Source organism: Anabrus simplex, chromosome 4, assembly GCF_040414725.1.
Source record: "Anabrus simplex isolate iqAnaSimp1 chromosome 4, ASM4041472v1, whole genome shotgun sequence".
Lineage (NCBI taxonomy): Eukaryota > Metazoa > Arthropoda > Insecta > Orthoptera > Tettigoniidae > Anabrus > Anabrus simplex.
In genome coordinates this window covers 429,444,331-429,732,688 of record NC_090268.1, presented here as the reverse complement: position 1 = coordinate 429,732,688, position 288,358 = coordinate 429,444,331, and the positions used below count along the sequence as shown (strand labels likewise).

General features: G+C 40.1%; 3 protein-coding genes across 3 annotated transcripts; 2 read left to right on the top strand and 1 right to left on the bottom strand.

Moving 5' to 3' along the window:
* Nucleotides 1-51,235: 51,235 nt before the first annotated feature.
* B9d1 (B9 domain-containing protein 1) lies at nucleotides 51,236-103,951 on the bottom strand. Its single transcript, XM_067146643.2, has 6 exons — nucleotides 103,709-103,951; nucleotides 96,668-96,779; nucleotides 96,483-96,591; nucleotides 88,717-88,835; nucleotides 76,392-76,535; nucleotides 51,236-51,946 (listed from the first exon to the last, which is right to left on the bottom strand). Exons 1-5 carry the CDS (start codon nucleotides 103,832-103,834, stop codon nucleotides 76,411-76,413), a joined length of 591 nt encoding a protein of 196 aa, XP_067002744.1. The 5' UTR covers nucleotides 103,835-103,951; the 3' UTR covers nucleotides 51,236-51,946; nucleotides 76,392-76,410.
* A 337-nt stretch (nucleotides 103,952-104,288) lies between these two features.
* fs(2)ltoPP43 (female sterile (2) ltoPP43) lies at nucleotides 104,289-167,864 on the top strand. The gene is made up of 6 exons (XM_067146642.2): nucleotides 104,289-104,470; nucleotides 123,544-123,678; nucleotides 131,365-131,529; nucleotides 149,191-149,432; nucleotides 152,861-152,913; nucleotides 167,441-167,864. The coding sequence occupies exons 1-6, from the start codon at nucleotides 104,312-104,314 to the stop codon at nucleotides 167,707-167,709; spliced, it is 1,023 nt and encodes a 340-aa protein (XP_067002743.2). The 5' UTR covers nucleotides 104,289-104,311; the 3' UTR covers nucleotides 167,710-167,864.
* Nucleotides 167,865-243,744: 75,880 nt separating this feature from the next.
* LOC136872803 (facilitated trehalose transporter Tret1-2 homolog) lies at nucleotides 243,745-252,312 on the top strand. The gene is made up of 3 exons (XM_068227434.1): nucleotides 243,745-244,123; nucleotides 247,096-248,279; nucleotides 251,888-252,312. The coding sequence occupies exons 1-3, from the start codon at nucleotides 243,745-243,747 to the stop codon at nucleotides 252,062-252,064; spliced, it is 1,740 nt and encodes a 579-aa protein (XP_068083535.1). The 3' UTR covers nucleotides 252,065-252,312.
* The last annotated feature ends 36,046 nt before the right edge of the window (nucleotides 252,313-288,358 follow it).

Here is a 288,358-nt window from a genome sequence, read left to right as displayed (position 1 = left end):
CTACATCGCTGTTACAAAACAGGTAAGCTTTGGATGAAAAGAATTACACTTGGTTGAAATGGACCTAGATTACAATTATAATATATTTTAACGATATTTCTGTACTTTTGGATGTGAGGCTGCTGATGTAGGAAGGAGAAAACGTTACTTTGTCACAGCACTTGCGGATATACCTAACGCAGATATTTGAATTTGCTGACTGGGGCACTTTCTCCTAGCCAATATTTCTAGTGATCGACATTCGGATAATCGATACTTTACTGCAGGCAGGAATGAGTTTGCCAATGATATAACGAAGGACATTGTAGTATTATGACTTATAAAAAAGTAGTACAAGTCATAATACTACAATATCCTTCGTTATCTCATAATATCACTTGTGCTATCTTTTTACATGTTGATCTAGTTTTAAATTTTAGATTTTCAATTCATGTAATGCCAATAAAATAATGGGAATGAGATCGTAGTAGGTTCTGTTTTGTATGTCGATTTGATAGTGATGACGAGACAAATGTAAAATATGTTTTGGGATTATGAAATATTAACATGAAAAATAGAGAAAAATTGTAGTCTACTTCAACACTTCCCTATTCATCAATTTAAGTGGAAGTAGTACTATAACGACTTCAGTATGCTAAACTTATGTGATGTTACGAAGAAGGGGCCCCACATTCTTAAATAGCCCATGGCCCCCAAACACCTTAATCCGGCACTGTCCACCATAGAAACATTCAGTGTCGTCTGTTCTCACTGAATATCTGGAAGCAAAACTTCATCCATCAACCTTCTCCTTCCAGGAGTCCTCGTCGACAACTAAATTCCATTGTGTTGTTTACCGCTCTAATGGTTTATACTGAAGTGTAAACATTATTGGACTCGAAGGAGGAAACTTGCTTTGGTTTTTGTCCTCACTTGTTCTTCTGATTTATACCATGCAACTTCCTGCCTTTCAGTCAAATATTAACCCGCCAGTGCACGGGTCACACAAAGTTACATGAGTAAACGGGTTGGGTCTCACAGACCCATCATCATACTTCTTTTTTATAGTATGCTAATATATTTTTATTTTCAGTATTCATTCGCTCCTATTCCGATAACATTATAAACACATTGCTGTCACAAAACCGTTGATGATTAACACTTACTTAAAATTTTACAAAGCAATTCTCTAACCACTGCAAATTTACACACAGTATTTTATTTGATCACAAAATTCAGAACTTATCAATCAAAATTTATGAAATCGTCATAACCTAATCTTCACGATCCATAAAGTTCACTGGAACATTCACATTTCAGCTTTACATGCACTGCACACAAATACGGAGTGTTCAAGACACATTAACTTTCTGCACAAACAGCACGAGTAGCGGGTCTTTTCTGACTCCACAGTATGCACGACGTCGTCTTTTATTTTCTGTATTTTCACGTCCTGCTTCTGCCGCCAACCCAGATATCCTTCTTGCGGTATCGCGAATGCTCTTAGGAAGATATCTTGAGAGAGCTCTTCCTCTTATTTGTTCTTCAGTTAGAAGAAACAAGAGTTTCTTCCAAAAAAATTCTGTTCCTTGCGTCTGGAGAGTTAGGGTTGTTGGCTCTGTATATTAAATATGCGTTAAAGCCTGCAATATTCAGCAACGCATAGAAGACCACCATTGTCCAACGTCTGGTGTTTCGAGCCGTCCTTTCGTCTACACAGCCTACACCACCCTTAGTTGAATTATAGTATGTGACTATTACAGGCTTCCTCTTTCCTCCTATACTTTCCTCAGTTTTATCATCGCTGTGCATCGACGAGAGGAAAACATAAGAAACAAACGTCATGTCATCATGGAAGCAAAATAAACTCCTGTGAAATTTTCGTTTTGCAGCTACAACAAAGTTTGTGGGCAACTCTCTCTTATTTTTTCGAACAGTAAGGACCATTATAATATTATGTTTATGCTTCATTTCCTTTGATAATAAGGTACGAGGTAAACCAGTTGTCAACTGTCAAATCACGTCCACTTCCGGACACAGGGATGCACATTCTCTCTACAACCACAGTAAATTTCATCATCTGATAATGGTTCCTCCAATAATGCGGCAACTCGTTCCATATCACGTGGATTGCTGACATCATTACACTCCTTTTTCTTAGACCTACGAAGAAACGAACTGATTAGCCCAGGCCATCCCATTTTCAGTCTCACCTCTGTACTAAAAACCCAAGGAACTAAGGTGAAAGACAGCCGGGCTAGCTAAACCACGGATTTGGACAACACGCTAAGATATAATCACCCTATAATCTTCTTTATGTACACGGTTAACATGGAAAGACAAAAATGCTTATAATTAAAAAAAAACTTACACGACTGCACGGGTTGGGTCTCACAGGCCCACAGAGCACTTTAACTTACCACTGCTCACGTACTAAAGCAATCACTTCCATGTTCGTCTGCAGGAATACTACACCGGTGATAAAAGGAAAGTAGCAGAAGCCAGAAGTATGCAGCTATCACCGTCTATCAGAAAATGTTGGAAATACCAGCGCATGGGTCTCTCAGACCCAACCCGTGCATTGGCGGGTTAATCCAGCTAATTGAAATGCGGGAAATGAGTATTATTATGAATGTTTTAAATAACACGTTGAGGTTATGTCTTGCTGTATGGTATTTTGACAATCCAACAAAATTAGTTTCCAAACGTTTGGATGGTAAATACTACAAAGCACACCGAATCACATCAGCTCTGATCATCACTATCATCATCATCATCATCATCAGTGTTCTGCCATATGACAGGTCTTCACATGGCAGCTCTCCACGCAATCCTGTCTCTTGCCACCCTCTTTGTTTCCTCATACTTGTATTCTATCCTGATACTGTCCAGCACCTCCGTCCTCTTTGTCTTTTTCCATTTACTGTTCCTTCTATAGCATCTACAAGCAAGCAATCTCTCCTCATTCAATGACCAATCCAACTGTGCTTTCTCATATTGATTACTTTTAATATATTTATCTCTTCCCCAACTCTTCTCAAGACTTCTTCATTTTTTTACTTTTTTTATCCATTGTATGCGTTCCATTCTCCTCCAATTCCATATCTCAAATGCTTACAGTCTTCTTTCGTCCTCTTTTCTCAATGTCCATGTCTCAGCTCCATACAGTGCCACGCTTCATACAAAGCACTTCACGAATCACTTCCTCAAGTCTCTATCCATGTCCCCACAAAAAAGTCTACTCTTCTTATTCAATGCTTCCTTCACAATCGCAATATGAGTTTCCACCTCTCGACTGCACCTCATGTCCTCTGTTATTATACTTCCCAAGTATCTGAAAGCATCCACCTGTTCTATTATTTGCTGCCCTAAATTTATGGCTGTCTTCACTTTTCTTGTGCTTATCACGATATATTTTGTCTTTTGATTATTAATTCTCATTCCAAATTCTTTACAGACAGCATTTAGATCTGTTAGCATCGCCAACATAGCTTGTTCACTCTCTGTCAGTAGGACTATGTCATCAGCAAATCGAAACATTCTATTCTCCTACTACCAACTTTCACTCCTCTTTTTCCATTCATACATTTCAATCAATCAAATCAATCAAACCAATCAATACTGATCTGCATTTAGGGCAGTCGCCCAGGTGGCAGATTTCCTATCTGTTGTTTTCCTAGCCTTTTCTTAAATGCTTTCAAAGAAATTGGAAATTTATTGAACAACTCCCTTGGTAAGTTAATCCAATCCCTAACTCCCCTTCCTATAAATGAATATTTGCTCCAATTTGTCCTCTTGAATTCCAACTTTATCTTCATATTGTGATCTTTCCTACTTTTAAAGACGCCCATTTCTGTATAACCTCTTCCAAATACATGTTAAAAAGTATGGGGGAGAGACAGCAGCCTTGTCTTACTCCCCTTCTTCCCATTGTGGTTTCCTCTGTCATCTCATTCCCTATCTGCACTCTTAACTTCTGCTGTAGATACTGCTTCTTAATCATCCTTCTCGCCTTCCATTCCTGCTTAGAATGCCCATTAACTTTTTCCACTGTACTCTGTCAAAACATTTTCCAGGTCAATAAACACAGCATATATGTCTCTTCCTCTTTCAATGTATCTCTCACCTAATGTTCTTAATAGTCCAATTGCATTCTTCGTTCCTTTACCTCTCATGAAGGCATACTGTTCATCAGAGATACAGTTGTCTAGCGTTCCATGAAGTCTTCTGTTCAGTACTCTCAGTAATACTTTGGCTGCAGGCCCCGATTTACAAATGGGCGGACTGGGCATTTGCCCAGGGCGCTATTTTTTGAGGGATGGCGGCTGGCGGATCGAGTAATTATGGCCTGCGTGAATTACGTCTTAAATTAATTACACTCGAATTACTTTTACTTTATTCCAATTATTTTATTAGCCTATATAAAACACTTTAAACTATTCTAACATGAATTTAATCTATATATTTAAATTTTATGAAGAAAATTAAATGACTGCAAATAAAGGTATTGTTTTACACGTGCGGGTGCTGGGTGGGCAATTGTAGTTGGTGCCTTGGCAACCCTCGTGACGGTTCGTGTGCGTATTGTTGTTTAAATCCGCTCGCCATCAACCTGATAACCTCAATTAGCCAACTCATTGTCTCGTGTAATCCTTACATGTTTTTCAGTATTTAAGCATGAGTAAAAGTTTAGTGGTGCTGAATACAAAAATTTTATCCTCCCCCCTCAATACAAGATAACGGACACAACTTGCCAGCCGAAATTTGACAAAATTATAACTTTTAGGCTGTAACCGACGGAAAATTTCCGAAATGTTCAAGTGTGCAACTTTTTCGCACCGAAGATTATCGAAATATGGAGGCAATTTTAATGACGGTGCATACCTTCCTTTCAGGGTGGCCAAACGGTAAGTCAAATGACAAAACAGATAACACAGTCACTGCTCAATTTGGAGAGATCTAGAACTTTGGTCCTATGAGTTTTTGTCGTATCGTGATCCCTTGCACATTAGATGGAGCTGCATTTCTCTGTTGTAGGTTAAGTTTGTAAGTTTTACACGTACATTTTATAGTTTGCGAGAAGGCCTGCCATTGTAATCAAAACTGCCAATCCCAATGATGGAAGTCTAAAGCACACATTATAATGTAAGCATCTGACATATTGTTCCATTTACAAACCTTGAAAGAAGTGAGGAAAACACGTCGCACGTACTTCTGAGAGCAAGGTATCGAGACTGATATTGCAGCCTAGACACTCGTCCCTCTCCCCTCGACTCACCTCGCACGGCTTGCTGCTGTATATCGCATTAGGAGCGGAGAAGGGGGATTGGTGTGCTAGGCTTCGGTTCGGCAGATCGCCACTGCTATCAACCATGCGTTACCTATTCATCGTATACACTTCTTCACCTCATACTTCTGACTTAATTATATAGATAACAGAGTGCTGGTATTACACTTCCGTTTACTTCTACATCCTTGTAGGAAGACATTGCCCAAGGCTGCTGTTATAGGAGCAATATAGTTTTCTTTTTTATTGGTAGATCTTCTTCTTATTCTTAATCTGTTTACCCTCCAGGGTTGGCTTTTTCCTCGGACTCAGCGAGGGATCCCACCTCTACCACCTCAAGGGCAGTGTCCTGGAGCGTCAGACTCTGAGTCGGGGATACAACTGGGGAGTATGACCAGTACCTCGCCCAGCCGGCCTCACCTGCTATGCTCAACAGGGGCCTTGCGGGGGATGGGAAGATTGGAAGCGATAGACAAGGAAGAGGGAAAGAAGCGGCCGTGGCCTTAAGTTAGGTACCATCCCGGCATTTTCTTGGAGGAGAAGTGGGATAGATAGATAGATAGATAGATAGATAGATAGATAGATAGATAGATAGATAGATAGATAGATAAGAAATGGGTGAGCCCTGTCTTCGCAGAGCTCCACACGTAGGTCTATGAAGACCCTTTGTGCCCCTTAAACAGGTTTGCCTAGTCCAGCCCTAGTACTCCTATAAAGGATACCAGTGTCCGGATATTGGCATTCCTGATGTCTTCCAGGCTCACAAAATGTGAGCCAAGGTATCGTTGTCTAGTCCTAGCAAGAGCCTCGCACTGACATAACACATGCGCGGAGGTCTCTTCCTCCTTACCGCATCTTCTACACATCGGATCCTGAGTGATTTTCATGATGTGTAGATGTCTCTGTAAGGTATTGTGGCCTGTTAACAGTCCAACTACCATTCTCATTATGGTCCTATTCAAATTCATTAGGACCTTTTTATAACTTTGGCTAGGCCCTTTGATAAGTTCACGTGCCTGCCTTGCTATAGTTAACCTCTTCCAAATATCTAAGTGAGACTGGTTTGTCCATTGGGATATTACTAGTCTCACGCTTCGGAGTGACACTCCCAGGAAAGGCTCTGGTCCTGTAAAAGAACCTTTTGAGCCTTGTTTCGCTAGTTTGTCAGCTTCTTCATTTCCACTGATACCTGTGTGCCCAGGGACCCATAATAGGGTAACTGAGCTAAATTCACACAGCTGGTCTAACATCCCTTGGCATTCCCATACCAGTTTTGATGTTGTTTTAACTGCACAAAGTGCTTTTAGTGCTGCCTGGCTATCACTACAAATAGTGATGTGTCTTCTGTGTCCAGGCATATTCCATATATATACAGCACAGGCTAGTATTGCGTATACTTCAGCCTGGAAAACAGTAGCATATTTACCCATAGGAAGGGAGAGCCTTGTCTTAGGCCCCCAGACCCCGGCGCCTATGCCCGTCTCCGTCCGCGAGCCATCTGTGTACCATGTACAGCCCCCAGACTTAAGACGGGCCGCAGCATCCGCGGCCCACTCCTCCCTTGTGGGTATCACCACTGTAAATTTATAATCCAAATTAAAGCTAGGCTTCATCAGATCCCCGATCATCATTGTCATAGGGCAAGTCTGGTGAAGCCTTGTAAGAATAGAGGCATGACCTCTATTCGGGTTTTTGAAGGACCATCCTCCGAGTGACCAGAGGCGATAGGCACTCATTCTCGCTATTGCCTTAACATATAAATGTAGGGGGGGAAAACCTAGGATGGCCTCCATTGCACATAATGGTGTAGTATCCAGTGCCGCTGTTATTCCTAGACACGCAAGTCTTTGGACACTGTTTAACTTGGCGGTCACAGTTTTCCTCTCCGAATCTGGCCATCAGACTAAAGATGCATAGGTGATCGTGGGCCGTACGATAGAGATATAGAACCACTGGACCACCTTAGGTCTTAGGCCCCAAGTCTTCCCGACGGCCCTGCGACAGGCCCACATAATCTTGCGAGCCTTATCCACCTTATAATCTATACGTTTCTTCCAGCTCAGTCTTGCCTCAAGGATTACCCGTAGGTACTTAACTGAGGTTGTCTTAGCTAGTTTTTTCCCAAATAGGAAAGGCTCTGACAGTCCGTCTAGCCTCCTCCTCTTGGTAAATACCACGAGCTCCGTCTTATCGGGGTTAACCGACAAGTCTGTCTCGTGGCACCACCTTTCCACCCTACGTAGAGAGCTCTGTACGAGCTCAGAAACCGTGCTGGGGAAATTTCCTACCGCCATCAGGCTTATGTCGTCTGTATAGCCTTGGGCGTATATTCCTCCAACATTTAACCTGGTAAGTAGTTCATCCACTACCAGACACCATAATGTTGGTGATAATACTCCTCCCCGTGGACACCCCCTGTCTATATTAGCTCTCAATATTACAGCGTTGAGGGTAAACAGAACTTGACGGCCCTGCAGTGAGGCCATAATCCATTTTATGAGCATACTGCTCACTCCTCTTCTCTCTAGACTACGTTCTATGGAGCCCAAAGATGTATAATTAAAGGCCCCTTCTATATCTAGGAATACAACCATAGCAAGTTGTTGCTGATCCAAGGCACTCTCCAGCCTAGAAACTAGCTGGTGTAGTGCCGTCTCAACCGACTTCCCTGGTTGATATGCATGTTGATGAGAATGCAGGGGAAAGTCTCTTAATACTTTATCCCTGATATGTCTATCCACCAGTCTTTCCAAGGTCTTAAGTAGAAAAGACGTTAGACTAATGGGTCTATAATCCTTAGGTCTAGTATATGAAGACCTTCTGGGTTTAGGTATATACACCACCTTCGCCTGACGCCACAAGGAGTACACGTACCCCATAGTGAGACAGGCTCTAATTATTCTGACCAGGTATGGTATGAGGACCCCCCCGCCGCTCCTCGAAGAAGTGCCGGGAAGATCCCATCCACCCCTGGGCTTTTGTAAGGGGCAAAGGATTCTAATGCCCACTTGACCCTTCTTGGGGTAACAATCTCTGCGGCTTCCTTCCAGCCACTTTTATCGGGTCTGAAGGATCCGCTCGATTCTACCTCACTATTCGTGACTACCGAACCTGGAAAGTGGGCATCAAGCAGTAAGTTCAGGGTCTCCCTCTCTGTGGATGTATATCCACCCGAAGGAGACTCCAGTGAGCCCAGCCTTGCCCTTCTATCCAAGGTTAAAATTTTATGAAGCCTTGCCGCTTCATGTTGACTTTCAATGGAGTCACAAAACTGTCTCCAAGATTTCCTAGAAGCCTTTTTGACTTCTGACTTGTACCTTCTTTGTGATTCTTTGTAAGAATCTAGGCTTTCTTGATCCTGAAGTTCCCTGTATTTATTCCAGAGCCTTCGTGTATTTCTCCTCAGGTGTTCAAGATAACTATTCCACTTGAAACTTCCTGTTACTCTTTTTGCCTTAACAACAGGGCAGTTTAATTCAGTGTCCGTGTGAGAAAACTCACACTGAGCTCCAGCTCCTCTTTGTTTTTAATTATATTTGAGGGTCCTCCCTCCAGTCACCTCCTCACATCCTCCCTAAAAGACGTCCAATCGGTTCGTCTAGGGTTTCTATAAGACGGGACCTCGAGGGAGCCCTCTATATACACTGACTGACAGTGACAATGCAACACCAAGGAGGAGTGGTTCGAAAGGGATGAAAGTTAGGGAAAAAACAGAGACGGCACGGACGAATAATTGATGTTTATTTCAAGCCGATATGCAGGTTACACAATGCGCACGGCATCGACTCGGTAGGATGTAGGACCACCGCGAGCGGCGATGCACGCAGAAACACGTCGAGGTACAGAGTCAATAAGAGTGCGGATGGTGTCCTGAGGGATGGTTCTCCATTCTCTGTCAACCATTTGCCACAGTTGGTCGTCCGTACGAGGCTGGGGCAGAGTTTGCAAACGGCGTCCAATGAGATCCCACACGTGTTCGATTGGTGAGAGATCCGGAGAGTACGCTGGCCACGGAAGCATCTGTACACCTCGTAGAGCCTATTGGGAGATGCGAGCAGTGTGTGGGCGGGCATTATCCTGCTGAAAAAGAGCATTGGGCAGTCCCTGAAGGTACGGGAGTGCCACCGGCCGCAGCACATGCTGCACGTAGCGGTGGGCATTTAACGTGCCTTGAATACGCACTAGAGGTGACGTGGAATCATACGCAATAGCGCCCCAAACCATGATGCCGCGTTGTCTAGCGGTAGGGTGCTCCACAGTTACTGCCGGATTTGACCTTTCTCCACGCCGACGCCACACTCGTCTGCGGTGACTATCACTGACAGAACAGAAGCGTGACTCATCGGAGAACACGACGTTCCGCCATTCCCTCATCCAAGTCGCTCTAGCCCGGCACCATGCCAGGCGTGCACGTCTATGCTGTGGAGTCAATGGTAGTCTTCTGAGCGGACGCCGGGACTGCAGGCCTCCTTCAACCAATCGACGGGAAATTGTTCTGGTCGATATTGGAACAGCCAGGGTGTCTTGCACATGCTGAAGAATGGCGGTTGACGTGGCGTGCGGGGCTGCCACCGCTTGGCGGCGGATGCGCCGATCCTCGCGTGCTGACGTCACTCGGGCTGCGCCTGGACCCCTCGCACGTGCCACATGTCCCTGCGCCAACCATCTTCGCCACAGGCGCTGCACCGTGGACACATCCCTATGGGTATCGACTGCGATTTGACGAAGCGACCAACCTGCCCTTCTCAGCCCGATCACCAAACCCCTCGTAAAGTCGTCTGTCTGCTGGAAATGCCTCTTAGCTATACACGTGTCCTGTGGCACACGACAACACGTTCTACAATGACTGTCGGCTGAGAAATCACGGTACGAAGTGGGCCATTCGCCAACGCCGTGTCCCATTTATCGTTCGCTACGTGCGCAGCACAGCGGCGCATTTCACCTCATGAGCATACCTCAGTGACGTCAGTCTACCCTGCAATTGGCATAAAGTTCTGACCACTCCTTCTTGGTGTTGCATTTGCTCTGTCAGTCAGTGTAAAACACAATGTGTCTATGATCTGACAAGGAAGGCTCCAAAGAAACCTTCCAGTCTTTAAATTCCTGTACGATTCCCATGGGACCCAGGGTAAGATATATGATCCCCTCACTCCTATTATTAATGAAGGTAGGAGTATCACCAATATTCATGATCTCAAGATCAGTTGTACATAGAAATTCTATGAAGTGCTCTCCCCTTCGGTTTGTATATTTACTTCCCCAAGTGCTATGATGAGCACTGGCGTCGCACAACCAAGTCTTTTGGCTGTCCGTCCTCTTCATATCTCACTAGGACTGCTACCAGGTCTCTAGTAATGAAGCCTGGTATAGCCCAGGCGTTGTGATCTTTAACTAATATACATGCTCTAGGCTTCTCCTCTGCTATTCCACTGAATAAAGTGAAACCTGCACATATTAGTCCCATGATATGCCCCTGTCTGAGCCAGGGTTCTTGTATCAGGGCGACCGAAAACCTGCCCTTTTGGATACTTCTAATAAGTACCCTAGAGGCCGCTATACAATGTTGTATATTTGCTTGTATGCAAATGCAAACTCGTGTCCTCATCCCGAGGTGGTGCAGCTATTTTCAGGTACACCCCCATTGGAGGTGAGCTGCATGTACCATTTCAACCACATACCAGCCCTCCTGCCATTCTTAAATTTTTGGCAGTACCGGGAATCGAACCCGGGCCCCGAGGACGGCAGCTAATAACACTAACCGTTACGCTGCGGAGGCGGACTGCTTGTATGAAAGTAATCATTCTTACCTTCATGCAATACTTTACCTTATGCGGTCTCCGGAACGTGCTGCTCCGTTTCCCGCGATGTGTCTTGAGGCTTGGCTGGCCCAGGTTCCTGTCCGGGCTCCCGCTCTTCGCCCCTGTTAGCCTCGGTATTGTCTGTGGTGGGGTTGGTCCTCTGCTTGTCACGCTTGCCCTCCACCAAGGTGAAGATAGCCACGTGCACCCCGCAGAAGATCTTCTTCCCCACCACTTTCTCCACGTCTCTGGAGTCCATGCTGACCACAAGTCGGACACATCTCTTCTCCTCCTTGCGGTCGTAGACCCTCCAGCTGGGGGATTTAAGCCATGGTTCTGGCGTGCCATTCTTCCCAAAAGGACATTATTGTCCTTTGGTTGTCCTGGTATCCAGACCATGACTCTCTTGTAGGAAAGAAGTTTATCCATGCCCACAATTGTGAGCCTGGCTCCTTCCCACGGTTGTATACCTGTAACAAGACTGGAAAGCCATGCTACAGTCTCGTCGTTTTCTGCTATAATGACGGCCGCACCTCTCGACAGATAGCAATCCAGGAACTGAGGCTTAATGGGCCCCTGCTCCGGAAGCTCATCTATCAGATTGGTGATAGCCTCTTCCACAGCTTCCACCTGTTTCTCGGTTAGCTGCTGGTCAGGATATCCTACAGGTACTATGGCCATCCTGATCCCAGCTTTAGTTATCCTAGCATATTCTACCTTAGGTTTTTTGCGGGTCTGCAAGTCTTCTTCTGGGGTTCCCCCGACAGAAGTCGTTTTCCCGCTGCCATCTTGGTGGGTGGGGTCCTCTGTGCCCTAGAAGCAGAGCCCTTTTCAGGGTCCCGCCTCTTGTGCCCATTGGATCCCCCCCCCCCAGTTGTTACTGTCGTGGTATTAGAAGGCCCTTCAGCTCCCGGAGTTAAGCCCTCTTTGGCCTGCTCCCGGGCCTTTAAGGCCTTCTTATATCTCCTCTTCTCAGCGCCAGAGCGCTGTTTCTACTTCTTCTTCTTCTGGACCTGTAGATTGCCCACCTATTGAGTGAGCCCTCTAACTGTCGAAGATGAGCTATCCGAAGGTATCTCCGAAGAGTCCCCTTCGGTTGTTGTTGTAGTGTTTCTCTCGGAGGCCCCAGAAGAGCTCTCCGGTTTATGGCTGGCTACCGTATTCATTCAAATCCCACGAGTAGCTAGGGAAATATATGTCCGCCCAGGCAGAGCCCCGCGTACCTGGGTAAGGCTACTTACTTCGAGAGGGCGCCAAGTATCTCGAAGGCTCCGTTCAAGACACATCTCCCATGTGCCATGCACCCCATCGGCACGGGTCGCCTTACACCTTAGGGTTGGGCGGTGCTTTGGCTTCCTCCTCCTTGTATACCGAACGGTTACCCAAAGGGGCTCCATTCGGCATCGCAAGAAAGGAGCTACTAGTCCCCCCCACCTCAATTGAAGAGGGTAGCCAGGGTTAGCCCCCTACAATTGTAGAAGCACACACGAGGGGAAGGAGAAGTGGGAAATCACGGAAAACCACTTCCAGGATGGCTGAGGTGGGAATCGAACCCACCTCTACTCAGTTGACCTCCCGAGGCTGAGTGGACCCATTCCAGCCCTCGTACCACTATTCAAATTTTGTGGCAGAGCCGGGAATCGAACCCGAGCCTCCGTGGGTGACAGGTAATCACGCTAGCCATTACACCACCCAGGCGGACATTGGTAGATCTGCTAAATTTAAATGCAAACTTTCAGGTTTAGTGTTCTCTTTTGTTGAGTCGGACATCACTATTGATGTCCCGAGGAAGATAATTAACCAGTGAACGATGGGTAAGACCGCTGTAAAATTCAACATTTTTATTTAATAATAATAATAATAATAATAATAATAATAATAATAATAATAATAATAATAATAATAATGGTGCATGCCATCTGTATAGGATTGGTGGTGACCAAATGAGGATAAAATGAATGGCGACCGAGCTCGATAGCTGCAGTCGCTTAAGTGCGGCCAGTATCCAGTAATCGGGAGAAAGTGGGTTCGAGCCCCATTGTCGGCAGCCCTGAAAATGGTTTTCCGTGGTTTCCCATTTTCACACCAGGCAAATGCCGGGGCTGTACCTTAATTAAGGCCACAGCCGCTTCCTTCCACTTCCTAGGCCTTTCCCATCCCATCGTCGCCATAAGACATATCTCTGTCGGTGCGACGTAAAGCAAATAGCAAAAAAAAAAAAAAAAAAACATGAATGGCGAATACGTCTTAAACACCCAGTCACCAAGCCAGGGGAATTAACAGTATAAGGGAGGTTGGGGTTGATTATGAGAATTGTAGCGGCTCCATCGGACCAAATGCAAGCATTCTATCCATTTGGCCACAAAGCCAGACTTTAATTTGCTAAACCTTAGGTTACCATATCCACTGATCAGGGATAGCATTGGCAGTAGCAGAGGCCAGGGCAGTAGCTTGTGAAGCAGCCTTGACAACACAGCAGGCACACTCTTGAATTTGTTGACGGATGAGGGCCTGCAAAATAACCATATCTCTATTAAACATGAAGAAACACTGTAGGCCGAAGATAAACAAGAAAATATCATGAATGATGGAGTATATGAAAGTTACTTTGATGACAGTAATTTCAACTGTTCAATGATAAATTATGCTCTTTTCATACTGAGAGAAATCAAGTGTCTGTAGAATCTCACGTACAAAACTTACAATTTGCTCAATAATATTTGATATATTAATTTGCATATCAGCACAATCTAACAGATTATCTAATTCAACCATGCTTTGAAACCCTTGTTAAAAGCTTATCTCCATTTAAGCCTGTCTCGTTTATGTGCTGATTCAATTTTTTTTTCACTGAAACAACAAGGGTTTCACTAACAAGGACAAAATATTTTATCACAGGAGCAGGAACTGTTTGAATGTTAGCAAGCAATTCAGATATAGAGTATGTAATGATACTCCAGAAATCAGGTAGTTTTAACATTGACAGTTTTACCTTTAACTCATACAGCGATGCAACGGATTGAGCTTTCATATACCTTTTCCCCTCCTTTAGACACTCCTGAACAGTTTCCTCTTCATGTTTCTGTCTCTTTGCCTCAGGACCAACCCTGTAGTTTCTAGATTTGCTCAAATAATGAGGGATATTTGGAAAAAAACAGATGTAACTGCTGTTGAAAGCAGATTTGGCCTGATGTGTGTACGAGGTACTGCTCCATTTCTTCTGTTATACGGAGATGTTCTTAAAATTTCATGAGGGTGAAAATGCTGTTCACACATCTACAGTACAACAAATAATCCACGTGGCAATTGTGCGGGACCGATTACAATGATCCTGATATTAGTAGGGGACTAGTCTCAAAAATTTGCGTTAGGGCCTAAAATAGATTTTTCATAGAAAATTTCATATTTGTAAATGCTAAAACTTACTATTTCTCCTAGATATGAAAAAACTAATAATAAATGTGAAATGTAGCAGTAAATTTAAGTTTAATTATGTATTATGACAGTTTGTTAGTTTGAATAAGTCTGTTACATTTTGAAAACGAACTAAACCAGTGGCATGTCATAGCGATGATTGCGATAGTCGAATGGTCTCTCCTCCTTTTTTGTGGCCATCCGTGACTACGATAGGGTCTCTAGGTTCTGTATGTTCCGAGATAGCTGGTTAGTGTCATACCGATAGCGGTGCTCCCATCGGAGTTCCTCTGTCGGTCTGTAGTGATTGTAGACTGTAGTGTGTTTAATCGTTTGAATTTTCAATTTTATCCAGTATAGGTGATTTTGTCCTGTATTTGTAGTTTGGAAAGTATGAGTACTGGCCACCCATCCAGTAGATGACCACTCCCGATGTTGCTTAACTCCGTAAGTATGTTTATTTTTGCTGTATGTGTGTGGTGTGCTCTAGCATGTGTGTGCCCAAGGAAACTATGTACATTCAGTGAACGTGACTAGCGCAGCAGTTTACATGTATCGGTAAGTCGTAGTACTGGATGGTCACCCATCCAAGTGCTGAACACGCCCAATGTTGCTGGTCAGTGAACAGTGAGATTGTTACCGATGATGTTCGCAGTGACGGCCACTTTCGTTAAACGTGAGTTTACTTTGACGTGGATGTGCGGATGTTAATTTTGAACAGCATCGTTAATATGCAGCATGTATGGTGTGTGCACCGTCGTCTCCGAGAACCAGGGCTTCATCTTTTTAGTGCTAAGAAGGCCGTTTGGTGTTAAGACCAGTAGTTAAGGAAGTGAGAACTGAACGTGGTTGGTCTTCGTTTCTTGGCGGGGATTGGGGGGGTTGAGTATGTCTGGTTAGGTTCGTCAGGGTCTCGACTACTCGATCCACCGAGAGGGCCCTGAGTTAGACTGAGGATGAGCAGTAGAAGGTTATTGTTGCGTGAGTTGGTTAGAGGGGTGGGGGTGGTGAGAAGAGGCGGGGGTGGGTTTGGTTGTGTGTGTGTTACGCTGGTTTTGGATAGGTGTTTTTGTAAAGTGTTTGTTTGATTGCCTTCTTAAAATAGGGCAACCAGGGAAAGATGCCGCGTAATTGCCGTGGCAATTTGTGCAGGTCGCCTGGTCCCGTGGCACCTTGCATTCGGGGTGGCGGTGAGGACCACCACACCTGTTGCATCGGGTCGTATTTTTGCATCTGGCGGCATGGTGATTTACTTTGAGGCAATTATAGCAAAGTATTTTTAATGAGGGGTGTGGTGGACGAGGTTGAGATGAGGTTTTCAAATGTGGTGTGGGAAGAATGGGTGTTTTGGTGTTTCTTTGTCTGTTTTGGTTGGTTTTGCTTCGAGGGAGGGGGTGATGTCTGTTCGTTGTTTCCACCGGCCATATGTAGTAAAAAATATGTTTGATATTTCACGAAATTAATAACACTGGTTGCATATGAGTGCAGTGATTGCGATGGACGGATGTTCTCTCCCCCGGGTGGTGGTCATGCGTGACTGGGAGAGAACTGCATTCATTCATTCATTCATTCATTCTGGCAGATATTTATGATCTATACATCGAGTTATTTCAGTTAAGATTATATTGTTTTTTCAGTCTGCTTTACGCCGCACCAACACAGATAGGTCTTATAGCGACGATGAGATAAGAAAGGGCTAGGAGAGGGAAGGAAGTGGCCATGGTCTTTCTTTAATACTGGACAAAGCGGAGGGGGACAGGTTTTTCTCCGGGTACTCCGGTTTAACCTGTCATCTTTCATTCCAGCAACACTCTCTACTATCATTTCATTTCATTTGTCAGTCATTAATCATTGCCCAAGAGGAGTGCGATAGGCCTCGGCAGCCGGCAAAATTCCTATCCTCGCCGCAAGATGGGGGCTTCATTCATCCCTTCCCTTACCCGGTCATTGACTGGAAAACAGGTTGTAGGTTTTCATTTTTAGTTTTTTTAAATAATTTCAAAGGCATTGAGAATATATCGAACATCTACCGTGGTAAATTATTCAAATTCTGGATTCCTCTTCCTATAAAAGAACATTTGCCCAAATTTGTCTTCTTCTTCTTATTCTTCTTCTTTATCTGTTTACCCTGCAGGGTCGGTTTTTCCCCGGACTCAGCGGGGGCTCCCACCTCTACCGCCTCAAGGGCAGTGTTCTGGAGCTTCAGACTTTGCGTCGGGATACAACCGTGGAGGATAACCAGTACATCGCCCAGGCGGCCTCACCTGCTATGTTGAACAGTGGCCTTGCGGAGAGATGGGAAGATTGAAATGGATAGACAAAGAAGAGGGAAGGAAGCGACCGTGGCCTTACGTTAGGTACCATCCCGGCATTTGCCTGGAGGAGAATCGGAAAACCACGAAAAATCACTTCCAGGATGGATGAGGTGGAAATCGAACCCAGCTCTACTCAGTTGACCTCCCGAGGCTGAGTGGAGCCCGTTCGAGCCCTCGTACCACTTTTTAAAGTTCGTGGCAGAGCCGGGAATCGAACGCGGGCCTCCGGGGGTGGCAGCTAATCACACTCACCGGTACACCACAGAGGTGGCAATTTGTCCTCTTGAATTCCAATCTTATTTTCATACTGTGATCTTTCCTACCTTTACAAACACCATCCAAGCATACATCCGTCTATTAATGTCATTCCTCGCCATCTCTCGACTGACAGATTTGAACATACCACTTACTCTAGCAGCTCGTCCCGTTACTCTCAAGTCTTTCCAGACCAAAGTTTGCAACGTTTTCGTAAAACTAGTCTTTTTTTTTTTTCAGTCACCCAGAAGAAATGATTTCCTTCGCACTTTTTCCAGTTCTCGAATCAAGTAATCAAGTATTGTATGTATTTGGAGAGTCAAAACTCCTCCTGTTGTTCCATTCATTAATATCAAGGTGGGTCAACAACCTCTCTAACTTAGTTAGCTCTCAACCCACCTGCCAAGGAACGTTAACATTCATCCTCGCTCGCTAATGACTCTGCTGTATTTAGATAAGAGATAGTGAACGCAGAGCCCAACAACACGATTACATATCAAGATTAAACTAAACTAGAACCACTTACAAACTGTATTTATTTGAAAAAAATATATATTTATCTGAAGTTCTGAGAATTAACAAACAATGAAATTGAATTTCTCTTGTTTAAAGACAGGATTAATTCTGTGGGATTATTAGCTCATTGGTTTAGCTGTTGACTTCCCCCCCTTAGAAGGCTGAAGTTCAAATCCTGGTCGATCTTGTGTTGAGAATTTAATTTCAGAAACTTCCCGCAAGGACAGCTCTCGTTCGAAACTGAGTTGATTGGTGGTTTCAATTACAACTTCTTATTAGCATTACACATTACTGTCTAACAAATGTGTGACAAAAGTTAAATATTCGGAAAATATTGTGACTAATACTAGCTATCATATTTTTGTGTCAATTTTCATTGCTGTCATTTTTTTAAATAATGTGGTGCAGCTCTTTTTGGGAGGAGCGTGCCGCAGTTTATGAGAGACGGAAACTGTGCTGTGTTAAACTCAACACAATTATAATAACAGCTGCTAGATTCAAACACACAACAATTCCTCTACGTATAAATTGTAAAATTAAACTCTTTTGAGTGATTCTACAAAGCCGTCGTAATCCAACTTTCTGGCCATTTTCGTGCGGAGTGACATTACGCCAGATAATACATATTACTTTTATTTTTGGGCGAGATGTTTACGGAGCCCCTTAAAAGTCTGGGCGAGCCACCCTGCATTGCAGGCCCTTCAGTTCCTAACTTCATGTCCATGATTCAACACTAATATTGGGCGATTTCGATTATTTTTACATGTCATCCCCTGCCCAAACCCATCCCTAAATGTGCTAGGGCTGTCTTACCCATATAGTAGTATTTACAGACTGTAAGTCATGCCTTTGGTGGCGAGATGTAGTGTTTACAGTGCACTATGTCTTCTGGTATGGGCTATATCAAATTTGTTACTTTCATTGACCTGTCTCAGTCTCATCCTCGGCTTTGACAATATGAAAGTGACTGAGGTATGAGTGATGCTAGTAATACCATTGCTTATGCAGCCAGTCCCTGTTATGGATGGTGTGAAAATATCGCTCATAGGGTCGGTTGGTGCATGCATTTCAGTGGGCTTGGCAGACTGATATGTAATAGCAGCGGCTGGCTAGGTGAGGAAAGCAACGGGAAACTACCTCACTCTTCATTTCCCTAGTACGCCTCTTCAGTGACGCCTAGGCTATTTATGACAGCTGTTGGCAGAGCTGCAGACGATCAAACCAGCTTTCGGGCTGAATACCCAACATACATACAAGTCATATGTGTACCAAGTTTGGTTCAAATTGCTCCATGCGTTCCAGAGCTATGTTGGAACATACACACATAGACCATATTTGATTTCGGAATTACTCAAATTTGACTGAATTCTGAGAATTATAAATGATTGATGACTCATTTGTAGTTAATTCCGGAGAGAATAAAAAAATAATGAAGCAAATAGGTCCATTAGTACGGCCGGACGGACTGGACAAATATGTTTTGGTTATTTTTTAATATATAGATTTGTTTACAATATTTCTTACATCGGACCGACGTAGATAGGTTTTATGGCGGCGATGGGACAGGGAAAGACTAAGAATCGACCGTGGCCTTCATTAAGATACAGCCTTAGCATTTTGCCTGGTGCGAAAATGGGAAACCATCTTCGGGGGTTCGAACCCACTATCTCCCGAATGCAAGCTAACAGCTACGCGAACCAAACCACGCCGCCACTCGCTCCTATATAGGCCTATCGATGTTGCTACGCTGCCAACCAAATGGGGCTTGATCGAGGAGGCCGTGACCAATATAATTAATACTCGAGCGGAAATATGAACCAATCAGAAAGGCTGTTTTTATGTGAACCGGACTTCAACCAATCACCGAGGCATTTTAAATAGAAGTGTACGGAAAGTAATTGCTGAAGCGTAGAGAGTCATTTTTCGCAGACTCTGAGTGTGGAAAGAAGTCAAATGCGTGATAGTATTCAGCAAAGATGTCAGTAGTATAATTGGATGGTTCGGGCGCCTTCTCCTCCTCCGGCTCCCAGGACCCCGCTCCTCCTCCTCCTCCCAGGAGGCCTTCCCAGGGGCCCGCTCCTCCTCCTCCCGCGGAAAATTTGAATTGGTAAACAAAGCCACGTGCTTTTTTTGACAGCCACGTGCTTTTTGACAGACAACAACGCATCGCTAACCTCAGTACTGCCATCTTAACGAGCCTAAACCTCAATGCTGCCAACTTAACTACATTAGCGCGAGATTTGAATCGGTAAACAAATCCACGTGCTTTTTGACAGACAACAACGTATCGCTAACCTCAGTGCCGCCATCTTGACGGGCCTAAACCTCAGTGCTGCCAACTTAACCTTACTAACGCGAGATTTGAATCAGTAAACAAAGCCACGTGCTTTTTGACAGCTGTCATCCGCCATCTTTAATCAACAGAGCACCGTGCTGCATTATTGCAGCCAATTTCGTCAGCTGTAATCCGCCATCTTTAATCAACGGAACACCGTGCTGCCCTCTTTATGGCTACTACCTTAAGCACGTAGTAGCGGGCAATTTGAAAAAAGTTCCGTTAGCGGTCATCAGCCATCTTTAATCAAGAGAGCACAGTGCTGCACTCTTTAGTTGAAATGTGGTGGTGGCAAATTCCACGTGCTCTTGTTTGGAAACAAAGCCACGTGCTTTCTTGACAGCTGTCATCCGCCATCTTTAATCAAGGGAGCACCGTGCTGCACTCTTTAGCTAGATACCTTTGAAATGTGGTGGCGGCAAATTCGAAGTGCTTTAGAAACTCACGTGCTTTTTTGACAGCTACCATCCACCATCTTTAAACAAGAGAGCACAGTGCTGCACTCTTTAGTTACATACCTTTGAAATGTGGTGGCGGCAATTTGAAAAATTCCACATTCCCTTGTTTGGAAACAAACTCACGTGCTTTTTTGACAGCTGTCATCCGCCATCTTTAATCAAGAGAGCACCGTGCTGCACACTTTAGCTGCATACCTTTGAAATTTGGTAGCGGCAATTTGAAAAATTCCACATTCTCTTGTTTGGAAACAAACTCACGTGCTTTTTCGACAGCTGTCATCCACCACCTTTAATCAAGAGTGCACCGTGCTGCACTCTTTAGGTACATACCTTTGAAAAGTGGTGGCGGATAATTTGAAAAATGCTTTTTGACAGCAGCCATCTTTAATCAACAGAGCACCGTGCTGCTATCTTGCGGTCAATTCCGTCAGCTGTCATCCGCCATCTTGCATCGCAAACCTCAGTGATGCACTTTTTAGCTACATACCTTTGAAATACGGTGGTGGATAATTTAAAAAAATCTACAGCAACCATCTCTCGACGCTAATTGCACAAGATGGTGGCTACACATGACTCCTTAAAGGTGCTTACGCAAGATGGCTGCTATACATAGGTTCTTATGAGACTCCCTTAGGATGCTTGCGCAAGATGCAGGCTATACATGGTTCCTTATGAGACTCCGTAAGGATGCTTGGTCAAGATGGTGACTGCTCTTATGAGACGGCTTAAGGGTCCTTGCACAAGATGGTTTGAGACGCCCTAAGGATGCTTGCGCAAGATAGCGGACACAAGATGGCGGCTATACACGACTCCTTATGAGACGCCGTAAGGGTGCTTGCGCAAGATGACTTGTGCTCTTATCAAGAAAGCTAGCTTAGAGGCTAACGTGCCGTGCTAGTTCGATTCATTAAATTTGGGGCTTAAATGCATAATGTTAAATATCTCGAAAACAGTGCATCGTAGAGCAAAACGGACAAAATTTTTCCGCCCAATACTTCGGTTCGCAGTACGAGGAACATGATAGCATAAGAAAAACATAGTCTAATGATGAGATCAACGGTTCGGTTCCTACTTAGGTCCTTTGGCATTTGCTCTGTTTTAGCTTGTATTGAAGCAAGTTTTTGTAACATGATCAGGTCTAGCTATGGTAGAGAGTATAACGTGCCGTGCTGGTTCGATTAATTAAATTTTGGGCTTAAATGCAAAATATTAAATATCTCGAAAACGGTGCATCGTAGAGCAAAACGGACAAAATTTTTCTGCCTATACTTGGGTCCGCAGTATGAGGAACATGATAGCATAAGAAAAACATAGTCTAATGATGAGATCAACGGTTCGGTTCCTACTTAGGCCCTTTGGCATTTGCTCTGTTTTAGCTTGTATTGAAGCAAGTTTTTGTAACATGATCAGGTCTAGCTATGGTAGAGAGTATAACGTGCTATGCTGGTTCGATTCATTAAATTTGGGGCTTAAATGCAAAATGTTAAATATCTTGAAAATGGTACGTCGTAGAGCAAAACGGACCAAATTTTTCTGCCTAATACGTAGGTTCGCAGTATCAGGAATGTGATAGCATAAGAAAAACATAGTTTAATGATGAGATCAACGGTTCGGTTCCTACTTAGGCCCTTTGGCATTAACGGCTATCTAATTCTACAAGATGGCGGCTGCTCTTATGAGACAGCTTAAGGGTGCTCGCACAAGATAACTTGAGACTCCCTAGGGATGCTTGCGCAAGATGACGGACACAAGATGGCGGCTATACATAGCTCCTTAGGAGACGGCTTAAGAGCGCTTGTACAAGATGGCTGCTGCTCTTATGAGACTCCCTAGGGGTGCTTGCGCAAGATAGCAGCGACAAGATGGTGACTATACATAGCTCCTTATGAGACAGCCTAGGGGTGCTCGCACAAGATGGTGGCTACTCTTATGAAGAAAGCTAGCTTAGAGGATACTGCGCAAGATGGCGGCTGCTGTTATGCATGCGGTGGAGGGCAATTTGAAATTCCATATGCTTGCGACCATCTTTAATCAACAGAGCACCGTGCTGCTATCTTTAGCTACTACCTTTGAAATGTGCCTGCGGCAATGGCTACGTAACAGCTGCTATCTTTAATTAACAGAGCACCGTGTTGCAATCTTTAGGTACTACCTTAGGTACGTGGTAGCGGGTAATTTGAAAAATTCTACGTGCTTTTTTGACAGCGGCCATCTTTAATCAATACAGTATCATGCTGCTATCTTTAGCTACTACCTTTGAAATGTGCTAGCAGGCAATTTATGACAGCTCTCACCTTTAATCAACAGAGCATCGAGCTGCTATCTTTACAGCACTGAATCTCATACTTCTGAAATGTGGTGGAGGATAATTAAAAAATTCTTCGTGCTTTTTTGACAGCTATCAGCGGTCATCTTTAAACAATAGCGGTTATAAATAAGGTGTTGAGGCCTTTTCCTATGTCAAGGCATTGCTCTATCGAACAAGTTTAAACCTGCATCGTGAAGGCAAGAGTGTGCAGCGATAACATTATTGTGCATGTTTAGACTTGCGAAACATAACAAGACTAAAATCAAACGCTGTACTCGATACAACATGTGTTTAGAACATTTCTTGATGTGTTCAGAACACTAAATAAGTGATCAAGACTGGAATAGAACACTGTACTCGATACAACATGTGTTTACAACATGCCAGGGGATACCCGAAGATCAGATTACAAAAGAAGTGATTGAAACATAACAAGACTAGAATCGAACACTGTACTCGATGTTGTTAACTTTAACATGTGATCAGAACATTGACTGATGTGTTCAGAACACAAAATAAGTGATAAAGACTAGAATCGAACACTGTACTCGATACAACATGTGTTTAGAACATGTTAGGGGGTACCTTTGTTCTAAGAAGATCAAATTGAAACATAACATGACTAGAATCGAACACTGTAATCGATGTTGTTAACTTCAATATATGATCAGAACATTGTTTGATGTGTTCAGAGCAAAAGTACAATTTCAATGATTTGCTTAGTGTAAAATCAAAAACTATGGAAACACACTGTGCACATATCGCGTAGCTAACCCGCTCAGTAAACGACATTGCAAAACTACAACGATTTGCCTAGTGTAAAAATCAAAAACACACTGTGCACATACTGCGTAGCCAACTCGCTCGGTAAACGATAGAGCAAAAGTACAACTTCAAATGATTTACCTTCATCATTCGTCTTGTGCGAAAATCAGTCGAACAAGTTATCGCATAAACATAAAATATCAGTCAATCTGTTAGCATGGGTTACAAGCATGCAGCACATGCGGAAAGTAAAATTAAACAGAACGCTTAGTGCTATAAGAAATACACCGCTTACATTTAAGTCCCTAGCAGTTGAACAAGTAATCGCATAAACATGTAACAAAATATCGGTTCGGAAACATATTATTGTTTCAATCTGTTGGCATGGGTTACAAGCATGTAGCTTGTGTAGGAGAGGACTACTATGCAAAATGCTGAACCGAAAAACAATCGTGACCCAGGCGTTACGTCTTATCATAAGAGCAAAAGGACTCTTCCTCTACCTCCTCCTCCTCCTCCTCCTAGGGATAATGGGCTAAAGGGCAAAAGGGCTCCTCTACTACCTTACCACGCCCTCCTCTTAGAAGGAGTTAGCTGAAGTAGGTACATTTTTAACAGCAGCAACACCCTCATCGATCGCTATCAGCAAGAACGCCTCTACTTTGTTAAGTGTAGCAAATTAATCTTTATTGGTAAATGGTTTTGTGTTCAGAACAAGGAATGGAACCTAGGGGTCACGTCTTATCAGAATTACCTAATAAAATCCCCGAGGTGCAATGAGTTGCGTTTTTCTAACAGAAATCAGTATCTGCTCGATAGTTTTTAGTGTTTGGAACACTGAACTTTTCAAGGCAGCAGTGAGGTTAGCGATGTTCTGTTGTTGGATTTTAAATTCTACGCTACGACATGCATAAGGTGGCAGCCTTGAGGTTTAGCGCTGTAAAGGTGACAGCAGTGAGGTTAGCGATGTTCTGTTGTTGGATTTTAAATTCCTCGGTACAACATGCATAAGGTGGCAGCCTTGAGGTTTTAGCGCCGTAAAGATGGCAACAGTGAGGTTAGCGATGCTCTATTGTCCTTCAAAGTGAGGTTGGGTCCGTCAAGATGACAGCTGTCAAAAAAGCACGTGGTTTTGTTTACCACTGTATTTGATAAGGCGCTACAGTCTAGGCCAGGATGACGAACCTACGACACGCGAACACGACTTCTGTGGCACGATAGACAATATACTAACATATTTTAATGTTTTTATCATGTAATAAATCTAGCATTGTAGAAGATTTTAACATTACGCTTTAATAAAGAAGTATGCCGCAATTAATTCATTGGCCATATTTTTTACAAATGTTATGCCTTATTCTCAAAATTTACGTGTTTTTGAAATTTAATTTTCGGTGATGTTTGCAAAAGAAAACCATGGAACACTCAGTCGAATGCAGTAATGCAATCTAGTACCTAAATGAAGCCAAATGAGGGGTGTTTCATGATTACAGTATTTTAAACGAAAATAACCGATGGCACGCTACACAGTAAAAACTAATAAACAAGACCTTAACTGAAACGCTAATCGGAAAAGGTTTGTCATCCCTGGTCTAGGCTATCAATAATTTTATTCACACTGGATGAAATGGTAGTTTAGGGGAGGGCCTAAAATGATACCTGTTGCTCACGGTAAAATTTTCTGTCAAATTTATTGTACAATAATTTTATAAAATTTTTGTTGCTTACGGTCAAATTCAAGATTTATAAAACCTTTAATAAAACTTTTCTTAAAATAGGACATGTTCTATTCCGTAAAATTAATTTTACGAAACGAACCAATCAGCGAAGCTGACATCACGATGATGCTGGCGCTACGTCATGAGAAGATTGTGAAGCTCGATTGTAAACTAACACTTATTTCTAAAATGGCAGGATTCGGGTGGATTAAGGAAGCTGTTAGTGTTTTACTGGACGAATACCAGAAATAACCTTGTTTGTATGAAGATAAAACGCCTCTTTACCGCAACAGAAATGCAAGAAGAGAGGCAGGAAACACAATCGCAGAATTCCTATACGAATGCTGGTCTTCTAACCTCAACTAATTTTCGACCAAAGAGAGCAATCCTCTACCTTCTTCTCTTCTTTTGATCCAATCCCGAGTCCAGCATTTCCTGGAATTTCTCTTCTTCCTTTTTACCACTGCACAACATATAAGTGCAGCTAAAGCAGCAACTTTTGCTTTGTTTGTTGAAGCCATATTCTCAAACACACTGTAAGTTGAACTGCTGATTTTTGGTTTAAAAGTTTATCGGTAGATGACGGCACATACACATCTTAGTTCAGAAGTGAGTTCATAGATGGTCTTAATGCTTCCACGGATTTTACAAAACAATTTTACCGTGAGCAACACAACTTGTTTTCACCAAATTTTTATAAAATTATTTTTACAACAAAGTTTATGAAACATTTTACCGTGAGCAACAGGCATAATTCTCAAATATCTATGTGATTAGTAGTCCTGTCTATAAATACTACATAACAAAAGTACAGAGAATACTATTTCCGAACATTTATGTCTTACACAGATTTACCACACCGACTATGATAAAGACACTCAGAATTTAGAATGTTGTTGCTTAGTCCTTATCAGCGCCGAGGTAAATATCATTTAAGGAAAATCGGTGTGTAAAGTCGGAGAATAAGGCGCTGCAGTCTAGGCTATAAATAAATAAATAAATAAGTAAATAAATAAATAAATAAATAAATAAATAAATAAATAAATAAATAAATAAATGCGTTCGCATTGGATAAAATGGCAGTTTAGGGGAAGACCTAAAATGTAATTCTACCGAATGAGTTGGCCGAGTGGTTAGGGGCGCACAGTTGTGACGTTGCATTCGGTAGACAGTGGGTTCAAACACCACTGTTGGCAGTCCTAAAAATTGTTTTGCGTGGTTTCCCATTTTCACACTAGGCAAATTCTCGAGTTGTATCTTAATTAGGGCCACTTCCTTCCAACTCCAAGCCCTTTCCTCTCCCATCATCGCCATAAGACCTATCTGTGTCGGTGAGACGTAAAGCCACTTGTAAAAAAATGAGAATATCTTATCCATATAATAATAACGAAAGTATATAGAATAGAGTTGCCGGTCATTTATGCCTTACACACTTTCACTGTACCGATTATTGTAATAGAATTCATGAATTTAGATTTTTGTTACTTAGTCCATATCAATGCCGAGCATCGCTAACATGGAGATATTGTTCAGACATGTTAACTGGTAGTGATGGTGGGTTTTGTGATGGCCGCCTTTAGGTTTAAAAACCGCATGGTCATCAGCCCATACTGACAAGGAAAATTGTGAAGATGATTATCAAAATGAGAAAAAAAGTCGTAAAGGAAAGATCGCTTTAGGAATAATACAAGAGGGAGTCATGAAAGGAGGAACAAGGACTCACTTTACATTAGACAGTGGCGGTGGGCTCTCAGGAGCACATGAGCACGTGAACACCCAGTTGTAACGCATATTCACGCATTCATGGATACCGGCAATTCAAAATTGTTTCCTTTTTTGGACCTGATTTCGTCAATCGATCGAAAGCATTCGACTTATATCGAAGCTCCGTGACACTGACAGGTGTTCGTTTCGACTGACAATATCAGGGAGCACACTGAAGATTTTGCTACGAGCCTTACGACTATACGCATGCGCACGGAGATGATGTCATGGTTGATGCACAGATATATCCATAAGCGAAAAGCTCAGTAAGGAATGTGCCTTTCCGTCTACAACCACCCTCAAACCAGAGATAGTGTTACAGCTGACCACAAGGGCCCACCACCTCCCCTGTAACAGTTGGCCAGAGCTCCCAGAAGTTACTATTGCATTACATCGCCGGGAGATTTCGCTAGTAACTAATTCTGAACAGGTGTTCGTAATCACGGGATCGGAAAGCCAGAGCCTCGGCCAAAGCCTGAGCGACTCAGCCCGGCAGTCGTAATTTTCCTTTTCTTGTACACTCACAGATTAGTCTCGGGAAAATGCATCCTCGGTTATAAGGGCCCTACCATATTATGAGTAGAGAAGCAACCGTACAAGGAACTTTTAGTGAAATGATTTAAGTAAGTGATTTTGTACTTACCTGCATTCTACTTTGGTATATTTCAGACGTGAACATGAATTTTGTTGTGAACCCCCTGCAAATTTGGTCACGAGTCGCCGCTGATCACAGAGTCGAAAGAAAACTAAATATGAAGGCCTACAACAGTGTTCAACAACTGGTTGACGTATGACGTCGGAGAGCCCGTGTGACGTAAGAGAGCAGAGTGGTCAGGCGCTTCAGTCGTAAAGTGGGGCGAAGGGACCGCCTCGCTTTGTAGTAGCACTTGCTGTGCCGTACTGTCCTGAGAATGGTTTTCCATTCTCCTGCACTAAGGCGAATGCCGAGACAGTTCCTAGTACAGGCCACGGCTGCCAACCCTCTCACCTTCTCCGCACATCTCCTTCATCGTAACAAATCGGCTGGGCTGAGAGACGGCGTCACCGTCTAGGAGACGCGCCTCCCTCTTCAGGGAAAGAATTACAACATTTAGTAGTAGTAGTAGTAGTTTGCCGTTCATACTGGTGTTAGTAGTGGTACAAAACGGTACATAAGCATGGTTGAAACGAGTACATCACAGTGCGACAAGCTGTCTATGTCTCCGATCTTGTTATCCTTATGGGAAGATCTACAGGGTGTTTCCGTAAGAACGTGCAACATTTTCAAGAGGACATAAAGGATGCTCCACTGAACAATTTGAGATAGGGAACCTGGTGTCGAAGAAGCAAGCTTGAGGATATATTATGTAAGTAAACTTGTCTACCGCTTTGTCTCGCATTACTGTTTTCCAGCCACTTGATCTGAATCCCCTACAATCAATACAATCAATCACAATCAATACTGATCTGCATTTAGGGCAGTCGCCCAGGTGGCAGATTCCCTATCTGTTGCTTTCCTAGCCTTTTCCGAAATGATTTCAAAGAAATTGGAAATTTATTGAACATCTCCCTTGGTAAGTTATTCCAATCCCTAACTCCCCTTCCTATAAATGAATATTTGCCCCAGTTTGTCCTCTTGAATTCCAACTTTATCTTCATATTGTGATCTTTCCTACTTTTATAGACGCCATTCAAACCTATTCGTCTACTAATGTCATTCCACGCCATCTCTCCGCTGACAGCTCGGAACATACCACTTAGTCGAGCAGCTCTTCTTCTTGATTATTCCCCTTGATTATTTCCTATGAGGATATCTAAAGTCACTTGTATATGAGACCCCAATGGATACGGAGATGAAATTAGTTGCCAGGGTGCGTCAGAATCTTGTTCACCGATGTCATGCTTCCATTGAGGTTGATGGCCGTCAGTTTCACCATATTTTGTAAGATACAGTGCAAATGATACGTTCATTGTGTCAGAGATGGTATTTGCAGTTAACTGTAACTAATGTAAATAAAAAAGTACACAGTAATGTGAGTGCATTCCTATTATGTCCTTAAGCTGGCTTCTCAATCCAATCAATCAATCACTACTGATCTGCATTTAGGGCAGTCGCCCAGGTGGCAGATTCCCTACTGTTGTTTTCCTAGCATTTTCTTAAATAACTGCAAAGAAATTGGAAATTTATTGAACATCTCCCTTGGTAAGTTATTCCAATCCCTAACTCACCTTCCTATAAAAGAATATTTGCCCAAATTTGACCTCTTGAATTCCAACTTTATCTTCATATTGTGATCTTTCCTACTTTTTAAAGACACCATCCAACTTTATTCGTCTACTGATGTCCTCCCATGCCATCTCTCCATTGACAGCTCGGAACATACCACTTAGTCGAGCAGCTCGTCTCCTTACTCCCAAGTCTTCCCAGCCCAAAAATTGCAACATTTTTGTAACGCTACTCTTTTGTCGGAAATCGCCCAGAACAAATCGAGCTGCTTTTCTTTGGATTTTTTCCAGTTCCTGAATCAAGTAATCCTGGTAAGGGTCCCATACACTGGAACCATACTCTAGTTGGGGTCTCACCAGAGACAAATAAGCTCTCTCCGATCCCAGGTTCTCTACCTCAAATTGTTCAGTGGAGCATCCTTTTATGTCCTGTTAAATTTTTGCCGTAAAAACTCTTCGTGTTGTAAAAACGATATTCCACACAGGAAAGAGAACGAAGTTCTTCTCGACGTTCTGACAACGTATAAACTTTACGTGTTTGAAAGACGATGATTCACGGCGAAGTATTTGTGAATTATTAACCATTTATTCCGGAAAATAATTTCCCGCTTTAGAATGACGTAACATTTTTACATTCAGTAAGAAAATCTTATAATCTATACATAGCGCTGAAACGTCATGGGTGTACTCTAGCGGACTAATATAACCTTACGGTTTTATGTTCATAAGATACGGTCGCTTTTACACTCCTGTGCGGTTTTCTGGTTCTCTAAAGTTGGCTACACTGCTATTCGATTCGGAGAGCGGGAAGTGAACACAACAACCTTCTTCCACTCGTTATGTTTGCGTGAATCCAAGTTTTATTTTATGTTTTACTCAATGTGTTGCTGTGAAGCAGATATTATGATAGCTCTCTGTAGTTAATGAACATCAGTAGCCCTTTAGTACTTTCCAAGTTTTCCAGCGGCTGTGAAAGTGAGTTGTGAGTGTGACCATGAGTTCACTGAAGTGGCTGGGCTCAAAAAAACGTGCTGGGGATGAAGATGAAGAATCAAATAATACTAAAAAGGTGCGTGATGACTCCAGTAAAAACGAAACTGAATGGAGTTCTGAGAACATTAGTTTCATTAAAGACGTGAGTATAAAGACAGAGCCTGGGTTAAATGTTGCTGAAACGTGCGATGCAGGTTCAAGGGAGAATCTTAGATTATGGTTCTACACCTTCTACCATCGACTGTGAAATTCAAGAACGCAGCTACCTAAAACAAGATTTTCCATACTTTAGAACGAGTCTCAGTACCGTTATTTTTTGTCAGAGAACACGTGGTTATTTGCAGAAAATAAAAATTTAGGCTGCAATATATGTAAAGAGGAAAGTAAATTAGGATTAGGAGTTTCTAAAGGGGCAGGACTTCAGCTAATGAAAGTATGGGTAGAATGCCAGTTTCATCCCAACGGAAATAATATTAATCAACAAAAAACAAGCCTTCGGAAAAATATTTGAGCACAAAAATTCGGAATCTCACAAGAAATCTATGTTACAAGAATCAGAATCTAATAAAAAGATATTTGAAAGTTGCTTAGACACTATGAATGTCAAACACATAGAAACCACCGTTCGTGTATTTTGAACAGCACACTCAATTGCGAAAAGAAATATACCTTTTGTAGACCTACAGGCTTATGCTGAACTTCAACAATTAAATGGTTTTGATATGGGGACGAGTTCTTCATACAAATTTTAGTTGTGCTAATAGAGGGAAATCGGGTAATATGGAATAGTCGGCCAATATGGAATACCACAATATCTTGCCTGTAAGGTACTCCTCTCAGGTGGAAACTCGTCGAATTACGGCAAATGTTCTCATGATGCTTTGTATTCAGTTTCGACATGCTCCTGAGTGAGGTTAGTGCGTGGAGCAAGAATATTTGTTTTTCATATTTGAAAAGCTTTTGCAGGAATTCTTTTAAAGCTTTTATTAATTGCCAAAACTGAGTTTAGTCCTGCGAAATCCAATGTTACATATTGTACAAGAGTTGCTTATATTGCTACACCAGTGTAAATTCCTTGTTGTGCAAAGTTTATGGCATGACCACTGCCTGCTCGATCTGCATCCGATGGCTGCTTAAACTACCTGCTCATTCCATACTCAAACGTGTAACACGCCTTACAAACAATCTGCCGCTAGATGGCAGCACCAAACGTACCCATTTACCGCGTGAATACAACTAGATAAGCATACTAGCAAAATTTAAAATCTAAAAGTAAGAGAAATATTAAAGAATTTTACGTATAAAGTGGTGCTCTAGAGAGTTATAGCTTCAGCACTTTTCGAGAAAGAGGTTTCGACGAACAAGAAAACCTGGAAACTTTGTCTGTATAGTACTTCCCTACATTACTAAGTAGAGGTTTCACGACTTTGGCCACCACAGTTTCTGACACAAGTTCCTGGTGCTTATTGTTACTAAAACACTTTAAAAACTTACATTGGCACAAAGAAGGTAGAACATAGTTTTTTATAATCTGGAGCAGACTTGCAGATTTCTTGCAGTACGGTAGAGCCGCCTCAACAAATTTCTGAAGCCTCATAATTAGGCCAATAAATCGTTGTTAGGGCTAGCGCAGCTATCAATGGGGATGAATTAAATGAGGTAGAAACGTTATTCAAGCACGTGCTGCATTCTGTTTTTTCTTCGATTACACGCACTAAATAACCACACACTAATCCCTGGTAAGCAGTTTCCGAAGTGACACACACTGACTCAGGGGGCTCACGAAAATCTTCCAGTAAATCAAGTACATACTCAGGGAATAATAATAATAATAATAATAATAATAATAATAATAATAATCATAATAATAATAATAATAATAATAATAATAATAATAATAATAATAATAATAATAATAATAATAATAATAATAAGTAGTATAATGGGACAGTTCGGGCGCCTCCTCCTCCGCCCGCGGCGCGGGAAATTTGAATTCTGGCGGGAAATTTGAATTTTGGCGGGAGATTTGAATTTTGGCGGGAGATTTGAATTTGTAAACAAAGCCACGTGCTTTTTGACAGCTGTCATCGACAACAACGCATCGCTAACCTCACTGCTGCCATCTTGACGGGCCTAAACCTCACTAGTTCCAACTTAACCTAACTAGCATGAGGTAAACAAAGCCACGTGTTTTTGACAGCCACGTGCTTTTTGACAGACAACAACGCATCGCTAACCTCAGTACTGCCATCTTGACGGGCCTAAACCTCAGTACTGCCATCTTGACGGGCCTAAACCTCAGTAGTGCCAACTTAACCTCATTAGCATGAGGTAAACAAAGCCACGTGTTTTTTGACAGCCACGTGCTTTTTGACAGATTTGTAAACAAAGCCACGTGCTTTTTGACAGACAACAACGCATCGCTAACCTCAGTACTGCCATCTTGACAGGAATAAACCTCGGTGGTACCAACTTAACCTAACTAGCTCGAGATAAACAAAGCCACGTGCTTTTTGACAGCCACGTGCTTTTTGACAGCTGTCATCCGCTATCTTTAAACTACAGAGCGCTGTGCTGCCCTCTTTCGTCACCTGTCATCGGCAGTGCTGCCATCTTGGCGGGCCTAAACCTTAGTGCTACCAACTTAACCTCACTAGCTCGAGATAAACAAATCCACGTGCTTTTTGACAGCTGTCATCCGCCATCTTTGAGCACAGTGCTGCCCTCTTTAGCTACTTACCTTTGAAATGTGGTGGCGGATAATTTGAAAAATGCTTTTTGACAGCAGCCATCTTGCATCGCAAACCTCAGTGCTGCCCTCTTTAGCTAGATACCTGTGGTGGCAGGCAATTCCACGTGACAGCAGCCATCTTTAATGAAGAGAGCACCGTGCTGCCCTCTATGTGGTGGCGGCAAATTCCACGTGCTCTTGTTTGGAAACAAACTCACGTGCTTTTTTTCTGACAGCTACCATCCGCCATCTTTAATCTATAGAGCATAGTGCTGCCCTCTATGTGGTGGTGGCAAATTCCACGTGCTCTTGTTTGGAAACAAAGCTACGTGCAGCTGTCATCCGCCATCTTTAATCAACAGAGCACCGTGCTGCGGGCAATTTCATCACCTGTCATCCGCCATCTTTAATCCACAGAACACCGTGCTACCCTCTTTATGGCTACTACCTTAAGCACGTAGTAGCGGGCAATTTGAAAAGTTCTGCTAGTTATCATCCACCATCTTTAATCAAGAGAGCACCGTGCTGCCATCTTTAGTTGAAATGTGGTGGCGGCAAATTGAAAAATTCCACGTGCTCTTGTTTGGAAACAAACTCACGTGCTTTTTTGACAGCTACCATCCGCCATCTTTAATCAACAGAGCATAGTGCTGCCCTCTATGTGGTGGTGGCAAATTCTACGTGCTCTTGTTTGGTAAACATAGCCACGTGCTTTTTTGACAGTTGTCATCCACCATCTTTAATCCAGAGAGCACCGTGCTGCCCTCTTTATCGTAGTAGATGTAAATTCGTCACCTGTCATCCGCAGTGCTGCCATCTTTAGCTAGATACTTTTGAAATGTGGTACGTCATCCGCCATCTTGCATCCGAAACCTCAGTGCTGCCTGGTGACGGCAAATTCCACGTGCTCTTGTTTGGAAACAAAGCTTTTAATCCAGAGAGAACAGTGCTGCCCCGGTGGCGGCAAATTCCACGTGCTTGACAAACTTATATGCTTTTCTGACAGCTGTCATCAGCCATCTTTAATCTATAGAGCACAGTGCTGCCCTCTTTAGTTGGAAATGTGGTGGCGGCAAATTCCACGTGCTCTTGTTTGGAAACAAAGCTACGTGCAGCTGTCATCCGCCATCTTGCATCACAAACCTCAGTGCTACACTCTATATGGCGGTAAATTCCACATGCTTTACAAACCCATGTGCAGCTGTCATCCGTCATCTTTAATCACCGTGCTACCCGGGGTGGCGGCAAATTCCACGTGCTCTTGTTTGGAAACAAAGCTTTTAATCCAGAGAGAACAGTGCTGCCCCGGTGGCGGTAAATTCCACGTGCTTTACAAACTTATATGCTTTTCTGACAGCTGTCATCAGCCTAGCAATTCTCTTTCTATATAATAATTTCGTGTGGCTATTTCTAGCCAAGTGCAGTCCTAGTCTTGTTACATCAGGAAGGGTAACTAGCTAATTCCTGGTCTTTCAGCGTCAGGAAGGGCAACCGGTCGAAAACCATAGTGTAAGAGGCTAGATACTCCCAGTTTTGCATCAGGAAGGACAACTCAACAAATTCTTGCGATTTAAAAATCTTAGTCAGGAAGGGCATCCGGCTGTGAAACAATAGTTCGTGATTTACAATCTAATCTAGCTGTAAATCCCCCGATTCTCGACAGATTCTTAATCCGAGTTGTCAGGAAGGGCAACCGGTCGAAAACCATAGTGTAAGAGGCTAGATACTGCCAGTTTTGCGTCAGGAAGGGCAACTCAACAAATTCTTGCGATTTAAAATCTTAGTCAGGAAGGGCATCCAGCTGTGAAACAATAGTTCGTGATACAGCGATTTAAAATCTAGCTGTAAATCCCCCGATTCTCGACAGATTCTTAATCCGAGTTCTTTGACGTCAGGAAGGGCAACCGGTTGAAAACCATAGTGTATGATGTGAGAGGCTAGATACTGCCAGTTTTGCGTTAGGAAGGGCGACTCAACAAATTCTTGCGATTTAAAATCATAGTTTTGCGTCAGGAAGGGCATCCGGCTGTAAAACAATAGTTCGTGATTTACAATCTAAGCTAGCTGTAAATCCCCGATTCCCGTGTTAGAAGTTGTAAAACAGATTCTTAATCTGAGTTGTCAGGAAGGGCAACCGGTTGAAAACTATAGTGTAAGAGGTTAGATACTGCTAGTTTTGCGTCAGGAAGGGCAACTCAACAAATTCTTGCGATTTAAACACATTTTTATTCCTAGGAGAATCGAACCCGAGACTGCTGGGTGAGAGGCATGCATACTGTAGGCTATGGGTTTGTTCTACAGTCCTTGAAGTATCGGCACAGAGCGAGTGTGGAATGCATGTGTTAGCTGAAATTGTACACGTATCTTCCGGCTTGTGTAACCTTGAACGAAAACACGGTGTGCTGATAAGCGACTTGTAACTCACGAACGTCTTCTTAGCTGAGTAGCATTCAGCCATGTAAGCTCTTAAAACACAGTACTAATTAAGGTTGTAAAATATTCTGAAATACTCCTCCTCTGTAGTGTAGTAGTTAGTGTGATTAGCTGCTACCCCCGGAGGTCCGAGTTCGATTCCCGGCTCTGCCACGGAATGTGTAGCATTTAGCCTATGTAAGTTCCTAACGTAAACTATCATGATTGTACGGAGAGGTTAAAACACACACAGTGCCCACTCCTATCGAAAGAGCCTGCGCGGTGCCGGCATGTAGGCTTCTCCTGATGAAGGAGCCTGCACAAGGTTTAACGTCCCCATCAACAGCCCTTACTTATTGCTGGCTTTTTTTTGCACACCCCGCCTCACACCATAGTTTTATACAACCGGTTGCCCTTCCTGACTAGGATTTTAAATCGATGTTCCGACATAGCCTACTCCTACTGAAGAAGCCAGCACAAGGCTTATTACCTCCATCCGACAAATGAATCACCATCAACGTCTTGTACTCAAAAAACATTTTCGAAGGAGCCTGCACAAGGTTTAACACCCCCTATCAACAGCCCTTACTTAATGCTGGCTTTTTTGCACACCCCGCCTCACACCATAGTTATATACGACCGGTTGCCCTTCCTGACTAGGATTTTAAATCGATATCCCGACATAGCCTACTCCTACCGAAGAAGCCTGCGCACAGCTTAACGCCTCCATCCGACAAATGAATCACACTCAAACACTCTTCAATCATTCTCGCTACTTCGGAAGATAGCGGGTTCGAACTGGAAGCCGCAAATGCTAGGCGAGGGACCTGCGCGATCGTCATAACATGATCTAGCTAGATGCCCTTCCCGACGGCATAAGTTGCCAGGATTTGAATCGCGTACCCTGACTAGAAGAAGCCTGCACATAGCTTAACGCCTCCATCCGATGAATGAATCACCCTCAACACTCTTCAATCATTCTCGCTACTTCAGAAGATAGCGGGTTCGAACTAGAAGCCGTAAATGCTAGGCGAGGGGCCCTGCGCGATCGTCATTACATGATCTAGCTTTAGCTCAATACCTACAGGTAAGGAATACCGCGGATGTACCCTCGAGAAGTCGAGGATCGCGCGCTAACTTTCCAAGGCTCGAACTCTTAAATTCCGGCACCTCGGCATCAACAGGAGGTTCGAATACGTCAGCCTGCGGGACTACAGGGGGAGAGCTCTTGCTGCATAAACACTTCGTTCCGACTGTACCGCAGTTGTCAGCGATTATCACATCCGCTTGGTAACAAGCAGCATATTTAGTCGCTGCAGTCTGCGCGAAGTGCTCACAGTTCTCTGTATGCGTTTATTACGTACACACACATCTCCCGTCTGCTGTGAATATTATTCTTCAGCCTTTATCTTAAGGTAAGGTAGAACTGTTAGTTACTTTTTTATTTGCAAAGCAACTTCTACGCTAGACATCTACATTCATATATGTTTGTTCTTTTTTAGGTACCGTTCGAAAGTGCGCAATTTTATTCATCCCAGTAACAGCCTGCAGCACGTGCATTTTTTTTAAAGGTATGTTTTCGAACTTTGAGTTGTAAAGATAACTAGGTTAGATGACGTACCCCTACACACCCCAGTAACAGCCTGCAGCACGTGCATTGTTTTTAAAGGTATGTTTTCGAACTTTGAGTTGTAAAGATAACTAGGTTAGATGATGTACCCCTACACACTACATTCATATATGTTTCTTCTTTTTTAGGTACGACCAGAATATTATCATTCGAGTATCAGGCTTGAACGCACGCATTTTATTTCATCCGAGTAACAGTTTGCAGCGCGAAGATTTTAAGGTATGTCTGACCTCTATTCATTGAAACTTGGTTTCTTCTAAAACATCGTAACTTTAGTCTATTGATAAATAGTTGTTCTCTTTAATCCTCACGCTATAGACGTGGTATAATTTCAAACACGCGCACATAGCTATGTCTGCCCTCAACAGGCTGAAACTTGGTTTCTTCTAAAACATCGTAACTTTAAGCTATTGATAAATAGTTGTTCTCTTTAATCCGCATACTATAGACGAGGTGTGCACATAGCTATGTCTGCCCTCAACAGGCTGAAACTTGGTTTCTTCCGAACATCGTAACTTTAAGCTAATCATAAATAGTTGTTCTCTTCAATCCTCATGCTGTAGACGAGGTATAATTTCAAACACGCACACATAGCTATGTCTGACCTCAACAAGCTGAAAGTTGGTTTCTTCCGAACATCGTAACTTTAGTCTATTGATAAATAGTTGTTCTCTTTAATCCTCACGCTATAGACGAGGTGTGCACATAGCTATGTCTATCCTCAACAGGCTGAAAGTTGGTTTCTTCTAAAACATCGTAACTTTAGTCTATTGATAAATAGTTGTTCTCTTTAATCCTCACGCTATAGACGAGGTATAATTTCAAACACGCGCACATAGCTATGTCTATCCTCAACAAGCTGAAACCTGGTTTCTTCTAAAACATCGTAACCTTAGAGTATTGATAAATAGTTGTTCTCTTCAACCCGCATACTATAGACGTGGTATCATTTCAAACACGCACACATAGCAATGTCTATCCTCAACAGGCTGAAAGTTGGTTTCTTCTAAAACATCGTAACTTTAGTCTATTGATAAATAGTTGTTCTCTTTAATCCTCACGCTATAGACGAGGTATAATTTCAAACACGCACACATAGTTATGTCTATCCTCAACAGGCTGAAACTTGGTTTCTTCTAAAACATCGTAACTTTGAGTATTGATAAATAGTTGTTCTCTTCAACCCGCATACTATAGACGTGGTATCATTTCAAACACGCACACATAGCAATGTCTGACCTCAACAAGCTGAAAGTTGGTTTCTTCTAAAACATCGTAACTTTAGTCTATTGATAAATAGTTGTTCTCTTTAATCCTCACGCTATAGACGAGGTATAATTTCAAACACGCACACATAGCTATGTCTATCCTCAACAGGCTGAAAGTTGGTTTCTTCTAAAACATCGTAACTTTAGTCTATTGATAAATAGTTGTTCTCTTTAATCCGCATACTATAGACGTGGCATAATTTCAAACACGCACACATAGCTATGTCTATCATCAACAGGCTGAAACTTGGTTTCTTCCGAACATCGTAACTTTAAGCTAATCATAAATAGTTGTTCTCTTCAACCCGCATACTATAGACGAGGTATAATTTCAAACACGTGCACATAGCTATGTCTATCCTCAACAGGCTGAAAGTTGGTTTCTTCTAAAACATCGTAACTTTAGTCTATTGATAAATAGTTGTTCTCTTTAATCCTCACGCTATAGACGAGGTGTGCACATAGCTATGTCTATCCTCAACAAGCTGAAACTTGGTTTCTTCTAAAACATCGTAACTTTAAGCTATTGATAAATAGTTGTTCTCTTTAATCCTCACGCTATAGACGTGGTATAATTTCAAACACGTGCACATAGCTATGTCTGCCCTCAACAAGCTGAAACTTGGTTTCTTCTAAAACATCGTAACTTTAAGCTATTGATAAATAGTTGTTCTCTTCAATCCTCATACTATAGACGTGGTATAATTTCAAACACGTGCACATAGCTATGTCTGCCCTCAACAAGCTGAAACTTGGTTTCTTCTAAAACATCGTAACTTTAAGCTATTGATAAATAGTTGTTCTCTTCAATCCGCATACTATAGACGTGGTATAATTTCAAACACGTACACATAGCTATGTCTGTCCTCAACAGGCTGAAACTTGGTTTCTTCCGAACATCGTAACTTTGGTCGTTCTCTTCAATCCTCATGCTATAGGTCTAACTCACAGCCATGTCCAACCTCTATACGTTGAAACTTGGTTTCTTCCGTAACTTTCACCTAATCTCGTTCTCTTTTCAGATGTTCCCCTGCTGTGAGGAATGTAATGTAACGTTTGCAAGGCGTGATAACTTCATGCGCCATATGAAATCAAAACACCCTAGCATAACATCTGCTTTATGTAAAGTTTGTAGTGTGTATTTCGCTAACGTAGTGCGATACGAGGCTCACTTAGCAGAGGTACATCAAATATCTACTTGCCCTCAGGTAGTAGTAGGGAAAAAGCGTGCAGCTACTGATGTAGCTGTAGAAAGTACTAGTAGTAAAAAACCTAGAAAAAATCATGAACTTCAAACTATTCACTGCGAGCACTGTAACACTGATGTACCATCTTCGCATTTTCAGGGACACTTACGGAGTAATGCACATAAAAATAATGCATGTAGAAGTGGTAGTAACGCAAACATCGAGGAAATTAATACAGCATTTAAAAGTAGGATTGCTAGTTACCGAATTCGCACCAGTCAAAAGTTTCAGAGCACTTCAAACTTTTTAAATTGCGTTCAACCGGATGTACAACAGCTTCTTGCTAAATCTTTATCCAATCATAGTTTATTTAGAGTTAATTTTGAACTTTTCGCCTTGTACATTAAAAGCACGGATGAATCCGAAATAACGGACATTAAATCATTTAATACGAAGAATTTTGTCATAAGTCAGTCGACTAATTTTGGTGATGTACTTAGGGATGTCTCTAACATTATTTCAACTAAGAGCGAGGAATTTCAGGAAAAGGAATCAGGGTGGGCTTTAGTTGAAATAATGTATCTAGAAGTTAACATCAATAAGTACAATCCCATGCGAGGTTCATCGTACATCGAGCTGCCGACATGGATTCAGCGAAAAGAAGCTGTTGTAAACATCCAAAACAATGACGAAGCATATTTTGCATGGGCGGTGATGTCAGCTTTAAATCCTGCGAAATCAGACGTAGCTAAGAGAACATCATCGTATCCACACTATTCAACGCAGCTAAATTTCGATAGTATAGAATTTCCTGTGCAGATAAAGGATATTAAGCGCTTTGAGGAACTAAATAACATTAGTATTAATGTGTATGGTGTAGAGAAAAAGTCTGTAGTAGGTCCTCTGTATTATACATGTCATAAGAAGAGTACTCATGTTAATTTACTCTATATTGAAAACAGTGTGAATAGCCACTTTTGCTGGATTAAAAATCTGAGTAGACTTGTTGGTAGTCAGTTATCCAAAGAAAGGTGTAAAAAGTGGCTATGTGATGGATGCTTGCAGTATTTTAGAACTGAAGATCAGTTAACGAAGCATTCCAAGAATGACTGCAATCATGTACGTACAGAGATACCTACTACAGGCAATAATGTTTTAAAATTTACAAATTTTCACAAGCAGATGTGGCTACCGTTCGTGATTTATGCAGACTTTGAAGCCATCCTCACGCCATGCAACACATGCTCACCTAATCCTAACAACTCTTTCACTAATACTACGCACATGCATGTCCCGTATAGCTTCGCGTATTACATCAAGTGTAGTTACGATAGTACGCTTAACAAGTTAGAGCTGTATCGAGGACATGATGCTGCTAAAGTATTTTTAGAAAGACTTGAAAGTGATGCAGTTCGTCTCGGTCGTATTCTGAATAGTAATATTCCTATGAAGCCACTCACCGAAATTCAGTTAAATGATCATGAACGTGCTACAAAGTGTAGCATTTGTGATGGGGAATTTTCCGAAAATGACCCTAAAGTTTTTGATCATGATCATTTAACTGGTTTCTACAGATGTGCCGCTCATTATAGCTGTAATCTTAAGTATAGAGTTCCTAAATTTATCCCTGTAATTTTTCATAACTTATCTGGTTACGACTCTCATTTCATCATTTCACAATTTGGAGCTTCAGATGAAAAAGTAGATATAATCCCTCAGAATAAAGAGCGGTACATTGCGTTTGCAAAGTCTGTAAAAGTAGATGCTGAGCATTCTATAAAACTGAGATTCCTTGACTCGTTTCGCTTTATGGCGAGTAGCCTCGATAAACTTTCTAGTCATTTACAGCCTGAACAATTTACAGAAATTCGACGCGTTTTCCCCGAAGAAGCGCAGTTTAATTTACTTCGGCGTAAGGGTGTTTTTTGTTATGAATATCTCGACTGCTTAGACCGCCTCGAAGAACGTGCCTTACCATCGAAACAATCCTTTTACAGGTCGCTGAATTCAGCAGATATTAGTGATGATGACTATTTACATGCACAACATATCTGGGAGCAGTTCCACATTCAAACGCTGGGTGAATACTCCGATTTATATTTAAAGACAGATGTACTTTTGTTAGCTGATGTTTTTGAAAATTTTCGCTGTGTTTGCATGAACACCTACAGCCTTGACCCATGTCAGTATTTTACTGCACCTGGGTTAAGTTGGGATGCGATGTTGAAACACACGCATGTGAATTTGGAACTGCTGACCGATATCGATATGGTGCACTTCATAAAATCATCAATTCGAGGCGGTCTGAGTCAGTGCAGCGGGCGGTATTCGAGGGCTAATAATAAGTACATGCCCAGTTTCGATTCCAGTCAGGAATCTCGGTATATCGTTTACCTCGATGCTAATAATCAGTATGGGTGGGCGATGAGTCAGCATCTACCGGTGAGTGGTTTCCGCTGGCTGACGCAGTGCGAAATTGATGCTTTACAGCTACACGCCCTAGGTGATGAAGCTGATAAAGGCTATTTCCTCGAAGTTGACTTACAGTATCCTAAAGAGTTACACACATCTCATAATGACCTACCGTTCTGCCCTGAAAATATGAAGCCCCCGTACATCGCATCAACGACGAAAATGCTCATCGCTAATTTGTGCGATAAATCTAAGTATATCATTCATTACTGAAATTTAAAACAGTGTTTGCAGCATGGTTTGAAGTTATCCAAAATTCATCGCGTACTAGAATTTAATCAGTCACCGTGGCTAAAGCCATATATCGATCTGAACAATAATTTAAGAACGAATGCGGTTAACGAGTTTGAAAAAGATTTCTACAAGCTCATGAATAACAGTGTGTTTGGTAAGACTATGGAAAATGTTGACAAACGCGTTGATGTAAAATTGATTACAAACTGGGATAATATTAAGAAAAGGTATGGTGCTAACTATTTAATAAGTAAACCAAATTTCCATAGCTGCACCATCATACATGAGAATTTAGTTATTATACAGATGAATCGTGTTAAGGTTAAGTATGACAAACCTACCTACGTCGGCTTTGCAGTACTTGAATTGGCTAAAACACTCATGTATGAATTCCATTACGATTATATGATGAAGAAGTACGCGCATAATGCGCAATTGCTCTACACAGATACCGATTCGTTTATTTATCAAATCAAAACTGATGACTATTACAATGATATAAAGCCGGACTTGGGTAGGTTTGATACAAGTAACTATCCTGCAGATAATCAATATCATCTACCGCTAGTGAACAAAAAGGTTCTAGGTAAAATGAAAGATGAATGTGCTGGGAATATTATCGATTCATTTGTAGGTACTAAATCCAAGTCATATTGCATAAAACTCTTAAATGAATTACAAATAAAGAGATTGAAGGGGGTTAAAAAGAATGTCGTTCAGAATCAGCTAAGTTTTGAAAAATATAACAATTGCATTAAAAGTAATCCACCTGTTTTGCATAAGCAAATGTGTCATTAGAAGCAAGAAGCACCAGTTGTACACTCATTTAATTAGTAAGGTAGCCCTTAATAGCGATGATTGTAAATGGTTTGTCATTCCAAATTCTACCAACACGCTAGCCTGGGGGCATAGTAGTATTGATAAGTACTACTTTACATAAACATTATGCTAGAGGTGTGTGTACTTACGTTACGCTGTCTTACATCACAAAGAGGTACGCTGAGAGTGTAGTACGGCAAGTTTAAACTTGTACATTCAAGAATTGCAACGAGAAGTACGCAAACATCACTAGGGTAAAATGATTCGAGATAAAACTTGTACATACAAGATGTAAATAAATAATGTAGAATTGGCATATTCTTTTATTTTAGGTTAGGTATTACCTTCCTCCCGCTCCTTATTTGCAAGATAGAGTTTTTGTTTATTACTCATAGAAGAAAGAAGGTGATGAGCAGATTCGTAAGTATAGTATCGTCTAGTTCGGTAAGTATCTCGAGAGCAGAATTTTTTGTCAGAAAAGCATATAAGTTTGTAAAGCACGTGGAATTTACCGCCACCGGGGCAGCACTGTTCTCTCTGGATTAAAAGCTTTGTTTCCAAACAAGAGCGCGTGGAATTTGCCGCCACCCGGCAGCACGGTGATTAAAGATGGCGGATGACAGCTGCACATGGGTTTGTAAAGCATTTAGAATTTGCCGCCACCACATAGAGTGTAGCACTGAGGTTTGTGATGCAAGATGGCGGATGACAGCTGCACGTAGCTTTGTAGAGCACGTGGAATTTGCCGCCACCGGGCAGCACTGAGGTTTGCGATGCAAGATGGTGGATGACGTACCACATTTCAAAGGTAAGTAGCTAAAGAGGGCAGCACGGTGCTCAAAGATGGCGGATGACAGCTGCACGTGGCTTTGTAGAGCACGTGGAATTTGCCGCCACCACATAGAGGGCAGCACTATGCTCTGTTGATTAAAGATGGCGAGTGGTCGCTGTTAAAAAAGCACGTGAGTTTGTTTCCAAACAAGAGCACGCGGGATTTACCGTCACCACATAGAGGGCAGCACGGTGCTCTCTTGATTAAAGATGGCGGATGACAGCTAACAGAAATTTGCCGCCACCACATAGAGGGCAGCACTGTTCTCTCTGGATTAAAGATGGCTGGATGACAGCTGTCAAAAAAGCACATGGCTTTGTAAAGCACGTGGAATTTGCCGCCACCGGGTAGCACTGTTCTCTCTGGATTAAAGATGGCGGATGACAGCTGTCAGAAAAGCATATAGGTTTGTAAAGCATGTGGAATTTACCGCCACCACATTTCAAAGGTAAGTAGCTAAAGAGGGCAGCACGGTGATTAAAGATGGCTGCTGTCAAAAAAAAGCATGTTGATTTGTAAAGCACGTGGAATTTGCCACCACCACATAGATTGCAGCACTGTTCTCTCTGGATTAAAGATGACGGATGACAGCTGTGACGTACCACATTTCAAAGGTAAGTAGCTAAAGAGGGCAGCACGGTGCTCAAAGATGGTGGATGACAGCTGCACGTGGCTTTGTTTCCAAACAAGAGCACGTGGAATTTGCCGTCACCAGGCAGCACTGAGGTTTCGGATGCAAGATGGCGGATGACAGCTGTCAAAGGTAAGTAGCTAAAGAGGGCAGCACGGTGCTCAAAGATGGCGGATGACAGCTGTCAAAAAAGCACGTGGATTTGTTTATCTCGAGCTAGTGAGGTTAAGTTGGTACCACTAAGGTTTAGGCCCGTCAAGATGGCAGTACTGAGGTTAACGATGCGTTGTTGTCTGTCAAAACGCACGTGGCTTTGTTTACAAATCTGTCAAAAAGCACGTGGCTGTCAAAAAACACGTGGCTTTGTTTACCTCACATTAGTTAGGTTAAGTTGGCACTACTGAGGTTTAGGCCCGTCAAGATGGCAGTACTGAGGTTAGCGATGCGTTGTTGTCTGTCAAAAAGCACGTGGCTGTCAAAAAACACGTGGGTTTGTTTACCTCATGCTAGTTAGGTTAAGTTGACACTAGTGAGGTTTAGGCCCGTCAAGATGGCAGCAGTGAGGTTAGCGATGCGTTGTTGTCGATGACAGCTGTCAAAAAGCACGTGGCTTTGGTTACAAATTCAAATCTCCCGCCAAAATTCAAATTTCCCGCCAGAATTCAAATTTCCCGCGCCGCGGGCGGCGGAGGAGGCCGCCGAATCCCTGCATTATACTACTATAATAATAATAATACTGGACGGCCTATTAGGCGACTTGCATATCTGTGAAGATGAAAGCCCTACCTAGGATGATTTCTAATGCTGAAGATGCCACACACACCCCAACCCTCGAGCCACTGGAATTAACCAATTAACTAAATAGGCCCTACTTGCGTAAATAATAATAGTAATAAAAAGAGCAGTATATTGACACGATTTTATACTGCTAGCAAAAGACTCGTAATGGAATCTTAATCTGCTTACCCTCCAGGGTTGGCTTTTCCCTCGGACTCAGCGAAGGATCCCACCTCTACCGCCTCAAGGGCAGTGTCCTGGAGCTTCAGACTCTGGGTCGGGCGGATGAAACTGGGGAGGATGACCAGTACCTCGCCCAGGCCTCACCTGCTATGCTGAACAGGGGCCTTGGAAGGGATAGACAAGGAAGGGTGTAAGAAGCTCCCGGCATTTGCCTGGAGGAGAAGTGGAAAACCACGGAAAACCACTTCCAGGATGGCTGAGGTGGGAATCGAACCTACCTCTACTCAGTTGACCTCCCGAGGCTGAGTGGACCCCGTTCCAGCCCACGTACCACTTTTCAATTTTCGTAACAGAGTCGGGAATCGAACCCGGGCCTCCGGCGTTAGCAGCTAATCACACTAACCACTACACCACAGAGGTGGGCAATGGCATCTATGACAGCATATTATTCTGTTTTGTACCTTCACATTAACAGTACAGTGTCCCCAGATATTATATTACTTAGTATGTAATACTTCAAACTTTACGCTTACCATTTTCTGCAATGGTGTTTGAAGAGCTCTTGTTAGACGTCTCTGTGCTTGAATCCCTTCTCTTATTCATCGCTGAAATTTGCGGTTGTTTATAAGCTGGATAATCAGGGAAAGGGCTGGGTACAGATCCTGTTTTTAATTTTCGCGTTTTGCTGGTCACTTTGAAATCGTCATTTACGAAATGTAGACTGCAAACCACGGAATAATCAGAAGGAATCCATTTACTTCCCTTGCTGTTTCCTTCCCTGGATATAATACTTAACCACTTTCGACGCAATTGTGTACTTGAAGGTATATCATGGAATCAAATATCACGGCATTCTGGTTTCTCTTTCTTTGATTTGCAGAAAGGCACGCAGCAATACACCATTTTCACTGAAAACAAGTACAGTCTATCCTATTTCCCGCTATTTCATTCCGACAGGTCTGGAGCCGGTTGGTGCTGCCACCTGCTGAGGGTATTTGTAAACGGAGTGTTTCATTTAGTGCCATGTTAAAATGTTGTAATGAGCAGGCAGTATAAGCAGCCATCGGATGCAGATCGAGCAGGCAGTGGGCATGACGAATCCTTTAATTCAAATATGGTGTGTCGGGATATATGGAATACTGTCTTAGTTTCAAAGTAAAATGTCGTTTAAAATTAATTAAAGTTAATTGCATTAATCCTGGTATATTATAACATTTAATTACCTATAGATCTCAGTTTCTGCATCTGTGACTTTTGTCACTGAATGAACAAGTGACTGTAAAAAGAAAACTCTGACTAAGTGTATACAGATTATTATTTAAGTTAATTACCAATTTTATTCTTTCGATTTTTTAACATTTCTGTACGTCCACCTGTAAGAGCGTTCCTTAAATATAACTGAAAGAATTTATTGAAGCTGTATTTTAATTTACATACAGTATTATTTACCCTACTATTCCATATTAGCCGACTATTCCGTATTACCCACCAAGTGCAACTTTTTGAAAGAAATAATTTTGACGTGAAGACATTAACAATTTACAAATATAGAGAATCTTGGCTAATTATTTGAATTTTCAAACCATTATTATTTATATTTCATAACTGATTTCGGTAAGAAGTTATACTGCCAAAAGTAAATGGTATTCCATATTATACGACTCTCCTCTATTATTGAACACATTTAACAGGAAATGAGAAATAAAGTAGCAAAATCTATAACAGAAAAGCAGAGGAGAATCAGTTTTATGATTGACGAATCAACCACAGTTAGTATAAAATCTGCTTTAGTATTATGTTTGAGATGTGCTCCTTCAGATAATTCTGAAGTTGTTTCTTTTTTCTGGGACTAGATAGAACTTGAATCAACTACAACAGATGTTATTAATCGAGAGATTTTGAAGAATCTTTCTTCATATGGCAGAACATTTAGTTGGTCTAGTATGTGATGGGGCCTCTGTAATGTTAGGAAGAAAAAATGGAGTTGGAGCACAATTTTTAAAGTTATTTCCAGATATATCAATCTGGCACTGTTTAAACCATCGCTTGGAATTGGCCGTTTCTGATACAAGAAATGAAGTTACAGGTGTTAACCATTTCCATTCTTTCTGTGACAAATTGGATTCTTTATACAGCATGTCTCCCAAAAATCAAAGGGAGCTCAACATTTGTGCTGCTTCACTGGAACAAAGAGTTAAGAATGTTGGGAATATATTTACAATAAGATGGGTAGCATCAAGCCAGAGAACTGTAAAAGCTGTCTTGGAAAACTATGGTGCACTAGTAAAACATTTTAGTGAGGCCAAAAATGACCACCAGAGAGACTCCAAAGAAAGGGAAAAATTCCAAAGTCTAGAAAATATGTTAATATGTGTAGAATTTCTAGAAAATATTGCAATTATTGTATGATGCCTCTGACAGAGGCTCAAAATGCAATCAAGCGCACTATAAAATTGTTTGAATCTATGTGTAACTCAGCTTCACAGAACAGTTCTTAAAGCAGCAGGAAACAAAAAGTTTAGAAACATAGGATTACATGATTCTAAAAATGTTGTAAAAATTTACAGAAAGCAGTTTTTCAGAAGTCTTGTGAACAATTTAAATAACAGGCTTATGGAAAATGTGTCCACATCATCTCATCTTGGTTCCAGCTCTAGTCAGCAGAGACATGAGAGAATGACAAAAGTTATCAGTGATTCAAAGGTACTATACAAAAATAATTGGCCATCTACTTCTACTTTGGATATCTGCTATGGTGATGAGAGTGTTGGCAACCTTTGTAACTTTTTGCACATGTCAGACAAGAGGAAGTACATTAATGCTTTTAGAAATTATGTCGAGACCAAGGAAATTCCAGTGGAGCTGATGCCTTTAATCAAGACTGTACAGATCATTCCCATCTCTTCAGCAGAAGCTGAAAGAGCTTTCAGTACCATGAATGAGATTCACACCGAAAAGAGAAATAGGCTGCTGGTTGCAAGATCAAGCGGACTTATTTTCATAAGCAGCGTTGGACCTCCTGTGCATATATTTAACCCACAACCATATGTCAAGTCATGGCTACGAAAGGGAAGACCTTCAGTTGATGAAGGAACTTGTTGGAAGCATGAGGCCGCTGATTTTGACACCCAATACGAGTCCATTTGGAAATTGGTGAATTTATAAGGCGAGTTCCTGTAAATATTTTGTTCCAACTAAATCACTGGTTATATCATGGAAACGGACTTCCCGAAAGACTGCGGCTATCTCGCGCTTGATGCGCGGAAATCGAGACAATAGCGAGCCGGTAGTCTTTGGTTACATTAGCCTCTGACACGGCTACTATTGACAGTAGTGATGAGCGGTAGCTACCATGATTTATGAGTCACAGCATGATTTGATACCGCGATTTTCTGATATAAGTTTATTTATATAGTGACGTGATCACAATCACTGGACCGCCCGTGCTGCTTGTCATTTGTAGCTTGTGATCATGAGGGAACCTTGTTATTGTGACTATCTTTCTGTGTAAATACATATAAAAAAATCAGCCATCTAAGGTCTTATATATAAACAGCCGGCATTTTTGTTGCAGTACACAACACGATTGTAGCCGATTTACTTCTAGGCGCACAAACATTACTTGGCAACGATCATGTTCTGTACCGTAATTAATTACTTGGTTCGTGCTGGAAAATGAAATTCAATACATTTGCCTGGCACAAGTGAAAAATATAATGATGGATAAATCTGTTCTGTTCCATCTAGTCACCTCAGTAGTTTAGGATTAGCCTCTGCATCGTCGGGCCAAAAGTCCTAGTAGGGTTTTAACCTTTTGATTTCCAGGAGCGCAAGTGTACGCCTCCATACATTTTTGAGTTTGAGCCAGTATTTTAACCTGTACTTTTTCACGAAGGCCCGGTAGAATGGGTATTCGATACCCCTGTATTATTCCTTAAAATACAACTGCAACTCTCTTGTTAAATGTAGGGCCTTGAGTAGGCTCTAAAGGTTTGGGAGCATAGTCTCCTTGGTAGAATTGTAGAGCACTGAAGCTCCTTTTTCAAATGTATTTGTGTAAATACTGAGTGGTGCCTTTGGAAGGCCATAACCTGTAACCATTCTTGATAACTGTGTTTTAAATATCATGTAAAATAAATTGGGAGATTCATCTCCTTGACTATCTGTCTGAATGCTACATTAGTGATGTAGGGACCTTGTAAATAGGGAGCTGGAAGCTCGAGTTTGTAACTAACCTTTCCTAGGTTTTTCTGTACAAAATTACCTCTGTACCGGAAATCTTGTTATTTATTAAAATTTAATATCTGAAAAGAAATATAAAATTTATTTTAAAGTTTTAAATTAATCTTTGACTATCGTAGAGACCCATTCAAACCAGCACCTTCTTTCACCTGTCTGTGATCCACAAGAAACTTGGTAACAAACAATTGTATCAGTCAGGTAAACATTAATTGCAAAACTGAAACACACACACATAATACTAATCAACCAACGAACAAGAGTATTTTGAACTTTTATAAACATGTAACACCGGGGCTTACCACTCGGTTCCTTTGGAAAGCCATGTGGGTTTGTGACATCATGCGGAATTGAGTGATTGCATGCAATTCCACGCTAATCTAGACTCCACTTGCGCAAGACACTACATGATAGTCAAGCTAAACATTTACACTCTAATGTAATTCATGCAATTATGCTGAAAATAATGAAGATTTATAATATTTTTTTTTGCTAGTTGCTTTACGTCGCACCGACACAGATAGGTCTTATGGCGACGATGGGACAGGGAAGGGCTAGGAGCGGGAGGGAAGCGGCCGTGGCCTTAATTAAGGTACAGCCCCAGCATTTGCCTGGTGTGAAAATGGGAAACCACGGAAAACCATTTTCAGGGCTGCCGACAGTGTGATTCGAACCTACTATCTCCCGAATACTGGATACTGGTCGCACTTAAGCGACTGCAGCTATCAAGCTCGGTGATTTATAATTAACAGTATTTACATTTTAATTTGGGGCACCCAATGACTCAAATATGTATTAATACTATGTAACTTGCACATATCCAGGTACTGTTAGCCAAATGGTCTGTAAAAATGGCAGGGCGGTGCCCCCATAAAAAAAGCCTTGGGGGAACACTGATATGCAGCCATGCCAACTTTCAAGAGTAAAATTCAGGAGATATTTTTTGTAGCATATCCCCACATGTTATGTCACATCATTCATGATGTAACATTGAAGAATATTTAGCACATTATACTATACAATTATGCCATTTCTCTTATTTATTAATACATTAATTTCATTTATTTATTTATAAATACTGAAATATTGCACGTATTTTTTAAATACTGCAATACTGCATGTATCTGAGCTTTAGAACACATGACTCTTCATTGTAACTACTTTAGGCATCTTCATAAATTTCTGAATTTAATTTGTGCTCAAAGCACTGGCCTTGCTGATTGGGTATTAAGGTTTAATTTTTTCCAGAATTCTTTTTTGGGAAGCTTTGATCTGAACTGAGTTTTTGTCCTTGTAAATATGCTAAAAAATAATTCCACAGTCGACATTATGTCGAAATGATAAAATAAAAAGCATTACATTACAGATTCTGTCATAATTTAAGAACACCACCAGCTGATTGCATCTGTCTTGCCAGTGCCAAGTGAACATCAATTGTCTCCAGCTAATTAAAGAATGGGATTTTCAAAAAATACAGGAATACTAAATCTATCGGGAGATAAGTCTCTGCGATCAGGAGAGAGGGGGAAGGACCAAAAATAGGGGGTCTCCTGGTTAAATAGGGGGAGTTGGCACGTCTGGATATGTCTTTGTCGTGTTTTCAGTCCACCTGCTCTGAAACGTTAAGAAATAATAGTGGAGAAGAAGGCTCATATTTCAGCAAAGTCAAAGGTCAGTAAAATGATGGAAACAATACATTTTACTTTCATAAGTTTATATTCAAACATTTTACAGAATATATAACAATATTTTAATACAGTTACACACAATATTTTTCCCTACCTAGTGTAAAATGAGATTTGTCAAGCCGATAGTACTGATCATGGATTGTTATAACTCACATCCCTGTACAAGTTCTTTCAAAATGATTCATCCTATTTTGAATAGTTTGAGTTTGCAATGCTAGAATGGAATGACAAGTGATGAATTAACATTAAAAAAAAGCAGTCATCTCCGTACAGGCCATGAAGGCCCTTGGAGGGGTGGAAGGTAAAGGCTTCCACTATCCGTAACCTCGGCACTTGATGGGGTAGAGTGGTTAGCTCTACGCCCGAATTAACATAAAAGGATATCCATATTTCATAAAAACTCCTGTAAATTCACTAGATGCTCTCCTAGAAGGGTTACTATGCAGCAAAAGGTTATCAGCACCATCAAGTTATCAAATGAGAATGTGCAGCATGAGATTTGATGATACGAGATTGATTCACCAACTATTCAGAGTACCTGTCCATTAGACCTATTGGACTGAACACCACACATTTCCTATTCACTAATGATCTTGGTGTTGGAACTCAGGCCAGATCATTTTGGGAAGTAGAGTTCAGACTGCAGAATGCCTCAATCAATTGTTCAAATATTACAGAGACATCTACCTCAAACCAAATCTTACAGATACACTTTCCTCTCTGCATAATTGTGCTGCAAAACAAAACCCAGGTTACACTTTTCCATCAGCATAATTATGCTGCAAATTACAACCTTAACATCAATTGGGAAGAATTGGGAAGGAAGTTCACCCCTGCTGTGGAATACCTTGGAGTTCAGCTGGATCAAATTCTTACTTTTAAAGCAAATTGTCACTCTGTCAGTATGAAGTTCAGAGCCAGGAATAGTTTGCACACCAAGTGTTCTTAGGAATGAAATATTATTGAGCAAATCCAGCATGAAATATTCAGTGAAAGTAAGGATTTTAACATGACCAGCTACATACAAAAGCATCATTGTAAGGTAATCCGCAAATTTGTTGGGCGACATTTAACTTCTTTTAACTTTTGAGTCTGCAAAGCATCATTTTAACATGTGAATATGGTAGGTCCTTAACCCTTCCAACTGGCAAAGGCCTGATATCAGGCATTTTGACATGATCTTTATTTGATAATCAAATTATTATTTATCAGAATGTGTTAATTACAATTTAATTGAAAGAGATATGTTTGGTCATTATCTTTTTCTTTTTTTTTACAATTTGTTTTACGTACCACCAACACAGATACATCTTATGGTGGCGATAGGATAGGAAGAGCCTAGGAGTGGGAAGGAAACAGCCATGGCCTTAATTAAGGTACAGTCCCAGCACTTGCTGGTGTGAAAATGGGAAGCCACGGAATACCATCTTCAGGGCTGCCAACAGTGAGGCTCGAACCCACTATATACTGGTTGCAAGTTCACAGCCATGCCCCTAACCGCATGGCCAACTCACCCGGTGGTCATTATCAAGAAATAGTTTGTATAATAGCATGTTGTACTAAATGGAATGTAAAACGTTGGAAAAGTAGTATCACAATCTCGCTGTCTTGTGCTAGTTGCAAGATACTCAGCGGGCAGCCATGCGTATGTCCCAGCTGAGCCAGCTACAATTAGTGGCCAGTTTTCCTTCTGATGTCAGCAATATTGAAACATTTCCTTGTTCTTCTGGCAGAATGAGTTGCTAGCTAGTGAGATAAATTTTGTGGCAGAGGTTAAAGAGAAAACTTGTTGACGTTGTCAGGAGTAATGTTCTGTGTTGTGTTTGTGCCTCTAAATATTACTGTAGTAAGACTTTGTAGAGTGGATAATGGCAGATAATTTTCAGAAACGTTCCAGTGATATTCGAGAAATTCTCGAGGCTGACTTCAGGGATGGTGAGGGATGAGATTTTGAAATTGATGAGGACAGTCAAGTGCAGTCAGGAAGCGGTGAAGAATATGTGCCTTCAAACTGCAACTCATCTGATAATGAAGATGATGCCAACAGCAGGCACAGGCAAATAAATGCAGTATGAACCAAATGTAGCGTGGTATGGCAATTCAATGCCAGGTGGCTTGGTTGATATGTACGGCATCGTAAGTTGTTCCGTCATAGCATTGATCTGCCATGTGTGTCTCCAGCAGTCACTAGTATTAAGCTGTTGCCAACTAACATCCTTCCAGTTTCGAGGGGTGGATGATGAGAGCGAAGCCTTCCTAAACTGAAGGTTGGGATGTCTGCGTCAACAGGGAGGTGAGGATTTTTCTGTTTTTGTCTTTTACTCCCGTACAAGTGCACTGATGGCTGTTGCTCACATCCGCAGGTTTAACCATGTAATTACCCTGCATGTATCCCCCGGGTGATAGTAAGTGAGCAACAAAATACTGGCAACCAGACATATCACATCACACATTAGAACACAAGTGAGGTGGCAGCCGGAAAATTGGGATGGATTTCACTGTCTGTAATGATGCATACAATTTAATTAGGTCAATGACTATCAGTGTTTTGGGGCAACAATTTGGCTAAAGGGGGGCACAATACTCTACCATAGAGTAGACAAGGCCAAGGGCTGATCTTATGGTGGAAACTTTACAACCCCATGTGCTAAAACATAATTTCTGAAGATGTTATATCTTGTCTTCAGTTTAGCTGCTGTCCTTGTTAAGAGTACTTAACTAAAAATCATAGAAGAAAGAAGAAGAGGTTCGATCTTTTGAAGAATGAAGGTATTAGATAAAGAAAGGCCATGAAAATGGAAGACTCCCCAGACCTCGCAAACCTAATACTGCTGGGGTTAGAAAGTATCAAGATCAGGCTAAGGAATGTTATAAGGGAAAGATGGAAGGAAGAAGTCTACCACAAGAAAATGTAACCAATGCCAGACTCAGGTACAGGCCTGTTCTAAAGTTGAAATTCCCTGAAGGTTAATCCATTTCCACTACGACTGGAGGCAGTAGAATACGCCCATGGTATACCCTGTCTGTCGTGAGAGGTAATAAAAAGGGGTCATGGTAAAAATATTTCTGGAGATATTTGGAAGTTAGTGAAAAATGTAATACAGTCAAAACTGTTTAATGCAACATCGCTTTAGACGTACTGGATATAATGACGAAATCTTAACAGTCCTGTCTAAGGGCCTGTACTACGACAGCCAGATAAAAGTGCGGTATAAATTTATTTGGCAGTTTGGACATTTATCTGGAAGTTTGGTTGAAAACGCGTACTACGACTTTCGTTTATGTGCAATCTGGGAAAATATTCTCGAGTATAGCTATGCCGAAGTTAGAGAGGCTGTTAACGCTCTTATCTGAGACTTCGCTCCTATCAGGGACGCTACTGTAAAGAATCAAGAAGGCTACTCATCAAGATGAATCTACATCTGCATGATGCTGTGCGAAATTAAGTTGTTACAATGTAATCTATGTATATATTTATAAAGTATGTCATGCTTCCTGTCCAGCTATCGCAGAATTCTTAAAGATTTCCCAAGCTAGCAAGTTGTTGCTACTGAGTATATCAGTAGCACACAAGCAGTCAACCATAAGCTTCATGGGTAGCCGTTGGCGCTAGGGCAACATAGTTTGCTGCTAAGCAGTTTTTCGTGGGTTCGAGTCCCAATAGTCTAACATTTTTTTACCTTGTAAATGGTAGTCGGTAGGGTACTAGAGGTGATAGTACACATTTCCTAATCATTAAAATGCGTGTCAAAAGCATGGGTTCTATTCCAAATCTATCCGCAACGCACGTATGGAGTAAAGGTATACGACGTTGTTCATGGCGATTCATCCGTCGAATGAGGATGTTAAGGAGGTTATATTTCTTTTACTTCATAACAACTTGCTACGAAAGTATTTACGCTAAAGTAAGATAAATGCTTGCCAGTTACTACTCTCATATTGTATTGAAAAGAAAGAAACTAACTACTTATTCAATGAGCAAACAATAAATTGAATTAATAATAAAATTAATGATCCCACGCTGCATCAGTGGCATTAATTACGAATATAAACTTTACTTTCGTCGTAACGCGCAACCTCATAAATAGTACCAGACCAAAAAGATACATAACCTGAATCTTAACTTTTGCGTCCAGGTTACATTTTCAGTCTTTTTATTTTCTATAACAGTTTCAGTTTCGTTATACAGTTAATTAATTTTAACATTTCTTCGTATGTGTATATTTCAGTCCTAATTCTGTTTTTGATCTGGACTTCCACATTATAGCTTAATAAGATTCTGATATTGGATTCTAGAAATACAATTTCAAAAGGAATAGAGCTAAGCGAACGAAAACACCAGGGAACACGTACACCACCGCGCTAAATTTCACTATATTTTCAGTAACCTTATTACCAACCCAATAAAAATGTTACTACATCTTCCGCATTACAATACCGTCATTAAAATCCGTTGGTAGTACGGAAGAAAATATTTAACTTCTAGTTTGCAAAACTGCAGCCTACGTATCTGGCTCTTTATCTGACAGTCATAGTACAGGCCCTGAATCTTATATAAATATTATATTTAAAAAATTGCTTTGTACAACATTGCTTATTGACATATCATATAAAATGGCATATTTTTTTCGCGTTTCCAGAGAAATGTATGCTATAATGTCGAATGTTGATTTTTGTTTGTTAAGTGTTTGGGAATTGCTGACAACAATGTAAAACTTAATTTCAAACTTTTTTTTTTAAATTTTTTTTTTAGTATAGCAGATTTAAAATGTCTATCTGTTAAATAGTCAAAGCAAGTATCACTGTGAAGATGACACAAAAAAAGGGGGGTGGGGGGTGGGAAAGTGTTTAATACTGAAGAAAAGTCACAGGTAATATGGCGATTACAAAATGGGGGAAACAAACGTCAGCATCGCAAAAGAATTGGGTGTACCACACTCAACAATTTCTACAATTTGAAAGGAGAAAGGGAATATTTTATTTATTAGCCACGACTGTGTGCGACATTATTGATCTATTTACATTGTTGCTACTTCTTTCCCCACTTATTACTTTATAATTTGCTGACATATTATTGCTGTACATATTGTTTAAACATTAGAAGACAAATTCCTCTGAATCCCACTCCACAAATACTGTATTGCAAATACAGTAATTATTTCACTTATGTTTTAGAAGTTTCAACTTTATTCTGTTATAAAAGTATTAAGGCTTTCATGGCCGGAGTCAATATAATCAAAGTCGCCTGGGCTATTCCGCCGTGGTCTACTCCTCTCATTCCTGCCAGACGTTTCGACTGCTGTTGCAGTAGTCATCTTCTGATCGTCTCTAAGGACTCTCTCCTGTGTCTCACCGATAACATCACAGAAGAGGACTACCGCAGCAGTAGTTGAAACGTCTGGCAGGAATGAGAGAAGTAGACCACGCCAGAATAGAATGGAAAACTTTGATCATATTTATTCTGTTAATTAACCAATGTAAGTGTGCAGTCTAAAACATAAAGATATGACATTTTTAGCAACAAAACAAACAAAAAAATTGCTTTGGCCACCTTTTCACAGTTATAACCAATTTTGACTGTAATTCCATCATTATTATACACAGTACTGCCGTTTTGTCAGTAGTTTCATACATATAACTACTAACTAAAACTAGGCAAACCCATTAACATACACATATTCTGAAAAAAACATAAAAAATGCTACAGAATGAACATACACTAAATAGAAATGATAAATCACCATGGGCAGAAACATGGTGGCAAAGACACTGAGGCCACTCATCAATAGCTACACGAATTGTGTCCAGTGGAAATGTTTTGACAGCTGACATGATTGGTTTTTTTAACAGTTCAATGTTGTGGTGCAGTTTTTGACATGCTACCGCCTCGAGCTTCAGCCACAGAGAATAATCCAATGGACTGAGGTCCGGACTTCCACTAGGCCAGTCAGCAGCCGCGATGAACCGTTTGCATTGGTTGCCAACCACTGCTGTGGCATTTTTGCTTTGTGTGCAGGACTGCTCTCATGCTGAAAAATAAATGATCACCCTTCAGACAGTTTCGAATTGATATGTGGTATTACCTTTTCCAACATTATCTGGTAGACAGCTGCAGAAGTCTTTACTCCACCTTCGCAAAAATGCACTGCTGATGCTCCCCACCATGAAACCGCCCACCATACCATGACGGAAACAGAGTGATATCCGTGCTGCACACATGAAAGTTTCTCTCTTGCTTCGTTGGAGGACCGTGTGTACACATGATGGATTTGCCTTTTAAACAACTCTTCCACAGAGATAATTTTTTCATCTGTGAATAGGATGTTGCGACACTGGCTCTCCTCATACGTTGTTAACAAAGCATGGGATTGAACCCGGCAGATCTCCTTTAATTTTTCAGTTAGTAAATGCCGTGTGTATCTTTTATATGCACCAACATGTAAATCATCCTTCAAAATACACGACATACTTCGTGGACAACTTCTTTTCTGTGTACGCACCTAGGATGGCTTTATCTGACGCGATCAACAGTTGCACCCAATTGTTTAAACAGTGTTATTGTCCAAAACACAAATCGTTCATTGATACTGAAAGGTTTCAGCGTAGAAAAAAATTCCTTAGCTCACTTTCCGCAAGGAAATAATGCCAATACAGCAGTATGATTCTCATACAGTCCCCACTCCATCTTTCACTCCCACCTGCAATTGGCACACTGCAAGTCGGTTACTGGCAGAGTTGTGAAGGTGAACTTGTAGACGACGATTGACTGTGTTGCCATGCTTTTTTATTCACAATTACCATACTACAGCGTATTTAGATTTTACTGACAGAACATATGGCAGCACTGTGTACATGAAGGAAACAAGGACAAAACATAAAAGATCAGAAATTACGTCTTACACAAATTTTATAACAGTAAGTCTTTTCATACAGCTAATATTTACGGAGAAATCTGATTCTTGTTTTGGTCCCCTCGATATTGCTACATAACTGAACACCAATAAAATGATAATAGCCTGGTGCGCTCTCTGGATATCCTTGAACTTAAATAGCATGTTTCACAAAATTATGTCACACTGCTTTTTTGGTGATGTCCACACAATCAACCCAACACACAGACCGACAAAAACTGAACTGAACCACTTTCGACTTTCGTATAACCTAATTCAAGACAATAATGAAGTATGAGGAAAAAAATATAGTGTACAGACATAAGTGCAATTTTTAAAAAAATCAGTACCGTCACCTGTAACATGGACAATGTGTGTGGCCATTCAAGAATCAGGTGAATCATTCTGTGATGCCTAATTACATTTACAATTTCTTTTCTTTCAAAATACGTATTTGAGATCATATGTTTTATAGCTGTATACCAGAGAATTACATACTTCTTCAGGACTGTACACCAGTGAATACAACATCAAGACTAATCTGTACTTCACACTCAATAAATTTATAAGGCAGTGAGATCTTCTCTTTACTCAGAAACCTGTGTCATGCTGCCTGATGCAGGCAATGTCACTCAGCACATTCATACTAACTGTGGCATAAGCTGTGTCTAATTGCTCTCAGATTTTGTGAACACATGTTAGAAGCTTGAATATATAATCTGCTATATGTAGAGCAATTTTTTCTATATATAGTAAGAGTGATATTAAAAATAACGTATCATAAAAAGGGATCCAGATGCTCACACTCTACCACTGCCTGCCTGGTGGTATTGATTGTTAAGGCACCATGTCTTAAAAGTTTTGATACTGTGGTTAGCTAGTTTGAATCCCACTGGTGACAAAAATTTTCTACGATCAGCATGCTGGCTGTCAGTATAGGAGAGGTGTGGTAAGCAATCTCTAATCACTAGATTGCACACAAAAACATGAGTTTATTCCAAACCTCTCTGTAGTGTTCGTATGGATCGAGAGCATATGATGCTGTTGATGGTGATTCATCCACTGGATGGGGACATTAAGCCACAGATTGTCTAAGGCCCGGTTTCATCAACACATGTTAGTACTTAACAAGGTGTTAAATCATTTTAACATACCATTTAAGAAAATTTGCGTTTCATCAACAAATGTTAACATTAACAAATGTTAAACAGCGTATTAAAGTTAACATCAGCCATTTCCAATGTTAAATGGCTAACATTAGCATTTAGCAACCTGTTCCAAAATGGCTGCTGTGAATCGCGCTTTCGAGGCGGAATTGCTCTATTTAGATCTTTTACAAAACAATCCTGATCGAAGAAGAGTTCAGCGACGTAATGACTTTGAAAATTTGACGGATCCGAAATTTCTTCATAGATACAGGTTATCGAAAACAGTCGTTGCTAAGGTTGTTGACGAAATTCAAGTGAGGTTAGAATATCCTACGAAGAGAAACATACCTCTTTCTCCAATGTTGCAGGTACTGATAATATTACGAGTTTTTGCTACTGGTTATTTTCACATAATGGTTGGAGACTATGCTGGAATTTCTAAAGCCACTGCTAGTAGAGTTGTTTGTCGAGTGTCTGCAGCAATAGCAACCATGAGAAGGAGGTATATAACATTCCCTTCAGTAGAAGAGCGTCAGCAAATTATCCGCGACTTCTATGAAATAAGCCGTTTTCCTGGTGTTTGTTCTACGTGCAATAGATTGCACACATGTAAGAATCCAATCACCTGGAGGCAACTGGGCCGAAATATATCGTAATCAAAAAGGATATTTCTCTGTTAATGTTAATGTTCAGGTGATTCGTGAGCCTAACCTCCAAATCAGGGATATACTTGCTAGGTGGTCTGGTTCTGCACACGACAATACAATATTTATAACTCCCATATCGGAGCACAGTTTGAAGTGGGACAATTAACGAAGTGATTTTGTTAGGTGACAGCGGATACCCGCTAAAAAAAGTATCTGTTAACCCCATTGAAACCCTAGCGGACTTTACACGCGCCTCGTCCTTTTCTTTTATCGTCAAGCCATCTGTGCGCTTGCACTCAATAACTTATATTTAATAACTAATTCAATTAACAACTCTTTTTCGAAGGAGGAAAAATTAGAACTACGATTCCGTTTCACTTCACGCGCCATATTTTACAGCTGTGCTCAAACAAAAGCGCATCGGAGCGCGCTGTAAAACAGCATGTTCGTACCACTGCCTCCTTGATTCGCACCAGTTCGCAATATTGGGAGAGTTAACAGTCGATTAGTTAACACTTCACAAGAAAAGTTTGATGAAACGCAAGAAACCTAACAAGATGTTAAATTTCTAACTCCGTATTAACTAACTACTTGTTAGTATATATTTAACATGTGTTGATGAAACCGGGCCTAAGAGAGATTTGTGTTAATCTGCCATCTAGTACAGAAAAACGGAATGTAAAAATCGACTAGCAATCAGCCTAGATGGTGTCAAATAAAATGCCTGTACACAGTAACTGATGCCATAGACGATTATTATTATTATTATTATTATTATTATTATTATTATTATATTAGGCCTATTCGAGAAGGATAAATGAAATTAAAATGTTAGACCTAAATCAAAGGACATACTTAACCTTTTTTGCCCCACTCAGTTCGACTATTAGGCCTAGAGAAATGAATTTCATTTTATGGGTCCGTATTGAACTTTGATTAAACCAAACAAAATAATAAGTGACTTATTCTATCTTTTCAATACTAATTAAATAGTGTTTTTTAATTAAATATTTAATGGGACTAGTTTCGACCTATTGAAAGGTCATCTTCAGCCATATCACGTGTAGAACAAAGTACAGTAGAAGTCCACTATAGCGAGTACGGCATATAACGAGAACCCCATTATAACGATAACTTTTGTCCGTCCCTTCGAAATTCCTACATTAAACTGTGTATTATCCTTCGGTTACAGCGAGAACCCTATCGCTTACGCATCCGTTATTACGAGTGATTATGCGCGCTCAATTTTTTCCATTGCCGATATTTATGCACCCTGTCATTATACTGCATGCGATCGATCATCTTCGGTACCGTATTGTTTTCTCACTATGCCCACCAGTGAGCTATCTCGTCGACATTCAAAGTCAATGTCAGAGTCGATTAGTAATACCTGTCGACTACTCTGCTGCGAGGAAAATGAAAGAGGAGAACATGTTTTCGTAATAAATGTGTAAATAACGTGTCTGATAACCGTTGTTAACTCGTTAACGATAAACGCTGAATAAATCGCTTACTTTTAATGCTAAATACCTCAATTAAGTAAGAATGAGATAGGCCTACACCTCAAGATATGGCAGAGTACATCACTGATTACGAGGTTAGTTTATATTTCATCACGTCCGTTAAATTACGTAAAGGCTATTATCATGTAAGTTTATAGCGAGAAGGTTATAATTTCTCTACTTCCTCTTGAAGTATGTTTTCATCATACATATAGTACAGATAAGTTAGGATATGCGATGCTATTTGAATAACAAAACTGAAACGTTTCCCACAAAATGCGATCGATGATCTTCGATATGGTATAGTTTTCGCGCTATGTTCACATATACAAAACTTGTTGACAATAAACGACTACCTCTTTATCATAGGCCTACAATGCTAGCCGTGGCGACCGGTCGTACAGTGCCTATGTGTAACGTCACTGGATATTGGGAAATAGTGAAGAGAGAATGACATTCTAGTATCCTCTACAAAAACGTTTCTCAAATCTGCAGAATGGCATCAAAACATGCAAGCCTTCGAATTCTTAGAAAGGACACGGCTACTCAGTAGCAGATTATAACACGTCTGCTGTACCTGACGCATAGTAAAATTAAGTTTTATAGACAGCAGGAATATTTTCGTGATGGATCGTCGTATTGTAACGATACGTGGAACAGGTATTTCTGGCAAATTTTCAACGGATTCTCGTCGATGTTATGATGCCAATTTTATGTTAATGGCTATTCAACACTTGGAAATGTATAATAATTGTGCAGCCGCAAGAAAATACGGCATAAGTCTAACTAAAGCCAATATTCGGCGTTACAGTGAGGACAAAGATAGCTTAAAAATGCGTACTGCACAAAAAATGCATTCTGTGGCCCCCAACAAGGACACTTTAAAGAAGTCAAAGATGAAATTGCGAGGTATGTGCACAAAAATGCATGGGCGGAATTGTCACGTTGTGGGGCAATAAACTTGTTCGTTGACTTTCAAAGTCCGCGATTAAGACCTATACATCGCTAGCCACTGAAGTTGGCCAAATCTGGCAAGTAAGACGTGCGTGTAGCGGCAGCTAGTTACATCTGACCTTGAGTGAAAGTAGCAGTTTTATAGTAAGCAAGAATATTTTCGTGATGGATCGTCATATTGTAGAGACGCATGGAATGTGTATTGCCGGCAAATTTTCAACGAGTTCCCTTCGATATTATGATGCCAATTTTAAGTTAATGTTTATTAAACCCGCTGAAATAAAGCATAATTGTACAGCCGCAAAAAATTACGGCATATCTAAAGCCAATGTTCGGCGTCTACAGTCTCAAAATGTGTACTGTATAAGAAAGACATTCATATGATTTTACAAAGCAATTTTTAAGCCTGATCATTTTTTGAAGGAAAAAGTGGGGGTCATCTTGGATTCGGAGAAATACGGTAATATATATTTTTTCAGAAGGAAATTAGACACACACTTTCACTTAGTATCGGATTTCGGAAAACAACAAGCAAGTAAGCCGCAGTGTGGATATTATCCGCGAAAACTCAAATTAAAAAAAAAAACTGATTGCCATTTCATACCGTACTAAATTTAATGTGTATGGAGGTTTTCCCGACTTTTACAAAAAATCGGATATAACAACAATCCGCTATAGCGAGTAAATTTTTCGCTGTTGTGAATTCTCGCTATAACGGACTTCTACTGTACATGAAACACAGTTGTTTTAAAGATGGTCTTAAAACCTATAAGTTTGACACTATGAAAAAATGTTTATAGAATTTCCTGAAAACACATATGTTGTAAGAAATTAGTTCACTTAGCAGTAGGAATATACGAGAAGAAAGTCTTAAAATATTCTTCGTAGTATTCAAGAACGTAGATTTCCACATCTCATCAAGACTGAATTGTATCTACATGCGATATGGTTGAAGATGACCTTTAAATAGGTCAAAACTAGCCCCATTAAATGTTTAATTAATAAACACTATTTAATTTGTATTGAAAAGGTGGAATAACTCACTTATTATTTTATTAGGGCTACATGCGTCACACACCAAAATGTCATTATCACGCACATAAAATGTACGTTCTTCAAATGCAAATTTATACATTGAGGATGGCACATTCTGCTTTCCAGTATAACATCAAATCAATGTTCGTGTTTAAATTTAATGACAACTGGCAATTATTGTTATTTATAACTCAACAATAATCACCACCACCACACTCCCAGCACGATAGAGAGTATCAGAATTATACTCTCTGGTTCATGTGTGCTGTAGCAGGTGGAACTGTGCATGCACAGTTTACAATACATCAGCTGACTTTATGATAAACTTTCCAGCCAGGCCATATGTAAAGAATGAAACCAAGTCCGAAAACTTTTTTCTTCCTAATTTAAATCTTCAAAATCAGTCATAGTGAGATGTAAAGAAAAGTGAAAGGCAAAAAAAGCAGACTTTTATCACGTGTGTCGCAGCTGCAATGTTTTCATGCCTCTAGTTGTACCTTGTTAAATATATCGTCGTTGCCGGGACAAAACCTCCTATGTGATAATGTGTTTTGGAGATATACTGACCCGCAGCACATACATTGCGAAGAGCGAGAATGGCTTGACAATATTCACACAATATTGAACCTTAGATGACAGAACCTTACCAGCCAAAGTTCTAAGCTAAAATTATATTTCACATAGGAGGTTTTGTCCCGGCAGCAACGGTATAAAAAATGTGCATCCAGACACACAAATTTTACAACTGTGGTAGCAAAAACCAGAAGCTGTGCCTCTCATCCAAATATTTCTTCATCTCTTAGCATAAAGATTTCCAGTCTTCCTGAAAAAAGACAGAATAAGAAAATTTTGTATCTTATTATTATCCGTTAATTCATAAAATTGGCATCTGCAAACATACAGTTAAGTATTTTATGGCTGATGGATGGCTAAATGCTCATAAAAGTATTCAGTATTCATGGCTTTGTTTTAAGTCCTCCCACTAGACATTAATGTTCAAGCAAGCAGTGAAGGGAATGTTTAACTAAAGAGAAAGTCAATAAATCATGCAAAGAAATTGTTCCACCTAATCGATAGGTGAACCTTTATCTGATCTTGTAATCATTAAGAGGTGAATTTCTCAAGGCAGTATTATTGGACCTTTATGTTTTCTTACAAATGATATGAGTAAAGATCCGCCTGTTGCCATTTCTTGATGGATGCAGTACTTTTGTATCCGTCTCTTGGCACAGGCTAGAGCAAAGTGTAGCTTTCACCGAAGTCCCAGTCTCATCCTTGGCTGTGACAATATGGAAGCTGTTGGGGTATGGGTGGTGCTGAGTAATGACATCTGGAACCTGACCAGTGTGTCTTCAGTGTTATGAAAGGTGTTGCTCATAGGATCAGTCATGCTGCAATAGCATTTTATGGCCGAGTGAGGAAAGCAATGGCAAACGACCTCACTTCTCATCTTGCCTAGTATGCCTCATTTTGGTTTTTGTGGTTTCCTCAAAACTGCATAGCCTTTGGTGGTGCTATATGAGGGTCCAACGAGCCTCTGGGTTGATGACCTAACAGACAGACAGACAGACAGACAGACAGACAGATGAGCAAAGAACTGGAATCTGAGATACGGCTTCTCGCGAATGACGTTATTCTGTATGGAGTAATAAACAAGTTACAAGATTGTGATCGACTGCAAAAAGACCTCAACAATGTTGTGAGATGGACAGCAGGCAGATGATAAACGGGGTTAAAAGTCAGGTTGTGAGTTTCACTAGTACCTAGGTGTTAATATAAAGAAAGATCTTTCTAGGGGTAATCACATAAATAGGATTGTAAATAAATGGTACAGATCTCTGCACATGGTCATGACAGTATTTAGGGGTTGTAGTAAGGATGTAAAGGAGAGGGTCTCTGGTAAGACCCCAAATGGAGTATGTTTCCAGTGTATTGGACACTCACCACGATTAATTGATTCGAGAACCGGAAAAAATCCAAAGAAAAGTAGATTGATTTGTTCAGGGTGATTTCCAACAAAAGAGTAACATTACGATAATATTGCAAAGTTTGAGCTGGGAAGACTTGGGAGAACAGAAACGAGCTGCTCGACTAAGTGGTATGTATTAAACATTTCAAAAAATTAATTTATTGAAAACCACCTGTTCAATACTTTACAGTCTTTGTGACTATGATATAATCATTATATTTTGTTATGGTACATGTTTCACCTGTTTGTAATAAGTGGTATATTCCGAGCTGTCAGTGGAGACATGGTGTGGAATGACATTAGTAGACGAATAATTTTGAGTGGTGTTTTTAAAAGTAGTAAAGAACAAATTGGGGCAAATATTTGTTTATAGGTAAGGAAGTTAGGGATTGAAATAATTTACCAAGGAAGATGTTCAATAAATTTCCACATTCTTTGTGATCATTTAACTCATTGGGCCCGAGCCACGGAACCGTTCCGTGCTTCGTCTCGGTGGACCAAATAGCGGACCACGGAACTGTTCCGTTGTCTCATTTTACTACGTAATTCAACTTTCCCTCAAGAGATGGCAGAGTGGGTTGCATTTGTGATTTATGTAGGGATTCTTTCTTTGCAATGTTATATGCACTTTGCTAATATATATCGATAGTGTGCTTGGTAATATTAGTTTGAAGTGGGCTATCTCTCGACTTTGAGATTCGCTTGTAAACAAGATGGCTGCCAGTATAGAACTGATATTTACCGAAGTAATGATGATTAGGAATGTAATTTTTTCAGTGAAATTAGTAGTAATATTAGTACTAGTGTGAGCAATGCTCCTGAAGAACAAATAGATGTGGAAATCGAAGAGGAAATGCAAAAAGAAGGCCGTGTTACAGCTCAGCAGGCGGACTGAGTACGGACCCGTGATGCTAATAAAATAAAATGTTTTACTGTATTCCTTGTTCCGCAGTTTGTGGTATGAAAGCCTTTTGTTTTCATGTATATTTAAATCTTTAATGGTCTTGTAAGTAAGAAATTTCTCACGATATGAATCGACACTATATTTCCTCCAAAATAATCCCAGCGCCAATGCAGTTTCAATCCAACAAATATGCAGGGCTCAATGGGTTAAGAAAAGGCTCAGAAAACAAACGACAGGAAATCTGCCACCTGGATGACTGCTCTAAATGCAGATCAATGTTGATTGATTGATTTATTTTGCCTTTGGAACATTTGATTTACAAGTAGTACATGTTTCGTTTAGATTGACTAAACATCATCAGCTACACTTTGGTTTAGGTAGAAATTCAAGTACAGAGGGATATTATTCCATGTGAATCTTAAAACAATCTCTAACATATTAAAATAAATTAAAGGTTGAACCTTTGAAAGCATGAGAGGGGTTGAGGGAGGGGAGGAGGAGTGGGGGGAGGTTAAGAACTTGGCTATGTCTATTTTGGTTAACTTATGGCCAATAAACAATTTAAAAAAAAAAGAAATTTAAAATTTGTAATATTGATTTAAGATTCACATGGAATAATATGCCTCTGTACTTTTATGCATTTCTACATAAACAAAAAAAAGTTAGCTGACGATGTTTAGTCATTCTAAACAAAACATGTACTGCTTGTAAACCAAATCTGCCAAAGGCAAAAAAAAAAAAAAAAAAAAAAAAAAAAGTACTGATTACGTGGAACAATTTCTCTGCTTGATTTATTGATTAATTTATCGATACGGACCATGAAGTGGATTGCTTGCAATAAAGAGAAAGTGTCATTTCTTTCCTCTAAATAATAATGATAATGACAATAGCAACGCGCTGAAACTTCTCATTGTCGAGAGCAATAGTACCCATATGCTAACAACAGTGACCATATGGCCAATAATTATGGTATTTTTAGATGAATGTGGAAGAGGACTATAGAACTATTTTTCCACCCACTGAACATCCCTATTTTGATGCCTTCATCATTCACCCGTTCTGTGGAGGCAAGATGTGAACACAGACCTACGAACCACTCATTCATCAAGGCAGACCAAGTACAAGCACTGTTCATCTCTTTCAATTATTTGAATGATGTGTTTGTGTCTCATGAAGTGTCATATTAATGATAAAGGAAAAATTACTTGTTTTTTTTTTTTGGCTCTCTTGTACTCCCTTCGCCTTTGCAAATGGAAGTGATTCGGCGTGATCTGTATGTGCGTCTTTGAGACGAATGATTTGTTTCCTGTCACTAACCCAGGCTGACCTTGGAATATATATTGCCATATTACGTACTAAACTCACTCCATATCTGTAAGAGAAGTTTTCAAGTTATTTCAGCTGATTTCTTGTAGCCATGTAAATAAATTGTGGATTGTCACAGCATTTATAATCTCTTCTAACCACTTTTACGTAAATCAGTTACTATCCTCAGATTCCCCTTCCTTAAGGAACAGCCCATTCTTTATTAAAATTTGTTAATCTAAAATCTCTAGTTTTTTAAGGGAATTGCAGCAAAAGGGTGCAGATTATAATGTCATTAGGCCTAGGCTAAATTTGACAAGAAGAAGAGATAGAATGATTGGACACATCTTAAGACACCCAGGACTTGTTCAGTTGGTTTTTGAAGGAAGTGTAGGTGGTAAGAACGGTAGGGGTAGACCAAGGTATGAATATGACAAGCAGATTAGAGCAGATGTAGGATGCAATAGTTACGTAGAAATGAAAAGGTTAGAACAGGATAGGGTGGCATGGAATGTTGCATCAAACAAGTCTATGGACTGATGACTCAAACAACAACAGGCCTAGGGATGAAAATTCTGACCGAATGAGCACACAAAGCATGCTGATAATCGTGCATTACTAAGGTTAACCAAAAAATCACACTTGCACATTTTGCAAAAAAAGTTTGTTAAGGTCCTAGATATGAAAAGTTTTCTGCACACTGCTTTCGATAATAATGATTTGCTGTAAATAGCTTTTGTTCACACTCACCCGACCCTTCATTGTTTCTATACTTACAGGACGAAATCCTGCTGTTCTTAACTTCACCAAAACAGACAACTGCATTACACTACACATCATCACTCTGCAACAAAAGCAGGCAACGGAAGTAAAAAAACAGTGCAGGCACTATATTATTAAATCAGTGGTGACAGAACAGAAACACAGCATATACGCTGGGAATTTGCATTCAGCAAAAAGTGATACGCTCATGGTCACTCCCTCATAATATTTTTACAAACTATTTTCTAATACCAATATAAATGGTCCGTTATTGGACATTATAAATCTTCCAGCTAACTCATTCCTGGTTCCCAGCGTTTCGTCCCCATGTGCTAGGCTGGGCTCATCAGTTGGTACCTAGCACACCTACCAAGACGCTGGCTAGTGCATACCGTGGAGGCCACTGCGTAGGCTAATTGTAGCCACCGGCAGTGCCAATGCACTATGAGAGACTTTGTCTCAATTATCAAAAGTTGATGCCTGCCTGGCCATCGGATGATATAGATGTTGATTCCCATAGGGAATCTGAAATATTTGTTCCGAATGAGTAAATTTATAATACCAATATAAATGGTCCGTTATTGGACATTATAAATTTTCCAGCTAACTCATTCCTGGTTCCCAGCGTTTCGCCCCTGTGTGCTAGGCTGGGCTCATCAGTTGGTACCTAGCACACCTACCAAGATGCTGGCTAGTGCATACCGTGGAGGCCACTGCGTAGGCTAATTGTAGCCACCGGCAGTGCCAATGCACTATGAGAGACTTTGTCTCATTATCAAAAATTGATGCCTGCTTGGCCATCGGATGATATAGATGTTGATTCCCATAGGGAATCTGAAATATTTGTTCCAAATGTATGCACTAGCCAGCGTCTTGGTAGGTGTGCTAGGTACCAACTGATGAGACCAGCCTAGCACACAGGGGTGAAACGCTGGGAACCAGGAAAGAGTTAGCTGGAAAATTTATAATGTCCAATAACGGACCATTTATATTGGTATTATAAATTTACTCATTCGGAACAAATATTTCAGATTCACTATGGGAATCAACATCTATATCATCCGATGGCCAAGCAGGCATCAATTTTTGATAATGAGACAAAGTCTCTCATAGTGCATTGGCACTGCCGGTGGCTACAATTAGCCTATGCAGTGGCCTCCACGGTATGCACTAGCCAGCGTCTTGGTAGGTGTGCTAGGTACCAACTGATGAGCCCAGCCTAGCACACGGGGTCGAAACACTGGGAACCAGGAATGACTTAGCTGGAAAATTTAAAATGTCCAATAACGGACCATTTATATTGGTATTATAAATTTACTCATTCGAAACAAATATTTCAGATTCCCTATGGGAATCAACATCTATATCATCCGATGGCCAAGCAGGCATTAATTTTTGATAATGAGACAAAGTCTCTCATAGTGCATTGGCACTGCCGGTGGCTACAATTAGCTTACGCAGTGGCCTCCACAGTATGCACTAGCCAGCATCTTGGTAGGTGTGCTAGGTACCAACTGATGAGACCAGCCTAGCACACGGGGGCGAAACGCTGGGAACCAGGAATGAGTTAGCTGGAAAATTTATAATGCCCAATAACGGACCATTTATATTGGTATTATAAATTTACTCATTCGGAACAAATATTTCACATTCTCTATGGGAATCAACATCTATATCAACTATTTTCTAACCGTCCAATGTACGAAACCTGTTCTTTTCATATTTGTGGAAAAAACGGAGAAGTTATGAAGAGCATATCATCATCATCATCATCATCATCATCATCATCATCATGTAACCCTTCCAGCTTGCTAGGTAGGGTGGTGTTGAACAAGTTCTCGCCAGCATTGTCTGTCCATGTAGGTCTGTCCCTTCATGATTGTTCTCCAGTCCCCTCCTCTACTCTCGACGTCTATCTTCAGTTAGTCCAGCCACTGTTTGCTTGGTCATCCAACAGGCCTCCTTCCCACTGTCTGTTCCAAATATGCATGTGGTGTTAGAGTGCCAGGCATTCTCTTTACAAGCACAATCCATTTAAGCCTTGCAGACCTAAGTCTTTCTTCCAGGGAGTGCTCTACACCCAAAGATGACCTGATATCCACATTTCTCACATAATCGTGCCACGTTTCTGCATGGCATTCCTAAGAAATTTCATTTCACAGGCCTGCAGTTTATTAAGGTCTTTAGTTTGCAATATACAGGTTTCTATGCCATATGTGAGTATGGGAATAACATACGTTTTATACAAGGACATCTTGGTTTGTAAAAATACCTTCTTGTGCCAAATCAAGGGATATTACATATTCATACAAATCCGTAATAATCAGCACTGCTTTCATATTGCTCCGGTATATGTATGAAAATCAGAGAAATTAGGGAAAATCCACTGTAGTCTTTGAACTGAGAGGCCATTCTGACAAATCTTGATGTGGGAAGTATAGGATAACAAGAACATAAGATAAATACAGGAAAAGGAGATAGTAGAAAGGTAAAGGTCATAAAAGAAACAGAGTAGGAACAGAGGACAAACATGGAAGAAGAATGAATTCCCAGTGAGTCAATAAATATATATAACAGAAAGAAACATTCAGTGTCAAATCAACCCATATTCTTATCTCTCTAAAAATTCAAGGTGTTTGGGAGATAAGTCCAAATATTTTTTTTCTGCTGGCTATTGGTAGAGCCCTGAAAACATGAAAATGAAAATCCACAGCCTGTTTCCAGTCATTTCACCGGGTCATGAATGGAATAAATGAAGGAAGCCCCCTTCTAGCAGTAAGGATAGGATTGTGCTGGCTGCCCCAAAGGCTGTTGCACACCTCTTGGGCAATGATTAATGAATGACAGATGAAATGAAATGATATCGGAGTGTGTCGCTGGAATGAATGTTGACAGGAAAAACTGGAGTACCTGGAGAAAAACCTGTCCTGCCTCCATTTGCCCAGCACAAATCTTAAATGGAATGACCACGATTTGAACCACAGAACCCAACATGCGAGGCCAGCACGCTGCCGCCTGAGCCACGGAGGCCTTCAGTATTACAAAAATAAAAAATTATGAAAATTTGATGTTTGTAGTTCAGGTAGTATTTGATGACAAATGACATCGGGCTTTGCTGACATACATTACAACATTTTCCTGTGTGAAAATATTTGCTTCTTATTAGAATGTATTTCATACAACTTGTACGTTCACACTACCTGAAACTGCAATGCAGTGATGTATTCAGAATGATTCTTGCATATTACGCAAGCAGAATACGGCCTGAAGCTACAGTGAAGTGATGTGTACAGCTCTAGCGCAGTGATGTACTTAAAATTGCTTCTCACCAAGCAGGTGAATGTGCGGTTTGGGTCTATCAGTTTGAATTCGGGAGACAGTGGGTTTGAACCCCACTCTCGGCAGCCCTGAAGATGGTTTTCCACGGTTTACCATTTTCACATCAGGCAAATGCTGGGGCTATACCTTAATTAAGGCCACGGTCACTTCCTTCCCAATCATTGCCGTAAGACCTGTCTGTGTCAGCACAAAATTTAAATTTAAAAAACAAAAGCTTCTTACATGTTACACATGCAGAATATATCCTTACGTCACAGTGAAGTCATCTGTACAACTGCAGTGCAGTGATGTACTTAGAATTGTCTCCTGCACATTACACATGCATATGCCCTGAAGCAGCAGTGCAGTGATGTACTTAGAACTGTCTCCTGCACATTACACATGCATATGCCCTGAAGCAGCAGTGCAGTGATATACTTAGAACTGTCTCCTACACATTACACATTTATACTCCCTGAAGCAGCAGTGCAGTGATGTGTACAGCTCCAGTGCCGTGATGTACTTAGAATTGCTTACTTACACATTATGCATGCATACCGCCAAAAGCGTGGTAGGGGCGGGTAGTATAAGCCAAAGTGCAAACGAAGCTAATACCGTATTTCTCCGAATTCAAGACGACCTCTACTTTTTCCTTCAAAAAAATTAAATCAGGCTTAAAAAGTGCTTATCAAATCATATGAATGCCTTTTTTGTACAGTACGCACACTTAGACTACATTAGTCTTCACGCCAAACCGAACATTGGCTTTAGTTATGCTGTATTTTTTTGCACCTGCACAGTTATTCTTTATTTCCACAGGTTTAATAACCATTAACTTAAAATTGGTGCTGTACTGGGAGGTGCACCTCTACGCCGCACGTTTAAATCTTGCGCCAATTGGAACTCCTCTACTGGAGAAACACTGAACTTAAAACTGGACCTACTTAAACCTTTCCTCTGAAGATGTCGCTGTGTGAATTTCGACTTGTTTTGTTTATTATAAGTTAAGAACTTCATTTTCCCGTATTGAACTGAGATTCACAATTAGAATTAAAGAAGGTTTAACCTATTCAATACAAAGTGTGTTGTGCAAGGTGTTCACAACATGTTATTTATTATTACTAGTACCGGTTTCGATGCTTAATGGCGTCATCATCAGCTAGAAATCACAAAGTGGGCAGGGTACATATCATAAAATTGTATAAATGATACATGCATTGCAATGATTAATGATGATTAATGATTAATCATTTGTACTTTGTACAATTTTATGATAAGTACCCTGCCCACTTTGTGATTTCTAGCTGATGATGACGCTATTAAGCATCGAAACCGGTACTAGTAATAATAAATAACATGTTGTGAACACCTTGTACAACACACTTTGTATTGAATAGGTTGAACCTTCTTTAATTCTAATTGTTTTGTTTACTATTTATCAAGAAGTTTGGACATTCTCTCATAGATGTCACTGCCAAAAAAAAAAAATTATGATCATGCACCCTGGTGCGAAGTGAAGGAACTTTATTTGAAGAAATTTTGTATTCATAAGTTTGTTCTTTACTAAATTTCGTTCATTCATTTGTGGGTTGGCGAAATTTATCTTTCTTTCCGCCAGTTTCGAATTTAGCCAATCCAGAATTTCTGTAATTAATTTTTTAAGCCAATCACAGGTTTCTTCTTCGATTTGGTGTGTAACTTTAAGCGACCCAATAAAATTAAGCGGGTGTGGCTGTTTTATTCATGAAAGGTCTCGAACTTTCCCCGAGGGTATAAAAACTGCTGATTTTCACATCTCCTGGCCACTCGATCAACATCTAACCTAGTCTGTGGACGTGTAGCAGGAGGCGGGAGGTGCCTCTTTCATCGGGCAGCTGATCTTCAGTAAGGTAATGGCCATTTAACATCCTTATTTCTTGTTAGCTCAGCAGTTTAACCCGCGGGAAAGGTCCGAAACCTTTACCATGTAACCTATCTTTATTAACATGTAATTTTCTGCCGGCTTATGTAAAAACTTAAGTAAATCTGTAACTGTAATTCGGGGATAGAGAGTGATTTACCCTCTCGAGCTCCCCTTCATTTTGGTTTTGAGGTGACTATGTTTTGGTAACTGATTCTCTTCCATAATGTTTTAAATTTCTTTCTTATACGGGTCACCTCCATAGTTTAGGAATAGCCCCTGTTTCATCGGCCTAGTGCCTTTTAGGTTTTAAGAAGTTACATGTAGGAGTGCAAATTCACGCCTCCATTCCTTTTGTATTTCGGGCCATTTACTTAATCTGTTCTTTTCTGCTAAGGCCCAGTAGGTTGGGTACAAGATACCCCCGTTTCATTTTGTAAGTTGTGCCTTGATGGCAATTAAGGGTAAAGTCTGGTATTGCCTTTAATAGGCTTGAAAAATTGAGAGCGGGTCAACTCTTTTATGCGTTATAAAGGTGCCTCTAGGAGGCTTGACATTTGTTAATTACGGAGCTGGTGCTCCTGGTGCTAGGGGATTTCTGCCCCTTTGTACATTTATGCTCTTGTGTAAATTTTGTTCTGGAAACTCAAAAGTTGTAAAATTCGCGTCTCTACAATACGACGATCCATCATCACTGTAGTCGATTTTCCTCTCCAACAAGCTAGGTGTGGTTGTTATGAGCCTTTTCCAGTTCGTCCTGTCCATCCACAACTGATGTTCTACCTTTTGCTGCCAATTTACATCACGTTTGGCTACATCTTTGAAAATTTGTTTTTCCCAACTATCATGAGGCCTCCCTCTGGGCCTCTTGCCAACAACATTCCTTTCATAGTATATTCTTGGGGTCCTAATTGAAGCCATCCTTCTCATATGTCTATACCATCGTAATCTGCTTCATTCTAAGGTTTCCAACGGATTCCTGTCCAATCCAAGTTGATGCCGAATACTTTCATTCCTTATTTTGTCTCTCCTTGTTTTTTGGAGGCATGACTGAAGGAACTTCATTTCAGTGGCCTGTAGGCGACTTTGTGCAGACCTAGTCAACGTTGTTGCGTTCAGTCCATATGAACAATTGGTATAAGATATGTTTTGTACAGCGTGAGCTTGCAAGCTTGGAGAAATGAGTCATCCCAAAGTAATGGACGAACGGATTGGCAGAATTTTGATGCAGCTTGTATTCTATTGCCTATTTCTTGGTTTATGGTATTGTCAGAAGAAACGAAGCTCCCTAAGCATTTGAAGTTATTGATAATGTCTACTTCTTCATTTTACACTCGCAGGTGAACTGCTTCAGGATTTAGACTCATCACTAAACCAACGGTTTTAGTTCGGCTGATGATCATTCCCATTCTTTCAAATTCTTCTTTCCAAAGATCTAGTTTAGCTTGAACTTCTGCTTCTGTTTCACCCCATAGCATAACATCATCAGTAAATACAAATACGAAGATCCATCAGGAAAATATTCCAGCTGTCTATAAAACCGTTACTTTTACTCATTGTCAGGTACAACTGGCTGCTGTTACACACAAATCTCGCTTGCCAGGTTCAGCCGATTTCAACGGCTAGCGATGTATAGGCCTAATATAGGCGCAGACGTTGAAGGTCAATGTACGAGTTTATTGTGCCGTGGTATAGCCATTCCACCCTTGCATTTTTCGTGCACTTTTCTTGTACGGTACATAGTTTATAAGCTAGCTTTGTCTTCACGTTAACGCCGAATATTGGCTTTAGTTACGCCTATGTCATATTTTCTTGTGGCTGCACAATTATTCTTCATTACAGTGTGTTTAATAACCATTAACTTAAAATTACCATCACAATATCGACGAGAACCCGTTGAAAATTTGCCGGCAATACCTGTTCCACAAACCTTTACAATATAACGATCCAACAGGAAAGTATTCCTGCTGTCTACAAAACTTAATTTTACTAAGCCATATTACAGCAGATGCGTTATAACTGTGCCACTGAGTAGCCGAGGCCTTTCTAAGAATTTGAAGGCTCGCATGTTTTGATGCCATTCTGCAGATTTGAGAAACATTTTTGTAGAGGCTAATAGAATGTCATTCTTTCTTCACTATTTCCTCAGATCCAGTGATATTACGTAGAGGCACTGTACGACCGGTTGCTGCGGCTAGCGATGTATAATAAAGAGGCGGATCTTGATTATCAATGAGTTTTGTATGGAGGGGGGGGTGAAAAGAAGCACCTTGGTAACTGCCAGTGGTGTTCATTACTGTTATGTTGTGAATGCAAGACGACTCTTGATGTTTCACAGGAGATTCTTAGAAAAAAAGAAAAAAAATGCTGTCTTGGATTTGGAGAAACACGGTACTTATAATTGTCTCTTGCACATTATGCATGCATACGTCCTGAAGCCCCAGTGAAGTGATGTACTTAGAATTGCTTCTTCCACATTATGCATGCATACTTCAAAAAGCATGGTAGGGGCAGGTAGTATAAGCCAAAGGGCAAACGAAGCTACTACCTACCTCAAAAGCATCGCACACTCTACTTCAGGCCCCTCTCTCAGACAACCATTCACTAAATTTTAAAAATATTATATTTTATGATGCAGACATTTATCCTACCTTCTGTAAGGTACCAAACACCCTGCATTATTTGATTTAACACTTGTTTGTTCCTTTCTATAACTTCTTGAAAATCAGTCTTATTACCATGCAATACTCTGATTTGGAACAAGCTTCTCCCAGAAAAGACAGAATTTCCCAGTAGAGAGACCACCAAAATTTCACTTCAGAAAGATACATGAAAATCACTTACCTTTGATTGGAAAACACATTCAATCACTTTCCAACTCACGGACAACTCTGGCACCTGTATGATTTAAGTAGCCATGGTGGGCGATGTCTCGAGTCAGTACATTGAGACTGATGCGAACCCATCCTTGTGATCGGACACGAGTGACTGGAACAAAACATAACATGTCCTTGATCACAATCTGAGAGGGTGAGTCTCTTCTCTAGGAAAAAAAAAAAAAAAAAAAAAAAACCAACCCATATAGGCTAACAAAGCCAAGATGTATAGTCAAATTCACTAGCATTTTTGGCAACAACTCTATGTTGTTAAGACAGAAAATGCACATGTAGGCCAACATCTGATGATGCTAGAGCAACTGTCAGTCCTCAGTATCTCTCACAATATACACAATTTAAGTGCAAGGGTACAAGACCTTTTGTACTGCATCCTGCGGGCAGACTCTTGAAGAGTGCACTTCATTTAACAGGGTCTACACTAGGCTGGACGAGAAACATTACAGCCTCATATGATATAAATTTCTTGGTGATCTGTATTGACAGTTCTTATACTTAACAGGGTGAAATGGGTCCACCTATTCAATACAAAGGCAAATGATAAACATCACAATATTTTCATAATAGTCGGTTATATTCGTCGGCTTTAACTCGTTTCCGAGTAATTAACTTCTTCCAATAAATTCACTTCTGTCTCTAGATGTACTTTCTATGGTTGAACAGACCAATTCTAGCATGGAACAAGTGTCCACACAGATTGCACAATATTGTTGGAAGAGGGCGTGGTTGTGCTGTACGGAGTTTTCATGCTTCCCTCCTGGCCTCTTCACATCTGCGTCATTCCCCTTCAAACAGATTGACAGCAGCAGGGATGGTCCGGCGCCAAAGTGTACCGTCTTGAGAAAACGTGTCCCAGGTTTGTGGACTGAGACCTCTCATCTTCAAAGTGTGCTTAAGTTGGTCTTTGGAGTGCCTCATGGGGGCTCCATGAGGTATGGTGCCAGGACAAAATTCACCATACAGAATTTGGCGTGGAAATCTGGTATCACTCAACCAACAGACATGGCCAATCCATCTAACTGATGACCAATGATGGACGATTCTATGCTCTTGGCATGCGCTTTCTCAAGAAGAGCAATGTTGGTGATGTTGGTGATGTGGTCTTCCCTAAGAAGGGATCAAAGTTTTTGTTGGTGGAAATGCTCAAGCAAGTCACAACTCAGTCAGTTAGTTATATTATCATTACAACATTAACATTACAGTACTAGATTCAACCAACTTGGGCCATAATCAGCTACACATACTTTGAAAATTGGCACAATTAAACATTGAACTACAAAAAAACATCTAAAACGAAGGAGAACACATTAAAATAAGTCTGAAGTAAAAACTTGAAAATGACACCAATGTTCATCCGTCGCATAGTATTGTGCGGCAGAAATATGTTGGATAACAAGTTACTGCCTCCGTGGTTCAGGCGGCAGCGTGCCGGCCTCTCACCACTGGGTTCCATGGTTCAAATCCCGGTCACACAATGTGAGATTTGTGCTGGACAAAGTGGAGATGGAACAGGTTTTTCTCTGGGTACTCCAGTTTTCCCTGCCATCTGTCATTCCACCAACACTCTTCAATATACTTTTATTTCATCTGTCAGTCATTAATCATTGCCCCAGAGGAGTGTGAGAGGCTTCGGCAGCTGGCACAATTCCTATCCTTGCCGCTAGATGGGGGCTTCATTTTTTTTTTTTTTTTTTTTTTTTTTGCTACGGGCTTTACGTCGCACCGACACAGATAGGTCTTATGGCGAATGGGGGCTTCATTCATTCCATTTCTGACCCAGTCGAATGACTGGAAACAAGCTGTGGATTTTCATTTCCATTTCAACAAGATACCATATTGTAAAGTACAGTCTTAATCTTGCTTAGCCTTGTGGTGAAAGATACATTTGGCAAACTCTTGAAACTTAATTGAGGGGGACATGTATACATTGTTACTGTAAGAAGATGTTACATCTGTTGATATGGATCGGATGTGTCCAAAATAAACTCCCCCCTTCAACGCTGGCAAAAGACTCAATTGAAAAAACATTGCTTATGAGCATTTACTAGGAATCACAAGCAGAGCGGCTAGTTTCAATTTCGTCTCGTGGATACCAGTCAGGAATTTGATGTTCTTTGGTAATGTTTTCATTTAAATATAACGTACGGAGGTAGTTTATGGCCATCAGCAGTAATGGCCAGCATCACGGTAGAGCTAACTTTTCGTTGCTGTAATTTTTTTAATTAGAATACTTGCTACTCCCTTCTTAGTGAATTTTTTTGGCACAAAGACATTTTCTGCTGCATAAACTAAGTATCCCACTCGCGACTTGCCTTGAATTAGTTTCCCAGAATATCATGGGATCGCACAATTTCCCACCGGGCAAGTTGACTGTGCGGTTATAGGTGCGCGACTGTGAGCTTGCATCCGGGAGATAGTGGGTTTGAATCCCACCATCGGCAGCCCCGAAGATGGTTTTCCGTGGTTTCCCATTTTCACACTAGGCTAATGCTGGGGCTATACCTTAATTAAGGCCACGGCTGCTCAACTCCTAACCCTTTCCTACCCCATCGTCGCCATAAGATCTATCTGTGTCGGTACGACGTAAAGCTACTAGCACAATTTCCCGTGCTTTTAGTTGTATAACATTTTGTGAGAAACATTGCAGTTGCTGTTCCACATCTCCCTCACCCATTGCAGTAATGCTTCCTTAACACCAAGAACTTGCCCTGTTTTGGGCCAGGAAAAGCAACTTGCTGCTTTCTTCAATTTCTCCCTTGTTTGTCGTGAACAAAACACTCATGATCTGCTGCTCTGTTATAATTTTCTTCCGCGATTTCTACCAGGTTTCGCTTAAATGAAGTCGTGTAACTGTAAACTTTCCCAGTCTACACTAACCCCATGGCACTACAGCCTGAAGGGCCTTGGCCTGCCATGCGACTGCTGTTCAGCCCAAAGGCCTACAGATTGCCGATGATAATGCTTGTTGTTTAAAGGGACCTAACATGTAGGTCATCGGCTCCTAATGGTACGAAATGTAATGACAAATTAAAAGTGTAAAATCCTCCCCTGACCAGAATTCAAAATGTGAGGATGAAGAATGAATGGATGGATATGAATTTAAAACAATCGTGGATCCAACCTGCAATGCCTCACAGTCACAGAATCTGACGTAAAACAATAGTATTACTGACCAAGGGACTGCTTCTATAGCGCAATACTGAATCGATGATGCTTGTAGTCTAAAGGGGTCCAAAATCCAAGTCATCAGCCCCTCATAATGGTACTTATCGCTAGAAAAGTAGAACCATGGTACTAATCAAAAGAAGCGTAGACTCACGGTATAAAGGAGAAGAATAAAACTTTGATTTCCACCTAGTCAATACCTTAAAAGCAATTATAAAATTAGGGTCTCATCCTTATTTTATTGCTAAATTATTAAAAAAATAGGACATGTTTCGTTCAATTTTTGAACATCTTCAGCTATACACATTTTTAACAAGGTTAAAACCAGTAACATTATTCTAATAACTTCCACTTATTGTTTACTGCTAACAGACTTAATCATAATAACTATTAAAATTCTTTTGAATATAAAATATTATATATTACATCGTCTTATTAAAACAATATTACTGTTTGTAGTGTTCGAAACTTTAAAATCTTGTTCTAATATTTGGAATACAATGTCACAAGTTAGTCATATATAAATACATTTACAATCTGTTAAAGTTGTTGAATATCTTAAAAATATTTGTTGGAATACACATTAAAATCTTTTTGTTACCGGTACTATTGACGTGAGCTTTACCACACGTTGTACCTTATGGATATAAAATCTTAGTGCACTCTCACAACAGCTGAGTTTAGGCGTGACTAACATTGTTTTCGTCTGTAAATTAACAAAATGAAGCACACTGTTGATGATTGGTTATAAATTTGTCGTACTTTAAATATTTAACGTCCAATTGTTCAAATTCACGCTTGCTTGTAGACTTTACCAGTGTAGAGCAATTCTACAAATGTTAGCAAGAACTCATTCAAAAATGGTGACAGTCAAGTTTTGATGATAAGCAAGTGGTAACTTCATCGAATTTTACGAAAGTTTGTTGACATTTCTGTAACAGGAAAATATTTTTGTTAAAATATGTTAGATGGTATTAAAAGTTGAAGAAGCTAATGTTGAAGGATCAGCACTTACCCTTTCTACTTCTGCCTGCATTTACATTAGTGCACTCAGCTGTTTGACGACTACTTGTGCTCCTCGTGTTGTATGTGTGTCTCCGTATCTGCGGGGCGTTGGGAGGGGAGGTAAAGAGGGCGGCGTTCTAGCGAATGATGTGATTCTTGGAGGGGAATGTTCAGAATTTGTGTGGAGGGGTGTTTGTATATTCGTAGATTGACTATTATTGTTATTCAGGATAACATTGTTTGTCAGTTTTGTGCTATTGAGTTTGAATGTTTGTATTAACTTCAGAATTTGTTCTATTAATGGGTTTTGATTTCTATTTCGTCGTTCACGTTTTTATCTTTATTGAAGTATTTGTCTAGGTAAATATGTATGTTCTCTAGCTCATTCATTAATTTTCCTTTATCGACCTTCTTGATTATTTTAAAATCTTTTTCTATTGTGGCAAAATGGTGTCCTTTTTCTTGCATATGATTACTCATCGCAGAAAATTTGTTATGTTTAGCTGCGTTTACGTGTTCCAAATATCTAGTTATAAAACTTCTGCCAGTTTGGCCAACGTAAGAAACACCACAATCTGAGCAAATTAGCTTATAGATTCCTGAACTTTGGTATCTGTTGTTGCGTGAATTTACACTATTGTGGTTGAAAGATATATTTCTATTTGTATTTTGTGTTCTAAATGCAATATTGATTTGCCGTTGTTTGATCGGATTCATGATTTGGTATACTGCTGGGTTGGTGAATGTAAATGTTGCGAATTTTGGTTTTTCAGTTTTGATCGGAATAAGGTTAGTGGCTAGTTTCGATTTCACTCTATTAATGATTTTGTTGACCACATCTATTTTATAACCGTTGACTGAAGCTAAGTCTTTTGTAAATTGAATTTCTTTCTTTAAACTATTATCAGAAAGTGGCATTTTGAAGGCTCTGTATATCAGACTAAAAAAAACGGCTTGTTTCTGTGATTTTGGGTGTAGGGAATTTTTTTAATAGCTATTGGGACGTAAGATGGCTTTCTACAAATCTGAAAGTTAAATTTATTTTCTGTTTGTGTTACTGTAATATCTAAAAAGTTTTACGAATGATTATTTTCTTTCTCCTTAGTGAATTTTACTCTTTGGTCTAGATTATTTAAAAAGTTTAATATATTATCACTGTCATTAAGTTTGCTATCTATTGTAACAAAGGTATCGTCTACGTATCTCAATCACAAACATAGTCCTTTTATGTTTGTTTTTATTTTGCTGTGCTCTAGATGATCCATGTAAATATTTGCTAAAATTCCTGACGTGGGGTCACCCATCCCCAAACACATCTGTTTGTAAATTTTATTGTTGTATGTGAAATAGTTGTTGTTTAAAAACAAAATGTAATAGATTTATAAACTCTTCTATTTCGTACATACTTAACTTGTCCTGTTTAGTTAGATTAGATTTGATGATTTCAACGGTTTCTTTAATAGGTATGCTTGGATACATATTGGTTATATCATAGGAACATATCTTATGATGTGGTTGTAAGCTAAAACTATTTAATTTTTTGCAAAATTTAATTGAATTGTTTATCACTGAATCGCTGTTAAATATGTAATGCTTCTTTAAAAATAGGTGTAAAAATTTTGAGATTTTATAAGTAGGACTCCCTCTACTATTGATTATAGGTCTAACAGGCATATTTGCTTTGTGGATTTTAGGTAGAGCTTTAGCTGTTGGTAATCTGGGATTCATATTAATCATTTTTTGATACTCTTGTTTGTTTATTAGAAAAGTAGAATTTTTAAGTATGTTCTTTAGATTCTTCTGAATTTGATTTATAGGGTCTTTGTTAGTTATTACATAATTATTATCCGAAAAAAATGCTTCTGTTTTGCTAATGTAATCGTGTTTGTTTAAAAGAACTGTAGTTTCACCTTTGTCTGCTTTAGTTACTATAACATTGTAATTTTTAATTTTGGTTCTTAAACTATTTATTTGTTTAGATTGAGTAGAATCTGAGTTGTTAATTAATTCTTCAACTAAGGTACACCAAGATCTAACATTGCTCTGTTTTACATTAAACATTGCCATCTGACCTTTTTTTTTTTTTTTTTTTTTTTTTTTTTGCTAGTGGATTTATTGTTCTCCTTTAATTGACTTTCAATACGGAAAAATGAGGATAGTATCCTGCGACTCACGGTATTCCACACATTATGGTACTACTTCCAGGTAATGAAATTCGCACATTTAACTGTACCGGTTGGTACACCTATACGCCGCACATTTGACTTTTCCGCCTTAAAGTACGCCTCTACAGCTGAAACTCTGAACTTTAAAACTGAATTAATTCAACCGTTTATCTGAAGATGTCACTGTGTTAATTTCAAATTGTTTTTGTTTACTAATTATCAAGAAGTGTGGACATTCTCTCACAGATGTCTCTACCAAAAACTATGATCATGCACCCTGGTGCGAAGTGATGGAACTTTTCTTGAAGATATTTTATACTCATAAGTTTTCCTATAACTAAATTTTGTTCTTTCATTTGTAGGTTGGCAATATAAATCTTTCTTTCCGCCAGTTTTGAACTAAGCCAATCCCGAATTTCTTTAATTAATTTTGGACCAATTGTGTCCTTCTTCCTCAATTTTTGATCTGTAACTTTTAGACGACCAATAAACGTCTGTGGGTGTGTCTTAATTATTCATGAAAGGTCTCGAATCTTCCCCGAGAGTATAAAAACTGCTGATTTTCCGGGGTTCTCGGCCACTCGTACAACATCTAGCTTAGTGTATGGAAGTATAGCAGGGTATGAACATTAAAACAAGAATAATAGTTAACACCACCTTTCCAATACTTACCTTTCCTATATTTAGGAAATAAACATTACAACAGGCGTTGTAAGATGGGACATGTTTCGCTTAACAGTCATAAGCATCATCAGCCAAAAATAAATCTTAGCCTAAAGTTAGGTCAGGGCCCTGAACCTAGTGTCCTTAACATATATGGCACCTTAAGAATCAACATTTATATTTATAAAATGAAAATAGGCTTAAAACTAGTGTGAAAAAAACATGGAATGTTACAACATGGCTAAGAGAAAAAAACACAATCGAGTTGAGACAGAGGATAAGAACAGAAAGTAGGCTACAATACAGAGCTGGTAGTGAAATAATTAAAATCATTGAACATTCTGATTGACTGACTGGTAATAAAGATATCCTAATGATTTTAATTATTTCACTACCAGCTCTGTATTGTAGCCTACTTTCTGTTCTTATCCTCTGTCTCAACTCGATTGTGTTTTTTCTCTTAGCCATGTTGTACCATTCCATGTTTTTTCACACTAGTTTTAAGCCTATTTTCATTTTATAAATATAAATGTTGATTCTTAGGGTGCCATATATGTTAAGGACACTAGGTTCAGGGCCCTGACCTAACTTTAGGCTAAGATTTACTTTTGGCTGATGATGCTTACAACTGTTAAGCGAAACATGTCCCATCTTACAACGCCTGTTGTAATGTTTATTTCCTAAATATAGGAAAGATAAGTATTGGAAAGGTGGTGTTAACTATTATTCTTGTTTTAATGTTCATATCTGATGTCCAATACGGTCCACAATGAGATTTATTACTTGTAGTATAGCAGGAGGTGGAAAGCGCCTCCTTCATCCACCAGCAGCTCTTCTACAAGGTAATGGCCTTTTAACATATTTAATTCTTGCTAGCTCAGCAGTTTAGCCCTCGGGGAAGGTTGAAAACTTTTTCAAAGTATCCTACCTGTTCAAAAATGTAACTTAGTGCCGGCTTATGTAAACATTTTCTTATTACTTTAACTGTAAATCGGGGATAGAGAGTGTTTTACCCTCTCGAGCTCCCCTTCAATTTGGATTTGAGGTGACTACGTTTTCATAACCGATTTTCCTCATTAATGTGTTAAATTACTTTTCCTATACGAGTCACCTCTCTAGTGTGGGAATAGCCCCTGCGTAATCGGCCCAGTGCCCCTTAGGTTTTTACAACTTGCATGTAGGAGTGCAAGCAACGCCTCCAATCATATTGGTATTTTGGGCCATTTCATTAACCTATTATTTTTCTTTTAAGGCCCAGTAGATTGGGTACAAGATACCCCTGTCTCATTATAAGTTGTGCCTTGATGGCAGCTAAGTTATTGCCTTTAATGGGCTTGGACGATTGAGAGCGGGTCAGCTATTTCTGGTATTTTGAAAGGTGCCTCTAGGAGGCTTGACATTACGAGGTGGGAGCAAGTGCTCCATGTAATTAGGGGTTTTCTGCCCTTTGGTAATTTGTGGTTGTGAGCTGAGAGCTCAAGGATTGTCAAATTGGGGTTCGAAGCCCAGGATTTGTAAAGACACCTTAACTTGTGTTTTAGCTTGTAAAATTATTATTGTACCTGAATATTCATTGTTATTTCACCTAGTGAAAAATTGTTAAATCTTGTTATCTGTTGAAAATATAACCTTTATTTAAATTTTAAATTAATCTTTCAGCCTTGCAGTTAGACCTATTCCAGCCCGCACCTTCTTTCACCTCTGCTGATCCACCAAAACACGGTAACATTGTTATTTTTAATTTTGGTTCTTAAACTATTTATTTGTTTAGATTGAGTAGAATCTGAGTTGTTAATTAATTCTTCAACTAAGGTACACCAAGATCTAACATCCCTCTGTTTTACATTAAACATTGCCATCTGTCCTTTATTTTTTTTTTTTTTTTTGCTAGTGGATTTATTGTTCTCCTTTAATTGACTTTCAATACGGAAAAATGAGGATAGTATCCTGCAACTCACGGTATTCCACACATTATGGTACTACTTCCAGGTAATGAAATTCGCACATTTAACAAAGACCTGTGGTGTATAATGTTCAACGGGTGATTGTTTAGCCTGGCCTGTCAATATATTATCAGTATTTTATTTTTTACAATATTTTACATGTACATGTTTTGGGAGCCTTAACTCCCTTCATCAGCGCTTTCTACATCAATATCAATTTTCCCCAAATCCCACCAAGATCTAACATCACTCTGTTTTACATTAAACATTGCCATCTGTATTTTTTTTTTTGCTAGTGGCTTTATGTCACACCGACACAGGTAGGTCTTATGGCGATGATGGGATGGAAAAGGCCTAGGAGTTGGAAGGAAGCGGCCATAGCCTTAATTAAGGTACAACCGCAGCATTTGCCTGGTGTGAAAATGGGAAACCATGGAAAACCATTTTCAGGGCTGCCGACAGTGGGATTCGAACCCACTATCTCCTGGATGCAAGCTCACAGTCGCACGCCGCTAACCACGTGGCCAACTCGCCTGGCGCCATCTATAATATTAACTCTAACCCATATATATATATATATATATATACACTGTTCATTTCTTGTTAATGTCTGTTGTCATGTAACACATTCACACTTACTAGAACACTTTAAAACACTTGTGGAAATTTCAAATATTCCTTCTATATTGTACAACTCTTACAAATATGTATCATGGATTTACTACCCGAGTTGACCACAGATAAACTGTTTCTTGTCACTATTTGAATTGTTGTTGCCATTTAAGCGTAGGCCCATTAAAAAAACAACTATCTTATCACCAAATTTAAATCCTGTTGAAGTTAAAATCCTTTCTAGGAAGCACTGATTTATTGGCTGATTCCAGAGAATAGTCCACCCAAGTAGGAAAATGTAAAGTTTAAAATAAAACTCAAAAATTTGTTTTTATGACAGATAAAACATGAAATTTTATTAATGTTATTGTATGTATTCATTTATTGATGTCTTTCAGTTTTTAATTGTGTGGTTAATTGAACCTTTATTTACAGTCTAAATTAGTTTGATATTTCTCAATAGTTTTAGGAATTACTGTTTATTATGATGGAAAGGTATGAAAATAATAATGGTAAATGTTAATTCTAATGCTCTTTCTCTTCACAATAAAGAATCTATTTAGGTTATTAACAGTTTATATAAGGTGTAATAAGGTGACGACTTTATTGCTGCAGCCCGTGTACACCCACAACGGAAAAGGCATAAAATTTTCTGTAGACGAAAAGTGTGTGGCTCAATTTTAATAAAATTTGGTATGCAAAGCCAATACTGTACACCTTTTCAAGCTGCTATATCATTCATTTAGAATTTCAAATGGTTTCATACGAAGCTGATGGTAAAATATGTCGCATGTTTACGACGCTCTCGCGAGCAGGCGACCGGGTAGTTTCCTGTCGCTTGGAGCTGCGTGTATACAAGAATGCATTATGACACAACACGCTGCCCACAGGATTCAGTTTCTGCATTACCCTCACTTGTAAGGGAAATACATCTGTGTTCACACTAAGGTGATTTTTAATAATGTTATTCACAGGGAACATTGTAAACGGTACCATGAGAAGAAAAAAAGGATGATGAGGATTTTAGAAGAAAGGAAAGGCATGCAAGGAGAAGGGAAATGGCACGTGTCGAGTTACGCGTATGCCGCCAACAGGTACGAGAACCAGTGAAGAAACACAGAGCTCAGAAGAAACTTCAGGGCTTATCAACAATAAATTACTTCCTGTTCTACAAGTCTCGGAAGCAGAATGACCAATTTTTTTTTTTCCCATTTTATTATACCGCCAGCCAGACACCAACTAGTGTGTATACTCACTCTGTATTATACAAATCATGAAAGATTTAGAGTACCAATTCTCATATGCATTCTTTATTGATCACATGGTGAGCTACTCCAGAGTTACCACCCATCTCCTAACACCACAAGGTAAATAATCTTGATGTCATATGGCTTTGATATGATACAGTAAAACCTCATTGAGACGTTTTTTCAGCGGACAACAAAACAGAACATGTTAAGCGAGAAAACGTACTACAGATATACAAATAAATCTATCCACCAGGGATATGGAAACACTAAACAAATTTTTTTTCCGATATGAGGCATTTTACGTTGGGTACCCGCAGGTATTGTGTAAACTATATCTACCATTTCTAAAGATGGGAGGAAAGTATTAAAAGCTGTGAAAAACATGAGAGAACAAATATGAAAACCCTTTCCGCTGGGGCTTATAAAATAACAAGTGTACTGAAAGTTGTGAAAAACACCAACCAAAAAAAGAAAATATGAGCACTGGAGCTAATAAAAATATCAAAGTATTATTGCAAATCACACTCTTTCTAAAACAAATGTTAGTAGAAGCCTTTTATTTCAGAGCAGTGGGTTATTAAGCATATTTTCTGGTTACACTCGACCATATGTGACTGGCAGGAATAACTTTGGCCACCATTCCGAACAAGCTTCGACCAGCTCGAGTGATCGAGTCAAAACTCGAAGGTACGAGTTCAACATGTGCGACCTCTGCGCGCTTCAGGATGCGGACGCCAGTCCACTTTCTGACAGATTTTAATTTTGTCTTCATTAGTAAGGAATTTCATGACTTTTTCCATATCCATAACTAGGCTATCACAAAACAAATATGCACCACGCTAGTAAATTTCACACGATTATGTTCCTAATCCAGGTATAGGCTACTGTGTCATGCGATAAATGTTCACTGCATTTCGCTATACCACTCAACACAAAATAAATTTCTAACTTCTGAATGGAATGCAAAATACAAGCATAAATAGACTCACTGTATTATTCAGCAATCTCGCTGCTAACCGGTAAGCAAGACTGAACATCCCTGGGACTAACAGCTTGCTCCCCGAAGGTACAAGTTACCCTGTGAAGTTCAGGAATTCAAGACGTTTTCCTGTAATCATGCAACTGTGGCAACGACTCTTACCGGAGTTGGAAATCACGTTTCCTTGATAAGGGATGTCAAATAATATTTTCAGGGCTAGGATTGTACTAAGCGGTAATAGTGAAAATTCGTGATGCAATAAGATAGTATTATATAGATTTAATATGATGAGAATTGAGACTTTGAATTTACGACCTAGTAAGCAGAAAAACATGTTAATGAGGAACACACTAACAAGGTCACACAATATATAAATGGACTAAAATTTTCAGAACTATCACAATGTAATATGACTGGGCTGGAAAGGATTACTGTAGCTGATCATCAACTTTAAGTCTCAGGAGTTAATATATGAAATAAAGTACATTCATACCTTCCCTTCCCTCACCCTGAGCGAGAATTTTGGGATCCACATACTCTGGACGGCGACCTGTCAACCAGCAAGTCAGTTTTTGCAACAGAGATGTTGATTCGGGAACAAACATAGGTAACCTGAAAAATTAAAATTCTCATGAGGTAAATCTCCAAAAAACAGCGGACAGAGCAAACCTCTCAACTACGGATTCAGTTAACAAAATTTCACACAGGTTATTCCAGTCTGTCATCTTTAACAGGGAACTGTTGCTGAGGAGTGTGGAAGTAGGAGGAAAGAAAAAGGTAGTAAGGGGAAATGTACAGCAGAGGATAGGAAAATAAAGGTGAAACAGGGTCATGGGAGAGAGAAAAAGGAGGACAAAATAACTTCTACAGCCATCAGGAATAATACGGGAGACAGGGAGAGGAGGGGATCATATGAAGTGGGTAAGGTTGTGGCTCTGGTTATGGGGGATTCCATTGTTAGAAATGTGGAGAAAGTGTGTAGAGGAAAGGGAAAGGTTATTCCACGGAAGCTAACTTGTAAGATTCCAGTACGATATAGCAGATATAATGGATTTGGGAGGTCAAATGGATGGTATCATGATTGACCTATCAAATGTATTTGATAGGGTAGATCATGTAAGATTACTGATAAAAATAAGTACAACTGAACTAGACAAAAGAGTGACTGAATGGGTGGCTGTATTTCTAGAAAAGAGAACTCAGAGAATTAGAGTAGGTGAAACTTTATATGATCTTGTAATCATTAAGAGAGGAATTCCTAAAGGCAGTATTTTTGGACCTTTATGTTTCCTTATATATAAATGACATGAGTATTTTTTATTTTATTTTTTACAAGTTGTTTTACATCGCACAGTCACAGGCAAGTGTTACAGCAATGATAGGAAAAGAAAGGGCTAGGAGTGGGAAGGAAGCAGCCGTGGCCTTTATTAAGGTGCAGCCCTAACATTTGCCTGGTGTGAAAATGGGAAATCACAGAGAAAAATCTTCAGGACTACTGAAAGTGGGGTTCAAACCCACTACCTCCCGAATGCAAGCTCAGAGCTGTGCGCCCCTAACCGCACGGTCAACTCGCTCGGTCAATGATATGAGTAAAGAAATGGGATCAGCGATAGGATTTTGCAGATGATGTCTTTCGGTATAGAGTAATAAATAAGTTACAAGATTGTGAGCAACTGCAAAAAGACCTCAACAATGTTGTGAGATGGACAACAGGCAATAGTATTTTGATAAACGGGGTTAAAAGTCAGGTTGTGAGTTTCACTAACAGGGAAAGTCCTCTCAGTTTTAATTACTGCGTTGATGGGGTAAAAGTTCCTTGTGAGGATCACTGTAAGTACCTAAGTGTTAATATAAGGAAAGCTCTTCATTGGCAGAATCAGATAAATGGGATTGCAAATAAAGGGTACAGATTTTTGCATATGGTTATAAGGGTATTTATGGACTGTAGTAAGGATGTAAATGAGAGGACATATAAGTCTCTAGTAAGAACCCAACTAGAGTATGGTTCCAGTGTATGGGACCCTCACCAGAATTACTTGATTCAAGAACTGGGAAAAATCAACAGAAAAGCACCTTGATTTGTTCTGGGTGATTTCCAACAAAACAGTATCAATATGAAAATGTTGCAAAGTTTGGGCTGGGAAGACCTGGGAGAAAGGGGACGAGCTGCCCAACTAAATGGTATGTAATACCAATATAAATGGTCCATTATTGGACATTATAAATTTTCTGACTAACTCATTCCTGGTTGTCAGTGTTTTGCCCCAGGAATGAGTTAGCTAGAAAATTTATAACGTCCAGTAGCGGACCATTTATATTGGTATTATAAATTTACTCATTCAGGATGGATATTTCAGGTTTCCTATAGGAATCAACATCTATATCATAAGTGGTATGCTCCGAGATGTGAGTGGAGAGATGGCGTGGAATAACAATAGTAGGTGAATAAGTTTGAGTAGTGTTTTTAAAAGTAGGAAAGATCACAATATGAAGATAAAATTCGAATTCAGGAGAACAAATTGGGGCAAATATTCATTTATAGGAAAGGGAGTTGGGGAATAATTTTGACCAACATCCCAATGTCTACTAGCACTCATTATTATACAATGTTTTTACCCAACATATTATGATACCTTTATCCATATATTCTTCAATTTGACTACGCATTTTTAACCCTTATGATTTTTTAAAACAGATCTCACCCTCAACATGCACGTTTTATAATACTTGATGCCTTGGGTTCGATACTCTGGTTCCCAAGTGTTGCATCTTGTTCAAGCATTTTATGAAGAGGATCCATTTCAGATTCAAAGATGAATTATTCTTAAGTAATAATGTGACATGAAATTCTTTTAGACGAACATTTTAATATTTAAAAAAAGATTTGAATGTGTGTATATATGTTTTTTCAAGTATTCTTTGTACGGTACTGTAAATATAATGAACCACAGTATCAATGCTATTAAGAGTTCAATAGTAAAGTTTATATAAATTGGAAATGGTCCTCAGACCAATGTTTGTTTTAGGATTGAATAAGGCTGATGATGCCCAGTAAAAGAAGGGCGAAACATGTACCTTAAAATTTGGTAGTTTCTATGTTCATTTAACCAAGCAACCGTGGATTGTATTGAATAGGTGGTGTAATAAAATACACCTTGTGAAAACTTGGTGATAAAGGTGTTTTCAATATGGAACAATGACGAGAATAATGGTTTTTAACATACCACTTAGTCGAGCAGCTCGTCTCTTTTCTCCCAAGTCTTCCCAGCCCAAAATTTGCAACATTTTTGTAACGCTACCCTTTTGTCGTAATCATCCAGAACAAATTGACCTGCTTTTATTTGGATTTTTCCAGTTTATTGTTATATGGCATCAGATTTCATAAGGGAGGTGTACATGCTATTTAAACAAGGAAATTAATAAAAAATACATAAAATGAACATGAACATCATTGGGATGGAAGGAAGTTTTAGACATTTACGAAGCAATCAGGCATGCCAACTTTCAAAAGTAAAAAATCAGGAGAAATATGGCAGTGAATCACAGCACATTACGACACATCACTGATGGCAGAACATGTACTAATTCATTATAATTCAATACATTAACAATTCTATTTGGCCTACATACAGAGTGAAGCAAAATTCGCGCACTCGGGCATCGCAGCGCGACTCCTCACATACCAGCAATAAAAAAATATCTTTTACAAAAGTTCGTCCTGTGAGTATATCCGGGAGAAAAAGAATGCTGAAGAATGGCAATCGGGCAACACTGTAACCACATGTAAGGTAACTATCTCTGTCAGCACATATTAGTCGTGCTGTATAGTTGGTGCAGTGGATAGAGTTTTGGGTTAGCATGCAGGAGGTCGAGGGGTCAATCCTTGGTTGAGGTGTATGTTTTTTATTTCGTAAATGTAGTCAAGGAGGTATGGTATCTGGCATCTTAATCGTCAACAGCGATTGCAGCGGGTCCACTAGAAACCATTTGCACTTACATATTACGATCCTAGAAATGGACGAACATCCGTTTTCACGCCGTGATCGTGAATTTATTCGCACCAGTTCATCTACTAGATGTGTTACAACGTGTTCAGCATTACTAAAATTTGTAAATGTAGGATACATGTGACCTAAGAAACGGTGTCTTACTGTATTACAGTATGTAATGTCCGATGGAAATTAGCAAAAAAACAATGCGCCTCAACCCAGGATCGAACCCTCAACCTCCTGCAAGCTAACCCAAAACTCTATCCACTGCACCAAATGTACAGCACGACTAATGCGTGCTGACAGAGGTAGTTACCCTACATGTGGTTACAGTGTTGCCAGATTGCCACTCTTCAACGTTCTTTTTCTGCCGGATATACTTGCACGACGAACTTTTGTGAGAGACATTTTTTTATTGCTGGTATATGAGGAGTCGCGCTGCAACGCCCGAGTGCGCGAATTTCACTTCACCCTATATATATTTCATCATTTATATGTGAATACTAAATACTGGACACACCTGAACTGTAGGAACATGTGACTTATCATCCTTCAACATGGTGATCACATTACAACTAATTTTCATTTAACACACCCGTTGGTGACTTAGCCCTCTTCAAAAACTTGGAACTAAATTTTTACTCAAAGCACTTGTCTTGTTGAACTGATTTCAAGGTTAAACATTTCTACACAGTTTGTTCAGACAGCAAGGATCTAAACTGTGTTTTTGTCTTTGTGACTCTGCTAAAAATCCTTTCAAATTCGGCATTGCTATGTAGCATTGATAAAATAGCAAGCATCACCTTAGAGAGTCTGTCACCGAGCTCGATAGCTGCAGTCGCTTAAGTGCGGCCAGCATCCAGTATTCGGGAGATAGTAGGTTCGAACCCCACTGTCGGCAGCCCTGAAAATGGTTTTCCGTGGTTTCCCATTTTCACACCAGGCAAATGCTGGGGCTGTACCTTAATTAAGGCCACGGCCGCTTCCTTCCCACTCCTAGCCCTTCCTTGCCCCATCGTCGCCATAAGACCTATCTGTGTCGGTGCGACGTAAAGCAAGTAGAAAAAAAACAAAAAAACAAAAAAACAAAGAGAGTCTGTCATATTTAAGTACGCCATCAGCTGATTTCATCTGACCTACCAATGCCCATTGAACATCAGTTCTTCCTTTTGCCAGGTCTGTTTCTTGGAGCTGAAAGTTACAGAACTGGGAGTGCAGAATATCAGTTTCTTTCTCTAAATGTTCTGTTTCGCTAGTAAGAATGTCCGAAAACTTGTTAATGAAAAATCTAAGGCTAGAAAATTATACCTTACTTATAGCAGAAATATTTGCAAGTTCTGCATTAATTAAAACTTCATCTTTGAACAGAAATTTGTGTACCATGTAGTCACATGATGAAGAGAAACACTTTCTAAGAGAAAAAATATGCACTTTTCCTCAGACTTCAAAGTGTTCACTAAAACCAACGCTCGAGGCCCTCTCTTCCACTTAACCACATACTAATAAAAATCACTTTCTTTCTCTAAATGTTCCGTTTTGCTAGTTAGAATGTTCGGAAACTTGTTAATGAAAAATCTAAGGCTATTTATTTACAATATTGGGTACAATGTTCACATTACTCCATACTATAAGGCTCTCTCATGGCTGAAGCCTGATAAACGTCGGCAGCTACACATTTTAACGATGATGTTCAGAGTACTAGCGGAAAGTCAGCCACTGTATATTTCTTCTAAATTCACCTTTTTATCATCATTTCACAACTTAAATACACGTTCCAGATCCACTCTTTCTATTCCAGTGCACCGCACAAATAAAATTAATAGATCGTTTGTAGTGACCGGCGCCAGATTATGGAATTCCCTGCCAGCTCAGGTCAGAGAAACTAGCTCTTTACAAAAGTTTAAGGTCACCTGCCGAGACTACCTGCTGAGGACAGCTAACTGAATGGCTGAAGTATGAATGTGTGCGCGCCTGAGGATAAGTCATTATTAAGAGTTCTTACTTTTAATTAGTTTTATTATTAAGTAATGTATTTAAATTTGCTCTCAATTCTATTAATTTTTTGTTTGGTTTTAACTATTTTAAATATCTCATAATTTTATGTATGATTTTGATTAGTATGTGGTTAAGTGGAAGAGAGGGCCTCGAGCCCTAACTTCGCCACTGAAAAAAATGAATGAATAAAAAAAAAACACACACACACACACACACACACACACACACACACACACACACACACACACACACACACACACACACACACACACACACACACACACACACACACACACACACACACACACACACACACACACACACACACACACACACACACACACACACACACACACACACACACACACACACACACACACACACACACACACACACACACACACACACACACACACACACACACACACACACACACACACACACACACACACACACACACACACACACACACACACACACACACACACACACACACACACACACACACACACACACACACACACACACACACACACACACACACACACACACACACACACACACACACACACACACATGGCTCTTAGTGTCATCAGTAGTTTTCTTTTTTTTTCTAAAGTGAAACTGATGACTGGATTTTCCTTTTTAACGAAGGAGTGTGGTGAAATGTTATGACAATTCCTCAACTTTTCAGACAAACAAGACACATCTGCATTTAAACTGTGCTTAGGAATTTTATAAGTCTTCAAAGTTCCCATCTGAGAATACTTACTCACAATTTCGCTCCTGAATAAAGTAACCAAAGGGTCCCACTGCAGCAAAATCCTATCCAAATACCTTCTTAATGATAACTTTCGAGTAGGCACATGCTTCAGAATTTTTCTGATCTCTGTGTTGTGTAAAGTCTGAAATTCTCTGAACTTTTCTTTCCTCTTTGCACTCCTATCCAGATAATAAAATATATCAATTATACTTTCATCCACATTTATGGGCAAGCAACACACACCGCTAAGTCAACTATAGCAATAACTGTCATATCCATACATAACTGTGAAGAGAGAGCCTCCACATCAATCAAATGCCATATGGTGTATCTTAAAATAGGACAACATGGTACGATTCTTCTTTGAACACAAATAGCACGGACATCATGCACGCTTTGAGAATCTACACTATAATTTCCTCTTAAATCTCAACTGAGTCAACACAATCTCATAAATTGCTTTCCAGCACTGACATGTGTTTTAATGTTTTTCGCATGTATGTTATGACACAAAATCCATATTTAAGAATTTGCACCTAACATTTTAAACATTACATGTACCACTAAGTGTTCACACCAATGTCTATTTTATCAAGATTTCATGAACAGATCTATTTTGCCTCATAATCATAGTTAAGTTAACTTTAGGCATTATGATTTTATTACAAGTGTGTAACTAAATGGCTTATGAAATAAGGAAGTGCTAGCCACAAGTCCAGCATCTCATATGACTAACTATATGTGAACGATATATGCTCACAAGTGTAATCACGCATGTTTATCAACTCCAAGCCTAGTTTTAGAGTGAACCAAGAAATGTAACAAACTTTCAAGTTTAAGAACATTCCAAACTTTTTATGAATGTGTTTTTATATCTGTTATCTATGAGAAGATAAAGAATTTAAATATCAAATTCAAGTTTCCAATTCGACGATTGTCCCTAATCATGAGAAACAACAAATTTGATGGTGTTATTGTCAAGTGACATTCCTTGTTAGACTTAGTATTGTTTATAATTGCATGTAGCCTATGTTAATATCAGATTGTGTGACCAGCTGAGGATGGCCTAAGAAAGGTCGAAACCAGTCCTGTAGATCAAATACAAATATGATAAAATAAAGTACTGATTAGGTGGAAGCTTCCTTTTCATTGTAACTGCTCTGAAAATCGGGAGGTCGGTCCTGGCAATCGGGAGACCGGGAGGAACGATGAAAACTCGGGAGTCTCCCACTTAAATCAGGAGACTTGTCACGTCTGAGCAAATGTGTACATTTAAATAGATGGGAGAATGACAGAAACCAATTCATAAGTTACCAGATAAATGATAGGTTTTAAAATTTAAAATTAAGCACATCTAAATAAGAAAGTTTTGACATAGACACTTGATTTAATTTTAAGAACATAAAGCAAAGCAACTCTTAAGTCATTTAACAATCAAGAGAGGTGGATATGAACTAAAATAAGTCCCAGGTTCCTGGGCACCACTAGAATTATGAAAGGAAAAAGACTTACGTTTTCTTATACTGGCCAGCAGCAATTGGTAAATGGCAAAGGCCATATCCTCTAACAACATCATTCCCAAAAATATCTAGTCCATAAACGCTGATAATCAGCTGGGGCCCTGCAATTCGTAAAAGTAGAAAATATAGGGACACATGACATATTACGAATTGTTAACCTTTCTCAAAAATACTTACAGCCAAATGGATTAGTGCTTTTGAAGGTCACGTCCAAGGGAAAGTTCCATACAAACATCTGTCTTGCATCTTTACTGCACTTTGCAATCTGTGAAATACCTTCCTCGAGTCCCTTTGAAGTAAAAAATTAAAAAAATTAATGTTATAAATAGAGGATAATACATCACTCAAACATGTAGGCCTTTCTACTGTACGTTCAAATGCTATGAGATAACAATCTCCAGAGAATTAAATTCTGTAATAGATTTGTTCTAAATGTCAGGTTAAGTGATCAATCAAATGGCAAGATGAATACCTATGCGAGACATTAGCTATTTACTAATACGTGTGTCCGGCTCCATGGCTAAATGGTTATCATGCTGGCCTTTGGTCACAGGGGTCCTGGGTTCGATTCCCGGCAGGGTCAGGAATTTTAACCATCATTGATTAATTTCCCTGGCATGGGGGCTGGGTATTTGTGTTGTCTTCATCATCATTTTATCCTCATCATGACGCGCAGGTCGCCTACGGGTGTCAAATCAAAAGACCTGCACCTGGCGAGCCGAACCCGTCCTGGGATCTCCCGGCACTAAAAGCCATACGCCATTTCATTTACTAATACATGTAACTTTGAGATCCTATTTCTTCTCTTTGTATGTTTCTGCCAGTTACATAGCTTTGAAAACTGTTTTCATATTGATAAGCCATCTAGTACTTCTCAGCAGTGTGTGAAATCAGTCTGTTCTCCCATACCTAACTCTCAACATTGCCCTATTATGTGCCAAATAACCACTGTAACACGACCGATTACAGTACCTTTTCGGAGAAGGTTTAACTTCAAAAAGGCTAATTGGGAAAAATTTAGCAATATACTTGACAGCTTCATACGGGAGATTCCTCCAGAACCAGAATCTTATGACTCTTTTGTTGATGCAGTATCAAGAGCCTCACGTTTATCAATACCCAGAGATTGCAGAACACACTACTACCAAGGTTTAACTGCTGATGCAAAAGTCTACCTAGAGAACTACCTTGCCCTCTTCGAAGTGAAACCTTTCAGCAAGGAGACAATTTCAGCCGGACATGACTTACTCTCTTCAATCTCAGAAAACAAAAGGAAAACTTGGTTGAAACTGATGGAGGAAACAGATTTCTCAGTTTATAGTCAAAAGGCTTGGAGACTTCTGAAAAAACTGAACAGTGACCCAACCAAATGTTCAGTCCATGCTAATGTTACAGCCAATCATATTGCTTCACAGATGCTTAATAATGGCAAATCACGATGAACTATTAGGAAATCGGAGTCAAAAATTGCGACCGGGAAATCTGAGGCTATCAGTACTTTAGCCAGACCATTTAATCTCAATGAATTAGAAACTGGTATTACAATGTGCAAAAGTGGTAAAGCTGCAGGTTTGGACGATATCTGCACTGAACAAATAAAGCACTTCGGTTCTGGAATGAAGTTGTGGCTCATGGAATTATTCAACAAATGCCTAGCATCATCCAACATCCCAAAGATTTGGCGGAAGGCACGGGTGATTGCAATCCTAAAACCAGGCAAAAACGCCGAAGATCCAAAAAGTTATAGACCAATATCTCTTCTATGCCACTTGTATAAAATCATGGAACGAATGATTTTGAATCGCCTTACTGAAGTTATTGACCCACTTCTTATCCCACAGCAGGCAGGATTTAGACCTGGAAGAAATTGCACCTCCCAGATTTTGCATCTAACTCAGCATATTGAAGGTGGCTTTGAGTTAAAAAAAGTCACAGGCGTCGCATTTGTTGATCTCACAGCGGCATATGACACGGTAAACCACAGACTCCTGTTAAAAAAATTTCACAGTCTTACTAAAGATCTTGAGTTAACAAGACTGGTAGTTACACTTCTTCGTAACTGCCGATTCTTTGTTGAATTTCAGGGTTGGCGAAGTCGTTGGCGAACTCAAAAGAATGGCTTGCCTCAAGGAAGTGTACTGGCAGCGTTGTTATTTAATATATACACAAATGATCAGCCACAGCCTCAAGACACCAAGAGTTTTATCTATGCTGATGACCTTGCTCTCGCTGTCCAGTCAGATAGTTTTGAAGAGATAGAATGCACCCTGAAAGCTGCCCTAGAAGAACTCGGCAACTACTATGATCAAAACCAACTTGTGCCAAACCCGAGCAAAACGCAAGTTTGTGCATTCCATCTACGACATCGACAAGCCAACAGGAAACTCGCTGTGACATGGAATGGAGCTACGCTAGACCACTGCTTCCATCCCAAATACTTGGGCGTCACTCTCGATCGCAGTCTAACCTTCAAGGTGCACTGTATGAATGTAAAACAAAAGGTCTCTTCCAGGAACACACTACTTAGAAAACTTGTTGGATCTACTTGGGGCACACACCCACAAACTGTTAGAACTACTGCACTAGCCTTATGTTACTCCGCCAGTGAATATGCCTGTCCAGCGTGGTACAAATCTGCCCACGCAAAACAAATTGATGTGGCACTCAATGAAAGCTGTAGAATAATTACTGGTATCCTGAAGCCAACTCCTCTTGAGAAAACCAATTACCTTGCCGGTATTGCTCCTTGTGACGTTAGGCTTAAAACAAATTTAATGCCTTCACATCCACTCTTTGGATACCAACCTGCCGAACGAAGATTGAAGTCCAATATTTAAAAATTAAGAAGGTTCCTCCTATTCAATACAAAGATATTTATTAATGTGACAGAATCACATATCGTTCAAATGAGGTACTAGTTTCGGCACCAGATATGTGCCATCATCAGCCACAAAGTCAAATCGGGCAAACACAGTAAAACCCTAAAACAACTTTACATTAACTATAACATCTGCATGGATGAATATGAAATATGACTTTAAAACAACTTTAAAAACACACTATAACATTTGCACAGATGCATATAAAATAAAATATTGTAGATGATGTTGCATTCCATTTTAAAATCCGTTAAAATGATGATTCTGTTGTTGTATACCCATGGCGGTTTGTCCAGCTTATATATAACTTTAGTTTTTTTAAACTGTTAAATTATGCTGTGAGGTTTATTGTCATATGAAGTTGACACTATGTGTGTTCTGTAGTTGGTTCCGGAAAATAAACGTAAACATGAACTTGGTAAGATCCAAAGAATTAATTCCCACTTCAATATGGGTTGAGGAACCTTGAGCAGCCTGAGTGATCGGCGGACAGAGCTGGACTGGTCAGGTTTCTCTGGGATCCACCTACAGACATGCTGGAGATAAGTTAAATGTGGAAAGTCTTTCTTCTTTAGATACAGAGAGGGTTACTAAGAAAACCACGCTGAGTGCAACTCATAGGATTTTTGATCCTGTAGGTGTTGTATATAGCGACACATTGGTACCCAAACTTTTATTGCAAAAAACCTGGAAAATTGGTATTGCCTGGGATCAAGAAGTTGATGCTGAGATACAGGGCACAGTTCTTAAGTTGGTTGAAGGGTGTAGCTGATCTCAAACAAATTCTGATCGCTCGATGGTTACCAGGTTGTAATGAGCAAGACACGTGGACTTCGCATGTTTTCTTAGATGCATGTCAAACATCTTACGCAGCAGTAGCATTCCTACGTGTGGAATAGGAAACCAGTGTCAGGGCCCAACTAGTGACGACTAAGGCTAGAGTGTCTCCGATCAGCAAACCAAACAAGAAGATAACTATACCATGACTTGAACTGTTGGTTGCCACAATTGCAGCGAGAATGTACACCAGCATCATTGAGGACTTCAGTATGGCAAAAATGGAGACAATCTTTTGGGCGGGTGCATCTACAGTACTGGCCTGGATTAAATGTCAAGAATCCAGGGATGATTTTGTTGTCAACAGGAAACTAACAGACAAATGTGAATGGAGACATGTTCCTGGTCATGTGAACCCAGCAGATCTTCCACCATCAAGAGGATGCTCGGCAAGGAAACCACTGGAAACTCATTGGTGGGAGAGTCCAGATTGCCTCAAGGAATCTCCAAGACTCTGGCCCAAGGCAGATCCTGCTTATGATGAAGAGGAGATTGGCAGAGAAAGGAAGAAAACCATTGGGTCTTCTATGATACTGTATGTGGGTCAGGTGACAAAGATGGTATTATAGGTATTTTTCGCACTGCAAGAATATAGGCCTAGTCCGTTTAGTAGGATGGAGCCTGCATTTTGGGATGAATTGCAAGAGGGCAAGAAATGAGAGAGTTTATCAGGATCTAACTGCTGATAAGTATACATTAGCAGAGAACAAGATTGTTTTCCTGATACAAAAAGAAGCCTTTTCTGGAGTTTTTTATCCAAGACTGTCCAATCTACTCCCTTTTATTGACGAAAATGGGGTTATTCGACTCTTGACAAAGATGTTGAACAAATAGGATATCAATGAATTTCAACATCCAGCAGACCTTCCAAACCACGACCACCCTGTTGTAAGGCCTATGGTCATGAATATACAGTACCGGTACATCAGAAAAGGTGTCATGCAGGAGTGCAAATGATCATGCCAATTCTGCGAGAACAGTTTTGGATACTGGGAGGCAGGCAAACTGCAGAGTGGTACTTGACTCTTGTCTTCAGTGTAAGAGGCACATTGCCTAGAAAGCTGAAGTAATACCTAATCCACTTCCAGAGAACAGAGTGGGTAATGCAAAGGTATTTGAGATAACAGGGCCATAGAACCAAAAGGCAGGAAAGGATGAGCTTAAAAAGGCATGGATTTGTCTTTTTACACATGGTGTATATAGGGCAGTGCACCTAGAACAGTGCACCTAGAACGTGTACGGTATCTTCATTGTCTACAGATAGTTTTCTGCTGGCTTTCAGAAGATTTTTGAGCCGAAAAGGGAGACTTTTTTTTTTTTGCTAGTTGTTTAACGTCGCACCGACACAGATAGGTCTTACGGCGACGATGGGACAGGAAAGGGCTAGGAGTGGGAAGGAAGCGGCCGTGGCCTTAATTAAGGTACAGCCCCAGCATTTGCCTGGTGTGAAAATGGGAAACCACGGAAAACCATTTTCAGGGCTGCCGACAGTGGGGTTCGAACCTACTATCTCCCGAATACTGGATACTGGCCGCACTTAAGCGACTGCAGCTATCGAGCTTGGTAAAGGGAGACTTCATACCGTGTACAGTGATCATAGTACCAGCTTCATTGGGGCAGACAATGCACTCCGGAAACTCGATTGGACCATTACCGTATTCAAGAATAAGTTACAGTTTCGTAAGGTAAATTAGACGGAAGTTTAATCCACCAGCTGCTTCATGGTGGGGAGGTTGGTGGAAGCGCTTAGTTGCTGTTGTCAAGAACCTTTTGCAATGAGTACTGGGTCAAGCTTCTGTAGATTTTCTTTTTTCTTTCTTTGCTATTTGCTTTACATCGCACTGGCACAGATAGGTCTTATGGAGACAATGGGACAGGAAAGGTTTCGGAATGGGAAGGAAGCGGCCGTGGCCTTAATTAAGGTACAGCCCCAGCATTTACCTGGTGTGAAAATGGGAAACCACAGAAAACCATATTCAGGGCTGCCGACAGTGGGGTCCGAACCCACTATCTCCCAAATGCGAGCTCACAGCTGCACGCTCCTAACCGCACGGCCAACTTGCCCGGTTTTCTGTACATTATGAAGAGATGCAAACCATCTTGTGTGACAGTAAAAGCATCATCAATTCCCATCCACTGACCTATGTCTCCCAAGATCCCATGGATTTGACTGCTCTCATGCCCAGCATGTTCTTGCAAGATGTAGAAGACGTAGGAGTTCCTGATTTCGACTTGCTAGAAGCTACTGATATCAATAGTCGGTTGCAGTACCGAAACAAGTTAAGGCAAAATCTGTGTGAACGTTATCGTTCAGAGTATTTGGGTCAATTACAGTTGTTAGCCAACATGAACAAAGTAACAGAGAGCTCAGTGGATGAAATCATGTCGACTGGCAGTGACGATCAGTAAAGACTTGACCGGCCATTGGCTCGAGTTACCAAACTTATAAAGGAAAGGGATAGGCATGTGAGAGATGACCATGTCAAAACATCTACTGGAGAAATGGTACGTACTGTTAAGCGGATTTACCCTCTGGAACTGGAGTTGAAGCCAGACAGCAACAGTCAACTCATTGGGGGACAACTACGAGATGTTGCAAGAGTATTCACAGCAGACATAAGCATATCGAAGAAGGAGAAGAAGAAGAAGAAGAAGAAGAAGAAGAAGAAGAAGAAGAAGAAGAAGAAGAATGCAACTCCAATCAATGAAATGGCGAAGACTGTCAACAAAACGGTGGTTACACAAAGTGGGAGGATGGTGAAAAATCCTAAGAGAATGGATCTCTAAATCTTGACAGTTAATATGAAGAGTTGATTTATTTTTGGGTTGTTTAATATTAGTGTAAATTTTATTGTAAGTTAATTAGAAGAGTGACTCAAATTAACTTAGGTGGGAGGATGTCAGCAATCAGATGACAAGATGAACGCTTGTTCCAGACATTAGCTATTTACTAATATGTGTAACTTTAAGATGCTATTTATTCTCTTTGCATGTTTTTGCCAGTTACATAGTTTTGAAAACTGTTTTTATGTTGATAGGCTGGTTTTCCAAATAAAATAATTGGTCGTATGACTTGGAATTGAATTCTTGTCTATCGAATTTATTTAATTTATCAACACTAAATTAGTTGAAGTACAGAACAACGAGAAGTCATCACACTTCTACATAAAAGTGCTGCACAGGAGGGGAGTTCTGTTATGTTGTAACCAAGGCTGATACAGGCAGATGGGTGCTCTGTTATTTGCAAAAGTCTTGGGTGCATGGAAGTGCACAAATCAGCAATGATTAAAACCAGATATCCCTACATTAAATTTAAATTATGCATTAGGTTATGTGGTCATATAATAACCGCTGGCATGTTAATAATGTCTGATAGGCTTCCTTGCACTTTGAAAGTACACATAGCTTAAAATTGTGACACTACTTAGTTCCATTATTTGGTTACCGGTATCTCGTAATTCTGTACCAACCAATTGAATACAGAGCAGTTGTAAATACTTACGTTAGTAATTGTCCAGTCAGGTCCGTAGGTATAGCAATATTTGCAGTAAATATCATCCAAGTCTGGGAATATGGCACTTTCGATTTGACCGGCAACACTTACGAGAAAGACGCTTGACGTTGACATATTTTCAGCAACTGCTCACGCAATTAGGGGCATTTATGTAACCGTCTAAAGCACTACCTGGCACTTCATATAACAACACTACAGAATAGGCAGTCGTTGAACATTGCGCCGCAAAGACGTTGCTATAAACTAGGGGCCTGCGGTTTGTTTTGTAAACATGTAAACAACCAAAGGGAACTAGACAATAATTGCCAACATTGCAACATTCTCATCTCCAATTCATGTAACTTCTAGTGTCTGGATCAAAGAGGATAGAGGAGACTAACATAACTGAAAGAAATATGCAATAAATACATATTTACAAAATGTTCGTATACATCTTTCTATTTTCAAAATACGTTAACTGAACTGTAATACCACGATCTCTCAATCGCATTCTTAGTGCTTTCTCAGAAACTACTGTTGGCTACCTGCACGCTCTCATACATCAGCTGTACAACGAGCGAAAATTAGAAGCAGTTTGGAAGACATGTAAACATGGCAGCGGTATTGCGAGTGAAACGTAGAAATGATGAAGAACCGCTGGAGGCATTTGTTCTTGCTTGCAAACGTAGAAAAACAGATGCCGAACTTATTTCTGAGGATGAGAATTCATTGACCACTATCGTTCAGTTTGCTGGAACAGTCAAAACTCAGGTAACGTTAAAACTAAAGTAGGTATTTGAGAAGGCTTTTAGGTTACGTGTGTTCAAGTGCCTTCATGAAGTGAAATAAATTAATAAACAGATTTATTTCAGCTAATAGCCATTGTTCCAACACAATTACAATTGAAATGAAAAGCTTACTCACTACATAAGTTATTAAGAAACCCCTGTCTCGTATTACACCGCACGGCGTAATATCGTTCATATTTCTTTCCACATAGTTCACAGATGCAGTGTAAGGCTGGCGTTAATTTTACACACTCGAAAGTGGAAGCCGTGCTGTGAGAAGTGAGTTACCGTACGTCGGAGATCGCAGTCGGCCGCTTTCCAGTCGGAAGATGTCATGACTTCTGTTGCATAGATTTTGGACCAAATTTCCTTCTTCTTAGCTTGTAGTTCTGTTAGCAGCTCTTGGTAGACGGCAGTGGATGGTAGGCACATCTGTTGTCTTATATCCTCCGTAAAGAAGGATTCCCTGGCTAATTCATAAGTTAGTCTGGACGGGGTGCAGTCCTACTGCGACAAACACGAAATCTTCAGAAAAGTTGCCCTTGTTTTCTCAATCACTTTCAGGTTGCTCTTGGGACCAGATGAATTGTACTCTATATGTAGTTATGGGACTTATTTTGTTGAAGATCTTCGTAGTGGATGTGAATCCCATCATCAGTAGGGCTGATGACCTTCGATGTTAGGCCCCTTTAAACAACAAGCCATCGTCAGTAACCCTCAAGATGGTTTGGTGTGGTTTCCAATTTTCACACTAGGCAAATGCTGGAACTGTACCTTAATTAAAGCCATGGCTACTACCTTTCCAATCCTAGCCCTTTCCTATCCTTCTGTCACTAAAAACGTTTGATGTGTTAGTGCGACATTAAACAAGGAGCAAAGAAAAAATCTTAATAGCTGTGTCAGTTGATAACCTTTGTAGCAGTTTGATGTCACTCGTTGCTATTACTCTGGCTGTCACCCTCTTTATTACATGTTTTGTGAAGGTGCTTCCAGAGTTCTGCAAGGTTACATCTTCAAGATAGTTGAAATCTTTAACAATTTTTAGGGGGTAATGTTCATAGGTCAGTAGTTGGTTTGTGGTGGCAACTCTGCCACCTCTCCTGAATATCATATGAACCAGTTTGTTCATGTTTCGGTTGAATTTATTTCTTTTAGCCCAGGATACGAATAGATCCCAGCATTTCTGTTAGTCTTCTAAATTCAAAGAGTCAAGCACTATGTCTTCTGCATAGGGATATCGAGCAATTTGCCCTTCAAATCCATTCAATATTTCCACAACGTCTAAAGTAATCAAGTGAAATAAGAGTGACTAATCAGGTCATCCTGTATAACACCCCTCTTCTGAAGATTGTCTCTTACTATGACTGTATTATTCTGTAAGATGTTTGTCAGATAATTTCCTTCCCGTAACGTTTTTCCAAATTTATCAATAAGAATCTGACAGTCCAGCAGATCGAAAACCTTCTTGTAGTCTATAAAGAAGACATGGTATTTGACTCTCTTATGTCTCAGAGTTTCTCTGTTGTCTTCCTTTCCTGAACCTATATTGTTGATTGAGGATGTTATTAGTAGTTAGCATAGTGAGCCTATCTGTTAGGATTTTGCTGAAGACTTTAAAAATCACATTTTTGATGCGATGCCTGTATGTGAATCCAGAGAGTCTGGGCTTCCTTTGCCTTTATATAATATTTTCAGTTAAGAGGTTTTCCAGTTGGATTGTAATTTGCTTATCTCTAGACACCTGTTTTAGAGTGTAGTCCATATTTTCCCCAAAAATGGGAAAGCGCTTTTGAGGTGTTCATTATAAATATTGTCTAGGCGAGTGCCTTTCTGACTTTAAAGCCTTAATATTGTTCTCACCTCACTCTCCATGATGGTAGGAAAAATGCAGCTTTCTCTTGTGTTTGTTGTTTTGAGTGTAGTTCCGTCATTGAGAATATGGCAGATTGACAGAACTTAGAGGTTCTTGATTTCATTGCGTCAGAGTTCTTTTTATTGGTGGCTTCATAATTTTGCTTCCTTCCTCTGTCAGCCAGGTAGCCCTCTTTTCCTGTAGGAGTGTCTTGTATTTTCATCTTAATGCGGTATATTCTTGAAGATGATCGTGTGTTCTAGACGATCTTGCTCTGTGGAGAATAGTAAGGACCTATATCCATTTCTCGTAACAGGCGGTATCGAACCATTGTTGAGATCTTCTTGCTACCATGTCATAGCCCACGTCATTTTAAGAAGTAAGATATTCAAGTTATTTGTCCTTTCATCGCAGTAAAGATATTTGTGTGGTTTGCCTCCTTTCTTAGCTGTGGGTAACCTTTATGTAAGAATGTGTTGAAGATCATTCTTTACATCATCTTTACGAGGTAGGTCTAGTTCAGAAAAATACTTGACTAAGTGGTATGTTTTGAGCTGTCAGTGGAGAGATGGCGTGGCATGACATTAGTAGACGAATAAGCTTGCGTGGAGCTTTTAAAATTTGGAAAGATCATAAAATGAAGATAAAGTTGGAATTCAAGTGAACATATTGGGTCAAATATTCATTTATGGGATGAAGAGTAAGGGATTGGAATACATTATCAAGGGAAATGTTCAATAAATATCCAAGTTGTTTGCAAACGTTTTAAGAAAAAGCTGGGTAAAAAAATTGATAGGGAATCTGCCACCTGGGCGACTGCCCTAAATACAGATCATTGATGATGATTGGTAATGTAATGATTGTTGGTTCCACACTGAATCCTTTGTTGTTATTTATGGTCATTGGATCATATAAGAGATTTAGGACATCATATTAGGCCTAGCAGACCTGAGTACAGTACTTGTAAGGTGTCTTATAACCTATATTGCTCTCCCTATACCGTTGTATTTAAAATTCTGTCGAGATTGGGAAGATCTGACTGACTTAGGATTTCATTCCCCTGCCAAAGGGTCAACTGGTGAGGTTTTTTTTTTTTTTTTCTATTTGTTTTACGTCGCACCGGCACAGATAGGTCTTTTTGTGATGATTTATTTATTTATGTATTCAGGATCAGCAACAGCATAACGCCAAATTACAACGATCTGAGCTATGTACAAAAGATATGAATCTAAAATGAAAGATATATAAATACTTACAAAGGACACGAATATACACAATAATAACTGTACAATCATATAAAATACATATTTACATAAACAACGTTATTAACAAAGAAAAATACATTTACAGTAAATACAGGAGCAGAACGGGAAAGAACAAGAAGGAAAATTAAGTTATATGATAAATATCATGACAGAAGGAAGGAAACGTTACGAAGAGATCTAGGTTGTTGTTGTTGATAGATAATGTATTAAACATTGCTGGAATACGTACCGAAAGGGACCTTTGGGTGAGAGAAAGCCGGGAGTAAGGAGTATGGAATAGGGTCTTCATTCTGGTATTACGGGATGGGACGTGGAGGGGAAATAAGGAAGCTAAATCTGGAGACCTAAACAGACCATTAACTGCTTTGTATAGCAGCTTTAGGTCGGCTACTTTCCTCCGAGCAGAAAGAGTCTTGAGGTTCAGTTTCCCAAGCACTTGGATAGTGCTTAGATTGCGACATGCAGGGACCCTGGCTCTGACGATAGCACAGAAAAAAGATTGTACACGGTCAAGGTGGCTGAGGTTTGAAGAAGCAGAAATGGACCAGACTGGAGAGGCGTATTCAACAATAGGTAAGATACAGGAGACGTAGAATGCTCTGAGGGCATTTACATCTGTGATGTCAGAAAACCTGTACAGTAAACCAAGGAGTGACATAGCACGTGAGGTAACCCTGTTTATGTGCGAGACAAACAACAATTTACTGTCAAAATGCACTCCTAAGTCTTTTTGATTGTCGACAAGAGCAATCGGTTGGTTCAGTAGGTGATATTCTTGTAGAACGGGGGATTTACGAAGTGTGAACAAAATGGTGGAACACTTGGAGGGATGAGGTTTAAGACGCCATGTAGTACACCAACCTGATAGTGAATCAAGTGCATTTTGCAATTGGATTGTATCTGTAGGAGAATCGATCTGCTTGAAGATTTTACAATCATCAGCAAAGAGCAGTATTTCACATGAATGGTGGGAAACAGTATCGATAAGGTCATCAATAAACAGGGCAAAAAGAAGTGGACCAAAGACACTATCCTGCGGGACACCAGAGAGGGTGGTGGTGAGAGAAGAACTGCATCCATCAAGAACAACACGCTGTAGTCTTTCGCTCAGAAAGCTATTAATTAGAGCTAGGAGTCTCCCATGCACGTTAAACCGTTCAGAAAGTTTGTGCATAAGAAGGGTGTGATCCACGGTATCAAAGGCCTTCGCGATGTTGATATAGCATACATCAAGTTGAGAGCCCGCGTGGATGGCAGACGTGGCATGATGGAGGAGGATAGCCAAGTTAGTTACGCAGGAGCTTCCAGGAAGGAAACCATGCTGCTGAGGGGATATATAGGGATTTGTAAACGCAAGCAAATGCTGATGGATGATCCTGTCACAAATGATTGATAAAGCAGGTAATATTGAGACCGGGCGATAATTTGCAATATCCGACCTCTGTCCACCTTTAAGAACTGGAAAGGCCTAGGAATGGGAAGGTAGCAGCCGTGGCCTTATTAAGGTACAGCCCCAGCCATTTGCCTAGTGTGAAAATGGGAAACCACGGAAAACCATCTTCAGGGTTGCCGACTGTGGGGTTCGAACCCACTATCTCCTGAATGCAAGCTCACAGCTGCGTGCTCCTAACCACACTGCCAGCTCGCCCGGTACTGGTGTGTTTGGCCCACTCTCTGACCGAGAGTGTTGAAGGTGATCGTGAAGTGATAACGGATGGTGATGAAAAAAGGATTCATGAATTTTCTGAGAGAAGGGGAGTTGAGCTCTTGGTTGTGGACTTATTAATGGATTGTTTTCACACGTATAGAAACATAGAGTGGGAAACATAGACACATGAATATATTGTAGACACATACATATTGACATAACGAGTTGAAAGAGAGATTATGGTGAAAAATCTTGTACATAGTCATGTTCAGGTTAATATACCATCAATTTAAAAATCTATGAACACACCGAGTTGGTAACTTCACATAAACACATGATAAATTTATGACAGATGGATTATCTCCTTTATCATTCTCTTGCCTTCAATGATGGTATTCAAACTGTTGTGGGTACTTTCGCACAATACATCGCCAATCACACACTATATCCTTCCTATTGCCAATGTCATTTTGGTGCTAGGCCTATAGATTTTAGTGTGTTCTCGCATTGTTTATTCTGACCCCGCTGATTGTGTTGTCCATCGTTCAGTTGAGAATAAGTTACATTATTTACGTTGGAAGGCATGTTTTAGTAGATAGCAGGGTGGGACCACTACACGTAAATCTACGACACGCATAATACAGTGTGAATTGGTTTACAGTTGACAGAATGGCACTGTGAAAAGTAACTGTAGTAATAAGTGTGTTTATTTGTCCAACCCTTGTCCCGTTTCTCTATGAGGTCGAGTATGAGGTGAGATGAATCTGTCATGGTGGGTTTTTATGACCGGATGCCTTTCCTGTCATCAACCTCATTAGAGGAGTTAATGAGATGAAATGAATGACGTGATATGTGATAATAGGAAGGGAGAGGGTGAAACTCGGTGCCAGCACATAGCCTACTCCTGACGAATAGCACCAAGGGGTCTGCTCAAGGCTTAACGTCTCCATTTGACGGACGAATCACCATCAGCAGCGCCATATGCCCTCACTCCATATGAGCACTGTGGAGTAGTTTGGAATTTAATGCAGGCTTTTGGCACACAATCTAGTGATTAGAAATTATATACCACCACCTCTCCTACCCTGCCGGCCAACATTCTGATGGGGAATTTTTTTGCAACCAGCGGGACTCGAACCGGCGAACAACGGTGGCAGACCGTTCAGACTTCAACACCTTAATGATCAATGCCACCAGGCGGGCTAACTGTAGATCTCTGTGATAACAAATATATAAAATTGAAAACTTGGGAAGCGAGGCTGGGAAAATGTATTTATTATTGTATTACAAGTTGTTTTATGTCACACCGACACAGATAAGTCTTAGGTCTTATGGCAACAGTAGGATAGGAAAGGGCTGCAGGTGGGAAGGAAGCAGCCATGGCCTTAATTTAGATACAGCCCCAGCATTTGCCTGGTGTGAAAATGGGAAACCACGGAAAACCATCTTCACGGCTACCGACAGTGGGATTTGATCCCACTATCTCCCGATGCTGGATTATGGCTGTACTTGAGTGACTGCAGCTATCGAGCTCACTGAAAGTGTATTTTGTCACAGAAGAGGTGTTTATGGGGAATCTTATAATTTGAGCAGTAGACCTACTGTAGGATGTCAGCATCTACATATGATTATATCTTTTGTAAAGTCCAGGATGTTGCTGTGAAGCAAACAACAAACTGGAGGAAAGGAAACATATCTACCCATAGTAGAGGCTACTTCTGTTGTCATGATGCTTGTATAATGGGTATCAAAAAGTTTCCGTTCGATGGCTGTACAGTTGATTTTAAAAACTTCGGCACTAAATTGGATCTTACACATTCTTTTAGGAACTGAATGTCCTTTGAGATCTAAAATTAGCAAGATCTCAAAGGATATTCAGTTCCTAAAAGGCTGTACAGTCCTGAATTGTAATGCCAGTCATGCAGAATCGTCGTGAGCATTGAGGCTCTCATCCCACCAACGCACCAGGTTGAAGATCCCTGTGTGGTGAAACACCATGTCCTACTGCATGAAGAAGTCCATAACCGCCTGCTGCACATCCTCGTCCGACAGGAAACGTCGACCCTTCAATGGCCTTTTTGAGGGGACCGAAGGCGTGGTAATGTCGTGGGGAGAGACCAGGACTGTAGGGCCTCATCTACCGCCTGCTTGTTGTTGTCCGTAATGGATAAGGCTTGTCTCCCAGATTGACCGGCGTCTTGTGTCAAAACACGACCCGCATGAAACTTGGTGCACCATTTCACAATGGTGGTTTACGACAGACGTGCAGCCCCAAACACAGTTTTCATTCTCCGATGAGTGTCCAGTGTGTTTGTCCTTCAGCGGCTAAGAACAGAATAACAGCACAGTGGTTGTGTTTGGACGCATTTGGTAGTTTCGCCGTAGTTCTTGTGGCCGCACGTAAACACACACCTCGGCATGATACGGCTGCCACACTAATCCCTTTACCTACATGTCTGTGCTTACATACCTGCATCGGTTTTGCGCTATGTTGCAATGCCGCTGCAGCAACACCCTTATACAGAAACTTTTTCATCACGCCTTATATTTTGGTTACTGAAGCAGTGGTGTCCAGACTCTTCTGTTATCATCAGTTGTACATCCATGTTGCTGCGTCCATCTACTTCCACAAAGTAACTAGATTTCAAAGTGAACCACACCACACCTCAGATAGCTACGTGTTTGTTGTGTCTCGTAGCTCTGCATTCTTTTGGTCATTCTTTGCCACTGTCTGTGTGTTTGTACCGTTAGGCATTTAAGCAATGTGGCTGGCCTATTTATAATGATTACCAAGCATCAAGGCTTCAGTGGTTGTGATTCTGTCCTCTTCCAGGATACTGATGCTTGTTCACTGATCCTGCCATTTTAGATGATGAAAGAAGTTGTATTAATTTGTATTAACGAGTTAATCCTGAATAAAGTTAAGCAGTTCAGTCCACTAGTCAGTACTTCGTAAGTTTTATTTCAGTAGAGATCCTATAGTATGTTCAATTTTTCAATTCAACATCATGGTAGCACTTCAGAGGACTCCTGAACTAGCGCTGTAAGAGAAGGCTGCTACGGGAATGGAGGCCGATGTTCAGTTGTTCATAGGTGCATCCTGAGGTCACCAGTCATTGCTAACAACTGTTGATGTAAGTCACAGAAGAGGAGAAGGAGACAGGTTTTATCATTCATGGGTTCTGGGATCTTTGGAATCAGTTTCACTAAAACTTTTCACCAACTCCATGTTCAGTCCTACATCTTGCATCAGTTTGCTTCCCAAGTACTTGAAGCTTTCTACAGTTTCAATGTCTTGTCCTCCAATTTCTACCATATCTTTCCCTTCTCTTTCTTTTGTAGTCAACACCATTGTCTTGCTTTTCTTCATTCTTATTTTAATTTCATAATTACCAGTGTACTCACTCAGCATGTCCAGTTGACCTTATACTTCCTCTCCGTTTGCTCCCTGCACCAGTATGTCATCTGCATGCACCATCACCCTCAGCTCCCTGTCCCCATATGTTTCCTTTGTGTATTCTCCAATTTCATCCATTATCGAAATGAACAACAATGGTGACACCATTAGTTCAGTTAATTTTGAAATCATTCTGTCCTACCAGTCTTTGCTACATTTGTCATATCCTGGATGTACACAACAGGCTAGGGAGTTGGAAACATCGATAGGTTTGGGTTCTAATCAGAATGGCTTAATTAATTGACACAACTTAAGTTTCATCCTACTTATTTACTACTACTTATAATTAATAGGTTACATACAATATTAATTTGATGGCATGATGACCCTTCACAGTTATCTCTCGTTTGTTAATAATAATATTATTGCCTTTACGTCCCACTAACTACTTTTACGGTTTTTGGAGCCATCTTTTGTTAAGACTAATTGATGCACCAAAGAGGGTGACGTTAAATCAAGGTTATGTTTTCAAACATTCATTTGAATGACTTATGTATTGATATACTGTATGTTACGGAGTTTCCGTGTTGCAGAAAGAGGTGAAAGAAGGTGCTGGGTGGAATGGGTCTATCTACTATACCAGAAATTAAGTGAAAACTTTAACATAGGTTATATTTCTTTTTCAATCACAAACTTAACAAATTTTTTACTTAGTGAAATAATGACAATTTCAAGAATTGGAAAACCCAAGATTCGGAACTTTAACAGTTTCTGGGCTTCAAACCCCTAGTTTACAAATTTACAATTTTGCAAATGTGGTATTATTTAGACAGGGACAGAAATCTCCCAATTCAAGAGCACTTTGCTCCCAAGGTTACAAATCTATAGCCTTCCAGAGGCACCCCTCAATGTCTTAGAAAAGAGCTTACATGCTCTCCAGGTTTAATCAAGGAGACGGCACCCCCAGTTTCTTACAGCCTACTCAAGGCAACATTACGTCAAAAATCTTATAAATTTCTGTCCCCTCTAGGCCCCTCTTACACTTGTACAATTTTTACACAGGGGTACCAATTACCTAAACTACTGGGCCTTCGTGGAAAGAAGAACAGGTTAAATTACTGGCCCGAACACAAAATGAATGGATGCGTACGCTTGCACTCCTAGAAAATTTAAAACCCCAAATGGGCTCTTGGCCCGATGATGCAGAGGCTAATCCCAATCTACTGAGATGACTACTAGAATGAAGGTTAATCTAACACTTTTTTTTTTTTTTTTTTGCTAGTTGTTTTACGTCGCACCGACACAAATAGGTCTTACGGCGACGAAATCTAACACTTTACAGAAAAGAGAAAAGGTTACAAATTCATAGTCGCCTCAAATTAAATTTAAGGGGAACTCAAGAGGGTAACGCACTCTCTATCCCCGATTTACAGTTTTAAGAATTTAGCAAATTTTACATTAGCCGAAAGAAGGTTTACATTTTTAGAAAACAGGAGGTTACATACAGTAATTAAAAATTTGGACCTTTCCCTCGTGTAAGTCTGCGGAGGTAGCTACAGAAAAATAAGACTGGTGGTCATTACCTGTCTTAACACACACACTCTCAGAAATTTGGCGTTGAAAAGACAAGGTAGCATGAAAGGCTGCAGCTTATATACGCGAGGGGATAGTTCTAGAGGTTTCTGGACTAATCCGGACACACCCTCTCAATTTTATTGGCAGAATCAAACGTTACACCCAAAAACCAACAAGAAGCCTGTGATAGGCTGAAAAATAATGACAGACAAATTTTGATTGGCCAGACACCAAAGCTGGCGGGAAGAGAAGGAAGTGTTGCAAACATTGAAATAACAAAATAAATGAACATTAATTTAGTTGGGAAACATGAGAACAAAAAACTTCTTTAAATCACTAATTCTTCCGTCTTACACCAGAGTGCATGACCTCAGTTTTTTTTTTGTAATGACATCAATGGAGGAAAGTTTAAACCTCTTGAAGTAAACAAACACAAAGCAAATAAATCCAGTCAGTTTAGGCAACTTCACAATAACACAATTACTCAATACTTTGGTGACATCTTCAGGTCAATGTCCCAACTTCATGCCATAGGTGTTTCACGTTTTGTTAGAGAGATAGCGTTCCTTAAGGCGCTTCTTTTAAATGAGCGGAGTTGAGGTGGACCTCCCGGTACACTGTACAGGAATTTTCTGGAAAATTATTAACTCAACGTGTAGTTTATGTTGGTATTTTGGTATTCATACAGGGTAGAATTTTACTATCTGCTTGTTAAAAAAAGGATTAGGAATGACTGTTGACCTTTACGTAGGTTTTATCTCAGCATATAGGTATGAGAGACTGTTATGTAATATGTGAACTAGGTTAACAATAAGTCATAGAGCATTAAACATATATCCAAAGAGTTCTAGTGTGCTACATTCCATATAACTTCCATAGAAGTTTTATCATCACATTCACCTCCTCCTCAGAAATGAACGAAGTCCTTCAAATAAGCTGGAGGATGACGGATGCGGCTGCTGCGACGTAGTGGTGTTTCGTCTTGAGTACGAACCGGGGTTCAAAGTGGACTATCAGAAGTCACAGGGATATTGACCTGAGTTGCAGGGCTCCCTTCATTGGAAATCTCAGGATCCATAGTGGATTTACTAGGGTGTGGCGCTGGTCCATCCTTCGCTGTGGGAGTGTCTTCTCCTCTCGGTAATAATAATAATAATAATAATAATCATATGGCCTCAGTTACCGTGTGCAGACATTTCAATTTGTTGCCATCTGGCTGTCTGCTCGTCAATTTCGACGTTCCATTTTACTCTAGACCCACTAAATGGAAGACCGAGTAAACCGAAACTCTCTTGGCCGTCTATGGCTGAGATTTAATGAATTTTGTTGGGTAAACACCAAATGTGTCACCAGAGATCTTTTACATGCCGACATCGTACGACATGGAGGGTCGAATGGACTTTTTTCCGCCCTTCAAAAATCCGACCACCTCTGCCGGGTTTGAACCCGCTATCTTGGGATCCGGAGGCCGACACTCTACCACTGATCCACGGAAGCCAGGTGCCTAGTAGATACCATGGACTCTCGGCCTTCAGGATACCGGATTAGGGCATAATCATGATTACCATTTAGGAGGGTAACTTCTTCAACCAGTGGGTCAAATTTAGATTGATGATTGAAGCGACGGAATAGTACAGTTCCAGGTTTCAGTAGCCATGTAGGAGTGGAGTAGCCGTTGTTACTGCATTGTGGGAGGTCAAACGCGCACTCGTGAGGTGTGGCTGTGCAGAGGAGAGACCGAATGGCGTGAACCGCTTCTTGAAGTACGGATTCCCACTCGGTGATTGACAAACTTTTATCTTTAAGGGCAAGTTGAATTGTTCTCCAGATTATCCCATTAAATCATTCAACCTGGCCAGTACCCTGTGGGTTGTAGTTTGTAGTGCAGCTGGTGGCCACTCCAAATAAAGCTAGAAAGTTCTTGAGATCCTGAGACATAAATGGTGAGCCTCGTCCCGTATGTATGTAGGATGGGGCTCCAAATATGCTGAAAAGTTGAGTTAGGCAGGAGATGGCTGTTGAGGTACTCATTTCACAACAAGCGAAGGCAAAGGGGAAACGAGAAAATACGTCAATTACGGTGAGAATGTAGTGATTTCGAGTTTTAGTAGGCAACGGTCCCTTGAAGTCCGGATTTAAATGTTCAAAAGGGGCTGTGGCATTGATAAGAGAACCTTGCTATCTGAAAAACTGAGGCTTTACCTCAGCGCATATCCTGCATGCAGATGTGACACGCCGGATATCTTCTATTGAGAAGGGAAGATTTTTAATCCGTATCTTGGATACCATTCTTGTGATGCCTGAGTGATAAAGAGATTGATGAAGAGACAGTAGCTTTTCATAATCTGTATTGTGATTGATGGAACTGACTCTCGAGAGGGCATCAGCAACTTGGTTATGGTTGCCTGGTCGATATACAATGTCATACGAATAAGGGGATAATTCCAAACACCAATGCATAATTTCTCATTCTTTATTTTTCGGGAATGTTTTGAATCAAACATGAAGGTTACGGAGCGCTGGTCTGTGATAAGGTGGAAATGGTGGCTCACGAGGAAGTGCCTCCATTTATGAATAGTTTCCACAATAGCGTAAGCTGCTCAGAACTTGAGAGTGTTTGAGAGAAAAATGCATTAGGGTGTTTATTTTGGGAGAGGGTAGCAGCAAAAGTAGAATCTGATGCATGAGTCTCGACTGTGTAACGGGGCATTGTTGTCTATGCTACCAAGCGCGGCATTTTTTGTAGCAGACCTGATAATTTTAAAAGCTTTAACAGCAGTGGCAGATCGAAGTAGTGAGGCTTGGCAGACAGGTTGAATTTTTGCTGAGAAGTTTGACATGAAGGGTGAATAATGTGGGAACATGCCAAGCGCTCTCCTAAGAGATTGGTGGTCAAATTGAATAGGATAGTCTCTAAGCAGTTTTAGTCAATCAGGATCAGGCCTAATAGCCTTGTTACTGATTGTATATCCCAAGAGTCTGATGCATTTTTGTGAGAAGTAGCTTTTCTCAGAGTTGATTGGTAGATTATACTTGAGGGCCGCTTTAAGGAATTTATTGAGGTTCACATTGGGTTCATCTTGGTTTGTTCCACATAGAGTGACATCATCTAGGTAAGCGTAGGCATGGGCGCCAATATGACAGTTTCTAGAGGGGGCCCCAGACTTGGGGGTACGTAGTAATTTTAATATTTTGGAAGATAACTGGCGATTTGTATTCTGCGGAAGAATAACCCACGCATGTTGGTGGTGGACGGTACTGCCGCTTTTACGTAATACTGACTTTTAAATCATTTTCTTGAAAGGAAAACACGTGACTACACTAGATTTTTGCCTTTCCCTGAGAGCTAGAGGGGGGCTGCGGCCCCACCTTGCCCCCGGGTATGGGCGCCCTTGAGTGTAGGTATCCATAAGACCTTCAGCTTGAATGATCTCATCAATTACTCTCTGGAATGCTGCTACTCCATTTGTCACACCGAATGGTATTCTGGTGAACTGGAACAATTTTCCACAAGCCTCGAAAGCAGTAAAGGGGCGATTGTGCTCAGGGATGGGTACCTGATGGTAAGCACTACGTAAATCAGTTATACTGAAAACTTCATATCTTGCCACCCGTGTAATTATATCGTTGATTTGTGGCAGGGGATAGGCATTCAAAAGGTGGACTTATTAATAGTCCGAATGACAGCGACATTTGTGATTAGATGTCGATGCAACATGTACCTGAGCTCTCCAAGGGGAAATACTACTCTCAATTACACCTTCCTTCAGTAGTTTTTCAATGGTTCCAGTGTATGGGACCCTCACCAGGATTAACATGACTGGAGAACTGGAAAAATTCCAAAGAAAAGCAGCTCGATTTGTTCTGGGTGATTTCCGACAAAAGAGTAGCACAAAAATGTTGCACAGTTTGGGTTGGGAAGACTTGTGAGAAAGGAGATGAGCTGCTCGACTAAGCACTGTGTATGGTATAGATGTTGATTGCCATAGGGAACCTGAAATATTTGTCCCGAATGAGTACCACATTATCCACTAGTCATGCGTCTTGCTAGGTGTGCTATTTACCAACTGATGAGCCCAACTTAGCACACTGGGCTGAAACGCTGACAATCAAGAATTGAGTTAGCTGGAAAATTTATAATATCTTATAAACAGTATGTTCCGAGCTGTCATTGGAATGACATCAGTAGACGAATAAGTTTGAGTGGTGTCTTTAAAAGTAGGGAAGTTCAAAATATGAAGATAAACCTGGGATTTAAGAGGATAAATCGGGGCAAGTTTTTGTTTATAGGAAGGGGAGTTAGGGATGGGAATAATTTACCAAGAGAGATGTTCAATAAATTTCCTATTTCTTTGCAAGTATTTAAGAAAAGTCTAGAAAAACAACAGATAGGGAATCTGCCACATGGGCGACTGCCCTAAATACCGATCAGTGGTGATTGATTGGTTATTGATCTTCCATTTCTAAAGCCATAGTGCACTTCATCTAATTGTTATTTCACCTTTCTTTTCATTCTCCTTTCTAGTAGCATATTGTTTCAAGTATTTTGCTAATATTTGAAGGAAAGAAATAATTGGTTAACAGTAGGCCTATTAGACTCTAAGCATTATTACAATACAGTTAGCCGGGCTGAGAGGCTCAGACGGTTAAGGCGCTGGCCTTCTCACCCCAACTTGGCAGGTTCGATCCTGGCTCAGTCCAGTGGTATTTGAAGGTGCTCAAATACGTCAGCCTCGTGTCGGTAGATTTACTGGCACGTAAAAGAACTCCTGTGGGACTAAATTCCGGCACCTCGGCGTCTCCGAAAACCGTAAAAAAGTAGTTAGTGGGGCGTAAAACAAATAACATTATTATTATTGCAATACAGTTAAATCTCCACACCACGATTACTGATATAATGTTAATCCCCTCCATAAATGATAAAATATTCTGGCTCAGTCCGGTGGTATTTGAAGGTGCTCAAATACGTCAGCCTCGTGTCGGTAGATTTACTGGCACGTAAAAGAACTCCTGCGGGACTAAATTCCGGCACCTCGGCGTCTCCAAAAACCGTAAAAGAGTAGTTAGTGGGACGTAAAACAAATAACATTATTATTATTATTACAATACAGTTAAATCTCCACACTACGATTACTGATATAATGTTAATCCCCTCCATAAATGATAAAATATTCTGGTCCCTGGCATTAATTCCACTAATTCAATCTAAAATTTATCTTGATTAAATGATACTCTCGATAGCGATAAATCTAATACCAATAAAAATGGTCCGTTATTGGACATTATAAATTTTCCAGCTAGCTCATTCTTGGTTGCCATCGTTTCGCCCTCGTGTGCTAGGGTGGGCTCATCAGTTGGTACCTAGCACACCTACCAATACGCTGGCTAGTGCATACCGTGGAGGCCACTGCGTAGGCTAACTGGAGCCACCGGCAGTGCCAATACACTAAGAGACTTTGTCTCATCACTAAAAATTGATGCCTGCTTGGCCATCAGATGATATAGATGTTGATTCCCATAGGGAATCTGAAATATTTGTCCTGAATGAGCAAATTTATAATACCAATAAAAATGGTCCGTTATTGGACATTATAAATTTTCCAGCTAGCTCATTCTTGGTTGCCAGCGTTTTGCCCTCGTGTGCTAGGGTGGGCTCATCAGTTGGTACCTAGCACACCTACCAATACGCTGGCTAGTGCATACCGTGGAGGCCACTGCGTAGGCTAACTGGAGCCACCGGCAGTGCCAATGCACTAAGAGACTTTGTCTCATCACTAAAAATTGATGCCTGCTTGGCCATCAGATGATATAGATGTTGATTCCCATAGGGAATCTGAAATATTTGTCCTGAATGAGCAAATTTATAATACCAATAAAAATGGTCCGTTATTGGACATTATAAATTTTCCAGCTAGCTCATTCTTGGTTGCCAGCGTTTCGCCCTCGTGTGCTAGGGTGGGCTCATCAGTTGGTACCTAGCACACCTACCAATACGCTGGCTAGTGCATACCGTGGAGGCCACTGCGTAGGCTAACTGGAGCCACCGGCAGTGCCAATGCACTAAGAGACTTTGTCTCATCACTAAAAATTGATGCCTGCTTGTCCAATAACGGACCATTTTTATTGGTATTATAAATTTGCTCATTCAGGACAAATATTTCAGATTCCCTATGGGAATCAACATCTATATCAAGCGATAAATCTCTCTATTACGATTTCTTTTCATATCCTGTTGTTGTGATTTCCACCCAGTACTGTGATAATATAAACCATGATAATGTCCAATAATGGACCAACTATATTGGTATATTAAAATGAACCATAACGAACATTTGACGGTTGAGAGAGGGGTTTCGCCTACCATGCCATATTCCAGCAAAATCGTGTCTGTATGCCAGAATTCTGGTTCAAATCCAGCCCTTTCCTTATGTCACTAGATATGCAGCTCAACATTCCACATCTTCATCTCTTCCAAGAATTCCAGACAGTGTTAGAAGGTGTGTGGGGCCAGCAGTGAACTAGAGAACACTGCTGGCAAATCATTGAGGCTTGTGATAAGGAAGCTCCTTAGTAGAAGCTGATAAACAGTGGAGCATGTGCCCAGAATGATCTGGGCTTAATTCACTCTCTGAATGGTGCTCCACATGGCATCTTAAGCCTAATCCTGCCAAGTGTTCCTGTATTTCGATCACGCTTTGTAAATCCCCTATTCTCAGTAAATACTCCCTCCTCGGTAACCCGTTCCCAACTCTAACAGAACAAAATGACTTAGGAGTGATGTTTGACAGTAAATTGTTATTTGTCCCCCATATACAAAAGATAACCGCACGAGCAATGTCACTTCTCGGTTTGTTGTATAGATTTTCTGACATCACCGATATCCACGCCCTCCAAGCCTACTATGTATCTTGCATCCTACCGATTATTGAATTCGCGTCTCCCATTTGGTCTACCTCTTCACCCACTAATCTGAATCACATAGACCGTGTGCAGTCATTCTTCTGTGCTATTGTTAGAGCCAGAGTATCTGATTGTCGAAACTTGAGCAGTAATCAGATACTAGACAAGTTAAACCTTCACCTGTTATCTAGTCGCAGGAAAGTAGCCGACCTTAGATTCCTATATAACGCTGTTAACGGTTTATTTCGTTCTCCTGAACCTGCATCCTTCTTTTCCTTACATGTTGCAACTCGCAAAACCAGGATTAATCCGCCCCTTCATATTCCGTATTCCCGCCTCTCTCTCTTTCAAAGAAGTTTATTTATCCGCATACCAACCCTCCTTAACTCTTTATCTTCTGACAGGAACTTAGACGTTTTTTCTTCGTATGCCTCCTTTAATCGATTCTTCCTTAACCTAGTTCATTTTCTTCATATTCCTATTTTCTCTTCTCATTGCTGTCCTCTCTTTTGTACATAATATAATATTTATTTATTTATTTTTACTGTACCATACCGTTACTCAAGTGTTATATCTGTATTTATCTTACTGTGCCTAGCTATAAGTTCTCTTCGTTTTACGTTCAATCTTAAATTTTTCTCATAGTTTCTTTAGCCTTTATGTTTTGTTGTTATTTGTTGTGTCTCTACAATTATTTTGTTACTTTTTAATTTTTTCCTCTATTTTTATCGTTAGATGTTTTTTCGTCATTGTTCTTCCACTTATTTTTTATGTTTGCCTTGTGTTACTATATTGTAAATATGTTTTTCATTGCCGAACTTTGTAATTCGGCTTCTCGCTGTTTTGGTTTCCCAAATAAATAAATAAATAAATAAATAAAGTGGAAACTACAAGAATCTTCTGTGGGCCTGTGGAAAGAGCGCAGCTGCGTGGGATTGCAGAGTCAGTATTGAGTTGGCCTCATGTGAATTAAGAGGTTGTAGGAAGTGCGTCAGTAATGAATAAGATGGTCTTGATTACAAGAAGTGTGGTGAGCTGTGTATTGAATTGCTCTGTGAACGAGACATTGCTGCAGGAAGCTGTGTTAGAATTTAGGAGTTGGACATGCCAGAGAGCTTGGTGTTAAGTTATGGCCTTGGGTAAAATCTGTGTTAAGTAGAAAACTTAAACGCAAGCAAACTTTTAGATAACTATGAATGACAGTTCAGTTTTTCATGATATCTCCATGAGTAGTGATTTTATTCTCAAAGACACAGATAATCTGTCACAGTGCTTAAGGATGGAGAGTTTTTTGAATCAGCACTTCCTTTATGTTTGTATGTTTATCATTCTGACATATATATTTGTTCATTTGTTGTTATAAATATCATTACAGCCCACTTTGATTTAACTCATGCTTATGCTTTAGTAAACGGTTCGCATGTTGGAATCATATAAAAATAATCTTTTACAATACCTGAAGTAGAAGAGAGGAGAGATCCTTCCTTAATGATTGCTAGGGACCCACCAACCTGCCCCTAAAAGGTATTCATTTAGAAGAATTAAAAGAGACCAACCTGAAAGTACTAAATGTATCTGATTTCTTTGTTGCTATTGGCCAGCTGCAATCAGCTGTCATGAAAGCTATGTACTTACTGTCTCCAATAGAGCTTGCATGAAATGTAGCCACAGGTTTACCACATTTTTTTGAAATGAGAAAAGGACAGACGGAATTTGAAACAGGCATGGCGACTCCACCACTGGCTGCCAGTGCATTGAATCCTGCATGCTAATATAGGTAAATCATTGATCATTAATTCACATTTTGTCCAGTTTGCAGAGCAGTCTCTGTCACGAAACAGTGGCCCCTTTTGAGAGGCTCTTTTCTATGGCTGCGGTCATACTACTATCCAACCAGCAAGAAAGGAAAAAGTGGGTCTAACCTGTGTTTCATATTTTCACTGACCAACATTGGCAAGCCTGTTCAGTGGCTTGTAAGGTTGTTGAAGGTGCTGTCATATTGGATCAATAGCCTATATTTTGCAAACCCCAACCCAAGTTTTATCAACTTATTAATTAAAACTACTATACCGTCTGTGAAACGTGCATGATTTCAAAGTAAAATATTCTATTTGTAAACCAGCTGTTCAACATTATCACCATTTCCTCTTATCTAGTTGCATCAGGATCAGGCCGGATATACTTTCTATTTTACTTCTCATCTATTGCCATGTTCCAGTTCATGTCCCACTACTTTTAACCGTGCTCTTCTATCATACTCTGAGAGTATTCACATTTTTGCAGAGCTTTGTTACTTAGAGAAGTATTCACGATACAGGTAATACTCTCTGTTGCAATACTGACGGAGAACAGTTTGTTGGAAGTTTATTCCATATAACTGCAGTGAATTTATATCTTAAACTTGCCCTCCTCTTTGCAGAATGAGGATGTCGTGCCACACATAAACAACCTCAGAAAGGAAGATCTAAAAGAATCGTTGAAGAAGCATACAGCAAGCTTAGCCAGCAAATTACGTGCCCAGACAAAAGAAGCACAAGAAGGCAACAGATACAAGGTATTTCTTCTATTTATTTGGTTAATTATTTTTCAGGTTTTATTCTAATCTTTATTGCCCTTTGTTTTTTCTGTCAGTGTAAATAGTTTGTTAGTTGATTAATTCACTCATCCTGGGAAAAAAACAGATAAGTCACTTTTCAATTTGTTTAGTTTTTGCACTGACCTGTATCTTTTGATAGTAACAAGATAAGTCACTTAATCATAATACTGGTTTTTGCTGATGATGTAATGGTAGGGGGTGAGACGGAAGCAGAAGTACAAGCTAGGCTAGGTCTTTGGCATGAAGCTTTTACAACCATATGTCTTAAAATCAGCAAAACCAAGACAGTTGACTTGGTGATGAGTAGAAACTCTCCAACTGTTCATCTAAGAATTGGAGATGAGGAGATGGATATTGTACACAACTTCCAGTACTTAGGTAGTGTTCTGTCCTCAGACAGTAACATACATCAAGAGATTAGCAACTGAATACAGAAAGCTTCCACATTCTATCATGCTGTTCGTCAAATACTTTGGGATGAAACATATCCGTTAATTTCCAAGATCATCTTGTACAAAATTTATATGGTAGGCTACCTATATTGACGTATGGTCTGAAAGCAGCAACACTTACTGAATATACAAAGAGTCATCTTCAGGCAACAGAAATGAAGCTCCTCTGTTCTTGTCTCCAAGAAACAAAAATAAGGAATGCGGATATCTGACAACAGCTTGGATTGGGAACAAGCTTGCTGGAGAGCCTCGAAGTGAAGAGATTGCAATGATGTGGTCACATGAAAAGAATGTGTCCCCATAGGACTCCTCGAACTTACCATATTTCACTGCATTATCGTCACATCCTTAATTTTCAATACAAAAATCAGATTTTAAAATTTGTTCGCATAATCATTGCATGTTCAAATTTTGTTCCTCAAGCCCCTTAAAAGGTAAACGGAACTGCAGTGTAAATTGCATATGAAAGCTCAATTAAAATACATGTATGGCATATGGGAAGTTTAGCAACACAGTCACATTTGCGAGATGTCTGTACAACTTTTGCCGAATACATTGCCATCTACAATGCGAAGACTCCTTTAGAGGAGGACCGGGACCCTGTCACTTTGATCAGGTGATCACAGGACATTGTCAGACAAAACTGTTGCTCCAGCTGACAAACACGCGTATAAAATAGTTTGTGATTTTTAGTTTGTCTTTTAATTTCCACCAGTTACGCACCACTATTTCACTCACAGAAAATATTCATTCTTTCATCAGTTCTCTTTCCATACTGTTCAGCAAAGACAATTACATTTAGCTTGAAGACTGCAGAACAGAGTCTGTAATAACCCATGATCACAAATAAATGCTTCACACATTAATGTGTTGCTGTCTAAATTACTGTTCAGTGTCATTGTATTAAAAAACAATATTTGTACAAACATGCCAAAAAACAAAATAAAACTTAAATTCTCACACACACATCTACAGTACTGTAATCACGTCACTCACAAACAAACGCATGCATCTGTATATTCCAAATCAGTTGATACTTCTGCGAGAGTACCTAATAAACATCAAACGGGAAAACCTACATCATACCCCCAGGACATGGAAAGTCCAACTTATGGTGAACAAGCAGGGGTGTACCTACTCGTGAATTTTCCAATACCGGAATGTTCGATTATGTATTATAGCAGACCACAGGAACGTGGCCTATGGTGGCCGATTACATGGCAGTATTAATGATAAAAAGACACAGTCATTTCAATGTTACCAGTCACAAGAACAAATATTAACTATTTTTTTCATGAATTAGATTCTCAGTGACTCATTTTGTCGTCCTAGAAAGAGACCAAGAGAAAGACCTTGTGATGTTTGGGAGAAGCAAATTTCAAGGACCTTGAAATCATAGATGTAAACTGGCGCCGCATATATGAACATCATCTGTGTATAGAAAGGACAAACTGGAGGAGGTTCGTACACACTGCACCCAGCTTGCTGGAGTGAAGAAATGATGATGATGACTGAAGAAATAGCCAAATTTTACTTTCAGATTATTTAAGATTACAAAACTGTCACCAGTAAGAACCAGATAAGTTGAGTTATCTTGTTAATATTCTGAATATTGTTAATAAAAATTAGTCTTGTATGTAGTATATTTTCTGTTGGTATTATGGACATGGACATTATTGCCTTGTAAATGAATTATAGGTAGTGCATTTGCACAGCTGTCCTTGTTACTAGCTTACAGTATACAAATGTGACGTACACCACTTTGATTTTTACTGGTCCACATCAGAAAACAATGCCTGGACAATATAGGACAAGTCAGTTTTGTTCAAGATCCATATTATTATTTGCTATTTGTTTTATGTCGCACCGACACAGATAGGTCTTACGGCGACGATGGGATAAGAAAGGCCTAGGAATGGGAAGGAAGCAGCCGTGGCCTTAAGATACAGAAAATGGGAAACCACGGAAAACCATCTTCAGGGCTGCCAACAGTGTGGTTCGAACCCACTATCTCCCGGATGCAAGCTCACAGTTGTATTCAAGATCCAAAGCAGAAACTTCATTAATATTTTGAATTAAACAAAATCAAACCAAAACCATGAATTAAAAAGCTGTTTCATATAACAGAAAATGGTTTGACAACATTTGGTGAATCGGTGATTTTGTATTGTTTAAAAAAGTATGCACCCCGTGTGAACTTTGTACTTGTCTTGCTATTACCTGCAATGAGAGAAAGGGAGTAATGAAATTAGTTTACATTGCTGTTATACCTTTTAAGTTTTTCAATCTGTTACATACAACTTTTGAATATATAAAACACAAGTATATGGCTGTAAAAAAATTTTTTTTTTAAGTAACGGAATGATACAATTGGTTGTTCAAGAATATCTTCAGATTCTTTCAAATCACTCATACTTCTTCTTCTTCTTCTTGCGTTACGGCCTCTGTAGGACCACGGACAGCTCCTTCACGGATTGCATTTTCTTCTTCTCCTCCCAGAACCTCTTCATCCTTTCTCTTCTTCTCTCCCGCTCTTCTTCCGAGATATTCAGTATCCTCTTCTCTTGTCTACTCCACTGGTGACTCTCAATCCTTTTCCTGTATCCATCCCTATCATTGATCTCTGGCATATTAGTCGGTATGTACTTGCTTTTCCAATTTTCCTTTTCTTCCACCTTGATCCCCAATTCTGACCAATCTTTCCGGAGTTCAACTACCCACTTGGTTCCTGTCTTTCCTCGTGTCCTCGCTGTTGTTTCCCATACTCTTTTCGTCATTCTATCCATATTCATCCTGATTACATGTCCCGCAAACCGTGCTCTTTTCAGTCTGATTTCTTCTGAGATTGTCCTCATGTTCCAGTATAATTCTTCCCTGGGTCTCCTCATCCATCTCTCACCTCCTCTCTTAGGGCCTAGTATTTTCCTCAATATTTTTCTCTCTTCTTTCTCTAGTTGTTCCGCACCATTTCTTCCTAGTGCTATTGTCTCAGCAGCATATAATACAGCATTTCTCACCGTTGCCTTGTAATGTCTGATCTTTGCGTCTGTAGATATATTCTTTTTATTGTATATATCTCTGGTCATACAGAAGGCTGATCGCATCTTCTTTATCCTCTCTGTTATTCCCTCATTACTCCTATTCCTTCCTGTTATAAATTCTCCTAGGTACTTGAATTTGTCCACCTTTTGCACGGTGCCTTCCGGTGTTGTCCAATCCTCAGTGGTATTCAATGTCTTTGTCTTGTTGTAGGCGATCCTCAGTCCTACCCTTCCGGCTATATTGCTTAAGTTGTTGAGTTGTGTCTTTGCATCTTCTTCTGTCTCACTTACTATAGCTATGTCGTCCGCAAAGGCTAGACAATCTACTTGGGCCCTATTGTCCTTTTTGTCCCCAACATGCGTCTTTGGTATTCCCATTGTCTCATTCATTGTTCTCCACTGTCTGATGACTTCATCCAGAGCTATGTTGAACAACATTGGTGATAATCCATCTCCTTGTTTGACACCAGTGTTGATATCAAATTCTTCAGAGAGTACTCCTCTGAATCTCACCCTTGCCTTTGTGTCTGATAGAATTTCCATTATGAGTTCATGTGTAGTGCCATCTAATCCTCTGTTCTTCAGGATTCTTCCAAGAGTTTGTCTGTCGATGGAGTCATATGCCTTAGTGAAATCTACAAAGGTTACCACCGTTTTTTTGTTCTTTAAGGCCCTATGTTCTATCAGTTGTTTCAGTATAAATATCTGTTCTATGCATCCTCTTCCCTTCCTAAATCCTGCTTGGTAGTCTCCAATTGTACTTTCTAACTGTTCTTCCAGTCTATTGAGCAGGACTTTCGACAACACCTTATAGCCAATCTCTAGTAGCGAAATTCCTCTATAGTTGTTTGCATCCCTCTTGTCCCCCTTCTTATGTATTGGTATTATGATCGCATTCTTCCATCCTTCTGGTAACTTCTTTGTTCTCCAAATCTGGCCGATGATGTTGGTCATGTTGTCTACTGCCTTGTCACCTCCCCACTTAATCATCTCAGCTGATATTCCATCTTCTCCGGTTGCTTTGTTATTCTTTAGATCGCTTATGGCCTGTGCGACCTCATCTCTAGTTGGAGGACATGACTCTCTCTCTTCTGTGTTTGTCCCCAGCTCCAGCTCTTCTTCAGGTGGTTCACAGTTTAACAGGTCATGAAAGTATTCTGCAAGTATCCTACAGTTCTCCTTCGCACTAACTGCCAGATCCCCATTCTTATCTCTTATAAAGAGTTCTTTGCCTTTATATCCACTCAGGCTCTTTTTGAATTTCCCAAAAAAGTCTCTACTATTGTTTTTCCTGAAGTTGTTTTCAATTTCATCCAATTCCTGCTTCATCCTCTGTCTTTTGGTCCATCTTATGGTTCTGGCTGTTTCCTTCCTTACTCGTAGGAAAACTTCCCATTTTTCCAGGTTCTTCTTAATGCTCCAGTCTCTCCAGGCTTTCCTGCGATTCTCAACCGCTTCCTCACAGTCCGTATTCCACCACCAGTGTTTCTTTTTCTTTTCTTCCTTTCCCCATATTTCAGCCTGTTTCCTCATATTCAGCTTCATGTCATCCCATCCATTGCCAGTTTCTATTCCTTCCTCGTATTTGGATCGATTGTGCCGTAATTTGTCTCTGTCTATATTTATTTTTCCAGTTGGTCTACTTGTCTGTGGCAGTCTACCCCTGTGCGGAATCCAAAGGCACTTGATTTCTGTAAGATAGTGATCTGATTCTATTCTTGTGTTCTTTCTGACCTTTGTGTTCATAATCTCTTTAGTGTTTGTCCGATTGATTGCCACATGGTCAATCTGGAATTCCCCAATGTGGGTGCATGGGCTTGCCCATGTCTTTTTCACTCATACATATGTACTCAATACACTTGGAATGAAGTGATTCGATAGAATCTAAGAATATTCATACAGGGTGTGACATTCCATTTTATTGTTAATCATCATTTAACCATCTCCAGTTTTCCGCTTATAAGAGCACTCTCCACTTCCATCTGCACAGGTACTACCACTATCAGTCAGTCACTACTGATCTGTATTTAGGGCAGTCGCCTAGGTGGCAGATTCCCTACCTGTTGTTTTCTAGCCTTTTCTTAAATGATTGCAAAAAAATTGGAAATTTATTGAACATCTCCCTTGGTAAGCTATTCCAATCCCTAACTCCCCATCCCTATAAATGAATATTTGCCCCAATTTGTCCTCTTGAATTCCAACCTTATCTTCCTATTGTGATCATTTCTACTTTTAAAGACACCACTCAAATTTATTCGTCTACTAATGTCATTGCACGCCGTCTCTCCACTGACAGCTCGGAACATACCACTTAATTGAAATAATAACAATAAGATGGTTAAATGATCATTAACAATAAAATGGAATGTTACACCCTGTATGGAACATACCACTTAAAGTCAAAAAAATATTAAAGTTTATTTATTCCACCTATTCAATACATAAAAAGTGATTTTAATTAAGAATTAAAATCTGTGAATAAAATTAAGGGACATGTTTCGCCCTTACCAGAGACTTATATGCCCTCTCCTTTACATCCTTACTACAACCCCTAAATACCGTCATAACCATGTGCAGAGATCTGTACCCTTTATTTACAATCCCATTTATGTGATTACCCCAATGAAGATCATTCCTAATATTAACACCTAGATGCTTACAATGATCCCCAAAAGGAACTTTCACTCCATCAATGCAGTAATTAAAACTGAAAGTACTTTTCCTATTTGTGAAACTCACAACTTGACTTTTAACCCCATTTATCATCCATCATACCAATGCCTACAGTCCCTCTCACAACATTATCGAGGTCATTTTTCAGTTGCTCACAGTCTTGTAACTTATTTATTACTCTGTACAGAATAACATTGTCTGCAAAAAGCCTTATCTCTGATTCCACTTCTTTACACATATCATTGATATATATAAAAACACATAAAGGTCTGATAATACTACCTTGAGGAATTCCCCTCTTAATTATTACAGGGTCAGGTAAAGCTCTGCCTACTCTAATTCTCTGAGATCTATTTTCTAGAAACATAGCCACGCATTCAGTCACTCTTTTGTATATCCAGATACGCCGAATGGTCAAAGCACAGTGAATATAGTATGGAAGGAAGTGTCATAATCTTCATTACAAGTGAATCAGTTATTAGGTACCAGTATTAAATGTTCATAAAACTACTGAAAACGGCAGGCAAGCAATATGACTATGACAGGCATATCAAGACGAGTTGTCTGACTTATTTATAATAAATGCTGTGGATTGCACAGATCCATTAGTATGACCAAACATCCTCAAAATAATATACTGTAACTAAAGGTTGATAGTGAAAAGAATGGCTTCCATCTTAGAAAAGTACTAACTTATTTAAAATTCTGTGCAGTATTCGATGGAACATCAACTCATTGATTTTTATCAGCGAGATTGTACATAAGTAATAGGAGTTACGCTAATGTTATAATGTAATTTTGTATATTAATAATCTTGACCATAATGGCCAGTATTGGGTCCGTATTGACTTAATCACAATAAATAGAGAGGTGGATGATCCGCCTAGTCAATACTATGTGTTAATTTTTTTAATATTTACCTTTCACATTAACTTTATGTCTAGTACATGTTTCCAGAATATGCTCATTCTCTTCTTCAGCTAGTTAAATTAAATTATTGTATACAGGAATACAGGAACCCACAACCTCCCCACTGGTGTCTGGTTGGCCATTTTTGTTCTGTACTTAACATCTCTTCAACACTTACTAAATGTACGTAACATGACCTAATAGGTTGAAAGTCGGTTTCGATTACAATGCGGTTGTGAAAATTCAATATTCATTAGAAAATATTGTTTCACGTTTTTTTCCAATTCAGTATTGTTAAGCTAGATTGTGATTTCATGAGGGTGTTCCTTGTAGAAATTGTGTCATACTAAGCGCATCATGGTATTATTTCTCTGTTACTTCCTTCTAAAATTTAGAAATTCTAGTAAAATTAATGTAATTTTTGCCTTTGTTATAGATAACTTACCTTCCATCTTGCATACTGATTCTAAAGAAATGTTTTTAACGGCTAAGTTAAAGTACTGATTAGGACTGTTGAAACCATTATTTATTATCATAATAATAATAATGATGTCTTTTTCAAATTTCAGGTGGTTAATTATTTTAGGCATCTGCAAGAGACTGACAAGTTGCTTCTTGAAGAGGAACAAGCTCAGGAAGGGAAAGAAAGTGATAAAATAATCCATGTTGTCGATATTGTGAGCACTTCAAAAGATGGTGAACTTGGCAGTGAAAAACCAGATTCAGATGGGAAGGTATGTAGTCCATTTTTTCTTTCCTTTTCAGAATTTGTGTAGGACATGGATAACAAATCTTAGGCTACTAAGATACCAGCACCTCATATTGACCTTGCTCTTCTTCCTCGTAAGTAAACTATGACTTGTGTAAGAAGGTTTAATTGAAGATATACCTTGAAAAATCAGATAACCCTCAACATTTTTTGAAATAGGTGCTGCCAACTCTTGTCTGTGATGAGAACAACTATTGTTGAAATTTCAAAGCTCCCTGTATGGATCATTGGCAGATTGTTTCCCTCTGGATCACAAGATCACAGGTTCAAACCCAGCAGAAGTAGTCTTTTTTCCTTTTATTTTTTTCTGGCCTGGCTTGTCTTGCTACGGGATGGAGGAGACCGTACAGCCAACGACCCAATGCCTAATGTTCTGTGACGGAAAGTATCATGGCTCCCTACAAGGTCTAATGGCTTCAGGCAGGTGAGCTCATGTTAGAAGGGTTGTGGACCCTCAGTAGAAATGCTACTGAAATCCTATTAAATGTGGCGTTCGCTCTACATGTCAGGAGCGTATAATTTGTAAATGACATCAGGCTCAGGCTGCAAGCCAGTCATTCAATATCTGTTGCAACTGAATGGACCGATTGGTCAAGAGGAATTGCAGAAATGCTAGGGCATACCGTGGAAGCGATGTGCGTTGGCCTCACCTGACCGCCGTGACAAGTGGGCGAGGGCTACTGGTTCAAGGATGGTCAGGGTTAAAGAAGGTAGACCAAACAGTGCAACTTTGTGTTGCTTCACTGAACATCAGTACCTTGACTTGATGTAGCCGTGAATTGGCAGTTTTGCTGAAGCAACGCAAGGTTGATGTTGCTTGTATACAAGAAAGACGATGGAAGGGATGGAAGTCTTGTGACATTGGAGATGGATATAAGCTCATTTATGATGGGACATCTAGCAGCAGTGGTGTAGCTATTGTTGTAATTGCTGACCTCTGTAGCCATGTCACTGAGGTCTATTGATGCTCTGATCATCTGATGGCTTTCATCATAAACTCTACAGCCTACTGCCTGTGGATATTCTCAGCCTATGCTCTCCACACTGGCTGTGATGATGAAGAGGAAAAGAACTTTTGACTGGAGCTGCAAGATCATATACAGTAGAACCTCGATAATTCGAAATCGGTTAATTCAAAATCCCGTCTAATTCGAAGAAGCTCTCGTGCCCGGAAACATGAGATTCAGTTTTGCATGTTATTTAGATTGTTTAATTCGAAATACGGATAATTCGTAATTCGAAGTACAATGTTGGCCCCATTACCGAAATTCAGACTTTTAATTCGAAACAATAGTATGTTACAGAGTAATTTCAACTCGAAATTTATCCGCGTCATAATAGAACGCGTGTTCCGGAACGTGGAGGGGTAGCTTTACGCACTTACACTCACTTCGGTGCGTCTACATTGCGCTTCATGATTGCTAAGTTGAATGAAATCGGAATTATTTTGTATTCAACCTTTTAAGGAACGCCGTAATATCACGCAACAGGCAGTGTGCGGAAAAACAGAATCTGCGAACACTGGCGATGCCGACATTTGACGAGAAAGCATGGTTCATATAATAAATTCGTAGGCACCGAACAACATTGTCATTGCCAATGAAACTGCATTGCTTTCTTTTAATGCGAGCCCAAACGGTTTTATGGTATTAAAGCATCTAAAAGTGCAAATAGTACAGAATTCCAAAAATAATGCATTTGCACAGGGGAACCAACATCATTTATCCTCGTCTTTGAATTGTGTGATTTTTTCTTTCGTTGCGCGAGGTTATGTTTTCAGTGATTTATCCAAGTACATTATTTGAACATTGTAAATGCACCTTGTTGGACACATTTTGGAAATAACGTAGTTTTTTCTATGGCATTTGTTTAAACTGTGAATCGAGGTGATTGCATGTATTAATGGGTCTTAGAATACTTAGTGACGTGACAAGTGAAGAACGAGAGAAGTGCCATGGCGGGAAATCGTACAAGGATAGAGTCATAAGAAAGTTTGATTTTAAGGGCATTGGGTACTTCCTGTGTAAATACAAGGCATCTAAAATACATAGAGTATAGTAATCCAATAAATAGAACACTTGCACATGGGAGCCAGCATAGATTTCTGCTCGTCTTTGAATCGTGCTAATTCTTTCTTTCGTTGCGTGAGGTTATGTTTGCCAGTGAGATATCCAAGTGCATAATTTGAATACTGTAAATGCACCTTTTTGGATACATTTTGGAAACAGTTCTTTTTTCGTAGCATTGGAAAGGTATAAACTGTGAATCAAGGTTAACTGCATGCAGTAACGGGCCTTAGAATATTTTGTAACGCGGCAAGGGTTGGTACTTCTGAATTGCGAATTGGCGGTTAATTCGAAATCACGTAATTCGAAGTCCGATTTTTGAGTCCCAACGACTTCGAATTAACGAGGTTTTACTGTATCAGCATGCCCTGCAGAGGAATTCCTTATTCTCTGTGGTAAAATGAATGGGCATGTTGGAAACAAGCAAGAGGGCTACAGTGGCCAAGGGTGTAATGGTTTTCGGCACATGAAATTATGGTGGCCATGAAGTTCTTGACTTTGCTGAAGGTAATGATCTCATCAGTCATGCGTAGTCCAGCCACCCCTTCGCATATGCCAGTGATGAACATAGGAGCTAGATAGACTTCATTAATGTTTGGCGCACAACTTCACAGCTGTAAAGGACGTGGAAGTCATACCATCCGACCGTCGTCCCTCACAAAAGGCTGCTTGTGTGATATGAAGAAAACCTTTGAACGAGGGTCATCGTATGATTGTATATCCGCGTGCAACCAGTGATCTCGTGATTCGATGACTGAAGTCTTGTGCAATTATGTGATATACAAAATGAGAAAATGTTGGGCAGTTCTTCCCGATATAAAACAGATATTTATTTCTGAGGGGTCATAAGCATGACTCATACTCTTGGTGTCAGAGTTAAGTTGAATCAATCGTCGAATGTCAGCTAAGTTATAATATCGAGCTTCATTAAATTAATAAACAGGTGAAATTACAATTAACCTATCTACTTACTATCTACTTTGGAATTATAATTTGTTTTTATAACACTGCAAATGTGTCCAGCTATTATTTAAACCTCCCTGTTAGTGGAAATTCAAGGGGATATATTATTGTCATTATTGTCAAATGAGCCGAGAGTGGTAGTCCATAATAAAGCCACAAGTGTACGATTCTTTCAGTGAGCTGTCGTGCACCGACCTCCCACGGACTCGAACCGGCGGACTGCCAGGTGGAAGGCAGCCGGGGTTAGCAGCCGAGTCTTGAGCTCAAGGTGTCAGAGGAGATTAATTAGTGTTAGAATGATAATCAAAGACAGGAGACACCTTGTAGCATTAATGTAATTGAATAATAATTATAGGCAGATTTAGTTACTGTAAGAAAAGGGAAACATTTCAAGAAGTTACATGTAGTGGAGAGAGCTTGCGAAGTGCGCTTACACAAGAGTTGACTAAGAGCGGGGACTTGTTGATCACAACAAGTTATTTACTGTGTATCGACAAACAGAGGTAGTATGTCGGCGAGCCAGGCGGCCGCCGAAGCCGACAAAGAAATAAAGCCCAGTGCAAGGCCATTCAGGGTCAGTACAGATGCACTAGGGAAACAAGGAAAGATGACGATAAAGTAAGACAGTAGTGCCTAGGTAGCAGCACTTACTGTGACAACTATTGAGAATAGCCATTTGAGGGCGCTAGTGACTGGATGATCAGTTTAGCAATGCCCGTAAGACCCAAGGAGGTAGGGATAGAACTTTGAGTTCAGGAGCGGAGATATAACCCCTGGCCAAGATGGCGCGGGGCCTTCTTCCAGCCAGTAGTTCGTACTAGTCAGAACGATATTCTGTTCGGGCATAGCCCAAGTGCCGCAGGGCAAGATTCAGATAGACGCGTAGTAGAACAGTAGGCGCGTGAAACAAGCTCGCTCTCTCTATAGATCATTACATTCAGACTTGTAAATATACTGTACATAGTAATTTTAGTGTCCTCAGTAATAAAGGACAGGGAAATAATATCATCTTTTATTTCGGGAGTTGCAGGACGAGTCATACCTACAAATTACCTCCCTACATTCCGCTCGGCAGGTCAGGTAATACTTCAACATCCAACGGCCTGGTGACCAACCTACGAGATCGTCTCACAGGACAGGTAGGTCACGACAGGCACGTATAAAAATTTGGTGTCAGGTAGTGCAGGGTCCCGAGTTCGATCCTCGAACAGTGTCAACTCACCGAAATAACGTGAGAGAATCGCGACTTCGTAGAAGATTGTCCGTAAGAGAACCGCGACTTCGCAGAAGATTTCCGTGTGAGAAAGTCGCGACTTCGCAGAAGATTGTCCGAACCGCGCTACCGCGTAGTTTCGTTCGTGTGCCGCGCATCGCAGAAGAGGAGCATCACTACCGCAGCCTACTAAGCCAGCCCAGCAGAGGGGTAGCAGTCCAGTAGCAGACAACGCCATCCGGTGGAGACGCAGCACTACAGCCGACTACTCATCCAGCCCAGCAGTGAAGCACCATTGAAGATTAAGGTAAGCTGAATATTATTTCAAATGGCACGACAGAATAGTTCAGTACCAGCAGACCAAGGCACTGAGATGCTTGACGAGGTGGAATCAGTAAGTATGAGTGGGCCTTTTGTTACAGTAGTAGAAGGACATCGTCTCATTGGACGAGAGTTTGATGGCAGTCAACCAGATAGATTGCATGAGTTCATAGCTAACGTAGATGCTGCTGTTCGTATGATTAAGGATGAGGATCAAGAGTTGTTTTTCAAGTATATTTTAACTAAGGTTACGGGCAGAGCCCGAGATAAGTTGTTGTACAGACGTGATATACATAATTGGGAGAAAGCCAAGCGGGCATTGATAGAATATTATGGCCAGCAAGGCACGTTAGATTTGTACATTTGTCAAATGTTCCAAACAGCGCAGGACCCGCGAGAATCAGTAGCACTTTGGGCACACAAAATAGAAACATTGTCAGCTTCTTTTAGAGAGGCAATACTTGAGGATGAATTAGAGGAGGATCGTGACGCGCAGTTGAAAATAACGAGAAAAATATGTGTTGCTAGTTTCATACAAGGGTTAGCCAACCCTAGAATACAAGCTAGGGTACAGTCAGAAAAGGGCATTACTTTTGAGAGGGCCGTTGCACTTGCACAGCAGGAAGAAACCGTAATATTGTCAAAGAAGGCACGAGAGGGCTTACAACACAAACATAGTTCAGGATTTAGCAAGCGCAAACCAGAACAGGAGCGCAGTGCAGCACCAAAGTGGCATACTAAGCCAACACATGCTAGTGTTAGGGTGGTCTGTTACAATTGTAGCAAGGAAGGCCACATAGCAAGGAACTGTAAGAACACAGGAACGCAGGGGGCTCACACCACACAGACCGCTAGTTCCAATACAACTACAGGGGGCACATTCAGTAAATTAAAATGTCGCTATTGTGGGAAAACAGGACACATTGAACGTGACTGTAGAAAGAAACAAAGGGATAAGGAAACAGAGGTACGAGACACGGTGCGCATAGTACGTACACAACCAAACACAGTGACAAGGGAAAACAGAATTTGTTATCGTTGCGGCCAAAAAGGGCACATACAGGTGAATTGTCGACAAGGTGCACACACACAAGGTGCACGCACACAAGGTGCACACACTCCGGTGATGCGAACGGATAGCCGTAGATGCTATTCGTGTGGCCAACAGGGCCACATTCAGAGAAACTGTCGAAAAACCCAAGGCGAGTCCACAGGCAGTAGGGCCATGAAAGGCCAAACTCAGAGTGATCGCATAAGGGGCAAGGCCGTAAGATACCGAGCCCAATGCGAACATTGTGATAGGTGGTCACATCGAACCCAAGACTGTTGGTTCAAAAAGAAGGGCGGCAGTACGCAAGCCACGAAAGCCTCCGCGGCTCAGGCGGCAAACTAGAACGGGCCCGTAGCAAGGGGACAGTTACGGAGGCCCGCACACCAGAAGGTCCCAAGAATTCTGACATAGAAGGCACGGTGCTGATCCAGGTCGCAAACCAAGGAAGACCGTTGAGATTTTTGATAGATACTGGGTCCGATATCAGCCTAGTAAAGAGGCAATCGGTACCCAAGGAATGCATGATTGATGGGAGCAAATCAATTGAATTAGCGGGTGTAAGTAAGGGAATAATTTACACACAAGGTACTGTACGTTTTGCCATTGGAAACACAAGTCACACATTTCATGTGGTAGGGAGTGACTTCCAATTAACACAGGATGGTATAGTTGGGCGAGACCTCCTGACAGATAGCGTGATTGACTATAGGGAAGGTCATGTCACCATAAGAGGGCGACAATACCCTATGGGGGCACGAGAGACGAAGGTGATCCGTCTCGAACCAAGGACCCAGAAGGTCGTTGTTATAGAAGTAGATCGGAATCTACCCTTAGGAATTATTGAGAAGGAAGAGGTGATACCAGGGGTGTACCTCGCAGGGTGCCTAACCAAATCAGAGCACCATGAAGCAGTGGTTAGCATGATGAATACCACTGAAAAGGCGGTGACTTTACACAGTCCACGAGTGCACATACAGGAGGTAGATAAAACCTGCCTGGCACAAGTGCGAAAGGTAGAGCAGAACAGTAGAGTGGCAAACGGAGAACCGGCCACTCAGAAGCCCCGATCACAGCGGGTGATAGACTGTTTGCGAGTTGATCACCTCACGCAGGTAGATAAGGAAGGGATATACGCCATCTGTGCTGAGTACAATGATATCTTCCATCTTGAGGGAGACAAACTAACTCACACTGATGTACTACAGCATGAGATCCCTACCTCCCAAGATCAACCTCCAATTAATGTACGACCATATAGACTTCCCGAAGCACAGAAGGGGGAGATACAAGCTCAGATAGACAAGATGCTAAGTGATGAAATTATCACACCTAGCACATCAGCCTGGAATGCGCCATTACTTTTAATTCCCAAGAAGTTAGACGCCTCAGGGAAACAAAAATGGAGGGTCGTGATCGACTTTCGAAAATTAAACGAGATAACGATAGGAACCAGTTATCCCCTGCCATTAATTTCAGAACTGTTAGACGCCCTTGGCAAGGCGAGATATTTTTCGACCTTAGATCTCGCGAGTGGCTATCACCAGGTGTTGTTGAAGCCTGAAGACAGGCCAAAGACAGCATTCTCTGCGCTAGGACGCAAGTACGAATTCAGGAAAATGCCCATGGGTTTGAAAGACGCGCCAGCCACGTTTACGAGGCTGATGAACAACGTGCTCACAGGGTTAACGGGTATAAAATGTCTGTGTTACCTGGATGACGTCATTGTGTACGGGAGTTCAATCCAGGAGCACAATGCGAAGCTAAGAGACGTATTTCAAAGGCTGAGAGAGAACACGCTGAAACTCCAGCCAGATAAGTGTGAATTCTTAAGAACTGAAGTAGCATTCCTAGGACATGTAATTACTGACGAAGGTGTCTTACCAGACCCACGTAAGGTACAGGCCGTTAAGGACTTTCCGAGGCCTACCACTAGCCGCCAGATCAAGCAGTTCTGCGGACTGAGTGGGTACTATAGGAAGTTCATACCTAACTACAGCAAAATCGCGAAACCGCTGTATCAGTTAGTGAAGAAGGACGTTCCCTTTGTATGGGGAGACGATCAGGAACAAGCGTTCCAGATACTAAAGCAAAAGCTAATTGAGGAACCTATATTGCAGTATCCGGATTTTGAAAAACCATTCGTTGTTACCACTGATGCGAGCAACGAAACGGTTGGGGCAGTATTGTCACAAGGACCTATCGGAAAAGACCTTCCAATTGCCTATGCAAGTAGAACGCTTAATAAAGCAGAAATGAATTATAGCGTAACTGAGAAAGAATTGTTGGCAATAGTGTGGGCAGTAAAGTATTTCAGACCATATTTGTTTGGTAGAAAATTCACTGTTGTGACAGACCATAAGCCGTTGAAGTGGGTCTTCAACGTGCAAGATCCGTCTTCACGCCTGCTAAAGTTCAGGCTGAAGCTAGCGGAATACGACTTCGACGTCGTATATAAGCAGGGCAAACAGAACTGCAATGCAGATGCCCTGAGTAGGAATCCCACTGAACCCAAGTGCCAAGCGCGAGTGGTTAACTCGGCTCAGCACAGGTCTCACCCAGAGACAACAGTAGAAACTCAGGCCTCAGACGAGAATAGGGAGGAGGTACTGTCTTCAAAACCCGAGAACGCTACGGCAGAGGGAATTGAAGCGGACGGTAGCGAGGTTTCCGAGGACGCTAACGCAGAGGAGATTTCGCCCGAAGGTAGCTTATCTGAGGAAGAGAACGAATTAGGCGAAGCTGAAAAGCTAGCCATTTTGAAAGAGTGTCATGATTCTTTGGTGGGAGGCCACCAAGGAATAGCACGCACGTACGCCAGGGTACGTGAACGAATTCAGTGGAAGGGCATGAAAGGGGACATTGAGCGCTATGTACGCACATGTCCCTCCTGCCAAAAGAATAAAGGGACCAGACCAGACGTCAGGGCTCCCATGAGAATTACGGATACCCCGAACACAGTCTTTGAGAAAATATCCCTAGACGTAGTTGGACCTCTTCCATTGACAGAGGCAGGAAACAGGTACATACTGACATGCCAAGATCAGCTGTCAAAGTACATAGTAGCGAGTGCCATGCCTAATCAAGAGGCAGAAACCGTGGCACGGACGCTAATCAATAACGTAATAAGTATCTACGGGATACCAGAGCAGATTCTCACTGACCAGGGTAGTAATTTCATGAGTGATGTGTTTAAGACGCTGTGTAAAACGCTGCGCATTCGGAAAACACACACTACGGCCTTCAGGCCACAATCGAACGGTAGTATAGAAAGATCCCATAAGGTACTCACGGAGTACCTAAGGCATTATGTCTGCTCAGGGGAGCAGAATGACTGGGACAAGTATTTGCCTACAGCTAGCTTTGTGTATAATACCACAAAGAGCAATAGTACAGGGTTCACACCCTACGAATTAATTTTTGGAAGGAAGGCAAATATCCCAGGTGTGCTGCAAAAGCCACCTGAAATGAATTACAATGAACACCAGAACGTGGTGGAGGAACTGACGGCACAGCTTAGGCGAAATCACGAGGCCGCCAGAAAGACCTTAATAGAGCAAAAGGAATTAGAGAAAGAACACTACGACAAAAAGCAAAATGAGGTCACCTTTCAGGTAGGTGATAAGGTTCTCTTGCGCAATGACGCATTGCGAAGAGGAAAATCCAGAAAGCTAAGCCCACCATTCGAAGGTCCGTACGAAATAGTAGATGTTTCAGGGGTGAACTGCACCCTACAGATGAACAAGAAAGGAAAACGGGTGAAAGTACATAAGAACCGTTTGAAATTGTACTTGTAGAAACGAGAACTGGGAAGCGAATGGTAACACACATCCTGTCTTTACCTTGCAGGTAGACAGCAGATATGGCGCGAATGCTAGAATTGTTGTCCATCGTAGTAGCAGTGATAGTCGTGACGTCACACCGCTACAGAATAGCCGGAGAAGTACTGGATGTCAAGGTGACACCATATGAGAGTACTCCAGGGGCATACTTCGACAATCAGGGTGAAATACAGTTATACCATACGGAATGGACATTAGTTACCTATGTAAACCTGAATAAATTAAGTGATGTATTTTCAAATGTCAAGAGACACATACACTAGACTCAATTAATATGTACACAGTTAGAAAGAAGTACTAACCTAACATGTCAACAGGATGTTAAAATGCTAAGTGCACAATTAGATAGAATTAGGGAATCGAAGGAATTAATTACGAGGATTACTAAACCAATAGGGGAAACGGATAACACTAGGCGAAAAAGAGGCCTAATTAACGCAGTAGGTTCCATCGCAAAGGCATTAATTGGAACATTAAGTCAAGAGGATGCCGATAAATATGAGTCAAAAATTAGTGAGTTAGAGCAGGAACAGCTTTCAATTATGAAAATTGCAAAAGACCAGATGATAGTAGTAAAATCAACATTGCAATCTATGAACAGCACCATTTACGATGTCACAGCCAATGAGCAGAAATTAACTCAAAACATTGCAGAAATTAGATCTTATCTTGCCAATAGCACGCTTCAGATTACAGAAGCACTTAAACAAGTAGAATTAGAAAACTCAGTGAATAGGCATTTAATTGAGATTGAAGGCCTTCTCATACAACTGTATGAGCGTTACAGTGTTGTATTATCAGGTATAATGAATGCTCAGGTAGGAGTCATTCAGGTGCAAATAATTTCACCAGATGATATTATTAAAGGTTATAAGAAAGCTCAGGGAGATTTCCCTAAAGGATTGTCCTTGCCATTTGATTTAAAATCAGCTTACGGCTACTTGATTTACAAGGTAGCCACAGTGGAAGTGTTCGCTAACAAAAATTATCTAGTGTACGTCATCAAGACACCCCTTACAGATAGAGTAACTTATACATTGTATCACATGATTCCATTCCCCACATATATGAAGAGTAATCCACACCATTTTGTTTATATTCAAGAGACCAAGGACTATATCCTTATGGACAAGGAGAAACAAACTTATGTTCAATTAGACAAGGATCAGGTAAATCAATGTAAGGTAGTAACACCCAGTTGGAAACTATGTCGTGTTAAATTCCCTATTAATACAGTGTACACTCAAAAGAGTTGTGCAGTCCAGCTTATCTTAGGAGTTAGTCAGATTCCAGATTATTGTGATAAAAGAATACTTCCCGTTCAACAGCTCATGTGGATAATTATCAGAGCTAACAGATATATATACGTATCCCCAGAAGAAGTTAAAGTAACATGTATGTGTAAGGATACCACCAGTGATATCAGATTAACAGGCACTGGTATTCTTGTTTTAAGTGCAGGTTGCACAGTGTATGGGCCACATAGTAAAATACAAGGTGTAGGTGAAGTGAACACTACACAAAGTAAAGACTTTGTACCAGAAGTCACACTTGATTATGACTGTTGTGAACAAATAGGTAGTGAAATCAAGTTAGAACAGATACCCGAAATGAATAAGTTGTCCTTAAATAATTTGCTAAATCACATTAACGATTTACAATGGGCTACCCATAAGACACAAGAAGTGGAAGATATGGTGAGACAAAAAGAAGAAGAACTGCAAAGACAAATGGTCTATCAGCATATTAATGTATACAGATATATTGTGTGGATAGTTGTTGGTATCACAAGTTTAATTTTAATTTGTTATTGTTGTAATTGTTGCTGTCCGAAACTAGGGTTTCCAGCAAAGAGATGGTTTAATGATGCACGGGCTCATTGCCCTAATATATGTATAAAACAAACGGTAATCACGAAGGGAGATAAGGTTAAGACTTCAGATGAGGATTTAACTATATTCCAACGTCCCAGGCGGATCCGGGGACGCTCGGAAATGTCTGCGGAGATCATGGAATTACACTCCAGGCCTGCTGGGGGACGCCCTAGTACGCCTGTGAGATCTATAGAAGCAATAGAAATGATGCAAGTGATAATCAGAGTAGAGAACAACCTTCCCCTTCACCACAGGGTCGCCGATCGTTACGCACAAGTAACATCAGAGTATAAATAGTGTAGGACAGAAATGGACGCAACGTATGGTTGCATCCATTTCTTCCCTAAGGGGGGAGATGTCGTGCACCGACCTCCCACGGACTCGAACCGGCGGACTGCCAGGTGGAAGGCAGCCGGGGTTAGCAGCCGAGTCTTGAGCTCAAGGTGTCAGAGGAGATTAATTAGTGTTAGAATGATAATCAAAGACAGGAGACACCTTGTAGCATTAATGTAATTGAATAATAATTATAGGCAGATTTAGTTACTGTAAGAAAAGGGAAACATTTCAAGAAGTTACATGTAGTGGAGAGAGCTTGCGAAGTGCGCTTACACAAGAGTTGACTAAGAGCGGGGACTTGTTGATCACAACAAGTTATTTACTGTGTACCGACAAACAGAGGTAGTATGTCGGCGAGCCAGGCGGCCGCCGAAGCCGACAAAGAAATAAAGCCCAGTGCAAGGCCATTCAGGGTCAGTACAGATGCACTAGGGAAACAAGGAAAGATGACGATAAAGTAAGACAGTAGTGCCTAGGTAGCAGCACTTACTGTGACAACTATTGAGAATAGCCATTTGAGGGCGCTAGTGACTGGATGATCAGTTTAGCAATGCCCGTAAGACCCAAGGAGGTAGGGATAGAACTTTGAGTTCAGGAGCGGAGATATAACCCCTGGCCAAGATGGCGCGGGGCCTTCTTCCAGCCAGTAGTTCGTACTAGTCAGAACGATATTCTGTTCGGGCATAGCCCAAGTGCCGCAGGGCAAGATTCAGATAGACGCGTAGTAGAACAGTAGGCGCGTGAAACAAGCTCGCTCTCTCTATAGATCATTACATTCAGACTTGTAAATATACTGTACATAGTAATTTTAGTGTCCTCAGTAATAAAGGACAGGGAAATAATATCATCTTTTATTTCGGGAGTTGCGGGACGAGTCATACCTACAAATTACCTCCCTACATTCCGCTCGGCAGGTCAGGTAATACTTCAACATCCAACGGCCTGGTGACCAACCTACGAGATCGTCTCACAGGACAGGTAGGTCACGACAGAGCCATGGCTTTTTAGTATCGCTCAGAGCAAAAGTTTAGCTGCCCGCCAATGTCCATTGTCACAATTAGAATTAAAGAAGGTTCAACCTATTCAATACAAAGTGTGTTGTACAAGGTGTTCACAACATGTTATTTATTATTACTAGTACCGGTTTTGACACTACACAATTTAAAAAAGATTTGTTGTATTTAAAAAAATTATATTTCTGTTCATTACTGTATTTTAAATGGTGTGGATAAGTGTAAGAGAGGGCCTAGAACCCTAACTTTGCTACGAATTTTAACAATATGGCAGTGTTAATTTGTAATTCTCACAAATCACGTAATAAACCATGACTGTGTAGTGCCAGCGTGCCAGATTAACAGTAACTGTAAGACGTCGTATCGGCAAGTAGGGTCCCTAAACTGTACGGTTAGTGACACTGAATCAAACTCAACAGTTAGAACAGTGATTTTTAGTTAATCACTACCTCCAGTATTAACAGGGGAGAGAGAGTAAGATTGTACATGCCAGGGACTACAGATAGCGAGTGACAGGGTAGAACAAACCGTATGAAGAGAGCCGTTAGTACACTTAATTTTTGCTTATGTTGACAGCCTGGTTCTTCCCCATGAGAGAAAAATGGTATAATGCAAGGCATGTCCATAGTAGCTGCTAGATAGCAGGCAAATGCAGGTGTTGGTTATGTGAATGATGTTGATCAACGAAATATCACTGTAATGTTTGTCACAAGTGGAAGATAGTAATTGATTTTACTCAAATAAAATCTCAAATCGGAGGTTGATTAAGAAATACCATGGTTACTAGCGAGAAATATGTATACGTACTTACAGGCTGTAAAAGGGACTCCATTATGTTGCATTCCGCTGCTCGCGCCGTCTTTTGTTTCTTTTTTGAGGTCCAGGGCTGGCACCGATGAATGGGAGTGCTATGTCTGTGAATTCTCTTTCTTTTTTATTTTTTCCCCATATGTCCAGCGCGGGTATTTTGTTGAAAGAAAAATAGCATGATTCCTAGACCAATACATACATATATATATTTTAAAAGGAAAATAGCATGATCCCTGGACCAATAAATTGTTTAATGAATCAGTTAGGGCACATGAAGTGACAGCCCTTCAAATTACATTGAATGAGAAAAATCAATAAAACGTCACCAAAGAACTGAGCAAAGACATCACACACGACAGTGTTAGACAAACAAAACACTTACGGAAGCGCTATGACATAGCAGAAATAGTAGTTGTAAGGCAGTAAAGTATGTATTCTCTAAAATAAAATATTTCAGATTATTTCTTAATCAACCTCTGATTTGAGACTTTATTTGAGTAAACAATTATTTTCTTCCATTTGTAACAAATATTACAGTGATATTTCGTGGATCAACATCATTCACATAACCACAGGTGTTGCATCTAGTGGCAAGGATGAACATTCCTTGAAATATCACTCAAATTTCAGTGAACGAAACACAATTGAAATAGGGACCAAGGTATATCATTTGAAAGTTCAAACCTTACACCACAAGAAGAAATAAGTTGAAATGCAAACAGGTTAGATTGTAACCACTAGATACCAGTGCAGTACACGCCACATGTATTGCGCTAACACAGCTAGTCACTCCAATGGCTGTGATGCTCATTGCGTGGCGAAAACAGGTTGACACTCCACGCTGGCCAGTTAAAAATCATCCATGCGTTGCCCAACATAGGTTTACTCTGCCATAAAAATTGATGTGCAGCTAACCTAAATGATATCAAATTAAAATGCCTACACACTGTAGGTGAAGCCTCTAACTCTCTTGCCTTCCAGGCCTTTCTCAAGCGGTTCTCCTTCTGCTGTGTGGCCTGTTCTCTATAAGTGACCAAACCTTGATGTAGCAACAATTTCACATAGAGGCTGTTTCATTTGGATTTCCTGGTGCATCTCTTTTTATTTTGGATCTTGGGCCCTCCCTGGACATAGCTGCAGTGTCTGCAGTGAGCCTGAAACCCTAGCTCATGTTCTTGGTTTATGTCCACAGGGAAACTTGCTTAGGAATGTTAGGCACAACAGAATAAGATCTAGAATTGCAGCGGCATTCTCCCAGAAAGGTTATGAGGTACATGAAGAGCAACCAGAGAATTGACATAATCGCAGATGACCGAGAAAAGGGCTTTGCATATATTCTGGAATCCACTATTAAATGTGAGGTCCACTCAAGTCAGCCAGCAGAGGTAGACACAGAGAAGGGAGCCACCTATGAACCAACCATCAGCTACTTCAAAGAATCATACAATGTCTGCTGTATAAGGGTTGTAGGACTTTTCATCAAAGCAAGAGGAACCATAGCAAAATTCTTAATTGAGTTCTTCAAAAGTCTGGGCATTCTCAAGATTCTGTGATTTAGCCGTCTTGGCCATTAAAGGCTCCGTCCAAATTGTAGAAATCACCTCTATAGTACTGCATACAAGAAGGATTAAATCCAGAAAACTCTTTGTTTTTAAACATACATTCAATATTTAAGTGTCAGATTTAGGCAGCCTATCATTGTAGGAAGTGCAAATAAATAAATAAATAAATAAATAAAATAAACTTGTACTGTTCTGTGCGTTAACCTCAGAAACTTCTTTTTTGCAGCTTGGAGCCTACTACAGTATTATCTCTGCAGTGGCTCCATGGTTAAATAGTTAGCGTGCTGGCCTTTGGTTGCAGGGGTCCCGGGTTCGATTCCCGGCAGGGTCGGGAATTTTAAACATCATTGGTTAATTTCACTGGCATGGGGGCTGGGGGTATGTGTCGTCTTCATCATCATTTCACCCTCATCACGACGAGCAGGTCGCCTACGTACGTTAAATCAAAAGACCTGCATCTGGCAAGCCAAACATGTCCTCGGACACTCCCTTCACTAAAAGCCATTTCATTTCATCTCTGCTGTAAACGGTACAAGTTTCCAGGCTAGTGTTATTATCAGTAACAAGTAGGCCAGATAAAGGGCTCTTTTGGCTCTTGTAGGAATTTGTTGATACTGAAGAGATTCCCGATTTGATAGTAAAACTGTGCACTTTTTTGAAGCCTGTTGGTGATTTCAGTAGATGGTCTCTTGTTTCTACTCTCACTTGTTACCTGAAACATGGTCTATTTTATGGTGTATGGTAGGGGGTTACCAAAAACAAAAGGAGTTAACCCAACCTGAAATAATAAAAATGAGATTATTTGGAATTCGTTGTAATTTCATTGTCACTTGCACAAAAGAGTGAAATCAAGCAGTTTTCCTGTGCTTACAGTTCAGTCATTCTCTCTCAACAATTGTTTGGTACGGACCTCATATTTTTATGAACTTCTTTGTTCAAAATGAACAGTTATTTATTTTCCCTCCTGCAAACCGCTGGGTGAAAAACCACAATGGCCCTTGTAACATGGAGTGGAGAGATGTGCTGAAAATGGCATGTAACGTTGCACCTGTAAGAGCTGTACCGGTACCGGGGAGGTCCCTTGATGGTAACCGCTGCAGAAGATGCGGTGAGACTGAAACATTACCTCACATCTTGGGTTCCTGTGCCTTCGGTGAAGCTCTTCAGAATCACAACATCAGATCGTCCATAGCACAGACGCTCCATGAAAAAGGATTTCAAGTGTATGGGAAAGAAATTTAAAGTGTATTAATCGAGACATCAGTTGCAGAAAAAATATGCACTATCATGGTTGCAATTCCTCCATATGTCATCTTAAAAAACAAAAAGAGAATGCCAAAATGCAATATTCCTTGTGAGATACATGTAGCCTACATGACAAGAAAACGGCTGGATGGACAGTGAACTTGTGAAAGACTGGGTAAAAACGGTATGAAAAACCTCCCTGGTGCTCTATTTCACGTACCTTCCATATTATTGGTGGACAGCTTTAGGGGACATCTCATACAAGAGGTAAAGTATTCTGCTTCTGAAGGGTAGAACAGACATGGTAGTAATTCCAGGTGGATTGACATCTGTTCTACAACCTCTAGACGTGTCAATTGGAACAAACATTTAAAGGATCATTTCTGCCATTTTTGTACAGAATGAATGGGAATGGATGAACACATGTTCACTCCAGATGCCAATAAATGTGCCAGTGGGTAGTAGGAAGCTGGAATTTAATTTTGTGTGAAATAGTTATGAAGACTTTCAGAAAAAATGGGAATATCCACTTTGCTGGACGGTCTTTAAGATGATGACTTATGGAGCAACAGAGAATCCCACATCTCTGAATGCAACAACTCATCATCATCATCACCATCATCATCATCATCATCATCATCATCATCATCAGAGAGCAAGGATGAAATATAGAAAGGTAAGTTTGTTCAGCGGTCTTTTTATTACTAGCGTGTGACTTGTATTTTCTTGCAGTGTTCGTAACGTAAATGCAGGTACTACCATATTATCTACTTTTTGCTACTGATTTGTAGGCCATTCCATAGTAGCATATGGCAACTCTGCAAAGGAAATTACGCTAGGCCTATTTTTTTCTGCCTGGTCACCTAGTTGAAACAAGTGCTAAAAAGCTGTAGACCTACCAATAAACTAAAAACATATCAATTTGAGAACTAGCTGGCTGTATTTTCTGTGTATATAATATTGCAGCAATGGAAAACAGACAACCTACCATAAATATGTACGGCACGCAATGTGATAAAAATGTTGTTTTAATTATTGTTTTTCTTATCTGTAAAAATGTGCAATATTCATACAAAATGGTATTTTCACAGCTATCGTGATGATTTTATTGATTTTTATCTGCATTTTCAGTGTAACTGAAAACCTTTGAGAAAAAATCCATGTAATTTACACAGCTAATTTATATTTTAAGACAAAGAATTTGGTCAAAAGAGTGTGAAAATACAGTATTGCCCTCTCCTCTTGGTAGAACCTACACCCTGCTTGACCCTTAAGCATCAAATACATTCTTTGTTTCTCTATGAGTGTTTTTTCCTTCTTCTTCATGTTCCAGAAGGGAGAAGAGAGCCAGGAGTCGAAAGAGGATCCTTCCTATGTGTATGACTTATACTATGGTGTCGCTGGAGACTTCATGGTCTTGGATCATTTAGTAGACATTCATCCACTGCCACAACCTGTGGACTTCAGTACATTGAGAGGACCAGGTGAAGATGATTCTGAAGTAGAGTTGGAAGAGGATGAAGATTCTAACGATGAGAACAACTGGCGCAACGACTATCCTGATTCAGATCACAGGTAGAATATTTATGTTTCTTCTTTGCAGTTATGGAAGGAATTATTTTCTGGGCTTGTAGGTCATGGTGAAATAGGGTTAATAGGAGCTGTCTACATCTGTCCTGCTGTACAGGAGCAAATTAACTGATTGTGTTGGATGCTCTTTTGGACATATGGAGTAAGGACGATATGTGTACCCATGATCAGGATATGGGTGCTCCTGAGACCCACAAAAGACAAGCACCATCCTTACACCGAGGCAAGAGTCTACAGGATCCCATGCTGTGACAAAGTCTATATGGGTATGACAAAATGCAGTATTGCCACTAGACTCGAGGAACATGACCGATACAGGTGACTAGGACAGACTGAGGTGTCATCTGTAGCTGGACACACTGTACTGGAAGCCAAGAAATATGCAAAATTTAGTGGTAAAATTTTCTGACATTTTTTATTTAGATTTTTAACCTCAAAAAGTAGGAGATAAGGTGGGGGGAATTATGCAAATTTAAGTTTGAATCTATAATATGGATCAAATTCCACCAGGTTTTTTGGTATGCTCCTTCGTCAGTGGCTGGCATAATGTCCTCATTTGAAGAGAAGGGTTGTTTCTCTTCATGAATCTACACAGCCACCCTCTGCTTGTCTTAAACTGTGAGATTCATCTATTGCTTTTCTTTGCAGTCTCCAGTGCCTTTAAGTGTAGCATTTCATGCAAAACTGTTAAGTCGTAATTTCTTAGTTCTTTTTCGCTGAGCCAGTTGTCTGTATTGGGTAACATAATTGTGAGCTTGCATTCGGAAGATGGGGCTTGAATCCCACTGTCGGCAGCCCTTTCAGATTTGTTAGGATTAGAGTTTGTGATTTTTAGCATTTGCGATAAATGCGAAATATGCCAAAACTTTGTCATTGTATGTGCCTTCATCTTATATGACCCGTACGGGTGGTTTTTAGCAATTTGGAATTCGCGATAAAGTGCGAAATTGGTTCAAAATGCGAAATTATACAATTTATGCGAAATAGATGCGAAACTCTCAGTTTTATACAAAATAAACATATATTTTTAAAAACTATTAATTTTTCTTAAAAATAAGATATAAATGTTGTTATTTATTTCAGGAGAAATAATTATTACGGCGCCCATTGCAATCGTAAAGCGGTAACATGCTTTGACGGACACTTCCGTCTTGGTGCACGGAACATCTATAAGTTCATTATCGCAGTTAGCTGGTCGGAGAGATTTATTCTCTTTGTTTTGCAGCCTAATCGATTGATGTCAGATGATACCTGAAGCTATTTTCTCTGTGTAAATAGTAACTCTGAGTTGAAATACGGAAAATAAAAAGCACCTCATTTTGCCGTTCGTTGTAAACAATCATGGCGGCATCCAAGCGCGGCATGGATGAGTTTATTCGTAACTGGCTTGAAAATAGTGATGTTGAAAGTGGAAGAGATTCTCTGGAGAGTGAAAATACTTCTTCAAATGACAGTGATGGAAGTGATTCCGATTTCAGTTCCGAGATGATAGTGCCAGTTGAAACTACGTGACAAAACCAGAATGCAACAAGAGCGAGTTAGAAGTCTAGTTTTCCTTTTTTTTTTCTTTTTTGCTAGTTGCTTTACGTCGCACCGACACAGATAGGTCTTACGGCGACGATGGGACAGGAAAGGCCTAGGAATGGGAAGGAAGCGGCCGTGGCCTTAATTACGGTACAGTCCCAGCACTTGCCTGGTGTGAAAATGGGAAACCACGGAAAATCATCTTCAGGGCTGCCGACAGTGGGGTTCGAACCCACTATCTCCTTGATGCGAGCTCACAGCTGCGCGCTCCTAACCGCACAGCCAACTCGCCCGTTGAGAAGTCTAGTAAAATGATACTTGGAATTATGATCTTATTGACAATAAGCCTCTTTCTGTAACATGTAAACCAGTGTTTGAAATTCACTCTATAGTGAGGAGGGGGTTGGGTAATAATCCGAAAGAAATGGACTTAGGGAATTAATTTCTAACCCCACAGTTCTGGGATCACGTTACTAAGGAAACCAGTGCCTATGCCTCTACATTTCTTGCTAATTTATCTGCTTCCGTTGAAACCAGTAATACTTACGAACAAAAACATTGGTTTCCTGTTACTATAGATGAGCTAAAAGCTCACTTTGCTTTCTGTATTCTTATGTAGCCTATGTGATTAATCAAATTTATGTTAAAGTGACGAAAAAATAAATAGTATGTAAGGGAATATTTTCTTTCACAAGTAATGGAAAGCCAAAGGTTTAAATCATTCAATGTGTGGAATTTCTTTCACTGGCTAAAGAGCACTGCAAAGACCAGTCAATCAAACAGCAAATACACTTTCAAGCACCACGTTCATTCTCTTTGTGTGTTGACCCTTGATCTTAGTCGGTTATTCTTGACATTGGTGTTGAGTAGTAGTTCTGTTTAAAAGTATGGTAGCGATTTATTTTATTGTCTGTTAGTCATGGGTAGAAGCGAAGTGATGATCAAACAGCATGCCGAAAGGCACAAATCGGGACATTTTAATGTAAGGATACAGATGGCCTATATTGATGTGCCGACTCTGCAATCAAGAACTTGAAGAAGAAGAAAAATATTTTGCAGGCTTTCCTTTGCCTTGGCAGCACTTCTGTGCATTTGGGCCTCTACGAACAGTGTCGATGTAGAGTTTTTTTTTTTTTTTTTAGCAAGTACAACATAATTGTAACTGATAGGCGGTCTCAAATGAAGGAGGACACCTTTTAAATAATTGGTATGTTGTACTTAAATCATCATTGAAATTCCTCTTCCTTGTAGGTGTGTTGTACTGTGATAAATAAATACGTTCAGAATAGTATTTTTCACTTTGAAATTGTGTTTGTAAATTTGAAAATAAGCATATTCCTGTGTGTTCGTTAATACTTCTTGCAGTCTTATGTTGATGTTTGTCTTATTTTCCATAGTGAATTCAAAACTGCATGACGAGCAATGTGTGATTAAACAGTATGATTTTACTCCCAACTGTTGTGTGTGCAGTTTAGTAAATTATGCCTATTTTAACCAATTTGCTACAAAATGCTAAATTTGAGAAGTTTAGTTGCTACAAAACGCTAAATTTGAAAATCAAAACGCTAAATCACTGATTTTTAAATGCTATAAACCACGAACTCCAGTTAGGATGAATACAGCAATAGAGAACGGTGTGCATGTGTAGAGATCGTCACCTCAGCGTCTCTGAAAACCATAAAAGTAGGTAGTGGGATGTAAAACCAATAACATTATTATTATTATTATTATTATTATTATTATTATTATTATTATTATTATTATTATTATTATTATTATGTATAGTACATATGTGTGACTATATCTAGTGTATGTAACATACTTAATGACTGAATAAATTCTATTCTCTTTTATTCTATAATTAGGTTCTATATCTTTCTCTTTCACAGTGTGAATGAAGAAGACAAGGAACTGGCTCTGGAAATGGATGGCATTCAAATAGGTAAAGTATTTTTGAATTATCGCAATAAATATTATTAGGGCTACTAGACTGTAGTCACATTTTTGAGACATGTCAATCTTTACTTCGTATATTGTTGGCAGTGATTTTTATCAGATGTCAACTTTGAAGGGTCAGTTACGTCCCCTGCATATCTAACATACAGCTTTCAAAACAAGGAATAATAATTAATTGTATAGCCTCACCAACTGTGTGTAGGCAGTTTGATTTGATTAAAAGTTAGAAACTTCATTGTGTTCCGTATTGAACTGGGATTACAGTAAACTAAAAATGTTAAGGGCCCACCTTTTCATACAATGACAGTTTATTGATGCGAGTTAGATCACATGTTTATACAACATTGGTACTAGTTTCGACGCTCATTGTGCGTCATCATCAGCAAATTAATCAATTGGACAAGTCATAACTCATCAAAAAACAATATAAAACACATGACAGCACCTACAATGACAAAAATATTAAGTTGTAGTAAGTTAAAATATAAAACACATGACAGCACCTACAATTACAAATGTTAAACTGTAACAAGTTAAAATATAAAGCACATGACAGCACCTGCAATGAAACACATGACAGCACCTACAATGACAAATGTTAAATTGTAACAAGTTGAGAGTATGGTCCGTCTGGCATAAAGTAGAATTCTATAAAATCTGAGAAAATAACTCGGTTGTTAAGTCTTGATACACAAAGAAATAGTCCAGCTTGAGGCATATAGATCATAAGGTGTATCCTTAGTCTTGTTAAAAAGAAACTGTGAAACATGTGTTATTCATGGGAAGAATAAATCTTATTCTCTTAACCTGTTGTAATCAACAGGCTAAACTTAGGTGGTTCCGAAGCAAACGTCATGGACATGGTTATGTTTCCCAGTTCTATATGGAATCCGCTACTTTAAGATCAAGTTACACGCTCACAAGGATGATATAAGCACCTTTTCTATCCGCTAGCACACCCTGAGGCTAGTATAAGTACATAATCACTTCGGAACACGGCCGGTCAAGCAGCTGTCAATCAAGAATTATTAACGGTACCTTACCCTTCAGATTGTCAGATGACAATTCAGTGAATATTTTAGCACTCTTGAGAAGAAAGCGAAAGACCAAAAGGACAGCTGCAACAAAATTCTGTACAGCAATAAATAGCGCAACTTATGATGATCTCTCAGAATACAAATATAATCGCATCAGACTCCAAGATGTTTTCGATCGACTTGCAAGAAATCAGCTTCATTTTCTGTATCAAATCATATTTACAGAGACTTATAACAATAAAAATCTCCTACCATTTTGATACTTACATTTGCATTTTAGCAAATTAATTAATTACATACAGTACATGCTTCATTTTTTTTAGAACATCTTCAGCTGTTACATAGCTTAGGTGAATCACTAAATATTTTAAGTACATTATAATCAGGTACCTTGTTCTTCTTAAATACTATTTAAATATAAATTGAATTAAAATGAAGTTAAAAACAATGTGGCGGTTATATGGGTTAGTGAAATGAGACCGAAAGGATATACTTATAGTTAGCCTATTTTAAAAACTATTTCTATTCATTTGAATAGTTGTTGTTAAAAAGTTTCCAGTACTATTTCAATAAAATATTTTGCTTGTCTTCCAGTAAAAAGTATTTGATAAAATGTATGACACTTTGACACTGTTCTAAATATTGTTGAGTGTTCACTTCTTTCATTCCCTCCAAGGTGGCTGCTATTTGTTTTTGAATATGCTTAATATATCTTAAATTAGGTTAATTGCAGAACCTTGAAGCTGATTGCTGTTTTCTAATAATAAAGGAGCTTCCCCATATTCTGAAATTAAATAAAAATAAATAAAATGGGGGATTTGCTTTTTGATGAAAAATGTATTTGTACAAGGAAACTTAGTATATAAAAATGGTTTCATACCTTGCTGTTGTCAAAATCCATTCCTACTGTGACCTTGGAGAAGCTACATTTCAAGCAGCTTTCCGTCTTGCGATGTGTGTGTTCTAATGCTTGCTCCACCTTTGGGGGAGGCAAGGCTGTGGAGAGGGGAGGAGGCGCGTCGCTTACAGTCACAGTTTCGGCTTTAGAAGGGATAGGGGGAGTGGATGTACAAGATGACGAAAGCTTGCTCATTTTCTTCCTTTTTTTATCTGTGTTATTTATTTTGCCTAATGTTTCAAGATTTGATAATATCCCTTCGAATAAAGGGTTCCTGTCATCAATTATATCATTCAGGTTATTGTCCTGATTACTTTTTTGTTCCAAATAAATAATAAATTTTCTAATGTATTTAGAAGAGCTCCTTTGTTTATTTTGCGTAATATTGTCAAATCCTGCTCTATAGTTGTGAACTGATGTCCGGTTGTACTCATATGTTGGCCCATCGCGGAAATTTTTTTGTGCCTTCAGCATTGACATGTTCTAAGTATCTTACCGTAAAACTGTGGCCTGTTTGCCCGACATAAGTATTTTCACATTGATGACATTTCAATTTGTAAACTCCTGATTCTGAATGTTTGTTTTTTTCCTAGGGAATTGACACTATTGTAATTAAATAATTTTTGCTTTGTGTTATTACTGGTTGAATATGCGATCTTATAGTTATGTTTTCTAAACAAATTCGTTATTGTATATAAATTAGGATTGTTGAATGTAAACTTGGTGTATTTATATTTCTTCTTTATTTCGGGTGTTAGATTAGTGTGAAACTTCTGTTTGAATTTTCTGATTATTTTGTTTATCATATTTAGTCCAAAGCTGTTGTATTGGGCTTGTTTACAGATAAAGAGCAGTTCTTTTTCTTGTTCCGTGTGGGTATGTTAAATGCTCTATATATGTAACTGTAGTAAGCCGATCCGGATGCAATGAGTAATTCTTTATTGTGATAGGAGTAAAAGTGGGTTTTCTGTGTATCTTAAAAACAAACTCTTCCTTATCCCATCTTATGTCTTAAAAATTGATGGAACCTTCTTTTTCTTCTACTGTAAACTTTACTCTAGAATGTGTCTGTCTGTCTGTCTGTCTGTCTGTCTGGTCATCAGCCCAGAGGCTGGTTGGATCCTCAAATAGCACCACCAAAGGTTATGCGGTTATAAGGAAACCCCAAAAACCAATGGCAGCACCAAAATGAGGCGTACTAGGCAAGATGAGGAGTGAGGTAGTTTGCCATTGCTTTCCTCACTGGGTCAGAAAGTACTATTGCAGCACGACTGACCCTATGAACAGCACCTTTCATAACACTCAGATGCACTAGTCATGCTCTGAATGAAATTACTCAGCACTACCCATACCCCAGCAACTTCCATATTGTCACAGCCATGGATGTTGACTGGGACTTCGGTGGAAGCTACACTTTACTCTGGCGTGTGCCAAGAGATGGAGGCAAAAGTACTGTATCCATCAAGAAATGACAGCAGGCAGCTCTAGAATGTAATTAATTTAATTTATTGAAGATATTATCACTGTTGTTCACTCTATGATCTATTACTACAAAAGTGTCGTTTACGAAGCGTATCCATAAATCGAGACCCTCTATTCATCCTATTATTTTGGTATGTTCGAGATAGTCTAGATAAATATTGGCTAAAATGCCAGAAGCGGGAGCTTAGAAAACGGCAATCAGCTTCAAGGTTCCGCAGTTAACCTAATTTAAGATATATTAAGCATATTCAAAAACAAATAGCAGCCACCTTGGAGGGAATGAAAGAAGTGAACACTCAACAATATTTAGAACAGTCTCGAAGTGTCATACATTTTATCAAAAACTTTTTACTGGAAGACAAGCAAAATATTTTATTGAAATAGTGCTGGAAACTTTTTAACAACAACTATTCAAATGAATAGAAATAGTTTTTAAAATAGGCTAACTATAAGTGTATCCATTCTGCCTCATTTCACTAACCCATTTAACCACCACATTGTTTTTAATTTCAATTTTATTCAATTTATATTTAAACAGTATTTAAGAAGAACAAGGTACCTGATTATAATGTACTTAAAATATTTAGTGATTCACCTAAGCTATGTAACAGCTGAAGATGTTCTAAAAAAGAACAAAACATGTACTGTATGTAATTAATTAATTTGCTAAAATGCAAATGTAAGTATCAAAAAGGTGGAAGATTTTTATTGTTATAAGTCTCTGCGACTTACCGCTGTCGATGATGCCTTACAGGAAATGTTAACAGACGCTGAATACGAGGCCGATATTGGGAAACGTAAAGGATACGTAGACATCGCGAAAAGTGCCATTCTAGAAGCATCACAGGCCATCGAAAAAGAAAAATCTACTTGTCAGGACCTGTTATGCACATAGTATAACTGTAGGATGCTAATTAGTTTATAATATCATCTATTCAGTACATTAAATTTTTTTTAAACAATTAGGAATTTATCTTTATTTCCACATGAGACATGTTTTGCCTTTCATTGAAGGCATCAGCAGTCACAGTACTACCTCAAGGCATAAATCAGCTACCTGATTTGTAATTAAATTGTAATAACTAAGAAATAATATTGACATATCACAGTAGGGATAGTCAATGAGAAAAACAATGTTCATAGATAATATGGATACCCACATATCAGCCGTTGGCTGTAAATTAACACTTGTGAAGGATAACAGCGTCAAAATGTTTGGGGATGTCTTACAAAGGTTAACTTAACATATTTACATGGGGGCACTCTAAGCGAAAGATAAGTGACTGGTACCAATCGGTAAGACCACAGGGTATTTAACAGTGTCCAGCAGCAGTGGTCCATATGGAATATTGACAATACAGTATCAGAAATGTTAGGAAAATGTTACTAAATTTCAATGAGAAAGCAATGTTCATTAATAATACAGAGTTAAAAAGGATTATATTAACATATTTAGACTGCCCCTATGTAACCCACTCTTTGCAACGCACTCTTCTAACGGCTGGTCAGCGCGAGCGGGAGCAGAGTGAACACCCACCCACCTTCAATGCATGTTTCCGTAAGCCAAGGCCATACCATCACCATTCTACATCAACAATAGTTGACGGCAGTTACAACTGCATAAGCATAATGAAGGATGTTCCCCCAGCTCTTCAACCAATCTAAATCTACCAATAAGTTTATTCCATACTATCCTAAAACACTGCAAGATTATGTAAACTAAAACCAGCAATTTCTAAATGTTTCATTGTCAAACGCATTTCATTTCAACTATGTCATAGTTGATTGAAACAGGACCGACAATTAAGTTCTGTGTTCCACAAACACACGGCAATAATTTTAAATCAGATCCAAGAATTTTCTTAAAACACCAAGCATTTCAAGCCAATGTATAATTTCAGCTGATTCAGGCATCCAAGTAGATGAAAGGTCCAACAAGTCTATTCCGCATCTCCAAACACGTGCAGTGTTTTAGCCCAGATCCAAGAACTTTCATAAATTACCAAACGTTTCATGTGATTGTGTGGTATAATTGGTCATTAAGTTTTGTTTCAAAAGGTTCACATGTTTTCAGATGACTGAGGCAAGACTGATAGATAAGTCTATGCCAAATTATACAAAAATACGACAGTATTTTACCAAGAAATGTATAACTTTCGGTGAGTGTGTATATTCTCAACTAAGATAGTGCATTTGTTTCCAGTAGAATGTAACAAGACCAACAAGTCTATTCCATGTTCCACGAACACACAACAATTTTTAAACCAAAACCAAGAACTTTTTAAGTGCCAAGTAGTTTATGTCTTTGTACATTTCAATGTATATATATTTCATCCAATTTAATCAGATAGAAACAAGACTATCAAGTGCAAGAAGTTTTTAAAGTGCCATGTGTTTCATATCATAAGTGTTTCATGTCATATTTGTGTATATTTTCAACCAATGCATATGTTTCCAGTATTCCGTGCTCCATGAACACACAACAGTTTAAGCCAGAACTAAGAACTTTTTTAAGTCCCAAGTATTGCTTAACATGTGTACGTTACAATTCAAGGTAATGTTTTACAAACCATTGATGTGTTTTCAGGCAATCGCCATTATGTATATAATTTTTTATTATGATGTCATGTCAACCAATCGAACTGTATGTAGGCAACCTAATGATGATTGTTATCAGATTCCCCTTGATTTGATATTCAACAAGAACTAATAATGACTCCAAGGGAGTCGAAACCGGTCTTCGCCCAATAAATTAAATATATTTTACAATGTGTTGAATGGTGGAATATCCCTCAAACTCCATCCTATTAGTTATACGTCAACATGGAAATGAAGATCATAACCTACGATAGATATTACTTCCTCGCTACAGAAACACTGACTGCACATGTTTTATACATATTGACATGTACTCAGGAGAATAGGTATGGGGTTATCTGCCTTTCAATACACTAGTAGTAAAATGACAAAAAGATTTTTAGACCATTTTACAAACCCAACCTGGGGTCATCCTCAGCCTTAAAATTCTAAATTTGAGCAAGTTATACAATGTATGTACAATCATTAAAATCCCCTACAGTACGCATTATTACAACACATAAAACACACATTCAGATCTATAACAATAAAAATTACACTTAAAATACCAGATGTGGATTTTAAATAAAAGTTTTGGTAAATTGACTGCTTGTAAATGAATTCTGTTGGACTGGAAGTCTGAAGTTTTCTTGCGGATTATTATACTGTTAAATTACTTACATTAATAGAACACGACAACCAATCTCCACAAGACAATGTGTATCAATTTAGAAGGGTAAACAATGTCCATTTAATCCCTTTTGGCTTCAGGTCAGATATTACAAGATATTAGAATCATTCCGTATTGACGGTTTTTACTTCAGTTGAATAGGAGGACACATTAAATTTTCCTTTGTAAAGCACTAAATGACCTTTTAAATGCATTTAATTATGAAGAAGGTATAGAACTCCAACACAAAAGTGTAACGAACCTTATTTATAAGAGATCTGTGGACATGACAATAATTTTTTTTATTGATTTTAACCTGTCATCACTATTATTTACTCATCATCATCATCATCATTTCCCTTTATCCAGCTGTAGCCGGGTAGGGGCAAATATGGTTCCTCTCCACTTTCTTCGGTCTTTCCACCACTCCTCCTCCAACACTGTGTCCCAGTCCAGGTTTCTTTCTATAATGCTGCGTTGGATGGTATCCTTCCATCTCAATCGAGGTCGGCCACGGCCTCTCCTTCCTTGGATTTGCATTTCCATCACCTTTTTTGGCATTCTTTCGTCGCTCATTCGCTTTATGTGCCCAAACCATCTTAGTCGGCTCTTCTCTATTCTATCATTCATTTTTTCCACTCCAATTTCTTCCTGGATTTTCTCATTCCTTATTTTGTCTCGTCTACTCTTCTGTATCATACTCCTCAAGAATTTCATTTCGGCTGCCTGTATTCGACTCTCATCCTTCTTTGTCATTGTCCAAGTTTCTGCTCCGTAAGTTGTTATGGGTACATAATACATCTTGTACATAGTATCCTTTGCTTCCATTGGCACATCTTTGTCCCATAACATATTTCTTACACTATGATAGAAACAACTTCCAGCTTGAATCCTTTTACTAATCTCAGCATCCAGTCGAGCATTCTCCATTAATTCACTCCCCAGGTATTTAAACGTTTCCACTACTTCCAGGGACTTGTCTGCAAGTCTAATCTGACCTTTCCCTTCTTTCTCTCCTCTCGTCATAACAAGAGTTTTACTCTTTTCTACACTTATTTTCAATCCACATTCTTCAATCTTCCCATTCACCACATTCAACTGTTCTTGAACCTTCCTGTCGTCTTCTCCCCAAATCACAATATCATCTGCAAATAACATCATGTTCATTTCTCTTCCTCCATATGCTGCTTTTGCTGTTCTCATGATGTCATCCATTACTATTGTAAACAGGATTGGTGATAGAACACTTCCCTGTCTCAGCCCACTAATTATTTTGAACCAACTTGTCCTGCCAACTTGTGTTTGCACGCAACTACAACATTCCTTATACAATGCCATGATCATTTTTATTAATCCCTGTCCAATTCCTTTTTGCACCAGACTGTCCCAAACTTTCGTCCTAGGGACACTGTCATATGCCTTTTCAATATCAATGAATGTCATCACCATATCCTTCCCGTACTCCCAATGCTTTTCCATTAGTTGTCTCATAATGAAAATGGGCTCTATTGTTGATCTTCCACTTCTGAAACCAAACTGATTTTCCTGTATCTGCTTCTCAACCCTCAACCTTATTCTACTTTCCAGTATTCTTTCCATTATCTTAGCAACATGGGATATTAGAGTAATTCCCCTGTAGTTCTTCAAAACTTTCTTATCACCTTTCTTGAAAATTGGGATGATTATTCCTTTTTGCCAATCCTCAGGGACCTCCTTATTCTCCCAGACATTCCTGAGAACCCGATATGTCCACTGCAGGCCTATGTTACTATGTTACTTTAACTATGTTACTTTAACTACATTCTTAGATGAAGTAAAGTTCAATGATTTTTATTTTATCTTACGTTCTCAAGAAGCTGAGGATGGTCACTTGTAGATGGTCCTGCAGATGGTGTATTTTTAATGTAAATACAGTACATTGTAGCATACTTGTAATAAGTTGTATTGATTAGGTGGAATTATCTCCATTATATAATTGTGTGATCCATCAATACGGACATTAAAATAATAAACTACTACACTATGGAGGCGGACACTTCTTAACTAAGAAACACAGATGTACTGCATGACTTTGACACATTCACTGCGCGGGTCGTACGGACAAAACTATTCACAAATTTGTGTGTTGTCAGCGGAGCTGCAGTAAGGTTTGTACCCACTTCAAAGCGGAATCATCGTTCTTCTCTGGCGAATTATGTTGGGGGTCTTCTATGCAGTTTTTGTTTTTTTTTTTCATTTTCTTTGTTAGAAAAGCCAAGAGGGGTCTAATACACGAGTAAATACAAAATGTTATCTCACCCAAACCAGCATGAGTTCTTCAAGTCGTCACTGGGAAGACTTCTCTGAATACTTGTGATGAAACCTTCGTAGCATTCAAAAGTATGGCCCCAAACTGCAAAATTGCTCAAAGCTTTACTATGCATAGGACTTTCTTATGTAATAAATCATGGGATAGCCCATATTTTAAAGAAATTTTGCAAAATGACATAAATCAGTGTGCTCTGACTGATGTTGTTTGTTTTGATGAATCATTAAACAAATTTATTCAAGAACGATAAATGGATATAAGTAAGATTTTGGAATGTAAACCTTCAAAAAAGTTTTTACAAGAGATTGGGATTATTAGGCAGGGTCTGAAAATCAGTGTTGCCAACCCAGAAATATTTTCTCCAATAAGTTTTAAGTTGAAATTCTGCTAAATTCCGAATTAAATCAAAATGACATAAAAGTGTTTTTTGTATAGAGGAAATTAACCTGGCATTCACTGATTTTAGATTAGGAGGAAGCAGATGTGCTGGGCTGAGGTTCTGCCATTTCATATGAAGCCATGGTACCATTCTTTTTCAGAATATCTGATGGCATTTCATGATTACTGAAACACTTGTTCACTCGTTTCAATCCTGTTTATATGGTAAACAACAGTGGTAGATATTCAAGATGTTTTTACTTAATGTATTTGGCCGAGAGCTCATTCAACAACTGCATTGGACCAGTATCCTAACTTTAGCACTCTTTCAGAGCATCCAAAGAAACTTTTTGTAACACTGCTACGTAGTTGACTTTGTGGCACAGCAGCAAGACACACAAGGAAATTTTCAGATCTATTTTGGAAGTAATTTTCATTTTCATCGCAGATTTCATTGTTTTTATTCAGTTTTCAATAAAAGACTTCAATTTCATAGCCAAGGTATATTTTCGGAGATTTATATTTACTAATATTTACTGTCAGTTAATCCCCCTTTTATCTTAGAACAACAATTCTTCTGGTGATCTGGTCTGCAGAGTTCGGCTGGAATGGTTTATTGATTGACCAACATTGTTCTAAAGAGGGTTTCAGAAAAAGTAAGATAAAGCGTAGTAATGATAAGTTTGGCAGTGAAATGCTTTCCATTTGACGTATTACCTGAAAATGGATTATTAACTCTAGCCATTGGGAAAGGACATGGTTTATTACGACTTGAATAGACCACCTTCTTGTGTTTATTTTGCTGCACTTTTTCTTTCGGCATAAAAACACTATCTCAATCACGACACATCCAGCTCATCATGACTCGGTAACGATTGCAACAGCAAACAAATGCTCACTGAGGCTGAAACTGCGAGCCAGAGATGGCGTAGAAAATGAGAGGCATTACTGGCCTTACGTGATGAATCGTATTGCTGGTCGTCATGCTTTTGTTCTGAATCTACAATATGCAGCATAAGCTCAGTTAACAATGGGATTATTGTAAGTTTTATTTCGCAAGTATAGCATGTTTTATTGTAAGTTCTATATTCTTTTTTCTCTTTACGATAAAATATGATATTGTTTCCCCTAAATGGAAAATGTATCTGCCGTTCCAAATTTAGCACAGAATCCACTGAGTTGGCAACACTGCTGCAGATCACTTGTTAGATGGGTGTATTCAGAGGCTCTCCTTACCTTTAGGAAATATTTTGAAAGTCTCAGCGGACGGGCCGAACGTTAACCTCAGTTTTATTCAGATACTCCAAAGTGCTGAACCGAGAGCACAAATCTCTTCTTGATGATAATGGTATGCATGATATGCATAATGGTATGATATGCAGTTTGCAAACAGTAAATGTAGCCATAAAAACTGGGATCTCCAGAACTGATTGAGACATTTTTCACTTTTTCACTCCTCTCTACGGCTTGGCATGTTAATTACACAGAAATAACAACTAGCACGACTTTTCTTTACAAGTTCAATGCAAATTGATGTTGTACTGATCAAGCACTTAAATATTTTATTATTTTGAGAAATTTTTAAAATAAAATATATTGAAAAAAACAACAAAAATCTTCCATACCTTAGAGAAGTTGTAAACAGTTTACTTCTTACTGCAAAATAAAGTGCTTTCGGAAGTATTTTGTCAGTTGTTGAACCTTTCCTCAGAAGATTTCAGAGTCGGAAGCCTGTCAAGAACTTTTGAAAAACCTAATGGTGAGATTTATAAAGTCTGAAAGGTAGCTGAAGCAAGTACTTCTCAAAAATTAAGACTGCAAGATAGTTTCAACCTGATTTCAGTAGAAAATATGGATATTGGTTATGCTGCCAAAAGCTTACTGAAACAGGTTAAGGAAAGAAACCTTGTTTTTAAAAATAAGTTCAAAATCTACATATCACTGTACAAGAAAAAAATCTGAGAAAATCATTTAAAATCACATTTAGCACGAGGCCTCGTGGTCATAGATCCTAAAATGATGTTTCTCAAACCCAGTTTTGCATTAAAAAAGGATTCACGACATTCTTCAAAACCTGCTTAGCCATAACAGTATATGTGATGAGTGTTGAGGTCTTCCTTGCTAATTGAAGAACCTCAGAATACTGCAGAAATCTACAAACAAATTAATGATTTAGTTTGTGAAAAAATGGATAACACAGGATTAGATGAATTTTACTACTACCTTTTAGGAGAAGATATGAGTAGAACAATTGAAAAGAATGTGAGGAACGAGGATCCCAAAGTTGATGCATGAACTGGAGGTTAGATGAAAAAGACGTAGAGGGGGACCCAGAAAATGATGGAAAGAACAAGTTGAACAAGTCATAAGGAAGAGAGTGGCAAACTTTCAACACATCTTTGATGAAGAATGGTGGAAAGAGAGGCAGAGATGGAGGTCAAAGGTCCACAATCCAGTCCAAGTTCAAATTGGACAAGGGAAAAGAAGATGATGATGATGATTACGATGATGATGATGATGATAAACTCTAGTCTGTAATGAATCTTTTTAATTTTGTTCCATGGCTGTGCATCTATTGAAACAGGATTTTGTGTCAATAAACATTTTTTTTTTTAAACCCCTGGCACTACAGCCCTGAAGGGCCTTGGCCTACCAAGCGACCGCTGCTCATCTCGAAGGCCTGCAGATTATGAGGTGTCGTGTGGTCATCATAACAAATCCTCTCAACCGTTATTCTTGGCTTTCTAGACCTGGGCCGCTGTTTCACCATCAGATAGCTCCTCAATTCTGAACATGTAGGCTGAGTGGACCTCGAACCAGCCCTCAGATCCAGGTAAAAATCCCTGACCTGGCCAGGAATTGAATCCAGGGCCTCCGGGTAAGAGGCAGATATTTTACCCCTACACCTACCTATAAAAATTGACTAGCTCAAAATATTCTAGAAGAATCCCTCGTGTCCCAAAGAATTATTTGTGATAGCATAAAACACCGTGCTGATTTGAGGAATGTGACTACCAGTGGAATTAACGATTGGAATAATTCAGTTACAAGTTCTCTGAAATCATTTACCAGGTGTATGCATACGTTTTTGCCAGTTTTTGTGGCAAGGAAAACACGTAATTTTCAAGGGAAATTCCGTTTTTGTTTATTCAAAATATTGGCGATCGGCTTCTCCACACTTCACCAATCTTTCAGGTAAGTTGTGAATACCATGCCAGAAAAACTGCTTGTCTATTGCAGCAAACCATTTGTTGAGCCAATTTATAACTTTGCCATAATTGCTGAAGTACTGCTCTGCAAGCGCGTACCCCCCTTGATGCAAAGAGGTGATAGATGGCGCCAGGTCAGGGAAGTACGGCGGGTGCGGAAAGATGTTGCATCCAAACGATTTCAAAGTGTCTTTCAGTGGTTTTGCTGTGTGAGACAGCACATTGTCGTGTAACAAAATCACTTTGCCATGCCTTCTGACCTATTCCGGTCGTCTTTCAATCAATGCGTGATTTAAATTAATCATTTGTTGGCAATAGCGTTGTGCTTTAACAGTTTTGCTGGGCTTCAAGAGTTCATAATACACAATACTGCTCTGGTCCCCCCAGACACAAAGCATGGTCTTCCTGCCGAAGCAATTTGGCCTTGGTGTTGAAGGACCGACTTCGCCAGGTGACAGCTACAGAATAAATCCATTTTTCAACACCCGCCACAATTCGGTACAGTAATTATTTTCTTTCGTGGTGTTCAAGCAGCATTTCACAAGTGACATTGCGAATTTCTATTTGCCATTCATTCAAATCGTGTGGGACCGATTTGCCGAGTTGATTGATCTTTTTCATTGCTCGTAAATGTCTGCTGATTGTTTCTAGTGACACATTTAATGCTTGTGCCAGTTGCTGTTTAGTTTTGAGTTGAATCATCATCCATTAATGTCTGCAGTTGCTCGTCTTCGCACTTTTGTGGTCTATCAGAGGGCACACTCAAGGGCGCCCATACCTGGGGGCAAGGTGGGACCGTGCCCTCCCCCCACCCCAGCTCTCAGGAAAAGGCAAAAATCTGGTGTAATGAGGTGTTTTCCTTCCAAGAAAATGATTTAAAAGTCAGTATTGCGTAGAAGAGGTAGTACCGTCCCCCACCAACAGGCAGAGAATACCGTGGGTTATTTTACTGCAGAATACAAGTCACCATTTATCTTCCAAATATGAAAATACTACTACCCCCAGGTCTGCCCCCCCTCCCTACAAACTGTCATATGGGCGCCCATGGGCGTGAAATCACCACGTTTAGAAACCATGTCTCACATGTTCTAATCAATGGAGCATGTTCACCATATGTTCCTACCAGCAAACGATGACTTTCCACAGCCTTTTTCGTTTGATTAAATAAGAAAAGCAACACATGCCGCAAATGTTCTTTCTCAGGCACAGACGTCAATGTGATCACTGAACAATGCAACACAGACACTAGTGTTTGGCAGACTCAGCTTGTGTGTGTTGGTAGGTTAATGTCAGGCAAACAAACTGGCATGTGTGTCAAATTCATACACTGCGTACTGTTCACTGGCGCCATCTCTCAGTGAAACCGGAAAAGACTTCATGCGTACACCTGGTAAGAAAAGACTATGTAAATAGTTGATAGGAAATCTGCCATAAGCACTAAATGCAGATTTGATTGATTGATTGATTGATTGGTCGGTCGGTCGGTCGGTTGGTCGGTCAAGAAGAGAAGAGGAAAGTTGAATTGCAGTTGAAAGGGACTAAGGAAAAAGGATTAAAGTTGAAAATTGAAAGAGAATAGGGGGATGTTGAAATGGAGGGAAAAACTTCTAGAAAACGGGAATAAGTTTTTAATAAGTACATTCTTTTTCATTGCCATTTTGTCTGACTGATTTATCTTCAATTGTTAAATGCAATATTTACATAGTTTTGTATAGGAATTTCTTAGGATTGCAAGAAGGGTTTGAATTATCCAAAAAATTAATAAAATACATTTGAATTAACTAAGTTCTTGTATATTTAACTCATATTCTGAACATTGTAATTGTATGGAAAGGCCTGTTCTATTCTTGTAGATAGATAAATAAATACATAAATTAATTAATTAATTAATTGTGTAATATTTGCAGTCCATGAAGGTCTAGGGAAGAAAATAACTCTTGTTTTTATGTTTCAGCTGATGACGAGTTGTCAAGCGACGACGAGGATGAGAGGTATTTATATGACGCGGATGCTGATCCTGTGGATATTCAGTTATATGGGGAAAGTTATGCACGGTATAAATACCAAAGAACAAAAGAACTGTTTGATGAAGACATGGATCCTTCTGGTGATGAAGGGGATTATTATGGTGATGATAGTGGGGATGAAGACAATGAAGGTGATTATGGTGTTCGACGTAAGAATGACGATGATGACGAGGACCCCGAATTGAGGTTTATGTAAAATAAAGTGTGTGTAAAGGACTTGTGAATACTAGAAGTGTACAAATTAAATTTATTAATTTTTTTGTAGCTCCTCTCTTCTTCCTCAGGGATAGTTGAAATCTAGTATTCAGCTATTTTATTCTGAAATTTTGTAATTAAAGGTGTGATACTGTTTGCTCCGTGTTTTATTGATTTATTTTTCCTGTAATAGTGAGAGGGTTCAGTAAGCCTCGTGAGTACAACTGAGGAGCGGGCTGATATGATATTTTGCAGGCAGTATGGCTGAGAAGTTTGTTGTGCAGGTCACCTGGCAGGCCAGCAGTTGCTTACACCCATAAATGGGCTCTTATGTGCCTGGCCGTTAGTGGAGTAGAGAAAGATGTCCAGACCACAGCCAACTCGAAGTTCCGGCCTGCTATACATGACAGTTCCATAGTGATGACGTCAGTTTTTTAGTGCAGCGATATGTAGGCACGAGTCTTGTTTACATGGTGGTTTCGTAGCACGTTGTTGTTATTTCAACGTTATTAGAGGTGTTCCTTCATGTTTAAAAGTCATAACTGTATGAAAATGCATCAGTAAAGGTTGTATTTTCAGCAATAGTATGTGTTAAATACTGTAGAATTCTAATTCGACAAGCCTGATGTTACGAAGTACTGCTAGGTTATGTGATAGGCTAAGTGTACCCACTGAGCTATTATGAATTGTCTAAAGTACTCTAAAGTTTATCATTTAATTATGATTATTACTATAATGTGTTAGTGTAGTGTATGCTCCTCTTTGCAAAATGGGGCGAACGTGTAGTGTGCCTTGATGTAGGCCTACATCCAATTACCATTCAAATAAGGAGGTGGCTATCTTAACATTTGCGTTTCCTATCTATAAGGAGAAGCGAGCTAAATGGATTCATGCTATATACTGATCTAATTTTGAACTCAGTAAATATTCCTGTGCCTGTAATCACATATTTCGAGTTGATACTGCAAAACGACCGGATGGTTCCGTTTTAACTGTGGCCAGGTTAAAGCCAAAACTAACTGACGATGCTGTGCCAACTATATTTCCTGGGCAGCCGTCAGATATACGTCTCAACCAACACCTGCCAAACGAAAATTGCCAGAAGACGGAGACACGATATCAATTATGAGGACTTGTTTGGTAAGTTAACAACCCTAAATGTACTTGAATTTTCTACCAAAACTGATGTCAGTAAAGTTTTGTTTTACAAGCTTCAAACCAAATTCATACTTGCTAAAGCTGTGCAGAGAGGGGTTGAAACAGCTTACAGATTTTGTTTTTCAAATTGCTGTGGAGGGCTACACTTTATTTCAGACCTTGATATCTGATTTTAAAGATGCCTTTTTGAACACCAGAAGTCACAGGGATGTTTTTACAAACTTTCTGAAAATGAAAGTTGAAGAAACTGGCAATTACTGTGATAAGTGTGTGTGTGGTATAGGGTTCATTAGTATTGTGTCCAACATCTGCCACATTTTCGGAAACATTTTTAGTAACAATTACTCAAAAATAATTAACAACAGCACTGTGCGCACAAACAAGCGTAAAATAATAACAGTTTAGAGATAACAGTTCGCCTATTAAGCATCAAATGATTTGTTATGGAGGGCTACATGTTAATTCAGGTCTTGATATCTGATTCAAAGATGTATTTTTGAAAAGTGGAAATCGTAGGGATCTTTCTTTCAATGATTGATAATGGAAGTTGAAAAACCCGTAATATCTGTGCCAAGTATGGGTGTGAGTTGCAGAGTTAATGAGTGTTGTGTCGAAGATCTATCATATCATGGCAAATATTTTTCCTAACTGTAATTCATAAATAATTAATAGCATTATGAGCTCAAATAAGTGTAATATAAGGGCATTTTAGAGACAGCAACAGTTTGCTGAGTGACCATCATACTACTTTTCAAATTGTGGGAAACTACACATTAACTCAGACCTTGATATCTCATTCAGTGGTAATTGTAGGGATGTTTCTTTCAATCTTTTGATAATGAAAGTTGAAAAATCTGGTAATTTCTGTGACAAGTGTGGGTGTGTGCTGCAGAGTTAATGAGTGTTGTGTCCAAGATCTATCATATCATGGCACATAATTTTGCTGTCATTCATAAATAATTAATAATACGATATGCTCAAATAAGTGTAATGTGTAATATAAGGGCATTTTAGAGAGAGCAACAGCTTGCCAAGTGACCATCATACTACTTTTCAAATTGTGGAAAGGTACACGTTAACTCAGACCTTGATACCTCATTCAGTAGTAACTGTAGGGATGTTTCTTTCAGTGTTTTTATAATGAAAGTTGAAAAACTTGCTAATTTTTGTGACAAGTATGGGTGTGAGCTTCAGAGTTAATGAGAGTTGTGTCCAAGATCTATAATATCATGGCAAATATTTTCCTGTCATTCATAAATAATTAATTAATAACACTATGTGCTCAAATAAGTATAATATAATGGCATTTTAGAAACAGCAACAGTTTGCCTAGTGACCATCATACTACTTTTTAAATTGTGGAAAGCTACGCATTAACTCATACCTTGATATCTGATTCAAGGATGTATTTTTAGACAGTGGAAATTCTAGGGATGTTTCTTTCAATGTTTTCAATGTTTTGATAATGAAAGTTGAAAAACCCATGACAAGTGTGGGTGTGTGCTGCTTAGTTAATGAGTGTTGTGACCAAGATCTGATATATTTTGGAAAATACGTTTTTTAATTATTCACGTGCTCAGACAAGCATAAAAAAATTGCATTGCCTATTCACCGTCATGGTACAGTCCACCGTACAGTAGCCTTCAAAAATACAAAGTATGTTACAAGTGTTTATTTATATATCCACCTATTCAATACAAAGAGATCTTTTTAGAAATTAAATATTATTATAAAATGTTAAGGGACATGTTTCGCCCATATTAAGGGCATCATCAGCCTCAAATTCAAACCTGTATGGTGAAAAATCAGGATCCTGATTGCTCTTACAAGCCATAAAAAGAGGATATCATTATAGGTGTCAGTCTAAACATACAAAATATTAGAATGTCCTTGGCTAAAATTGCAGTATCAAGCTGCACGTCATAAGTTCACATGAATATACTTTCCGGAGCGTTGAAAAACTTGTTGGGGTAGGGCAGTAAACAGCTCAGTCTTTATAATGAAACAGAAATGTGCCTCCTTGAAGATGATAAGAAAAAGCAAAGCTGATACACTGTTACAGATGTCAATATCGTATGTTGTGATAAGACAACAGATCTCTTAAATGGCTGTTCAGCTGCCTATAGTCTATTTAACTGGCTGAAGGAGTGAAAGTCGAATGTGTTATGATAAGATAACAGTCTTCCTTACATAATTGTGGGAGTAAGGAAAAAGCATTCGGTTGTCTATCGATGTATTTATCTTATTTGAAGGATGAAAGTCGAAGGTTTATCGACGTTGATAGAGCTCTTTGGTGTGAAGTCTGTAACAAGAGGAGAGTGAATGCTTAGGAAGGTATTTTTGAAGAGAAAGTGGGTTTAAAGAAAGGTAAAACATGGAAAATGTATAAAAACACTTACCCTTTCGTCTGTGAAGATGAGAATTATAACAGTAGCCTTCAGTCGAACATTTTACAATATGTAATATATTACCTTGAGTGCATATATTTGTGTATTCGTATGTATACTTTTGATAGTGTTTCTTCGGTGTTTTGTGTTTATAGGCTTATTATTGCATTTTCTTTGTCAAATTATGATAAAAAGTATTGTATCAGCAATATAGGAGTTACACGCGATGACGGAGAGTGAACACTATTCGTGTGACGTCACAACTGTTGGTAGCAGGCCTCTATATATCAAGATGGCCGTGTCCAGACCAATCCATGCTCTGCCAATGAAACCTTCAGATCGTATATAGTATGAGGGTAATAGTAGATTTCCTGTTTTTAGAACTAATCCCTATGTCTCGTCTGATAACCAATATAGCAGTCGAATATAAACTGTTTTACACTTCCACCTATTTGCCTGTCAACTTCTATGGGATGAATTTTTTTCCCAATCCTTGAAAGTAATGTATATAGAACATATTTGGTGCCAATCATGACCTATCGACGTGAAATAGTTACCTTGATATCAAAAAATAGGAAACTTCAAGCCTCACAGATGTAGTTCCTGTGCTCCTGTCTGCAGACAACTTGTATAAGATTGATATTTTCTTTGAAATTGGGGGCACATCACCCCTTATTACGAGAAGCTATCCTGGCTGGAAATTGGTAAACTAAGAAACCTACATACTGCAAATCTAATATTTTGACTTCTAAACCAATCCACACCTGAATACCTATCCTCATACTTTCTCTCCTCTATCCGTGGATATAATACCAGATCTACATCTACCCTTATGGTACCCAACTGTGCAGTGAAGATGGCGCCTTTTAGCCATACATGGTTGTTTTCAATATCCTTCCAAATATAAAGTTTTTTTTAATATACCAGTTGATTTACGTTGCACCGACACAGATAGGTTTTATGGCAATGATGGGACAGGAAAGGACTGGAAGTGGGAAGGAAGCAGCCAATGTGCAATCCCCCAGCATTTGCCTGGTGTGAAAATGGGAAATCACGGAAATCCATCTTCAGGGCTGCCGACAGTGGGGTTTGAACCCACTATCTCCCTAATAATGGATACTGGCCTCACTTAAGCGACTACAGGTAATGAGCTTGGTAAGTTATTCTTATTGAGGATATCTGAAGTTGCTCCTACTATACCTTTATCGTTTCTCTAGTAATATTTCTTTTTATTTCCTCAGCTGAATTTCAGGCAATATCCAGTTTGTTTATTAAACAAGAGATGAGACAGTCGCTCCTTCCCGGGATCTGGGGCAAGTTATGGAACTCTCTCTCAATGTTAGTATACAAAATAGCACTTCAAGTAATAGTCTCAGTTAAGCAGTCTTGTCGAGACTTCATCTCAAATACATGAACAGCCTGTATGACTGTTGAAAGTGAATGAAAGCAAATATGATGTAGAACAATCTTTATCACCAGTTAATGGTTAGGTGTAAAAGAGGGCCATGAGACCTAACTTTGCCACATACAAAAGGCATAAATAAATAATAAACAACATGGAGAGAGAAAATAAGAAATGAGGAGATTCGGCAGCAGGTTGGGTTAGAAAGGAGCTTGCTAGTAGATAACAAAACTGGGCAGACTAAAGTGGTATGGGTCCTGACAGGACACCAAGAAATATCCTTGCCCATCTTAAAGACCAAGAGGAAGGCGTAGAGACATCTGGGAACAACAAATATGAAGAGAATTGTCCACGAGAGATGCAGGATAATAACAACAGAACAAATTAGATGAAACCGTAACCAGCTTGCTGGCGTGGATAAACAATGATTATGGTGATGGCGATGACAACGAGCAATTTTACAACTGTGCTGGTGAAGATGACGCCTTCCAGCCATACGGTACTTTAGAGAATCCTGGTCCTTTTTGATATCCTTCCAAATACAAAGTTATTCTTATTGAGGATATCTGAAATTGCTCCTGTTATACTTTTGTTGTTTCTCTAGTAATATTTCTTTTTACATCCTTAGTGAATTTCAGGCAGTATCCATAGTTTGTTTATCAAGCAACTATAATTGCACACACAGCACAAGAAAACAGTAATTAAGACACACAATGCACCTCATTATGTCTCCTCCCGTCTGTTGGTCTCAGTAATGTTCTTTATTATTCAGTATGCACAAAGATGCATCACTGCCACCACACAATCATGCATTTATTTGCTCACAAAGTTGTTAAAGGAAATACTAAACAAAAGAAACAATTTGCCCAATAGTTTGATTACAGTAAATGTTCATTATTTCCCCCTTCTACTTCGATCTTCATGTAACAAGAAAAGTCCATGGGGGTTAAATCGGCCGAGTGCGGAGGCCAAGTAACTGGCCCAGCATGGCTTACCCATCTCCCTGAATAATGGTCATTTAAGTGTGACATGGCGAGTGAAATGTGGTGGAGTGCCACTATGACACAGCCACATTCACTGCCGTATACCCAGAGGAACATCATCCAATAATCCAGGCAGTGATTCTACCAAGAAAGGGTAGCATTCCTCACCGTTCAGGAAGGACATGTAGCCCAAGTAAATAGTCACCAGCAGTGACACTAAACCGATGCTGAAATGTGCGCACTACTGTCACACGAGGGCTTTCTTCCATTCTCCACACAGTTGCCTATCAAAAGACACAAAGGCTGAATGATGAGATTGACGGTGATCACAGTTTCAGACACCATAAATCAGTGCCGCTTCTCTTACGTTGCCATTTTCTGCGCTATAAGCTGGTGCTTATCAGCCATTTCTTCGTTGATGTACCAAAATGCAGCCATTCTCACAAATTTATACTGCAAACTTAGTAGCCAATAAGGACAGAATAGCCTACTTGTGCTGGGATGGGACTGCGCTAAACGGACATGAAATTTGTGCGGAGCATTTGTGGACCATTCGCTATCCGCCAGCTGCGAATAAGCAGCCCTGGACCGAGGCAAACTGCTGCCTTGCACAGAGAGAGAAACCTCAAAGCCTAAGGGAAGAAACCCTGGCAGAAAATCTAGCAGGCCGAAGGCTATGAGAGAGGCAGCCCGAACAAGGCTTTGGAACTAGGGCTGATAACCCAAGTGTCCGAGATACAATTATTACAAGAAACTACACAGGGGAAACTGGACTGATTAAACTGTTGACAACCAAGCGAAGAAAAATGGATTATGAATATGGCAACATGGAATGTACGAGGACTTGCAGGTAAAGAGTTCGAACTGATGTCAGAAATGCTAAGAGCGAGGCTGAACATTCTGGCAGTGACAACAAAACACTATAGACAATACTGGACACTTCCATATTCTCCCATGCTAAACTGAAGGACCAAGGTCTGTCTAGGGAGACCTGGTCACGCTACCACAATCCTTTGCGGTGGCGGCCATATTGGGTCTTAAATATCGTCGTTATGTGGGCCCGATGTAATGATGTGAGTTATTACTTGTATTTTGAAGGAAAATGGGATATTGTGCCGCACCAAATTGTCAAAATAAGACAACTGACGGAATTAGTGTGTTTTGCTTCCCGAGAGATAAGCAAAGGAGAGCTCAGTGGGTACAAAACTGTAGGCGTGACAAATGGCAATCTACAGATAATTCCGTCTTGTGCACGGTAAGTGAAGTTATACATTCGTATTATTCCTGACCAATAGTATGTGTATATGAACGATGTTTTATATTTATAGGTTTTATTATGTATTTTCTTCTAGCATGATTTTGAAGAATTGCAATTTGAACTAAAGAAAGCAGATAAACGTGAACTACTCAAGTGGAATTCCATCCCAACAATTTTCAATGTCCCTAATCCACCCAAGGCTTTGATATATAATAGGAAACCTCCCATAGAAAGAGAATTGTTTTTTCAAAACAAGCAAGAAAAGTAACAGGAAATATGTAATAGTAGTAGGCCTATTGATGTTTATGGAAATTTCCTTTTCATGTGTCCGACTCCATGGCTAATCAATCAATCAATACTGATCTGCATTTAGGACGGTGGCTGATTCCCTATCTGTTGTTTTCCTAGCCTTTTCTTAAATGATTCCAATGACATTGGAAATTTATTGAACATCTCCCTTGGTAAGTTATTCCAAACCCTAACTCCCCTTCCCATAAATGAATATTTGCCCCAGTTTGTCCTCTTGAATTCCAACTTTATCTTCATATTGTGATCTTTCCTACTTTTATAAACGCCATTCAAACTTATTTGTCTACTAATGTCATTCCACGCCAACTCTCCGCTGACAGCTCGGAACATACCATCTAGTCGAGCAGCTCTTCTTCTTTCTCTCAATTCTTCCCAACCCAAACATTGCAACATTTTTGTAACGCTACTCTTTTGTCAGAAATCACCCAGAACAAATCGAGCTGCTTTTCATTGGATTTTTTCCAGTTCTTGAATCAGGTAAACCTGGTGAGGGTCCCATACACTGGAACCATACTCTAGTTGGGGTCTTACCAGAGACTTATATGCACTCTCCTTTACATCCTTACTAGAACACCTAAACACCCTCATAACCATGTGCAGAGATCTGTACCCTTTATTTACAATCCCACTTATGTGATTACCCCAATGAAGATCTTTCCGTATATTAACACCCAGATACTTACAATGATCCCCAAAAGGAACTTTCACCCCATCAACACAGTAATTAAAACTGAGAGGACTTTTCCTATTTGTGAAACTCACAACCTGACTTTTAACCCCGTTTATCAACATACCATTGCCTGCTGTCCATCTCACAACATTTTCGAGGTCACGTTGCAGTTGCTCACAATCTTGGAACTTATTTATCACTCTATAGAGAATAACATCATCCGCAAAAAGCCTTACCTCCGATTCCACTCCTTTACTCATGTCATTTATATATATATAAGAAAACATAAAGGTCCTATAATACTGCCTTGAGGAATTCCCCTCTTAATTATTACAGGGTCAGATAAAGCTTCACCTACTCTAATTCTCTGAGATCTATTTTCTAGAAATATAGCAACCCATTCAGTCACTCTTTTGTCTAGTCCAATTGCACTCATTTTTGCCAGTAGTCTCCCATGATCCACCCTATCAAATGCTTTAGACAGGTCAATCGCGATACAGTCCATTTGACCTCCAGAATCCAAGATATCTGCTATATCTTGCTGGAATCCTATGAGTTGAGCTTCAGTGGAATAACCTTTCCTAAAACTGAATTGCCTACTATCGAACCAGTTATTAATTTCACAAACATGTCTAATATAATCAGAAAGAATGCCTTCCCAAAGCTTACATACAATGCATGTCAAACTTACTGGCCTGTAATTTTCAGCTTTATGTCTATCACCCTTTCCTTTATACACAGGGGCTACTATAGCAACTCTCCATTCATCTGGTATAGCTCCTCCGACCAAACAATAATCAAATAAGTACTTCAGATATGGTACTATATCCCAACCCATTGTCTTTAGTATATCCCCAGAAATCTGATCAATTCCAGCCGCTTTTCTAGTTTTCAACTTTTGTATCTTATTGTAAATATCATTGTTATCATATGTAAATTTTATTACTTCTTTGGCCTTAGTCTCCTCCTCTATCTCGACATTATCCTTGTAACCAACAATCTTTACATACTGCTGACTAAATACTTCTGCCTTTTGAAGATCCTCACATACACACTCCCCTTGTTCATTAATTATTCCTGGAATGTCCTTTTTGGAACCTGTTTCTGCCTTAAAATACCTATACATACCCTTCCATTTTTCACTAAAATTCGTATGACTGCCAATTATGCTTGCCATCATGTTATCCTTAGCTGCCTTCTTTGCTAGATTCAATTTTACTAGTAAGTTCCTTCAATTTCTCCTTACTTCCACAGCCATTTCTAACTCTATTTCTTTCCAGTCTGCACCTCCTTCTTAGTCTCTTTATTTCTCTATTATAATAAGGTGGATCTTTACCATTCCTTACCACCCTTAATGGTACAAACCTGTTTTCGCATTCCTCAACAATTTCTTTAAACCCATCCCAGAGTCTGTTTACATTTTTATTTACCGTTTTCCACCGATCATAATTACTTTTTAGAAACTGCCTCATGCCTGCTTTATCAGCCATACGGTACTGCCTAACAGTCCTACTTTTAAGACCTTCCTTTGTATCACATTTATTTTTAACTACCACAAAAACAGCTTCATGATCACTAATACCATCTATTACTTCAGTTTCCCTATAGAGCTCATCTGGTTTTATCAGCACCACATCCAGGATATTTTTCCCTCTGGTTGGTTCCATCACTTTCTGAATCAGCTGTCCTTCCCATATTAACTTATTTGCCATTTGTTGGTCATGCTTCCTGTCGTTCGCATTTCCTTCCCAATTGACATCTGGCAAATTCAGATCTCCCGCTACAATCACATTTCTTTTTATGTCGTTTCCCACATAGCTGACTATCCTATCAAATAATTCCAAATCCGCGTCAGTGCTACCCTTTCCCGATCTGTACACTCCAAATATATCAAGTTGCCTATTATCTTTAGAAATGAGCCTTACACCTAGAATTTCATGTGTCTCATCTTTAACTTTTTCGTAGCTTACAAATTCTTTCACCAGAATGAACACTCCCGCTCCCACCTTTCCTATCCTATCTCTACGATACACACTCCAGTGCCATGAGAAAATTTCTGCATCCATTATATCATTTCTCAGCCGTGATTCAACTCCTATTACAATATCTGGTAATTATATATCTATTAAATTACTTAATTCTATTCCTTTCCTTACAATACTTCTACAGTTCAACACTAACAATTTTATGTCATCCCTACTTGATTTCCTGTTCTCTGTTCCCTTATCACCGCTCCCTAGGCCATCCTGTTTCCCTGAATGTACCTCCCTATTACCCTTCCAAACAAATTTCCTAACTTATACGTACCACTGCGGTTTAAATGAAGGCCATCTAAGCGCAGATGGTTAGCGTGCTGGCCTTTGGTCATAGGGGTCCCGGGTTCGACTCCCGGCAAGGTCAGGAATTTTAACCGTAATTGGTTAATTTTGCTGGCCTATCACTTCAAACCAACAATTTGTGTCCAGCTTGCCATCATTACTACAACAATTGTTAATAGCAGTCTTATACAGTACTGTAGTTGTTATTTACAGCTATATTTCATTCCTCTTAATAATGCTCTGTGGAGTACATTATATGGCTGGACAAATGCTTAAAAATCACAACACTTGCACTAACCAGCTACTGTAATTTAACGTACCATAGTCTAACATAATATCCTAATGTAATCCCTAAAATAGCCTAACCTAGGTTAACTCAACTTAATAGTGACTGAATTTCTATATCTTATTGAATCTTGCCTACCAATGGCTTTAATTTTCTTAACCACTCTTATTATTATTATTATTATTATTATTATTATTATTATTATTCTTATTATTATTATATGCATGTTAGGACTCAGTTAAGGGCCCCGTGGTCGCCAACCCACGCTCCCTAGTTAGGAGCTTCTGACGCCCCTTTCAGTCACATCTTATGACAGGCAGGGGATACCGTGGGTGTTATTCTATTGCCCCCGCCCACAGGGGGAAATCAATTTGGGTTGTGACTACGAGGCTCTCAGCCGAGTCTTTACATTGCTTTCACTTACTTGTGTTAGGTTCTCACCTATTCTAGCCCATCCGACCTCTCCTAGTCAACACTTGTTCTTTTTTTTTTTTGCTAGGGGCTTTACGTCGCACCGACACAGATAGGTCTTATGGCGACGATGGGATAGGAAAGGCCTAGGAGTTGGAAGGAAGCGGCCGTGGCCTTAATTAAGGTACAGCCCCAGCATTTGCCTGGTGTGAAAATGGGAAACCACGGAAAACCATTTTCAGGGCTGCCGATAGTGGGATTCGAACCTACTATCTCCCGGATGCAAGCTCACAGCCGCGCGCCTCTACGCGCACGGCCAACTCGCCCGGTACACTTGTTCTTTTCCGACCGCGACGGCATTAGCGCATTCGAGGCCTAGGAAGGTTTTCATTTCCACGCACTTTGCGGCCTTCATCTTTCTTTTGTCGATACCTTCATTTTTCGAAGTGTTGGACCCCTTCCATTTGTTTTCTTCAGATTAGTGTTTATAGAGGATGGTTGTTCAGTTGTACTTCCTCTTAAAACAATAATCACCACCACTTTGTACTATAAGCTGCATGGGTTATCAATAAACTAGTTAAGAGTAGCATTAGCGTAGCCAGGATTTCAGTTTGGGGGGGGGGGGCGTTCATCCAGAATTTTATTTTGATAGGTGTCCAAACTTCCATAGTTTAGGTAGTGTAGAATACCGAAAAAGGAAATGGGTGTGCTTGGATCCAAGTAAGAGTGGTGGATTCCGGAAGCGAAGAGTAGTTTTCATCTTCATCTTCTTCTTCTTCCACCGCTTTTCCCACATCTGTGGGGTCGCGGGTGCTAACTGTGTCGCATATGTCGATTTGGCCCTGTTTTACGGCCGGATGTCCTTCCCGACGCCAGCTCTATATAGAGGGATGTAATCAGTGTTGTGTGTTTCTTTGGTGGTTGGTGGTGTAGTATGTTGTCTGAATATGAATATGCTGGGACAAACACTTAGTCCCCAGCCAGAATAATTAATCAGACGTGATTGAAATCCCCGACCCAGCCGAGAATCGAACCCGGGACCGTCTTAACCGAAGGCCTCAACACTGATCATTCAGCCAATGAGGCGGACTCCGTAAGCTAATATTAATGTACATTATATATAAAATGCTCAATAAAAGTACATTCGTTCAAACTCCTGGGGTGTCTGGAGTTCTTGGGCGACAACCCCTCCCCCGTCCCACGGCTACCTCTGTTACTCCCATCCCAACATAACTGCAGCATTTCATATATTCCAAGTACAAGTGAAATGAATGCAAGAATAAACAGTTTGAGTAAGGATGCAATATTCTGGTTTAGAATAAATACGGTAATGTTCTTATTATAATGGCCATGTGATAAGCAAGAAAGAAGTGACATTTTATACAAATAATGCGGCAAAGATATACACACACGCGCGTCGAATACAGGTTTCTCGTCCTTCTTGTCCATGGCTAGATGATGAAGCCAAGAGAATGATGGCCCACCGTGACTCGTTATTTCGACATTATAAACAAACCCTAGATGACACAGACTTCGAATCTTACTGCATCTTAAGAAATCGCACAAAGCAGTTCATCAGTATTGATTGATTGATTGATTGATTGATTGATTGATTGATTGATTGATTGATTGATTGATTGATTGATTGATTGATTGATTGATTGATAAAAAATGTATATATTTTCGGAATTTAGCTAACAACTTAAATTCTAATCGCGCACGGGACCAGCTTAGAGCTCTGGGAATAGGAAAACATCAACAGAGACAGACAACTCCTGACATTCCACTTGACAAACTGAACGATTACTTTAGTAGAAAAAATATTCAACCTACCCAAATAAACTGCACCGACTCACCGCCCTCCCCTCCAGGTAATCCACCATTCACAGTGTCACAGAAAATCAGCTTAAAAGGCTTTGTACTCGATTTAATCAAAGACTGCAGGTGTAGATGATATTCCTATTACTTTTTACATAACATTATGGGTGCTATCTCGCCTATACTGACGCACATACTGAACTACTGTTTACTAAACGGAACTTTCCCTACTGTCTGGAAAACAGCCAATATTATATCGGTACCTAAGAGTTTAGACCCACAATCACCCTCTGACTATCGTCCTATGTCCGTACTCCCTGCGCTTTCTAAAGACTTTGAACGTTTAATATACGAGGAAGTTCTGGAATACCTAAATAAAAATGCTCTTTTGTACCCTTTACAATCTGGATTTGAGAAGGGTCACAGTACCGCGACAGCACTTTTGAAGGTTACTGAAGACATTAGAAACGCTAGGGACAAACGACTGCTCACTATACGTATCCTTCTTGACTTCAGTAGCGCCTTTGACACTATAGTAATTCCGACTATGATAAAGAAAATGGAACTGCTAAATGTCGACCTGACTGTGCATAAGGTTTTTAGTTCTTATTTGAGTAACCGTCAACAGCGTGTAACAGTAAACGACAAGGCCTCTAAATGGAAAATAAAACTTAGTGTTGCCCCACAGGGCAGTATTCCTCGGCCCCTAATTTTCTGTATTTTTATCAATGACATACCATCTCTGACAGGAAATAACACACATGACCTCTGTGCTGACGATCTTCAAATATATCGACACTGCAAGACAAGATATTAACAGGGACCTCCGACGACTCAGTGTACTGTATATGCACAACGAAGCTCTCTTATACTAAACTGCAAAAAAATTCAGACAATTATAGGCCTAATTGGATCACGAAAATTACTGAGCTGCTCAAACAATGTCGCAATCCCGCCAATCCTACTGAATTATTCCCTACAGTAAAACGGTTTAAAATCCCGGCGTAATGATGATTGAAGCAGCTGATTGGTCTCATCAGACGAAACAAATGCGTAAAAAGAATTTTGGAGATTTTCACCCTCTTAAACGGCAGAGGGATGTATTTCCCTTTGAGCTACAGGTCAAAAGAATACAGACACTCATTCTCCCTATTCTTGGTTATTGTGACGTTGTTTTAGTTGACATGACGAGAGAATAAACACTTAAACTTCAACGAGCACTGAATACCTGCCTGCGATTTATTTACAGTATCGCGTACGATGTTCATATCACCCCGTATTATCAGGCTGTCTCATGGCTGATGTCTGATAAACGTCGGCAGCTACACACTTTAACGATGGTGATCAGAGTGGTAGCTGAAAGTCAGCCAATGTGTATTTCTTCTAAATCCATCTTTTTATCATCATTTCACAACTTAAATACACCGTTCTAGATTCATTCTTTCTATTTCACTGCACCGCACAAATAAAATTAATAGACAATTTGTGGTGACTGTCGCCAGATTATGTAATTCCCTGCCAGTTCAGGTCAGAGAAACTAGCTTTTTTTAATCACGATTTAAGGTCACCTGCCGAGACTACCTGCTGAGGACAGCTGACTGAATGGTTTAAGTATGAATGTGTGCGTTCCTGAGGATTAGCCATTTTTAAGAGTTTTAAATATTAATTAGTTCTAATATTAATTTAGTAAGTAGTTTATTTAAATGTATTTTCAATTCTATTAATTTATGTAGTTTTAACTATTTTAAGTATCTCAGTATTTTATAAAGATTCTGATTAGTATGCGCTTAAGTGTACGAGAGGGCCTGGAGCCCTAACTTCGCCACTGTACTGAAGGCACTAATAAATAAATATATATAATGTAAAGCGTATGGGTATAGATATTTTGTTAGTTGGTAAAGAAAAACACGCGTTACAACATATGCTATGTAGGGTTTACCTTGCCCTATTAGTTTCAACGCGGTTAGGGCGACGCAGCTGTGAGCTTGCATCCGGGAGATAGTGGATTCGAACCCCACTGTCGGCAGCCCTGAAAATGCTTTCCCGTGGTATCCAGTTTTCACACCAGGCAAATGCTGGAGCTGTACCTTAATTAAGGCCACGGCCGCTTCCTTCCCACTCCTAAGCCTTTCCTATCCCACCGTCACCATAGGACCTATCTGTGTCGGTGCGACGTAAAGTAAATTGTTAATTACTTTCCTCGCAAGCCTGGGATACAGAATATAGTAGTATAAAGTTAGAGTTTTGTGACGCTAATATTCGTATGTATAATTTTTATTAACGTGTCAGAAAAGACACTGAGCTGTTGCCATTTCACCACCATTTTAAGGGTTACCGATCCAAGCCGGGATTTGAACCTGCGAACTCGGACTCAGAAGGACAGAGACACAACCAACTGAGCCACATGAAAAGAAGGCGTTTGTGATTATTGTTATAAATAGATGCAGTTAGTATTTTTACAAAGGTTTTATGAGGAGCATTTATTAAGGCGTACGTTTCCTTACTGTCCTAAATGCACGAGGCTGCACAGAAGAACTGGCTGGAAGCTAAGGAGCCTTGCAGGGGTGTCCCTTCCTTCTCTGTTCACTTTTCCAAACCAAACTCCATGACGTAACAGCCCCGAAGCGTCATCGCCTACCAAGCGACGGCTATTCAGCCCGGAGGCCTGCAGATTACGAGGTGGCGTGTGGTCAGCACGGCGAATCCTCTCCATCGTTATTCTTGGCTTTCTAGACCGGGGTGGTGGTGGTGGTGGTGGTGGTGATTATTGTTTTAAGAGGAAGTACAACTAGGCAACCATCCTCTATATAACACTAATCAGAGGGAAAATATGGAAGGGGTCCGACACTTCGAAAAATGAAGGTATCGGCCAAAGAAAGACAAGGGCCACAAAGGGCGTGAAAATGAAAGACTCCCTAGCCCTCGCAAACCTAATAGCGTCGGGGTCGGAAAAAAACAAGAGTTGACCAAAGGAGGTCGGATAGGATAGATGAAAGTGAGGAGCCTGGCACAAGTAAGTGGAGGCCATGTCAGGACTCAGCTGAGGGCCCCGTGGTCGCCAACCCACGCTCCAAAATTCAGAGCCCCTGGGCCCCTTTTAGTCGCCTTTTACGACAGGCAGGGAATACCGTGGGTGTTATTCTACCGCCCTAACCCACAGGGGGATCTAGATCGGGGCAGCCATCTCACCGTCAGATAGCTCCTCAATTATAAACACGTGGGCTGAGTGTACCTCGAACCAGCCCTCAGATCCAGGTAAAAGTCCTTGACCTGGCCGGGAATCGAACCCGGGGCCTCCGGTAAGAGGCAGGGACGCTACCCCTACACCGTGGGGCCGGCTGGTTACTTTTAGGTCTCCTTATTTACGAATTTGACTTAAGGCATTCTGCATTCGATTCCCGGCCACTGACAGAGTTAAGAAAGGCATGGGATCGGGAGGATACAACCTTGTTTTGGGGTGCAGTAGAGTTTTCCTTGAGTTTCCCGTAATCGAAATATCTACGGCCTGGACGGTAGTCACCTTCACGGAGTGTAGTACCAAAGTGGTTCCTTTTTTAAGAAGAGAAATTAAATAAAGATTTTACTTCCTCACAAATGAAGAATGATATCAATTTTACGAACAGTTTCAATAATGCAGCTGGTGTATGTTAAGAGTACAGAAGCTATGATTGTACATGGTAACAATCAAAACCAACAATATCTACTGAAGATCCGTCACCGTACTCGGTAGGACCAGCTTTCTTTTTATATCCACTGGGCGAGTTGGCCGTGCGGTTAGGGGCGCACAGCTGTGTGCTTGCATCCGGAAGATAGTGGGTTCAAACACTACTATCGGCAGCCCTAAATATGGTTTTCTGTGGTTTCCCATTTTCACACCAGGCAAATGCTGGGGCTGTACCTTAATTAAGGCCACGGCCGCTTCTTCCTACTCTCAGCCCTTTCCTTTCCCATCGTCGCCACAAGACCTACGGTGAGACGTAAAGTAAATTCTAAATAAAAAATAAAAAAATATTTTCACACCCCCTTCCAAGGAAAAGTTGTATGCACACTACTGGCCTGGACTGAAATTATTTTGTGGGTACGCCACTGCATCCACTCACCATTTAAGGTACAAGGTAAGTCCGAAGAATGGTTGGATACTCAAAATACGCCACCATAAATGATGCGGTTCTGGCTCAAAAGTGTAAGGAAACGTAAGGGACGGGATCTGTGTTTTAAGTAGAAACCGTATCAATAGAACGTGACTTCCCATTTAAAAAATGTTTCATGTATCGACTGCGATTCAAGCCTGGGCCGTCCTGATGAGAAGATAGAACCATTGGAACTGAGTTATCATGCCCGCCAATTACAAAATAGTTACCCGCACTTTTGATGGTGCCATTTGAGGTTCCAATCAGTCCCCGGGCATTTGATCAAATATATAGGCCTACCTATCGAACTTAGGCACGACTCCGCGATTGCCTTGCTATTTTAAAAGTAAAAAAACTTTTTCATAACTTACCGAGGATGCACATGGTGTTGGCTTCTCAGTGACAGAACGGCCCCTCTTCAAAAAAAGTTACTTATATGGCACAAAATGAGGAACTAACGTGCAGCTCGCAATCCTGTCACAGTCTTCTCAGCGCTGCAACTTAAACACAGCACATCTCTCAACCACGGTACAACCCGAGGATCCCTAGGACATTGTTGTTTCCTGGAACCGATATGCAAAAGCTGACACGATGTTGTTATCTCGGTGGTCACGTTCCGGCCCCCTACTGAGTAACCCCTTCCTAATTGCCCCTTTCTCCATGTCTTGACATTTGTCAGCACACGGTTACATTCTCAATACTGAGGCCTCTACAGGTAAATATCCCCGCGCATCACAATCCTAAGTGTCTTCCTTTCATTCAAGCAGTACAAATATGGAGACTTATGTATGGCCCTATTGAGCCCTGCTAGTAGATTCTTGTCGCTACGTTAACTTAACATTTCGGCGTACGTTTTTAAGTTGTTCGTACCGTACATAAAACAACGGGTGATCATCGCTCTAGTTTCAGGAAATATTTGGTGGGGGGGGGGCGGCCCCACTGGGCCCCCTCCTTGGCTACGCCAGTGAAGAGTAGCTAAGAACATCAATCTTGTCGCACATGTGCAGAGTATTTTTGCCTTAGAACCCAAAGAAATACCACAAGAATGGTTAACAACAGTTACAAGGGCGCCCATACCCGGGGGGCAAGGTGGGGCCGCGCTCTCCCCCCCCCCCCTCCACCTAGCTCTCGGGGAAAGGCAAAAATCTAGTCTAGTCAGGTGTTTTCCTTTCAAGAAAATGATGTAAAAGTCAGTATTACGTAGAAGCGGCAGTACCGTTCCCCACCAACAGGCAGGGAACACCGTGGGTTATTCTACCACAGAATACAAGTCACCATTTATCTTCCAAAATATTAAAAATACTACGTACCCCCTGGTCTGCCCCCCTCCCCCCCCCCTACAAACTGTCATATGGGCGATGATGAACAGTTACCATACATAATTTAATGCATTCATATTATGACACAGGTACTGTACAGATTTCTATGTTTCTGTCAATAAGATTATTTGACAGATGATATTAATAAGAAGCACAGTAAGACAAAGTTGTAAGGAAGTAAAAGAGTAGGACATGAGCTTTTCTGTTGATTCTTGTTTCTCAAAAAAAAAAAAAAAAAAAAAAAAACCTGTGAATGTATTCATATCATTTGAATGTTATACAGTTATAGTTATATATACATGAACAGTAGATGTCCAATTAAATTCTTTATGAAAAATAATTGGTATTTTGTTTTTATTTCAATGTACGGCACCGAAATCCTCTAAATTCGAATACACTTGCCTTTGGTTACGCTCGCTTAAAGAGCCAATATGGCGGCTCCATAAGAAGCATTCGTGACTTAACCTCCCTAGACAGACCTAATTTTCCAATTTCTTTGAAATCATTTAGGAAAAGGCTAGGAAAGGAACAGATAGGGAATCTGCCACCTGGGCGACTGCCCTAAATGCAGATCAGTATTGATTGATTGATTGATTGATTGATTGATTGATTGATTGATTGATTGATTGATTGATTGACCTTGTGAGGGACATATTGACGGTGGCGCACCTGGCGGCCCGACGATAAACATCAGGCGGCAAGATTGGAACTACAAAAGTTGCGTGTTAAAATCGATAGAACTAATGAAACTTAATATTAATTTTTGCTTTATTCTACTACAAAAGTTGAACGTTATTACTGATAGAAATAATGAAATTCAATAATGATTTCGTTTTGTCGGAGTCCTTGGATAAATGGTCAGCATTAAGGCCTTCGGTTGAGAAGGCCCCGGATTCGATTCCCGGCTGGATCGGGGATTTTAATCGCGTCTAATTAATTCTTCTGGCTTGGAGACTTGGTGCCTGTGTTTGTCCCAACACGTTTCTCTTCATATTCAGACAACACACTACACTTTCAACCATCCCAGAAAAATGCAATAGTGATTAATAGACCTGGGATTTTTAGGTGTTAAATGTTATTTTAGCTGTCTAAAATAGGTTCTAAAATATTTTTAGGGAGCTTCAATTTCACGTATTTCAATAGGCATAAATTAGAAACCATGTTTATTTTGCTAAATTTATAATAACTCGTTAGGGGGAAATATAAAACAAGTTTCTCTCACCTCTTTGCTGTAAACGTCACAGAATATAATTTTACAATCCGATGTGAAGTGGGTAAACTCCTGTAACCACTTTTTAATTAAGGACGACTCGGAACCTAACACTTTCGGCATAATTCATAGTGATGTGCACTACTACACTCAGTTTCAAGGCCGTCCCGCTAGGTGCGCTGATAATCAATGTCTTGCGATATCTCGCAAAGTGTCACGTATTCTCTATAGTGTATTTGGTGATGGAGACCAAGAAAAAAGGCAGCAAGAATCAAGAGCGCGCGAGAAACCCAGAAGAACATTGGAAAAAGACGTGAAGGCAGCTGTAGAAGCCAGGGGTGAAGGAGCTGGCCCGAGACAGAACTCGCCGGTGGGCCCTCTGGAAAACCTCGACACTGCAAGGTAGAAGAGGGCCGACTACGTAAGTATAATTCAGATACCTTTTGTATAGGGTGCCGGCATTGGGTTGGTATTGAGGTATGAGCTTAGTGTGGTTGAAGGTTAAGACGTACTTTTTGCTGAAGTAGCTCTGAAACCGAAGAGCAATCAAGCACTTGATTGTGGTATTACTCGTAAGGTTTTACACAGTCGGACGAAAAATATAATTTACTGTGTGTGTGGGGGGAGGGAGGGACTTTTAAAGAAGCTTTCAAATACGTAAGTGCGTGAGAACACAAGTTTTTCTCAAAGCCTGGAGATGATGGCTCGAGCTGGCTGTGTTAGTGTAGGCCTACATACCAGGGGCGTATTCTCCTTGAATGCAAGGCATTCATTGCATGCGTTATGATAACACAAAGAACTGTCTGATGTTTTAGGTTGTTTCAAGTCAAATATTAACGATTTCATCTCTCAGAAGTTCAAAAGGTCCGCGCAACTGTACTGGTTCCGTTGCTTGACTACGTGTGGTGCTGGTGTATTCTCGCCGTATACTCCACTCTAGGAAGAAGGAGACAGCGAATGGAGGAGTTAAGGATGTAAGGCATTCAATCTTAAAATTGCATTCAGTGGCAGACGTAGTTCTAAAACCCTCCGAACGATGTCGCTGCAATTGAAACTTGGTCAGAATTTGTCGCCCCATACCCGTGCTACCATCTGTTAGCAACTTGGAGAAAGTCGGCATCTTTACAGCGAACGGGACCCATAGATTACCCCCCAGCGAGAACCCAACGTGACGAAACTGACCAATGCCACTGGGGTGACTTACCTCCAGTGCTTGACTTGTGGCTAACTAGTGAGTTAATTCATTGTGTTTTCGGTGTTTTATTATATTTTGCGCACATGTGGTATTAACGATGGATGAGTCTAAAACGGATATAATTGTAAATCAGTTTGAAAAGCCATTTACTGGCCGTTCGTTTGATGAAAAGATTCAAATAGTTAAAGCCGGGAGACCTCTACCTTCCCTCGTAAATTTCTTCTTCTTCTTCTTCTTCTTCTGCTCCTTCTTAATCTGCTTACCCTCCAGGGTTGGCTTTTCCCTCGGACTCAGCGAGGGATCCCTCCTCTACCGCCTCAAGGGCAGTGTACTAGAGCTTCAGACTCTGGGTCGGGGGATACAACTGGGGAGGATGACCAGTACCTCGCCCAGGCTGCCTCGCCTGCTATGCTGAACAGGAGCCTTGAGGGGATGGGAAGATTGGAAGGGATAGACAAGGAAGAGGGAAGGAAGCGGCCGTGGCCTTAAGTTAGGTACCATCCCGGCATTTGCCTGGAGGAGAAGTGGGAAACCACGGAAAACCACTTCGAGGATGGCCACCTCTACTCAGTTGACCTCCAGAGGCTGAGTGGACCCCGTTCCAGCCCTCGTACCACTTTTCAAATTTCGTGGCAGAGCCGGGAATCGAACCCGGGCCTCCGGGGGTAGCAGCTAATCACACTAACCACTACACCACAGAGACGGACCCTCGTAAATTTAAAAACAGAAAACAAGAATTGTGTACGCACGTTCAATCCAGAAACTTACAGTAAAACTGTTTGGCTCGAGTTCACCTACATGTAATTAGGGTGAGTAGAATTGAAATTTACTTAATACATTGTGTTAACTGCATGGCTACTAGTTGCATGCCTCAGTGGAGATTCCAGGATACGCCACTGCTACATACCTTGTTCAATATGCTTTCTGTGGACAGGAAGAATGTTGAAATAAGAAATAAACCCCCGTTTAGATCGCACAGTTTACAAATGTGTAGCAAATATGGATGACTTTGAAAAGTGTGTTTTACTTCCAACAATATTTGACTAGTACGATAATGAAAATTTTCAACGGCTAAGAAATTGGTGTTCTTAATGAAGGAGAAAATTAATTATACGGGCTTCGTATCTTTCATGTACAAGCTACTGAAATTCCTCGATTTTAAATGCGGGAACCATATAATTAATTTGTGTTTCTTTTACCTTGTAAAGACGTTATCGTACTGGAGTACTACTCAGAATGTCATGCGGTATAGATTACATTGTAAGAGCTAATAACACAGCCTCACGCGGGTTGAGTACTGCCTTCACGAATAACTACTGTATGTCATTTTAGAGGACATATTCCTCTATAGCTGACTCATAACGTAATTAAAACGTTGTATGTTTACTTTTTATTGTTTCAAATATCCCATCAGCTAATGCTCCTATTGGGACAGTACGTTAAAAACTTGACACAGTTATATTATTGGTAAGAAATTATTTAAAATATTTAAGTTCATTAAGTCTTTAGGCTTTTTTAATCGTGAAATTACCAGCGTTTTGCCCCAGTGTAGCAGTGGGCTCGTCAGTTGGAATGCTACCTACACCTTTCTAAGACGCTGGCGGTAGTGCGCCGTTGTGACACCACTGCAAGCCTCCTATGTAGGACAATACACTGACGGTGTACTAGGGAAAGTATGTGCTTCCACTTATATAAATGCCTGCCTTTGGCCTATATAAAAAAATGTTCCTAGAAGGAAACCATAATTTAATTTCATCGATTGCGTAATGTTAAAAACATTAAAGCTCATTAAGTCTTTAGGCTTTTTCAATCAGTGAAATTACCATTAGGCTACTGACCATCTCATCGGTCTCCATCTGATCTGAGATCGGAACGGCTCGGCTGGGATCATCAATGACCGTCTAGTGGGAACGTGCGAAGGGCCAAGGGCGAAGAATAACAGGATGCCGCTCTTCAGTTTTGCGATAACCATGGACGACGGAAGATTAATTGAGTACGTCCGTATCAAGAACTGTATGATTTATCGCACAAAAATACAGCATTTTTTTTTCAGCCGGCGTGATGCATTTTCGGACCGAAGTATTCATCTGTTAATATCTGCTTCTATGTACCCCAACAACCGCAAAAAAAAAAAAAAAAAAAAAAAATAAAAATAAAAAAAAAAAAAAATCATAATGGGACATACGGAAGTACTGGTAGAATTTTGACTCGTCGTCAACTAACTCTCGAAATAAGGCGAACATTTATCCTTCTTTCTTTCGCCTTGTCAGTATTTGATGCACCCTGAACCTCCGACTGGGCCTATTCTCCTCTTCTTCGTCCAAAATCGAGACACCGAGCTCGATAGCTGCAGTCGCTTAAGTGCGGCCAGTATCCAGTATTCGGGAGATAGTAGGTTCGAACCCAACTGTCGGCAGCCCTGAAAATGGTTTTCCGTAGTTTCCCATTTTCACACCAGGCAAATACTGGGGCTGTACCTTAATTAAGGCCACGGCCGCTTCCTTCCCAATCCTAGCCCTTTCCTGTCCCATCGTTGCCGTAAGACCTATCTGTGTCGGTGCGACGTAAAAAACTAGCAAAAAAAAAAAACAAGACAATTTGAATTAATGATTCGACTGAAAAAGGCATTTAAATTGTTGGCACTACTGTTTACTAGCGGACCCACCGGAATAGACTGAACAGAAAAGGGGGTTCGAGCGTAGATCGGCTCGACCGCGTCACGGCCTGATGGATCCACGGTGACGTGCCAGATGCGACCGTGTCGCATGCGACCCGTGCCACTTCTAGTGACCGTATAAGGTGGTGGTGGTGATTATTGTTTTAAGAGGAAGTACAACTAGGCAACCATCCTCTATATAACACTAATCAGAGGGAAAAAGAGAAGGGATCCGACACTTCGAAAAATGAAGATATCGACCAAAGTAAGACAAGGGCCACGAAGGGCGTGAAAGTGAAAGACTCCCTAGCCCTCGCAAACCTAATAGCGTCGGGGTAGGAAAAGAACAAGAGTTGACCAAGAGAGGTCGGATAGGATAGACGAATGTGAGGAGCCTGGCACAAGTAAGTGGAAGCAATGCCAGGACTCAGCTAAGGGCCCCGTTGTCGCCAACCCACGCTCCAAAGTTCAGAGCCCCTGAGGCCCCTTTTAGTCGCCTCTTACGACAGGCAGGGGATACCGTGGGTGTTATTCTACCGCCCCCACCCACAGGGGGATGACCGTATAATCTGTAACCGTGCCGGATGCGACCGGCGTTGACAAGCAAATTGTCATTTGATAAGTTGTGTCATCATCCAAGATAAGGTAAGCTAAATGAAGTGCAATGCCATTTCAGTAAGTCGTATAAGCAGTTACTGCTCCTACGTTAGATAACACTTCTGGGGAAAAACTCGTTTTATAAAACGAAACATGGTGATGCGTTTACGTCTTTTCCCACCGGGCGAGTTGGCCATGCGGTTAGAGGCGCGCGGCCCTGAGCTTGCATCTGGGAGATAGTGGGTTCGAATCCCACTGTCGGCAGCCCTGAAGATGGTTTTCTGTGGTTTCCCATTTTACACCGGGCAAATGATAGGGCTGTACTTTAATTAAGACTAGGGCCGTTTGCTTCCCACTCCTAGCCCTTTCCTATCCCATCGTCACCTCAAGCCCTGTCTGTGTCGGTGCGACGTAATGCCACTAACAAAAAATAGATCCTAATTCTCTGAAATTCTTTACGACTTGGGCCTACTTATCGTGTCCTATTAGTTCCAGGAGTGTCCGAGGACGTGTTCGGCTTGCCTGGTGCAGGTCTTCCTACCTGACACCCGTGGGCGGCCTGCGCATCTGGATGTGGGATTATGATAATGGAATAGGGAGAGATGAAACCCGGTTTCGGCACGTAGCCTACTCCTCTCGAATAATACCAAGGGGTCTGCTTAATGCTTTACGTCGCCATCCGACGGCCGAATCACCATCAACTGCATCATATCCCTTCACTCCATTTGAACACTGCGAAAAGGTTTGGATTTGAATCCAGGCTTTTGGCATGCAATCTAGTGATTAGAAACTGTCTACCATCAACTTTCCTACCCTGCCGGCCAACATTCTGATGGTGAATTTTTTTTCATCCAGGCTAAGTGGCTCAGTCGGTCGAGATGCTGGTCTGCCGACTCCAACTTGGCAGGTTCGATCCTGGCTCAGTCCGGTGGTATTTGAACGTGCTCAAATACGTCAGCTTTGTGTGGGTGGATTTACTGGCACGTAAATATGTCCTGCGGGACTAAATTTTGGCACCTCGGCGTCTCCTTAAACCATAAAAGTAGTTACTGGGACGTAAAGCCAGCAACATTATTCTATTTTTCTTTCTACCAACGACACTCGAACCTGTTAACCACGGTGTCAGACCTTTATTTTGGAAAAGACCAAGTTAGCTACTTACAAGCAATCTGCTACTTGGCAACAGCCCTTAATGCGGATCAATTGTAAGTGATTGATGGGTTGCATGCGGCACGATGGTTATCCACTCGGTCGCCATTGGCATGATAATGGCCTGGTCGCGTCCGGCACGGTCGCATCTGGCACGTAACCGGATCCACGCCCGGATCGTGACGTGCTCAGAACTGCCCGGCACATCTCGTGTGAACCGGGCTTTAATGATCTTTTAACTTTACGCAATCGATGAAATTAAATTATGGTTTCCTTCTTGTAACCCTATTTTTGAAATGAGATTATTGTTCGCACAGAGCTTAGAGTACTATAAATACAATTAAAATCTAAAATCCATTTTTGAAGGATACAATTACTGTATTTGTCCAACCCTTGTCCCGTTTCTCAACGGGGTCGGGTATGAGGTGAGATAAATCTTTCGTGGCGGGTTTTTATGATCGGATGCCCTTCCTGACGTCAATCTCATTAGAGGGGTTAATGAGATGAAATCGATCAATGTCGTGATGTATGACAGTACAAAGGGAGAAGGTGAAACCCGGTGCCGGCACATAGCCTACTCCTGTCGAAAAACACAAAAGGGTCTGTTCAAGGCTTAATGTCTCCATCCGACGGACAACAGCGCCATATGCCCTCACTCCATATGAGCACTGCGGAGAGGTTTGGAATTTAATCCAGGCTTTTCGCACACAATCTGGTGATTAGAAATTGCATACCATCACCTCTCCCATCCTGCCGGCCAATATTCTGATGGTGAACATTTTTTCGACCAACGGGACTCGAACCGGCTCACCATGATGTCGGACCGTTCAGACTTCAACTCGTGAAGTTTCGCTTAAGTTGTGCTTAAGGATACTTATATATTAAAATATATACACAAGAAACTCGTTTATATTGATTACGTGGGAGCGGAACTGACCCACATTATCGAAAATCCGGATAATCCGGAAAAACTAAAAAATCAAATACAATACATGTTATATAATTTATTAACATAAGTTGACCGTAATACCTTTTTGAGTTGTACAAAAAATATATGGACACTTTTCTTTCTTACATTTACGACTCTGTTTTACACACTAAAATAATGTGTAAGTTCTGTCTGTTTTCAATTTGTATAGCGTTTGCGCGCAGCACGATCACGAAGACGTTTTTCCAACATCAGATCTAACGGTGTGGTTTTAGTCTAGGATTCTAAATAGGGCATCAGTTTGTCCAGCTGAATTGTTGCCTTCCTCGAGTCATTGTTTCTTCTGATGGAGCACTGGTTTCATTTCCGAATTCACCATCAGTGAATTGGTAGTGTGTTGCATTCAGAATAGCGTTGATTTCAATCCCACCTCGGTCGTCCACGGTTTCCCATTCTCAATTCTAGGCGAACGAAGGGACGGTACCTTTGATAGACCGTGGCCGAATTACTTCCAATTCCTCTCCTTAACTATTCTTGGCGGAAAAAACATTCAAGAAGAGTCGACCCTGTAAAAGAAATACAGTACTGTATGAGTAAAAATAAATGTTTATTATTTTTGTTCCGAGTTCACTGTGGAACAGCAGAGGTGAAAGAAGGTGCAGGGGTAAATGGGCTAACTACAAATGCCAAGAAAATAAAAAAATTAAAACTTAAGCTGAAGGTTATATTTCCTTTTTAAAAAAATTAACTTTAGCAAATTTTATAACAATGAAGTGTTAGGTAAAATGACAAGGCTTTAACCAAAACAAGAAAATCCAAAATTTAGAGACATTTTAACAATGTGGGCTTCAAGCCCCAAGTTTTACAATTTCTGAGGTCTCAGCTCACAAACACATATTTACCAAAGGGCAGAAATCCCCTAATAACACGGAGCACTTGCTCCCACCTAGCACTGTCAAGCCTCCTAGAGGAACATATCCAATACTTAAAAGAGCTGACCCGCTCTCAGTTTTCCAAGCCTATTAAAGGCAATACCAGGCCTTACACTAAATTGCCATCCAGGCACAACTTACACAAAATGAAACGGAGGTATCTTGTACCCAACCTACTGGGCCTTAGTAGAAAAAAATTAGGTTAAGTAAATGGCCCAAAATGCAACACTGAATGGAGGCGTGAATTTGCACTCCTACATGAAACTTCTTAAAACCTAAGAGGCACTAGGCCGATGAAACAGGGGCTATTCCCAAATTATGGAGGTGACTCGTATAATGAATAAATTTAACACATTAAGGAAGAGTAGAAAATCAATTACCAAAACGTAGTCACCTCAAGTCAAAATGAAGGGGAGCTCGAGAGGGTAAAGCACTCTCTATCCCCGATTTACAGTTACAGATATATGCAGTTTTTACATAAGCCGACACAAGTTTACATTTGTAGAAAGGTAGGTTACATTGTAAAAGTTTCGGACCTTTCCCGCGGGTTAAACTGCTGAGCTAGCAAGAAATAAAGATGTTAAGCGGCCATTACCTTACTGAAGAACTGCTGCCAGATGGAAGAGGCGCTTCCCGCCTCCTGCTACACGTCCATACACTAAGTTAGATGTTGATGAAGTGGCCGAGAGACAAGAAAATCAGCAGTTTTTATACCCTCGGGGAAGATTCGAGACCTTTCATGAATAATTAAGACACACCCACAGGCTTTTATTGGCTACCGTACACAGTTACACGTAAAATCGAAGAAGAAACCTGTGATTGATGGGAAATTAATTACAGAAATTCTGGATTGGCTAAGTTCAAAACTGGCGGGAAAAAAGATTAATATTGCCAACCCACAAATGAAAGAACGAAATTTAGTAATAAGAAAACTTATGAGTACAAAATATCTTCAAGAAAGTTCCCTCACTCACACCAGGGTGCATGACCATAGTTTTTTAGTAGAGACATCTATGAGAGAATGTCCAAACTTCTTGATAAATAGAAAAAAAACCAAGTCGAAATTCACACAGTGACATCTTCAGAGCAAACGTTTAAGTATGTCCAGTTTTAAGTTCAGTGTTTCTCCTGTAGAGGAGTACTTTAAGGCGGAAAATTCAAATGTGCGGCGTAGAGGTGTACCACCCGGTACAATTTTCGATCCGGATAAATCGGAGATCCGGATTAATGAGGGCCGGATAAACGAGGTTCTTATGCACCTATATAAACAGAATCGTTACAGCTAGAAATACAACCTGATAATAAGTTGAGCTAAATAGGCTAAAACCAAGAACATTAAGTTTTATCCATGCATTTTTCGTAATATTTATTTTTAAAATATTGCAATTCTGGCTAGCTTTCAAGAATTCAGGAATGGGATTAAATGCTGGTATAACCCTATACAATGCACCATTCGTTCCATACTTCATCGTGTTCATATGAATTTCGTTGTCAGCATTGATAATCGTGAGATTAAGGCTTCTATCAGGCAGGGTTGCAGTGGTAACAGAAATGGGTTTCAGATCCACTCGTGAAATGACAAATTAAAGATGAACGAGCGTTTAATGGGTTACTTAAGGGTTTTTACCAATCAAAACAGGAAAATAATTGTATAAATTTAGTTGTATTTAAATGTCTCAATAACCCACTGTATAGAAAATGCAAAACCAGAAGGGCAAGAAAGCTGTACACCATAGCTATAGCACAACATCAGAATTATGTTGCTGTGTAACCTTAAGTCAAAGGTTGATCAGTTATTTAAAATAGCTTTGTCAGTTGCAGTTGGTTTCTATATCTATATAAATAAAGTTTTAGGGGGTCCGCTGTCTGTAATTTCGTTTATTTCGCCTTTTTTTTCAGATATGTGTCCGTTTAAGGACAACTCAAGACCGTATCAGTAATTTTTAGCTCTCGTTTCTGTTTGTCCGTATGTTCCACCATCACGGCGAAACGGTTGGATAGATCTCGACTAAACTTCATATTCAGAGTATATACTCATCCATAAGCAGACATAGGCATGCATATGATTTAAAAATCCGTATAAGATACTGTATGCGAAACGTATCTTCATTTAAAGAACTTTTGTTATGTACTTAATTTCGCTTACTCTCCAAATGACGGAGAAAATTAATATTTTCTGCGGGTTTCATGCTCTACATTGAGTGACCGACAACGAACCTACCGGTTACCATGGCAACGTCACCGGCTGGTTGCCAGCAGGGTAGTAATGTAATGCAGTTCTTTCGTCGTCATTCCTGTAAACTCATGGTTGTTCGTTGGGTAGAAGGCAAGAGAGACGCCAAGCTGCCCGTCTGCGGTGTATTTCTCTCTTTATAATGAAAACTCCCCATCTCCATTGTGAATGGTATTAGGCAAGCGAGCCTGCCGTTATAGTAGAAATTCCCTAACTTGAGTGTGGATAGCAGTAGGAAACGTGGTCTGTCATTATCATCAAAGCTTCCCAACACGCACCGTACACCGGAAGCAACGTATGCGGTCGACTCCGTGTTTTTTTCTCGGATAATGCTAAGAGACACGCAATTTAATACAATCTTTTTCATCACGTGTACAGTAATTTACGTAGAAACCTGTATACAATATGGAATATCGTAGCAAAGCAGCATATTATGAACTTGTTTCCTTCTGTGTTACGCTTTAGTCTTTATCAATTTAGAATGAATGTGCAATTGTACTACACTTCAATCATTCTTATTTTACTGTTAACTCCATGCAAATGCGATTTTAAGTTTCACGTTAATATTATACCTTTTGATGAATGAACTCATATTTTCTGTCTTTCTTCAGAACACAACGAAAAGCTCATTCAAAAATGTATAAACCCTAAAAATATGCTGAATTTAAGACTTCAAAACGCAAAAATATTACCAACCCTACATATAACCTTTCTTGTACATGTGAATAGTCTACCAGAAAAATAATGGAACAAAAAAGTGAAGTTGTTAATTACTTTAATGTTCTTGTAATGGTGACTATTGTTTTAAGACGAAGTGCAATTAGGCAACCATCCTCTAAATAACTCTAATCAGAGAGAAAAAAATGGAAGAGATCCGACACGTCGAAAAACGAAGGCATCGGCCAAAGAAAGACAAGGGCCATGAAGGGTGTTAAATTGAAATACTCCATAAGCCTTGGGAACCTAATATCGCCGGGGTTGCAAGTGACCAAGAGTTGACTAATGGAGGTCGGATAGTATAGATGAAAGTGAGGAGCCTGGCACAAGTAAGTGGAAACAATACCAGGACAAAAAAGAGCCCAGTGGTCGCCAACCCACGCTCCCAAGTTAAGAGCCTTGTGGCTTTCATGTTCTTGTATAACAATAAGATTCACAGGTTCTTACCGAAAGGAATGGATTAATTTACGGCTACTGAATGATTATTGAAATTAAACGTAATAAGCGAGAACTCAAGCCTGTACATATAATAATAAAATTAGGTTAAATTGAACATGGTATTTATGATTGCTTCTGATATAGGCCTACTGTAGGGTGAGAGGGGAACATTTTATGTAACTACAGTATTTAAGGGAGTATTTAGATTTTATGGGACATGCATAGGGACTCTCGTATCGATGAGAGCCTCGATACGGCTTGTATATCACGAAGGAAGTGTGCTCTGAATAACTGGAAGTGTAATATTATGGTTCAGGTTTTGAAAGCTTGATGAATGTCCGACTTGTTTCTAAGGAAACGTACAAACGTATTATTGCCACCAAGCGTATTAGTGTATGAGAAAATGGCAGTGTGTAATACATGCGATACATAGTAATCAAAATCACTGTTCATTGAGTGTGATGCACCATCTACAGGATTGAGGTAGTAACACTACTGCAGTATCTGATATCCTTAAAGAATATGTGTCCAGAGTAGAATGCGTGAGCAGGAGTTTCACAGTCTAATTCAACAATACGCCGGTAGGAAACAACATAATATAAGGGTACGAGAGAAACTCATGTATTTTTTCTTACGACCTTATTCCTTAGTGTAACATATTTTTAAGATCTGGTAGGAAATAATGGGATTGCGAGAAGTCTTCATTCTGCTCTATAGTCACAACACATTCGGTGCATAGCCAGCACCAAGACAAGACAGAAACATAATATTGTTGAACAGGTCGCTTACTCTGCAGTCCGCACTCACTTAATATAAGAAGGGTAAGAAAGGTTTTCGCTATTCCCCGTTCATCCAGCTCGCGTCCGTAAGGATTCCGGGGGCGATCAAGCGTGCTGATACTCTGGACGGTTACCACGGGTGATGGCGGGGAGGGGCCATCGCTACGGAGAAGCCTGCTCCAATCGCAGCTGGTATTCCCCCATTGTACTTGTTAATATCGTCGGGGTGACAAACGAACCCGACACGAGGTCACTGCTCCCCAGAACAGGGGTGTTCACTGTTTGGGGATTCAGTCCCGAGTGTCGGGAACGACTGAAACTTCGAGGATATTAGCAAATGCGTGGGATGAGGTGCGCGTCCGAAAGGATTCCGGGGACGACAAAGCGCATCGACTTACTGGATTGTCGCCACGGGTGATGGCGGGGAAGGGCCATCACCTCTACGAAAGCTTCCTGCGTTAGGTCAAGGAAGCAAAACGCCCTCATCGTATTTGGTGGTGCTCTTGGGGTGAGAGCAGAAATCCAGATGAGGTCAAGGACTCTTGACCTGTTTTGAGGAACAGTCTGCGAGCGAGTCGCGGAGACGGCTGATGCCTCGGAAGCATCAGCAAATAAGTTTTGGGTACAGTGTGCGTCCGAAAGAGAAGAAATGTACCCCCTACTCCCACACTCTGAATGGTAGCCACCATTGCAGCTTGCTGCATTAGTCAGTTAGGTCAAGACTGCACGAATTCTCCTTGGTTCTTTGGCTATGTCCTCATACCTACCTCCTTTGGCTGTGAGACCGCCCGTGTCTTCCAGCGTCGTCCTAACTTCCAAACTGGCGTTCGAAAACATTATTAAGAAAAAGAAAGCAGCTCAGAATTAGTGTTGGCTACTGTATGCATGATTCGAAGCAGTGTATCGATTCATTCAAGTGTCCGAGTGAATCGATTCGCAGGAACGGCGAGCTCACGGCTCACGATTCAGTCTACTCGCAGCGGACAGTGCTGAGTGGCGCACTCACTGGACGTTGACGGGGATCCGAGCTTCCGCTGCAGCGAGACAATGAATCATGGCAGATTGAAAGAATCGTGAACGAGCACGCTCAGTGAGACACAAGATACACACGGCTCCTTATCGGCACATTGGACACTGGCGGAGAGCCGAGCTTCCGCTGCAGTGAGACATACAGTGAGCCATGGCACACGGAAAGAATCGTATGTTATAATGGACTCTCGAGCTCAGCTTATTTGAAAATAATACCCACTTGCATTCACTGTCCTCTTCTTACAGGGAGGTTTAAATAATAGATGGATTTATTTGCAGTGTTAAAAAGGTAGTCAAAACATAATTCTGAAGTAGGTAGTAAGTAGGTAGGCTATTAGTTTATACTATTTATTATTTTAATGAATCTTAGTAATATAACTTAGTTGACATTTGACAATTAAACTCGACTCTAGCCTGCCCTATGACTATGAGTCATGCTCATAACCACTCAAAAGTACCTGTTTTATATTGGGAAGAACGGCTCAGTATTCTCTCAGTTCGTATGTCACATCGTTGCAAAAGACTTCAATCATATGTGGACAGACGCAATAACTTAACGAACAGTATGTTGAATCAGAAAACCAGCGGGCTACTGTACATCTCGGGTAGCCTATACAAAATATGACGATTTAAAAAAGTCCTCAGCTGATAGGAAAATACATATTTTCAAAAATGACTGAGCGAGTTGGACGTGCGGTTAGTATCGCGTAGCTATGCGCTTGCAATCGGGGGATGGTGGGTTCGAATCCCACCGCCGGCAGCTGTTAAGATGGTTTTCCGCAGTTTCCCCATTTTCACACCAGGAAATGCTGGGACTGTACCTTAATTCAGGCCATGGCTGCTACCTTCCTAATCCTAGACCTTTCCCATCCTGCGTTGCCGGAAACCTTCGATGTATCAGAGTGACTAGCATTTTTTTCTAAGAAAGGAGTTCATAGTATGAAGACCAGATGGCAGCAGCGAGCACTGAATGCTGTTGCTGCTGCCTTACCAGCACATACTACACAGATGCACTAGGAGCGGTGACTAATGTGCCGTGAATCGGATCACTGTATCGATTCAGTAACGTGAACGGAATCAAATGAATCGATTCAGTAAAATGAATCGAATGGCCCATCACTACTCTGAATGTTTAGATAATCTCCACTGGTAAGGACGTGGACCACCTTAACAATGAAGATATATTATACCCTACAGGGCACATTAATACTGCAGGATGATACCTACCTGCATTTCTGTTCTTACCTACGGGCTCCAGCTCAGCTGCAGTCGGCAAAAATGGTCGATAGTTGGGTTCTTATGACGAGAGGATCATGGGGAACTCATACAATTACATTAAACTACGAAATGAGGAACACTTTCGCTGTGATCAGAATTTTGAGCATAAGTTTGTATTCAATAACTCAAATTATTTACAATGATCGCACCTGGAGTGCCCAAATAAGTGCCCCAAAGTCTCACATCTACAATTTAAAAGGAAAACAAAGAAAATACAATCTGGATGATGACGTTGTGCTGAAGTTTGTCGATCTGTGAACCAAGAAAAGACCGGATGTGTTCCCCACATGGAAACCGCATCCCTATGCCTGCGACATAAAATGATATGATGGTAGAATTAAGGATACCCGCAGAGATTACCGCTATAATGAAAGTTTCCTCCCATACCGGGATATTTATATACACAAAAATTAGCAGCACAATAAGTAATAAAAATAATCACAGATAACCTACTCTAGCGCCCTCAATTTCATATTTACACGGACGTGAATCCACGTCCACCAGGCAGAACTTTGTGTCAACAGGGCAATCATAACAGTAGCATAGTGCCAAGATCACATTAGTAAAATACGCAACCCTAAGAATGCGAATCAAACAAGAAAGGAACAGGAGGTAAAAAGGTTAAAATAAATGACGCACTGTGTTTGCAAAATGCTTCTCTGCCAAAGGAGAATGACCTACCTCCAGAGCGATTTAAAAATGGCCGAGCTCACCCCAATACAGAGCAGGCGAACATTGACCTGCAGTCAGGTCTGGAGCCTCCCCCTACATCAAAAAAAACTTGTAAACAAACTACCACTAGACGTCTTACCCTACATTCTTTCACAAAGGGACATTTAAGCTTCTACACATAGCAGCAAATGGCCACAAAATAAGTGAGGAAAGACACATCTCACATACGCACCTGACTTCATTTAACTACCCACACGGGTCGCAGTTAAGTCACATAAAGTGTTCTACCATACTATCACATCAAACCATCACCGTCAATATGCGGCGTGTCAACAGTAACCTTGGGGTCAGAGGTTCAAACCCAGCGTTTGGCAGAGTAGCACAGAGTCGAATAGCGTTAAAACCTGCGCCTCCGCTATAGTTTACGCCCGTCTAAGGCACGTAAATAGAGCCCCTTAACAAAATAAATACCATCAGCATGCATACCTTACATTACGCAGATATGTCTGCCCTTCCCTTGGAATATAAGGGGAATTACACCTAGTGATCCTAATCCTACAAGTAAAATGTATTTAACGACCGACCCAAAGGAAAATATCCGGTCTATCGTACTCAAACAAATACGTATCATTAGGCACACTACCTCTTGCCGCGATAACAAAAAATTACCTCATTGTCTGCTTTACATAAAGGAAAGAAAATCTATCTACACTTACCCTTTAGATATATCCAAAGTATCTTAATATGCAGCCTGATGGGCCACAATCAAATCCTATATTAATATTTACACGTTTAATTCTACTATCTCTGCGTGACACCTTAACTCTACCATATGTCTAGTATCTCATGGTCCACTTATCTCATTGTTGATCTCCTCCTCTCTCCCTCCGGGTAGGCTATCATGATTTAGCCCATCATGGTAGAGGTCTCAGCCAGGGTCGATTCTTGGAGTCCGGTCTTCCTGCCTCGCTGGCCCATGGTGCTGTCTTCTTCTTGAGGGATGCCTCGTTCAAGGTAGCGTCTTCGAAGCCACGTTCTGAAGTTCTTGCCCCTCACTTCCCTCGGAATATCTCGACTTCTTACTACAATGAAATATTCACTTTAAACACAACGCAACATTCTGGACATTTATTTAGGTTGAGCTAGCACACAGCGCTAACACTTTGCAATACACACTCCTCGTCCTCCATTCTCGTATAACTGCATACTCGCTAACTTGTGCACTGTGCCACAAACTATTTTCTGCTCTAGAGACTATCCACTCGGTTATTGTGTTTTTATGCCCGCTTAATTTGGATCCAACAGTCTATCAGAGGATAGATATAGACCTCCTTAGCCTATTGTCCACACTTCCTCGGCACCTCGGGAGCTTCGCCCCTACCGCTATTATCAGAGTCTATAAGTACGGCGTTCTTTTGTTGCTGATACAATTAACCACACGCGATCTCATTGATAGGTATCTGAACATCGCGCCACCTATAAATCCACCACCTGTAACTCTGTAAGTCACCGATCCACTGGATCAAAGTTATCGCACTGTAATAATTACACACTGTCTTTGTTCTGAACAAAAGGTTTCTGGCGCAATCTAGGCAGACGTGCGACGCGTGCTGGCAGCAATATGATCGTCAACTGGATGATCTCCCCCCATATCACTCAGCTTTTATATGAGGCAGCACACTAAAGGACGCCAGGGAAAGTCCCGAGAAACAACTTGAGTCTGGAATGTGGCCACTACAGAGCTTCCCACGGTGGTTCTACTTGGTACATATTTATTGATCTAATTATATGTTAATAAACCTGGAGGGATCTATAGCTTCGTAAAATTCTAGCAGTCATTTCCATCTTTTTATTTTCCCGAGAAGCCTTCAATTACGGGAATTACGACTCAATTTCGGTAATGTGGTGGGCCTGTCTGCTCCCGCTAAAAATCTCTGTTAAGATGGCAGGTCTCTCCCCCAGACAGAATCCCATCTCTCTTTCTCTCTTCCTCACATATTCTTTCTTCGTCACATATGACCACGCCTTGCCTCGGGAAATCACCTTCTCGATTCCCGCGCTCTATATAGCATCACGCCCTCACAAGCGGCGTCCTACTGCAAAATTTTTACTGCGTTAAATATCCATTCTCGCGGTTAAGTATATTGGTACAATATATCAAAGTATCTTTCTTTGACAGCTTCCAGGTAGATCTGCTGAAAGGTGTTGTGTAAAATGTTTCTTCAACACTTTTCTCTGCTCTAGTTGTTGTTGCTGCTGCTCTTCGTGGATTTATCATATACTACAGCATACGACAGATAGACCTAGGAGAAGTTCTGCCCACTATCTGACAAGACAGAAGAAACGTGCGGCGAATCGACAAAATGATGCATGTTCAGTTGCTGTGAAGAGCTTCAATTGTAAAAGTTGGTACCTGTATCAATGGATGGTCATAAAATCTATGTATGGATAATTTTGTCTATCCCTATGATATTCGCTAAATAAAATTCAACATTACCGTTCTTAACGTTAGTTGCTTTACGTCTCATCAACTACTTTTACGGTTTTGGGAGACACCAAGGTGCCAGAATTTGGTCCCGCAGAAGTTCTTTTACGTGCCAGTAAATCTGTCGACACGAGGCTGATGTATTTGAGCACCTTCAAATACCACCGGACTGAGCCAGAATCGAACCTGCCAAGTTGGGGTCAGAAGGCCAGCGCTTCAACCGTCCGAGCCACTCAGCCCGGCTACATCACTGTTCTTAACTTCAGACGTGGATAAAGAAAAACAGGATATATATGCACCAACAATAGCCTACTTCCAGAGAGCCTACAGCGTCAGGAATATGCGAGTAAGAGGACTCCTTCTGGGTGCTAGAGGGGCTATCACCAGAAATTTTGTCGAATGGCGGCAATCGTGCAGACTGGACAGAAATATTCAAGACAAAATTGTTACCACGATTTTAAAATTCTCAGTGGCAATAATGCGGAACTATTTGTATGGAAAACACAATACTTAATTTCCTACCGGCAGCATAACAAAAGTTCATATTCTTGAGTGCATTGATATTTCTTTTACGAAACAAACAATTCAATTATTTTTTCAAAGAACTTGTGAGCTCTTCTGTGTCCTTTGGAAAGATGTATTGGCGTCAGAATAAATAAAAAAAATAGTATATAGAAGGCTAAATATATTTACGCTACCTGTACTACCCGTAGCTTACGGGTTATAGAAAAACTCGCAACCATAGGGTTGGCAGGAGATTCAAGATAATGCCCATCTCCCATAATCGGAAACCATAGATCCGGAGCAGGGTATTGATTACCTTTCTTCCTTTCTTAATCTGTTTACCCTCCACGGTTGGTTTTCCTCTCGGACTCAGCGAGGGATCCCACCTCTACCACCTCAAGGGCAGTGTCCTGCAGCGTGAGACATTGGGTCTGGGGATACAACGGGGGAGAATGACCAGCACCTCGCCCAGGCGGCCTCACCTGCTATGCTGAACAGGGGCCTTGCGGAGGGATGGGAAGATTGGAAAGGATAGGCAAGGAAGAGGGAAGGAAGCGGCCGTGGCCTTAAGTTAGGTACCATCCCGGCATTTGCCTGGAGAAGAAGTGGGAAACCACGGAAAACCACTTCAAGGATGGCTGAGGTGGGAATCAAACCCATCTCTACTCATTTGACCTCCCGAGCCTGAGTGGACCCCGTTCCAGCCCTCGTACCACTTTTCAAATTTCGTGGCAGAACCGGGAATCGAACCCGGGCCTCCGGGAGTGACAGCTAATCACAGTAACCACTAAGCCACAGAGGCGGACGTATTGATTATTTTAAAATTTTCGATACATGCAGTTTACAAAACTGAATATAGCATAACTGAAAAACATGTAGTAAAAGCAGAAATAAAGAATAAGGTGTTCGCAAAATATCATGAATATCATTAATCAAAATTTAACATTTGTAAGTGATTTCGAAATTGAACAGAGAAAAAGAATGGCCTGAAAAGTGTGTTAGAAATACTATTGTAAGGAATGAAATTTCTCGGACATGCTATCGAGGTTCATTAGATACCCCGGAAACATCACCCTCCCCAAATATGTCACCACAGTATTCATCCTCAGTCCCTCCGTATCATGTCCGACTCCTGAAATGAATATTAATATTGTCTATCGAAGGAAAAACAAACCACATGCAGACTAATAGAACTACGTCGATAAATTATATTCTCTATAACTATAATCATCGTATCTAACTGCTCTAGACTTCGTCGGAGTTATAATTTCTAGGTTGCTTTAGGCACAATTCCGTTACTAACTACGAAGGCAAGTCAGTAAGTATCTGCAGTTTCGCTCTAATTGTCTTTAGGTTGTGTGCTCGCCAGCCGTTAGAAGGCACCATTGTCCACGTCTGTGGTAGGTTTCAGCGTTATCACATCAGTGCAGCTTGCGCTGTTACGACGCGCCGCTCTCTGTTTGGACCAAGTGTTCCGTAATGAGTTTTTTGTGGTCTGACGGTGTACCAGGAGCAGAAATTCATGAAGACTTTCAGCACAATACGGGGACAATGTTTTGCCACAGCGCATGCTTCCATTCCATGCTCTGACGTTTGCTCTCTGGTTCGAAGTGGTGAACCCATGTTTCGTCTCCAGTGATGATCCGTTTCAGAAACGTTTCACCTTCGTTAGCATGACGGTCCAGTAGGTGCTGACAGATTCTCACACGATTGCGCTTCTGCTCTTCATTGAGTTATTTAGGAACCCATCTCGAACAGACTTTGTGAAAGTTAAGCCTGTTGGATTTCATATGTAGAACCATGGCTAATGTGCATGTGGTTTGCCACGTCATCAAGTCACTCGTCTGTTATTCAGGATCATACCGTATCACGCACTTGTTCAATACTGGCATCAGTTACGGCTGCAGATGGACGCCCGGATCTTTCCTCATCCTTTACACTCGTGCGACTCCTTTTGAACTGTTCAATCCACTGGTAAACCTTTCGCTGTGGCATAACATTGTCTCTGTATTGTTCTGAATGTCTTCTATAAATTTCCGTTCCTGGTACACCCTCAAATCATAAAAAATGGATTACGGAACGCTGTACTTCCTTGGTGCAAACAGAGAGGAGGTGGTGGTGGTGCTTATTGTTTAAGAAGAAGTACAACTAGGCAACCATCCTCTATATAACAGTAATCAGAGAGAAAGAATGGAAGGGATCCGACACTTCGAAAAATGAAGGTATCGGCCAAAGAAAGGTAAAGGCCACTAAGGACATGGAAATGAATGACTTCCCATTCCTCGAGTGCTCTAATACTGTCGGCCGTCGGAAAAGAACAAGAGTTGACCAAGCAAAGTCGGATCGGATAGTTGGGTTATGTGAACGAATCCGATCCACGAAATATCACTGTAATATTTGTCCCAAATTGAAGATAATAATTGCTTTTACTCAAGTAAAGTGTCAAATCTGCGCTAAATTAAGAAATACAGTCGTTACTAGAAAAATATCTAGAGAAATATGTACGGTATATGTACTTACGAGCTTTAAACAGGACTCCCTTGTGTTGCATTCCGCTGCTCGTGCCGTCTTTTATTTCTTTCTTGAGGTCCAGAGCTAACATCAACGAATGGGAGTGCTATGTCTGTGTATTCTCATTATCATTGTCCATATGACTTGCACGGGCAGTTCAAACAGCAAAATAGCATGATCCCTGGACCAATAAATATATTACTGTTTTGTTGAAAGGAAAATAGCATGATCCCTGGATGAATAATAATGAATGAGTTAGGGTACAAAACGAATGAGCAACATGAAGAAAACAACACCTAATTAATTCAAACAACTTCAGTGAGCAAAGACATCACACATGAAAGTGTTAGACAAACAAAACGTACAGAAGCGCTGTGACGTAGCAGAAAAAATAGTTGTAAGGTAGTAAAGTATGTATCCATATTATTCTCTACACGTAAAATATTTCACACTTTTTCTTAATTTACCGCAGGTTTTACACTTTATTTGGGTAAAAGCAATTATTATACTCCATTTGGGACAAATAATACCGTGATATTTCGTGGATCGGATTCGTTCACGTAATCGGATAGACGAAAGTGAGGAGCGTGGCACAAGTGGAAAAATGCCAGGACTCAGCGAAGGGACCCGTGGCCGCAATCCACGCTCCCAAGTTAAGAGCCCCTGGGGCTCCTTGTAGTCGCCTCTTACGACAGGCAGGGGATACCATGGGTGTTATTCTACCGCGGCCATTTCTTGGAGACTTAACAGAGCGGGAAAGAAGTGTCGCGTTTTTCTAGCAAGACTCTGGGACGGCACATGCAGCCCACTTCTTACAGGAAATTCGTGTTTGAAGATAGAGTTATCACTAACCACATGTGGCCCCTTGGTTCCCTGGAGGGGCATTAACACAGAAAGTTTACAAAACAAATCTACACACTTTATTATATGAACTTCGAAATAACATTCGTCAAGAAATTGCTGCAATTCCTCAGAGGGAACTGCAGAGGGTAATGAATAATTTCCTAAGCATGTGCCAGAAAGGTTTCAACAACGAAGGAAGGTAGTTTTAACATCTCCTGGCGTGATATATGCGAACATTTTTATTTTTGTGTTGTTTGTTTGTTTGTTTGTTTGTTTGTTTGTTTGTTTGTTTGTTTGTTTGTTTGTTTGTAAGAAATAGCTTACGCGACGATGTATTTACTGCGGACTTCCTGGCACGCACGCATCTCCCGTGTGCAGGCTGTGCTGCCAGGCTGCGGGACCTAACCTAACCCCAAGGCATTACAGCCCTTTAAGGGAAGCGACCGCTGCTCAGCCCGAAGGCCTGTAGATTACGAGGTGTCGTGTGGTCAGCACGACGAACCCTCTCGGCCGTTATTCTTGGCTTTCTAGACCGGGGCCGCTATCTCACCGTCAGATAGCTCCTCAATTGTAATCTCGTAGGCTGAGTGGACCTCGAACCAGCCCTCAGGTTCAGGTAAAAACCCCTGACCCGGCCGGGATTTTAACCCGGGGCCTCCGGGTAAGAGGCAGGCACACTACCTCTACACCACGGTGCCGGCAGGCTGCGGGACCGGTTCCGCTTTATGTTGCTCAGTCTGTAGTTGGGGAATGGAAACCTTTCCTATGTCCTTGATAGTAATCGCCGCACTGTGCTGTGAGGAAGGAAACTAGGGGTATATTTATGCCGAGATCATGGACGATGAGAGTTGTTTCACCCGCTCGCCGCGCGCATTCGTCAGTCTGGCATTCTCCGTGAGTTAATGTGTCTGTGTAGTTCTGTCCTCTGTCTGTAACTTTCTTAGTGTGTAGACAAATAGTAAAAGGCTTTCTATTGTCTCTAATCACGCCGTACTTCTATTTAATAGTAATTCTCGTCTAATATTGAATCAACATTCTAAAAAGGTATTGATAATAACAACGTTGTTTTTATTTTTACATCGGACTAACTACTTTTAGGGTTTTCGGATACGCCGAGGTGCCGGAATTTAGTCCCGCAGGCGTTCTTTTACGAGCCAGTAAATCTACGTACACAATAATGACGTATTTCGGCACCTTCAAATACCCACCGCGTTCAGCCAGGATCGAACCTACCAAGATGGGGTGAGAAGGCCAGTGCCTCATCCGTCTGAGTCACTCAGACCGGCGAAAAAACTATTATTACCATAGTTAAGTTGGTAAACTGTCAACCTGTCTGTCGAAATTCGCTCGAGAGCATAAAAGACTTACCATATAGTAGGTATTTTTTCAGTGTTGTTGTCTACCCCTAACTAAATCCCCCAGAACCTAGGCAAATTTTGTTGTCTTTATATGCCCCCAGCCTTTGCTGGTGAGGCCTTGTGTTTACAGTGCACTATGTCTTCTGGTATGAGCTAGAGCAAGTTTGTTACTTTCATTGATCTGTCTCAGCTTTATCGTTGGCTTTGACAAAATGAAAGTGACTGAGGTATGAGTGATGCTAGTAGTGCCATTCCTTCTGCAACCAGTCCCCGCTATGAATGGTGTGAAAATATTGCTCACAGGGTCAGTTGGTGCATGCATTTCAGTGGGCTTGGCAGACAATATGCAATAGCAACTTCTGGCTCAGTGAGGAAAGCAACGGGGAAACTACCTCACACCTCATTTCCCTAGTACGACTCTTCAGCGATGTCTAGGCCATCTATGACAGCTGGTGGCGGAGCTGTTGAGGATCCAACCAGCCTTCGGGCTAAGGACTAAACATACATACATTATATCCCCCAAAATACTCTCTCTCTCTCTCTCTCTCACACACATACACACACACACACACTCTCTCTCTCTCTCTCTCTCTCTCTCTCTCTCTGTGTCTCTTCTAATTTCCAATCACCGCTACTGGAACTATAAGAAAGATACAAAAAAGATAAATAAAGATAAAAACAAATACTTTGATTTCGAGCAGCTCACTTATCGCCAATGTTTTATGATATCTATAGCTCTTGACCATTATTGTCTACTGCGATATGACTAACGAGATGATTAATTAACCCACTGTATCGCAGACGACATTGTGATAAGATAGAACGTCCTTCCAGATGTTTAGTAGGGCAGTGTTTATCAGGTAGGTAAGTACCAATTAACTCCTAATATTTAGAGAACTTTATACCACTGTGAAACTTCAAATCGCAGGGCTGAGTGGCTCATACGGTTAAGGAGCTGGCCTTCTGACCCAACTTGGTAGGTTCGAACCTGGCGCAGTCCAGTGGTGTTTGAAGGTGCTCAAATACGTCAGCCTCGTGTTGGTAGATTCAATGGCACGATAAAGAACTCCGCGGGACCAAATTCCGGCACCTCGGTCTTTCCGAAAACCGTAAAAGTAGTTAGTGGGACGTAAAGCCAATAACATTATCTATTATTATTATTATTATTATTATTATTATTATTATTATTATTATTATTATTATTATTATTATTATTATTATTATTATTATTGAAACTTCAAATCAAAGTAAACTCAATCAGCACTGATCTGCATTTACGACAGTCGTTCAGGTGGCAGATTCCCTATCTGTTGTTTACTTAGTCTTTTCTTAAATAATTGCAAAGAATTTGGAAATTTATCGAACACCACCCTTGGTAAATTATTCCAATCCCTAACTGCACTTCCCAGAAAACAATAGTTTGTCCTCTTGAATTCCAACTTATCTCCATATTGTGATCTCAGATCTTCCCACCCAAACTTATTCATTTGCTAATGTCATTCCACACCATCTCTCCACTGACAGCTCGTAACATACTACTTAGTCGAGCAGCTCTTCTCCTTTCTCCCAAGTCTTCCCACCCTAAGATTTGCAAGATTTTCGTAAAATGCACTCTTTTGTCGGAAATGACACAAAACATATTGATCTGCTTTTCTTTGGATTTTTTCCAGTTCTTGAATCAAGTAATCCCAGTGAGGGTCCGATAAACTCGAACCATGCTCTAGTTTGTGTCTCACCTGAGACTTATATGCCCTCTCCTTTACGTCCTTCCGTAATGCCTAAATACCCTCATAACCACGTGCAGAGATCTGTACCCTCTGCTTACAATCCTGTTCATGTCATTACCCAATGAAGATCTTTCCTTATATCATCACCTAGGTACTTACAATGATCCCCATAAGGAACTTACCGGCGCAGTAATTAAAACTGAGAGGACTTTTCCTATTTGTGAAACTCACAAGCTGACTTTTAACCGCTTTTATCATCATACCATTGCCTGCTGTACATCTCACAACATTGTCGAGGTCCCTTTGAAGTCGCTCACAGTGTTGTAACTTATTTATTACTCTATACAGAATAACATCATCCGCAAAAAGCCTCATCTCTGATTCCATTTCCTTACTCATATACAGTGGCGGTGCATTCTGTTCACGATGTTTACATCAACACTCGGTTACTCTCCGGAACCGGCGAAGAGGTTCAATTTCAGGACCGAGGACGCAGGGCCGTGGGACGTAAGGAGGGTGCGGAAAGCGAGGGGCTATTCACCAATAGACACGAGCAACCCCGAAATTAGCCGAAGCACTGTCAGAGCGGGCGGTAAATATTTGCCGTAAGTTTTTAAGGGATTTTAATTGCAATGTTTTGCGGTTGTGACTTCATTAACCGCAATGGACCCGAATATTATGGTAATTACGATTTGTGTAGCGTCAATAGGCGTACGTAGTCTACGTTTATGTAATTAATTAAACTTTTAATTAGTAATACTTGTTTTATGAAAAGTAAACAGCAAAATACGACAAGGCTAGTGGTGTATACTGAGGGCTACTAAGGCTATCGGTGAAGCCCAAATCTCGAATGAGAACGATGGAAATATAAAGCACATTATAATATAAGCATCTGACACATTGATCCATTTAAAAAATTGAAAGCAATGAGATAAAACGTCGCACGTATTTCTGAGAGCAAGGCAACGGAGACAGATCTTGCAGCCCAAGCTCTTCGTCCCTCTCCACTCGCCCTGCCTAGCGCGGCTTGCTGATGTTTGTCCGTTAGGTGTGCTAGGCTTCGCTCCGTCAGGTCGCCACTGCTAACGAACAACCATGCGTTAGGCCTACTCATCGTACATACTTCCTCACCTCATACTCATAGATAACAGAGTGCAGGTATTTCACTCCAGTTTACTTCTGCATCATTGTAGGAAGACACAGCAGGGCTGCTGTTATAATATTATTGTTATAGGTAGATCTGCTAACATGAAATGCAATCTTTCAGGTTTAGTGTTCTCTTCTGTCGGTTGGAATAAAACCCGTGATCATGGGTCGGTCACCACCACTGATCTTTCGAGGAAGCTAATAAACCAGTCAATGATGGGTACGACCACTGATAATCTTGTAAAATTCAAAATTTTAATTTAATAATAATAATAATAATATTAATAATAATACTGGCGCATGGCATTTGTATAGGCTTGGTGATGACCTAATGAGGATGATATGAATGGCGAAGACGACATAAAAACCAGATCTCCCCCCAGTACGAGGGTGTTGATTCTGAGAATTGAACCGGGCCATCAGACCAAATGCAAGCGTTCCATCCATTTAGCCATAAAGCCGAACTTTAATTTGCTGAACCTTAGGCTACCATCTCCACTGATCAGATGTTGATTATTGACAGTTGTAGAGTCCAGAGCAGTAGCCTGTGAAACAGCCTTGACAACACAGCAGGCTTCTCCGCTGGCTATTAGCTGCAGCTCAAAACGCTTAAGGCTTGACGTTCACTAAACCAACTATGGAAGAGGGATGACCTAAGTCTAGTGGTAGCCCACGCCTTGATCCCAGCATACGTCACTGCTTGAAGCAGTTCTTCCTACGCAAGAAACGTCTTCAAAATGAGAGGAAACTGGATCAACTTTAACTAATTGCTCCTAATTTCCTCTCTCCTTCATTCTTTATTGATTTAGTAAGTTCTTCGAACTGCAGCTGTGTGTCTTAAAAGGAAAGTTGCGTTGCTAATCAAGCAATGCCATTACTTTACATCCATATCAACATTAAGTAACAATACATCTGAACACGTTGTTTTCCAAAGCAGCAAACCCCCAGACGTTTTATCCACGCGCCGCCAATGCTCCTATCTATATAATTATATAAAATTGCCGTGGCCTCTGGGCAACGGGTACATTCTTCAAAGTACACGGTTAAGTCATGCAAGGGCAGAAAGCGAGTTTCCGACGCCTAAATGGGGAACAATCGGCTAAGGGAGACAACCCTAACAGAAAACATCGGTCCTCCAGGATTGCTGGGGGTTGGAGCAAGGCTAACAACCTCGCTCCGGAAAACTGTTGCCAAGCCCCAGAATATGCCTCGGAATTAATAGACGACGAGCTAAGCTAAAGGCAATGGACTACTTGTCCCTGAAGGATCTAAAGTGAAGGTGGTGGATGAGTTTAAATATCTTGGTGTACATCTAACCAATGGGAAGATGGTGTACATCAGGACGCAGCACACGTCCTCAAGAACCGGAATTGGAGAGTTGCTGCGCGAGATCGACAAGTTTGGCGGAGAGCAACTGAGGCGGCCGTCGCGCCATAGTTCGTTCATATATATAAAATGAGAGTTTTGTCTGTACATTGTTCAGAATGTAAAAAGAATTGTATTTTTGCATCGGTCGTGTCCACAGTAACAAGGAAATGCACTTTTTTACTTTTCCGTAATTTCTGCCTGCTTATATGTATGTACGTATGTACGCGCATCACGAGAAAACGGCTAAAGAGAATTTAATGGAAATCGGTATGTAAAGTCAGGAAATAAGTCGCTACAATCCAGGCCATAAATAATTTTATTGAAGTTGAGTGAAATGGCAGTTTAGAGGAAGGCCTAAAATTTAATTCTCAAATATTTAGTTATTAGTGGTCCTATCCATAAATACTACATAACTAAATTTCCAATAATTTATGTCTTATACATTTTTTACCGTACCGGCTATGATAACAGAGATATTAATGAATTTGGATTTTTTGCTGAGTCCATATCAGCGCCGAGTTACGAGAAAATGGGTAAGCAGAATCTAATGAAAATCGGAATGTTATGTCATTTACTTCTCTGTGAAAAGGTATCACGCTTTACGCTGTACGGAAGCTTATCGCAGAGTAGCTGACACCATGACATCACTGGGCGAGTTTAATGTGTCAGGTGGATATTGCATCATCCACTCGTCCATACACGGCGCAGTAAAGGGGAAATTCTACGTTCAGGCTATGACGGCCGTTGGAGTATTTGAAGATAAAGGCTTCGACCTGCTGAGTAGCCCTCTCTAGGGACACCAGGACATTGACGTTGGTGTGGGGGCTTGTGTGTTCGTTGATCCCGAAGGCTGTACCAGCTCAGGTTTACCCATGCTGAATTGGCCTCGGAGGAGGGCCAGACTAACAAGTTGCCCCCGCGTTGCTATGAGAGGTGTCTGTGCTCATTTTCTTCATTCCTGTTTCTTTCCTTCATACGTTAATCTTGATTTTCATCTCTGTGACTGCCCAGCCAGCCTCCCTGCCTCGGGTGAACCTTCGTTTCCTGAATGAATGCGTGTGTGTTTGTGTGTGTGTGGAGGTTGTATCTTCCACCAATCAAAGTTTTGGGTCATGGCGATGTGATGCGTGGCTACTGGAAAAGTAGTCGCTAGTGGCCCACCTCCAGATACTGGGCGACACTTGTAGTATGCAGCCTTACCTCGGTATGCGGAGCTCTGCCGAAGTAAGGCTTTTTATTTCCCTGGCTACTCATGGGACCGAAAACGGAACACTCTCTTCATTTTTCTTCAAAGGGTGGCACTCTCAAAATGGCGCCCTTAAGTCTACAAAAGATAAGATGTTTACTCCAGTATCTATCGACTACGAAAGTGACGAACTTCTTCCTCGATTTGTGGTTGCTTCCAGGGTCGATGGAAATAGTTTTCTCGACGAGAGTCCTTTCCTTATTAGTAATGCTGTTGAGGAAATTGTTTGTGGTGAAGTCGACGAGATCAAGACGTACTGATCAAGACATCGACATTTACTTAAACCCAAAAGACGTTCGGAAAGGTTGAGGTTAACTTCGAGAAACACAAATCCCTGAACTCCTGCAAAAGAATTATCTTCCACAAGGATTTGATTAAGGCTTCCGATGTTGACATGACCAGAAAACTAGTTTGTCGAGGTATAACTGGCGTGAGAAGGTTAAAGTGGCGTGTCGGTGACAAGCTGTTTATACGGGCGTTTTCATTCTGACTTTCGAAGCCCAGGCTCTACCCACACGGATAAAGTTTCTATGTGCCGTTTGACTGTACGCCCGTACATTCCAACACCAATGAGGTGTTACAGTTGCCAGAAATTTGGCCACACCTCATTGCGATGTCAAGGTTCGGTGACATATAAAATGTGTGGAAAAGGCTTGAATGCGTCAACTGCACGGGTATGCATGCTGCAGACTCCAAATAGTGTCTCACATTTAAGGAGGAGAAGAAGATCGGGGAGATCAAAACTATGGATAATTTATCTTATCCAGACACTCGGAGAATGTTCAGGTCCATGGCTGCTCCGGAGTTCTCCGCTCCTTTGCTGAAAAGATCACAAAGAGTACGCATCACACCGCAGAGTTTTGTACCAAATCCAACTGTACAGCTAGCATCGAAAAATTCTAACCACGAGCAAGATAGCCCAAGGAAAGGAACTGGAGATCCTGGTAATGTATCCATTCCTCATGGGACGCCCCAAAGTGCATTATTGTCAACGTTGCCTGGGAGGGTCTCTATCCAGGAACGTTCGTTTGAGAAATTTTCTCCCACCAGGGCGGGGTGAAAGACTTTTACGACTAGGGCTGGTAAGTCCATCCCTCCCACAAATGCCCAGAAACAGAAGGGGAGAAGGGAAAGCCACCGAGCTCCCCTAAAAAGTTGGAGGAAAAGCCATCTTCAATACGATTGTCGCATCCCCATGGATGACTGGCAAACCATCTGCTGGCTCTCCTCCAAACAATACAGAAACGGTAAACAACAGTGACAGGTCCCGATGTCCCCTTAACCGATCCTTTTCTGGGAAACGTAATTCTCCCAGGAAGAAAGCCCACCATTCCCGATCAGACGGCTCTCCATCCATGGAGTGTCCAGTCGCCGTATCTCTTTCATTTGCATAGAAAATGCAGGCTGAATCACTCGCCATCGTGGATGGTGACGACAATGACGGCGGAGAATGACAGATTAGGTGGACGAAAGAAGGACAAGCAATTGTCCTAATTTCGTTGCAGTAATCATCCCTACAATAATACTATTGCAATGGAACTGCAATAGATATTCATGGCGCTTAGCTGAATTACGTCAATTCGGCCACCATAGCCTGCTTACAGGGATCTCGTCTGAGGCCTGGACGCGACACGAGTATGAGAGGATTTCGTCTCTATTCCAAGGATCGAGTAGCTCTGGATGGCTCGGCGACTGGCGGGCGTCTGTACCCTAGTCCGTTCCGACATGTTCAGTGAAAATGTGCCGCCACTAACTCAGTAGGATGCATTTGGGGTTCGCGCTCCGTTGCCTGTAATGACAACGCTATGTAACGTGTGCTTTCCACCGGACTACAATCTTAATTTGCATGAAATCCAAGACTTGACTTCCTCCCTTTCCCTTGCTTGGAGACGTGAACGCCCGTAACACTCTCTACGATTCTCCGTCTTCCTGTGCTAGGAGGATGCTTGTTGAGCATTTGTTCAACCACTTTGATCTTTGTGTGCTCAACAGAGGGTAACCTATTCACTTCCGTAGCGCTCATTCTCCCATCTGGATATCACTCTGTGCAGCCACGTGCTCTTTCCACTGCTACGGTGGCAAGTAAACGATGACCTCTGTGATAGTGACCATTTTCAGATATTTATCACGCTCTTAAATCAAAGACAGTCTGGAGTACCGAAGAGCTGGTTACTTCGACTGAAAACTTGACGATAATTTACAGAATGACGTTTCTTCCATTACAAATGGTAGTTTGGTTGCTGAAGGAACCGCAATGCCTTCCTCGTCTGAAATCCCTCACCGGAAACAAGTCATACGTGATCAAAGACTGTTTTTAAGTACTATAGTCGGAATCCTACGATGAACAGCCATATTGCGTTCACGCACCTCTGCGCTAAAGCTCGTTTCTTGATTCGAGAGCATAATAATGATACTTGGGTTAAATATGTGTCGTCCGTGACGGCACATACTCCGTCTTTACAAATATGGACCAAACTGAGCCGTATTGTCGGAATCCAGAACACTCCCCCAGTCCCCGGAATTTCCATTGATAGAGGTATAGTTACAACTCCTTCAGTCATTGCATATCACATCGCGTCACATTTCGCCGATACGACCAGCTCTGGGAGATACGACCCTGCATTTCTGCCCATCAAACGCTAGGGAAAGGCTCATCAGTTGTCGTTTGCCGCTAGTGCTTCGCATTCCTATAACGTGCCTTTTTCGGAGTGGGAATTGCGGAGTGCACTCACGCTATGCAGGGACACGACTCTTGGACAGGATAAAATTCACAGTCAAATGATCAAACATTTGAGTTACCGATGTCTCAAGAATATCCTTGTCCTATTATACAAATATGGATTGAGGGAGTGTTTCCATCTCAGTGGCGTGATGGAATTGTAATGTCAATTCCTAGGTCAGGTGAAGATTCAAAAGTTCTGGATATTTATAGACCAATATGCCTTACGAATAGCCTCTGTGAGCTATTTCAGAGGATGGTAAACCGGCGACTTGTATGAGACATGAAGGGAAGGGTCTCTTGACTGATTACCAGTGTGCTTTTCGCTCTCATTGGTCTGCCACCGATCACCTAGTCAAACTGGAGAGTGCCATTCAGGACGCCTTTCTTCGGAAGGAACACTTAGTAGCCGTGTTTTTTACTTGGAAAAATCTTACTACACTGCCTGTCGGTATGGGACAATCTCCACACTACACCAGTGGGGATTTCGGGGTAATTTACCTACGTTTATTGAGAACTTCACATCCCTCCGGCTCTTTCGAGTCCGAGTAGGGAATGCTTTTCCTTAATATTACGTTCAAGAAAATGGAGTGCCGCAGGGATCTGTACTGAGTGTCACGCTGTTCGCAATCGCCATCACCTGCATTGTTCCTGCTGTTGGGCTCGCAGTTGTTTCATCGCTGTATACAGACGATTTAGCTCTACATTACCGCTCCGGTAGAATGGCTTTTGCTGGGAGACAGCTACAGCCCTGCAACGTGGTTTCCAATTCTCAGTGGCGAAAACCTCAGTTGTACTTATGTCGACGTCAGATTGTGCACTCTGAACCAAAGCTCCGCTTGCGAAACACTGTCTTACCAGTGGTAGATACCTGCACGTTCCTGGGTCTCCCTTTCCCAGCGGCACATAGTGGGGGGATGAACTCGTGGTGCTGCTATGTTCTTAAACAGCTACGGTCCTTTCCCGTATTGACTTTGGTAGTGCTGCATATGGTTCAGCATCAAGGCCTACGCTGAACCTTTTAGATGATATTCACCATAGTGGAGTTAGGCTGTCTACCGGAGTTTCCGTACTAGCCCCATTAACAGCCTACTCACCGAACTGGGAGTTCCACCTTTACGAATAAGACGGCAGCAGATACTCCTCTCGTACGCTGCCAAAATTGGTGTAATGCCGCAACATCCGGGATATCAATACATCTTTAGTACCCGATACCACCAGAGTTAGCAAAACCGACCGAATGTTACATGGCCGGATGGGATTCGAATTGATAGCTTGTGCCATCGGCGTTTGTCTTGAGCGGACCCGTAGCGATGTACCTCCGTGGTAGTTGCGCGACTGGACATATGGCTAGATCTACTCCACGGATTCAAGGAGAACACGAATGCCTCCGTTCATCGGAGTTATTTCCAGGACTTCAACTACCAGTATCCGTTAGCGCGACATTTCTTTACGGATGGTTCTAAGATCGGTGAAAATGTAGGATGCTCTTTCGTCTCCCACGATATTAGAACGAAGATCTCGCTTTGTGATGTTTGCAGTGTGTATATCACGGAGCTTTTCGCCGTCTTAGAAGCTTTGCAGTTTGCACTGGGTGATGAAAGGGAATACTTTCTCGTATGTTTTGACAGGCTAACTTACCTCTAGTCTATTTTCATTTCTTTACTACAACACCCACTGTTGCGGTAGATTCTTGACCTTCTAGGCAAGTAGCTAGTCACTTTCCTGTGGCTCCCAAGTCACGTTGGGATTACGGGTATACCATCTACACCTATGAACGTGCCTGTCACGTATATTTGTCCTGAACTACGTCGAACCATCTTGGTATCCTTCGAATCGGAATTGCTAGCTATCCGAACTTCCAACTAGCTGAGAGCAATTAAGAAACAACTCTCGTGTGGAGGATAGTTACACATAATGCAAGTAATTTTTTGCTCGTCTTGTCAACTTAGAACAGTTTTGATTCTTATCAAGAAAAATTTCCTCCTTTACGATACTTAATATAAAATAAAATTAGAGGAACATGTTTCGTCCCTCTTGCGGACATCTTTAGCCCCACAACGTACGAAAGTTACAAAGTAAACATACGAGCATGTCTAAAAATATTATAATTTATGTCTTTAATACAAATTACAATCTAAAATAACCTATTTAAATGTTTTACCTTTGTGTTTCATTGGACTGCATTTGGTATCATGCAATTAAAATAGTTCACTTGTGAGCTTGTCGTTGAGCGAACTACTGTATGATAAAGACTTATGTTTTTCCTATTAATTTTAATAAAGTACGTTCTCTTCAATAATGAACCAAATTTTTTAGAGTTGAGTATCTTGTGCGTAGTACTGGACTTGTTTATGCAGGGACACTTTTCTCATATTACGTTATTAAAAGTTGAATTGCCGGGATTGGTTATGAGAAAATCTCATATAATAATGGTCATTTCCTCGCACAAGGCCACACAAAGGCAAGCCAAGGCAAGAATTGACCGGCCGAGGAAATTACCATTTTTACATGAGATCTTCTCATAACCAAGCCCGGCAATTCAACTTTTCAACGTAATATGAGAAGAATTCCAACACTACACGCAAGGTACTTAAGTCTATAAAAATGATTCGTTCATTAATAGACCGTACTCTACCGAAAACAATAGGAACAAAACCAAGACTGTACATCAGTTGGTCTTTCACTGATTTACTAGTAGCTCATCAATTCTAGAAAACATAAGATTTTATCATAGTTCACTCAGCGACAAGATCACAAGTGAAGAAACGTTTAATTACATGGTTCCAAATGTGGTTCAATGAAATACAAAGAAAAAAGTTTAAATAGATTATGACAGATTGTATTTTTTTGAGTACGTATATTTTAATATTTTTAGATATGTTTGTATCGTTACCTTCCGTGCTTTGTGGGGATGAAGATGTCCCCAAGAGGGATGAAACATGTACCACTAGTTTTGTTTTAAAGAATACACTTTTAAGTACCGTAAACAGGGGTTGCACCACCTTTGGAAATGCTCCTGTGGCCTTTGAGAGAATCGAAACGGTTCGTTCTGCGCTTACGGCATACGTATATATTACTTTAGTCCCGCAAACGCCACTAGGCCGGCCCCATGGTGTAGGGGTAGCGTGCCTGCCTCTAGCCCGGAGGCCCCGGGTTCGATTCGCGGCCAGATCAAGGATTTTTCTCTCGACCCGAGGGCTGGTTCGAGGTCCATTCAGCCTACGTGATTATAATTGAGGAGCTATCTGACGGTGAGATGGCGGCCCCGGTCTCGAAAGCCCAGAATAACCGCCGAGAGGATGCGTCGTGCTGACCACACGACCCCTCGTAATCTGCAGGCCTTCGGGCTGAGCAGCGGTCACTGGGTAGGCCAAGGCCCTTTGAAGGACGTTAAGTGCCGTGTTTTTTTTTTTTTTTTTTTTTTTTTTTTGTTGAACGCACTAGAACACCACAAGCAGTTTTCCAAATGTGGTGCAAAGTTTACCCTTAAGGTGCAAAGTAACACGGGTTTACGGTATTGAAAATTTGGGACATTTTCTTGATAAGAATCAAAATTGGCTGAGGATTCTTACCTCCTGAAGAGGGGTGACACCCCGCAGTGTGTTCTTCTGGTGTCGAATTCACCGTGGCTCACATTCTCACAGAATGTGCCGATCTCTCTGGCCTAAGACGGAACCTCGGCGTGTAAGAAATACTCATAGCCGATGATGGGAATACTGCTGACCTCGTCATTCGATTTATGTGTGGGAGAGGATTTATCAAGAGGATCTAAATGTCAAATTTCCAGTGTTGTTTGCGGCTTAATAACATAATTGTTTTGATTATTACAATTTTTAAATTCATCTTCAAATTCCTCCGTTTAATAGTTTTAAATAAATCCAAAACAAAAGTAATGGAATGCAGTCAGGTGATGATGGTCCGGCTCCATGGCTAAATTATTAGCGTGCTAGCCTTTGGTCACAGGGGTCCCGGGTTCGATTCCCGGCAGGGTCTGGAAAATTAACCATAATTGGTTAATTTCGCTGGCACGGAGGCTGGGTGTATGTGTCGTCTTCATCATCATTTCATCCTCATCACGACGCGCAGGTCGCCTACGGGAATCAATTAAAAAGACCTGCACCTGGCGAGCCGAACATGTCCTCGGACACTCCCGGCACTAAAAGCCATACACCATTGTTGTTGTTAGGTGATGGAAATATCAGATTAGGAAGTGAAGTCTTAAAGGAAGTGGATGAATATTGTTACATGGGTAGCAAAATAACTAAGGATGGCAGAAGTAAGGAGGAAATAAAATGCAGACTAGCACAAGCAAGGAACGTCTTTCTTAAGGAAAGAAATTTGCTCACTTCGAACATTGGTATAGGAGTTAGAAGGACGTGTTTGAATATTTTCGTCTGGAGCGTGGCATTTTATGGAAGTGAAACGTGGACGATAACTAGCTCAGAAAGAAAGATAATAGAAGCTTTAGAAATGTGATGTTACAGAAGAATGTTGAAGGTGATATGGATGGATCGAATCACGAATGAAGAGATACTGAGTCGAATTGGTGAGGGAAGATCTATTTGGCTAAATTTGACTGAATGATAGGACACATCTTACGACACCCAGGACTTGTACAGTTGTTTTTTTGAGGAAAGTGTAGATGGTAACAACGGGTATGGGTAGACCATGGTATGAATATGAGAGCAGATTAGGGCAGATGTAGGATGCAGCAGTTACGTAGACATGAAGAGGTTGGCTCAGGATAGGGCGGCATGGAAAGCTGCATCAAACCAGTCTATGGATTGATGACTCAAACAACAACAATAGTTTTAAGCCTGTTGTACACTATCAAAGTTTTCTTTCAATTCAGTATTTTGCAAGAAAAGTTGTCAGATCTTGTCAAAGACTGTTCAACATTGCCGAAGGTTTGACAAGATTTGAAAAAATGGCAAGGTTTGATAGCATTTTGTCTTAACACGGAGGAGAGATAAACGACAGTTGTAGCTCTTGTACTAGCAGGGAGTTACATTTTTAAATTAAAGACAAACGCGCAATAAACCATAATTTACATGGGGAAAATATTAATGTGGTTTTATTCAACATAATTTGTGCAATGTATTTACTGCCATAACATCATTATTTTGCAGAGGTTAGGTTATATTGTATTTACTCACATTAAGTGAATACAGCTGATAGCAATGAAACGGAAATTCATGTCTTATTACATGAAAACATATTAGAAATTCAGTAATAATAATAATAATAATAATAATAATAATAATAATAATAATAATAATAATAATAATAATAATAATAATAATAATAATAATAATAATAATAATAATAATCAATTAATTCATTATTTCCTTATAAGCTATAACTAAAGTCTACGTACCTAACAGCTGTAGACTTCGACGAAGCCTTAGTCGTAAGTCTGTTATTAACGAGCACGTACCAATTCTGTTTCCTCTTTACTTGTCTATATTCCATTAATAATGCCGAATAATTTTGCAATAATAATAATAATCATAATAATAATAATAATAATAATAATAATAATAATAATAATAATAATAATAATAATAATAATAATAATAATAATAATAATAATAATAATAATAATAAAGTATTTCCAATATTCGGCTACAAGGACAGCTTTATCATTGGCCTGCAAAACATCTTACTTGGTGCACGGCGATGGTAAATGCTGACAAACCAGGTGTTCTTCATCCTGTAGTAGTCCACAATTGCAGGTCATGTCTCTTTGTACATAGCCCTACTTAACTAGGTTAGACTTGCACTTTGAAACACCCGTCCGCACTTGATTGAGGGTCTTCCAGACAGAATACGGAAAGCGAAAACCTGCAGAAGGTTCTTCCTTTAAACTCAGGGATGGATTGCATACTTGCTGTTGCAACAGTTCACGTCTTCATTTTTCTGGAGTATCAACAAGTGTTATGGTTGTTCTTAAAAAACCTGAGTCTAACGGGCTGCATTTGATGGCCATAAAGGGGATGACGTGGATCGGTTGACAGCTTACGACGTTCGACCTCCGTTGCTACTTCCCTTCTTATGTGAGGTGCGGGGATTTCTGCGATAGTATAGATATCGTTGGCTTACTGAGAACATCTTGTAACTCCCAATGCTCTTCCTGGCCATTATTCCCATTAAGACCCCCCAGCCACATCAGAACAATTTTCGTTGTGTTCATTTGCCTATGCGCATGTGTAAAGGAAAATGAACCTTAAATACATCATACTGTAGCACTGCGAACATACGTCAACAAACGTACATTCCTAGAGTGCGGTACGGTAAGGCGTGACCAGTCTTAAGAGAAATAAAGGCTAGGAAGAGCATTGGGAGTTCCAAGCTTTTCTTAGTAAGCCAACGATATTTTATGTTGGAATTGGTCTCAGGCACCCTGTAATTTTGCGGCCAGTCTCATTCACAGCAATATCTACTTGCTTAGCATGGGCAGACTTTCTCCAAACGGGTGATGCATATACTGCAGTTGACAGGCAGAGGGCCAGGGCGGATGTGCGTAGGACATGAGGGTGTGCATCCCAAGATGTCTCTGTTAGTTTTCTTAATATTATTCGTAGCGCACACCTTTTGTTTGGTATTCTGACAGTGTTGTTTGAAAGATAATGTTCTGTCCAGTTTCACACCAAGGTACTTTGGTGTATAACAGTGTTCAAAGACTACTCCTCTCCATTTCACGCGCACTTCTCTACACGCTTCTTTGTTACGTAGTTGAAAGGCATAAACTTGAGTTTCTCTCGGATTGGGTATCAAATTATTGTTCTCGTAGTAAGTAGCAAGTTCTTCGAGAGATTTTGCCAGGTTTACTTCAACCATTTCAAGTATGTTCCTCTGTGTTTCGAAGATCGTCATAAAGCGATCATTGGTGGCAGTGTTTACTTACAGGTTACCGCACGGTAATAAACATACAAGTTGTCCACTTCCTTAAGATATTTCTCCTGCAATCTCCTCGTACGCTGCCTTTATTAATTTTATTTTGGTAATCTATATTGTCCACTGAATACAGGCGGGGATGTGCCTTATTCTTAGCAATTAGTCCACATACAGCATACCTCGGTTATTAAGAAGAAGCCATTGTAGTTTTGATTCCCGCCCTCAAAATCCCAGCATGCCTAGTGATATAGCGCGCACCGTTATTGCTCGAATTCCATTGGTCAATTCTGTCAAAGAGTTGGCGATTCTTTGATCGATTAGAACATGTTCTGCTTTCAAGAATTTTGAAGATTCTGTCAAATATTGCAAGCGATTTGACAAGTACACTGGTGAAGTATTGAAAATTCTTGTTAAGTCTTGTGAAGTCTTAAATTTAAAAATTTGATCGAGAGCAACAGGCTTTTAATTTCTTTTCATTTTTGTTTCCACTTAAATTGTTCAGGGAGGATGATTACCTAGCTGTGCTTCCTCTTAAAACCACAATCACCACCTGCTGATTAGTGCAATGTTTGCAATGTTTCTTCTTGAACAATATTTTATTTACAAAAGAACACGTACACGGTATAGACCTGCAGAGTAAATATAACGTGTTTGTTTAGCACTAACATTTTTCGTTTTGTGACAGGCTGGCAACAAGCAGCTGGTACCTGTCGGACTGAACTGTGGAACATGGAGAAGGGCAGCTTGCGTATGCAGTTCTTGGCGGCCAGCTCAGGTGAGTGGGGCACATTATGTTCATTGTTGCTGCTGCTTCATTGAACTAGCAGGCGCATTAGCGTGCTTCTAAAGAAACTGTGTTTACCGCCTCTATGAGTGGAGATAGTAGAATTATCCATGGTATCCCCTACCTGCCCGTCGTAATGAGCGACTAAAGGGGTCCCCGAAGGCTCCTCAACTTGGGAATATGGGTTGACGATCACCGGGATCCTATCTGAGTCTGACATTGCTTTTGCTTGTGCCAAGTTCCGTACTTTCATCTTTCCTATCGAACGTCCCCTGGTAACATCTCTTCTGACACAACGGTATTAAAATTAACCCAGCCGCAGTATCAGTTGAAGTAGAATCCTGCTTTCCTTGTTAGATGACAGCACAATAAAAATATCGAAATTAGTAGGCACGCCGCCTAGATGGCACAACCTCAGGTCCTCACCACTGTAGTTTAGACCATGGAATTATTATTATTATTATTATTATTATTATTATTATTATTATTATTATTATTATTATTATTATTGTTGTTGTTGTTGTTGTTATTCCGGGAATGCCGTGGTAGACAGAGGTGCAAGAAGGTGCGGGCATGAATGGGTCCAAAATAGGACAATCAGAAGGTTAATTTATAAACTTGACAATTATAACTATATGTTTTTCCTCAGCAACCTTTTGGTTTCTTTTCAAAAAATAAACTTTACAGTTCAGGTACAGAAGTTCATAAGATTGGGTAACAATTTTAGAGAATCGAATAACAAGTAGAGGAAGAGGTGGGAAAATGGAACCCTGCTGGTAATATGGAACCCCTAATTATCTGGAGAACAATAAGGTGCTCCCTAGCGGTGACAGCCGGAACTAGTTGTTTACGTGCCCAATGGTTAGTGGAACTGCTGGCGGCGCCAGTTGAGTAATAGATCTCTAGTGAGCATGACGTGTATTTTTCGGCTCCTCATAAAACTTTAAAAGGTATGTAAAGTTTTGTTTATTTCTTTGTCTTTGCGTTTTTCAACTATCTTGTAAATGTGAAGGCTTGTTACACAGGCTTTAATTAACCTCATTATGTAGTTCGAAACGTTATAGTTGTATTTGTTGATGTCATATATAGTGTTCATTTCAGCATAGCGATGTCGATAATATGGAACCCTTCGATGGCTTTAAGGTAACAGGAACCTGGCCCTTCAATCGAACTCTTCACCGACGTTGACTTTCTCGCCGCCGAGCAAGAAGCCGAAAGACAAGAACCTTCAGGCAGGGTTCCATATTACAGGCATACTACAGTACATTTTTATAACTCCACAATTTTTTAGATGCCACGAACATCGCTTCAGACTAAATCGTGTAAAAGAAGGAAGTTATGGGATAAGGAAAAGATGAAAGAGGCTGTTATGGCTGTACGGGAGAAGAAAATGGGACTGAAGAGAGCGGCGAAGCAGTTTCGTGTTCCAAAAACAACTGTAAGGAGACTGGCCCTCGATACTGTGCTTTCCCCTGAGAATGTGGTAGCGAAAGAACTAGGAATGGATCCTATCCTTCCAGAGTATATATAAAATGAACTTGTGGATTATCTCTTTCTAATGGAAGTCAAATATTATGGATTCACGCGCATGGATGTTCGTAAAATGGCATTCCAGCTAGCAGTCAGAAATGGTGTGAAGAATCCTTTTGGAGGCGAATGTGCAGGCAGAGCCTGGCTTGACCATTTCATGCGTCATCATTGTGACAAGTTGGCCATCAGGAAACCAACTGGGACGTCGTATGCACGAGCTAAGGGGTTTAGCCGCGAGACTGTTGCAGTATTTTATGATGTACTAGAGGCGCTGTATAATCAGTTCTGGTTTCCTCCTGAAAGAGTATGGAACGTGAATAAGACTGGGTTGAGCATATAGCAGAGTAAAATTCCCCAAGTTGTTGGGTTGAAGGGGAAACGTCAAATATGCGCTCTTACAGGGGCTGAGCGAGGCTCTTTGGTCACAGTGATATGTTCGATGAGTGCGGGGGGCTCATATATTCCACCAATGGTTATTATTCCCAGAAAAAACATGACTGAAATTCCGATGAGAGGGTCTCCCCTGGATCAACCGGGAGGGCTCATCCCTCAGGATGGGTACAGAACCAGTTTGGTTTGAAAACTTTATTGATAAGGCTGTGCCAACAGAGACGTCTCCGATCTTCGATGGATATTATTCTCATACGAGAAACATTGACATAATCGACATGGCTAGAAGACATAACGTCCATCTCATACGACCCATAAACTCCAAACTTTGGACCGTACATTCATGGGTCCCCTTAAAACTCACTACAGTGAACACATTCGGCAGTGGATGGTACACCATGGAAAACCTCTTGGACCCTATGATATTGCAGAACTCTTTGGGAAAGCCTACCTGCAGTGTACAACTGGTGCCATTGCAGTAAATGGCTTTAAGGTAACAGGAATCTGGCCCTTGAACCGAACGATCTTCACTGACGCTGACTTTCTCGCCACCGAGCAAGAAGCCGAAAGACAAGAACCTCCTCCACCAGACCAAGAACTCACCACAGCTGCTCCATCTATGAAACTCGTGCATTCGGATTTTGCTATTCCTGGATGTTCACACCACTCCTTAACCAACGAAACACCAGTATCCTCTCTTGCTCTCCCAGTTTCACCTAGTGATAACCGCCCTGTGCCCATTTCAAGAAAGAAGAAATCAAAAAGGCGTAGAAAATCATGCCCCGCAACCCTTGTAACTGGATCACCGTACAAAGCTCATTTAGAGGCCTCAGTTAAGAAAATAAGTGAAAAACAAAATCCAGTTACAACCCGAGGACGTGGACGTCGAGGTAAAGGACAGGGACCTGGAGGTAAAGGATCTGGACGAGGAGGAACAGCGGAACAGACTCGACAGGATAAATCCGCAAGTGAGGATTCAAGCGATGAATCTGTAAACTTTCCTTCAGATCCCTCTGATTCTTCTTTGGAACTGCCCATCGGCGAGTCTCAACCTGATGAAGAAGATGCATCTTGTTTGTTCTGCGATGGTAGATTTTCTGATGAGAGAAAAGGGGAATTGGGGGTCCAATGTATGATTTATGAGATATGGGCTCACAATGATTGTGCTGTAGCTGAAAGAAGTACGTATGTGTGTGACTATTGCCGTTAAAAGGACAACAGTCTTGAACTTACTGTAAATCATTTTTGGCAGTCATCAGTTTATAATTTCTACTGTGCTTGTCATCAAAACTCACAATTCTAACAATATTTTGTGAATAAATGCCATTTACAAATATTTATGTGTGTTTAATTTGAATTTTTCCGGATGACACCTTTGGGGTCCAATTTACCGACACTTTAAGTCTGAAGATGAGTTTGATGTGTGTTCACAAAAACTTAAATATAAAATTTCTTGTTTTGTATACCAAAGAATTAATTAAGGGATTGGACGTCAATGGAGTATGAATACAAAATTCCATACATTTGTATGAATCGAGTTTATCGTATAATATACATAGCTTAAAAACAAAGTGGGGTTCCGTATTCCCACCTCTTCCTCTAATTAACAACTTTGAGCTTGAAGCTCCCTAATTATACACTCTCCAAAAGCGTTGCTGCTCCTTCTAAGAACATTCAAGGAGACGAACTTCCCAATTTCTTTTACATCACCAGGAGACAGCGTATTCAAAGTACACACTCTTCCAAGAGCACCTTCTTGCTCCACAAAATTAATCTAGGAGACCACTCTCCAAAAATTACAACGTTACGGCCTTCCAAAGGCTCCATTAAATATTTACACTAACACCACTACATGAACAGAAAGAGCATCTATGCTCTATAAACTTTACGCTTAGTAATCTATTTCCAGAAATGCCCAGGCCTATCAAAGGCACGACCTACATTATACAATTCAAGCAGTATGCACTGTATTAAGTGCTCAGCAGTCTACCCCTTTACATAAAAGAAATGACACAGGGGTATCGAGTACCCATTCTACCAGGTCTTTGTGAAAAAGAACAGGTTAAGTTACTGGCCCAAAAATCAAAATGGAGAGGAGGCGGACATCTGCACTTCTTGAAATTTGCAATTAAAAGCTTAAAACCTTATTTCAGCTTCTGGCCCGAAGTTACAGAGGCTTTCCCCTCGAGCTAGCTTTCAAAGACTATCACTTAGTTAGGACTGCCATTACCTTGAGCTGATGGACTACTCGGCGATGGATGAGGCTCCCCCCGTCCTTTATAAACCCACACACTAGACTAGAGCGATGAATAAGACCATCTGGTCGAAAAATATGCCAGCTTTTACACCCGAGAGGAGAGATCCAGAAAACTATGGGCTAAGGCCCAACACACCCTCAATTTTGATTGTGTAATTAAATAGATACAAGTCAGATCTAATTGGCCGAAAAGTAAATATACAAAATTTTCTACTGGCCAGCATCAGACGTTGGCGGTAGAAGATCAGTTCAGTAACCCTTAAAATAACAAATTACTTTGCAATATTAATAGTCCCCCTTCACACCAGAGGGCATAACATAAGTTTTTATTGGTAGAGACATCTGTAGAGAAAGGTCCAAACTTCTTGCATCAGTTGTTGCAACTTTAGGATGGCAGATAGCGTTCTTCCAGGCGCTTGATTTAAATGAACAGAGCGGGTGTACCTCCTGATACTATTGTTGTTATTATTATTATTATTATTATTATTATTATTATTATTATTGTTGTCGATGTTTGCCGCTTTTTGTGTTCTAGATGAAGGGTTATGCTGCTGCTTTCTTTTTGGTACCTTGAGCTTTCCTGTTGGCCCAGTAATATTTAATCTTATTGCTGAAGTCCATTTTTCGTTCTTCGGACAATTTCCTGGTCTCACTGCCGTTTGCTTCTGGAAGGAATGTTAGGAAGGGTCTGATTTTGATAGTTGAACGGTTTTTACTTATGTTAATTAGTATGGCATGATTATATTCAGTTCTGCGAGATCCTTCTCTATCTGCTGGGTCCACAGGTATCCAGTGGCTTTACCCTTGCTGGCTACTTTGAAGATCTTTTAGGACAGCCTGCGGGAGTCCATTCTAAACAGGTGTCCATAGAATGTCAGCTGTCTGCTTCTGATGGCATGTGTGAGGGTTTCTTGGTATTTGTAGAGTTCACGGTTTAGTTTATACCATCACCTTCCTTCTAAGTGGTTCATTGGTCCTACTATTTTTCTCAGGAACTTCCCATCTTGTACTTCGAGGGCTCTTAGTGGAGTCTTCTTAGACAGAGATAGGTACTCTGTTGCTTAGAGGATTGGCGGTCTGACTACTGCATTGTAGTGTCTTAGTTTAGAGGCGTACAGTTTTCTGCAGATATGGTATGCCTTGTCTAGTTTGATTCTTAATAATGTAGAGTTTGAGGGATGTTCCGCCATTTAACACATTACAACAATTTATTCAATTATAAGAAGACCGGTTTCGACTCCATGGAATCATCATCAGTTATTGGTGGAAATTAAATTAAGGGGAAACTGATAACAATCATCATAATGAAAAATCCATGCACCTATAGGTGGGTGCTTGGAAATACATCATTGAGTTGATAGATATTACCTAGAAATGTAACATGCACTTGGCAAGGAGAACTTGGATCTTAGAAAGTTCCCAGTTCTGGCTCTAACAGTCTTGTGTTCATAGAACACGGAACACTGGAATTACATGTACTGGATTGAAAATATATACAAAACACAATGAGGACACATATAATGGTGTGGAAAACTTGGCTCTCTAAGAGCATTCTTGGATTTGACAGTGCTGTTCCTGTCCGAAAAAGATTGGATGAAATACACACAATGAAGCAAAATGTATAAAGACATAGATTTAGTCTAAGCTGTCGCGCGTTCATGTACACGGAACACTGGGAAAACTTGTATTGTTTGATAGCACACTCGTTCAAATGAAAACACTTATAACCATATGAAATATTGGCGTTACAAGGACGTTTATGGGTTTGACTGTCCTGCTTCCCCTGACTAAACTAGTGGAATAAATATGCATTGAATGTTAAAGATAAACTACTTGGTATTTATAGTTCTGGTTTTTGGTTTCAAAAATTGTCATGTGTTCCATTCAATGTATATTTATTCCACTAGTTTAGTCAGGGGAAGCAGGACAGTCAAACCCATAAACGTTCTTGTAACGCCAATCTATATGTATAAAATAACTTGTCCTGACTGACTGACTGACTGACTGACTGACTGATTCATCATCGCCGAGCCAAAACTACTGGGCATAAATAAATGAAATTTTGGGGATATATTCATATTAAGATGTAGGTGCTCGCTAAGAAAGGATTTTGGGATATTCCGTCCCTAAGGGGATGAAAAGGGGGTGAAATTTTAAAATGAGTGTATCTATATCTCAAAACTTTAAAAGTTTACAGATGTAAACATTGGTATTTCGAATCTTCTTTAAAAATAAGGAAACATGTATTTTTTGTTTTCAGAAAATCCCAATAGGAAGGGTGAAAAAGTGATTGAATGCCTTTAATCAGGATACCGGTACTTATATCTCAGAAACTGAAGATATTATAGACCTGAAAATCGGTACTTTTAATCCCTTTTAAAACAAAGAAACACGTATTTTGTTTGTTTTTGTTTTTGGAAAATCCAATTAATGGGAGGGTGAAAAGGGGGGTGAATTTTTAAAATGAGTGCATCTATAGCTCAAAACTTTCAAAGTTTACAGATGTAAAACTTGGTATTTAGAATCTTCATTCAAAATAAAGAAACACGTATTTTTTGTTTTCGGAAAATCCCAATAGGAGGGGTGAAAAGGGGTGAAAAATGGGTTGAATGCCTTTAATGAGGATACTTATATCTCAGAAACTGAATATATTACAGACCTGAAAATTGGTGTTTGGGATCTCCTTGAAAAATAAAGAAATACGTACTTTTTGGGTTTTGGAAAATACAATGAATGAGGGGTGAAAAGGGGGTGATTTTTTTAAATGAGTGTATCTATATCTCAAAACTTTTAAAGTTTATAGATGTAAAAAATTGGTATTTAGAATCTCCTTTAAAAATAAAGAAACACGTACTTTTTGTTTTCGGAAAATCCCAATAGGAAGGGTGGAAAAGGGTGAAAAAGGGGGTTCAATGCCTTTAATGGGGCTACTTATATTTCAGAACCTGAAGATATTACAGATCTGAAAATTGGTATTTGGAATCTACTTTAAAAATAAAGAAACAGGTATTTTTTCGTTCTTGGAAAATCCAAATAATGGGGGTGAAAAGGGGGGTGAATTTTTTAAAATGAGTGTGTCTACATCTTAAAACTTTAAAAGTTTACAGATGTAAAAATTGGTATTTAGAATCTCCTTTAAAATTAAAGGACCACGCATTTTTTTGTTTTCTGTAAATCCCAATAGGAGGGGTGTAATGGGTTGAATGCCTTTAATGAGGATACATATATCTCAGAAACTGAAGATATTAAAGAACTGAAAATTTGTATATGGAATCTCCTTTAAAAATAAAGAAACACGTATATTTTTGTTTTTGGAAAATCCAATTAATGGCGGTTAAACAGGAGTGACAAATTGGGGTGAATTTTTTGAAAGACTATATCTACAGAATATCTTAGAAACGTAAAATGTTACAGACGTAAAAAGTGGGTGTTTGGAATCTCCTGTAAATGTAAAGAAACATAGGTGATTTGTTTTCGGAAACTCCTCTTAAAGGGAACTAAAAAGGGGTGAAATTTTAAACTGAGAATTTCTACAGTATCTCAAAAACCGTAGCATGTTACAGAAGTGAAAAAGGAATTTTTTTATCTCTATTAAAAATAAAGAAACAGGTATTTTTAGTTTTCGGAAATACCACTTGGGTGGAGGGGTTAAAAGTGACTGAAAATGGTGTTGAATTCTTTTAATTGGGCTACTGATATCTCAAAAATGAAGATGTTACAGACGTGAAATTTGATTATTGGAATCTACTTTAAAAGTAAAAGAAACACGTATTCTCGGAAAATCCAATGAGTGGGGGGCGGGGGACATCTTGGGGAGCGGGAGTGTAAAGGAGTTGAATTCCTTTCATGAGGACACATAAATCAAAAATTGAAGAAGTCAGAGTTGTGATAATTGGTGATAATTGGTATTTAGAAGATCCTTTAATATTAAAGAAACAAGTAGTTTTTTCCTGAAAATTCATTTGGGGGGGGGAGTGTGAAAGTAAGTGAAAAAAGTGAATTATTTTTATGGGGATACTTATAAGTCAAAACTGAAGGTAATAGACGTGAATATTGGTGTTTGGAATCTTCTTTAAATATAAAGAAACACGCCTTCTTTTAATTTTTTGGGTGGAGGTGGGGGGTAAATAAACTTAACGGTGGGGTTAAAAGGAGGTGAGACCAAATGATTTTACTGTTCATAATATACTTATAAGGAGCCTCCGTTGCTCAGGCGGCAGCGCGCCGGCCTCTCACAGTTGGGTTCCGTGGTTCAAAACCCGGTCACTCCATGTGACATTCGTGCTGGACAAAACTGAGGCGGGACAGGTTTTTCTCCGGATACTCCGGTTTTCCCTGTCATCATTCATTCCAGCAACACTGTCCAATATTTCATTTCATTTGTCATTCATCGATCATTGCTCCAGAGGAGTGGTTTCATCAGCCGGCATATTTCCTATTGTCGCCGCTAGGTGGGGCTTTATTCATTCCATTCCTGACCCTGTCGAATGACTGGAAACAGGCTGTAGATGTTCGATGTACTTATTCTGATCATAAACGTTCATAATATACTTATAAGGAGCCTCCGTTGCTCAGGCAGCAGCGCGCCGGCCTCTCACAGTTGGGTTCCGTGGTTCAAAACCCGGTCACTCCATGTGACATTCGTACTGGACAAAACTGAGGCGGGACAGGTTTTTCTCCGGATACTCCGGTTTTCCCTGTCATCATTCATTCCAGCAACACTGTCCAATATTTCATTTCATTTGTCATTCATCGATCATTGCTCCAGAGGAGTGGTTTCATCAGCCGGCATATTTCCTATTGTCGCCGCTAGGTGGGGCTTTATTCATTCCATTCCTGACCCTGTCGAATGACTGGAAACAGGCTGTAGATGTTCGATGTACTTATTCTGATCATAAAACGATCATTTTTAATCTTTCCTGGGTTTGTTTTCAACAGCCATCTTTTCCTTCGGAGAACGTTCTTAGATTACAGTAGACTCTTCTGGCATAGAAATAAAAATTTAAACACATTTGAAATAAACGATAGGAATGAGATTGACCGTCAGATTGTTCACCTCTATAATAAGATCCATAATGCACGGAAGTATGTCATTCGTATCGCCAGAAATCCCACACACTTGCCTAAGCGTGGCAATGGTGCTGGTCACATTGTCAACAATGACAGTGGCAGCAGATGTAGTTTACCGCCAAGTAGCGGTCTTGCATCTTGCTGTGGTTTCCAGGACATTTAATAATAATAATAATAATAATAATAATAATAATAATAATAATAATAATAATAATAATAATAATAATAATGTTCTGGACCATCGTCAAATTGTGCGGACCGCGCTGGAAACGGGTCTTGGCCTGGTAATGACTACGAATACAGTCCGTCCGCGGGTTCAGTACCGCCAAGGCACCAAAGACGACACCACGCCGCATCTCCTTTAGGATTTGATCCATACTAAAAATGCTTATAGGAAAAGATGGCAAAGATTTAGGGACCCAACTGACCGCGTGGAATACCTGGACCTAGCCCGGGAAGTACGAAACCGATTGCTGGAAAGAAAGATTGAAAAATGTGAGGAAATTTCCGTAATCTCTCAGAAAACGAGTCAGATCGCGAATTTTGGCGGATTCTCTCAGAAAACGAGTCAGATCGCGAATTTCGGAGAATTACATATAAAACGTTAAGCATCCAATTATAAATTTCAGTATAATACCGTAGCGAAGCACGGGTATCTTGCTAGTATTTCATATGGTTATAAGTGTTTTCATTTGAACGAGTGTGCTATCAAACAATACAAGTGTTCCCAGTGTTCCGTGTACATGAACGCGCGACAGCTTAGACTAGATCTATGTATTTATACATTTTGCTTCATTGTGTATATTTCATCCAATCATTTTCAGACAGAAACAGCACTGTCAAATCCAAGAATGCTCTTAGCCAAGTTTTCCACACCATTATAAGTGTCCTCATTGTGTTTTGTATATATTTTCAATCCAGTACATGTAATTCCAGTGTTCCATCTTCTATGAACACAAGACTGTTAGAGCCAGAACTGGGAACTTTCTAAGCTCCAAGTTCTCCTTGCCAAGTGCATGTTACATTTCTAGGTAATATCTATCAACTCAATGATGTATTTCCAAGCAACCACCTATAGGTGCATGGATTTTTCATTATGATGATTGTTATCAGTTTCCCCTTAATTTAATTTCCACCAAAAACTGATGATGATTCCATGGAGTCGAAACCGGTCTTCTTATAATTGAATAAATTGTTGTAATGTGTTAAATGGCGGAACATCCCTCAAACTCTACATTATTGGTTAAACGTCAACACGGAAATGAAGATCATAACTTACGACAGTTCGATTCTCTTCCATTATATTATTATTATTATTATTATTATTATTATTATTATTATTATTATTATTATTATTATTATTATTATTATTATTATTATTATTATTATTACTATTATTATTATTATTATTATTATTATTATTATTATTATTATTATTATTATTCAATAGCAGAGTTTCGACTATCTGGAATATACGGGCTGAGGGCAATCCAGATATGAAACAATCCGGATAATTCGGAGGTGAAAACACTACATTTTTTGAGCATGAGTGATTAAAGGATCAATCAATCAATCAATCAATCAATCAATCAATCAATCAATCAATCAATCAATCAATCAATCAATCAATCAATCAATCAATCAATCAATCAATCAATCAATCAATCAAAACTGATCTTCAATTTAGAGCAGTCGCCCAGGTGGCAAATTCCCTAGCTGTTGTTTACCTGGTCTTTTCTTAAATACCGGGCGAGTTGGTCGTGCGGTTAGAGGCGCGAGGCTGTCAGCTTGCATACTGGAGATGTTGGGTTCGAACCCACTATCGGCAGCCCTGAAAATGGTTTTCCGTGGTTACCCATTGTTTCCTATCTTGATTACCCTCAGCCCGTATAATCCGGATAGTCGGGACTCTGCTGTAATGACGATAATAATAATAATAATAATAATAATAATAATAATAATAATAATAATAATAATAATAATAAACATCATCATCATACTCTGTATCCAGGCAAGTGCTGGGGGCTGTGCCTTAACTAGTTTCACGGATGCTTCCTTTCCACTTCTAGGCCTTTCCTATCCCATCGTCGCCATAAGACCTTTCTTGGTCGGTGCGACGTAAAGTAAATTGTCTTTTCTTAAATATTTGCAAAGAATTAGGATATTTATGAACATCTACCTTGGCAATCCTCAATTCCTCTTCATATAAACGAATATTTGCCCCAATTTGTCCTCTTGAAATCCAATGTATCTTGTTTAGAAGCAGTAGGTGTTTCTACATTAGCGTCTGTAGATAAAATCCCAGCCTGCTTTGTTGGTAAAGAGACGTTGAAATCTTCTTTTCCTTCTTTTTCTTTTTCTTCATCTTCTACTTCAGCTTCTTAGTTGTCTTCTTGTCAAAACACCATTCAAAACTTATATCATCCCACGCCATCTGTTCACTGACAGCTCGGAACATGCCACTTAGTTGAGCAGCTTGTCTTCCTTCTCCCAAGTCTTCCCAGTCCAAATCCTGCAACATTTTCGTAACGTTACTCTTTTGCCGTAAATCACCCAAAACAAATCAAACTGTTTTTCTTTGGATTTTTTCCCGTTTTCGAATCAAGTACTCCTGATGAGGGTCCCATGCACCCAAACCATATTCTAGTTGGTGTCTTGCCAGATAATTATATGACCTCTTCTTTACATTCTTAATAGTTTTATTGTTTTTACGTCCAACCAACTACTTCTGAAGGTTTTCTGAGACGCCGGGGTGCCGGAATTTTCCCCGCAGGAGTTCTTTTACTGCCAGTAAATCTACCGACACGAAGCTGACGTATTTGAGCACCTTCAAATACTACCGGACTATGGCAGGACCGAACCCGCCAAGTTGGGGTCAGAAGTCCAGCGCCTCGACCGTCTGAGCCACTCAGTCTAGCTTTACATCTTCATTACATTACTTTATTATTTCCTCCGGATATACAGTAAAAATACCCATTTGATCTGTTAAATGAGAAAATAACAATGACCAGCCAAGCCAGAATAATTTAAAGTGAAATGAACAACTGGCACTGATATATGGCCCATGAACAACTCCTTATCGGAGATCCAATGGCCATGGTATTACGGCAAAACGGCACATGTAGTTTAAAACCTACATCTCCCTTCCGGCTTGGTTCGCAACTTAGCACATTTCAACCCGTACATTGTCTTCCCTGCTGACCTCCTCAAGTTGCTTACCCAGCTGTCGCCTTACATCGCCTGTCGTGTTTGTGTGTCACAAGTTCCTTGATGAGCATTTTAATATGAACTGCTTCCTAATTGCTCGACACCATAACTTGACTACCTCACTACAATACTCTTCTCGTTCCACGATATAATTCCTCTTAGAATTTATCCCTCTCATATCACTAAACATTTCAATAAATATAGTCACAATCTCACATTTTCATTTAACGCCAATCACCCTCCTATAGTTACAATCCTAAACAAACTCCACATTTCGAATTCCCATCCATCTCCTCAACTAATTACTTTCCACTTTAAATTACTCGCAATCAAATTCCACCTTTAAAATCCAATCCCATATTAGATTATACCATCACAATTTACCAACAACCGCCAACCTTCATCAACATCCAACCTCATCACCTCACCATATTTACCTTAAATTCACTAGACCTTACCAATACTCATCCCTCTCATGCCACCAATTCCTCATTCACACATACTTAATAATCACAAATCGATTTCAACCTCTTATAACAACAAACAAAACTAATCACTCTTCAATTCACCTTACTCATAATCATATTCCACACTTAAATTCCACCATCACATAGTTACAAATCCAGACCAACTCCATTTTTCGATTTCTCATACGCCGTACTGCTTCCATTATTACCATACCCTATTTATAGATCAATCACTCTTATCTCCACTACACCACTAACCCTACCTCTTTCAGATAACCATACATCAACAGTCAACCAAGTGATCACCATCCTCCAACATTTTCTCACATCTCACTAAATCAACCCCTTAAGAATGCCAAATAATTTCTCTTCAATTCAAATTATTCACGTTTCAAATTCTCGTCCATCTCGTTAACTAATCACTCTTCAATTCAACTTACTCACAATCAAATTCCACACGTAAATTCTACCATCACATCACTCTTATCTCCACTACACCACCAACTCCACCTCTTTCAGATAACAATACATCAACAGCCAACCAAGTTCTCACTACCTCTCTTATCAGTAAGACATAATGCCTAATTACAATTACTCTCTTGCCATGGCCCACTCACCGTATCACAGTTTACTCCTTCAATAATTACCATACCATACTCCGACGTTTTCTCACATCTCACCAAATCAACCCCTTAAGAATACACACAAATAACAATATCATCACTTTTGCCACATACCACCATATTCACTTTTACCACCAGATTTCGTGGCATAATACTCTATCCTCTTATACTTACAAACCCATACAAACTCCATATTTCAATTTTTCATCCATCTCCTCAAATAATTTCTCTTCAATTTAAATTACTCACATTCGAATTCCACATTTAACTTCCAATCTCGTGACCATCCAAATCAAACTCTTATCCTTCCTCAAATTCTTATCTACCTTACTCCTTCCCGTATCACCATACCATTTCTATAACTCAGTCACTCTTATCTCAAATACACCACCTATTCTACCTCTTCCAGATAACAATAACAGCCAGCCAAATCATCACTACCTCTCTTATTAGTTAACATAACATCTACCTCCCTTACTAACACTACATGGCTGTACACTGACTCTCTTCACTTAGCTTTATACTTCTTGTTACTACACCCTCCTCCTTATTCTTTCTTTCCCCACAGTTCTTTTAAACTCATGCTTCTTCTTTTCCTCAAAGCCCCCCTTTGCTAGGCGCCACATTTTTCTCTTTCTGCCCTTCGTTGCACTTCGTCGCTTCTCCCATAACATGTATTGTCTCGTTCATTGTCTCATCAAGTCTCACAAGGCTCTCTGCATACACATCCTTATATTTTTCCCTGGTAGCGATCCTGATTGCTGTCAACGGCGACATGTTAATCATTGTCCTTTCTTTATCAATAATTCTGCACGGGGTTGCCACGGAGCTTGTCTTTATACTGCAATCATCTCTCCTTCCTTCCTCAGAACTTGCCACCTCTGAAGCAGTAACTAGCCAACTCTGAGGCAGTTTCTATGACCCCATTGGATCCTGGTCTTCCCCTTACCTCATGTCCATCTTCTCCGGGAAGGATTCCCGCTGCTAGCCTTTCTTCCACTCTCGTCCTCGTATCTTCATCCTGTTTCATCCTTTCCTCTAGTTCAAGTAAGTTTGTTACGGACCAAAGCCTTATCCACCTGCCATTAGTCACTCCTAATTGCTGTTCTCTGATGTGAGCTTTCAGTCCTTGTTGTCTGGTCCTCACCATATGATTTTTAAGAACTTTTAAATTCTTCATTCCTATGTCTCTCTTAATGCGAATTTTGTCACTCTGAATGTTATCCACGTTTCTGATCACTATCTCGGCCATCAGAGTATATAGCAATTTCACTTTTACAGGCCTGCTACCCTGAGCTTTAGCTATTCTTTCCACGTCGTCTATATCCACCACACTAAAACAGATTTTCAATTTTCCCTGTATAAGCTCCACCAATAACCAGCAGCATCTCCTCATTCCCTTCCATCTCCACCTTGCATTCTTTTTTAATATTCGTTCCCTTCTTCATTCTTCCCTGTCATCTCCCAATAGTGACCCTGTACTGCTCAATACCAATCATCTTCGGAGCTTCCTCCTCACACTCTACTTGACCCGACCGCTCCCCAACTCCTACACCACTCCACTCAGCCGACACACACCACACGACACGTTTGTTCTCCTTGCTGGCTTACGCTAGACTGTTTACATCCCTACTACAACCCCTAAATACCTTCATAACCCTTAATGTACAATCCCGTTTATGTGAAAGTGAAAATCCACAGCCTTTCTCCAGTCATACGACCGGGTCAGGAAGAGAATGATGATATCCCTATCTAGCTTGAGGATAGGAATCGTGCCAGCAGCCGAAGTCTGTCGCACTCCTCTGGGGCAATGATTAATGACTGACAGATGAAATGAAATGATATTGGAGACTGTTGGTAGAATGAAAGATGGCAGGGAAAACCGCAGTACCCGGAGAAAATCTACAGTTTTAGCCCTTTTGGCAAGCATCTCAATGTTGAAAACAGCCGAGAGATATGAGCTACGAATTTTAGGTAAATAAAATATAATAAAGTACTTACGGTATGAGAATGGATATTCTTTATTTGTTTCCTAAAATTATAATCCTTTTCTTAATCACCGTTATCCGGTCGATTAGATAAGCAGTTTGCCTTTTTCTAACGAGCGCTAATGTGACGCATTGTTTCACTTAAACACCACTACCTGCGTTAAGGTGAGTCAGTGCAGAGTTTCAATTAAGCACCACTACGAGCGCTAATGTGAGTCAGTGTAGAGTTTCACTTAAGCCCTTATAACTACTTCCGGTGTGGATATTTTTCGAGAAATCAAAAAATACGTGATGGTATTGAACCAAGGAACACATTACAGAAGGAATTATCCAAGACTTATTTACATAAGTTAATTTGGTCAGGATTAAAAAAAGAAAACGAGTAAAGGAACAAGCGATTTTAGGCTGTTTTTCAGGAACTGCATTTAGGCCGGAAGTGACTTTCGAAATTTGTTTTTAGTTTGATGGATATATCCAAGACTAAAAAATTCGAAACATTTTCGGGCCCTTTAGCCTTTTAACTTTTGACCCAATTTAGGAAATTGCTTAATTTTACTTTTTTCGTAGTGTGCGGTCCCCTACTTTGTCTGCTAAGAAATGTTTTCAGCATTAAAATCCTGTGCCGTCTCCGCTTTGTCCAGCACAAATCTCACATGGGGTAACCGGGATTTGAACCACGGAATCAAGCTGCCGCCTGAGTCATGGAGGAACTTGTTAATGTGATCACTATGATTCAGTTACATATGCATATAGTATACCAAGGTATTTAAAATATTACGTGCAGGGTTTCATTCTGAACATTGTCTTCGTCAGCTGATAAGCCCGCTCTAATTTCCAGAATTTGACATTGATGCTTCCTGTTCTCGCCCATTCTACTGGATTAATTCACTCAGAGCAGGGCTGAGTGGCTCAGACGGTTGAGGCGCTGGCCTTCCGACACCAACTTGGCAGGTTCGATCCTGGCTCTGTCCGGTGGTATTTCAAGGTGCTCAAATACGTCAGCCTCGTGTAGGTAGATTTACTGGCACGTAAAAGAACACCTGTGGAACTAAATTCCAGCATCTCGGCGTCTCCGGAAAACCGTAAAAGTGGTTAGTGGGACGTAAAGCTAGTAATAATATTACTCACTGAATTTCTTGACGCGTTCAATTTTCCCGTAGTTTATGAACGTCAGTTATAGCCCCTCACTGGTGTTCGCATTTACTTAGTCTCTGAAAAGTGGTGGCCGTTGTATTAGGTAGGTTCCAAAATGGTAAAACAAATGTTTATAAATAAATGCAATGTAAATTTTAACCCGACAGCAGTTGTTTAATGCTTCCTTTGTCCAGAAATAATAGTCGCATTCCGTCAACGAGCTTTTATTGTTAACAACTGCAACGTAATAGCAATTTAAGCACAGATTCCGTCAACGAGCTTTTATTGTTAACAACGGCAACGTAATAGCAATTTAAGCACAGATTCCGTCAACGAGCTTTTATTGTTAACAACTGTAACGTAATAGCAATTTAAGCACAGATTCCGTCAACGAGCTTTTATTGTTAACAACGGCAACGTAATAGCAATTTAAGTACAGATTCCGTCAACGAGCTTTTATTGTTAACAACGGCAACGTAATAGCAATTAAAGCACAGAACAGTGATGTTCGCTCTGTCGCAGAGCATATAAAATGGTTTAGCAGTCTGGAACATATGCGCATGCCTTTGGTAGGCGGTCGCACGAACCGAGGTGTTCAGATCAACGCAAGCTATCGGTCAATGCAATGGTGGTGACGTGAGTCAGACGCTTTGTGTGTACAATAGATGTCAATACGGAGTACGTACCGTTTATATATTGTACTTGCGGTGATAATGAAGAAAGGGGAAGACTGAAAAATATTGTTGATCATCAAAGGAGGGCCATTTATGAGCATTTGCTTCGTGCAAGTAATAATGGCATCTTGCAAAGAGGTGTAATAAAGGAAAGTGTTGTGAAATTTGCCGTTCATAGACGGTCCATAGAGCGCATATGGGAACTAGGTGAGAACTCCATAATGAATGACAACATTGTTGCTGATGTCTCCGCTAGAATGAAAGGGAGAGTCGGTAGAAAGAAGAAATGCATAGGTCAGGATAGACTTAAAAACATTCCATTGAGTCAAAGAAAGACTATCAGATCTGTAGCTGTCCCTTTGGGTATGGCAAAATCAACAGTGCATCGCAGAATCAAAGAAAAAGCTGTTCGACGACATTCATCAAGACTAAAACCAACACTGAACTTCACAGGGGAACAGAAGCGTTTGCAATTTTGTTTGTCAATGTTGGATCCAGCAATTTCGATACGCAGAGCAAGATTTCAGGACATATTCTATCGGATTCATGTTGATGAAAAATGGTTTTACATGACTGCAGAAAAAGGACGATTTTACCTTGCTGCTGAAGAACCCTATCCACATCGAACCTGTCAGAATAAACGCTTCATTACGAAGATGATGTTTCTAGCAGCAGTGGCGCGTCCCCGTCCTGATTCAATGCGTAACCAGCACTTTTATGGCAAGCTTGGGGGTATTTCCATTCATCGTCCAGGAACCAGCAAAACGCAGTAGCAAAAATAGGCCTAGGGGGACACTGGTTACGAAACCTATCCAATCCGTTACACAGGACGAATACAGAAAGATGCTCATCGAGAAAGTTCTTCCTCATATCCAGTTAAAATGGCCTTCATGGACAGCATCCAAACCCATCAACATGAAACAGGATAACGCAAAACCGCACATTGATCCGTCTGAACCTGAGTTTAAAGCTGCCGCTTCTAATACTGGTCTAACCATACAATTGTACTGTCAGCCTCCAAATAGCCCAGATATGACTGTCCTAGATCTCGGCTTCTTCCATGCCGTACAGTCTCTCCAATATCAAGAGGCAACATCCACAGCAGATGAACTTGTTACTGCTGTTGAAAAAGCCTTCAACGACCTCCCTGCTGAGACACTGAATGTTTTCCTGACCCTCCAACAAGTTATTGTTGAATGCATCAAGGTTCATAGAAAGAACTGTTACACCTGCCTCACATGAGGAAACAGAAACTGCAACGACAAGGGTGTATACCTCTTGTTCTACAGTGTGATTCCGATATTGTCATATCAGCTCGTGCTGCCTTAGAACGTGTTGAGTGATCAGGTGCAGTTGTGAGTACTGTCAATAGCATCGGCTTGGTGTGGTGTATTAGTGTTATAAGTGTATTCCTTTCTGTATTGTTTATTGTCAATAAATTACTTGCGAAAGAAATGCGACTATTATTTTGGGACAGAGGAAGTATTATCTGAAGTAATCCCACATACTGTATATGAGTTGACTATGTAAGTACAGAAGATATTATAAGTAGAATTCTGTAAGCAGTATAAATCTATTAAGGATGAGCTGTGTGTTTAATAGAAAAATTGTTAGTGTAAATTGTATAATAGGCCTACTGTAACATAGGAAAAGGTCTTCTTCACTTGTTAATTTAAAAGATAGTGCTTGATAATAATGTACTACGTAATTTAGTGTACCATTTGCCACCGAGTTAGACACTTCATTTGCAAATAATGTTATTTTGATTTGATTTTTGTAAACTGATTCCTGTGGTCCTACTCTCTCAGAAATTTCTTTCATCCAGTTGATTTTCTTTATTGCTGGATTATTATTATTATTATTATTATTATTATTATTATTATTATTATTATTATTATTATTATTATTATTATTATTATCTATACTAATATTATAAAGAGGAAAAATTTGTTTGTTTGTAACGAATAGGCTCGAAAACTACTTAACCGATTTTAAAAATTACTTCACCTGTAGAAAGCTACATTGCGAGTGAGTAACATGGGCTGTATTTTATTTTCAAAACAACTCTAGGTGGGGGCACGGGGGGAGATATAAAAATAATAGGCTAATATAGGCAAAATATCGAATTTGTAGTATAAGGACGAGACAAAGCTCAATTTAATCCTCTTGACGCAAAGAACAGAACTCGGTAAGCCCTACGGACCCGAAAACCATGTTTTAAGGCCCTAAAACTAACCGTTACGCAGATATTGGCACCACACTACCCCTCCTCTAAGAATCGGATAAAGTAATGAACTGCCGTAACCATGGCAACGTCAGCTTCAGGATTCTAGAGCAGCGAAATTATCTACAATAAATCACGAGAACTTAACATGTTACAGACATGAAAATTGAAATTTTGAATGCCCTTTAAAAATAAATGAACACAAATATTCGTTTTCACAAAATCCACTTAAGGGGGGGGGGTATGTGAAAAGAAGTGAGGAAGGAGTTGAATTATTTATATGAGGATACATATATCTCAAAAAATGAAGATGTTACAGACTTTAAAATTGGTACTTGGAATCTCTTTAGAAATGAACACACTCTTTTCGGAAAATGCACTTAAGGGGGTGAAAAGAATAAAAAAGCGTGTGAATTTTTAAAAATGAGTATCTCCTTCTTCTATCGCTTTACTCACACCTGTGAGGTTGCGGCTACGAACTCTGTCGCACATGAGGATTTGACCCTGTTTTACGGCTGATGCCCTTCCTGACGGCAACCGTATGTCTAGGGATGTAATCTATACTTCTATACTAATATTATAAAGAGGAAAAATTTGCATATTTGTTTGTAACGGATAGACTCAAAAACTACTGAATCGATTTTAAAAATTACTTCACCTATAAGAGCTACATTGCCAGTGAGGACCATGGGCTGTATTTTATTTTCAAAACATTTTGGGGGGGGGGGGCGACGACGGGAGATATACAAATATTAAAATAATAGGATAATATAAGCGAAATCGAATTTGTCGTACAAGGACGAGACAAAGCTCATTTTAAGCTCCTTGACGCAAAGAACAAAACTCGGTAAAACCTTCGGGCCCGAAGACCCTGTATTAAGGCCCTAACACCAACCGTTATGGAGATATTGGAACCAAACTCTCCCTGCTCTAGGAATCGGATAAAGAAACGAACGGCCGTAACCATGGCAACGTCAGCTCCAGGATTCTAGAGCAGCTAGATTATGCATGTACGTTTGGGCACAGCTGCCAACCAAAATTGATACACGTATGACTTACTATCTGGAAAAAATGAACTGTTGTGTAAGACGCTCATAGCACTCCTTTGAGCGTGGATGGAAAGGGAGTGAAGTATAAAAAGAATAGTCCCGGAGATCTCCTTAGTACAGCGACCAGCGGTTGCCGACGGACCTCCGATTTTACGTACTGGCTTAGGTTTCAGCATTTTGCGGAGTCTGTTACCTATAGTTTAAACTATTTTCTATCAAATAAAGGAGTAGTAGGATCACTGAAGTTATTAGTGCCGATATTTTGGTCCACTTTTACGATCATTGTAACCATGAAAACCTATATACTGTACACAATTGTCAAGATGGTGTGCCCATGACTTGAAAAAATTTCTCAACATTTATACTTAGATACATTATATGATATGCGACATGAGAATTATAATTCTCGATAATTATAGTAGTTTCTTTTATGCATCGCGTAGGCCTATTTCCTCGATCATTTGTAATAGTTACGAAATGTCGGATCAAACAAATACATTCAATAATATTTATATTTGTGTTACTATCTAGCGGAAGTATACTTCCACTAAACCTGCAGCTTTGTGAAGGGAGCAGGTATATCTAGGTGGGAATGAAGGAAAAACATGGTAGCAAAAGATCTTAGAGGTCGATGCTAATTAGGAACTAATATTTAGAGGCCCAATGAAGAAAAGAAGAAGAAGAAGAAACACTATAATTCCAAACATGACAAATAATTCCTACGTACTTAAGTAAATACACCAGTGATATAAATATCTAATGAAGTCAGTCATACTGATAGTATGAGTAACTAAAGCCAGTTTCTGATAACCCGTACGAAGAACGGGTACTTCTGCTAGTTATTATTATTATTACTATTATTATTATTATTATTGTTGTTGTTGTTGTTGTTTCACATATCACTGCTTTTCTCTTTACCAGGGCTGCTTGTATACTTCATCCGAGGCCAGTTTGGAGGTTGGCCCACACCGGCGTTACCACGATTCTTGGATGGAACGGAAGAACCACACATTACATCCGACGAGAGCTCTTGGGTCATCTCTCTTAAACACATTCTAACGATAGCTGGCAGTCTTCCTGCCGGCTACCTTGCAGACACGATCGGCCGGAAGAAGACCTTGCTGCTCGCCAGTGTGCCTTTTCTTCTCTCCTGGGTGCTAGTGTCAATTGCCAAGTCTGTCGAGTTGCTGTACATTGGACGAGGCTTTGCAGGTCTTGGCTTAGGCTTGTCCAACACAGTGGGTGCTATGTACATGGTAGAGATAGCAGAAGATCGCGTACGAGGAGCACTCGGGACACTCTTCATGCTCATGGTAAACTTGGGAGTCATGTTCGAACAAGGAATTGGACCTCATATATCTCTGACCTTGCTAGGTCTACTTTCAGCGATATTCCCCATTCTGTTTGCAGTTACATTTGTATGGATGCCAGAATCACCCTACTATTACTTAATACGGAACAGAAAGAAGGAAGCAGAAAAGTCTCTTCTGCGACTGAGATGCACGGATAATTTGGAGAATATCAAAGAGGAGTTCCATGGAATGGAGGTGTTTGTGGAAGAGAACTTGAAAAGTAATTCAAGTTTCAAAGATCTAATCTTCCACAGAGGGAATCGTAAAGCTCTCTTTATTACAGTTGGTTTGACGATCTTCCAGAGTTTGAGTGGAGCGATTCCCATAACAGCGTACACCAAAATAATCTTCCAGGAGAGTGAAATGTCCCTCGACCCGGACGTAGGTATAATGATCGTGGCGATTGTCCAGATCTTCATCAGCGTCGTCTGCCCATCTACCGTGGACATACTGGGACGCCGTCCTATACTGCTTTTGTCGACAGCATTGTGTGCAGTCTCGCTGACACTAAAAGGTCTCTTCTTCTATTTCAAGGCTGGTGGGTCAGACATGTCTGCCTTTGATTGGGTGCCTGTCACGACAATGGCGGTATACATCTCGACCTACACTATGGGAATAGGGACAATACCTAATGTAATCATGGGGGAGATATTCCCAACTAATGTCAAAGGAATCGCTGTAGCCTTTAACACTATGCTGGATGGAATGGGCGTAACCGTGATCACGATAGTGTACCAGGTAAGATTACATTATGTCATTTGTAACTCCTGATGAATAGCTCATTTTCAAAACCATTTGGTGCTGTCAAAATAATATTAAAAATCTCTGTCGAAGACATTCCATGATGCATGATAGTTCTTACAAGTGTGGGTCGGATCTTTCTTCCCGGTAATACACTAGAATTAAAATTGTAAACCCCGGAAATTGATACAGGCAGCTCCTCTGGAGTATAGACGCCTTTTGAAGCTGCTGAACTGTAGTACATATCTCCTAGTAGAAAATTGTTCCTTCGCTTCATGCGCCGCTGGTGCAAGGAGTTCTCCTCAACCTTCAAACTGTTCACTATCTTCTCTTGTAACCTTAGATGGGACCCACGCAAGGTACTACCAGCCTGGCCAGAGGGCCCAAGCATTTTTTACGAGGTGTTACTTCTCTCCCTCCTCCTTCTTCATCTCTTGCACGACGAGGCCCCGAGCTCGTGACCGGCATAGAGGAGGTGGTTCTGAGACAGATCGGTACCTCAGAAGTAAAATTAAAGACGGGGCCAAATGTAGATACATGATAAAGAGGTACCAAGGCTTCAAGATGAAATCAAATCCCAAAAGACGGAGAAGACCGTTACCCGAAGAGTACGATGAGACGCTCGCTGATGGGCTCATAAAATACTGGGAGGACAGGAAATCGAATCCACGTCCTTCCAGGTGAAGCCTGGGCTATGCAGCCACTGGATTGAAAACATGCAGCGTGTTTGAGAATGAATGTTGTGGAAGAAGGCAAATTGGCTATTTTTAACGTGGGACACATGTCCGAAATTCATGGTTTGGGCGCCTTGGGGTTTCAACACTTGACAACGCTTCGGATATGACGACTGGTGTGTGTTGTACATCTTGTCAAGGAACCTCCTCGAACTTAACAACAGCATCAAATCGTACATTAAATTAGAAAAAGTGTTTGAAATGTCGACCTTCTGCTGGAATACAGTCTTTATCGGTGGTGGAGAAATTGATGCATATGGTCAAAGAAGTTCGATTGTGTGCACATTGTCTCAGTCACTATGCGGATTCTTGCGATAAGGTGCTCCTTTGATGGTACACGAGTCTCGTGTACCCTTGATAGTACCACAAAGCATAAATTATTGACTAAGGGTGGATATGGCGGGTGTGTTTTTCAAATTAAGAAAAATATATTACTTTATACATGACAACAGAAACCAGCGATGAAAATAATTTTATATCAATTCTACATAATAGACAATATTGTGTAGAAATGGCTAAGAGCTTTTACCTGAATACAAGATACATTTCACACCGTTTTTGCTGTTGATATTTCCTGATTTATTCATGAATTCAAAAATCCTCCGTATTATATAATCCTCCTGAATTATATAATCGAGGCGATGCATCATTGCTCGTATTAATAGTTAGTCCTCAAATTTGTGAACGAATATCGTGACAATACGTTTTGAATTTTCTAAAAAATAGCTAAATTGAAGGTTATTTCAAACACATGAAATAATTATTAAAAATTATGTTAGTTTTCCTGTGACTGCTGTTACGGAAGAGGGAAGTTTCCCAACAACGAAACATATCTAAACCTATCTTATAGCGACTGTGACCGTAAAACGCCTTGGTAACCTAGCGGGGAGTGTTAGTTGAGGGAGAGAGTGGTGGGAAAAATTGGGGCAAATATTCATTTATAGAAAGAGGAATTAAGAACTGGAATAATTTATTGAAGGAACTGCTCGATTATTTCCAACTTCTTTGGAAGGATATAAGAAAAGTCCAGGTAAACAACTGATGGGGAATCTGCCACCTGGATGACAGCCTTAAATGCAGATCAGTGATGATTGTTTGATTAGCTTATTGATTGAGAGAAATGCAAATGCCATCATTGATGAGCTCACCTCAGAATGCAAGCCGTCTTTAAAACACCATAAAGTATGAGCATGGGAGTAACAAATGTATTTCATAATAATTATTTTGCACGTTTATAATACAAAATAATATTTTTAAAAAATATTTGCAAACAATTAGGCAATGCATTGTTTAGATCCCACTCGGGCTTGGTTTTTCATAATTAAAAATCATGACATGCTTGAAATACATCCATCTCTCTTCTGGCAATCATGATTGGCAGCGTTACAGTTCCTTACACTGCTGCCAGATCGCGCCACTATCCTTGCCGGATAGAACACGAGAGATTGTTTTGAAGAGTAACAAACGCATGTTCCGTACGCTTTGTTTCCCCCTCGATCCTAAAATGGCATCACGTGTCTTGATTCTTTGAGCGATAGCATGATATAAAAAAACAATTTAACACAGAAAAATCATAAATATATCACCAAACAAAACACAAGATTTACCTTAATTTTCACTTTTCCAAAACGCCCGTGGAACAATGCAAGGACAAATAACCACCAAGAAAGAGGGGAGGACAAGGAACTCACTTCGATGAGAAGAATGAAACCATCAATCTACCTAAATAAAGAAAAATAATTAACGTGAACAAAAATTAATTTTGTAAAGGTAAAATAAAACGAGACCCACGTAAAATTTTATTCAACTATCAAACTAGACAAACCAGTAAGGAAACTTTAAAATTTATATGATAAAATATTAGCAATTAATAATATTTCAAATCAGAGCTTACTTAATTTAACACTCTAGATTCCAATCCACAACCAGGGGGTCCCACAGTATCTAACAATGCCTAAATTAGTTACCACAATATTTTGTTTAAAAAAAAAGAAATTTGAACTGGGGAAGTCACGAAGCAACATTTTGCAAAATCCTTACAGATCCATCATCAAAAATAAACATCAAATCATCTTAAGGAAGAATTAAAACTTCACTGGAGGTAAAATTACATACCTGCCACACGAAATGTAAATGACCAAGACTTACAAGCAGATCATACAGTATTTCGATAAAAATTACTGCATTTAATAAATCACAATGGAGATATATGAGATCATTACATATCTCCGACCTGAACTGTCGCAATCCATGTTAATGTAAATAAGGGATAACACACAGTCAGCCAATCAAATTACATATAAGAACAGACAAGAACCCAAGTTACGCAGTACCGGTAATATCAATTAAGGAAAACAATTTTGGCTCCAACATTTACTTAAATAATCATCGTTACAGCCCATTCTGAGTTTCATCACCCGTATCTCACAATTCTTGACAGTAAAATAAATTAATAATAATAATAATAATAATAATAATAATGATAATAATAATAATAAATTAAATCGTAACCATAAATCCGAGCTATCAGCTCAATGAAGAAACGAACATTCGAAGTGAAGAAAATGAATCAGAGCGTCCGCTATACCGAGCGAATCAAATTAGGATCAATTTACACTTAAAAACAGAAAAGAAACATAGTGAAAACGAAACAACAGACGCAGTTGGATACAGATTCTAATTCTAGAATATACATTTTCATACGAAACTGGCTATTGGCTTTCTCTCGTTGGGTTACTTGACATTTGCCTTAATGAATCAGTTTATTTAAGGCAAACATATGTATTGTTATGCTATCAACGCTTTGAATAATGAGTTATTCTGTGATATTAAGTTCGGAAAGACTTAACACATTATAAACACTTCACGTGCACTTCTCTGTTTCAGGAATCAGTTGACGCATTTGGCTTGTACGTCGTATTCTGGGGACTCGCTGTGCTGGCTGCCTTGAGCACTGTGTTTGTAGCGAGCGTGGTGCCCGAGACAAAAGGGAAGACTCTGCGCCAAATTCATCACGAACTTTCTCCCTCTACAAAGAGAGAGGAAAACCTCTCAATATCATGAACCAGCCATGATCTTCATAGCTTAAACGACTGTGGAATGGGATGGTAGAGAACATCGACGGTATCCCCTGCCTGTCGTAAGAGGTGACTTAAAGGGGGGCTAGAGGCTGCCACCTTAAGAGCGCGGGTTGCGAGCTCGTTTCCCATAGCTTAGTGTGGCACTGCCTCCACATAATTGCATCAGGCTCCTTTCATTTCTCCTATCTGACCTCCTTTTGTCATCTCTTGCTCTTTTTGACCTCAAGATCTAGGGAGTCTTTCATTTTCACGTCCTTCGCGGCCCTTCATTTTCTTTTTCAATAGCTTTGTCCTTTGAAGTATCTGACATTTTTCCCCTCTGATTTTTGTTAATAGAGGATAGTTGCCCAGTTGTACTCCCTCTTAAAACATCAATCACCACCACCACCCTCTTGACTTACCACTTCAAAATTTTAATCCCCAGAAATGCTTTCTTAAAACAAACTCTACATTGCAATGCGTAGACTCCTTTCTGTATCAGAAATTCTGATACGCGACGAGACTTGATTTTTTTACGACTTTGTTTTACGTCGGACCGACACAGATAGGCGTTATTGCGACGATGGGATAGGAAAGGGAAGGAAGCAACTGTGGCCTTAATTGAAGTACAGCCTTAGCATTTGCCTGGTGTGAAATTGGGAAAACATGGAAAAACCATCTTCAGGGCTGGACAGTGGTGTTGGAAGCCACAATTTCCCGAACGATAGATAGCCTTTTGCACCTTAATCGGTCTATTTCCTTAAGTCTTTTTTATTCTCTGCACGCCATACACCATCGGATTCCGTGCAGTTTACTTTGAATCCTGCCGAAAATACTTCTAACACAGAAGATAATAATGCGAATTTACTGTCGCTCCTATGTTCTCTAATTCCATAGGGTTACGGGTGAAATATAATCACGCATCTGCTACGTTTTACAAGGGTTGATCTCCAGACCTGCATTTCCAGCTCTCGTGTGCACTGCTCCAACACCATGCGATGTTTCATTGAAAATTCCACTTCCTCCTGATATTCATCTACACATTCTCGTATACCTGCCATGTCACCTCTGGCTATCTTCCAAGTCCTGAATGTTCTTATTCTGTTCCATGATCAGCTGCCTCGTCATGTCTGCTTGGCTGACCTTTTTTTACCGCCTCTTTAATTTTCTCAGTACTTTCCCAACTCAACGGCCCAGGAATGCTTTCCACTCCCCGGAAGCAGGAGCGGCGATTAGGCGGGGCGAAGAAACATTACATTTCTATTCCATCTTAGCCGACTGAATATAGGAATTATTTAAAAAGCAGTTTTTAAAAGCCCTAATGACTTACCAACTAATTCTTTCCTTTAATAATTATTAACAAAATTATTAGCGGAAATACGCACAAAATGTCGTTCGTCACGGCTAACAGATTTGTATAGCTCCACAGCATGTACCAGAGACTTTGCATGTGCTGTGAATTTCAATTTTTCAATTTTAATTTATTGATGATTTACATGCCACTGAGGCTGAAAAGCCCCTGTATGTAGCATCTTCGTATAACTTAATACAATACCGGCTTATGAACACACTAGTTACATTTTTATAATATTAAAAATATTTAATTAAACATTAAACTTAAAACTTAAAGAGTACAGATACCAAATCCAATAAAATTACACATTAATTTGTTATATAAGAAGTAAGAAAGTAAATCATTAAGCCTATTTATTATTTTAGACTACAAGAATCTAAGGAATATAAAGCTAAAACAGAGAAACAAGTTTCTTAGAAATATACATATTTCTGATTGTTAGACACAAGAATGCCTGATCTCAGCCCCTTGCGTACTCCTCCAGGAAGATAGATGTTAAGGACTGCTCTTGTTGGGTACAGTTAGTGTTATTTGCGAAACGGTGGTTAAAGACGTTAAAGATACGAGATGCAGTGCAAACAAAGGATTTGTTAAATTTAGTGGGGCGATGAAGGGGAATTTGAAGGGTAGTTTTTGTAAATCTATTATCTCTGTAATGTACTGACTCCATAGGTTTAAATGCATTATATACGTAGGACGGGGGTCTTCAGTTTGAGAATTTCGTGCGTAGCAACGGCGACTGAGATTTCCCATCCTTCATGGAGTTTCAATCATTGCAGCTGTACGTAATAGTGTGTTATGTGTTCATCACGTCTGGCATTAGTCACGTAATGAACACATGCGTTTGTTACTCTCTGTAGTTTTATGTTCAAACTTTCAGATAAGTCGTTGAATACGACTGATCCGTAGTCAATTATTATTGGGAATATAAGACTTTGAACAAGTAGTTTTCACATGAAAGGTGGTGTACATGACATGTTACGTGTTAAAATATGCATGGATTACACAACTTTTCTAATATCACTTGACGTATGATCAGACCAGGATAGGGTTCTTTCGAAAATTAGTTCTAGATTTTTAACGGTGTCTCTATAATGGATATCTTTATCTAGAATTTTTATTGCTGTGAGGGATTTGAGATCAACAGTTTTCAGGAGTTTTGTGTAACCTATACAAATAAGCTGGGTCTTAGCCACATTCAATTGGAGGTTATGATTTGCGCTCCATGCGATCAATCGAGAGATGTCATGGTTAAAATGTTTTATACAAGAAGGTGCGTTAGTGGGACTGAAGTGGAAGTAAGCTTGCAAGTAATCAGCATAAATGTGAAAGGTACTGCTTTTAAAGACTTCAGAGATGTCATTAAAATAAATAGAAAAACATAAAGGGCCGAGAACTGATCCTTGTGGTATGCCACAGTTTACTGATTCCCAGCTAGAGGATCGTCCGTCAACAAACGTGACTCTTTGTGATCAATTTGGTAGATATGATTCAAATCACGACAGAGCACTCTGCGAGAAGCCAATTGACTTCAACTTAGCAAAAAGAACAACTCATGATTAACAGAGTCAAATGCCTTTGAGATACCAAAGAGACATAGGATAGTACGTTGTCTCTCATCGGTGGCCGCGTGTATATCATCTGTAACTCTCGGCAGAGCAGTAGTAGTCCTATGGCCCTTCTTGAAGCCAGACTGGTAGGGATTTAGAATGTTGTATTTAGACAGATATCCACATATCTGCTAATATACAAGTTTTTCTAGTGCCTTACTAAATGCACAGAGAATGTTGATAGGCCTATAATCACTACATACTGCTCGTATTCTTTTTCGGGCACAGGGCGTACATTGGCACGCTTCCATTCTGAGGAATGGACTACATTGTGTAGAGAGAAATTACATAAATGCACAAGGGCGGGAAGAAATATGTCAATGCAAGTACAAATCATGGATAATGAGATATTTGGACCTTTAGCTATAGTTAAAATTGATTTCACTGCTTTTTCTGCCTATGAAGGGTGTACGTACATGAAATAGAATTTATCTCTGTTACTTGGAGTGAGATATCTATAATGTTTGCCAATTTCTGATACTTTCGGGAAGTTGGAGTTAGAGACTGGTGCCTTATAATATTCACTTAATTCAGATGGAGTAATAGGCATCTGGCTGTCTAGAGAGTCACTGACTCCAATATCAAGTGATTTTACAGCACGCCAGGAAGCTGAGGTGCTCTTAGATTTACGAAAAATGCTGTACGTATACTTCTCTTTAGTGTTTCTAATGGCTTGTTTTATCTCGTTGCGCAAGATCCTGAATTGTTCGTAATCATCTGGAAGTTTTGTTTTAATAAATTTCTTCCTCGCTTTGTCCCGTTTACTTATCAATTCCTTAATATTCTTACTGAACCATGGTGAGGACTGGTGTTTTACGAGTATTCTTTTTGGGGGCGCATGCTTGTCATGAAGAGAAAGTACAAAGCTGTTGAAGAGAGAGACTTTGTGATCTATGTCATTAGACCGGAAAAACACATTCCAGGGTAGTAATTCAGCGTCAGCACGAAAATTGTTTACGTCAAATTTACTGAAATCTCGAACAAGAATTGTTTTAGGAATTTGTTTTGGCGTCGATAAAGTGAATACAGCATAGAGCATGTCATGACCAGAAAAACCGGCAGCTGGTTCCTGTCCGTATTATACTACCAACTCATTGCAGTTGGACGAGATTATGTCGAGAGTGCTATCGGAAGTGGCAGTATAAAATGTTGGATTGAATGGAAGGCAGTCGAGGTCACAAGGGTTCAGCACATCACGTATGTTTTCTCTTTCAAAAGTCCCAGTTCAGAACCGAGCATTAACATCGCCCACAACGAATGTATGTTTATAATTTATAACATGAGGAAACATATACTTCAGGAATGTATCCATGAACCCTACTTTTGGTGGATGATAGCCTATATACAAGCGAAAATAATGTTATTGTCGAAAAAGGCTATATCAAGGATTATGTAGCCTACTCCAGTTTCTTACTGTACTCTCCAGGAGATTTGCTAAGTACACTACATTTTATGCTGTTCTTCAAGTAAACTGCAACACCACCAGCGGCTCTGTTTATTATGTCATTACGGAAAATATTATACCCATCGAGACAGACGGCAGAATCTGGCACTGAAGGTTTAAGAAATGTTTTCTGACTGCGATAATATAAAACGAACTCTTGCCGAAAATGTGCCGGAATTCAGATATATGGGAGGAGTCGACAAGAGACTGAGAATTTATATGAATGACCATAAGATTTCTTGTGTTTCTCACACTAACACCGTATAGTAAGTCAGATAAGACACACTCATTACTTGTCATGAGTACAATATAGTATAAAGGGTTAAACAAAATAGTTGAATAACATATAGTTCAAAGACGTATTATGATTTGAGTAGCGTGTATCAATATAAAATATACATACATACATACATACATACATTATCATTATAGACTGTTATGCCTTTCAGCGTTCAGTCTGCAAGCCTCTGAGAATTTACTAAACGTCACCACAATCCTCGATTTGCAACTAGTGTTGTGGCCTCATTTAGTTCTATACCTCTTATCTTTAAATCGTTAGAAACAGAGTCTAACCATCGTCGTCTTGGTCTCCCTCTACTTCTCTTACCCTCCATAACAGAGTCCATTATTCTCCTAGGTAACCTATCCTCCTCCATTCGCCTCACATGACCCCACCACCGAAGCCGGTTTATGCGTACAGCTTCATCCATCGAGTTCATTCCTAAATTAGCCTTTATCTCCTCATTCCGAGTTCCCTCCTGCCATTGTTCCCACCTGTTTGTACCAGCAATCATTCTTGCTACTTTCATGTCCGTTACTTCTAACTTATGAATAAGATATCCTGAGTCCACCCAGCTTTCGCTCCCATAAAGCAAAGTTGGTCTGAAAACAGACCGATGTAAAGACAGTTTCGTCTGGGAGCTGACTTCCTTCTTACAGAATACTGCTGATCGCAACTGCGAGCTCACTGCATTAGCTTTACTACACCTTGATTCAATCTCACTTACTATATTACCATCCTGGGAAAACACACAACCTAAATACTTGAAATTATCGACCTGTTCTAGCTTTGTATCACCAATCTGACATTCAATTCTGTTGGATTTCTTACCTACTGACATCAATTTAGTCTTCGAGAGGCTAATTTTCATACCATACTCATTGCACCTATTTTCAAGTTCCAAGATGTTAGACTGCAGGCTTTCGGCACAGTCTGCCATTAAGACCAAGTCGTCAGCATAGGCCAAGAGAAATTTTTGAACTGTTAAAATCACCAGAAATATCTTTACTTCTCGTCCAAAGTAATTCAAGTAATCGAGTGATGCACATGAATACGAATTATCTCACCGCATCATTTCAGTGGAGCTGGGTAGCGTTTCTTCAGTTCGTCGAGGTCCCGTTCCGTCTTCTCTCGATGTTTCACATCACCAGCGTGCACCATTATCATACCATCCACAGTCCACACTGAACTGAGTTAGAAATGGCTTACAGCACGTTTGAGGATGTCAGTACGGGTCTTAGTTAGGTTCTCCCGTATAGTTATACCACTATTCTTTAACAGCCTCTTTGATTTGAAGACTGCATTTCGGTAGGCGTATGAAACAAATTTCACAATGATGGCCCTGTTTTTTTTTTTTTTGTGCCTTCTGGTACGAACTCTGTGCGAAAGGTCGATCATCGCGAGATCAAGTAGAACGTTGATCCGAGTGGCAACCGCCTGAATGCGTTTGTCTGTATCTTCTGCAGTTTCAGGCACTCCAAATATACGTAAACTGTTGCGACGTTGATAACTTTCCAACTCATGTGTCCTATCGTAAACTGTCGTTGAAGATCAGTTATTGCTTCGACTCTTTTGTCGAGTTCACATTTTAATTCTCTTATTACATCAGTATTAAATACCTACACTAAGTTTCTGTATGACCTTATCGGATACTCTGTCTACAAGTTCGTCGAGGAGTGAATCATACTTAATGAGGTTATCCAAAGTTAGCAACACCGTAGTATCTATTACCTCCTTGCTTACGCTGGTTCGCAATGTGTCCGATGTGGTGCGCTGATCATCGCAGGTCATGATGTTGCCAGCGCTGTTCTGTGAATTTAGAGGACGGTTGATGCTCTTCACTTGTTCCCGCGAAGTTTCAGCAGTTGCCACATGAGAGCGTGGACTTTCACTGTGTATTTCCTTGCCTTTAGAGAGAGGGATGGCACTCCTGCTCGTGGGCTGAGCGAAACGAGGTTTAGCCTTTACTTGTTTATGTGAGTTACCCATTGTAATTCGAAAAACGTTTACAAATTACTTACGAATCACGATACCTCCTTCCAATTAAAGTACTTCTGCACATGAACAAGTTAAAACACCACTGAATGCACAGTTGATATACACGTAACACCGTCTTGACACCTTCACAATGATAAATACTGGAGAGGCTGACACTCGCGTATATACCACCATGAGGCAACAACTAGAGAAGGGTAGCAGGGGTATGTCCTTTTGCCAAGGTCGTGGACACTGAGGTATGATTCACCCACTTGCCGCGCGCATTCGTCAGTCTAGCAGACTCTTTAGCGTCGGTTAGTTTTTAAGTGTGTAGTCAAATACTTAATGGTTTGTAATTGTATAATCACGACATACATTGTATCTAATAAGGCTTCTAATAGTTCACTGTTCAACTCATTCGCGCAAACTTTCCATGACACCATGGTCGATGCTTCAAGTTCCTCCTAGACAGTGGTTATTCTACAATCTGAAAACACCCGTATTATTATTTATTATGAAACAATTTCCTGAAATGTTGCAAATAACGGCGATACCACTAGCAGGAATACCAAGCCAAACTTACCTGTACAACAAACGAATTATTGCAACAAACGCAGTCACAAATAAATAAATAATGACAATCACAGCAACACAGCGACCCACAGGTGGCATCACAACATACTACCTCACATGAACGGACTCCCGCGCAAGATAAGCTCGAGAAACTTGCTCAGATTGACGCCAAAGTACAGCAGCTATCAGTAGGTGTGGTAGTTACAACATATTACCACTGGTAAACTACACAAATGCCACTAAAAAGGTGGTCTCACAGACAAACCACTGGTGAGAAAAGGGTTAAAAATACAAATTAAAGCCTAACTCAAGTATATGGACGTATTCTGAAGAAAAAGTAGTAAAATCGGGTCAAAATTCTTAGAAACACTGAGGGAAATAAGAAAAAACATATATAAGCCTACAGCATGAAGATATTATAAGATTTAATAAATACGCGTAAAGTAATGAAATAAGCACATAAATTGATTCGCAGCGCAAATAAGAAGAGCAACAAGGCCGTGATTTCAAGAAATAATATTCACTTTACCGCACTAGAAGCGATAATCAACTATTAATGCCATTCTTTACTATAACAAATTGAAATATCTGCAGACATATTGGAGGTCTAATATAAACATTGCTATTATACGAGGAGGGACCCAACTGTATAATTCGTGTTAGAAGGCTTTGAAATTGTTATAATGACACAGGTAATCTCATCATTGTATTCTGTATTCTCACTCGAGTTTTTGAAGGAAACCATGGCTTACTAAGGAGATTGGGAGTCGACTATCTGGATGATTCCGAACTGGACTGACATGGCTGAGATGACCCCTGGCCCACGATGACACCAACGATGCCGACCAGGCAGAATGACCAGAATCCAGAGCCGTGAAGGATGGCCAAATGATAAATATCATTCCGGAAAGCGACGGAAAAAGATAAGTTTTCTAAAAATCATGTGTATAGTTAAATAATAACAAGGTTGGGATGTCTGTAGTTAAAGCCTACATTGATAGACATGTATTTAGAGTCTTCAGAATGACTTAAATTATATTATATTCTCGCGGAGTGATTATGCCAACCTGTAAGGGAATAGATAGTCTTCACCAAATATAAAACAAACCCAAGTTAGGAAGTGTAATAAAGTATTAGTAGTGTCCTAATGAAAACAAAGAATTCCAATTTGCCATGTTATATTGTAACATATGTGAAATGTTAATAAGAGGAGTAATTTTAGGATCTTCGATACGCAATGCCAAGTGATATTACGACGTGTAGTGGTTATACGTTACCGTAATAGATTAGGATATGCATTAAATATGGAAATAATGGCACATTGAAAACATGTAAACGTTATTTGATAGGATATTGATCCGATATTGCGAGTAAATGGAAACACGGTTATTTGAGCTTCAGATAAGATATATACCGGTATATATATTGTAATGGTTATAGCGTCCGCCATGCCAAGTAGGTACGCGCCGGGTACGTCATCGTTTCGACCCCACCCCCCTCACGCTCGAGCGCGCCAATCACGAGCAACACTTGGTGCTAGACCGGCCCTCTCGCCTCCGTCCGCGGTCCCACCGCAGAGGACGACGGAAATTACTCGACTATTAATCTCGAGTCTTCTATCTCGCGAGGTTCCTGGATACATCTAGCATCCGGACTGTTCTGGAAGGCCCAGAGCAGGTATATAAGGTGAAGAGTAACTTGGAGTGACAGTCAGAGTGAGAGTTAGTAAGAGAGTGAGTGAGAGCGAGATTGAGTTCGCTGAAGCGCAGTCAGTGGTGGCCAGGTAGAGTGCAGCCTGATGGAGCATCTGCCTGTTGGAGCCGAGGACTCGTTCCTGTTTCCCTGATGTCGTGTGTGTGTGTCCCTTGAGGCTGGCTGCTGGAGGGGAACCTGGAGTGTTCTGGAGCAGCGCGAAGGGAATACTGGGTGCCGACGTGTGCGGACTGCGAACGGGGTTCGACGGATTGAGTGATCAGCGGATACTATCCCGACCTGCGAGACTGACGTGTAGGCTGTGGACCGTGACAGCGCTAACGAGTGTGACTGAGAGGCTGAGCGAGTGTAGTGTACATAATCTATGACTCTGTGTGTATGTGTGTCATTGTAGATGGAACATGATAAACTAAGAGAGAGAGCGCGAACCGTGTGAGTGTACTTGCGTAAGTTCTAATCTCGGCTATCGTCTGTGTGTGTGTGTAAATCTGTAATTGTAGTGTTAACTTAATAAATTTAGAAATAGATTGCTACGAGGTTCTGTATTCATTTATTCATTTATTTACCCCGCCAACACATTACAATATATATAGTTGAAATACACTACTGTTCTAAAGTATTGCACGACCCCATATAATTTAGAGAATTCTAGTACAGAGCTTCTAAAAACGCATTCATCTTTGAAATTTCAAATATATATAATAAATGATGATATTCCACAAGCGAGAGGGAACCTATAATGAAGGACAGGATTGTTTATACTATTTTAATATTTTTATTCAAGGAAATATGTCAACAGTATGCACAATAACATGCCATCTCCCTGAAGATATTGAAGTTAAATATTAAGTATTTTGATTAAATTGCTATTTAATTTGATCATACAGTAAAATATTGTTTCAAAAGTGACTTATTCAGTAGTCATACTTTAAATACTATTAGTATTTTGTTGGGCCCCCCTTGGCTCGTATGGCAGCCTTCACTCTGCCGGTGTCAATTAATTTTCGAATGATACTGATGTCAATTTCATGGTTCCACACTTTCACAGTCACCTCCAATAGCTCTAGTTTTGTTGCAGGTTTCTTCTTCTGAACCCCTTTGCCAATCAGTCTCCACAAATTCTCTATTGGGTTCAGGTCTGGTGAATTTCCTGGCCATGGAAGTTCTTTGATACCCAATTCAGTCATGACAGATCGAATCTGAAATTATAGATTTGGACGATGTGTAACAGAAGTAACCTTAGAAATTGTATTAACTCATCTTCTTTGATGTGTGGCATGGGGCCAGATCTCGTTGGAAAATCTAATGCGCATCCTGGAAAGCATCACGTGCAGTGTTCATCAGAGGGCGCCGGATCACAACTTCATATTGATCACTGTTCATTGTACCCTGAACAACGTACAGCCTTCCGACACCTTGGTATGTGTTTGCTCCCCACACCATAACCGATGGAGCATGTTTCATTGTTCGCACAAGCCAGTCAGGATCCATCCTTTCATTGGGTTCACATCTAACGAGCTGTGGTCTATCAGTCATCATGGAAAATCTGCTTTCATCTGAGAATACCACCATTCTCCACTGGTCGATTGTCCAGTTTACGTGGAGTCTGGCCCATGCAAGCATCATTTTCCTCATTGCAGCAGTTAAAAATGTTTTTTTCTTGGCAACTCGAGCCTTCATTCCCATTGCACAGAGTCTTTTCCTGACAACTGATGAGCTTGAATCGACTCCCGTTGACTCTTACCATGCTTTTGTCAGTTCCATTGAAGTGGCACTCCTGTTTTTACGGTTTAGTCTGCGAAGTCTTCTGTCCTCCCTAGGCGAAGCAATGCGTGGGCGCCCGCTTCGTGGTAAATTTTCCATATTTCCTCTGGTCATCAGCTTCTGCAGATTGCGACTCACAGCTGACCTCGAACAGTTTAAACTCTTCGCAATTTCACTGTTGTTTAGGCCTTCGTTGTGTAAAACCTCGATGCACTTTTTCTTTCTAGGGGTTAATTCACGAGTTTTCACCACGACTGTAAATGGACACACGCACAGTAGAAAGAAAATAAAAAATCCAGCAATATTTTCAGACCAGTACTTGTAAATGCGTCCAACCTTTGGTAACACAGAGCACATTCTGAGGCAATAATCGGCAGCGTGAGATCACATTGTTGCTAGGCATTGTCGCAAGCCATAGCCAAAGAAAACCAGACACAAATACATAAGTAATATGAGCTATTTCTGCATTCAAGACATTTAAATATGTTAATAACAAAATAATATTGTCACAATGAACGGCGTGCAATACTTTAGAAAAGTAGTGTATATGAAGGAATATTGATATATGGTAAAATGAGTTACGATGAAAACGTAACAATATTTTTGTTCTTGTTGTTAGAGTCATCAAGTCATAGACTGGTTTGATACAGCTCTCCATGCCACCCTATCATGTGTTAACCTTTTCATTTCTACATAACTACTACATCCTATATCTGCACTAATCTGCTTGTCATATTCGTACCTTGGTCTACTCATACCGTTCATACCACTTACACTTCCCTCAAGAACCAACTGTACAAGACCTGGGTGTCTTAAGAAGTGCCCTATCATTCACTTCTTGTGGTCAAATTTAGCCAAATCGATCTACTCTCACCAATTCGATTCAGTATCCCATCATTCGCGATTTTATCTACCCATTTCACCTTCAGCATTCTTCTATAACACCACATTTCACAGGATTCTATTCTCTTTCTCTCTGAGCTAGTAATCGTCCATGTTTCTCTTTCATACAATGCCACGCTCCAGACGAACGTCTTCAAAAACATCTTCCTAATTCCTATATTGTAACCGTAAATTTTGCAATTGTGGCTAGATGAGCATAAGACCAACGCAGGGCGTGTGCGTATCTGGACTGTTACAGAGAGGGAGAAGTTTGCTTGAAATAAGTATAATGGAATTCAAAGAGAGCTGATGAACTTATTAACAACAAAATAGTTCTAATTTCATATCACTTCTGTACAGAAGATGAACTGGATATGCCTTATCTTCGCCCTGGGCTGGCAAAGTTCGTTGTGGTCCGGCTGCGATTCTCGTTTGACACTGGGACGCCTTCCGATGGAGATCTAGACAGTCTGGATGTTCTGGAAGTTCTAGAAATACTGGATGGCCTGGAAGTTCACGTGATATGAGTGTTGGTCGAGCTTATATACTCCGTACTTTCGCCCTGGACGTGTTTGAGTTATACAAACAGCTTCTGCACACATGAAAATGATTATAGGAATGGCCTCAGAATAATTTGCAACACTTAACAGATCGTGGACTCGAAGAATTAATCAATTAATTAATTCCACTCGACAAAATGTTAATAAAATCTGACTCCTGAAATGAACCACTTGAAGGAAATTGAATGCGGTAGAATGTCACTAAAACTGAAGACGCAGCTGGACATTTCTTCTGGAGACCTTAGTTGACTGAATCGAATGTCAAATAGAATCGAACTTGTAACACAGAATAGCCACTCAGAAAATTGTATATCTGTATAATTTAGCACTGTCGAATGTCACTGGAATCGACTTAGGAAGTAATACAAATAACGCGATAATTCGCAAAATAAAGTTTCATCACTCGGTGATTGTTCATAAGTTTACACGATATCTTACAAATTTGAAGATAATCACGTTAATAATTAGCAACGAAAACATTCATCCTGTGAAGTTAGTCTCGTTCACTTTAGTTAATCACAAATAATATGGTAACACAAACGGAGTTGAATCCGTTTATAGGCTATCCTTGGTTCGACTGCATGAAAATTAAATACTATTTACAGAAGCACAAGTTCAAATATACTGTTCGTAGCTAAGAACCTACGGAATGTGTAGGAAGTACGTGAGAAATAATCTCTACTTCGCGAAAATATAAGTTCAGTGAAGCATTCAAAGTACTATCTCAATCGTCTATCACTCGAGAAATCCTAAATTCAACTATAATGTTATATTTTTTCAAAACATTTCAATCACTCGATGAAAACTTAGGTTTTAATGCACTGTTCGAAGTCTATCATTCGAAGAAATATTATGACAATTTGAAATTTAAGCACTCAGTTATTTAACGAAATATTTCAATCACTTTGAAATGTAGGCACTGGGTAGAAAATAATACAAGTCCCAGAATACCTTAACTTAAATTAAAGAAATGAACCCAAGTTAAATAACATTGTTCAAGTTCAATGTTGAAAAGTTTTATCACTCCCTAATGGACAACACTGAAAATTTATAAGCCCGATTTATGTTACCGTGGAGTTAAAGTTTTCTAAGTACGAAGAACTTCATCAAACACTTGACATTCGGCGAAACCGTAGTTTTATTGCGAAGAATAATGCCACCAGCCGACCGTCCGGTCTCGATTGTGGTACATGACTGACTTTGACCTGCTAACTGGCCCTCATTTTATACAAGAATCGCGGGAGTTTAAGTTATTGTATCCTGTAGAATATCTCCCTTGATTCTGGTCGGATTCTCTTCAAACTTGGCGAAAATGGGGACATAAAATTGGTTAACACGGTAATGTTGTGCTTTTAATTTTATCTTAACCGAAAAATGTTATTGGCAATAGAGCGTTTCGAAAGTTCTATCGGCTGACGTAATCCAGCTGTGACAAGATAAGGCGGGATGTGATGTCACAAGTTCCACGTCGCGCTCTGCCTACTGCCGCAGCCAGATTTCCGCTAACGCACGGCGCGTAATTCGAATTCAATTGGCGGGGACTCTGACTTGAACGAGCGTTCCTGGTACAATATCAATATTCGAGGTGAATCAATTTCTTTTCCTAAGAAAGCTCTTCCTTGCTTGTGCTAGTCTGCATTTTATGCCCTCATTACTTTTGCCACCATTAATTATTTTGCTACCCAGCAGTCATCTACTTCCTTTAAGACTTCATTTCCTAATCTAATATTTCCTGCATCACCTGACTTTGTTCGACCGCGCTCCATTACTTTTGAATTGGACTTATTTATTTTCATCTTGTATTCCTTCCCCAAGACTCTGTCCATACAGTTCAGCAATTTCTCCAGATCTTTTGCAGAGTCATGTAAAATAACAATATCATTTGCAAATCTCAGGGTTTTGATTTCCTCTTCTTGAGCTTTGATACCCTTTCCGAATTACTCTTTGATTTCCTTAGAGCCTGTGCTATGTAAACATTGAAAATGATAGGGGACAAACTGCAGCCTTTCCTCCCTATTTTCTGGATTGCTGCCTTCATTTCAAAGCCCTCGATTCTTATTACTGCAGACCGATTTTTTTATTGATTGTAGATAATTCTCCTTTCTCGGTATCTGATCCCGATCACCTTCAGAATCTCAAACAGCTTGGTCAAATCAACATTATCGAATGCCTTTTCTAGATCTACGAACGCCGTGTACGTGGAGTTGTCTTTCTTAATTCGGTCCTCTAAGATCAGACGTAAAGTCAGGATTGCTTTACGTGTTCCCACATTTCTTCCGAAGCCAAATTGATCTTCTCCCAACTAAGTTTCAACTTGTCTTTCCATTCTTCAGTAAGTAATAAGTGTTAAAATTTTGCAGCCGTGAGATACTAAACTAATGGTGCGGTAGTTTTCACACTTGTCAGCACCGGCTTTCTTGGGAATAGGTAAAAGAACATTCTGCCGAAAATCAGATGGGACTTCTCCTTTATCAAACATCTTACACAATAAACGGAACAACCTCTCAATGCTGGTTTCTCTTAAACCAGTCAGTAATTCTGAGGGTATGTCATAAATTCCCGGTACCTTGTTCCTACTTAGGTCTCTCAAAGCTCTGTTGAATTCTGACCTCAAAATTGGGTCTCCCGTGTCATCAGCATCAACACCCTCTTCTTGTTTCAAAACCTTTCCTAGGGCCACACAACCTTTAATATCCTTGCACTTCTCTTTCAGCCATTCTTCCTTAGCTGTCCTGCACTTTCCATTTACTTCATTCTTTATTCTCCTGTGTTCTTTTCGTCCTCCTCATATTTTGCATTCTTGTCCTTTAGTCGTAAATCAGGTCTAGTATTTCTTGAGATATGCTTGTTTCTTAGGTGATCTTTCATTTCTTCCTAACTTTCTTCAGCAGCCTTGCTGATTTCATTCTTCATGACTCCATTCTTCCTCTACTGTGTTTCCTTCAGCATTTTCACTTAGTCCCTGTGTTACATGTTCCTTGAAACAATCCCTCACACCTTTTCTTTCAACTTGTCTAGATCCCATCTCCTTGCATTCCTTCCTTTCTTCAATTTCTTCAACTTCAGACGACATTTCATGACCAACAGGTTTTGGTCAGAGTCCACGTCCGTCGTTAACTGACGTTAGTGACATGGTAAAGACCTTATGGTTGACTTGGCATCCATCCACGGACAAGTTTCAAATAAACTGTAACTTAAATTTGCAAGAGTTAATGGGTGATACGACGTTCACAAAGAGAATGGTGCTCTCAACGATATCCTCAATTTTCGACCCACTTGGATTTATAAGTCCTGTAGTAAACAGCTTTAAGGTTTTCATGCAACGTCTCTGGCAGGAAAGGTCAGGATGGGATGACCCTTTACCAGTAAACTAACTTCATATGTGGTTGAAATTGTATGATCCGATCCCCACGCTTAACAGCACCAAGGTCCCAAGGTGTGTTCTTGCTGAAGGGAAAATCAAGTCCATAGACATCCATGCTTTCTGCGATGCTTCACATCACGCTTATGGCGCCTGTATTCACGTGAGGTCTGTGAACAACAAAGGTGGCGTTCTTATCAGATTATTATGCGAAAAATCGAGAGTCGCACCTTTAAAGCAAGTCTCAATTCCCCGACTAGAATTGTGTGGTGCCTTACTGCTCTCCCATCTCCTGAAGAAAACACTTGCCTCTCTACAACTGCCATTCACTAAGATACATACTGTACCAGGAAACATGTATGGCCTGGAACATAATTTTATTTAATGGAATTCAGCGCAACGAGACGACCTGTGGCGTAGTGGGTCAGTATAAGGGACGCTGAACGCTTGAGGCGACCAAATATTGTTTCACTGGTGGAAACTTGTTAAACCACTGAAAGGCATATGCCCGACACCTCAATAAACTGGGACGACATCAAGAGAAATTAGTATGTCGGGCTTAGCTTTATCCAATTGACAAAGGCAGCGGAAGTTTAGCGGGCTAACCGAGAGGGCTGTCCGTGGTAGGTACAGAGTTCAAAAAAAAAAAAAAAGAATAAGCAAGGAGTGAGTGGACAGAGGATACAAACATCGAACCAAATACAAGAGTGAAGAATAAATTTAAAACAAGCTATATTTTAAACATAAATGACTAAAACAGGTAATGTATAAATCAGTTGAAGGATAGGAAATACAAACATATGGTAAGGGCTCAGTCCACTTGACGACCAGAATACAATCGAGACAGATAATGATTAAAATTTTTGGGGATACCAGTTATAATATTCAGCTAAGGCTGAAGACCAGTATTCAAAGGAGAAAACACAATTAGTACCTAGTAAATTACACGACTTCCAATAAAAAGGAGGGATTAGTACGCTTCACCACACCAATTAAAGGCCACTCTTACAATCTTTATTTGAAACCTCAAAGAGGGAAAGAGAGCTAAAACACATCGGGAGGAAAGATAATTACATTACTCAATATCGGAATAAAGAAAAGAAAAAGGGGACAGAGTGAGTACGAAAGGAAAGAAAGGAAGAAGGGGAGGGGGGGAATCCTTCCAGACTGCTTAAACACTATAACTTCGGTGATGTAAGCGACCACTCAGGCCTGTAGAAAATGTCCAAAAGGTGGCAACATTTCTATCATTCGTCCAAGCACAATTAGTCTTTTAAAGTTACGAAATTGATTAAGATTTTCGGTCAGAAGGACTCTTTTGCAATGGAGACCGAGAAGCCAGAAAATGATCAATCATTCAAAGTTCAATTCTTGATTAAAAGAACGAAGGACCACAACAACTTATAAAATTTTTGCTCACCCAGTCTGTTGAAGCACGATGCAGCTATTCACAAATTAAAAGGAAACAAAACATCGCTACGGGCCAGCCGCCAGCGAACAATCAATCGAATCATCAATCAATACTGATCTGCATTTAGGGCAGTCGCCCAGGTGGCAGATTCCCTATCTGTTGCTTTCCTAGGCTTTTCCGAAATGATTTCAAAGAAATTGGAAATTTATTGAACATCTCCCTTGGTAAGTTATTCCAATCCCTAACTCCCCTTCTTATAAATGATTATTTGCCCCAGTTTGTCCTCTTGAATTCCAACTTTATCTTCATATTGTGAACTTTCCAACTTTTATAGACGCCATTCAAACCTATTCGTCTACTAATGTCATTCCACGCCATCTCTCCGCTGACAGCTCGGAACATACCACTTAGTCGAGCAGCTCTTCTTCTTTCTCTCAATTCTTCCCAACCCAAACATTGCAACATTTTTGTAACGCTACTCTTTTGTCGGAAATCACCCAGAACAAATCGAGCTGCTTTTCTTTGGATTTTTTCCAGTTCTTGAATCAGGTAATCCTGGTGAGGGTCCCATACACTGGAACCATACTCTAGTTGGGGTCTTACCAGAGACTTATATGCACCCTCCTTTACATCCTTACTACAACCCCTAAACACCCTCATAACCATGTGCAGAGATCGGTACCCTTTATTTACAATCCCATTTATGTGATTACCCCAGTGAAGATCTTTTCTTATATTAACACCTGGATACTTACAATGATCCCCAAAAGGAACTTTCACCCCATCAACGCAGTAATTAAAACTGAGAGGACTTTTCCTATTTGTGAAATTCACAACCTGACTTTTAGCCCCGTTTATCAACATACCATTGCCTGCTGTCCATCTCACAATATTTTCGAGGTCACGTTGCAGTTGCTCACAATCTTGTAACTTATTTATCACTCTATAGAGAATAACGTCATCCGCAAAAAGCCTTACCTCCGATTCCACTCCTTTACTCATATCATTTATATATATAAGAAAACATAAAGGTCCGATAACACTGCCTTGAGGAACTCCCCTCTCAACTATTACAGGGTCAGACAAAGCTTCATCTACTCTAACTCTCTGAGATCTATTTTCTAGAAATATAGCAACCCATTCAGTCACTCTTTTGTCTAGTCCAGTTGCACTCATTTTTGCCAGTAGTCTCCCATGATCCACCCTATCAAATGCTTTAGACATGTCAATCGCGATACAGTCCATTTGACCTCCAGAATCCAAGATATCTGCTATATCTTGCTGGAATCCTACAAGTTGAGCTTCAGTGGAATAACCTTTCCTAAAACCGAATTGCCTTCTATCGAACCAGTTATTAATTTCACAAACATGTCTAATATAATCAGAAAGAATGCCTTCCCAAAGCTTACATACAATGCATGTCAAACTTACTGGCCTGTAATTTTCAGCTTTATGTCTATCACCCTTTCCTTTATACACAGGGGCTACTATAGCAACTCTCCATTCATCTGGTATAGCTCCTTCGGCCAAAGAATAATCAAATAAGTACTTCAGATATGGTACTATATCCCAACCCATTGTCTTTAGTATATCCCCAGAAATCTTATCAATTCCAGCCGCTTTCCTAGTTTTCAACTTTTGTATCTTATTGTAAATGTCATTGTTATCATATGTAAATTTTATTACTTCTTTGGCCTTAGTCTCTTCCTCTATCTCGACATTATCCTTGTAACCAACAATCTTTACATACTGCTGACTGAATACTTCTGCCTTTTGAAGATCCTCACATACACACTCCCCTTGTTCATTAATTATTCCTGGAATGTCCTTCTTGGAACCTGTTTCTGCCTTAAAATACCTATACATACCCTTCCATTTTTCACTAAAATTTGTATGACTGCCAATTATGCTTGCCATCATGTTATCCTTAGCTGCCTTCTTTGCTAGATTCAATTTTCTAGTAAGTTCCTTCAATTTCTCCTTACTTCCACAGCCATTTCTAACTCTATTTATTTCCAGTCTGCACCTCCTTCTAAGTCTCTTTATTTCTCTATTATAATAAGGTGGGTCTTTACCATTCCTTACCACCCTTAAAGGTACAAACCTGTTTTCGCATTCCTCAACAATTTCTTTAAACCCATCCCAGTGTCTGTTTACATTTTTATTTACCGTTTTCCACCGATCATGGTTACTTTTTAGAAACTGCCTCATACCTGCTTTATCAGCCATATGGTACTGCCTAACAGTCCTACTTTTAAGACCTTCCTTTCTATCACATTTATTTTTAACTACCACAAAAACAGCTTCATGATCACTAATACCATCTATTACTTCAGTTTCCCTATAGAGCTCATCTGGTTTTATCAGCACCACATCCAGAATATTTTTCCCTCTGGTTGGTTCCATCACTTTCTGAATCAGCTGTCCTTCCCATATTAACTTATTTGCCATTTGTTGGTCATGCTTCCTGTCGTTCGCATTTCCTTCCCAATTGACATCTGGCAAATTCAGATCTCCCGCTACAATCACATTTATTTCCATGTCGTTTCCCACACAGCTGACTATCCTATCAAATAATTCCGAATCCGCATCAGTACTACCCGTTCCCGATCTGTACACTCCAAATATATCATGTTGCCTATTATCTTTAGAAATGAGCCTTACGCCAAGAATTTCATGTGTCTCATCGTTAACTTTTTCGTAGCTTACAAATTCTTCTTTCACCAGAATGAAAACTCCCCCTCCCACCTTTCCTATCCTATCTCTACGATACACACTCCAGTGCCGTGAGAAAATTTCTGCATCCATTATATCATTTCGCAGCCATGATTCAACTCCTATTACAATATCTGGTAAATATATAGTCTATCTATTAAATTACTTAATTCTATTCCTTTCTTTACAATACTTCTACAGTTCAACACTAACAATTTTATGTCATCCCCACTTGATTTTGAGTTCCCTGTTCCCTTATCACCGCTCCCTAGGCCATCCCGTTTCCCTGAATGTACCTCCCTATTACCCTCCCAAACAAATTTCCTAACTTATACGTACCACTGCGGTTTAAATAAAGGCCATCCGAGCGCAGATCCCTATCTCCTACCCACCCATTAGGATCTAGAAATTTCACTCCCAGTTTCCCACATACCCACTCCATAGTCTCATTTAAATCCCCATTCACCCTCCAGTCAGTATCCCTCCTACACAGTATTCCACTAATAACAATCTCCGCTTTCTTAAACTTCACCCGTGCTGCATTTACCAGATCCCACACATCTCCAACTAGGTTGGTACTTATATCAGCTTGCCTTACGTTGTTGGTACCAACGTGAAACACTACCACCTTCTCCTTCCTCTCCTCCCTCTCTTCTACTTTCCTCAACATCTGCCTCAACCTAATTCCTGGATAACATTCTACCCTGGTTCCCTTTCCTCCACACACTTTCCCCACGTGTCTAATGATGGAATCCCCCATGACCAGAGCCTCAACCCTACCCACCTCATTTGATCCCCTCCCCTCCCCTCCTGGTCAGCCATATCTTTCCTGATAGCTGCAGAAGCTACTTCCTCCTCCCTTTTCTCCTTCCCATGACCCTGTTCCACCTGTCTTTTCCTATCCTCTACTCTACATTTCCCTTTCCTACCTTTTCCCTTCCTCCTACTTGCACGCATCTCAGCAACAGTTCCCTGTCCCTCATCTTCCCTCTGTTGTTCTACCTGGAGTGACTCGTACCGATTTCGCACAGACACCTGTCCTGAATTCTGATCCTGAATAGAGCCCTTAGCCTGCAATCTCCTTCCCCTTAGAACATTAGACCACCTGTCTTCTACAACTCCTCCCTTTCCTTCCCCTCCCTCTTGTTCACCTACTGTAACCTGTACATTGTTTGAGGGAGTCCTGTCTTCCTTCCTGTCTTCTGTGAGAATCCTAATTATCTCCCTCAAACTTTCCAACTCCTCCCTCATACCCCTCAATGCCTCACCACACCCACAATAAGTACACTCGCGCTCCTTAGCCATTCTTTACGGGGGAAAATTTTAAATTAAAAAATAAAATAACTTATTTGCAAAAAAAAAAAAATGAACGGAGGGATATATTGTCTGGGATAGTATACAACAATAAGGTAATTAATATACGACTACACTACAATACTACTTAGTCGTGCTCTAATTTTTTTTATCCTACAACCCCTAACAGGATAAAAGCTGCTGTTAATTACTGAATATCGAAAGTAATACACAAGAACTACACAATTCCAAACTGCAATTATGCCTATCCTAATTTCAACAATATTTTAGTAAGAGTTTCTACGGATACCTCTACTACACCAGTACTACACAAATATGTTACAATAATAAAATAAGCACACTAAATTCTAATAGGATATTACTCGTATACTACTGTACAGTACACTACAGTAATTTTTAAACTACTTTCAGACGTATCCTAATTACTATACCGGTACCGTACCGTATGTCACTACCAAGCACGACAGAAATGAAATTTGCAAGAACTACTGTACTCAAAGATTACCAACGAAGCTAAATGCTTAGACAAATTATTATTAGTATTACGGTCTAATAGCTATACACGAAAGATAACACACGTATATAGCAGGCAAGATACGGCACTATCTAAATGTACTGTATCTATACTACAATATATCTACACTACACTGCGTTTGGTTAAATGCTTAAGTATCAAAAGGATTGCCGTACACGGAGAAAAACACGAATATAACTGGCAAGATACTATCTAATATATTATACCTTATCTTCACTACAATTCTACTGAAATGTGAACAGTTCGCTCTCTCCACTTGAGTTAATATGCACTAAATGTCTGACCGTAGAAACGAAGGAATGGCTTGCTTATATACGAAGTGAAGAGATTCGAGAAGTTACTCGACGAAGATCACATAGGTGTGACATCACAGCAAGAGCAGTGCCGGAGAACAAGCCAGTCAGTAAACAGCTGGGCGAGCAAGCAGTAGAATGCAACAGATGGCAGAAGGTAAGATGTCGTAGAACGGTCGTAACAGACCCTAGCATGCGAAGTAGCGCAACGGAACGGCTCGGGCATGCATACAGCAAGCAAGCTACGTCCCGCAGGCGGATGATTCAACTATTACGTCATGAACACCATCTAATATTTTCGAACATACTAGAAGAAAATACACTGGCTTTGGAACCCATTGAGATATCCATTAACGAGATACACCATCGTATAGCTCATTATTTAAAGGCAAACATACTGTAATTTCATTAATATCGGCCTACGGACTTAAGAGTAATTCAGGTGTAAGGAAACTAGATTTTACCGCGAGGGGAGGAATCTGACCCCGACAGACTGGTATAAAAGAGCAGGGTTCTACTAGGTCAAGTCAGTTCAATTCTCAACTCGCTGCCGTCGTGTAGTCATGCTGTTTCACGTAAACGGGTCCGCGATGTTCGAACTCAAGACATCACATCGTACGAACTCTATGTTCAAGTTTTCGACAAGACGATCAATCACTACTTATCTGCATTTAGGGCAGTCGCCCAGGTGGCATATTCCCTATCTGTTGTTTTTCTTAAATGATTGCAGATAAATTGGATATTTATTGAACATCTCCCTTGGTGAGTTATTCCATTCTCTAACTCCCCTTCCTATAAACCAATATTTGCCCCAATTTGTCCTCTTGAATTCCAACTTTATCTCCATATTATGATCTTTACTCCTTTTAAAGACACCACTCAAAATTATTCGTCTACTGATGTCATTCCACGCCATCTCTCTCCACTGACAGCTAGGAACATACCACTTAGTCGAGCAGCTCGTCTCCTTTCTCCCAAGTCTTCACAGTCCAACCACTGAAACATTTTTGTAACGTTACTCTTTCGTCGGAAATCACCTAGAACAAATCGAACTGTTTTTCTTTGGATTTTGCCCTGTTCTTGAATCAAGTAATCCTGGTAAGGGTCCCATACACTTTAACCATATTCTAGTTGGGGTATTACCAGAGACTTATATGCCTTCTCCTTTACACCCTTACTACAACCCCTAAATACCCTCATAACCATGTGCAGAGATCTGTACCCTTTATTTACAATCATATTTATGTGATTACACCAATGAAGATCTTTCCTTACATTAAAACCTAGGTACTTACAATGATCCCCAAAGGGAACTTTTACCCTATCAACGCAGTAATTAAAACTGAGAGGACTTTTCCTATTCGTGAAACACACAACCTGATGTTTAATCCAGTTTACAATCATGCCATTGCCTACTGTCCATCTCACAACATTATCGAGGTCATTTCCTAGTTGCTCACAATCTTGTAACTTATTTATTACTCTGTACAGAATAACGTCATCCGCAAAAAGCCTTATCTCCGATTACACTTTTTTTACACATATCATTGATATAATATATAAGAAAACACAAAGGTACAAAAATACTTCCTTGATGAATTTCCTTTTAATTATTACAGGCAGAGATAAAGCTTCGCCTACTCGAATTCTCTGAGCTATATTTTCCAGAAACAGTGCCACCCATTTAGTCACTCTTTTGTCAAGTCCAATTGCACTCATGTTTTCCAGTAGTGTCCCATGATCTACCCTATTAAATGCCTTAGATAGGTCAATCGCAATACAGTCCAATTAACCTCCTGAATCCAGGATATCTGCTATATATTGCTGGAATCCTACAAGTTGAGTTTCAGTGGATTAACCTTTCCTAAACCCAAACTGCCTTCTAACAAACCAATAATTAATTTCGCAAACATGTCTAATATAATCAGAAAGAATTCTTTCCCAAAGCTTACATGTAATGCATGTCAAACTGACTGGCCTGTAAATTTCAGATTTAGGTCTATCACCATATGCTTTATACGCAGTAGCTACTATAGCAACTCTCCACTCACTTGGTATAGCTCCTTCAAGCAAACAATAATCAAATAAGTACTTCAGATATGGTACTATATATCAATCCACTGTCTTTAGTATATCCCCTGTAACCTTATCAATTCCAGCTGCTTTTGTAGTTTTCATCTTTTGTATCGTACTGTAAATGTCATTTTTGTCATAGGTAAATGTTAATACTTCTTTAGTATTAGTCACCTCCGCTATCAGGACATTATCCTTGTAACCAACAATCTTTACATACTGCTCACTGAATACTTCTACCTTTTAAGATCCTCGCATACATGCTCCCCTTGTTCATTCATGATTCCTGGAATATCCTTCTTGGAACCTGTTTCTGCTTTAAGGTACCTGTGTATACCCTTCCAATTTTTCACTAAAACGTGCATGACCGCTAATTATGCTTGCCATCATGTTATCCCTAGCTGACTTCTTTGCTAGATTCAATTTCCTATTAAGTTCCTTCAATTTCTCCTTACTACCACAACCAGTTCTAACTCAATTTCTTTCCAACTTGCACCTCTTCTTAGTCTCTTTAATTCTCTGTTATAATATAGTGGATCTTTACCATTTCTTACCACCTTTAAAGGTACAAACCTATTTTCACATTCCTGAACAATTGCTTTATACCCATCCCAGAGTCTGATTATATTTAATTTACCGTGTTCCACCGATCATAGTTACTTTTTAAAAACTCCCTCCTGCCTCTTTTATCAGTCATATGGTACTGCCTAATAGTCCTAATTTATAAACAATAACTCCTGTTGGAACTTACATACTTTTGGAGTGATATGATACTAACTTAATAATTTCAAAGTGTTGTCAATGACTTGTGATATTTAATCACTTAACAGACTTAAAACTTGTATTCATATTCGAATGAAACTTACTTTAAACATTCATTAGAAATAAGCGTGTGACTATTAAGACGATTTTGAAGTGAAATAATTAAACATTTAATCTGTCAAAATAATATATATCATAATACAGTATTACCTTAAATACGTGTGTAATAATTATTGATTTAAGTTTTAGAAAGGCTGAACCTTCATCACAAGTTGACAGTATTTGACATTGTATGACAGTGCCGTCATAGGAACTTGTAAATATCCACGAATTAAGTATTTCGTTATGGCGAATAAGACTTTGATTTTCGTGTGTAAATATGTTATAACTGAGCTTCAACATGAACAGTGAATTCAATCTGGTGAGCAATAACAATTTTCTACCAGTGATTAAAGATTAGAGGAAATGCACCTAGTTAAATACAGTGTCATTTTACGATTTACAAGCTTATGACACTCACACGTTATTCATGTCAGTTGAACATTCTCGTGTTCTTAAAGTTTATAATTGACACGTTGAAACCCTGACCGAGTGCCTATTTTGTCATATGAAGCTGCTATCATTTTGACTACATGGGAGTTCGTGGTGACTTCATGGAATTTAAACGTGGTTACTACGCCGGGGATGGAACGTGGTTCGATGCTGGATTTGGAACATGGTTATTACGCGGGAATCAAACGTGGTACCGGTACCATGGGGATGGCATCACAACACCAGCTGCCAAGGACTTATATACTGTTCGTTGAACCGCATTTCTCTACATTTCCAGTCCTGATATCCAGATAATTCAGGTGATATTAGTGCCTCTCTAAACAAACTTGAGATTTAAACAGACTAACTTTATTACAAGTTGAACTTTAGAATCAATGATTTCATTAATAATTCAACGAACTCTTTCGCTCATTGGAATTCACATTACATTCTATAAGTGTTGAATGACAATTGTAAAAATGTACTATAGCACAGAATTTCAGAAAAAGATAAAATTTACGATGTGTTGAAGTTTTAAAATAATCAATCAATCAATCAATCAATCAATCAATCAATCAATCAATCAATCAATCAATCAATCAATCAATCAATCAATCAATCAATCAATCAATCAATCAATCAATCAATCAATCAATCAATCAATCAATCAATCAATCAATCAATCAATCAATCAATCAATCAATCAATCACTAATGATCTGCATTTAGGGCAGTCGTCCAGGTGGCAGATTTCCTACTGTTGTTGATCTGTTGTTTTCCTAGCCTTTTCTTAAATGATTGCAAAGAAATTGAAAATTTATTGAACATCTCCCTTGGTAAGTTATTCCAATCCCTAACTCCCTTCCTATAAACGAGTATTTGCCCCAATTTGTCCTCTTGAATTCCAACTTTATTTCTATATTGTGATCTTTCCTACATTTAAAGACACCACTCAAACTTATTCGTCTACTGATGTCATTCTACGCCATCTCTCCACTGACAGCTCGGAACATACCACTTAGTCGAGCAGCTCGTCTCTTTTCTCCCAAGTCTTCCCAGCCCACACATTGCAGCATTATTGCAACGCGACTCTTTTGTCGGAAATCACCCAGAACAAATTGAGCTGCTGTTCTACAGATTTCTTCCAGTTCTTGAATCAATTAATCCTGGAACCCTTACACTGGAACCGTACTCTAGTTGGGGTCTTACCAGAGACTTATATGCCCTCTCCTTTACATCCTTACTACAACCCCTAAATACCCTCATAACCATGTGCAGAGATCTGTACCCTTTATTTACAATCATATTTATGTGATTACCCCAATGAAGATCTTTCCTTATATTAACACGTAGGTACTTACAATGATCCCCAAAGGGAAGTTTCACCCCATAAACGCAGTTATTAAAACTGAGAGGACTTTTCGTATTTGTAAAACTTACAACCTGACCTTTAATGCCGTTTTTCATCATACCATTGCCTACTGTCCATCTCACAACATTATCGAGGTCATTTTGCAGTTGTTCACAATCTTGTAACTTATTTATTACTCTGTACAGAATAACACCATCTGCAAAAAAGCCTTATCTCTTTTTTCACTTCTTTACACACATATCATTGAAATATATATAAGGAAACATAAAGGACCATTAATACTGCTTTGAGGAATTCACCTCTTAATTATTACGGGGATAGATAAAACTTTGCCTACTCTAATTCTCTGAGTTCTATTTTCTAGAAACTTAGCCACCCATTCAGTCACTCTTTTGTCAAGTCCAATTGCACTCATTCTTGCCAGTAGTCTCCCATAATCTACCCTATCAAATGCCTTACATAGGTCAATCGCGATACAGTCCATTTGGCCTCCTGAATCTAGGATATCTGCTATATCTTGCTGGAATCCTACAAGTTGAGCTTCAGTGGAATAACCTTTCCTAAACCCAAACTGCCTTCTATCAAACCAGTTATTAATGACGCAAACATGTCTAATATAATCAGAAAGAATGCTTTACCAAAGCTTACATGCAATGCATGTCAAACTGACTGGCCTGTAATTTTCTCTAGGGAAATTCATTTTTCAAGTGAAAAGATGTTATTTAGAATTTCATTTTTTGTCATTTCAACAAATACTTGAAGATCTTTATGAATATTATCAGGAAAGAAGTTGATTTTCAACGAGAGATAATCGTTTCTTGTTTAAAGATAGACAATCATAAAATATGATTTTATTTCAATTAGCCCGGCGACATTAACTTTTTAAGAACATATTTTAATTTGATTTAATACTACGAGTCAGAAATATTAGGGAACTTATTCATCAAAATCTCAAGCTGAATAAATTAAGTTTTTTAAATCTTTCCATTATTTTGCTCTGCATCTACCTGTCTCTGTACTTGCTCCGTAAGGACCGACACCCTTTTGCAAGATTCTCATGCCCATATCATTAATTTTTCCTGGTACAATACATATTATACATATGGAATGTCATTGTAGGTCGTGATCATCAAAAAGGAATTCTTATAAGAATAATTGGCTATGCACTTTAATATTTTAACTTAATATTACTATTTTAAAATCCACTTTTTCCCAAATAATGATGGCATAACGATAATTAACATGGATAATTACTATAATATTGTTTGATAAATATAATTGAGAGTCGATACTATATAGTGTCTTCAAAATGATTTTCCCTAGGCAAGATAATTAGTGTTCCGGCCTAGTTATGGCTAGACCACTTAGTTACTCGCTACCACTTTTGGACAGATAGCAGCACTCTTCAGTGTGTATTTATTTTGAAGGCCCCCGGCCGGAAGTGGTGTGGATGGAAGGGGATGAGAGACTGTAATGCTTGGGTGCCTCGAGCGTGAGGAAACGGGAACATGTGACTGACAGTTATCGAGGGCATCTGCCCATCAGTACTCAATATTATGTATTATAATGTGTTATATAAGTGTCGTAAGTGTAATAAATGTTATTATTTAATCAAGTGAGTGATTTACGTTCAAAACATGGTCCAAATACCGGGCCGGATTATCTGCACCACGAGGACCTCGTGAAAGCAGCGTTGCGTGTAGTATGGACGACTAGTTTCAACAGTCGCATGGAAATACTTGGAAGTTCATTTTAATGAAATCATCTGGCAGTCCTGGGTTCGATGTTCCAGCACTAGAGGTAAACTAAACTGAGAAGACAGGTCAGTACCATTCATTTAAGGCTCTTCTTTTTTCCTTGTTCTCGTCTAAACCCCTCCATCATGGAATCCTCAACAAGGCAAAAACTTCTTAAGCAGAGGTCGCGATTTAAAGTGCAACTTACCCGCTCGGAAACTTTCGTTGAGAATTTCATCGCTCAACAACATTCGAATTCGCATGAAATTAAACTACGATACGAAGACATGAGTGCATTAATGTCGAAGTTTGATGACGTGCAGTCAGAATTAAAATTAGGAGACGTTGAGAACGAACAAGCTCATGATCAGGCGCGTGCCGAATTCGAAACCAAATACTACAAGGTAAAGGGCGAAATGAGTAAAATAATAGCGAACCTTGAAGGGGCATCACGCGGCACGGTAGATTCGGGAAGAACTCAGGTCATCAGTATTGCGATTTTAAATTTGCCGGCTATTAACATTCCACATTTCTATGGAAAATACGAAAACTGGCTCTCATTCGCGGACGGTTTTCAAGTTGTGATCCATAGCAACAATAATCTGCCAAGTGTCCAGAAATTTCACTACTTGGTATCTGTTCTCAAGGGCCCAGCCTGCCACTTAATTCAAATTTTACCCATCACAGAGGAAAATTATGAGGTAGCGTGGAAAATGTTGAAGGACAGATTTGAGAACAAGAAACTAATAGCAGCTACTCATGTTAAGGCACTCTTAACTTTTAAATCAGTCTCCAGTGAAATAGCCACAGAACTGTTAAGGTACTCTAACACTTTTATTAGTCATTTGAATGCACTCAAGGCCATAGAACTTAACATTCCATTGTATGAAGTTATTTTGACTCAACTGTATGCTCAAGGACTTGATGCTTGTACTAGACGAGACTGGGAATTATCACAGGCAGACACTCGGGTTCCATCACTTGATGACTTGCTGTCATTTGTTGAGCACAAACGGCAAGCTCTGGAGAACTTCCCTAGCTCACAGCACAATGCACCATCGCACAGACAACAAGCTGACAAGAATAAGCCTAAACCTCAAGGGGATTCTCAACCACGCTACACTTACACCACTACCAGTCTAATAAAGTGTCCCTGCTGTCATGGTAATCACCCGATATTTAAATGTGAAGGGTTTGCAGCTCTCGGTGTGGAAGATAGGCAAAGAAGGGTTAAGGAAATGGACTTATGTTTTAACTGTTTTGCGTACAGAGCAGTCTGCGAAACAGTGCAAATCACGTGGCTGTAAATTATGTAGTAGGAAGCATCACACCTCATTACATAATCCATCAGGTAGAGAGGAAGGTACAGCCCATCAAACTGCATCCAATTTCTCTCACACATACTGCAATACAAGAGACCCTGGAAGGGTTCTGCTGTCCACTTCCATGTTCAAGGTACTAGATTATAGGGGGCAAATGTAGGTCTGCCGGGCACTTCTTGACAGTGGCACCCAGATTAATCTTTGCACTGAAAGTCTAGCACAGCGATTAGGCCTTAAGAAAATGAAGAATCCCATACCAATCAGCGGCATAAATGATTCCATTTCTCAATCAAGGTACAGTGTACAGTTAGAACTGTAATCCACTGTAAGTAACTTCACTGTGAGTATGACTTGCTTTGTCTTTCCACGTATCACAGGTAACATGCCCAGTAATTACATTCAGCATGAGCATTGGAACTTGCCCACTGACTTGAAGCTCGCTGACCCCAAGTTCTTCCAACCAGGTGACATTAATAGGCGCAGAACATTTCTTTTCATTACTGAAACCTGGGCGTAGAACTCGATCACCAGATTATCATATGCTTCAAGACACTGAACTAGGGTGGATTATTGCTGGACACTACCATCGTAGGGAAGAGAAACATCTTACTCTAACTACATGTTTCTTGAAGTCAGAGGACAGGTTAGACACCCAACTACAACGTTTCTGGGAAATAGAAGAGCTTACGTCACGAGTCATGACAAGAGAAGAGAGAGCCACAGAAAAACACTGTACAGAGAATACTACTAGGGATGCTACAGGTAGATTCATAGTTCGCTTACCCCTCAAGCAGAAACGTGAGGTTCTGGGAAACACCTTCAATCATGTCATGTCAAGACTAACTCAATTAGAATGGCGTTTCAGCAGGCAGCCCTCACTTAAGCACGAGTACTCTAACTTTCTTCACGAGTATGAGGCGATGGAGCATATGGTTAAGGTGGATACATATACTCAGTCAGGGAATGAAGGTGGAAGCTATTATCTACCCCATAATCCAGTTTTTAAGCTTAGTAGCTCGACTACCAAAACTAGGGTTGTATTTGATGCATCTTCTAAAACTTCTAACAATATTTCATTGAATGATATATTAATGTTTGGAATGACAATACAACAGGATCTTTACTCTATCATTCTAAGATTCAGAATGCATACCTTTGCTTTCACCGCAGATATTGCTAAAATGTGTCAGCAAGACATGGTTCATGCAGATGATAGGAAATTTCAGCGGATTATCTGGAGGGAATCACCTAGGGACCCAACCTCTCTATATGAACTGACGACTGTAACGTATGGTACAGCATCAGCACCCTTCCTAGCTACCAGATGCCTGCAGAAACTTGCTGAAGATGAAGAATCGAGGTTCCCCAGAGCAGCACAAGTTGCTCGAAGAGATTTTTATGTTGACGATTTATTAAGCGGCTGTGAAGATATCCAGGATGCTCTTCAGTTGCAGTATGAAATTATTAATTTACTAGAGAGTGGAGGCTTTCACCTCAGGAAATGGTGTTCAAACCACCCAGCATTACTGGAAGCAGTTTCAGAAGAGGACAGGGAAACCCAGCTGCCTTTAAGTCTTGATGAAGGCACTAGCGTGAAATCTTTATGCCTATTATGGCATCCAGTCACTGATCCTTTTCTCATTTGTGGCAATCTGTATTCAGACAGTCCCTATCATGCTGATACTCATGTAACTAAACGAAAGGTCTTATCTGTTATTGCATCAATATTTGATCCACTTGGGTTGGTCAGTCCTTTGGTAATTCCTTACAAGATTTTTATGCAGGCACTTTGGCTAGTCAGTCTAAACTGGGATGACAGACTACCATCTCAGCTAGTAAGAGAATGGGAAGAACTTAACTTTAAGTCACAGGCAGTAAGAGAATTTTACATTGAGCGTTTAGTCACATGTAAGGGACCCCCTGTTGATGTACAAATTCATGGTTTTTCTGATGCTTCAGAACAAGCTTATGGAGCTTGTCTTTATGTACGGTCTGTCGATAAAGGGGGACAGACCTGTGTCAGATTATTATGTTATAAATCCAGAGTAGCACCGGTGAAGAAACTGACACTACCAAGACTTGAACTGTGTGGAGCGCTACTACTTGCCCGACTACACCACAACACCCTTCCAGCTTTGTCTCTGCCAGTCAGAAAATTGTACCTGTGGACGGACTCCACCATTGTCTTAGCCTGGATCGCATCTCCTGCTACTCGCTGGAAAACATTTGTGGCCAACCGAGTCTCGTCAATTCAAGAATACTCTCACAAGGCAGAATGGAGACATGTTCCTACCAGTTGCAATCCAGCATATTTAATATCCAGAGGTGATGCTCCAGGACAACTACGAGGTATGAACCTGTGGTGGCACGGACCATCCTGGTTAACGGAGCCCACTGAATCATGGCCAGACACAATCTCGGCCCATGCAGAAGAGGAACTACCTGAGTCACGAAGCACACTTCCTGTAGTCATGTTGATAGGTAAAAATTGGGATGAACTTATGCTGAAGCACTCATCACTGTTCCGACTGACTCGAGTTACTGCATATTGTTGGCGATTTATTCACAATAGTGCAAATCCTCAAGACAAGAGGTTAGGGATATTAAGTGCACAAGAGCTGCAGATGGCCTTACACTCCTGTATCAAAATTGCACAACAAGTGTGTAATGCTCAAGAGATAGCCAGTCTCAACTCTAAATGCTGCATTTCAAGGAAGAGTAAAATTGCATATTTACATCCTTTCTTAGATGATAAGGGAATGCTAAGGGTAGGAGGAAGACTAGTACATTCAAAACTACCTTATGACACTAAGCACCAGCTTATCCTTCCTCCCCAGCATGCTCTCACAAACCTTGCTGTGATGGCAGAACACATTAGGCTTTTACATGGAGGTGCTCAATTAATAATTGCATCATTAAGAGAAAGATTCTGGATTCCCACGGCTAGGGCAGTTGTTCGAAGAGTCATCCACAAGTGCCTGACCTGTTTTAGATTCAAGGCGTCAACAGCTGAACAGCTGATGGGACAGCTCCCTATGACCAGAGTGCAACAGAGTAGCCCATTTCTTAATGTAGGAGCTGATTATGCTGGTCCTTTCTTCGTCAAGAGGGGAGATGTAAGAAGCAAACAGACAACGAAGAGCTACATTGCTTTGTTCATCTGTCTGGCTACCAAGGTTCTTCACCTGGAGGTGGTGAGTGACCTCTCTACCGATGCCTTTATGGCAGCCCTGAGGAGATTCATAGCTCGACGGGGAAAATGCTCCATCATCTATAGTGATAATGGGACTAACTTCATTGGTGCCACCAGAAGAATGCAGGATCTCCGAAAACTATTCCTTTCAACCAGCTTTTGTGAAGAGATAAGGAATTCATTAGCGATGGAAGGCTTCACGTGGCATTTTATACCTCCCAGCTCTCCACACTTTGGCGGACTTTGGGAAGCAGCTGTCAAGTCCATGAAGTACCACTTGAGAAGAGGTGCGGGTAATGCGCTACTGACATTTCAGGAGCTATGTACCCTTACTGCACAGATAGAAGCCTGTCTGAATTCTCGTCCCCTATTTGCTTATCCAATGACTCCAGTGACCTTAACTGTATATCACCTGCTCACTTCCTAATTGGTGCCCCCCTTACAACCATTCCTGAGCCTGACATTACTGACCTGCCCATCAACAGATTGTCTCGATGGCAGCGTATCCAGGCAATGCAGCAGCAGTTGTGGAAGAGGTGGTCTGCCAATTACCTGAACTCACTGCAGCAGAGGAAGAAATGGACCTGTCCCAAGGAGAACCTAGCTACTGGAACAGTTGTTCTTCTGAAGGAGAACAACTTTCCTCCTCTCTGTTGGAAGTTGGCTGTGGTGGAGACTGTTCACCCTGGGAAGGATGGACTTGCACGAGTGGCTACCATCAGAACAACCAGTGGTCTTTTTAAATTACCTGTTAAGAAGTTAATTCCATTACCTATTGAACACTAAACAGGATCGTTGTGGCTAAAACATGATGTGTTCCATGTGAATATTTGTTTCTTGTTAATTTCAGAGTGTAATTATGGTGTTGTGTGTGTGATTTGAACTGAGAACTTATAGTGTGCTTAATTCACACTGTATAATAATGAATGAGGACACAGTCAACCTACTTAGTACCTTCTGTTAACAGTGTGTAAATATTTTGTTGCTTGTGTTTCTGTTTTGCCTATGTTTATATGTATATTTTGTTGAATGATCAACTCATTTTGGTTACTGAACATGACCTCTGTATGTCAGTGCCTGTGTGATGCTTGAATTGAACTGAACTCTCATGAGGGCATATCAGGCAATTTAATTCGGTTGAATCATGGTGATTCAACGGTGGGGAGCAGGTTCCGGCCTAGCTATGGCTAGACCACCTACTTACTCACTACCACTTTAGGACAGATAGCAGCACCCTTCAGTGTGTATTTATTTTGAAGGCCCTCGGCCGGAAGTGGTGTGGATGGAAGCGGATGAGAGACTGTAATGCTTGGGTGCCTCGAGCGTGAGGAAACGGGAACATGTGACTGACAGTTATCGAGGGCATCTGCCCAACAGTACTCAATATTATGTATTATAATGTGTTATATAAGTGTCGTAAGTGTAAAAAATCTTATTATTTAATCAAGTGAGTGATTTACGTTCAAAACAATTAGAATAACTCGCACATTAGGTAATTTACTAATATATTTGGTCACATTTGAGCATCTAATCATCTTCTTAGACACACCCAATGATTATTTACGTTTAAAGGAATTGATATAATGTATGATAATGGTCAACATAGTAATTTTAACTTGAATAGAAGCAGATTTGTGTTGTCGAGTGAGAAACTCATATTTTCTAGAAGCTTATATTGAAATGCTACGAAATAAAATATCAATCTTATGTTAACAAAACTTGTCCTAAGCAAAGTTAATGAAATTAATGTAAAATAACGAAAGATGTTGTGATTTAGGTGATTCTTGAACAACAAGCGATATGATAATGTGCAGAATGATCCTTCCGATCGATACAACCAACAATTTCCCATGTCAAGATGCAATTTATATATTTTTTATGGATATTTTAATGGATATCATTAATAATCCATTTCAATTGTGATACTGTATATTGTAAAAATAATGAAACGTAGGAGAAGCAGGAAGCCAAATAGTATAACTGATGCCGATTATATGAGCACCTATGATTATTACATATGAGAAGAATGATATTAATCAAATTTTAAATTTTATTCACATAGTTTATCCTTCTTATCCACTTTATTCTTACTTTATTGAATAAATGGCATTAAATAAAGTTAATGTTATGTTTTATTGATATTTTCCATAGTAACAAACATCACCTTATATTTAAGCTGTAGAATTATCCATTTTCTTGCAATTTCGTGAATCGTCAGATGGAGACGTCCATCAGTTCCGATGATAGATATATTTACATAGCGTATCAGTGTTGTTTGAATCCCACGATAAAAATAAAACCTTTTCGCAAACGAAAAGGCGTAGCAACGCATGTACAAAAATAATGAACCCCGAGATCTTGTCGGGATATCTTATCGTCAGGTATCCTAGACGCGGGAAGGGTGTAGTGACAACTTCAGTTTTTCAGATATAAGTATCCTCGTAAAGGAATTCAACCCGTTTTTCAGTTCTTTCTACAATCCGCAGCCCTTAAATCATTTTTCAGAAAAAGTCGTGTTATTTTATTTTTAAAAGAGATAAAAAGTACCAATTTTCACTTCTGTAATATATTATTTTTGACATAAACTGTAGATTTGATCATTTTAAAATTCAGTCCCTTTTATACGTCCCCTTAAATGGATTTTCAGAAGACAAATTATGCGTGTACCTTTAATTTTACAGGAGATACCAAATACCAATTTTCACGTCTGCAACCTCTTCAGTATTTGATATATAAGTTACCGTAATAAAATATATTTCAACTCTTTCTTTATTTCTTTTCATCCACCCCACTCCCTCAAGTGGATGTGTTTCTTTATTTTTTAAGAAGATTCCAAATACAAATTTTCATGTACAAAGTATGTAACATCTTCAGTTTTTGAGATATTTGTATCCTCATAAAAGTGATTCATCTCCATTTCAGTCCTTTTTACAACCCACTTAAATTATTTTTATGAAAACAAAATATTTTTTAATATTTAAAGGAGATTCCGAATACCAATTTTCACGTCTGTTATATGTTAAGTTTTTGTTTATACTGTAGATATGCTCATTTTAATAATTCTTTCTATTTGTGACTCCCTCTTAAGTAGATTTTTTTAAAAAAAAACAACATTGTAAGGAGATTCCAAATACCAAATTCCATAACTGTAACATCTTCAGTTCTAGAGATATTTGTCTCCTCATTAACGTTATTTAACACCTTCCTCACTCTTATAACACACTTAAGAGGATTCTCCAAAAAGAGAAAAAATGAGTTTCCTTATTTTAAAACGAGATTAAAAATAGCTATTTTAACGTCCTTAAACTGTAACGTTCTGGGATATAGATACACACATTTTAAAAATTAACCCCCGTTTTCACTCCCTTAGCGACGAAATATGCAAAAAATCCTCCCTTGCTGAGCAGCTACATTGTAATATACTGTAAATGTGTCCTCAAAATTTCATTTCTTTGTGTCCAGTAGTTTTGGCTCGGCAATGATGAGTCAGTCAGTCAGTCAGTCAGTCAGTCAGTCAGTCAGTC

What these genes read in the sequence shown, in the direction of transcription:
- B9d1 (XM_067146643.2), bottom strand. Translation starts at nt 103,834, where the DNA reads ATGTCAACGTCAAGCGTCTTTCTCGTAAGTGTTGCCGGTCAAATCGAA. An exon ending in GCTGGCCAGTATAAGAAAAC is followed by an intron (nt 88,836 to 96,482) that starts GTAAGTCTTTTT and finishes TTAATTTTTCAG; the next exon opens with GTTACCTATGTTTGTTCCCG. An exon ending in TCAGGGTGAGGGAAGGGAAG is followed by an intron (nt 76,536 to 88,716) that starts GTATGAATGTAC and finishes GTTTTGTTCCAG; the next exon opens with TCACTCGTGTCCGATCACAA.
- LOC136872803 (XM_068227434.1), top strand. Translation starts at nt 243,745, where the DNA reads ATGCTCATCGAGAAAGTTCTTCCTCATATCCAGTTAAAATGGCCTTCA. An exon ending in CAAGGTTCATAGAAAGAACT is followed by an intron (nt 244,124 to 247,095) that starts GTTACACCTGCC and finishes TCTCTTTACCAG; the next exon opens with GGCTGCTTGTATACTTCATC. An exon ending in ACCAGGTAAGATTACATTAT is followed by an intron (nt 248,280 to 251,887) that starts GTCATTTGTAAC and finishes TCTCTGTTTCAG; the next exon opens with GAATCAGTTGACGCATTTGG.